General features: G+C 31.8%; 4 protein-coding genes and 1 long non-coding RNA gene across 26 annotated transcripts in view; 3 read left to right on the top strand and 2 right to left on the bottom strand.

Annotated features, from left to right (window-relative positions):
• Positions 1-325: 325 nt before the first annotated feature.
• LOC123268865 lies at positions 326-172,512 on the bottom strand. Of its 3 annotated transcripts, XR_006510312.1 has the most exons (6): positions 172,333-172,512; positions 171,555-171,556; positions 159,935-160,100; positions 140,789-140,868; positions 655-832; positions 326-466 (listed from the first exon to the last, which is right to left on the bottom strand). It is a non-coding gene; the product is annotated as an uncharacterized LOC123268865 (long non-coding RNA). The 3 variants fall into 3 exon arrangements; XR_006510313.1 differs by lacking the exons at positions 159,935-160,100; positions 171,555-171,556; XR_006510311.1 differs by lacking the exons at positions 140,789-140,868; positions 159,935-160,100; positions 171,555-171,556; positions 172,333-172,512 and adding an exon at positions 38,188-38,457.
• On the top strand, positions 40,912-203,796 carry LOC123268858 (tyrosine-protein phosphatase Lar). Of its 16 annotated transcripts, none has more exons than XM_044734260.1 (21): positions 40,912-41,287; positions 123,151-123,189; positions 129,704-129,835; positions 131,212-131,370; positions 168,624-168,806; positions 180,592-180,702; positions 180,782-181,057; positions 181,489-181,773; positions 183,229-183,252; positions 183,721-183,821; positions 184,106-184,435; positions 185,639-185,789; positions 187,004-187,300; positions 194,253-194,261; positions 196,396-196,535; positions 196,716-196,918; positions 197,024-197,190; positions 197,805-199,165; positions 199,244-199,470; positions 199,561-201,379; positions 202,444-203,796. In XM_044734260.1, the coding sequence occupies exons 1-21, from the start codon at positions 41,224-41,226 to the stop codon at positions 202,510-202,512; spliced, it is 6,147 nt and encodes a 2,048-aa protein (XP_044590195.1). In that variant the 5' UTR covers positions 40,912-41,223; the 3' UTR covers positions 202,513-203,796. The 16 variants fall into 16 exon arrangements, with proteins under 16 accessions (XP_044590195.1, XP_044590198.1, XP_044590196.1 ...); XM_044734263.1 differs by having other exon boundaries at positions 183,247-183,252; XM_044734262.1 differs by having other exon boundaries at positions 40,913-41,287; positions 199,573-201,379.
• Positions 203,797-208,389: 4,593 nt separating this feature from the next.
• On the bottom strand, positions 208,390-210,907 carry LOC123268864 (uncharacterized Golgi apparatus membrane protein-like protein CG5021). 4 transcript variants are annotated; one of them, XM_044734285.1, is made up of 5 exons: positions 210,804-210,907; positions 210,474-210,544; positions 210,154-210,388; positions 208,707-208,949; positions 208,390-208,624 (listed from the first exon to the last, which is right to left on the bottom strand). In XM_044734285.1, exons 1-5 carry the CDS (start codon positions 210,819-210,821, stop codon positions 208,559-208,561), a joined length of 633 nt encoding a protein of 210 aa, XP_044590220.1. In that variant the 5' UTR covers positions 210,822-210,907; the 3' UTR covers positions 208,390-208,558. The 4 variants fall into 4 exon arrangements, with proteins under 4 accessions (XP_044590220.1, XP_044590219.1, XP_044590222.1 ...); XM_044734284.1 differs by having other exon boundaries at positions 208,707-208,961; XM_044734287.1 differs by having other exon boundaries at positions 208,707-208,961; positions 210,668-210,810.
• Positions 210,908-212,058: 1,151 nt separating this feature from the next.
• Positions 212,059-241,720, top strand: LOC123268861 (zinc transporter ZIP11). Of its 2 annotated transcripts, none has more exons than XM_044734278.1 (6): positions 212,059-213,032; positions 214,639-215,032; positions 216,469-216,620; positions 216,750-216,835; positions 237,450-237,707; positions 241,334-241,720. In XM_044734278.1, the coding sequence occupies exons 1-6, from the start codon at positions 212,925-212,927 to the stop codon at positions 241,410-241,412; spliced, it is 1,077 nt and encodes a 358-aa protein (XP_044590213.1). In that variant the 5' UTR covers positions 212,059-212,924; the 3' UTR covers positions 241,413-241,720. The 2 variants fall into 2 exon arrangements, with proteins under 2 accessions (XP_044590213.1, XP_044590214.1); XM_044734279.1 differs by having other exon boundaries at positions 212,070-213,032; positions 214,639-214,888.
• Positions 241,721-285,795: 44,075 nt separating this feature from the next.
• The window catches only part of LOC123268382 (sex-determining region Y protein-like), a 39,996-nt gene continuing 37,433 nt past the window's right edge, over positions 285,796-288,358 (top strand). Inside the window, exon 1 of the mRNA XM_044733395.1 lies at positions 285,796-285,841. The gene's annotated coding sequence lies outside the window, so the exon portion shown is untranslated. The remainder of the gene's footprint in view (positions 285,842-288,358) is intronic.

Here is a 288,358-nt window from a genome sequence, read left to right on the forward strand (position 1 = left end):
ACCAAATTACAATATTAATAACCGGTTTTTAAAATCCAACTTAATTCTCTTAATTATTATTAAAATTTAAATGATTACACAAACTTATTAAATCCCAACAAATTTCACTATTTTACCTTACACTGATAGAAGGATTTATTTGTATTAAAAAATATTTCTTAATAGTTAACAAATCATTTATTAGAGACTACTTTTTAATATTAAAAAAATATTTCTTACTATTTAAAATGATTTGTTTATATTTAATAAATCTGATATTCATTTATTAAATATTAATAAATCTTTTTAAATACTAAGAAATATCAACGACTAAAATATGGTCTCTAATAAATGATTTGTTAAATATTAACAAATATTTTTAACTATAAACAAATCCTTCTATCAGTGTATAAAAATAATTAGTCGTCGTTATCACGAATTATTTATTGGCCGTCTAATGAACTTATCTTTAGTAGACGTCAACAATCTGGAAAAAAAATCAATTAGTGTTCGCTTTAAAAATTGTCAGAATAAAAATTCGAAGGAAAAGAAGGAATTTTTTCTATCAATCTCGACCAATGTTTTTTCTTTCTTACCGACGGGCAATTTTATCGCTTACCGGTAAGTTATCATAAAAAATTTCTTCTTTTACCGACAAAATCAAAGAATGCTTACCTCAAGAGAACCTCGGGCTCTTTTTTACCCTCTTAAGTGATAGAAACCCTCGTAAGTAGTCAGGTCGGTGTTTAGTACGACACCGACTGGAAACTCTGGATTAATATTGGCAATTCCTAATTTTCCGGGGAGGAATAAGCAGCAGACTCTCGTTCCTCGTTGGATAGCGAATTGACCTCTGGAAAAAAGGAAAAACTATGATAGTTGTGAAAATAAATAATTAAATAAATTCCTCTTGAGGTAACTTTGCAGATGAAGCATTTAGAGTGTAAAATAAATTGCGTAGCTCCGAGGAATAAATATGATAATAATAAGAGTATGAAAGTTGGTTAGTTATAAAATAAGCAAATAGTACTCATAAATTATGTGGAGATATGTAATGTATAAAGCCTGGGAAGTTGTATTAAAATAAACAAAATAAATAGTTGGCACTCAAGTTAAAGAGGCTCTTTCTGTTTCTGGTTCTGTGCTATTTTGCTCGCTGGGATGTGGAGTACAGTTCCAGTTAAATATAAAAGAGTGAACGTTGAAGAGCATCGAGGATCGGCGGAGGGCAAAGAGGGTAGAGGGTGAAGGATGGAGGACTAACTGACCGCAAAGCGGCGGGTATTTTTTCATTTTTTTCACCTTTTTCACGTCGCGGATCCTGTTCGTTCGTTAGCTCTTACCAGTGAGTCCATCCAGTTTTCTCGAGTACTACACTATTTTTATTTTAGTTTTGGTCCTTTTTCGCTATACATTTACTTCTATTTAATTTTTATCCCGGGCCGAAATAAGAGTTGGGTTGGTTTTTATTTTGTAATCAAAGGTTAGGTACAATTTTTTAAAAATAAATTATTATTTCAAACTCCGAACTTTTACCTTAAATATAAAAAAAAATTAATTAATTATATCATCATAATTATTTTTCTTACATTTATATTAAAAACATGAAAAATACGATAAAATTTATAAAGAGCATATTTTATAGAAAATTAAATTTTCTACAAAAAATTTCTTCTCATTTTTTTTATATCTCCAATTTTTAATTTAGAATTTTAAAAAATGTATCCAAACAATTTTTAAACACAAAAAAATTAGCTTTAGAAATAATTTTCTTGATTGAAAAATTTTTTTTCTGATTCAAAACAATTTCTTTTATATCAAATTTATCATCAATGCACACTGAGAGGAGGATTTAGTTCTATTTAATAAAATTTAGTAACAGATACTAAATGATTTAGTAACAAACTTTTCATTCCCAAACATTTAGTAATAGGTACTAAATCATTTATCAAAGCCCATTTAGTTCCACCAAATAAATATTTAGTAGTATTTAACAAATGATTTATTGGTACTCAATAAATCGTTTATTGGTATCAAATAAATTAATTTTTTAACTAATTTTAGTGTGTAACCTAACTTTTTAACTTAAAATAAATAAAAATAATTAAAATAAATAATTTTAAGTAAAAATATAAGGTATTATAAAGAAAAGAATCTCATTAAATTATATTTTTTCGTTTGAGACATTTATAAAATTTAAAATTAAACAAGTTTTTAACACATCATAATAGACAAATTAAAAAATGTAAACTAAACTCCACTGAGAAAAGACATAAATAAAAGATATTTATTGGGAGTATGTGTGTTTTTAACGGTTTAATAAATCTCCCAAAATCGAGCTGAATAAAATAATCTAAGTTAGTGAATAGGTTATGTATCACATAAACATTGGAATTAAAGCATAGCCATCTACCGACAATACCTGCCAAAGAAATATTTAGTACCTGTTACTAAATATTATTTGGTGGAACTGAATCTTTATTTCCATGTAATAAGGCTTTGTTCACATAAAGAAATCATTTATCAAGCTGTAACAAATAATATAGATGGGTATAAAATATTTATTTCTCCCAAATAAATGAATAAAAATTTTGTTACTAAATTAGCTTAGTACTTTGTATTAAATCCTTCTATCAGTGCAGTGTTTTGAATTTAATCGCGAGATTATCAATTAAAAAATTGAATTTTTCGCATAAAATTACGAAAACCCCTACTTTAATTTAAAAATTCAAAAAATTCTCAATTAAAAGACGATTCTTATGTGAATAAATTGAATGAATGCCCGAAAATTTACACCATACTTTAAATAATTGTCACGTTCAGCGAAATATATGACGCACTCATTAACTCTTAGGAAGTAGAAGTTCCCAGGTAGGAGTAATAGTAGAGAAAGGTATATAAGTTTTTCTCCCTTATTAGAAGTCAGGGGTCGACATTTAATTACGTAATGTCAGGTGCATGTTGAATTCGAATAAACATGGATTGAGGCTAGTCCACATCTCACATCTCCAGGTTTTCTCCATGCATCGGTATACACTCCAATACTACAATACTTGTTACAGTACATAATAGCACAGTATTTATACGGGCACGTTTTCCGCCAAAGTTAGGACGAATGAGACCCGAAGAAGTGCTCTTGATATGCGCGATATCTGCACCCACACCGATACTCCGTCGTATTCAAGGCATGTAAATTATCAAATGTATTTGTAATTACTACTCCGTATAGTTTCCGAGACAACACACAACTGTGTTGCGCACTCAGAATGTAATATTCCCTTTTACTTCTTGTCTGTAACTCTGCTCACTACTTACTACTCACAAGTACTCATCCTCCCCTTCCGCCCTCAAGTCCCCCTTTGTTACTTCGAGCTCTTGCTACATGAGCCGAGAAACTCCTCTTAGCCCTGATAGCTGCTGCTCGGGCGCTAATTAATTAAAGGATCCCACCAAACAACGCTCAAGATATAACTAGCTAAATTTTTTAGTTTTTTTTTTTAATTTACAAACTTTTTTGGGGTTTGTTTGAGAAAATTTTCTTTTTTTTTTTTTTATTTAAAAATTTTGTTAAAATTAAATTAATTACTTTTGCATCTCAAATAAATTTTTTTATTATTTAGGAGCTCAATTTCTTCAAAAATAATCTTTTATTTATCTGAAACAAAATTTTGTTAAATATCAAAAAATATATTTTTAGGTGCAAATTAACAATAATTTAATTATTGTCAAAAATAAAAAATTTTCTGCATGGAAAAAAGTGAACTGTAATAAATAACAGTCGATTTATAATAAGTAATGATCAACTGCTAAAAATTACCATTTCAAACAGTAAAATCGTGATTTTACTATTCACTTTATAATATTTACCATTTAAACGTTACAATTTACTCTTTATATGGAAGAAAATACTATTTCAAACAGTAATATTCGCAAAGTAAATGTCTAAAATGTTAAAGTATAATAATTAAGAATTCAGATTTTGATATTTATCATTTCGTTCCTAAAAAATGATCTTATGATATGTAAAAAGTATAAAATAAAGTTAGTAAATTTCTAAAACAAGCAACGTTAATATTTACAAAGTAAAATGGTAAATTTTAAACGCAACGCTAAAAATCAAACTGTAATTATTGACTTGCTTGGACTGTTAAAATGTATATTTTAAAAGTATAATTTTTACTGTTTCGAATGTTAAATTCTCCCCGAGTAAAACCCCCTTCTCTTTCATCTGAGTTCCCCTTCTCCTCATAATATCGACTATATATTGAAATGGCAATTTTTACTGTTTGAAACTGTAATTTTTTAAGATGAAAGAGTCGTTATTTACTATAGTGACAGCTACTAATCACTTATTTTGGATATTAAATTATAAATTGTGGCTTTTATACTTTCTACATTAAGTTCTGTAATATTTATATTTTTACCACCTCGATGTCCGCTTTACTGTTTGAAACTATAAAAATTAACCGGAATCCGAGTGAATATTACAGTTTACTTTTTTCCGTGTGAAATATTTAAACAAAAATTGAAAAAATTATTAAAAAAAAAAAAAAAATAAATTATATTAATAATTAATTTACACTTAAAATGATTGTAATAACTGTTAATTTTCCATCAAACTTAATTAAATATAATGAAGCAATTATCAAAAATTTAAAATAATTATACATTGTTAATAAATATTTGAACAATTGGTTTAATATATTCCGGACATGATTATCAATTAGCGATTAATTAACAATAAATAAAAATACCACAAATTAACAATAAGGGGTGAAGAGTGTGGGTATGACATCAATATTGATTTTGAAGTATCGGTATGCAAACTGATGGTGATTTTACCTTGCAATCCATATTAAATTTAGGAGCGATGTAGCCACTATTGTGTCGGTGATATTTTACCGGAAACTGGATCAGAGGACGAGGACGGAAGAGAAGGGAAGGCGAATTGCTAACCAAGGGAGCGAGGGCAGGAAGAATGCAACGTAACGCGGAACGCAAGGAAAGGTTCACGTGCATATGGCCTATACGCATGAGATTGTATTTGCGTTTGGCTGGGCAGTTATGTACTCCAGCGATAATTACATATCGACTGTATACCACTGTACTGCGTATGCCAGCGGTTCCAGGTATTTTTTAGATTGCGGTATAACGAGTCCAGTACTCCGACGGGCGAGTCTAAAGTTAATGAATTACGCGACTGTGAGTAGTCTCCGGCTGGCCTTTTATATTTAATATAAAACTAACGATACTATTCCGCCGACCACTACTCTAATTTTATTTTTTTTTCCCTTTCATATTTATTCTTCCAATTACATTTAATTCATATGTATTTTTTAAATTTAATTAATATCGATCTTCACTTTTGTGGTATTATTTTTATTCATATTCAAGCCCCTATTTTTTGCTATTGCTAACTTTTTTCCTTCAATGCCTTCGATTTATAATGATAATAATACACTATTGTATGAATTGTATGACCTAATTTATAATTTCGAGTGCCGTTTTATTTTTTCTGGCCACTCGAAAATTATATTGTCGATTTTTCTTTATAATTCAATTGGTGGAAACTTTATGAAATTTTTTTATTATATACCATTAGAATTATTCAATTAATTTTAAATTTAATTATTAAAAGATAGCTGATAAATTATTCACTTAATTTTTTTAAGTATCATTTTAATTAATAGATCGATTGATGAGGTTATTTAATTTTTAGTTCCAGAGAATATGACCTGGATTTAATTTATTTATACAATTTTACTACACAGTTATTTTTCAGAATTTAAATAATTAAAGTCAGAATGAATATTAAATATTTTTTATAATTAAGAGTATAGATTCATTGTAAGGGATAATAATAATTATTAATTGAAAAATTTTTTAGATTAAAATACTTAAAAATTTTGAATTGATTGAAATTTTTTTTTTATAAAAAAAATTTTTTTCTTTTAATTACCGCGTTTAAAACTTTCTCTTGAAGTCATTGGCCAATTTGGCTTTAAACTTTGCCAGTGTAGCTTGTTATTAAATCCATTTAATTGCAATATAAAATCTGATCAACTTAACTTTAATAATTCGAAATAATTTCTCGTGAAAACGCCCACCAGAGTGATGTATCACCAAAAAAAACTCATTGTTCAACTTCACCACAGTTGTTATTATCCTGAGTTGTTTTTTCCCATTATTTAAAAAACTTTTTTCCAACAAAACTCGTGCTTTATCATGTTTATTTGCTTATTAAAATTCACTGTAATTAATACCCACCAGACAAAAACATACAATATTTTCTGAATTAATAAATTAATGCCAGTTAACTTTTTCGATGTCAGTTAAATATAGCGCTAAAAAAATTTATCATAGTTCAACTATTTATCTACCACTCAACAATTCCAAAAAAAAAAAAAAAAAATAGCATCAATAAAACCGAAAAATTCCAGTTGAAAAATCCCCATGAAATTATATTTCCTCGCTTCTATTTCGCTTGGACATAAAAAAACGGCGTTATAACACCACACAATAACATACTAGAGCCCAGCCGGTGTTTTTTCTCTTTCATTTGTCACCGACGGACATGTTTTACAAATGTACAAAAGAAATGAATAATAATAACACCGTAACGTTCCTCGGTAGCCACTAAGTCAATTAAAAAATAATTAACTTTTATCAAACATTCTTCATTCTGGTCTATAAGTATTTTTTCATTTTTTGACTTCATTTTTTTTTTATTACGATTCTCCTATTTTTGTAGCAAACTCATGCACTCACCCGTGTAACTCGTGTATGACCAGTCTTCTGTTACGTTAATAATTTATTACCCTCTGTACACGGAGAAGTACTGAATTACCTTCAACCTCAATTATAAATTTTTCCTTCTCGATATTTATTTTTGAAAAATCCACCTCAAACTTTTGATCAAGCTTTCATTGTTTGATCTGACGTCGCATTAAACATTTATTGTTCTACCTTTAGATTATCAAAAATATAACGTCAGTTGTCACTACTTTAATGTAAAATTTATTTTTGTTCAAATGAAGTAACTTTTTAAATAAGATAAAAAAGGAATAATTAACATCCATTATAAATTTGAAGAAGTTGAGCAAATACAATCGTCTGCAATATTCACAATTTATGAGGTACATCAATATATGCTTTATTGTTAAATTGTACAGAAGTACTCGTACAGAAATGTCATATGATATCAGCGGACAGAAATAATTTAAAGTTAACTCATTGCAATTTAATGCAGAAGTGCTGTGCAATATATTATATTATATATTATAATATAATAATATACAATATATAAATTTGATTTAAGCCACTATTGATTTACACTTCGGTAAATCTTCATAAGATTGGTCTACACGTTGTAAAAATAAAAGTGTTTCAGCTTTATCGCACAACGATTTTGTCACTCTTTCATGTGGCCGAGTTTTATGACTTTAGTTATGTGACACTAGTCATAGTCATAATATAATCATAAAGATTTAAAAAAGATATTGTATAACATTAGTATTGCACTTGACATCGCACAATAACAATAACAATAACAAATTTATTGTTTATTATATTTTATCCATACTGCTTTACTACCATATCAAATATTCTATTTTATCGTATTGTAGAGGATGTAATATTGTTACAGGTGTTGTAAGTGTAGATAATAATTGCACGTTGCTTGAGATATTAAATGAAATTATTTTTTGAATTTTAAGATATTATTAGAATTTTTTTGATGAATTAGTACTTAGATAATCTATATTATTAAGAGAACAAGAAAAATTTTGTGTCCAGAATAGTCATATAATAAAATCGGATTTTTTTAGTGAAATTTAGTGTCATTGCAAAAGTTTTGATTTGAATTTGTGCTTTCTAAAGTTTCATATCTTTCTCTTCAATAGTTAATTTATTATGATGAGTATTTAGGCTGCATTCGAAAATGTTCTATTTCTACACGGAAAGAAAATTGAAGGAGTTTTTACTATTTTACTATTGTAATTTTTACTAAATAAAATAGTAACGGTGGACTATACTTCTCATTTAGTAATTTTTACGATCTACTATTGTAAATTTTATCCAACAAATAAGACTAGCAAGAGTCTTAAAAAGTCGGATACTATAGAGCAAATTATACAATATGTGTTTGTGAACTTTACAATTTAACTATTGAAAAAATTCACAGTTGGTTTTTTTAAAAGAAATATTAGGGAGGGAGAGAGATAGAAGGTTGGACTAATTGGTACCTGTACAGTAATCGAAAAAAGAAACCGACATTTTTCTGTTATCTGGGAATCGAACCCAGAACCCCTGTGTTGGCAGAATTACAGGTGGTCAGAGACCTCTCCCCTCTACGCCATATCCGAGCTAAACTTTCAAGACCTTCTTGTAAAATACGATTTAACATTTACATAAACTCGGAGTCTAGTGCTGTCACGGCCATCACTCACACTAATTGAGAAACATTCCAATTCAACTATTGTAAAATTTGCTATAGTTCTATTGGAAAGATACAGAGGCAGCACTGGAAATTTTCATCTCTTACTTTTTACAATAGTAATATCGTAATTTTTCATGAATAAATAGTATTTTTTCTTCTAAAATATTTGACAATTAATAGTAATAAAAGTATAGTCCAGCTTTACAATAGTTGTATCGTAAATTTTCCCAGAAATTTTTTCCCGTGTAGATACATAATTAAGAAATGACCTTGTATCTTGTGAACTATTGACATTTTTAAAGATATAAGCTCACCCCGACATTACATTCATCGAGACCTTTCATTTGAGTACCCAGACCAATTTTTCATATATTTTATATATTTATATATTTCACAAATACCATATATATAAAATATATTATAAATGCCATGTGGGTACTCTAATGAAAGGTCTCGATTAGTGTAACATCGGGATGAACTTATATCTTTAAAAATGTCAATAATTAAGAAATGATCTTGTATCTTGTAAACTATTGACATTTTTAGAGATATAAGCTCACCCCAATGTTACACTCATCAAGACCTTTCATTTGAGTACCCACATGCATTTTGATATATTTTTCATATATATATATATATATATATATATATGAAAAATTGATGTGGGTACTCAAATGGAAGCTCTTGATGAGTATAACATCAGGATGAGCTTATATCTTTAAAAACGTAAATATTTAAGAGAGTACAGTGCAATTTAACAAAAGTCATATAAAGTCATGTGTTTTATTATTTAATAAAACGAAATTTTATTTATTAGTCCATAAGTCACGGCAGTCACATAGTGACTGCAACGTTGCTAGTTTTTATTACTTGGTTTTGCAACAAATTTAAAATTTGGAAAAAAGTAATCAAATTTCAGAAAGATTGTCTGGGTTTTTTTTTTAGTGAAAAGAAATAAATTTGATAAACCTTCGAACAAAGTCGCAGATTGACCGTTATTGAAAAAATGGTGGACTAATGATAACAAAATAAAATTATCAGCCATTGAACCGTCAAGTGTATAGCTCAGATTCAATTACCAATTACTTTGACGAAACATTTCCAGTGGTAGTTTGCGCCTGGGAGCGCTTTACCAATTAACGATGGGATCACATTTCTCACAGCCATTTGGACCATAAATAACAACAATGAATAATAATTTCGGCTCGCCAATAGTCTCTGCTCCGTTTTGTAATATTTAGTACTCGGTATATATCGCTTACAATAATGATAATGACAATAAATAGCCATCTATCTCTCAAATTATACAAAATGTTACAAAGTAATAGATGTGATATGACAAATAATAATTCAACCGATCGAGCTCCCGATACCTGAACGCCGGTGATTTATCTTGTAATTAGATCCCACCTTCGGTAATAAATGTCGGATATTAAAAAAAAAACAATTGATTTATCACGATCATTTCAACGTTTTTATGCGTTTAAACTTCATTTTCGGCTAATTGAGTTGGTATTTTTTATGAAATATTTCCCTCATTTTTATGCTCAGTGCTTTTTATTATCAGGGATTTATTTTTTCGGAATAAAATTTACCCAATAGTACTATTCTATTCTCCATCGATATAATTTTCAGTCGTTTTATAATTATAATTATTCATCTTTAGTAGGTAAATATTCAACCGAGTTTAATTTAATGATATGAATTTTCTTGACAAGCTTAAGGTCAACTTTACGGATTCGTAAAACTAAATATTTAATGGGCAATAATGAGTTTGTTCTGCGAAATTAGTTGTAACTTATTTATAGCCACTAAATATTTAAGTTATATCTAAATGGGATTTAACTTATCACGAATAGGGAAAGGTGAAATTAAATGGGGATGTTGAGAAAATAATAATGGGATTATGGGGCTTTAATCAAACTTAATTACTTTACGAGTTGAATTTTAAGATAACATCCCCATTAAAATATACAATTTTAGTTTATGTGTCGCTTTATTTATTTTTAAATTTCAAAATTATTTTTTTTTTATCCTAAAAAAAATAAATTTCAATATTTGCTTCAAAACAAAATAAAATTACAGAAAACAAACTTGAAATAATATGATGAAAAATCGAGTATTGAAGCCCTAAAATAAATTTTCCATCGAGCAATCTAAGTACAAAAACAAATTTTCCGATCGATCGACCTAAAACCAATACCTCTGCGTATTTTTTAAAAATTAAAACTTTTTATCGGGGAAAAAATAATAACGATATAAAAAATTTATCGAATAGTTGGTCGCGTATTAAAATAAGTGTAGCGTGATATAAATTATTCCGTTTTGTTTTTTTTAATTCTATTTTTTTTCTGGGTAGCCCGGTCGAGCAGTTGCGGGTAGTTTTGTTTGTCGAAAAAAGTTTTCAACTGTATAACAACCATTCTATGGTAATTCCCGGGCATGTAGCTAATGTAAAAGTACATTTCACAGAATCCACTTAAATGTCAACACTCCGGGCATGCAACTTAGATGAGCGCTACATTTATAAACAAATATACACCTATATCTGTATTCGCTTAAGCTACACACCCCTTTATCACTTTTATCTCCGGTGTGTAGCGTTTCAATACTCATACTAATACTAATAATAGTTTCACTTCACTCAGTATGTTTCGTTCTTGTTTCTGGAACCAACGGCCCGAATAAAAAACAAATATAAAATGAGGTTAGTGTTAGTAGATCCAACCCGACACTAGACATCCAGTGTATGCTTATATCAAGTAGTGTTCCCTAAACTTTCCGTAACATCGCGATGATTGGCGTAATAACGGATAATTAGCGAAACAGTGTTGGGTATTCATTTCAGAAAAAGTTTATTATTTCTATAGAAAGTGCTTCGCGTCAAAACTTTGACGAGGAGTCTATCAAAGAACTTGCTGAAGAGTTGATGCCTAATTACCGACTGCCGGTAAATAGAGTTTTCAATGCCGCCACAAGACGGCTGTCTGCAAATCGAAAATGTAATTTAAGACCGAAAAATACTAAAAAATTAACCGCGATTTAATGGAATCATTTATTCATAAGCCAGCTAGTGGGTTCCGGGAATCCAGCTCTAAAACAAAGTCGGGAGTTTGGGCGCCAGTGTGTATCAAAATTCTGGTAATCCAGGAGGTGCTATCCGGCGTGTTGCAGCTGGGTTCGGATCCGAGCCTCGACCCACTCTTTCTAGAGTGCTGCTGGCAGACGAGAAGTTGGCATAAAATACAAACTACTTGCTGGGTCCTCCTTATTCTACTCCGGGTGGAGGGTGAGGCGGAACAAGCGCAAGGATGATAGCGCGAGGCATCATACTATGATTTACTTCTCAAAGTCTCGAAACCACAATCTGTAAAGCTTAGTAAATCCACGTGAACTGACACCATGAACAGATATCTCGCTTAGTTGTGGGTGATATTAAAACTCATCCGTTTCTGTCGTTACTCCACTGTCATATCATTTTTCTGCAAGCTAAATCCAAATTTCATCATCTTCTATGAACAAAGTCTTTACTTATTACTCCCTTTCGAAGATAAATATATACTGAGTGATATTAAACTGGATATTAAATTTTTTTATCACTTTCTTTTTTTTTTTTTGCTGACAACTGCTCTGTTTTATTATAAAAAAATTTCATAAATATTGATGTTGAATATCTAGGGCTGAAAATTATGGAAATATTTTCTGATATGACCAACTTTTATTTTCGGACTGAAAATATTTATTTATTTTAAAATAAATAAAAAATCAATGACAGTTTCTTGAGAATAATCCTAAAAAAAGAAATAAATGTCTTTTTATGTAGAAAAAAGTAAAAAATTCGTAACAAAACCGAGTAAATTTATGACAAACTGATGGACAACTAACCACAACACAGCCTTGGAAAAAGATCTTAATGATTTTATATTATCCGGATTATTGTATTTTCAACAGGCATTTATCAATGTCGTGAGTGATCCCAGGGTTTTCGGTGCCCGATAACGAAAATAAATAGACTTGTCGGCGTAGAAAAGTCACACACTGAGGGCCATATCAAAAAATAACCAAAGATTTCCTCTTTTCTTTTCTTTTCCTTTCTTTATCCTCCTGTACCCTATTCCCTCGGCAACTTTATTTCGCCACAACCACAAGTTATACACTTTATATCTCAGAGAGGTCAAACCTGTCCTGTCGTAAAGAGTACGCACCCTAGTAACTACAGTTACCTAACTCTGTTCAGTGGAGTCCTCTAGCGGAACGGAAGACCCAGATACCGGTGAATACACATTTACTTTTTGTTTTTTAGGTTTAGGTTATACACCCCATTCCGTCAGTCTCTTTTCTGACCCACCTGTCTCCGCGCGCGTCCCACCGAGCTTGAAACTCCCATCACGTATTTTGATTATGACGTCACGCATGGATAGCACCAAATATGAAGCCGGAAATAGGAAAAAGGACGGGTGTATTTTAGCTAGCAATATTTACTTTTCTTTGTTTTTTATTCATGAATTGTAACTTGTAGGGTTCATTTGACATCGCGATAAATTTTCACCGTCTCATTAGTTCGCGGTCTTAAAAATAGCCAATTGACCGGGGTTGAAGCTCGCAAAGTTCCACCAGCCGAGTAAGAGCCTGTGAACAAGGACGAGGACGAGGACTAAATTAGAGACCTGAGCACAAACCACACAAGTGCCGCAGCTCAAGTCAAAGCCCTATGGACGTTTGTCCTAGGACACAGGGGATATGATCACAACGGCTACGAGGGTGTAACACTACCCGTTGAAACTGTAAACATAAGCGCTCACATGCCCCCTTGCCGAGGGTATCTGCTTCGTCTCGGTTATTTACATCTTCGACACTATTTGTCTCTGTTTCCCTTTCTGTATGTAGCTCGCTGACATGTCCAGCTTCGTCAATAATTACACAGGATAAAAAGATACTTTGATTCAAAAACAATACACAGAAAAAAAAATGTTCTTGAATCAAGTATATATTTTTGAAGAGCTCAATATTCTTGGTTTGAGTAGAAAAATTCTTGATTTAAGAAAACTTTTTTTGATCTAAGGAAATTTTACTTAATTCAAGAATTTTTCGTCTTATTCAAAACAATTACCCTCTTCAAAATTATATTCTTGGTTTAAGAATTTTTCTCTTGAATCAAGTTAATTTTTTTTCAGTGTATTGTTGCCAGTTAAAAATTTATCGAAAAATGACGAATATCCTAATTCAATAAAATGTTCTTTTGAAAATTGAATAGTATAGGTCAAAAGGTTCAGATATTCACTTTAAAAATTTCAGATTTAAGCCATACGCGGTTACTGTGTTGGCTAAGTGCTTTAGCTCTTTTTTAATAGCACGGTGCGATCAGGGTTCGAGTCTGGTCTTGGGTATAATTTTTTTTTTTTTTTTTTTTTTTTTTAAATTAAGTATTTACTTATTGAGTTTAGAAAATAATTATTTAATTTGAGAAGTTCTGTACATTTAATTAAAAATATTCTTTGGCCTATTTTAAAAAAGAAATTGTTTTTAATTGAACAAAGTCACTTTCTTAATTCAAATTTTTTGATACTATCAATGGAAAAAATTTTTTTAAATAAAAAAAAAGCTTTTTTGGTCTAAGAATAAATTTTTGAAAACTAAAATTATTCATATCAACAGGTAAATATTTTATCCGTCTGATAAACTTTTAAATCAGACATAGAATTAAGAAATTAAATTCAGACAAACTTTTGGTCAACTTTATTGTTATTAATAAGTAATAATACAGATTTATTTATTATTCTGAAAGTATCGGTTATTGAGGACAATTTTATCGGACAGACAGTGTGACACCATTTGGAGAGTAGTATTATTAATACATTACATAGACGGATAAATATTTCATTTTTTGTAATATTTGATGATTGAAATTCAATACTCGAGTTTTGATAAAATATTTCCCCCGAAATCGAAATAAAATTTTGATCGATTTACAGATTAGGCTAATAAAGCCGTTTGAAAAACACATTAAGGGGATCTTGAAGATCCTGATAGACTTTAAAGTCAAAGCTTTTAAATATTTCATGTAAAAATTTAATTGAATTTTAAATTTCAGTAAATTTACCGACTTTTCAATGGTTTATTGTAAATTTTAAAAATATTAAAAGTTGAATTGAATTTTTCTCATCAATGTTAGCGCAAACAAAACAACTGTCAGAAAATATCCATTACATTTCATGAATTCCAATCGACGTAGCTGATATTCCTCGCGAAACTTTTGACTGTACAAAGAACCCTCCTAATATTTCATCATTAAAAAAGATTGATCGCCCCTTTCGGCTCAAATAATTGATACCAGATAATAATAAAATAACCAACTGATGGTTATAATCCTCCTTATAAATAAATCCTTAAAATCCCGCCGCTAATTGACATCGCCAGCCGTACGTTAATTACTTAGACATTTTATTGAAGAATTTACGGACCGCCGAGACTGAATTATTTAAATATTTTAGTGACCCCGACGTCAGCCGGTTATTTTCGTCCTTAATAATCGAAATCCAAGTAATTAAATATATAAATAAAATCGGAGAAAAAATATAAAATCAGAGCCAGAGTTTTCCGTCATTTTCCGTCATTTTTCATGCTACACGGAGAAAAAAATTTAGCTATAGGAACTCTATAGTAGTTAGTTAGTTGTAAAAAGTTCTAGTAGGTTAACGTATTCTTATGGTAACTATACCGTTTGGCTCCTATAACTCTATGTCGTTGAGCTCTGAGAGCTAAACGTTATTTACCTCTCACAACTATACAGAATCGTTCTGAGACTATAACAAATTTTAACAAATCTATAATGCGCGATTTCATATTGATAATTTAATAAATAAATGCAGCAGAACGAGTTTATATTGCCAATAATAATTGTTTATGATAAATAAGAATAGTATTATAATATAAATAAAATAATAATAGAACTTATATTACACAGAAAAATTATCACAATCACAATATATTAAACTAATAAATTAAATTAACAGTCACTGCAAATGAACCTTGAAAAACCATAAAATATAAAACCATTTTAACGAAATTCAATTTGACAAAAAAAATACCTATTTCCTTAAATAAATAAACTGGAAACTTAATTGTCCTCATATATTTTTAACAATATGGATAAGTAACAAAATAATTATGTTTGCCATTTTGGAAGGTTATGAAATATGTCAGCGCACTCCACTACTGCGCAACGTAAAGCTGTCCCAAATATACCGTTGGTCTCTCAAAACTATCCCGTTGAGCTCTGCACGGAAAAAAGTAAACTGTAATAAATGACAGTCGATTTATAATAAGTAATGATCAACTACTAAAAATTACTATTTCAATCAGTAAAATCGTGATTTTACTATTCACTTAATAATATTTACCATTTAAACGTTACAATTTACTCTTTACATTTATAATAATTAAGAATTCAGACTTTGATATTTATCATTTCGTACCTAAAAAATGGTCTTATGATATGTAAAAAGTATAAAATAAAGTTAGTAAATTTCTAATACAAGCAACGTCAATATTTACAAAGTAAAATGGTAAATTTTAAACGCAACGCTAAAAATCAAAGTGTAATTATTGACTTGCTTGGACTGTTAAAATGTATATTTTAAAAGTATAATTTTTACTGTTTCAAATGTTAAATTCTCCCAGAGTGGGACCCCTTTCTCTTTCATTTGATTTCCCCTTCTCCTCATAATATAGACTATATATTGAAATGGCAATTTTTACTGTTTGAAACTGTAATTTTTTAAGATGAAAGAGTCGTTATTTACTATGGTGACAGCTACTCATCACTTATTTTGGATATTAAATTATAAATTGTGGCTTTTATACTTTCTACATTAAGTTCTGTAATATTTATATTGTTGCCACCCCGATGTTCGCTTTACTGTTTGAAACTATAAAAATTAACCAAAATCCGAGTGAATATTACAGTTTACTTTTTTCCGTGTATGTATCACATAAACATTTAGTTATCAGAACTAAATAAAATTTTGTTACTGTAATTCTATAACAAACAGTCAACTGTGTATAGTTATGGTAACTCTACAATTTCGTTCCCAGAACGAAATTTTTTTTTTCCGTATAGACTCTAAGATACGACATGAACGGAGCTTTTATTAAACGCCCTGCTGCGGACTTTATTAACGGCTATTTTTTCAATATACCGCACAGGTATCAGGATACCTGGCAGTGCTTGATAACAAAGGAAATTCATTCTGTACCCTGTTTTATACAATATATAATATATAATATTTCAGTACATAATATCCACACTGGTGAGCAAACATAATACGTAAGACAATAGAAATACCAGGTTATTGCTTCTCTGGATTAACTTTAATTTTTAATCAAACGACCGGGAAAAGCTCCTCGCTGATAAATTGCCCGACCTCCGATGTACTTTTACAGCCTCTCAAGTCTTCCGTAGATCCGACAAGACTTAATTATTCACCAGTCATTACTATTATATTGTACTATATTGATAAATTCTGTCCACCCATCCACTATTTAATAATATTCCGATGAACATACTAAAAGCTCATCTCTTATTCATGTATCTACTGAAAATTAAATCTTTTAAATTTTAAATCCTGACCTCAAGGATGTAGCCAATTAATATCCTCCGCTTACACTTTAATAATGATAAATATATTCTGTATTTTTCTGGAAATCAATATCCGAAAAATGAAAAATTTATTTTGACAAGGTTGCTTATTTTCATTAACTTTATAAGATACTATTGATTTTGCGGCGGGATGACGGCCCTCGAAGCAGGTTCATAACTAAGTCATGAAGCTCTTATCCACAATACCTCGAATAGCTATCCAAAGTCGCCCTTACATCTTTCATAGTGTCCCAGAACGACCTTATTCGTATATATACTCTTGAATTCTGCAATATCTACTTTATACACTCAATACTCGTATATGTTATCATCCTAAAAACAATTACTGTCCTCTTCAATGGATATTGCACGCTTCAATTTCGACAGTTTTTATCTCGATATAAATATAAATAGAAATTATAATATTAAATTTTTGGGAGCGACCTGATTTTCTCATTTTTAATCGATACTTGTAAATACTCTATATCGCGTATTAATACCAAAAGGGCTAAGAAATTTTTAAATTATCTCATAAACAACGCATTCGTTTATAACAATATTTTAAACAATAGGAGATAAAAATTATTAAAAATCATTTTTAAGTAGCTTCTGATCATAAGAAAACGGATCAATAATAATATTATAAAAAAAAATTTTTTTTCAATGTTTAATTAAGTTTTATAATTTTATTTCTGCTCTAATCACTGAGAATGTTAAAATTTGGTAGAAAAATTAGATTATCTTTAGACTTCCTTTCGATTTAAAAAATAAAAATTCCTAAAGCCAAAAAAATAACTTTTTAATTTTACATTTTAATCATTTAAGAAAAATTATTTTTTGTACGCTCTTTTTGGCATTAGTAACTCGATATATAATTAACGGATAATTTATTTGAGTGAAGCTCGGCGTCGGTGTTTATTCATCGGATACAATGAATCCTTAATTGAATAAATAATTAACGAGCGGTTAATTTTTAATTGAATTAATTTTGTCTAAACCAAAATGCTGATAAATATTGACTAGCTTTGTTTGATTATTCATTGTCTGTCTGTTTGTGTATTTGTTTGTTTATTTCGAGTTTTGGCAAGCTATTCACTCACCCAATGGGTTTCCGGTGTTTTATATCGCTGAGGGAGGCTCAAGAAAACTTGGTTTTTGGATTTTCGTGTGAGAGAATGCTTTTGTCGTCCCGGTTTCTTCCCTCGAGTGTTTGTGTTTCGAAAACTCCTTTCTTGTTACCCGGGTACTTGGCGAGGAGTTACACGCCTTGGGACACTGCAATTAAAGGTTTAAGAACTGCTCAGGGACTCAACTCTTGGTTAAGCAAACCGAGTTATTCTCTAATCGGTGGTTATATAGTTTGCTTTCTATCTATAGTATTTTTCTACTTTTTAGGAGTGTCGTGGATATTTAAAAAAAAAAAAATATTTTCGTAAAACATTAAAATTTTTTCATTAAAATCTGGTAATATTTCATGGACTTTGACCTGTTTTCTCAGTTTTTTATTAAATTCACAATATTAATAACGCACTGCATCAAAAATATACACTATCAAAAGTAATATTTTGTTGCAAACACCGTTAATCTTTTAGCAGAGCCACCATTACCTTGGACGTTAAAGAAGGTAGAAAAAAAACGAAATAACTAGAGCCAGGCAGGGAGCCGACTAGTGTGGAAGATGAATTCAACCGAGCACTGTGATTTCTTAGCGTTAACCTCCCGCGGCTCCTACACCGCAGCTTTATAACACCTGTGTCATAAAATGGATACAAAGAGGGTATATTGCCGGGAGGATATAACGCAGTCGAAGTAAAGACGCGAAATTTGCATATGGAACGCGCATTAACTTACTCCAAAGCTTAATTTAATATCCTCCGCAATAAAATGTCTCAAAAATTCACGGCAATTTATCATCCGCTAACTGATATTGCGCTATATTATAGCCTCACATATCACTAACTCATATCGCAGTTTAACTTTAACAAAAATTCCAACAAAATGACTCGAAATAATTGAAAAAGATTTGTTTTTCCTGAAAGGAGTAACCCAATTTGTCAGAGCTGAAAAAAAAGAAAAGTTTCAGCCATTGGGACAGTTATTTTATTTTCTATAACTTTTAGGTCTCGTTTTACCGGGGCTGTTGGTTTATTTTCAGAAGCGGTGTCGGGTGTTATTGCTGCACGTTGGCGATACTTAACAACATTGGAAAAGACCGCAAATGCCACAAAGCTCTCGGAGCTTCTACAGAAAAGTCACTTATACACTTGGGTTTTCTTTCCTTGATAGAAAAAAGGTGTGACTGCGTTTCTTTGGTAACTTGTTACGACAATGCCCCGAGAAAAACTCTAGCTTCGTCCTCTCCATTCAAGTTAAAAGTGTGACGTGCTAAGCTAAAGGCTCTAACAGGTTTTTTTTTTTTTTACAGAAATAAAAATAATATAATAAAGAACACATTCTTCATAAAAGTAGCCTACTTTAAAGTAAAGATTTTTTTGCTCCGACATTAGACAGGGCGACTAAAAAAAAAGCTTAATATCCCGTGATTTAGTGCTTCGAATCCCGGGCCGGCTCTACCTCGGGCTCCCGATCTACTTAAACAAAATTAAACTTCTCGAGAAACTGAAAACCGGTTTTTCATTGTTAAATTTATTATCAGAATATAAGCACAGTAAAAAAAAAAAAACAATGGAGTGAATCTCAGACGTCTGAAGTGTGAAAAAAAAAAAAATAATAATCTTTGATTTAAAAATTTGAAAATTTTCTTAAGCCAAAATTTATCTATACTAATAAATGGAGAGCCAATTTTTTTGTTCAGTTATACTGCAAAAGCTACTGAACTGATCGGAATAATACTTATCCCATAAGATTCAGCGTGTTTCGGAGAAGGTTTTAGTATGTGATATGTTGGTGATTACTTATCCGGAACCTATATTTTTTTGACTAAGAAATAATGAATTTTTATTGTAACTAAATTTGTTCTATTCGATTTTTATTTGTTTAAAATAAATTTTTTAATTCTATTGGTTATGTTTATATACTAGGCAGATTTCTTCACTTATGAGACCTGCAATTTCTTTAACTGAAACTTTCAATGGTCATTACAAATTTTTTTTTCATGCCAATAATTATTCCCTTTTGTAAGAAAGACACGGGAGTGTTATAATGATTGCACATTGAAAATTACAATGAATATTAGCTAGAATAATCACATGGATAAAAGGTACATGCCAATTCGATAGAATTGGGAATCTGTGCAAGTTAAAGCAATACTCTAATTAAATTTCAAGTCTAGATCTAAAAATGCAATTCTATAAAGCGCCCAGCTGAGCGGGCGAGTAACAGCTACTACTAAAAAATTGAGAATATTTTACGATCAAGTAGACGAACAAACTCCTAATGGAGCGTTGCAATTGACAGTGCCAGAACAGACACACCCGAAAATCAGATCTCATCGGTACCCAGCGAATCGGTTGCATCGGGAACGAGGGATTTTTTCCTCAAAACGGACTCGGGCTTGGAGGCACGGAAAAAAGGGCGAAAAAGTGACGGCGACCGAGCGGAAACCGTTCGGGCTGAGTGAGAGTTCGGGCATAGAATGTGTTCGCTCCTAGACTAGTTTAGAGCTCGCCACGTGAGCTGTATACAAGCGAAATGAAGAGAGAAAATAAAAATAAAACAAAATAGATAGACCACATGATGCGTACGTGTTTCGCAGAGGGAAACTAAAATCTGTACTGTACATACGCGACATCCGCGTAGATATATAGCGATAGATATAGATGGATGTATATATGTATATATTTAGCATGGGTATACACTGAACACGACACGGAGCGGATCAAGCAAGCCGGGTGTACTATACTGCCGTATAATTCTGTTTGTTTATGGTCGGTTCGCCACTCGATTTTTCAACGTAATGGACGCCACCGTCCTGACAAACGAGTTAGCTATCCACCCTTCTATTTTTTTATTCATCTTCCCCTTGTTTCCATCACTCGCTTCCCTTCTCTCGGCTGACAGTATCCGTGGACCCCCGCGAGGAAGATTTTTTTCGATATATCGCCGGGTTACACGCTGATATTTATCACTGATCTGCTCTGGTATTATTGATGTCACCCGAATAATTCAATCTGCACTCGATAAATTTATTTCCCTTCTAAGTCTCATAAATAAATCAAAAAATCCCTTTTTTGGTGTGAAAACTACTGATATAGAAAAAATTTATTTTATTTTTGTTGTGGTCCCGTGAAAATTTTCATCTATGGCCAGACCGGGCCATGTATGAGAGTAAAATAATAATTTATCATAATTTTATCGAAATTTAAACGTTAGTCAACCAAAAATTTATTTATTAGTTGATTAAACTAAAAATCAACAACAGATAAGCTTTTTGTTAGAGTAAAAAATATGATTTTTATCTTAGAATTAAATACTTCAGAGTTAAGTCTCTAGAAGCGAGAAAACTTAGCGACCATGCGCCATCTGTTGGAAGTTTTCAAGACTAATGTCTGATAAAGCCAATTTTTATGCCAAGTCTTATCAAAAATTATTCATGAACATACAGGAAAATTTTTTTCAAAGGTTTAAATTATCGAAAACCTGCCATTTGTCAGCTGTGCTATTAATTACTAGTTGTAAGTTATCTTATTGCGAGACGCCTGTTTACGGAGATCTTTTACCGCGATTAATGCAGCAAAGGCTAAGAGTTGTTTGTAAGTGCTTTAGAATTCTCGTGAGACAACCAGGCGAATAGAAGCCTCTGGTCACTTCTCCATTTCCGTCTTTAGTCTCTAGCTGGCTATGGTTGCACCACCTTAAACCTTTAAGGGTATCCTTAAAGTTTCTGCACGGCAAACTTTGGTATCGTCCATACACTTGAGGAATTACCATGCTTAAGAGCCACTTTCCGAGTTTGCCACCATGAGTTTCTGCGAGGCTTACACCCGAGAATCTTGTTAGTAAATACGAAAAATTCCCGTAATCCGTCTCTCTTATCCCTGTTAATAATTAAAAATAATCAAATGGAGAAAAGTGTCTGGTTGTGTCAGAGATAATTTGCTTATTTATTTATTTATTCATTCATTTATTAATAGTCAATTTCAATTTGCTACAATAATTTTGTAATTTGATCAATGTTTGCTTCTACAATCGAGTTAATTATTACAATAGTCGATTGATTTGTTGTGCCGAGTTCGTTTCAGAATTGAATATCGATAAACAAATAGTTTATGACCGATTAGCGAGTGATTGGAAATTAATTATTCAACACGGGAAAGCTTACAATCAGTCTAGAGAGAAAATAGATTTTTTTTTGTAAATAAAAAAAAATTAATGAAAAAAGTTTGTAAATTTTCTTCTTCTTCAAAAAAAAAAAAAAAAATAAAAATGAAGCCAAGTTTGCTCTGAAAACAGGATCTCATTAACTGTAGCCTCAAAAAGTAACCACATAAATATAAATGCAACAATTTATTTGGGTAAGTTGATTAAAAAATTAGGGATCTTATTTTTTTAATGAATCTGTTAAAGTAGCTGTGAAAAAGGTCTTGATGATAGCTTAATCTGGATAAAAAAAACTCGAGTTTCAGGTTAGGGGATTGTACGTCAGCGGTGAATGATAAAAAGTTCGTAGGGTCCTATATTTTTTTAATAATTTTTTTATTTAACATCTTGATCCCCCTATTTTTTCTTTCATCGAAAGCTTGCCCTCGCGGTTCCCACCTAAAAAGAAAGTTAAGTGTAAGCTTTGACGACGAATTTCAAAGCCGCAACGTTTCATACTCATCCGTATTTTATAAAGACCTGCATATACTGTACTGGGGGCCGGGTTTGCTTGAGAGAACGGGGAAAAATATAAATAAAAGACCCGTGGGAGGAAGGTGGGTATATTTATTGAGTCTTTTATATTAAAAGTAACTTTAAACTCCGGTGTGTGTTTCTGCAGGGGTGTTCCTGTAAATCACACCTCACCAACATTAACTATTTATAAGGACCGTGCGTTTCACCTACCCACTCGAGCTGAGAACACTCCAGTTCAACCTTTCACTTATTAACTAACGCTAGAAAAATAAATATAAACACTGACATGTTGATTCTATTTATTGATAAATTACTGCGCTATTGGCTTGGTTAATTTATCGCTTTAATTGTTTTAATTACCTTTCAGAGGCCTTGACTTTTAAAATAAGTTACACTTGATATTGATGAAATTGCACACCTCAAAAAGGTTTTAAACAAACTTTAGACGTGTTGATAAACTTTATTTTAAAACTTAAGTCTCCTCTAAGGAGAGGATTTAGCGACCATGCGCCACCTATCGGAATTTTTTAGAACTAGTTTCGATCAAAAAATTTTATGTGAATATTTTGGGTCTTAATGGTTATGTTAAGTCATATTACGACGTATCAATCATACAGAAAAATTGTATCGCAATACATCAGAAAGTATTTTTAACAATTTTGCATGATTAATTGAAGTTAATGTTTTAGTTATAAATATTAACGGTTAATAGTTAATCGAAGCGATGGATAGACTTTAGCTCTTAATTAACAAAAATTATTTATAGCCCAAATATTGACTTGGCAAAGTTTGGAGAAGAATCTAAAAATAAAGCGAAAGCTTGGTGCTGTCACACGTCAAACATTTGTCTCGTTATCGCGTATACCTTTTCCGGCATAATACTGAAATAATAACGCATTCAAGCAAGTTTATATCGAGAAGTACAAGTTTGTTTATGAAATAATAAATAGATTGACGTAACAATGAACCAGCGACGTTGCTCGCTAAATAGGGTGGAGAGGCGAAAATGTTGAGTGAAAAAACATGTGAAACATTGTAGTATATAGTATGTAGTGTGTAGTATGTAGTCTGGAGGGTGTTTATTAAGCAAAAAAAAAAAAACAAGAGGAAATCGGTAAATAAATAAATAAGTAAGACATTAATATCGTCTAGTGTATATTAGAATTACGATGGTATCGTGACACGTTACGAGGGTATATGAAGAAAGGAACGAGTAAAAAAGTAACCAACGGGAAAAGAAAACAATCAAGTTAAGAAAGACGTAAGTATAAGCTCACCCGAGGAAAGTCAAGAAAGGAACGAAAGAAGGGAGGGTAAAAAATATAAAGAGCTAAGTAGGATTTAAGAAAACGATAAGAAGAAGAAAGCTGGAGAAGAAGGAGGAGAGGGAGGATTTTGAGCTAAGCCAGTGCCGATCGTCGGCAATCAAAAATGGATGACGCACCTTCGAGGGTTATCGCCTAGAATCTTAAGCCACGGTGTAGACTTTATGCTAAGGCTTACAGTCATTATTTGCTCGGCTCGACACCTTATCGATCATCTCTTTATTATTTTTACTTCGAGTTTTATCGCGATCGGTATCGTTTGCATTCGGTTAATTTTAGCGAATTGAATTTTAGGATGTGTGTGTTTTGATATTACGTCTATTTACGCTCAGAGATCTTGCTTCGGGACGTCTCACTCGGTTTGCATTTAATTAACCGCAAACTCTAAATCACGCAACGACGTTATGAACTCCCTTGGTGCGCCGCGATCCCGCTAGGAATTTAACCCCACGGCCCAAGGCGACGAGACGCTCCTGTTCCTTCTATTGCTCCTACGCTCATCTTCCTCCGCTTTTGAGCTCGCTAAATTACTATTGTTCAACAAAGAGGCATTACGTGACATAAGACATTACGGGGTGAAAGAGATCAAGAAAATTTTTAAGTTACTTTATTAGTTAATTATAGTATTTATCTACGAATTATATTTTCTTTCTATTAAATATTATATTTAATAGTTCTGGAATGAATTGAGAGGTTTACTTCTAACTTATGAAGTATTCAACGTCACGCACAATTACATGTTAGATAATATTTGCTTGGAAATTATACACTAAAAGTTGAACTTTTTATTTTTTCTTTAAATATTTAATATCGGTTTGAATTTAACATACTAATCGTGCGAAAATTTTCTAATATTTCTATTTAAAACTCACAATATGAATATTGGCCATATTAGACACATTTATGGCTTTATATAGCACCGTATGTTCTTAAATGACTTAGTGCATCCATTTTAGACTTGCTGTAGCCATCTATGCTCATTTATAATTTTTTTTTAATTTTAGTACTAAAAACCTCTAACAGGTGGCGAAGTGTTGCTAAATATTCTCACTAGTAGAGAGTTAATTTGTTAAATATTTAGTTCTAGAATTAAAATCTTTTTTTGACCCTTCTAAGGAGCCTTTGTAGGTCCAGTTTTTTTTCACAAAGAGTTAAAGAACAAAAAATGAAAATGACTGTCTCTTTAAATGTTGATAAATAAAATCACAGAAACAGAATTAGATATAAAAGTCGAATAACTCATGTCGGTGTTTCACGAGGATTAACGGTACGCGGGTTCAACTAAAAGCAAGCCTAATACAAACGCTAACTATACATACATATATATGAGCGTAGATAGAGCTAGGCTTCGCGCAACAGGCTGCCGTGACACACACAAATTCTTACGAGTCAGCAACACGGATAAAATGGGTTGAAAGAAATAAGAAAGTCTCGCTATAATACTCGAGTACTACTTTCTTCACTTATAAAATAGAGATATCAATACCTAAGCTGTATCCGGTGAGATAAAAGAAAATTTATCGTACAAAAGATAAACGTAACAAAAAATTCCAGCACTCGAAAAAAGTATCTAAAGAGTAAGCAGCGGCAAAAAACACCTAAAAAGGTTGAAAAAACATCCGGACAAAAAGTTTTTCACAGATTCCCCGTTAATTCGAACTCCGATACCTCCGTGAAATATTGCCATCACAGGTTCGGTTCTGTCGAAGTTCAGGCTATTTTTTCTCCTCGGTTTAGCCGGGATATTATTGACCATTTTGTTCTCTATTTTTTTTTTTATACTGAAATTCAAAACTTTTCCCAGTCTAAATATTTTCATTATAATTTTTAAGTTATCTTCCGAGAAAAACTCTTTTATTAAACACTATGTCGTGCACTATTTCTCAACCATGCTTCAACTATAGCGCTAGAGCAACATTATAACTTACTTCGTGGCTTATATCTCATTACCGATGGTAATAAATCAGATTTAAAGAGTTTAATATAAAATATCGCAATATTCATTTAAAACGCGCAGAATAACCTGTTTTTTTTCTACAATCTTTTATAAAAATCCGATGACATTTTTCTCTTTAGAATAATACAAAAATCGTAGGTGATTTTTCGCTCACCTTTAACTCGAACAAAACAATTGCGTCCCTGAAAGTTATCAAAGAAAAATATCCCTCGCTTTGACATGGCAGAAAAAGACGAAATTAACTGAAAACCCTTTTTCAGTCCATTATCTCAAGAGCGTACTTAAACGCGTACATTAGAGCGTAGCTCGCGTCATATTATAAAAAGTAAAGTTATATTAATGCACATTAGAGAGCATGATATTCCAGGGTCGCATTTGTCCGCTTTAATGAAAGCGGCATTGAATCCTTTTATTTAGATGCTTAAATAAAAAGTTGCAAGAAAATGTCAACGCATTTCGCATTCATCGTCCTACCCATCTCCTCCAGCTCATGTCATTTCGGTGAAAGCCGTTTCTATTCCGGTGTATAAAAAGTATACAGCAACAACGACTACAACCTAACTACTGTCGTACGTCGTTGTCTTCCCGGAGCTGGAGATCCTCCACTTTTTATAAATTATTCATTGTGCATAGGCGGAGAAGGGGCGCTGAAGGCCGGGAAGGAAAAACTAGCGTCGAGGTGAGTGGAGCGGAGGGCAAAAAGAGATATGAGGGTGACGCTAAAGTTCCTTTCAGAGCACTGAGTAGAGTGACTCGCGACCGTTTTTCATGGACCGGAATGAACGAATGAAAACTAACTGGTGTGAGGGGGCTTTTTCACCGTTGTCTTACCACAAATATGTTTACTAGCTGAGCGAGAAAAAGGGAAAATACCTGCACTGGTATATAGAAAGTGTCACCAGAGTTTAAAAGCACACATATGTTTAAATATATATGCATATGAACAAACAAGGACGAGGAGCAGGCCGGTGTTCACGTCCTCGAGTCACTCGGCTGTGTATCATTGACGTCGAAACAAGAATGACATTCTGCTCTCTTTCGTGTCGTCTATTTTATACAAACCAACGTGATACGATTCATCCAATATGGTTATTCAACATGAGAGTTTGCCTTTTTTGTTGTTGTTATTATTATTTTTTCCTAATATTAACTTCACAATAACTGTATGCGAATGTAAGAATACATTTCATGATATGTTTCAATAAATATTATTTTTTTTGGCCTTGTTTTCTGTCGCGAACATTAATAGTTTATTTTTATGGTTATTAAAAGCGGCTCAGGCGACCTCGTTCAATTAATAGCGGAATTCTTAATTGAGAATTGGTATTTTTAGAAAATCAATAGCACTCTTGATTTGGAAGTATAAAATTATTTATCGAAAATATTATAAATAATCATTTCCATGAAATTAATTCATCAGTTTTTGATTTGTGTCTGTTGAGAAAAAAATGGGTCATTTTAACTGAGAACATTTTGGTCTTTTTCTTTATGAATTTTTTTTTTATTAATAGCATTGAAAAATTTGATTTAGGACAATAACTTTTTTTTCTTTTATAATTCATTTTTTAATCAAGCTTTTATTTAGAAATATTTATGTTGGCTTTATAACATAATTTTTATACAAATTAACAAAAATAAAAAATCATACCAAAGACCGGACTCGAATCCTGATCATACCGCTCTATTAAAAAAGAGTGATACCCCTTAGCCAATATGCTATTTTTGTACGACTCAAATTTGAATTTTGAAAATAATCTAATTGAACAAAAATATTTTCGACCGAAGAATATTTTCCTTGAATCAAAATATTCTTTTTTTTTTTTTTTAGTTATTTTTTTTAATTCCCTGTAACTAAATCATTGTATAAAAACAAAAAAAAAAATTCTGATAAATATTTTTACCACATCATACTGTAGTTGAAAAGAGTAACTCAGTAGAACAAAAGGAAGCTATCGATGTTGAATTAATAATTTATCAAAATATTTGTAGGTAATCGGCCGACCAATATTAAAAATGAAGTGAAAACAACACTATCGAGGTAATAGAACAATGATAATACGCCTCGATAGACACAACCCCTCTTTTCCACCTATAAAAATATTCATATATGACTTTTTACATGAGCATGAAAGTTTGCTGCCGAAATTTGAAGCGGCGCTCTAATCGATCCTCCGATTCTTTGTGACGAACTCCGTCACCGTGAAAAACGAACTAAAATTCCAATGGTAGTCGTACAGACACACAAACAATGAAGTAGAAGCAAAAAATGTATCGCTGAACAAAAGTAAAGAAACAACTGAAGACAAAACAACCAACAAAACGAACGAACGGGTAAAAAAGGCGAAACGGTACGTGTACACGATAAGTAAAAGCGAACGCGGTAAATAGTGAAAGGCAATGGCTATAAATCCACGCTCTAATAATTATTCGTTGTGCTTTGTCCTCCAGAATATCCATTTTTCCTGGTCTTTCTCCCTCTCACCCCGTCCTGCCTACCCTCACGCTCACACATCCCATAAATTTATAAACATTTATCATTTTCACTCTCATTTAGTTATTTTTTATTCAAACTGCACCCACACCATCACTCATCACTCATATCTCCATCCACCATCACTTAACTTCACCTTCTGCCTTCTACCTTCCATCTTCCCTTGCCACAATCTCTTTTCTAAGCATTGAATGCCCGCAGTTTTGTGAAAACACTCCGTGAGAATTTAATTACGAGTACCTCGTCATTATCCTCGTCTGCGCTGAGCTCTCGTCGTCAGACAAATTCACCAATTGACCGATTTCTGTCTTTCGTCTTTATCTTTGGCTTGGAGCTTTCGCCTATTATATGCTTCCAAACATCGCATTTACGATTACAATCATGAACATGAGCATGAATATGATGAACGAGGCTATTGAATTTCTAGCGCTCGCTAATGACTCAAACTAAGCCAATAAGAGAAACCAGAAACTGATGTTGCAACAAAAGCTTCCATTTTTTTAATAAGCAATTGTGCGTAAATACTATTTTCAAGCAATTAAGCGTCACATGTGAAATTCGATCTAGAACAAAGAAATAAAAGAACTGACAAGAGCGTCTCACGTATTTAATCCACGGATTGGGTAGCATGTAAGTGCAATTTGTGAGTTGACGTACGAAATAAATTAAGCGGGTGGGGAAGAAAGAGAAAATAGAGTAGAGTGTAGTGCTTGGAAAGTGGTCGACAAATCAGATTGACAATCTCCGCACAATGAGCTTCGTGCTTTTCTCTTCAGCCCCAGTTCTAGCTTCAGGTTTTCACCAAAAAACGAACAGAAGACAGACGTCCTTTTCTCTCTTCTCTTCTCTTCTATAGAAGCCAGCGTTGGCGCTTCCGACTTTCATCCTCCGGAGACGAAAGCACTGTCGCAATATTCCGACAAGTGGTCGACCACGGGGAACGAGAAATAATGGGGAAACGCCAGGACGACTTTCCGTTTGATTTTGTCGGGCTTAGCGTCAATTATAGAACTTGCCACGAAAAATTTCATCCCCTGGAATAAAACATACCCAATTTTACTACCGATGTACCTTCAAGGATTTTAAGATTTCTGTTTGCTATTTATATTTAAACTTCTGCAAATCTTGAATCTTAAATCTAAATCCTTCGCTAAAAGTTAAGCCCCAGAACGGAAATATTCACACTAAATCATTACCAAAAGGCAAACAAAACCTTTAATTTCTCATCCACTGGAGATTAAATACCCGGCGGATTCTTGCTCTGGCTAACCAGCGAAAACAACTATTTTTATATTCCTATTATATTCTATAAACTTTTAACTATTTCCAAAGTTAAATACCCAAGTCAGAGGAAAATAAAAGACCCGGAAAGTAAAATCAAGTGAGAATTAAGAAAATGCTTGCAGAAGAAAATCTTGGCTAAATTCTTAAAATTTTTACCCTTCCTCTCCTCTTATTCTTCACCTTCTTTTTTGTGCACTTATCAAGCGGTAGTTCATTAAAAGTGGACCGTTTTTCACCGGCAACAGAGCTTACTTTTAGTGTCGAAATAATTCAACCGGTGAATAATGATTCCCAGTAGCGGTGCATTCCATAGTGCTTGTTTAATCGAGCTGGTTGCTCGCCCGAGCGAGTTACTTAACGGAAATCCAAATCAAGGGCTTAACTTTGGGGCAACTGCCCGCCAAATGAATGTCGGGATAAAATACACGTGAAGACAAAGGTTCAGTTATAGTTATAGGTTCCCGTGAGAAAATTTTCATAGTGGCCACATATGCGCTTGTCTGGACACATATGATAATATTAGACTATGTATGAAAGTCAAAAAATAATTTAAATTTTTTTCTGAAAATTTGACGTTACTTAAAATTCAAAATAAAATAAAAATCAGTTAAATGGCTAATTAAACTAAAAATCAATGACATAAGCTTTTTTAAATAATGAAAAAAATTATTTTTTATTTTAATAATAATACTTTAAAATTTAACATTCTAATAGCGAGAAAAATTAGCGACCATGCGCCACCTAGCGGAATTTTTCAAAACTAACTTTAGTAAAAAATTATTATCGACATATAAGACAATACCCGTGTAAAAAAAAATCGTCTTAAAATTGTCGTTCGTTTTAGATCTTAAACGTGACACAAACCAAGACAATTTTAAGACTCTTTTGAGACGCAAAAAAAAAAAATTCCGAGAGCAGATTTTTGAAATTTTGGTTCTCGAATTTTTTGTGAAAATTAATTTTTAGACATTTTTTAGACGATTTTACGACTTTCTAACCGCAATATTTTTGAGTAAGATGTTTTTAAATTGAATTTAAAATTGTTAAAAAATTATCAACCGATAATTTTAAGACTTTTTTAAGACATTCCGTTTTAATGTTCCGGGCTCTGTCGCTGTTAGCTCATCATAAAATAGTCTCTAAATTTTTTTCTAAGACTAATTTAAGATCATTTTAAGAAAATTTAAAGACGCTTCTTAATGATTTTGCGTCTTTAAATAGTCTTAAAAAAATCTTAAAATCGTCTTGAAAAAATCTTAAAATAGTCTTAAAAAAATTATTAAAAAATTTCCAGGCTTTTTTAAGATGATATCACAATGACAGCTCCGGAAAATTATTATAGAGCGTCTTTAAATTGTCTTTAAATGATCTTAAAAAAATCTTAAAAATAAATTTAGAGACTATTTTAAGATGAGCTAACAGCGACAGAGCCCCGGAACATTAAAACGGAACGTCTTAAAAAAGTCTTAAAATTGCCGGATGATAATTTTTTAACAATTTTAAATTCAATTTAAAAACATCTTACTCAAAAATATTGCGGTTAGAAAGTCGTAAAATCGTCGAAAAAATGTATAAAAATTAATTTTCACAACAAATTCGAGAACCAAAATTTCAAAAATCTGCTCTCGGATTTTATTTTTTTTGGCGTCTTAAAAGAGTCTTAAAATAGTCTTGTTTTGTGTCACGTTTAAGATCTTAAACGAACGACAATTTTCAGACAATTTTAAGACGATTTTTTTTTACACGGGTATCAGGTCTAATTTGGTCTTATACAAAATTTTTTTCACGGGTAGTTTTTTCAAAAATTAGAAAAAAAGAAGAATTTACAAAACTTTTAACGTCAAACATAAAAAATTGTCAATTCCTACTCACTTTATCATCATCAATAAATTAAGCATGATAAATAAATTAAAATAGATTTTTTTATAAACAACAAATATAATCAATAAAATAAAAAATAAGATGGATGAGAGAAATCCGAAAGCCATAAGAAAGAAACTAACAAGATCATCTACTAATATTCGAGAGGATTTCATTAATGAATGACGAGTGTCACCATCAATTCTAGCACCTGCTCCATTTCTCGGTACATCTGTCACAGAATTCAGTTTTTTTTTGTTTCTCTCTTTCTTCTGCTAGTTTGACTTCAACTTCTACTTCCATTGTATTATACCGGCTATATTTACGTGTCCCGTATAAAACTCTGGTTGTATACACACGTAATATTCGGGTAACGTGACCAAGCCATGGCTGCTACACTATCACGGAAACCAGCCAAGCACTTATATTATTGTTATAGCGATATCGACATTGCTGAGCACTTCCTTGGGAAGTTGTTAAAACTATTCGCGAGCCGTACCCTTTTTGCTTCGCGTCTATTTCTGGGCTGACAATTGAATTTCCCGCTGTACTCCTACTTGAGAAAAGTTAGTGATTTATTTTTGCTCTGCTTTATTTTATTTTTTTCTCCGTTTTATTTTACTATTTGTTCGCTAAGTATGTTTTGAATTTTCGGAAAGTTATTTCGCATCGGCTTTTTCCGGCCGAGTCTGCACTCGAGAAACTATATTACTTAGTCGTTTGATCGATAAATCGATTCCGCTGAATCGATGCTCATAACAAGCTCGAGAGAGAAACCCGGTCTAGTTGGGTGGTAGTTTGTAGTTTATAGTTTGAAAACCACTAATTAAGTATGGTGACTGTTGTAGGCACTCGATGTAGATATTTGATTAATTCAATTAATATTTGCTAGATATTCACTGGGTTTTCTCTACCAATCACTCAATTATTCGTCTCTTTTACTTATAATTATCTCAAAATCAACAAAATATTATCCTAGGATTTTTATTGATCAAGGCAAATTATTCCAAAGAGTAAAAAATTTTTTTTTTCATTTGAAATTTTATTTTTTCAATGATAATTCAATGATAATTAGTGATTGCAAAATTTTTAGAAAGTTTTTTTTTTACTTTAAGCTAACAATCTGATATATATTTTTTTTTATTGATGTCTTGTTATTAATTTAAAGTAAAATTTTTTCTTCATAAAGCAAATTAAAAGAAAAACTCTAAAAAATGTCAGTAAAAAATTGTAAATTTTTGGACTTGACTAAAAATTTGTAATTTTAGTAAAAAATTTTTCTAACTTTACAAATTTTTTTCTACATAATTATCAAAACAAATTGAAGATTAACCGGTGACGTTAGCCGAGTCGTCTAAGGCGCATGGCCTATAGAGAACTCGGACTAACTTACCGGCCAGGCGTGGGTTCGAATCCCAAGCTGGTCTAGAAACCAACTTGGTTGATATTCGGCCCTTGCCGCGTAGGTTAAGATTTACACAACCCAAAAAGACCCAAAGTACCACTCCCAACAGTTAAAAGTCGGCGATATGACCACAGCAGTTAAAACCGACTCTAAATAATAATAAATAAAAAAAAAAAATTGAAGATTTTTTTTCTTCAATAAAGTTAATTTTCTAATCTAAAACCTCGAGACTAATAATTCAAAGCCACCAATTCCCATTTAAATTCTCATTATATTTTTAGCAGTCTAATTCACCCTTTGCCAGTGCATACATTACACAAACAAAGGGGTTAGTAAGTTTGTAAAGGTCGCGTGTCGGATATTAATCGGGAACCTGGACGTATAGCTCTCGTTACCTACGCAATTAAATAGAACGCCTACCGCTACCGCGAGAACAAAAGAGCAAACTATAATATTTATCAAATCAAATAACTACCAGTCATTACTACTTACTACTTATTACTTATTACCCTTTCTACGGCAGGTCAATACATAAAGGGTGATCAAATCATAATCAGGTCGATAAGTAAACACAGAATTAAAGCTAAAAATACACTGAAAAAAAAGTTACTTAAATCAAGAGAAAAATTCTTGAACCAAAAAAATTCTTCAAAATTCTTGAATTAAATAAAAAAAAATTTTTTCTTAGTTTAAGAATTTTTCTACTCAAATCAAGAAGATGAAATTCTTCAAAATTATTTACTTGATTCAAGTAATTTTTTTTTCTGTGTAGAAATAATTTCAAATGTAACAAGTAATTTTTCCAGCATTATTTGCTTTGGTATGATGATTGAAAAAAAAAAAAAAAAAAAAACTGAAAAGAGGATGAAGCACAAAAGTAACAAAGTTGAAGTTAAAAGTTTAAATGTGTAACCAGTGGTGCGTTCTAGATAGGGGTGTAAGTTGATCACCGGTGTTTGAATAGCCGGGGGCTGTATCCAGTCTCATGAGTTGAGCTCACATTCTCGCATTAACTGGTGCCGGGTCCGCGATCAATTAAACGGTTCGATTGATTAAGTTTTTAACCCAGACTAGACGTAACGTGCCTCACATCCTTTCTGCGTACGTGGTTAAATGTCCGCCGAAAACTATCCAGTTAATTTATCGATTACTGTAAACTCTATTTCAATTCTGTTTAAAGTCAATTTCTGTTTTTTGTATTTTTATTTTTCTTGCCAGTTAAAATAATTAATCAGAAGAAATATGTTTGAAATATTGTAGAATAAATTCAGATAGAATTTTTTTACATTAAATTAAACATTATTCCGGATGATAAATGTGTGTGCTCATGTTATTCTACTTTACTTTATTTTAGTGAGTTTGTTTTTTTAAAGGGGAGGTGAAACGAGTTGTTTCACACGAAATGAAATTTTTTATGGGAGTAGGTAAAATGAGTATGTAGTATGTAGCAAAAAGGGTGTATGAAAATAAGAAGGGTGAGGAGGGATGACCTGCTGGGCTGTTGTTTCTACGAGTAATTTTCCGGCGGCTTATCCGGAAAATGTTTATTCATATCGTCTGAATGTACCGCAGTCGACGATTGTACACCAACTGCCCGACAGTCTGACCCTTTTTACTTTACGCCGTTAATCTGGTGATTATACAAAATAAGAATAAAAGATTTTTGTTTAAAAGAAACTTACTTTTTTTTTTTTTTTTTTTTTTTTTTTAGTCGTATTAAAATATTACATAATTACTGAGATATTTTTTTAATTTAATTATTAATCAATTTTTTACATTTTCAATTTTAAAATTCCATTAATAATTGAATGGATTAATTTTTTTTTACAATTTTTCGGTACGAGTATTAATAAATTTTTTTCAGCGAATAAAATTTTGTCATAAAAAAAAATATTGTCTAGTCAGTAATTCTTTAATTAAAACTCGCAACCTTGCAGTCACTATGTGACTGCCGTAACTTGTGAACTATAAAGAAGTAAAATTTTGCTTTATTAAATAATGAATTTTGTTAAATTGCACTATACTTTTTTAACTATTGACGTTTTTAAAGATATAAGCTCATCCCGGTGTTGCACTCGTTAAGAGCTTTCATTTGAGTACCCACATGCATTTTGATATATTTTTCATATATACACATATATAATATATATAAATATATGAAAACTTGATGTGGGTACTCAAATGAAAGCACTTGATGAGTGTAACATCGGGATGGGCTTATTTCTTTAAAAATGTCAATAGTTCACAAAATATAAGGTAATTTCTTAATTATTGATATTTTTAAAGATATAAGCTCATCCCGATGTTACACTCATCAAGAGCTTTCATTTGAGTACCCACATGCATTTTGATATATTTTTCATATATACATATATATAATATATATAAATATATGAAAAATTAATGTGTGTACTCAAATGAAAGGTCTTGATGAGTGTAATATCGGGATGGGCTTATTTCTTTAAAAATGTCAATAGTTCACAAGATACAAGGTCATTTCTTAATTATTGTCATTTTTAAAGATATAAGCTCATCCCGATGTTACACTAATCGAGACCTTTCATTTGAGTAACCACATGCATTTTGATATATTTTTCATACATACATATATATAATATATATAAATATATGAAACATTAATGTGGGTACTCAAATGAAAGGTCTTGATGAGTGTAATATCGGGATGGGCTTATTTCTTTAAAAATGTCAATAGTTCACAAGATACAAGGTCATTTCTTAATTATTGACATTTTTAAAGAAATAAGCTCATCCCGATGTTACACTAATCGAGACCTTTCATTTGAGTACCCACATGCATTTTGATATATTTTTCATACATACATATATATAATATATATAAATATATGAAACATTAATGTGGGTACTCAAATGAAAGGTCTTGATGAGTGTAATATCGGGATGGGCTTATTTCTTTAAAAATATCAATAGTTCACAAGATACAAGGTCATTTCTTAATTATTGACATTTTTAAAGATATAAGCTCATCCCGATGTTACACTAATCGAGACCTTTCATTTGAGTACCCACATGGCATTTCTTATATATTTTACATATATGGTATTTGTGAAATATATAAATATATAAAATATATGAAAAATTGATGTGGGTACTCAAATGAAAGGTTTTGATGAGTGTAACATCGGGATGGGCTTATTTCTTTAAAAATGTCAATAGTTCACAAGATACAAGATCATTTCTTAATTATGTATCTAGAAATAGAGCATTTTCGAATACAGCCTAAATACGTCATCATAAATTGACTATTGGTGAGAATGATATGAAACCTTGAAACGGCACAACTTCAGGTCGAGACCTATCCAACGATACTAAATTTTTAATAAAAATCCATTTTATCATATAAATACACTGGTCACAAAATTTTGCTTATTAAAATTATCCGACTGAATTAAAAGATTAAAATTAAAAAGATAAAAAAATATAAATACGCACATAAAATAAATAATAATTATCGGATAATGGTTCGGGTTTAAAGTACAGAAGAATAAAGAGAGTCAGTAAATGATTACATGGTCGTACTTAAAAAATGTATATGCAGATGTGAGTGTTATATAGTTATACTGGCAATATTAAATTTAATTATATGTGCCTTGTGAAGTTTGCGTTATCGTGAAAGCTGGGAGCGGTGTGTATATATATCCATATACATATATCTTTATACAGATATGTATATATACAGAGCAACATCTAACCTGACGTGATTTTAATGAGACCCTCTGGTTGCACGAAAATCCCAGGTCATTTCCACAGTGCGGAATTCAGAAGTAAAGTACGGAGCAAGTAAAGAGCGCGATAAAAAAAAAATAGAAAATGACGACAATCAAGCACGAGGTTAAATAAAAAAAAATATCTGGTTCATTATTCAGTCCTTAATGTTACGTTACAGTCTCAATCAAGCACTGTTTGCTTTTTCAACTAAAACTAAAACTAAACCTAAAACCGAAACTAAAATTAGACCTTTTTTAAAGTAAATAAATTTTTTTATAAATACAACCTTTTATTTTCGATCTAATTCCTTATATTTAATCCCTCTTTCGTAGACTAAATTACGCGGAGGGTTCCGAGTGCCTTAGTTACTCAAACTTATTGTTTTAATTAAAATAATAAAATCGGCTATTAAGTAATAATGAGAATCATAATCGGAGCTAGTAACCTTGTTAAATATTTTGTCGAGCGAAAAAGTTTTTAATTTTCAGCGATAAACAAAAATATTTATGTATTTACTACGTGGTACATAACACGGGTGATACAAAAATCCGACGGTGAATAGTTAAAAACTTTCATCAAAGCCCAAACTAATATTAATCATTAATATCCATCAAATATCACTTTTTGCCTTTTAAAATCCTTTTATTTTCAATTACTTCAATATTTTAGTATTTATTAAACACTTTAATAATAGATCTTTCAAAATATTGATTAAACTTTCTATAAAAAAATTTTTTTTAATAAAAATCTATTAAAAAAAGTTTGTTCAATTATTTTAAAAAATTCAAGCTTAATAAAAAAAATTTTTTCTAAAAATTAAGTTAATTATTCAGAGAATTTTTATAAAAAATCCGTCAATAAAAATTAACTTCGAAAAAATTTTTTTATTAAAACTGAACGAAAAAAAAAAAAAGATCAAAGCTCGAGAAACAAAAATTCAACTTCGCATTTTTTATAAAATTACCAACTTGGAATGCTAAAAAATAATTATTCAAAAATCTCTGGTATTATTACGCTTTTTACATCCTTTGTATCTATAAAAAATCACTTGTTGCGATTGAACTGAAATCCCTTTATTTCTACCAATCATCAGTTCAATAAATAGTTCCCCGTAAATTTGAATATTTATACACTCAACACTTTAATAATACCCGAGGAAAATTTTTTTAATAAAACTCCAAACTCAAATATAAAATAAATATACACAAAGCTAAATATGCATACGTAAATAAAATATAAATATATTTATAAAAGTACATAAAACTTACCTTCTGTATAAACTCTCGTATTATCAGTGTACAAAGTACTGAGAAACGCGTAGTACAAGTTTTGTATAAACTTGATGTTTGCACCCTTATATACATGTACCTATGCCTATATAGAGACATATATATGAATAGTATGTACTATATAGGTAGACGTGGGCAACTTGTCGGAAGAAAATGCGCGCGACCTCGTGCTCACTCCTGACTAGATCGGGGAGTGTCATCCCTGCGCGTTGTACACGGACAAACATCAGACTAGAAACTGCGATACCACCAACTACCAACTGCTCCACTGGCTATACTACCCCGGCCGGTGCCCTTCCAAACTCGCCTGTTATCTTTCCACGCATGCGCCTATTTTGACCGCCTAAATTACCCCGTGTAATTATGCATCCCTCTTATGGGGTTATAAAGTACGAGAATATACTTCCTTATTTTATTTTATTTTATTTTAATTCTTGATATCACATTTAATTTAATTAAGTTATTAATCACTCATTTAAATTATCATAATTATAATTATAATTATTATCAGATCACTGTTCTTGATCCCCGGCTGAGACTGAGAATGAAAACTCACTCTCTTCTTAATTAATCCGTCATTAGTCATTAGTCATTCTTAGTACCTCGTGTTTTGTCACTGAGCTTTATTTTACATTTGCTGAGGGTAGATTTTAAAATTAAAATTAAATTTTTTCAATAATATTTTAAAAGATTGAATTTAGAAATTTTTTATTTTATATTAAAATATTTTTAATTTTTAGTAAATTAAAAATTTATAACTAAAGATAATTTTTTTTTAATATAAAAATAAATAAAATATTCAAAGGAATTTTTAACGGAATTTTATTTTAAGTTTTTGTAAATTTTATTAAAAATTAAAAATAAATTTTTTTAAATTAAAAAATAAATAAATTTTTTACAAAATTATGTTTGACAAAAAAAAATAAATTTAATTTAGAAATATCTAATTTTTCTAAGTAAGATTTAAAATATAATTTAATTAAAGAAATAAAAAAACCAATAACATTTAATATAACAACCCATTAATTAAATCGGGATTTAAAAACCTAATGATTGCATGAGTCCCTCGATCAGATTATTGTGATCGAGAGAGTTAATTACTCGCCCGAAAAAGTAAATTAAAATTAATTAAAATAGACGATTTTGATTCAAACGAGAGATGTGTGGGGGTTGTGCATTACGCGCATGACCGTCGAGGGAAAGGTACGAGAATTTTAGGGGGTGAACGGGGGTGAGTCAGTCAGGCCGCAGCGCGCGCTCAGAAAAGTACGGGAGTAGTCTGCGATAACCCCGTTACTTGTCTCTTTCTCCCTCTTTATCGTGCTCCTCTTACACAGATCGTGTGTCGTATTTTGTGTCCCGCGGACTGGGCCCAGTCCTTTGGTTCTGAAGATTACAGATTCTTCAGTTTTTATCAACAATTTATTTTTGTGTAATTAAATCCTGCAAATAAACTATGAGTTTTTCGTTAATGTAATTTTCTGGAGAACGAAAACGAAATTTACTCGTACTACTTTTTGTTTAAAATTTCGCTCATCAAAGAGGGAAAAAAAATTCTAGGAGTGCGTGTGCTGTTCAAGCCGTTGAAAAAATTACAACCAAAAAAAAAATAAGACAGAAGAAAATTTTATTTGATCTTCCATAATTGTTTATATTTATTAAATAATTTTGTGGAAATATTGGCAGATTGTAATAACTATTTATTGTTGAGCCAGCCAAAAAAATTCAAGAGTGGGATTTTAGGATGCAAGAGCCCCAGCAGATTGACATGAAAAGCCCCAATAGAATAGTTGGTGAGTGGCCATTATAAAACCTCGATATTTCCGAGAAAAGCTCGTGACCTCGTAAACCTGTCGATACATTCTCGAAGCTCGCGAGTTAAGGGAGATTTTCGACGCAATATAACATGTAAAATATACACAAAAGAAAAAGAATGCGTCTGTGCGATTTAAAACCGGAGATAGAATGGAAAATTTTGTGCAATTGCCATTAAAATCAATCCAGCTTGATAATTCATTAAAAGCTCGCTATTTTTCCGAGCTGTGCTGATGTAAATTCAGGCGGAAAAATAAAAATATATTTGTTTGGTCAACAAAGTGCTGTAGGATTACTTTGCTGAAGATAATGTAATGTCATGGATGGGCGTTCGTGCGATATTTCACTGTTCGAGCGGAATAAGAAGAGGACAGAGAGGCGGGAGTAAAGGATAAATGTAAGGGGAGGTGGTGTTTGAATAAAGTGTAAAGTGTGAAAAATATTGTCGGTGTGGGATCGTATCGGGGTTGGATCATATCAGTATTCGCGAGCAGTGCGACAAATTCGTAAAAGCTCACGGAAATATGGGATGGTCGTGGAATCACAGGAAGAAAGCTCTGTCGTGATAATATCAATGCGAATGCGAATGGGGTGACGTGGATAGTGTTGAGTGTTGAGTGTTGAATGTTAGGAGACGGATACGGATAAGGGTTGCTTTCTGAAGAAGAATAACGGAATAATGACTGGGAGATAACCGAGGTTAAAGCATTCGGAACCGACGGATACGACTTTTACTTTGTTTTTGTTCGCGCTCATTTTTATCTGATTTAACTAAGGCCAGGAGCTCGGCCTGAAAATAATATTTTATCTTCACGATATTTGGATTTACGTTAATGGAATATTTAATAATTTTTGTGTAATTAAGTGTATTTATAATTAAAATAAATAATTATTGTTACTATTGTTTTGTTAATATTTAAATAAAATAAACTGTAAATAAATCTGGTGAAAGTATCTAGTCGTAGGAATTGTAATTAATTTAAGAGGATAGTGAAGTGTCTGAGGAATTATTTATAGACAAATTGTACATAAAATATTTTCCTACTTATTAATTGAACTGGATTGAATATTGATGAGCTTTTGGAGGCGCTATGAGTTCAGCAAGGTATTTACTTAGGTGAATTTTAATTGTTTAGGTGCTGAAATTCCAGAGGGTGGTTTATTGTGCAGTGAAGCTGTTGAGCGGTGAAGGTGGTCAATATGACTCCTCTCTTGCTCATCTTATTGGTGGCCTTCGACACGATTTTCGCGCAGAGTCATGTTGGTGAGTAAATAAATGTTTCACATTGTGTTAAAAAATGAACAAAAACTGATAAACAACGAGCGTGAAGGATACCAAGCCGGGAGTGTTGTGATCAGACTGGGGACTCGGGGGTTTAATTAAATGATTAAGACACGGCTCGAGTGTTTGATTAGACATTTTATTAGTATATATTGCTCGTCGTGACAATTTTGTTTCTTTTGGCAATAAGCTTCTCGAGTGGTTAATTTTATTAAATTTTTTAATTTATTATTAAAAAATATAATGTTAAATAATTACTTTTTAAAATTGAGTAAGTTAGTTGATAACTTAGTTGAGATAATGATTAAAAATTTATTTAATTATTTAAATGAAAAAAGTTGATAAAAAAAGTTTCGGATTAATTAAATTAAATATTTAAGAAATTCACTGAAAATTATTGGGAAAGAAACTTTGAAAATTTGTAGAATATTTTATTTTACAAATTTACTTTTAAATTCTGGTGAAAAATTAAGTACTGAAATCAATATCGATTTAAATTATTATTTGAAAGGAGAATAAAAATATTTTTATTTTAAATTAATTCAGATTTATTAATTATTATCATTTTTTAAAAGTCTTATTTTTAAACACAAGTACTATAAATTAATTAGACATTTTCTTTTCTTAAAATTTTTTTATCAAAAAATTTTTAATTAATCTAGAGTTTAAACTTTTCTTTTTAATGAAAAAAAAATATTTAAAAAAAATGTTTAAAATATCAATTATTATTTTTTGAAATTAAGCACCCATTATATTATCATATAAATGATAACCATTAATTATTAATTACATAATTCAATTTTGCATAAGCCGTCTAAGTAGTCTAAGAAGCTTATTGTCTCTAAACAACCCGCATTCTATAATTACACTCGTTCATTAAATAATTAGTATTACTACTGTACAATTGAGGTCGGACTCAGGCGAGCAATATTTCAAAAGACGACTTAATTGTAATGATTATCAAGAAAATAAAGTCGAAAAATGCCAGTGGACTGATGGACAAAGTCTATCACAATCATATTTCTGACAACTTTAGCGACTATCACAATAATTTAATCAAATAAAATGTTCTTATTACAATTAAGTATTTGTTCCGACAAAGTTTAAAGAGTCAAAGCTTTCAGTATTTATCAAAACAAAAGGTTGGTACCACAATTATTAGTTAATAAGCACCATGGAAATGAAGTGAGTCACAACCAGATGAATTAATTGTTTGCCAGTATTGTTGCGGTAAGTAAATCCATAATGGATAATAATTAGCAGAGGCTGGATCGTGATTATGGTAAATGAAATTTGATATATTAATTTTGATGAATTACGTAGATTGTGGTTTTATCTAGCTTATTACTCTACAGATATATATTTAATTGAGACAGATAATTCGTTTATGGTTTGTACGGTTTCGTTAGACGGGTGTGTAGTATGTTAAATCGTAACAATGAGTTTATTAGCCAGCGATCACAGCTATTATTACACACGGGACAGCGATCCGTCGAGGACTCGCTGTCATAATGACAATTCACCCTCCTGGATTTACTAGTCGGTTAATTATTAAAGGACGTCCTGTACTAATATCTCAAATTATCCTCTGTCTCAGTGGATTTATCGGATTTCGACGTTATATAATAATAATAATCATTATTATTATTATTATAATAATTATAATTTTTCACGTCATATCTCAGATTTTGACGTCACTACTGCCGTTAAATGTTTGTGTCTGTGTGCTTTGACCGAGACTTGAGAGCCAGAAGTCCGTCAAAGCCGAGTAGAACTCGCGATGCAAATTTCAGTCCAGTCTTTAGTTCGGGCTTAGTACGCTCGAGATCGGATTCAGAGACTTTCAGGTGGGTTTCTAAAGCCATGCAAAAATTTAATAAAATAAAATAGACGAGTTTGAATTGAAATAAAAAATTTAGATTGAAAAATTATTTGAATAAAAAAAAATTTTTTCTTTGATTTTAATTTTTTTAGCTACGACAATTTGAAAAATTATCATTTTTTTTTATTCTAGTCTCACAACTTTATAAATAAAATTTTTTAGTTAAAATATTTTAGAATTATTGCCTATTTTTAAATTATTGATCAAATGTCAAAATTTATAAATTAAAAAAATTTGAATTTTATATTTTTTCATACTTACACAGTAAAAAATTTTGCATCATTGCGACAAAAAACTTAGTATTAAAAAATTTTGTGTTAAATATTTAACACTTTTATGTGTAAATTTAACATTTATTCTGTTAAGAAGGTTCGAGCGAATCTAATGTAAAAAGTAATTTCCAACTTTGAGCTTTGAAATTAAGTATACGTATAAATAAATACGTCATTTATCTAATCCCAAAATTTAAAAAAGATTCACCGTTTAGTTATTTAGATATTAAATTTTAAAAATCATATATTTTATCTCCTTATACACACACGGGCTCTTATGGCGGACAAACGTTTTGTCGAGACTAATTATTTTTTGTCAATATTAACCTCCCAACTTTAACGGATAAAAAACTATACACAAGAAACTTGGATTATTGCAAAATATAAAAACAATTTAATAATAATACATTACTGATATAATTTTTGAAATATTTTAAATCAATTTTTATGTTTGTTACTCGTTTATCGTCAACTATTTATTCGAATAAAGATTTAACAACATCGCGTTAACAGCTGAGAAAAAAGAAAAGTATAGAAATATAGTTACAGAGAGAGAAATGTTTAACTCACACACTCATCCACGTCTCTGTTATGGGTATAATCAAGCGCGCTATTGCCAAATCTGTTTATTTATTCCGGCAAGTAATAAATACCAGTCATTTTATTACTTTACTTTATTAAATAAGTAAAAATCATCAATTATTAAATCGTTTAAATTATTTTAAATTGAAATGAAGAATTTTGACATTAGTTACGCTCGAACTTCCTTAAATCAACACAAAAAAGTGTTAAATATTTAACATAAAAATTTTTAACACAAAATTTTTTACTGTGTATAAATCGACAGTATTAAATAAATAAGTTAATTTTTCAATTTTTTACCGGCTGAAAAACGATCAAGTTCTGCATTTAAACAATTACTAAAGAAAAAAATATGTACAAAGTATCAAAAGTCTGTTTGTTTAATACATAACAATTCGTATGTAACTAAATCTCGCTGGACAACAGACAAATTTATCTAACGATGTTGACAATTTACAATAAAAATCCCTGGTTCATATGTATCTTTATAAAATATGACAATAAGGTAAATGTTATTTACTATTATACCGTATTCAAGTGACATCCACAGAGAACGGAAACAAAAAGCATGATTGTTATACCCACAGCCACAGTCCATAGTACAGAATAAAATAAAATAAAATAAAACAAGTAACATACTCTCGCGTTTTATGTCAAATCCCATCGGAGTTTTCTCGGCGACGACTATCCACTATAGAAGGTACCGGTATCCACACAGGAATTGTGTAACCACGGCACTCACCCGGGCAACTATCGACCGGTAACTTTTCTGCTCTGTCGATGCCTCTTATTCATCATTTTCGGGCTCGCATTATTCTAGTAGTTTCCTGTTTTATTTAATCCCGTCTTGGCGGAAGAATTCACCGGAATATTTCGAATAAATAAATAATTGAATTAATTAAAAAGGCCGTGGAATTTGAAAAGTATAGGTAAGCTTTTGTTGAAATTATTTTTAATTATCAACAAACTTGGTTGGATTATAAAAGAGCGCTCGCCGTAAAAGTTTATAAAATGGTTAAAAATTAAAAATATTATCCGGCATCAGACGAGTTCCATTAATAATATAGCGAATTTCGCGAAAGTAGTCGTCTGAGGAATGTAATTTATGAAGGTACAGTGAGTGCAGTTTGCTGTTTTGCCGAGTTCGATTTCCATCAAGTATTCGTCCGCTGCTCTTCTATTCACACACTTGCACATGCCCTCGCATATATTTATATATATACTGTTGGAATTTATATATACATTGAAACACATGATCGGTGTAATTAACAAATGAATATGTGCGGAAAAATAAAATAAAAGTAAAGGACCACATTTTAATTTGTGAAATTCAATGAAATTTAATAATTGAATATTTCAAAGTCGGTTTCAATATAAAGCGTTATTCTCGGTATGTATTCATGGAATTTAATGATATTGTATTGGTTAAATGCCTATAGTTACTATTTAATGTTGATTGTATCAAAATGTACAGTTCAATTATTATTATTATTTTTATTTTTTTTAATAAAATGAAAAAATTAAATATTTTATGATTCATGAATTTCTCGGATAATTAAAAATTTTTTTTATTAATTTAATTTAATTAATAATAATAATAGTAAATTTTATTATTATCACGGAGAGAAAAAAATAGATTTTATTTCTATGTAGGATGGTAACCATTACTATGTTACATAGTAACGGAAATTTTTGTAAGAACCTTATGTAAATTTGCTGATAATAATCTTAAAAATTGTGATAAAACTATGAAAAACTAAAAAATAAAAAATAAAAAAAAACTAAAAAATAAAAAATCTCCGTTTTTCGTAAATAACTCAATAACTATAGGTGCACGGAAAAAAGAAAACTCGAAAAATTACAGTATAAAATGTAAAATCGGTCCGTCATAATCAAAACTAGAAAAATTACAATTTGAAATAACATTTTTCTAAATTCAATTTTTTAGATTAATATTCAGAGCTTTCAATGTGATTATTACATTCTACAATGTAATTCTTATAATATCTGTAATAATTACAATTTAAACTGTAATTTTTCCAGTTTTCATCACGAAGCGCCACGTTGCATTGTATACTGTAATTTTTCGAGTTTTCTTTTTTCCATGTGATATCGAAAATCGGAAAAAAGATCCTTAAAGAGGAGGAAATTTCTAATAACAAATCTCGGCTCCTGAAACTCTAGCTTTAAAAACGATAATTTTTATTTAATATTGAAAGGGTTCCGCGCAACTGCCGTCGTATTTTAGTATCGGCGCGGCCTTGTGACAAAAGTCGCGCGGAACCCTATTTTCAACGTTAAATAAAAGTTATTGTTTTTAAAGCTAGAGCTCCAAAGTCAATACTTTTTTTTCAAAAATTTCCTCCTCTTTAAAGATCTTTCTTCCGATTTTCGATATCACCTATGGTTATTGAGTTATTTACGAAAAACGTGGATTTTTTATTTTGTTTATATTTTTTGTCAATAACAAATTGAAATTTGTTATCAAAAAAATAAAAAAACAACATCATTATGTTGAGAATTTAATTCCGCAACGAATGAGTGGTTGTTCATATTTTTATCACAATTTTTAAGGTTTTTATCAGCAAATTTACACAAGGTTCTTACAAAAATTTCCGTTACTATGTAACATGGTAATGGTTACCATTCTACATAGGAATGAGATCTATTCTTTTCTCTCCATGTACAAAAATTAGTCACGAAAAAAATTGAATAAATTTAATGAAAAAAAAATTTTCTATAAGAATTCATGATAATTTAAAAGACAAATAAATAATAAATAATAAATAAACAAGTGTATTAACGTGCTCTGAATAAGATAAACTATCTCGTATGGAGCATAACATAAATATTAGACTATCAAGTGCACGTACGATTACCGTAAATTACTTATCGATTGTCGTCTTGAGAAGACACTGGGGGTGAGCAGTTTTCGGAAGATAGTAGTCGAGCCTTGAATACACCGGCATCTAACTCAGCGGTAGTCTACTGTAGAGATACCTATATACATGTTATATATTTATACGTCTACATATGTACAGTACATATACGCGCGATCTTACATTGCACACGGTAGCACCATAACTCGCAATAAATGCGGTAATAACCATACTTTCTCACCACCGGGAATAATATCGCGGTAATTTTCGCGATAAAAATACCCAGCCAAGAGCAAGTTCACCATGCCCACGCCCCATTGCATACAACCTCCATTTACGCAAGAAAATAAGAAAAAGTTGCTCTATCATTTACAATATATACCTTCCTTTTTATTTTTCCTCTTTTTTTCTACGCATATCATTTTTATTTTTAGTTTTTTAATTATTTTCGCCGTTTATTATTTTAATTTTAATTACGATAAATAATAATAAAAAATGATTAGCAATGGAGCAATAGAGTTAAATCTTTCGTAAATTTGAAAAAGTTATAAAAATCCTTTTGGTATTCCATTTATGAACTCGATCGTCGGAAAACTGTAAGATAAATCTCGTGGAAATTTCGGAGATACTGCAATTGGATGAAAATAAAGAATAATAATAAAAAAAATATAAGAAATAGTTCTTCTTCCTTTAAATCAAGAGCTCTGTTTAAACCATTATTTTTTATGATTGAAAAATAATATTCTACATTTATTTTCTTATTTATTTTTAATCCTCCGGTCGGTATTGATTTATTATTTCATTCGAAGAACCGAGAGTTTGTGATAATTAATACCGCTGTTTATTTTTAGATTTCTGCCGAAAATACTCCTGTAAAGCGGACCTTATAAATTTCGATAAGATTCTTTTTTCATTAGAGCAAATCCTTGGAACAAAAAGCAAAGCTTCTTTTTTTTTTTTATCTTACTCAGCTTTATTAAATTAAAAAAAAAAAAAATTAAATATTCTCTTTGTTCATTTTAAAATCATACATTTTATTAATAATTGCCATTAAAGTAATGAGCGATAAAAAGACTGGACTTTTGAGAGGATTACAACCTTTTAAAGTTAATATAATGTTTAAGATAATTAGATGGTAATAAATCTTGTGCATTTAAGAATTGAAAATAATTCTTTTTAATGATTGATATAGCGGTGGATGATTTTGGATGGATTTAACTTTTCACGATCGAATGAAATAAATATATAGGGCTTTTTTCAGTAGGAACTGGAACGTGAAAAGAGAGAATAAAGGGTAGAAAAGAGGTTGATCGTCAGTCGATAGCAGGTAACAACGGAAAATCGAATAGCGCGACCCTCGGATACCGGATAGGAGCCTCAAAATCGTTTCGCGTTACGAGAATTCAATCCCAAGGAAGATTAGATCCGAGGTCTAATAGAAGAAACGACAGCCAGCACTGCTATATGCACAGAGTGTATAGGGGAGCACTTACGATCTCCGTTTTCGAAATAAAACCGTGCGTTCTCAGTCTATTTTCAATTTTATTTTATTTTTTTTCACTTATAACAGACACTTTTTCATTTTTCTTTAAAATGCATTTTTTTTGGTTGAAAAAAATTTTAATTGATTCTTTTTTTCTTAAATTTATTATTAAAAGAATTAATAAGTTCATTTTTTTAAAAATAAATTAATTAAAAATATTATCGAAGCGCTTTGTAGAAAATTATTAATTAAAAAAAATTAAATAATGAATAAAAAATTGATAATTTAAATAATAAGAATTATTAATGTTATTTTAAATGTAAAACTTTTTAATTAAAAATTTTGTAGCGTATTTTTTTAACAAAAAAAAAATTTGTTACGAATTTGACAATAAATGGATTTAATACCTCAATAACAATCCAGTGATATCGGCGATTCAAAGTTCGAAATGCTCGCGAAAATGTTAAACATGGAGTGGAGCGAAAGGAAAAAATAAAAGTAGCTCAGCGTGGCAATAAATTTTATTCGATTATAAAGAGGAAAGTAATAAAAGTCTGAATAGCTTTTACAGTTTGAAGAATAGAGCCGCTCAGTTTGTCGACGGCAAAGCTAAGTAAAGCGAATAAAATATAACCAGAATTTAAAATAAGTAAAACTTAAACGATGAAAGATGAAAGATGATTTCCCGGCCCTGGAACTCCGATAATCTAGTCTAGTCTCTGAATTTTCATCTTTATCGACTAACTTGTGGACAAAACTTTGCGTATTGGTGGTTGGTCGACTAAGAGCGCGAGAACAAAGAATTGAAAATGAAGTAGTAAACGAAAAAGCTGATGGAAAAATAGAATAAAGCAAAAGAGAACGAGAAAACGCACATAGAGCGAGCTTTGCTGGTCTACGAGTACACTTAAGCTTTCAAATTATTTGTTTTTAAGCTTAAGCGCGTTCTCACCATCGCTCCACTTTTTTTCGTTCACCCAGTTTTATTTCTTTCTCTCTGTTCATTCTCTTATCTAAATAACAGATCTACATTGTTTCGGTTGTATTTTTTCCACTGGTATTACCGCTCAGTCGAGTTCCTTTTTTGAAATCGACCCACATTCATTTTTTCTTTTTTTTTTTTTTTTTCCAAACCGCTAGATTTTATTTTTCCGCATAAAATATCGGTTATCAGTGCTAAATTTATAGAAAATTTATTCTGTTTGCGAACATTTTCAAGCAAAATGTCCCATAAATGCCGGGTCAGAAGCATTACATCACAAAAAAACCAAAAACATATTTTATTGAAGCACAATTTAGAAACAAATATTTGCAGATTTTCGATTAAAGTAATTTGGAAAAATTTTTAATCAAACCAAACAGTGATGTTAATCATTTAAAAATAAAAAATCTTTCAACATTTTCTACTAGATGGGACATTTTTTTACTACAAAGCTTTGACAGATACGCATATTTGTTCGGAACATTAATTACTATTGATGATGATCACCAAAGCGTCAATAGGCACCTTCATTAACTAAAAAGTTTCGGATTCTCATAGACCGGATTGACTATTAAGATAATTATACCATTTCCCCAAATCAACAGAATGAAACGTCGAGTATTTAAAAGAGGTAGCCCTATTGAAATCACCGTCCAGAATAATGCTTAGTAAGAGGTTTTCATTAACAAATTACTGTTTAATACAATGATTAACATGGATTTGGTGGCTCGGCTCCAAATGTTGAATGATTAAATAATCGATAGTTTAAACTCACATCATCGGGAGCTCCTGATAAATTCTGTTCATTCATGCTCGGATCGAATGAGCTGACTGAGCGTGCGGACATAACGATATCATTCGCGCCCGTGCGCCAGTCGACCTATCAGCATTTATATTGCTACAAATCGCTATTTCTGACGCCACTCATATTTTTCACCAAATCCACTAGTCAATCATTCCATTAGACGCCTACCCATTCGTCCGAGCAAATCCCAACCTCTTTTTAAATTTACTTCCCGTTTTTTTTTCAATCAACCTTCACAAATAAACCTCTACTTGATTTCATGCAACCAACAATCGACAATCTGAATTTTCTTAGTTCCCAAAAAAATTTTTAGATGCATTTAACTCCTACAATTTTGAAGAGAGCTTGATGAAACTGAAGGGGCTTCTTTTTCAAGCTATTTTAGAAGTTCAGTTCCAATTTCAATAAAATCGGTCGATTAGTTTCAAAATGGCGGCTATTAATAATTTTTCAAAATTCACACTCACCAAAAAATCGCCTCTAGGTCTCTCTAAATTTTCAACAAACACTTTTAACTACCCCAAAACCACGATAAAATAGAATGTTTCCAAATCTCGGGCCCCTTACCCTTAATTTCAGTAGGAGTTCCTCAAACATCCTTTTTCAACTCCCACAAGGTATTCCCACGGCAATTAAATCGGCTTTCATCCTCTTGCTTGCTGGTTTATGCTCTCCGACTCTTTTAGATCCCTATTACAGACATGTACCCAATTCTCCGGAGTCTCTCATAACTCGTAGCTCCTAAAATAGTACGTACCTATTCACAGTCGCTTATCTCTCACTATTATCGATTTCTCTTAATTTAATATTTCATCTGCTCCTTAGTCGCTTAATCATTCGCGCTTATTTAATTGCAAATTATTCCAAACTATTATTTATTCGTTCTCTTGTCTTCTCTACAAGCACCAACACTAGTACTAATAACAGTTCACATTTAGGGATTGAGCTTTGTTAAGCAGAACCCGTATCGGTATCGCTAAAATAATCATTACAATTCTCCATTTGTGTCTCTCCGTTGCAACCACAATATCAGTAACCATATCAATATCAATAACAAGAACAATCCATAAATATGAATTCGTACATTCGAAACGAAACACAATATTGAATTCCAGATAACTATTTGTAATTGTAAAAGCAGTGTCGAACCGGTACATAGTACATACAGTGCAGCCTCTATTCGCAGGGTTTAAACTCTCAAAGGGTACTCTGGTAACAGTAAGACAATACAATACGTAAATGTTAATACTAGACGTTACGTCAGATATTAAATTAGTCGTTGCGGGTAATTTTCATGTCAAAGTACTTAAGATAAGAGAATGATAACAATAACGTACCTAACCCCCTAAGAATGGGTTATTAAAGTGGTGTACTCGAGTAATTTAGAGGCTTTTCCCGGCATTTAGATGTGTAAACATTGGCTCGGAGGTTATAACCCACCATCTGTAACCTCATGCCTGTATTCGACCGAGACTACCAGAGAGCTGGTGCAGGTGTGGTTGACCTCCATACTGAAAGGGCTGGGAGGGGGTTAAGGGATGCATTGTATGCTCCGAAACCCTCCTTCTTACGAGATACTTGCTTGCGAGATACATCTTGCCCGCTGTATCTTTACGGGATGAAGGATAAGACGTGCAGAGTTCGGGCTCGTAATGGATAGCGTAATAGCTGCGCAACTATCTAGTTCCTAGTACCCGTATATATACATGCACTTAGTCATGATTCATAATGCTGAGCGGGATGGGATGTATTGTGCATGCAAATCCCGGGCTTCGGAAGCTTAAGTTCATTAAACTGGTGATGTTATTGACGTAACCGTTTGCTCAAGTTTTGCCTTCGGTATTTAGCGGAAGAAAAACTTTGATGTGGCCTAATATGATTTAATCTGGTCATACAGGACCATATCGAGCTAAATTATAGAGTATAAAGTAAATTTTCAATGTCGTTTTCGATTTTTATTTATTCTCTAGAGGATGTGTGTGTGTGTCAATTTGGTAATTGATCAAACTAAATATCAATGATAAGCTTTTTAAAAGAGTTAAAAAAAGAATTTTTATTTTAAAACTAAATACTACAAAATTTAACTCTCTAGTTGTGAGAAGATTCAGTGATCATGCGCCACCTGTCGGAAATTTTAAAAACTAATTTTAATCAAAAAATTATATTTAGATATGTATAATCCTATCGGACCTTATCATAAAATTTTTGCGCGGATTTAGTGGATAGTATCGTTGTTTTTTAACTATTTTCACAGTTGAGTAAAATCCACTTATTCCAATGGTATGCAGATGGCATTTGAGCATGACGGATTTAAGTGTGAATAAAAATTCAGTTTGTCCCAAGTCCCAACCGCAATCAACACGAACCCAATTGTTGTTAATTCATCCGTCTTTTCGCAGAACGCTAGTGGTGGCCTACATTATTCAGTTTTTCTTTATCCGTTATTATTGTTACCCACCCGTCTGATCTCAAGTTAGGGAAAAACCACTAGCTCGGTGACGCGCCGCGAGACCCAGTCTCTCGTAAGGAAAAAAAAACAAAACAAAACCAGCGTTTTCTCATCACTTGGAGAGGCGACATCTCGCGTGAGCTGCAAATTCTATGGATTCATTTATGGACCAGCGCTCCGAGTCGCGTGTACTTTTAAAATCTACGTCCTGGTATCATCGTAGTAACGTTTTTTGGCCTCTTTTTCAACTTTTTCCCTTCCTAAGTCACTTTTCCTGGTGTACTGCTAAAAAATAACCCGCCGTGTTATAACAAATGACGACTCGGTTCTTTCCTTTGCTATCTTTTATGCTCACTCTTTTCTCTTCCGTTCTCAGTGGTGCTTTTTTCAGCACTCTAATACTTTTCTCTCTCGACTTCTTTCTTTATCCTTCGGCGAAGCTTTTTACTCCCCAGAGACTCTTTTCCGAAATCTCTCGGTATTAAAATATATAGATTTTATTCTTCACTTTTGCATAAATCCTTTCTTTCCCTTTCCCTAAAATGATTTATACAGGTCGTTAGTCACCTCCTGCCGCCAAAAGTCACATGTGCATGTCTAATAATTCTTTTTCTATTTGATTTTTATGACACTCGTCCGCTTATAAACTAATTGCTTTTCCATATCTTACTCGTAAAACTCAAGCAATAAAAAGGGAAATGTATCTGGGACTCATAAAAAGCTAATAATTTATCCACCACCGCGGGTTTTCGCTAAAAAGTGACAAATGATTTCTTGTGAATGTTCGCAATGGTTATAAATAAAATATACAACTTTTAACATTTGTATTTATATTTTTGATACATTACTACATGCCAGATTTCATCCAAATCCAGTTTTTTGTCAATAGTCTTATGAGATTTTTATCTAAACCTTCTATATGTCGGAATAATTTTTTCTATATCTATTCAGGTTGCAACAAGCCAAACTATAACTTATCTATTTATACAAAAATTTCTATACTGATAGAAGGATTTAGTTCTATTTAATGAGATTTAGTAACAGATACTGAATGATTTAGTAACAAACCTTTCATTACCAAATATTTAGTAATAGGTACTAAATCATTTATTAAAGCCCATTTAGTTCCACCAAATAAATATTAAGTAGTATTTAACAAATGATTTATTGCTACTCAATAAATCGTTTATTGGTATCGAAGAAATTAATTTTTTAACTAATTTTAGCGTGTAACCTAACTTTTTAACTTAAAATAAATGATTTTAAGCAAAAATATAAGGTATTATAAAGAAAAGATTCTCATTAAACTATATTTTTTTGTGTGAGACATTTATAAAATTTAAAATTAAACAAGTTTTTAACATATCAATAATAGACAAATTAAAAAATGTTAACTAAACTCCACTGAGAAAAAACATAAATAGAAGACATTTATTGAAAGTGTGTTTTTAAAGGTTTAATAACTCTCCCAAAATCGAGCTGAATAAAATAATCTAAGTCAGTAAATAGGTTATGTATCACATAAACATTGGAATTAAAGCATAGCCATCTACCGACAATACTTGTCAAAGAAATATTTAGTACCTGTTACTAAATATTATTTGGTGAAAATAAATATTTATTTTCATGTAATAAGGCTTTGTTTATATAAAGAAATCATTTATTGAACTGTAACAAATAATATTGATAGGTACAAAATATTTGTTTCTCCCAAATAAATGAATAAAAATTTTGTTACTAAATCCTTCCATCAGTGCACCATGTTGTCAAAATTTGTAATCAAATTAATTTTTTGCATCTATCATTGATAAAAAGAAACATTTCAACTGTCTTGAAAACCATGGAAAGCATTTATCCACTCCAGTCTCTCAATTCTTGGTGTACTGAACTCAACAGTAGTGAAGAACGCGAGCGTGGAATGGGAAAAGAGAAAAGTTGGTGATCCTGTAGATGATCTGGGGTACGAGTTAAGAGTGAACGTTTACCGCGACAGTGTTTGCCGGCGGTTATCCTGGTTCGATTCTCGATTCCTGATTTCCAGTTCCACGTCTCGGGAGAGTATCACGGGTTACCGAATAAGATTCCAACTTTCTTATCTTTTTGTCTCACGCGTATATCAGCCCGTATTTCTCCAAGTTCCCTAGGGTTATAGTTCCGACGATCCTTCTCCGCTTTCTTTCTTTCCAGAAGCTACTATTACGGAAGAGAGGCTCTCATATAATAATGATAATAATAATAATAATAATAATAATAATAGTAATAGTGATGGTAGTTACTTCTAAACTTTATATCATTCGGTTTTTGCTACTTAATTTTGGTTTCATCGCAAATCGTTTGTAGTTCGATCATTTATTTTTATTTTTTTTTTTTGCAGTGATTCACCTCAAAAGCTGCAGAGTTTTTTACTTTATGATCATTATTAGTGTTATCATTATTATTTTTTACCGGAAAATGTGATTGTAGATCTTGCAGACAAGAAGGAAAGTGGCGGAGTCTGAAAACGACATTCTGGTTTCATCTCAATGGCGCATCCATCGCGGTACCGTCCTCGGTTTTCCGTCAGGAAATTGAGCTACTCTCCAGCGAGACTATATACGAGTTTAAGACCGAGCAAGGGAGCTGTCTTCCTCTTCTCTTACATAATGTACTTTACCAGCAGTAAACTCCTCCGGTAAATTATTGAAGACTGTGAAAATCTGACAACGGAAAATCTTATCCGAGGACAAGGTTACGCTGAAGCATATTTTTATTCTCGAAACTTAGCATATTCTTGGTGCATTTATTATTGATAGAGTCAATAAACCTCGGGTATTTATAAATAATCTAAATCCGCATATACGTGTTTCGGAAATGTCTATAATACGCGATTGATTAAAAATTCACAAGCTTCACCTTTTTCTGGCGTTCCCGCAAATGGTAATCATTTCTAGAGAAAATTCCTGGCGTAGGTAGGCATTATATGTACGGAGAACTAGTGTGTAGGGCTCAATTATGTAGGGAAATCGATATGCTGAGAATTTAATGACAATTATCATCATATCACTCGTGGTAGAACTTCAAATATTTGCACGGAAGTGCAAACTTCTGCTGAAAAAAAATTACTCGCTTGTTTGCTTTAAATATGCACTTACTGCGTGTTTATATAGATGGATAATTGTCTGCTTATTGCTCTAATAAATATTCACAGGTCAAAAATACTGTCATTTCTTGCATTTTCGTGAAATATTTTCTGACATGCCCTCTTAGAAAATTTTTTATGCCTATCTCTAGCTTAATAAATCCATATTAATCCAAATATATAGCATGTATGTCCATATATAATTTTTTTTATTAAAATAGTGCTACAAACATCCGATAGGTGGTGCATGGTCGCTACATTTTCTCGTTAGAGAAGAGTTAATTTTAAAAAATAAAATATATTTAACTCACTCAACTAATAATTCGATTTTGTCTGATATCAAATTGTAATTGACGTACATATTTTCCTAAAAATAAATTCTCATATTGATTTGCTTCGTAAAAAATGTTTCCAAAACAATTTTCATTAATTTTTCTTTCAAATATCAACTAAAACTCTAACCAGTCCAATATTTCTCAGTAGCGATTATTCATGCCGATAAGACTAGCATACATATTATAAAACCTAACAATAGTTACACTCCAGAATATTCAAATCACCTGAACGTGCTAACCTACGACCCCAATGACAATGGCTATCATCATCGTGAAAAGAAGCCCAGAAATAAGATACCAGTTGATATTTTCACGAATCGCCCCTTTACGACTCCCAGGAAAGAAGGCAGTAAAAGCAAAAAAAAAAAAATACTAGTAGTTTTACAGCCGCAGAATCTTTACCTTTCCGAGGGCTGAGGGTTGTGGCTTACTTGGTCTCCCTACTGGTTCTCGTTGTATGACTCGGCACACTAAATCCATACAGATATATTGCCTGAGGTGAGAGTGTGCAACCCGGTCCCGAACACGCCATTGTTGAGATCGCGTGTCGAAGGTTACATCGACCGATATACACCACTAGTAGCAACAGCACTAGCAGTTAGTATTTCTCCTCAGTGAACGACCTCTTGGCTTATTCTATTCTCGGAAAAAGAGTTGTTACCTTTTTCTCAATTTGTGCTGTGCGATCTGACTCCAGACTGCAGGTCACACACAACTTTCCTCGGCTTACCTTTTTACAATACACTTCTTCTTTTCCAACCTTTTTTCCAGTTTTTATTTCTCCAGTACTCAAGCACCAACATCCCTCTCTCTTTTGAGTTAGACTTCAAATTTATTATTATTCTCCCGTAAATTACAATAGACGTAGGTGAGTTACATCTGGAAGAATATGAAGAGAAATTTAAGCTCCATGAACCACGTGAAAATGTTTAAGAGCCGGGCATAACCAGAACCGAGACTCACCTTTATGCCTCATTATTGCAGCTCGTCCAGCAACACCGAGTCGTTACACCTTCCTAGCACCTTTAGTTCTATCTCCGGCACGGGTAGAACTGGGTTGTGAAAAATTACATCAATTTATGCGCCATGAAAAGTGCTGAGCTCCTCTTTCTTCTTTTCTTCCTCGAGCTTTTATATTTTGTTCACCGTGAGTCCTTTATTTCTCTTTAGAGGGCACCAAAGAAAAGGCACCTTCCGGTAGCCGTTATGACCTTTATCAATTCTCTGAAACTCATATAATAATAATAATAATAATAAAAATAATAATAATAACTAAAACTCTCTCTGGGCTTTATATTCAGTCACTTCTACTTCATTACCTCCTTGGTGGCATTCTTCGCTGGTTCCCGTCAAAAAGCTCATTTTTCAACCCGACTGTTTGGTAGCCGAATCTTTTGTCGTTCCCAATATTTTAATTATTCTCTATTTCAATTTATGTTCCATTAATCACAATCATTAATTCAATAATTGCTCAATTTTAAGAAACGGGAAAATCTTTATTAAATAAATGTTCACCGATCCGGTTAAGTTGCCGCGCGGGCCACGTGCTCAGAATTCTCTTAAGAATGTTTTTTCTCAGCTGATTAACGAGCGACTCTTGTCGCAGAGCTTTAGAGCTTTTTTGGTAATCCGTCCCCAGTGAATTAACTCTCTTTGAGGGTAAAAAACCCTTCCAGAAGACACTTCCGAGAATTGTGCATGCTTTTTTTTAAGTCTTCGACTTAACTCGAAAAAAAATTTATAAACCGACCCTTGTTCACTTTTCCCACTTTTTACAGTGATATTTCCGAGAACAAGCCTCCTAATCTCTGTTTTTACTCGTCTAGATTTAGGGTAGATGCTTTATTTGCATATTATCACTAATTTGTCCTCAAAATCTTGGAGCTAAATAACTACTTTACCTTTTTTGGTGTTAAAAAAATGAAAAACAAAAAGAGGGAGTCATTATTCTTCCTCCCATAAACTCTAACATCAATTCAACCCGAAGAAAAGTTGTTTGAGATTAAATAATGAAACAAAAAAACAAAGCAACTGAGTAAGGATAAATCCAGTGCACTATCATTAAGTTTCCTCGTATAAATTACAAAAGTAAAGGAACTTACAGTTACACCTATAAGCATCCCCAAAAAACTTAAAAGGAGAAAGGTATGTTGTCTGGTAATATTTGCAAAGTATCTTTTGATAATACCAGAGCAAATAACAAAAGCACAGTGAGTTAACTTCCCCGGGAGTAGAGTTGGTTCATTTCACTTCTAGCAATTTCACTCCTCCTCTCCTTTCTCTCTCCGTCTCCGTCTTCGTCTCCTTCGCTATTTGCTCGAATTCAGAACAACAAACTTTAACAACAAGACCGTACATTTCTTGCTCATACTCCCAAATTATCCACTAAATTTATCGTTTACCTTCCCCGCGCTCCCCTCTACTCCCTCAGGAGCCTTTTGAGCAAAGATTATCGTTATTTGATCGGTTATCAGTCGGCATTATCAAAATATTGACATACCAAAATCGGATCGAGCTTCTATCAATCTATTTCGGGTTATAAGTCTTTTCTAAACATTACATATTACATATTACATACTATTTGTTTGGCTTGCGTTTAATACCCGGTTAATGTATTTACGTGCAAATATACGGTACAGTACTCTTATATTTGCCGATAATAACCAAAACCGAAAGCAAAATGAACACTAACGAAGATCAAAGTTACCAGTTGCTTACCGTAGTTACTATCCCTATATTCTTGAAAACACATCCAAGGATTTCTGTTTGCCAGCTGGTTTACTGCTGCTACTTGAGCAGAAGTTAGCTAGTAATTGCCCCTTAAACTTATCACTTCAAGATCGTTTCACTCATCACTGAATTCCTTGGTAAATTATCGGTAATTAATATTTTGAAACTATTCCGTAAATATATATTCAAAATAAATTGAATTAATTTTTTTAACTTTTTTATTAGAAAATTGATTATTTTCCAAGATTTTAAATTATTAATATCTTTAGTTTTTTATAATAACTTTTAAACTCTTTAACGCAACAACTCAAAACTTTGTATACACTTTTGGCTCTAAAAAAACTGAGTCAAAAAAGTCAAAATTTAAGGAGGCGTTAAAAATATATTGGAGGTTTAAAATGAATATTTTTGAACCAATTTTTATACACAGTAAATTTTTGAGTAAAAAATAAAATTTTAAAATGGTTCTAACAATTTTTTCTCTTTTTTGTTTCCAAAATTATGAGCCGACAATTTATCAGAGCAATTAAAAATGACAGTTTATAAAAACTGTGTTGTAAATAAACCATAAAATAAAGTTGTTTGTTTTATATTACAGTACTAAATATAAATTTGTATTTATTTATCGACAATTGACATGACAATTGAGAAAAAAAAATACCGATGGTAACATGATTGATCACCAAAAATCCGGATATCGTGATAAATTGCGGTCAGTACAATATTTTCGGCAGAAAGTGGACAAAAAAACAATAGATAGGATAGAAATAGTTAGAGAGAGGCGAAGGCAGAAGCCATATTCTATATTCTACATTCAGTATTGTAACGGACGGAAGTGGAAAAATGAATAATCCAGAGTGTGTTAAAAAATTAAGTATCGAGCGGAAAAAAGGGTCGTCTGGTAGTTTGAGTGGATTTAAATGATTTTATTTAATCGATATGCTGATCGATTTTGGTTTAACGAGGCTTTTCAGTTATTGTCGAAAGGGTCATTAAGAGAGCGCTAACTGGGTACTCTTTCTATCCTCTGCCCTGCAGGTACTATAGTTTTCAACAGTGCAAAAAGCTCTATTTTCCTCTCCCTTTTCTCGCTTAAGGGAGAGGGAGCACCGGGATTTCAAACGGCATGTCGGTAACAGCCATTGGAAAACACCGAAATGGATAAAAAAGCTCGACAACAGATACTAGTTCACATACTCGGATATTAGCCACCCGCGGGGCTATTTTAAATAAAAGGCGCAGAATAAAAACCGGGATGTAATAGCAGAGGCGCTATTGCGCGACACCTTTACACAGTTTTCACTTAATTGACCGGTTTTTTGTTCTATTTTCCGAACAGATTGTAAACTGCAAGCCTGTTTTCTTTGTTGTTAAATTCTAGAGCTCGGTTTTGGGTTCTAAAAGGGCCGCGAAAAATCTACTAGAGAAAAAACAAAAGTGCTGCTTACTTTAAAATATCTCGGTAATTAATAACAAAATTGGTGCGGTTAAGTTGCGGTAAATCATCGTTAATTAGATAAAAACGGAAGACGAAATTAATCTCGTGGTTTCTGGAAATTCCCGAATCGCGCCCTGTTATAACCGCGTAGGGAGCCGTTACGTATCCGGAAGCTAGGAGCAAACTAAAACTTCGCGTTAACTCTTTGCTCCTTTTCGTGTGAGAGTTGCTGTAATGCCAATCTTGGGGCTCTGATGGGTTAAATCACCCCGAGGAATCTGGCAAGTCATAAGTACGTTTAATTACTCTGCTTCATACTCGTTATTCGAATAATTATCATTTTGCAGTGAGGTGATTAATTGGGTATGTTGATACTGAATCTAATTGTAATTTGTAATTAGTCTTTCTATGCATCTGCATAAAAATTTTCATAATTTTTCATGCGTTAAAAACCAGCTATTTAGAATCTAAACTAAGGGTCAAATCTTTAATAAAGCTAAAATTTAGCAATCAACGTCAGAAAACTGAAATTATCTGACCATTATTCTCGGTATAATCCATCCCATTGACTTTCAAGAACCAAAGCAACCATTGATATCATCACTGTACACTAATCTTGGTAGGAAGAATCAACGGGCATATAATTAGTAAATTTAGGGTTGTTTTGCATTTTACCACCAGGACTTTCAGTCATACAATTTTCCTTCATTAACTTCCTCTTCATACCACTTTCTCATCTAGCTTTCATGCACCAAGCATGAGCTGTTTATTTTACTCCATACCGAAGATGTAATCACCACGAATGGGTAGTATGCATTTGTATAATGCAAGACCGCAGAAACTGCTAATGTTAGTATATCCGTCACGGCTGTAGTTTCGTCTGTATCTCTACCTAAATCAGACAATCAAAAACTCGGAAAACAAAAAAGGCATCAGCGACACAACACGAAAGTCTGAAGAAAAATAGTACCCGGTAGATGAAGGGAAGCAAAAGGAACTTCGTTGCATACATTAGCAACCTCGATTATTCTACAGTTAAGTACACATACAATACACGTTCAATGTATAAGGACGTCAGGACGAGACTGCAATGTTGTAGATGTAAACCACGCTCGGTTTTTATTCAAACTTTTTGTTCCATTACGTTTCTCAAGGCGATTGCTCTTTGATAATCTCTCGACGTTGTAGGGGCTGTTATTTATTTTCGCGGTGCCTCCGTTGGTAGTAATGACCTACAGCCCGGATGCTAATAACGTTGTTGGACGTCGATTCCTCAGTCGATTATTTTTTCCAGCGAGTAAAGTGTCAGGGCGACATATCTGATTCCAGAATATCAAGTTGTTAATATTTTCTTCACTGTAATCATCTCAAGGGAAGAGAATTTTTTATTATTATTAATAATAATCGTCTTTTCTTTCCGCGTGGAATGAATAAATAATTAATGAGGGAATTTAATTACAGGGGGACATTCTTGGCGTGCTATTGAATTTATTTATCAAGTTAATTTTTCTACCAGCTGCCGGTTAAACTTAACAATGGATTCAATCAAGAAGAGTGACAAGGCAGTAACTGCTTTGCCCTTTTTTAAAATTATTTTTTAAATACCTAAAGCTTAAACCTTTACTTTTATGGTAATGCGACATGTGTTGGGAGGTATGACGAAATCAGAGACAGTTTGACACGGATTTGATGGGGATTATTGTTTGATTAATGATTAAAGGATTAGGATGAATTTATTTTGACTCTAAAATTAATAATAATACCTACTCAATTTATTAAAAAGAATTTTTTTGAATGACAAGAAAAGCTTAAACAAATTTAGTTGACGAAAATTTGGTTGCCTTAGCCAGAGGATTCTCTGGATGACCATAAATCTCGGTCCAAGACGAAACGTACTAAAGAGGGGGTTTTGATACCGAGAATTAAGGGTTGAAATGCGAAGCATTTGGCGGGATTCTGGGTAGACCACTGAAGCCGTTTGCCGGAGGATGAATGAGAAGAGCTCGTCCCGGGGGTTCCATAGTTATTGCTGCGGTTGCATAATCGCGCTTTAACCCCCGCGTAGAATGCAGTAGATAATTGCTGGAGGAGGACATTTTGGTCAGACTCTGGGGCATTGCCGTGCGGACAGAAGCCAAGAAGAGAAGCGGAGCAAGATTGAGTAGGACGGATCGCCATAGAAGAGCTCGAGATAGGGAATCCAAGCTGACGATTAATATTGTTCACGTCCGGCGATTAATAAGTTTGATTTATTAACGCTCGAACGATAGCTTAAAAGATGATCCTTGTTTGTGTTTATCGTTATAAATGGCAAGACAAATTAATCCCAAGTTGAGAATCTCGGAATTAGTTGGTGTATCGAACGGCGAACGTTGAAGGGCGAAGTCCTTGAACAACAAACTCCCTTTTCCGGAGGTACTGGATAACGGACAGCGGATGGCTTGCCTGAAACTAGAGACAACTCGTTGAGTTCAATGTCGAAGCCCCTCGATGGAGCAGCCTCAAGCGGAGTTAGTCAGAGAGGTTTACTTTGTTTTTTTACCTTCCCAACTCGGGTCTTCTTCTGACGAGTTAACTTTTCCAGAATTCGCCGGGATAATTGACGGGGTTGGAAAACTTCCCTAGCTTTTTTTTTGTTCTTCTTTTTTTTTCCTTTGGCTTACTCTTTTAGCAAGTCATCCCCGTTAAATGGTAACATATCGTACTGATTTCCTGCAAAAAATTCTTACTTTTTTTCTCCAAAGTTTTGACTCTGAACATCAGTAATTACGCAACACGTTGGATTGTTCTGAAGAATTTTCTCTAAAAGGTTCCTTTCCAACAGATGCCACTTCAAAGGTGCATTTCTAGTCACTCCTTTCAAAATTAGCTGCCTTATAAGTTGTAAGATTTCCAAAAAAAAAAATCTGATGACCAAGTCAGCGGAAAATTGTGGCGCTTCTCACTGTTGACTTACAACAAAGTAACTATCAGCAAGTTCCTCTCATTTTGCAGGTTCTTCTCTTACTTTAGCAAGTTCTTTACTTTTTCCGTGCACACACTAGACTAGTATACTGTTATTTTCTACAAAGAAAAAACTCCGGAGGCCTGGCTTTTGCTTATAAACTTTAAACATCTTGGCCACGAAATTGCAAGCTTGACATCAGACTCTAGAGTAGGTTCCCTTGTATTAGGCTCTCAGACCCTAGACACTTGTTAATAATTTTTTTATTTTTCGGTAGCACCAATGTAAAACTCACTTTGTTTTTTATTCATGCTCCGAGTCCTGTACTCCCTTTTCCCTTTGAGCCTCATGTTAAATTAAAAATAAAAAGCTCAATGATACGGATATTGCAGTGTGGGTCTCTGTAAATACTGGAGCACAAAACTTGTGGAAAAACAAACTAGTTCTATCCAATTAAGGCATCATCCCATCCATGTCAAGTGCAACGTACATCAAGTGGGACTTGAAAAAATGCTTGTGGAAAAACGAGGGGATAAAAAAGTCGGAGCCGGATTCTCACTGAGCGCTAGTTTCAGTCTTTCTGAATGAAGATACTCAGTTGACACTCTTTTCTACTGCTCCTACACACTTAATCGTATTAGAACTCTACACGTTTAAATAGTAATATCATAATACCGCAGTGGCTTTGTGTCGCGTGCTCTTTACTAGTAAAAGACCTACACTACGTATAACCTTTTTAAATTATGCTCTTCGGCGGCAATAATGCCGTGTTTTCCGGGCATTAAGATATCTCCTCATAAAATAAACAATTAGCTGTCGTAAAAACCATCAAACAGTAAAAATTATTGCCCAATCAAATCGAATCTCAGATTAAACTAATAAAATTGTTAATTGAAAAGTTTATAAAAATGTCAGCGGGTCTCGGAGGATCGGAAGCAGTGTTGGCCTGATTAAAACGAAATTAAGGTCTGAGAAGGTTGCGGGTCACTTATCCTCCGGAGAGCAGGAATCAGTTTAAACTCATCGCCAACACCGTGAACAAAACTATCAGAGTTATAGCTTAGCAGTTTGGTCCTGGTTACTTTTGGTTAAACTTGTTGGTTAGCCGGGTTATCTTCTGGGTTTAACCGTCAGGTTTATCTGTTCTGTGGAGAACAGACGGAGGGCTCCCAACCAGTAAATAATATACCTATGTATATTATACCGAGGTAGCTCTAACTTATGACCCGTTAGTCACGCCGTGACTCGCTTAACTGTAATGAGAGGAGAGCGACGGGACTCAACAACTTGGAACTCTCTTGCCGGAATACTACCGCGATCACGTGCAGACAGTCACGCAAGTTAACGAATACACTGGTTTAGCTGCTAGTAAGCCTTATCAAAATTATTTATATTAATTTAATTACATTAGAATAGTTATTCGTCATTTTTGGATCGAATTTGATTTATTCAATTTTCTTGGATTTGATATTCTAGACTTGGAAGAATTTTTTTTTTCTTTAACTCGCGCTGAATTTGAGAGAGCAATAATAAAAATTGGTAGTGAATCTTTTGACGATTTACGAGGAATATTTTTTCACTTTTGAAGGGTGATCTATGCATAAAAATAAAAGTAACCTTCTATCAGGCACTTATTATGCTAGTCTAAAATTAATTCAGTTTCTTGTCTGACTTATTTTGTTCATTTGATGACACTGAGTGAGTTGCCGAGCAGTTATATCGAAAGCTGAGATGAGTTTTTAAAAAGTAGGTACGCTGGTAGTAAAATGTTTAAAGGAGGAGTTTAGTTTTCGCGGAGAAGACGGAAAGCGTAGTTATAGATATAGATATAGATGTAGCGACGCCTAGTAGTCGAGTGAGTCGATAGCTCTGGGTGTAGTGAGCGGAGGGTGCGCAAGACTAGAGAGTGTGGGGCTTAAACCACGAGAACCCGCACCCTCATAAATATTCACGATGAAATCTACCCCTCGATAATAACGGGCACCAAAATATACGAGACTACTCGTGGTATCAGACACTGCGCTCGGGATTTCTAGCAAAGGTATGGCAAGGTATAATACCAATTGAAGAAAACTCAGGATTCGCTCGTGTCTGGAGAGACCGTGGAGGAAGTAAGAGAGCAGGTTAAATGGAAGTGGAAGTGGTTATACACCCTTTCGCATCCCCTGTAGCTTGTCTAGCTTATATTCCCATCAACGGCGGACCACATGAATTCAGGTATAACTTTCACCCTCCTCCCCACACTCATCGTTTATAATTAACCCATAGATTATAAGCGTTATCACGATCAACTTGAAAGCCTCTACTCCCATACACTATTCATTCCTCCAAGTTCTTTTAGCCACCCTCTAACCAATTAACATCTTCATTATCTCCAAATATTGAGGTGAAAAATTTCCTGGTGAAGTGTTTGAGTGTCTTTTCGGGAAATGGGTTTTATTATATCAACATTTAATAGTTTGCAAAACATACTGATGGAATTTTGAAATTTTGAAAAAGAATCAACATATGTAAAGTGAAAAAGTTTGCTAATATGGTCATATTAAATCAAAAATATTCATATTTAGCCTGTGTATGTTCATAGATCATTTTTGATCAAAGTTAGTTTTCAAAAGACCCAACAGATGGCGCATGGTCTTGAATTTTTCTCGCTAGAAGAGATTTCAATTTTTAAGTATTTAATTCTAAGACAAAAATGGTTTTTTGATGCTCCTGAAAAGCTTATATGTCATTAGTTTATAGTTTAATTAATAATGAAACTAGTTTTATCTAATTGACTGGTATATTTTATAGAAAATTTATTAATATAGAAATTTTCAGCAGAAAATTTTTAAGATGTTTAATTTTCTGTGGAAAGTATCTCAAGTTTGTTTATTTTTTCTTCAAATCTTTAATGTTTTTATTTGAATTTATAATTATAAAGAACAAAAGCTCCGTGGAAGGTGTGGAAGATTAAGTCGAGTATCGAATGTCATTTAGTGATCTACTGAAGAAAAAGCCTCGACAATTTCCAGCGTCTCGACTTGAATTCGTTATTGGAGAAAATAGAAAAATCGTAGAAGTCTTTAAATTGGATCCGAGAAAATAGAAGCAGGAATAAAATAAAAATAAGCAAATAAAAAAAAAGCAGTTGCAGTAAACATCCTGGACGGTTGATTCCTGAGAAATTAAATTCTGGTGGTGGCGAGGGATTAAATAAAGTAAAATGTTACTGTGTAGTCTGTAGTGTGTATACCTCAGCGTGGAATGGTGAAATAAGACGGTTATTTGCAGAAAATAGTGAGTGATAACGGCGTTTCAAAGCCAGACACTCCGACACTGATTGAAGGGATCGCCTGAAGGAGAGGTGAGCTTTTCACTCCAGGAATTCGAACCACGAAAAGTCATTAGCAGCTGGTACACCGAGTGATAGGACGGCAATGGTGCCCTACATTTTGCAGCCTCTTCATTCCTTGCTAGCGCTGAGGAGCACTCAATTTCCTGGCTGAATACACGCTCCTGATTCCGTTGGGAGCAGAGGAAGCTAGAAGCTGGAAAGTGAAAAAAATGGAGGAACAAACAACGTTTTACGGTTGAGGTTAAGCCAAAAAATTCAACCAGGAGCTAAAAAAGAAGACAGATAGAAAATGCAATCGGCGTGAAAGCCGCAGCGGCTGAAAATGGAAATAAAGGGCAGTTGCCAGCGAAATTAGAAATATTGAGTAAGCATAGGAGACAAAGAGACTGTCTGAAAGGATAAAGCTCGTGTGTGTGGAAAGTATAAAAGTGTATGGATACAAATAAGAGAGAGGATTTTCCCGACAGCCAGGAAAAATGGTCCAAGCGTGTTTTCCATCTTATGGAACAACTCCACCACATTTTTACCAATTTACCCGTTACTGGACACTGTCAACTGAGCTCTGGGCTACAAAGTATTTCCATTCGCAGTATCCCCTTGGCTGCTCTTAATCAACCGCTGTCCTTGTTCCGAGCTACTGTTACATTCGAACAAGACCGCTGGAATTCGATGTTTTTGGAAAAGTTTCAAGTTTGAATCAAAAATTTATAAAATTCACATTTTTAAGATGAATTAATTTGAATAGTAAATCAAACATTTACATTCAAAACGTCCCAATTTCTAGTGGAACGATATTTCTCAGTCTCGAGTCCTAGCAGACCCTCTTACGTTCGTCGATTGGTATATAGAGCACGTTTAATGCGATTTGTCACATCCCTTTCGCCCTCCAGGCCGGAGAAATCTCAAATTATCGTTAAATTAAACGAGTAAATTAATGTCCATTATTACAAAGCGAAATTTCTCCCCTGGTTTACCTATTTTTAGTTTATTATTCCGCCTCCTAAACTACTTAGCCTCCCAACAACTCCAAAAACAACTTCATCCAGATAATAATTATAATTTAAATAATAAACTCAAAAATCTAATGACATCTGCTCATTATTCCGCTTTTACCTCATATATTAAATATTCCTCAGGTTTTATTGAAGTTTATTATTTCACCAGTTATAGCATTTAGACTTTTTGTAGCAACTCTTCAGTCGGTATGAATCCTTCTCACTTTATTATCCTCGCTCGAGGCCATCGTTATAAGAAATACGTGGAAAAAATAACCTTTACATCCCTGGGTTTACCCCGTTCTATATAAAAATTATCAAATCACCGAGTAGTAGAGTAGAGATTGAACAAACCCCTTTTCCTTTCGTTCCGTTTCCTTTCCGCAATAATTCTCCACACCCGACGCCGACGCCGACGCACGATTTAAAGCTCAAAACATGCGCTCATTTGGTTGCCGTTTCTATCAACCCGTCAGAGCTTTTTCCCCTTGGCCTCTGCCCCGCCTGGCCTATCTCTCTCAGTCGCTTTGTCTTTGTCTTGGTTCACCCTTTGTTTTCTTATACCTTGACGTTCCCACGCTCGAGAGAATTCACCGCCTCGAGCAAACTTCTGGCTGGCGCTTTGCTCGACCCCGTAATTTTTGCTTTGCCGCACGAGGCTCTTTGGTAACGGATAAAACCTCTCGTACCGCGCCCGGGCTCGGGATAGTTCAACCGTGTACTGAAAACCAACAAGGGAAGAGAACAGAAAACCCCACACAGAATGGATTGCAAGAGAACCAAAGACTCCTAACCCCTAATCCTTAAGCTTTTAAATAATTCGCTTATTGTAGAAGTTATGTTGATGGCAAGTTCAAGGGATGCACAGGTGCTAGGGACCTCTAAATATTATCGCTTTTGTTTGATTTTCATTTTATGTCATCAAAAATTATGTTTGGACGTATCAAGCCATAGAAAGATGTTTAAAAATTAATTTTCATACAAAATCTGTTGATAGATTTTTTTATTCCTGCAAAAAAGTCTAATTTTATCAAAAAATTTATTTTTAACAAAACTTCTAAATAAACTTCCAAAGAACAAAAGACCTATCAAAATTTTCCGCGGATTGGTTTAATAAATCATTACTAATTAATTATTTCTTTCTTTTTTCAGTATTATCATGTTTTAAGTAATTTAACACTTCCTTTACAAGTTTGACATTATATTTTTAAAGCTCCAAAATAATAATATTGAAATCAATTTCCATCAAATTGTCACTTATTCCAAGCTATTCCTGTAAACGACTTTACAATTCTAAACTATTTTGTATAACAAGATTATAACATCTATTGCTACATTTTTCGATAAATTTTTAGTCGTATCAAGAAAAATAAATCTGAATTATCTATAAAATTACAGAAATAGATTAAACATGTTCAACATCATTGATTCTACTGATCACCGACCAGTTTTTCCCCTTATAAGCATAAGTTCTTCTGCTACTTCGAGACTTAAGATGATATCCCGAACCCGGATAATTTTACGGGAGTAGATAAAACCCTGTTTAACCAACCACGGTCCACGGTCCAGCCAGTAGCAATATCCTCGGTCTTAGTATCACAAAACCGAGAGTAAGAGCGACAAACGGATACACAGTACACAGAAGGCAGTTCTTGCCGGTCTCCGGTGGCTGCTCGCCGGAAACCAGCCTCAGAAAGCAACCAGCAGTCTCAGAGCCGCAAAACCACTAACCGTGACAGTATAAATACTGAGAATGCACGTCCGGTCAGTTTTGGCGCTGCTTCCTCTTCTGGCTTTCAGAAATAGAGTAGACCTCTTCTCTCTTCTCCATACAGAGCAATCCATGCTTATGCCAGTACGAAAACCTTGAAAAGGGTTGAAATTCCAGGAGCGTAACTATCCTTGCCCAAACACAAGCTCTGAAAGTTATTGCAACCGATATTCCAGCTACCCGGCGTGGTAATGGCCACGTGCTAATTATCCGTTGCTCTTCGATTAGAAAATTGAGTCTGGGCTAGCTCCAGTTTCCACCGAATTCAAACTGGCACAACTGCAACTAGAATTAGAGCTAGAACTTCCGCTAGGCAGCTTTAGCTAGCAGCTCGAATTCTGGCCCCGGAGAATTTGCCGAAAAGCGGCTGACCACCAACTACAGCAGAATCAGCTCCTGATCCTCCATTCATTCTCTCTTTTCTAGCTAAACTAGAGAGAAAAAGTCGAGTGAATCAGGCTAAACTACTATAATCGTGAATAACTCCTAGATAGAGTCAAAACTCTGGATGGAAAGGGGGATGAATGGAAGGAAATAAGGATAGAGGGTGGAGGGTAGAGGTATGCTCCCATTCCTCTTTATTGGCTTGTATTTGTATGGCAGATGCTGCTAGCCGGCAGGACTCTGAATCCGATATTTCTCTGCTCATTTAAACGTCATGTTCCAGCATCCAGCTGATCGAAGGGATCCTCCGTCTCCTTCCTATATATTATACCTATAACCAGGTGGATTCTGCAGTGAGGCGCACTATCGTTGAGCAGTGTAGAGCGTTGAGGGTCTGAAGTGTCTCGACAGGTGCCGCAGCCGACGTCGCCTTATACCATCCAGAAATATGTCCGTTAAATTATGCGGGAGCGTCGAGGCGACAGCGCTCACCCATCATACACACTCAGAAATGTAGCTGCTTCGTGGGTGTCTGTGTGTGTGTGTGTGTGTGTATGTGCTTCTGTATTATTTGCTGGAGTAAATGTCAGTCGATATTACACACAGCCCATACTTTAATACTCCCGTCGCTTCCTACCCATCAATTCTATGTTAACTTCAGAGTTACACTTCTCCGTTAAAAATGATCCTTTTTTAGTTTCGTTTAATTAAATATTGAGTCGTTGAATATTGGTAATTTTTATTAAATGCATTTATGATTATTGAGAAAATATTTTCACATTGTACCACATATAAACATATCAGCATTATATGGACATATATAATTTTTTTTTTCAAAAATAGAGCATTTTCAAGACGTCAAAAATTAAATTTTTTGATTCGAACATATAAGGCTACATCATAAAACCTTTTTACAGATCAGTTAAATTGATGAATTAAAGCTTAATCCGTGAGTTAATTTTAGCTGGCAATCGGTTTAGGGTGTACTTCCAATTATTGATTTACGAGGATGAGAACTGCGTCAATGAGTTTAGCCGAGGAAATGGCCATTTAATTTAAAAGTGTAGTGACAATATTGAATTTACGAATGGTGAGTGGTGAATAGCGAATATTTTTTTCTATCTTACTTTTATTGTTTTCTACTCTTTCAGTTTTTTTTTTTTTTGTTACACAATTCAAATGTACTCATAAAACGGTTTAACTACCTTGAAATAGCGAGAATCGCACAGAGTATACACTTACGAGTAGTACTTCCGAAATGGTTTTATTACTGCTTCGTTTTTATGTTCTCGTGCGATTGTAGGATAATATTCTGACTCTCTTTAATCTTTAACTCACAGTATCATTGTTTTAACACTTGTTCATTTTTCCAAAACAATTTACTAAAACGATTCAATTATTCCCTCTAATTATTATCTCATCTTAAAAAAAATCCTCACTACCAAAAATCGTCTTTGAAAGCAAATTCAATTCATCTAAAACGATCCATTCAGTAATTGAGAGCATCATGCCACTTAATTTTTATTTGTTTCACTCTACAACGAGACTTTTCCACTAAAAATAATTAATTTACATCTCATACCGTCGGACGTAATTAAAACTCTTCATTTGCATCGTCCTATTCGAGTTCTCGAGTACACTTGGCACAAACAACTTTGGAATAAAGCTGACGTACTATTTTGATTACTATTTCTCGGCAGTATCCTTCCTCCTCTTCTTATTCAAGCTTCCTCCATCTAATTCCAGGATCGTATACCAAAAAAGCTTAATCCCATCTTCTCGTCAGCTCAGCAAGGAAATCCTCACCTCCGCCCAGCTGCAAAGACCCACAATCGTCCAATAAAAACACATCAACACCAATTCCGTATTTTCCGATCCGTCCAGTAGCCAAAGACCGGTTCTGCGCCAACGAATAGCGCTACAACATAAAAAGGTATTTCATTTCACGGGCCGGCGATTTCCGTCACTCCGAATATCGTCACTGTCACCGCGATTTTTTCCCCATAATTCATTTCCAGGTGTAACTAATAGACCGACACGAGAGACCGATCGACAGTTCCATTTTGTCAGAAGCTTATTTTCCCCCCTCACACTCTCCAACTCTATTTTAAGTCTCTCAACAATCCTTTCTTGTGGGCTCACTTTTTTCACTTATCTTTCCTCTATTTTTTTCCTCAAGCTTCCGTTTTTTTCCTTTAATCCACCAGCGCAAACACCCATTTCGCCCTCAACTGCTCGCTGCTAATAGATATTGGTTTTGTCTGTCAATCAATAGCACACCAGAATTTTCTATAAAAGGAAAAAAAAAAAAAAAAACCGAGTTGAAAAGAGGAAAATAAGACAGATGTTTGCTTAAGCGTGGAATCACGAAACGAAATATCAACTCATTTGATCCCTTTTCTTTATATTATTCCATTCTATTCTATTTTATATATCGAAAGGGTTCCTTCCATTGGTAGGAAGGAAGGAACCAAAGTGGAGGCATTAGCCGGCAAGCGGTAGCGAAAGAAAGGAGCCCGAATATAAGGAGGATATCAGAATAGAAAGAGGAAGTGAACGAAACGGAGTAAGAAAATTGAAGGCACTTTAGTGTGCCAGCCACTCGATGTGAAACTCAACGTTGGATGTAGACATTGGAAGAAGAATGGTTCCGTGTAAAGGCACTTTACTTCTAACTCGAATCTTAACTTTTTTTAACCGAGTAGGTCCTCTTTATTTCAGTGTCTTCCCTCGACTCCTCTTTAAAAGATCCTTTTATGTTCCCATTTTTGTTTCGCCGGTCTTTTTGCACTACTTACTGCTCACCACTCGCCTGATGGCGATCAACTCTTTCCGAGGATGCGATATAGGACACGCCAGGAGCTCAGCGGTGGTTTTTCGCGGAAATAATGCGCGTAATGATAATAATTGACGAACAAACGGTTTATCAATGACACAGCTTGCACATATTACCTCGCTCGCCGCATGATTACGTTCCAATTATTGCATTTCGCTGAAGGGTTGCTGCGGCTGGAGGCGGTAGGAGAAAGAGACCATGTGCAAGCACATGCAGAGTATGTGTGCATGTATAACCAGAGATGCATTCGCGGGAACAGTCGCGTGACGTGCTCGGTAACCGACACAAAGCTATTGTTTTCTCGACCCTCTGTGCTCTATAGTGTGTTTACAGAAATAATTAACGTCCGTAAGCGTAATCGAGCACCAGTTCACTACTGCGACAACCCGGACGTTGTCTTTGATAAAAACAATTCAATCTCTTGTTTATTTGATATCTGCTTGTTCGATGGCAAAGGGTTTTATTGGTAAGCCATGGAGAGATCCTTGTTTATACACCGGTTAATTAGCTATGGAAGGAAGCACGGAATTACTTTCGGTAGTTCTGATAATTGCGAAAAAAGCGTGGAGAGCTTTATTAATGATGAATTAATTTTTTTATAAAGTTTTGATTTATTTTTTTTTTTTATCTTTAATTTTAGAACTAGAATTTCTATATTAGAAATAATTTTTTTTGACTTTTTTTATGATTCTAAAATTAAAAAAAAAAATCTAATAATTCTAAAGAAAAAATTTCTACAGTAATTTGTTGGTTAGGAAAAATTGTAAGATATTTTTTATCTCTTAAAGAAAATAAACCTAACGTTGAAACAAAGTAAAGTAACCATGAAAGAAAAGAAAGTTACTTTGAAAACCGAGCCATTTTCTAACAGACTTATTTTATGTATACATATATATTTATCACGTGCAAAAGTATACAGCACATTGTATACTTGATCACATCAAGATATTAATTCTCTTCTTTCCTTTTAAGCGCACGCAATCCAAATGGTTTTTTATTGATTTTCCAAGTTTTGACCCTTTTATTTTAAAATACACCAGTCGTTGTCGACAAATTTTTTCTTTACTAAAAATACTAGCAATAGCAATAACAATAACTAATATTTATTAGGCCATAAAGAGGAAACTGAGGATAATTGGCCGTGATTTCAATCTTTGAGGCATCCGAGCGCTGACAGAAATGAAACATCTTGACTAGGCGATAAAACGTTTAACTGGAAAGATCGAGATGCCATTGTGTGACACTGCCGTTAAAGGAAGACAGATAAACGGAAGCGAAACAACTTGAAGAGCAATAAAGAGCGCTAGTGCTCCCTGCTGACCAGTAGTTTCTACCCTTTTTATTTTTTAGTTTTTATTATTCACTTTTTTACTCTTGCAACGAGCCACTGCTTCGTTTTTCAAGCCGAGCATGTTCGACCGTCTGACCGGGCTATTGTCGCACCACTTGATTCATCGATCCAATAAATATTTTTTGCTTTCGGAGGTAAAAAACATACTGAAGTTGTTCAATAGTCCCAAAAATTTATAAAATTATCTGTGGAAAAATTTTTAATATGGCCATATATAATTTCTTAATACAGAAATTGACCTTATCAAGCCATATATGAACATATCAGTCTATAAATGACTTAATATGCCCACAAATAATTTTTAAATAAAATTAGTTTCGAAAATTTTCAACAGATGGCGCATGGTCTTTAATTTTTCTCTTAACCAGAGATTTAAATTCTAAAATATATATATAATCATTTCAGTCTTTTGAGGAGTTTATTTGTGATTGGTTTTTAGTTAAATAAACGATTTATCTAATAGAAAAAAATAATTAACTTGAAAATTCTCTGAAAAATAAATAAAACTTGTAATACAAATTTCTCTTCTTCATTTCAATTACAATTATGATTAACAATCAAAATAAAGGCTCATATATATATAATAGTAAGACATAAGTTAGAGTTGATAGCTTTCGGCATATTACGATTCTCAGTAGCCCGAGGGATGACAAATGTAGACTATACATAAAAATACAATGTCGGCTTCTGAACAAATATGAAAATACGTTTAATTTGCATTATTCATGAAAAACAAAATATTATTCCAGGCTCCGTACATTGTACTTACACAAGCCACCTTGGTACCTTCCTTAAAACCGTGAAACGTCGGTGTTATGAAAAACGTTATCCTTATCTCTCGACGCAATCTCGCTCTCATTCATTTTTTATCTTCCAGAATAACTCGAATGATAACAATGAAAGAGTACTAGTGAACTGGGCGCCATAAAATCGGCTGAAATTATGCATTATATAGTAAATTTGCTGGATTTCCAGCGAAAATAAATTTGAAATCTTCGGAACGGGCTGCGGCCCGCAAACTGAGGGTCGATTGAAAGTACTCACCTACAAATGAATAGAAAAGAATAGAATAAAGGCGGGATTGGGTGAAACAAAGGATGTCTTGAGGCGGTGGGAAATGCGTTTGGAACGACAGGGCTGAAATTGTCTTGGGCGAAAGGTGTCTGTGGAATAGAGAGACTGCAATTCTCGAGTTGTTTCTCGGTCTTGTCACCCTGCATGAGGACTCGCCGGTCTCCGTACTACTTTCAACAATTCTTGCCTTCAGAAGCGCCCACGGGGTTTAAACAGACGACATTGCGACACTCGCAATTTAGAGGCAATCAGTGGTGCGAAGGTTTTGTGACCGCCGTGGGAGATTCTCGACGCCCCATTTATTCCTTGTCATACTGCAACTGAAGATTCATAAGTTTTTTCACGTTCTTCTGTCGTCACCTTTTGACTACTTAGTTATTATTTTTTGAACCCGATGAAATAAAATTTTTAAGCCATTGTTAGATTTTTTGGTCATTATTTAATTTCATGGTCAGCTGTTATTTTTTTTTCTTTTTTAATAATAAGGTATTATAAATCTCTATTAAAATTTTTTTTGATCCATATTAAGAAAAAAAATAATGAAGGACTTTTTAATAAAAAGCGTTAATTTATTTTACAATTTTTATGATTTTTTTAAAAAGAAAATTTTTATAAAAAAAGTTAAAAAAAATTCCAAGCATCACTCATTTTATAAAAATAAATTTCATAATTACTAAAGTACAGCCCAAAAATTTAATGAACAAATAAATAAAAAAATTAATCGAATTAAATATTTACAATAATTTATTTAAAGCATCAGCGCCATCATTCAATATTTATGTACTCCACCCACTTCGAGCAAATAACACACTCAATATAATAAATATCATGAAAAGTAAACACACCGAAATAATATACATTCAATAACATTGCCAAACACAATAATCAACAGACATTACACAGGACTGTCAATTATTTGCACTGAAAATGATTATAATTACATCAGCACACCCTTCCCCTTTATTCAATTCTCCAAACTAAATAATAAATAAAATAAAATTGAAATGAGTACTGGCGCCCAACGTCCCCCGAGAGCTTCCAAATAAAAAATCACCATCAGCTAAATAATAAAATATATTTAAAATTATTATTTCTACATTGCGCATTGTACCTTCTCCCATTCGAGTACTAAAACTCGCCGTTTGATATTCCGATTCGTTTTTCCAATATCCCCCCTTTCTTTCTCTACGTCTCTCCTCACACGTTCCTCTCGTGTCTCATGAGACATAAATGTCTCGCGATCTGACCTATAACTATCGAGTACTATTTTATCCGTCGTAAATATTAACGCCACTCCACAGAATACGGAGTAGTACGCTTTGCTAATTTTACTTTTATCGGTGTACTATTTTATCCTTTAGTAATTAAATATCCACGAGTCTTGGCTGTCCTAAAATATCCGGAAGATGATAGACGACCCTTTGACCTCTGACCCGCGACTCGTGACCCAGGTCACATCACAGACTATTTAAATTCTGTATAGAAAACAATTATATCCATGGGACGAAGATAAAATTCCGTTAACATTCGTATTCATTCTATTTATATTTATATTTTATATATTTCTTCTTTAGTTACATTTTCCGGCAGCTCGTTCATTCTATTCGGGTGAGAATAAATGGCAGCATTATGACCCAAACTTGGCGATACTTCACGCTGTCTTTTCTACGAAGGGGGGTGTTACGTTTTAGCTCTCAATATTTCAAACACTTATCGTTCTTTCTCAGTCTTCTGTTGTAATTTTTGTTTAAATTTAGAAATTCTTTATTCAATAACTCATTAGAAAAAAATTCTATAAAAAATTAATTTTTTTTTTTAAGAAAAAAAAAATTTATTATTTTTCAAGTAAAATAAAAAAAAAATTTTTTTAATTTTTATTTGAACTTTTTTAGAGTTCTTATATATTTTATATCACATATTTTATTGTTAAAAAGAAAAACAGCTAACAAAAAAAATTCTTAAACACCCTCTTGCCTTATATCACCTTTAACCTCTAGAGACGCGGTATAATAATCGCCCGATGCTTTTGACTTGATAATTTAGTGCCGCTCTGAGGGTTTCTCTCTTTTCTGTGGTTGCGGGGGTGAAGGTGAAGAGGCAGAAAAGAGCAGTACGAGTATAAGCAGTTGAATTATAAACCGCGGATCTGATTTTGAAGAGTCTTAGGCAACTTAACTATATTTCCTCCATTGAGCTGTCCGATACATTTTTGAATCTCATATATTTCCCACTGTGGATAAAAATATAAATAATATAATAACAGTAGAAGGTTTCAATTGTCTATAAATAGTCTACCGATTGCGGGTCTTATATTCGGACTAGAGCGAAAATTTTCTTATGGTATTTGACAGCGTATGTATTTATTTTTATATAGGGGTAGTTTATAGCTTATCGGGTTTATAGATACGAAAATAGTCACCGGGAGGGTATGTCATTTCCATAAAAGCATTTACGGAAAACCATCAGATATTTTTTAAATTTACATACGCTTTTTATTTATATTTATTTAGAAGGTACGTTATAGATAGATCGAAATATAAATATAAATAAGGGTTATTTTAGAACTACCGTAATTTTTGGGGTTATTTAAGCGAGCTTTTGGAGATAGTGGATATATTTTTTTATTTTTTAAGAGAAAAATTCACGGTTTATGCTTGAATTTTTTGACAATTAAAATATATTTAATTAATAAGTCTAGTTAAAAAAAATATTTGTAATTAAAAAAAAATTTTGATGTTGAAAAAAAGTAAAAAATTCAAAATTCAAACAAAATTTTCACACAATATAATTGGATTAATTTTTTTCTATTTATGATAAATAATAATTTTTAAAAAATATCGACAAAAAATTGATAATACTTCATTGAATAAATAGTCTGGGTTATTAGACTGGAATGCGATCGAATAGTCGGGGGTAGTATTTTCAGGACTTTAGTGAACAGAATAGAATTGATAATAAAATTTATAACTCGATTCGAAATAAAATAAGAAGGCATATATGAGGAATATATGTTATATTGTATTGAAGATAAATAGAATACCAAGATAGAAAGGACACCGAGGTATTATTGTAATAGGATTTCCGTCGAGAAAATAACCGAATAGAGAGGGAAGAAACGGAATAGGAAAGTGCAGTCGCCAAATGGTTCTTAGAAAGCAGATTAACCCTTTAATGTGCAAATCTTATTACACTAAATCTTTTTTGCTGGTACTTTAAGATACTTCTTTAATGCAATACTTGCTATCATTTGTACTATTAATTTCTTTCTTTCATCGTATTTTTAATACAAATACTTCTTCTTCGTCTTCTTTCAAATACTTAAAATTCTAACCTAAATTTCTTTAAAAACTTCAATAAATGTCCGAGAAAACAACTACAAAATGTCGACTCAGTTTACGTGAAACAATTCTGTTGGAAGTAAAAAAACATTCAACTTCAGCTTTAAGTTTTATTCTCTTTAAAAAAAGTAAAATTGTATTGTGAATTGTATAGAGTTCAATTTTTTACAGAAAAAGTATTTAATACTCGATTATTGCACGCCTCATAGCGCGAAGCTAAATTATATATTTTTTGTTTAATCAATTGCAAAATTAATTTTTTTCTTAAAAAATGAATGAGAGTTATGAGGCGTGCACTTTTGGATTTTCCAAACTTTTTTCATATTTTTCTTATCAGTAATTTAATATAGATCACATTTCTGTAAAAATGAAAATAATTTTTTTTTTAAGTATCAAAATAATTTGAAATAAATATTTTAAATTTATAAATTTTATTAATTTTAAATATTTAATTTTTTAAAATATTTTTTTAATAATGATTTTTTTTTAATTGTTTACTTTTTTATGCTCATAAAAAAAATTGTGAACTTACTTATTTAAAGATATGGATTAAAAAATCAATTCGCCACAAAAATTAAATTTTGTACGGATTAAATTCTGTCGCTGTGACCTGATTATCCGAAATCGATGATTTTAATAATGAAAAAATTAAGCTTGACATTTATAAAGAAAATCGTTAATAATATATACACACTCGTGAGCTGTGAAATGAAGAGAGATTATCCAAGCCACGATAAATTGTGTAAAAATTATATTTATTCGAATTAAAATGACTGAGAAAAGGCGGCATGATGGCCGAGCGGACTAAGTCATTAGCCCGTTAGTTCGTTCGTGTATCATGTCATGAGGGGAGGGTTCGAGCCCCGACGGTTGTTCGAATAGTTCCAACACCAACCGTCGGAGATCGCTCCGGTAGCCGACTGTACTGGCATGGGTTTTCTCTGTGGTTTCCCCATCGCCACTATTTCAACAACCGATAGAAAGGGGTGAGAAATAGGGTAAATACAGTACAGAAAGCACAAGTCGGTCCACAGCCGCATTGAGAATAGAGTTATGTGCGAAAATCATATGTTGATTATAAAAGCGAAGAACATGTTGATAATAAAAAGTGGAGAACATGTTGATTATACAAAGAGTGGAGAATATGTCGATAATAAAAGAGTTGAAAGATTGTGTTGATAATATAGAGCGGAGCATATGTTGATAATAAACAGTTGAAAAAAGACTATATGCGGAGAAGCTGAGAATTAGCCTTGTAAAAACCAGAAAACGGTATACAAGTAAAACTCATAAAAAATAAAAAAAAAAATTAGGAAAACGGTTGACCCTAAAGGCCATCCCTGCAACTTCCCGCTACCTCCATACCTAAGTGCTCATCAATTCACTTATTTTTTAAGCTCTTCGAGCTCAAAAATATAATTTATGTGTAATTTTTAGCTCTCCGAGCCCAAATAAACCGCTGTTCTGTGCTTTTGAGCTCTTCGAGCTCAAAAGGCTAATGGAAGTTTTATAGAACACTATTTTTTGAATTTTCAAACCGCAATAACTTTTGAATGAATTAACCGATTTTCTCGCGGTTTACGGCATTCAACGCAGTTTTTTGAGTTCTTTTAAAAATCTTTAATCGTAAACTGGTCAGTATAAAAATTTCATAGAAATTCTGAAAAAAAAACATTTTTTTCAATTTTTTTCGACAACGATATCTCACGAACAAATTAACCGATTTTGACCAGGCTGGTGGCAATCGACGTAGTTTTTTGAGGTTAAGAGCTGATTAGTTTTTGGAATTGATCGGTTGAGCCGTTTAAAAGATATTTCAAAAAAACGAATTTTTGGAAATTTTATTTTTGAGATTTCTCAAAATTGATCGACTCAAATTCTGTAAATTAGTATCAGAATTCTAGGGGCAAAGAAACTCTTTAAAACGCCGCTTATTTTGATCGAATCGGATGATCTGTTCAAAAGTTATGAGAGATTTACACACACACACACACACACACACACACACACACACACACACACACCCACACACATACACACACACACACACACACATACAGACATAGGGACAACCTCGTGGGAGTAGTCAGGAAAGCTTCCTAGGACCTTAAAACGTCGAGATCTGATGAAAACTCGATTTTCGAAAAACGGGGTGAAAACAATAACTTCCCGATTTTTTAAAATTTTCAATTTTCTTAGCGGGAAGTTAAAAAAAAATGACTGAGATAGCTTTAATTGTTAAATTGTTAAATATGGAAGATATTTACCCTGAGCACATAACACCCGGGACTAAGATGGAGATTCTGAGACCAAACCGCCAGTTACATAGCCGCCGTGTGCTGAGATAGAGAACAAGGAGCAACTAAATACACATCGACATGCCAGCACACACAGATGCAAATAACTACTCAGTACTGTCTCTGCTTCTGCTCAGTTTAAAGCGCCCTAAATGTTGAATAGACACATCCCAATACACAACAAGATCCACATCCCGAGTTTGATTTTGGAATCAACCTACCTAGTTTATCAATTACCTAGATATGTCTCATTATTTGCTGTGTACAATTTACAATACTCTTATCTTTATTTCATTAATTATTATTACTTAATTTTAGATTTTAGTACATTAATTCAGTAATTGAAATTTTTACTTCAAGCAATTGGTTTCTTTTTATTTTCTGTGTTAATATTTAATGAAATGAAGAGATAAAGTAAAAAATTTTAATTAAACTTTGAAGTATCGAGATTCAATTTCAATATTTTTTTATTGAATACATTTATAAAGTCTATGATGTTTTTTTTTTTTTATGAAAAAAAATTTTAGTAATTTTCTCGTTTAATTTCAATTTTTTTTTTTTTTTTAATAAAATTTCAAGAAAAAAATTATTTATCAAGTTAATTTTACTGTATAAAATAAATATGAGTGTTTTTTACGCTAAAATATTTTTTTTTTGATCAAACAAAAATAATTATTGATTTTTAATTAAAAAAAAAAAATTGAATTCTTTTAGTAAGAAAATTAATTAAATGAATTCTTTTAAAAAGAAAATTAATTTTATACACTGAGAAAACAGTTTGTTTGATATAAATTCATAGATTTATTTAAAATAACTTGAAAATATGTATTTAATATGAACAAATTTGTTTGATTTAAATTTGGATTACTCTCAACCAAATACTATTTTGTTTTGGTTTATTTGATTGAATTCGCCCATTTATTTCATTCAAATAAGACTTGTTAAAAAAGTACGAGCACCAAGACAACTTTTGATAAAAAGCTTGATTATTTTTTTAATATAAAGTTTAAATATGTCTAAACAAATTTTGAAAATTTGAAAGAGATTGCCCTATTATTTAAATAAATAATTAACTTCAAAGTTTTAAAGTTAAATTTAACATTGGTCTTATGGGGTAACCTCAAAACATTGATACATTTCTGTACTTTTCTCGTAAAACTATCGGTGAATATTTTTAAAAAACTTATGGATGAAAGTAAATATATTAGCGATAAATTAAATTCAAAAAAATTTACACTTGTCCAACTAATTGAAGTGTATTAATTAAAAGAAAAATAAATGCCGCCATTAGCAAATGTTAAATGTATATCTATATATTGAGAAAAATCATATGGTCCCCCTAACTGGTCTCCCCTTACCGCGCTAGAGTCGATACCTATCCCTACCCCGTCTAGCGCTCATACTTTCTTAATGGTTAAACAATCTCGTTTGAAATTAATCATAAGACGTTTGTGTCGCTACTGTCGCTATTTTAGTAATCGTAATTTTAATACCTTCATCGTTGCCTGTTATAATTGAGTAATTTTGTATAAATACATATATTTTTGATAAATTTAATAATGGAAAAAAAACTATCAAAATCCAACTCAAATCTAATATTTTTAGTTTATTAAAAGATACCTCAATATAAATTATATAAATAAACTCATCCTCATTGCTTTTATAACCCTAAAAATATTATTTACTATATTACAGAGCATGATTTATTTATCGACATTCGAATATCACATTTGTTTATAGCTAACAAATCTGATTTGGCTGAAATAAATGATTTTAAAGTATTAAATAAATATTTGTTAACTATAAACAAATAACTATTTCATTCAAATAAATCCACTGAATAAACCAGATCTTTGTCTCAAATAAATTAATTTAATTGTGTCAAATATGTATTAGTTGGTGGTATTTAATTAAGAGATTTCTTTGTAATAAATGAGTCTCATTTGATTTAAATAAATTGTTCTCTCAGTGTACTTAAAAAAAAATAATTATTAAAGCTCCAGTAGTTAAACCGAGTATTTAAGAGTTAATAAAGCCCTTAAATAACGTCTTTATTAAATAAATATTCAATAGGTTGTATTAAAAATGACAGTAAATCAATAGGTGTGTATCCCCGTAGAGAATAAAAATCTCAAAGGTAGATCCCATGAAATAGCAAAAAAATAACGAGGATATATATATGTATATCTATATCTATCTGTAGCTTTAGTAACAGTAGCTGCAAATCTATCCTCTCATAAAATACACTTACCAGACAAAGCTTAACACCCTGCAGTAGTCGGCGCTTAGACCCATCCACTCTCGTATAACTCCGGGGAGATCGTACCGAAGAGTGAGCTTGAGCTGCGGCCAGCTACCCTTCACCCTTTTATCCTCCTATCTTTCTATCCTACTCTCCACATATCTTTTCTACTCATACACTTTCACAAATAACGCGCAATAAACAATACCGCGGGTAGAAATATTAACGATCATTTTTCAGCTTCCAACCAACATGCTATTTACACCGGCATATAATTGTCTCAAATATTTACTCTCATTTTAAATAACAATAAAATATCCCGACTATTTACTGTTACAACCTCTGTTATTTGCAAAGCTTCACAAAAAGCAAGTATAATATTACAGTAATAGTAATAGTAATAGGGAAAATAAAAGTTAAGTTATTGAAACAAAGGGCCATAAAAAAATTGAAATTACTGCACGTGAATAACTGGTTGTATTTTTCTGGGAAATGTTTTACTTCAACTTCCTTCTGGTTATATGCTTCATTTTATATTTATAGTACGTGGTTCGGAAAAAATATCGCCCCGAAAAATTGAAGACAAAAAAAATTGATAAATTGTTTGTTTAGAAATATAAACTTTTTTTTTTTTAATTTAATTTTATTTGAATAAATAAAAGTAAATAATTTTTTATCAACTATTAATAAATTATTTTATTTTCTTCAAATTTTTGTTAAAAAAATTATTTATATACTTGATTTAATACACTGATAAAAGGATTTATTTGTATTAAAAAATATTTGTTAATAGTTAACAAATCATTTATTAAAGATCACTTTTTAGTATTAAACAAATATTTTTTAGTATTTAAAATGGTTTGTTTGTATTTAATAAATCTAATATTCATTTATTGAATATTAATAAATCTTTTTAAATACTAAGAAATATTTTTTAAGGACTGAAAAGTGGTTTCTAATAAATGATTTGTTAAATATTAACAAATATTTTTAACTATAAACAAATCCTTCTATCAGTGTAGAATTAAGAAGAGAAAAAAATTAATTTTTAAACAAATAATGTTAAAAGATAAAAAAAAATTTTTTTTACAAAAAAATTTAGTCTAATTTAAAAATTTACAACCATTTTATGCTCGATCAGCTTTGTAAAATTTTAAAAGTTCGGAATATTTAAAAAATTTCCATAATAAAAATGTAAAGCAGGCAGAACACAACTAAAACAGAAAATGAATGAAAAAAGTTTAAAAAAAAAAAAATATAAAACAAAAGATAGAAAAATATGGGCAACTTTCCATTGAAAAAAGGAAATAAAAGTTAGTACATATTATTTGCAAAGTAAATTGTAATAACTACAAATGAAAATTTTTTGTAAGTCTCAAATAGAGTAAAGTACAACCGACGTTAAAGCAGTTACCGTATACGCAGACTTTATACCATACTATACAATATACTTTCTTTTCCCTCTCCATACTCTACTTTACTATACTATACTTTATATACTTAACTCTACTCTCTTTTACAACCCGACTCTCATTACTTCCTTTTTGTGAAGCACCATCCATTGAAACAAGTCATAGTTTCTCAACATTTCGAGTTTAAATTACTATACTACTATCAAACGAGTACACACTAATGTAATGAGAAAATAAATCTTTAATATGTCGGATTAAGTTAAACATATTAAAAATTTTTCTTTCAGATTATTATATATTTATATTGCATTTTAATTGAGTCAAAATTAAATTTAAAGAGTCGTTTTTTGTACTCATGACTTTTTTTTATATGTTCCGAGCTTTGTCCGGTTGGGCGATTCCGCGGGAGACGATTTTTGACATAAATTTTTAAATCACAGTATTTGTTATTTTTTTTATACCAATTTTTTTCAATTTGAGGAGGGTAAGAGCATTTGTGTTGCACGAACGTCGAAGTCTAATTTGAAAAGCAAATTAGTTTTGATAACTGCTACTAAAAAAAAACGTAGAAAAGTTGCAAAAAAAGTTACGCAAAAGTTACGCGTTTCTGATGTTTACAGCGATTCTAAAGATGAACCTTAAGTCTGATAAATCGCCGACTATTCCAAACAAATAATTTATTTTAGTTACATAGGAAAGTGCTAATTAGTGATACAGCATCTATGATCTCATATCTTTAATTTAAAGTTACATGGAAATGTTTATATTTACTACAGTGAGACATGTTGCACCCGCGATAGTTTTACGTTACACCCGCGACTGAATAAAAAGTGAATAATTTATAACATTTATTTTTTTTAATAATTTTATTTAAATTAATAATTAGTTTGTTTTGTATTCTTTTAAAGAATGTAAAAATAATTTAATAAATATTCCATAATTAACAGACTTTTTTCATTCTAGCTTCATGACCTTTAATGGTGGGCCGATTTCGTTGCACCCGCGATAGCACTTTGAACCTCTCCTGTGTCTATTTAGACATTTTATTAAATGTTTTTTATATTAATTTTTGTAAAACAGATTACAATGTAATCCTGCGACCAGTCATTTCTTTAAAAAGAGTTTTTATTTTCTTAGTAAGAAGCCTTGAGTGAGTCTAAATGTTGCACCCGCGAGTACGGAATCGCCCCGTTAGAACGCGACCGAGTCATCGATACCGGGAAAGAACGGCTGAGAGGTTGCGATATCAGCTGCCCAGAGAGAAATTTACTCGGAATCGTAAAACTCCTTGGGAGTGAGCTTGTTCGGTTTTATTGAAATCTTTCAGCCGTGAATTTTATCTCCTCTTATATTCAGTTACTCCGAGCCGAGATATCCTTGTGTTGTCGGGAAATAAGTACCGAGCAGTCGATACCGTCCTCAATCTTATTATCATTTCAATATTTTATTTACTCCTTATTGAGTAATACTGGTAATAAATGCTCGAAGTGAATTATTGAGGAAATTTTATTTTTTTTTACAAGATAAATAATTACTTTTATTGAATTCATTAAGATTTAATTATTGAACTGATTTTTTGGGTATTAAATAATTTTTCAATATTGAACGAATATTTTTTTTTTTTAATTTCAATATTTTCTTTGCAATTTCAATCAGTTTTTATTTGCAATATTTTGAAAAAAATTTATTGATCATTATTATTGCAAGATATTTTTATAATTAAAAAAAAAATTAAGATTTTTTTTCCATTCAAAAAATTATTTGCCAGAAAACAAAAATTCAGTTTGAGAATTTATTAAAATATTTTTTAAAATTTTAATTTTATTAAAATTAACAATTTAAATTTATTAATTTTTATAAAAAATAATTACTTACATAGAATTAATAAATAATGAATTCAATTTCTGTAATTGATGTGAAAAAAAGAGTATCGATCGTTTTAAAGCTACTTGATATTTGTTGACACAAAATATCTGATGGATAATCTCATTAGTATATTTGTTTATTTTAGTTTTTATTTCCTACTTTCATGTTAACACACTTATTTTATTTGTTTGACTGATACGTAAGTGCTCGGCGTTTTTCCACTTGGGTACTTACGAGCGCAAGTTTACACACACATAAGTCTATATCTATATCTCTGTTTCACATTAACATTATTGTACTGCATTTAATATTTTTTTTTTTTATTAAAAGTGTTTGGAAGCAGGGGTTGCTCGGGTAGTCATCGATTTTGTTGTAATTTTCCTAATAGCCGAGCTGCATAATTCACTAGGTCACGAACAACAAACTCGCCGTTGAGTGCATTACAGCGAGAGAAATCGCCGAGTTACTCAATTGTACGATTATTTATTCATTTTTATGATTATGATTACGATAATTCATTAGTTTCCTATTAATAAAAAAATAACATAATGTTACGATTAAGGACACGGTGTAGTTAGTGGGGTTCAAAAAAATAACGATAAATCAGACGTCCTTTCCGTTTTACTTGTGAATATTTAAATAATTATGACAGCATAATAAGCTGGCTATTTATTTCTTGGCTGTATTATTCAGTATAACTTTATAAACTTATACTTGTATTGAATAAATTTATGGTGTTTGATTTTATTTTACTGGAATATATTAGTGGAAAATATTAAATGGGTTGAAACGGGACCGATAAACTTTTTATTGAGGAATTATGAGTTTATGTATTTATATTTAAATATATACATTTGTATTTATTTATTTATTTATTTATGAGAGGAGGATTTAATATGTTTCAGCTTTTAAGGGTCATTTAATACATTCATTTTTTATTGCTGTACATTTAAAAATAGACTTTAATCGAAATATTATCAGCTATTAAATTTTTTAGAGTAGAAAAATGTTGGTAATTTTTTAAAAAATTTTTCAATTGAAAAAAAAATTTTTTTTACGAAAAAAAATTGTTAAATTTATTTTACAAATTTTTATAATATTTATTATTGAATTTTTTTTATTTTTCATGCAAAATAAATAACTAGGTAACTGTAAAAATATTTTTTTAATATTATTTAAAAAATAAAATAGTATTAAAAAAATATCTTTAACTTTTCAAAGAAAAATATTATTTATTTAACAAGAAAGTAGAATAAAGAACACTATTACCGGAACAATATGATTCGAAAATCGGTTGAGCGTCGATTAACCGGTGAAGAGACAGTATCTTGGCATTGTGGAACAATTTCGTCAGTATCATCCTATCCTGACATAACTTGAACAGAGAGTGAGTAGCGTATAAAATAGGTGGATCGAGCAGTGCAAGGTTGGTGACCGCAAAAGACCATGCGTGGTATCGTGAGGGTCGAAACAATCAAGGTATTGTAGCCCGGGCCGCCGGGCAATCCTAGTCACCAGCTAAACAATAGAGTCTGCCGTATGTACGTGCTGCATATAACAAGACACAGTGTCCCGGCATATCTCGGTCGGAGCCACCCTCATCCTCGTTCTCATTCACTCATCTCCATCCGGAGATCTGAGGTAACCTCCTGATCCTCCACCGCCCTACTCACTTACCATATAATACATAAGCCCATATCTATCTCCGCTTATCTCCCTAATGGGAAACGACACTCCGTCTTAATTTATTCCCTAGAACAACTATATCTTATAATTTATAACTACAGCTGTACGCTGCTTTATTAATTTTTGTTTGAATATTAATTATATATCCTTACAAAATTTTCTAACTTGCCTTAATATGTTTATATATAATTTTTTTTACGTCCTACACTGTAGATCCAAGTGTTTTAACAAAACACACATAAAGTGTTTTGTTCCTATCTTGAAGCATTGTAGTCACTTTTAAAACACTTCCATGTGTTTTAATTTCCCATGTTAAATGCCCATTTGTAGTCACTTTTAAAACACTTCGATTTACAGTGTAATATTTCCATATTGTCATAAATAAAAATTTAACAAAAAAAAGTATGGAAAAAATCTGACAGGTGGCGCATGGTCGCTAAATTATCTCCTAATCAGAGAATTGAGTTTAGGGAGATAAGTTTTGGGACAAAAAAAAATTTTTTTGTCCGAATATAACAATTGGGCATTAAAAAAAAATATTTTTGCTTTTCTTTACCTCAACTAATTTAAACAAAACCCTAAATTCATATCTCCATAAATAAGACTCAAAATAAAAGCCCAATTGCAGACATCACAGCGGAAAACTCGGTAAGAAAATTAGTCTGTATTGAATTTCCCGAGTAAAATTTTCCCTGTTGAAATCTCTGGCGCAGCTGCTTAGCCTAGAAAATGAGAGACTTCTCTGCAATTCCTGGATAGAAGTAGTAGAGTCAGTTATCCCCTGAACTATAGGGAAAAGGGTGAAGGTAGAAAATAGAGGAGAAGTAGAAGTAGAGGGTGAGTGAGCCCCCGGCAGCGGATCCACCACTGCACTCTAGCAAAGACTAGTCCTCAGCATCTCGGCGAGTCATAATTAAATTCGGTAAAATTTAGCTCCTTCCACCAAGGGCATTGTCCCGTAACAAGCTATTGTGCAGAATAGCACTCGCCGCCACGTAAACTTCCTCCTGCACTTTCGCCATCTTGTCCATTGCCTATTTCTTTCTGTTTTTTTGAAATGAAATAAAATGTTTGATTCTATTTCTTCATCCCCAATTCGTAAATTCGAGCTCCCTTTTTTTTTTTTTTTTCGAGTCAAGCAATCACAGGCGAAGTTTAATCTCCCCTGTTACGTGTTTCGTATCGCTTTTTTTCCCCCTAGCCGTCACTATTAATTTCAAAGTGAGTTCAATTAAACCCAATTCAACTGCCGGACGTTTTTCAGCAATTGCTTGAGAGTCTTGAGAATTTCCCGCCCCGGAAAATCGGAAATTTAAGATCCAGGAGAATTTATCTCAGGCGATTGTTTTCACCGGACTCCAGCAGCCTGTACAATTCTGCAGAGAACAAAAGTGCGTCGGGGCTAAATTACATTCGTTTAATCGAATTTCTGTTGGAAGATTTACTGGCCTTTGCCGAATTATTTGTCCAGCTGCATGCTCGAAATTTACGGCACTAATTCGATACGATGGGATTTAATTCGCGACTGGCCGGCCCCATCTTCGGGCACTAAACAAAAACTTTTGAGAAATAGCCGGAGTTTTTTCCATTATCGGACATCCGAAAGAAAAAAAACGAAAGGAAGAAGTAGACTCGGTTCAAGATTCGTAACTATAACAGCCCGATCCGATACGACTGTCTAGTTTTCCGGTATTTTTATTTTTTATTTCAATCTTCTGCTCGCGCTTTTCAGCTCCCATATTTCCTTCCTCAATTCCATCCCAAGTTCCTGTATCCTGGGTTTCTGGGCGCCACCGACCTTATTCCAAAGCTGCCGTACGAGTACGTGATTGCCGAAGATTGGGTAGCTCGGTACGTGCCTCGTATGCAGCGGACTTTGCATTGAGCCTGATATAGGTTTAGGTACTTCTTATTCTTATTCGTATTTTTATCCTTATTCTCATCCCTATTCTTATACTTATTATTATTCTTGTAAGTCTTTTTCCTCGGAAACTTCAACTGATTCTTCTCCACCTGGAGCAGAAGCTTGTACTTCTGAATGCAGATTATATGCACAAAATACGAATGAACGCACACGCTCGAGTTTGTTAAATCGTTCTTGACAATTCTTTTATTGAATTGTTTGCTTTTTTACTTTCAATTCAATTTTGGGGTAAAGTTTTTCTTCATTATTAAAATTATTGGCAGATAAGCTCTTTAGAAGACTAAAAAAAATCATTTTTATTTCTAAACTAAATACTTCAAAATTAAGCTCTCTAGTAGCGAGAGAATTTAGCGACCATGCGCCACCTATCGGAGAAATTTAGAATTAAAATTATTAAAAAGCGTATTTATGAGTATATTAAGTCATCTTAAACCTGATTTGAACTTATAAGGTCATGTAAGAACATATAGCGCCATATATATGGCAATTTCTTATATTAGAATTATTAAATAATTTTTCATCGGAAAAGTAACCAGTCTAATTATTCTTAACAAATGAATCGTAATTTAATGAGATACCCAAAAGAGAATAAAAAATTCACTAAGCGTAATGGATAATAGTCGGGGGTCTTTGTACAAATTATAGGAAGTGGAATACAGTAGCGAGGTAGATATTCGGTCGGCCACAGAATGAGACCGACAGAAATGATTGAGGACAGAGTTGAGTCGAGTATAATAGAAGTGAGTTAGGATCGACGGTGCTGTAAGCGCTGGATGTATACCGATGTAAAGCAGAGGGTGGATGTATACAACTACCAGTGCAAAAGGAGAAGGAAGAAGGCACAGCGGAGGAGTGGGAAAAGGAATTGAAGACGAGTTGCAGCCAGTAGTTGAGAACTCGGCAAAGCAGCTTCACAAACTCGACTTCAAGTCGGTCTATTATAGTTGCCAAGTCTGCAGTAATCATGTTAGATATTTTAATAAGCGGGAACAGCACCAAGTCAGATCTTTCTCGTCCCTCGTCGGCTAAAGCGGGAGCTAGTCTCGACGAGTTGTTCCTTCACTTTAAGCTCACGTTGCCCAAACCCTTTCCTTCTTTCTTTCTTTTTTACTTTTTCCACCCGGGGTTGGTTGGTACTCGTACCAGTATTTCCCTCAAACCACATTATATTTATATCCTACAACTCCTTTAATTCCGTTAGTCTATTGAAATACTTAGCCAAGAATATAAATCCAGTGGTTCAATGCCCAAATTAACTCTCAGATTTTAAACTCTTCTCTGAATAAGAAAGTACAGAAATAAAATAGAATAAATTATTATGTAAATGTCATTATGCGTTTTCTATTTCAACCAATTTCTCTGGATTGTGTCGAAAGTTGTTGTCGTTTATTTACAAAAACGGAATACAAATTGATGCTAAATGAAAGTTGACTGGAGAAAAGAGACCGAGTAAAAGTATCGGCGAGCTGTCGATGAAGACCACGAGCTCGGAATAGAAAGAGGTGCTGTTATTTTAACCGAGAACAGCCATATTTCCCAGAGGAGCGCGATTGTTTCAGCGAACGCGGAATCGTGACGTCTGTCGGGAGCCGCTCTAAGAATGATTGCTTTCTAGTCGCGTCTTGAAGTAACCAATCGTTTTGTGATTCGATAACTGTATCTGTTCCGGTTAGACTTACACGTAGTCTGCAGCTTCCTTCTATTCGGAATTCATCCGATCAATTCCTCGGCAAAAAGGATGCTTAAGTGAATTTGGTGGAACCAAAAAGAGCTATTGTGGCTGAGAAAAATGAGTATCTTTTATTTTTATGCGAATCATTACGTTCAAATTTTTATTCTATTTGCCACAACTATCTACAAATTTGTTTTCTATTTTTTCTAGAAATATATACGCCAATCAACGCGTTGTATAAACGAAACTACTTAAATAAGCTTCTTAAGAGGGTAAAAAAAATTATTTTTACTCTAAAATTCATCCCTGAAAATTAACTCTCTTAGTGAGATAATTTTACAATCATGCGCCACCTGTCAGATATTTTTATAACTCACTTCGATCAAAAAATTATATTTTACAGATATTAAATAAATCTAAAATGGTATTTTATCGATGCATTAATATACTTTTTGTTTATTAGATATGATGAATAGATAAGTAATAATACCATGAAGAAACAAACGTCTAAATCCAACAGAAGGCTTAGACTTTTCAAGTCGAAGTTGTTAAGGCTGCAGTGTCAAGTGTTGTTGGTCTGGGTTGTCATAATCACTATAATCACCATCATCATCCTTCTCCTTCTCCTCCTCCAGTCGGTAGTTGTCGTTGTCGTATTTCTGTCCTTTGACATTTCAGTTATTGTGTTGCGGAATGCTTGAAAGACCTTTCCACCGCAGCGAACCATTGCCTAACCCCTTTATCACCAAGTATACACATCTTCAAGTGTTGTATTTCATTGTTTGCTGTGATAATTACGTCAACTTCGCTACTAAGAACTAAGACGGCTGGATGATGAGGCCATTGTGACTCTTCAACAGCTTACAAATACACATCTATCCTCGGCTCGAGTTGTCTCTTCAACGCAGAATTAATCATGCATGACAAACAGAAACTGCAATGTCTTAATTATCGTCCACTTAAAGAATCTCCAGCTTAGAGTCATCTCGAGCTTTTTTATTTGTTTCCCAACTTGCAATCCACTTTGTTCTTCTACCAATTGCAGATCAGCACCCTTTTGGATTGCAGCGGCAAAAAGTTACCCGAGCGGCGAAAATGAAAACACTCGCGAAAACGCGTCGAGACGACACTTAGTTCGCGCTTACAAGAGACACCATCTTCATTTTTCATCCGGAGTTAATTGAGACCCGCCTACTGATGCTCTGATGAATGAAGAATGGATCGTTTTTATATCAACAGTCGCTGCACTGAAAAATTACAATCCAGACCAGGTGCAGTTGTCATCAGAAATAATTATTATATTAAAGCAAAGGCTCTTTTATTGAAAGTTGTCACACTTAAAGCTTTCGAATGCATAAAAGAATGATATTAATTCATAAAAATAACAGATCAGGCCATAAATTTGACCATCGTAATTTTTGGCAGAGCAATTTAGCTCGATTAGCAATCAACGTCGGACTAATGATGCGGTTACTCTCAGAATTAACAAAATCTTTCCGCTGGCACACTTTTTGCGGGTAGTATAAGAGGAAATCATCGGAGAGACTGGGTCTGGGTGATAAATGAGAACTAATGAGGGTAAAGTCACAAGCGATTTACGATTTCACGATCTTTTCACAGCGATTCGCCCGGCTATTATTGAATCTATTTCTCTGGTTCGTTCTCTTGGTTTCGTGATATTCCTCCCCGGTGATTCTTCTCTCTTACGTTTCATTAAAATTATCTAATCAACGCGTTACGCGTAATGCGTAGGTGACAATTAAATTATTGCAATCGAAAATGATCAAATTTGATTCAACAAAAATTAGTTTAATGGTTAATTTAATTTAGAACTATATAATTTAAAATTAACTTTCTTGTAGTGAGAGAGTTCAGCGATCATGCGCCATCTGTCGGAATTTTTCAAAACTAACTTTGATTAAAAAATTATATATGTCCATATGATGTTATATCGATACATTGAATCATACAAGGATCTATTTACGCGTTTGATATGGCCCTATATCGACATATAAAGTCAAAAAATACAAATTATGAATTATCAATTGTTATCTAAAGGCATAAAGTTATTTCTCGGTTTATCCATAATACTCAGGACGAAATATTAATATGATTAATTCGTACAGTTTCTCGACTAGAGGTTAATATGACCCGGTTGAGACAGACGAGATCGATATTGACGATCGATCGACGTACTCGAGGCAACTTTAGCCTCAATGACTCGGGACTGCCAGTCAAGAGACACTGGGGAGTGGTTGACTAATGGACATTTTATGACGTCAATTATTATATACCATCACTATAAAATATGGATAAATTATCTACCACTATTCCGCCTTCCAATATTCCCCATTATCCCGACGCCACTCCACGCTACATAACATATATTTATCCGCATAAATATATTTCCATTCGATGCACTGTTTACCAACAAATATCCGTCATTAATTAGAACCCCGGCACTCTAATTAATCCCGATAATTCACGCAGTATCATCCGGATAGCTCGAATCACGATGACACTAGAAAAGTTCCGCCCTACTTTCAGTACCAGAAGCTGTTTCATTTCTTACCGAAATAAAGTTTAAGCCAAACCTTAAAGTTATAAAACGAAGAACAACTTAAAGTTACTCTATGGTCCTTTTTCTCATGAAGAAACCGGTTATTATCTGACGATACGGCACGCAGGTGCTCGCTATTACGTTTTCTGGAATGAAAAAATGTCACCATTTTTGCTGGTGCTTCTTTTTCTCCCTTTACCACCCCTTTTGCTGCAAAAACGAACAAGGAAAAAAAATCAACTACACTTATGGAGAGCTTTGGAGATAAATTCTAAAGACGGTTCGTTATCTCGTGTTTTCCAATTCTCATTTTCCGCTTGGAGAGTACCCGGGAATGCTATTCTTCCCAGCACATCCCTTCTATTCATGTATTTACTATTACGTCCATACATAGATACAAACGCAAAAGCAGACGTATAGTCTGCTCGCCCGGTGGGAATTCCAGCCCGACATTCAAACGCGAAGAAATATTTTGCTGCTAGTCCACGAGTTGATTACATTTTGGTTTATGATGTCATAGTCAGCCAAGCAAAACACCCAAACAACTACCAGGCAAGTTTCCCGACCTGCTGAATCTTTTACCTATTCCGGTTTTTGCCCTCCTGGGACACGGATTACAAATTAATTTTTTTAGCCGCAATATAATTTCCGACGTTGGACAAAATTAATAAAACTTCATCCTTTAAAAAATTTTCTAATATGCCTTAAACTGTACACGCATAAAACGATTTTGTTGAAATAACAAAAGACAGGATAACTGAAAAATTTGTTCTGGTAACAAATGAGTGTAGTTATAGCAACAAATCCATTAGTTTCATTATCAAAGTGTTCCAAGTTGTACTAACAAACCAATTTGTTAATTCACAAAGTCAATTTGTTGCCCTAACGAAATCATTTTGTTGCTGTCACAAAATAAATTTGTTGCTGGTACAAAATGATTTTGTTGCAATAACAAAACTAATTTGTTGTTAAAATATTTTCCAAATCAGTTGTAGCTGATTATAGCATATTTTTAAATTATGTATTCTTTCAATTACTTTAACAAATTGTCTTTGTTACTCCAACAAATTCTCTTTGTTAGTTTAATAGTATAATTTTGCTGTTTCAACAAAAAAATTTGTTGTACCAACTAAAGTACTTTGTTGAATCAACTTAAAGATTTTGCTATCGTAACAAAACTCTTTTATTTTTATAACATATCAATAATTTTTCTTGCTCTCCTAGCCGAAAGTACGTTCTTCCTGGCAGCAATTTACTCCAGGAAGAGCACCTTTTATGGCCTGCTCTAACGCATGCGCGCTACGCATATTTTCTGGCTCGGCAGCACAGAACCTCGCTTTCTTTCGTATTTTTGTGGCGCGACCGGCCTATACAGCGAGTTTCAACTGTATATATAACAGTCACAACATCGTCTGTATGTAACATGTCAGCGCATAAACTAACCAAAAAATGTCAAAAAAATAAAAATAATTTTTAATTAGATCATTGTTAATGAACTATTTAATAATAATACTGCACAAATAATTTATATAAAAAGTTTAAAAAATAAAACATAATAGTTTTGTGAATTTTATTTGCTTTTTTTTTATATTTTGATGGTTAGTAAAGCAACGTTTATAAAACGATCCATGTACTCTACAAACTTGTAATAATTTAATTTCAATCTTTCTTAGCCGTCGATTACTAATTAAAAACTAATTTTTAATCAACTTAAAAAAATAAATTCTGTAATTGGAATAAGTTTAAATATTTGTGACAAATTCTGTGCATGATATCACTCTTAATCAGAGCATTTGTTAGTAAAGTATAAAATAACATTTTTTTTCAATTTATTAACTTTTATTTTTTTTTTTTTTTTTTTATACCCGCCCCGACCAGCAAAGCCTCGGCTTTGCAAAAGTCGGGCGGCGCCCCTCTCACGCCCGGCGAAACCCCTTCCACGGGGTTACGTACTTTCGGCTGGAGAGCAAGAAAAATAGTATACAACCCATGACCAGAATGTTGGATACCCTGACTATGTGATATGATGGCCTCGGCTACGCCTCGGCCATCATATCCCATACGCCAGGAAATCCAACTTTCTGGCCTTGGGTTGTAATATACTATTGTTATAACCTAAATTTTGTTACTTCAACTTATAATTTGTTATCCCTATGTTAACAAATTCATTTGTTACCACAACATATCTTAGGTTATCTTAACAAAATTTTTTTCTGCGTGTAAAACTTCAATTATACAAATATAAATTACATAAATTGCTTTAGTTGATCATTCAACTAAAAAAACTGATGTTAGATAAGCTCTCAAAAAGAAAAAACGAATAATTTTTATTTTATAACTCTATATTTTAAATTTTAACTCTCTTCTAGTGAGATAATTTAGCGACAATACGCCACCTGTCGGAAAATATCAACACTAACTTTAATGAAAAATTATATCTGGACTAATTTTTTAATTTTGTTGTGTGAGGACATTTTAGAACATTTTTTCAAGGGTACTATATTGCCGAAATAACGCAATGATTTATAATTAAACACAGAAATCCTTTATCTAAATCCAGATAATTTAAAATCCCGGAAATTTCGCATTCAAATCTGAACGTAGCGTAAATAACCGAATGACGCAAGTTAGTCTCGAATAATAACGAGGGTAATATAATAATTAAGTATAAATTAATGGTTTGTGAAAATTATATTCGCCAATAAATCTCAATTATGTCTTCGTTTGTTGAATTTATGTGTACAAACACTCAAATGAAAATTATTCAATTTGTGGCGTTTTGGATTCAATCGTGAATCCTCGTTTTGACGGCGTCTACGGGACAGATCCATCTACACCCTCTCTGGATCCATTTAATACGTACATATCCATACAATATTCCATACTAGAGAGCAGTTAATTCCTGAGATTAACGACTTTCAATTTAATTGGCTGGAAATCCAATTAAAATGCAACACAAACAAACCCAATAATTTCAGATTGTCAAATGTCACTTATTCCACGTAACATAAACTTACCGAGGCTTTATTTCTTGAATAACGATCGCCGTTCTGACAAAATCCGCGATAAATCAATCCCAATCCGTGGTTTTGCGATAGACGCCAAAAACTATGACTATGAATACTTCTATTGGATCACGGAAAAGCACACAGAGTGCGTTATAAAACGCGAAAAGCAATCTTGTCATTGACAAGCCAGAGGCTAAATTGAACTTCATGGTTCGTTTCATCGATCAGCGATTAAATAAATAACTATTAACTATTTTATTTATAAAAAATTCTTTGTGTCGGGTTCTGTCTATCAATTCGTCATAAACACATCACATATACCAGACAGCATATAACACTGTCTAAAAAGAGAATTTTAGAAATACCAAAACCAATACCAATATGACCGAGATACTTTATCGAAAACAAGCACTATACTACTGTATACTTCCATATAACAAACAAAAGGTAGTCGATAAAAATTTTATTTCTATCAAAAAGTTAATATGTTCTATTGTCTGACAGTGACAGCTAATTCCCCTTGATTATCTTTTGTCTCGTGTAATGTTGTTTGTTCAACACCTGTGTCGCGACTTGCTCAGAAAAATAGTGATCGATTGGAAAAACAACGGCAGTTGCGATAACAATTGTGAGACGACCATTTTCTGTTAACTATTCAAAACTTCGAACTTCTAACCTCATTTTAGTGCTTTAATATTACATTACGTCTTTATTAAGTGCTGTAATTATTGCTTAGCCTTGCAAAGTTTATTTAACATAAATTAATACAATCATTTTATGTCTTAAATTCACTTTATATACACAAATATAATTTAAAAAAAAAAAGTAGTTTTACAAATTTCCAACAGATGGCGTATGATCGCTAAATTCTTTCGCTAGAAGAGATTTAACTTTAAAATATTTACTTTTAAACTAAAAATAAATTTATTGACTCTTCTAAAGAGCTGTTTATTAATCAAGGCAACTTTTTATTGATGTAAAAATTGACGTAAAAATTTTCTAAAAAATTTTATTCTTAGGCATTACATAGTATGAAGAAGCTATCTCAGATCTGATATCAAAGTCATCCATGCCTAAAAATCGTTCTACAGATATTCCGAGTCCATTCCTTCACCTGCATTCATTTTGATCATACAATATAATATTGAGCTTGACTAACCAGCCATCAATTTAAAAAATAACAACACAATGAAAAAGCAATACAATTTAGCGATACCGCGATCTATCTTTGTCAGAATGCAATAGAAAGCACAATGCCCATAAGCATAGCCATTCTCCGTTTTTACGCGAATCCTCCATCCGTTTCGATTCTTCTTATCCCGTTGAAATGCTTTCTTCTCATATTTTTTTTTTTTCTGAAGCAAATAAAACCTTCTGTTGGCTTGACAGTCAACAATGAATTTGTTTCTCCATTCCTGACAACATTTGAACTTTTTCTTCTTCCACATCGACATCTTTTATTTATTACTGTATTTTTAGTTATTCTTACTCCAAAAAATCAGAATGTAAAAAAAAATCACTGATAGATAAGAATCCCAAACAGGTTGTGGTCGGGAATGGAGATAGATACAGAGATGGCGAACCGAAAACCGCGCCTAGCAAGTTTGAAATTTCATATTGGTAAATAGATGCTCTCGTAAGTACTCTTGGGAGCGAATCGACTTCCCATGATGAGAAGGAGGGCAAGCAGTCGTCTGGCCCCTCTCCTCCTGCTCAGCCTTTCATCCCTTACTCTGGATTTCAGGCTGGTGGCTGGTGTACACGCTGTAGCATATTCCCCAGAGACTATAACCAACCACGATCTTATCTCCACCGGAAGTTCTTGTGGTTAATCCATTACCTAAGGTAAACATTTCAAAGAGGGCGAATGAGGTCCACGCTTGAATTTCATCTCCATAATAGAGCGCAGCAGCACAATAAGGATAAGGAGTTAGCATAAATTCAGCACATTGAGCACCGGTTGTTATTTTTTAAATATAAAATAACCAACCAGCCAACGAAACTCTTTTTTTATTTAATTTTATTAATTATTCCTATGAAATTTAATGACCCGAAGGCTATTAGCTGATTGCTTAGGGACCCAGTCAGCCAATTTCTGCCCAGATTACCTGTAATTGCATCAGCTAATCCCGCGATTAAAAAATAAAAACAACCTACCAGAAGTTAATTTAAAAAAAAAGCTCCTAGTTGCTATCTCTATCCGGCTCGATAAAAAAGTTCACCAAGTACAAAAGTAAACACCGAACGTAATTTGTGTAGTCAAAGGCTTCTGATGATGTTACACGTTGTAGTCCAGAGAAACAAATAATTAAATCGATAAAAGGTAGGAAGGTACACAACCAAGCTACCGTGTGTGAGTCTGTCGATTTAAAAGTGAGCTTGTGTGGGACATGAGGGCTCTAGACACAGACAGTTGGGTAAGCAAAACTCATATTACACCAAAGTTACTCATTCTAGATCGTCGACGTCGACTGTAAAACGAGGGTCTACTCGATGTGCGAGTTGGATAAATTCGAGCACGGATAGCTGGAGCTACCTGGATGGATAGATAGATAAATTCATCGTGTACACATTCGCTCAGTTTAATCAAGTCCCAGCGCCGCCGCAGGAAATCGTTTATCTCAAGACCAATATTCCTACTTCTCGATCTCGTTTGGTGGTTTCCGCGGTTAATCCATTACTTCTCTATGTAAACGTGCCGACTGAGAATGAGGATCACGATTGGATCTTCCGTCCTCCCGGAAAGGCTTCCTAGGCCAAGTACTTCCTTGAGTTAACGAGTGTCGAGAGTAATGACTCGGAAATCTGATTTTTTTTTTGCAGCGAACTCAAACTTCTGCCTATTATCGAGACCATTTTCTGATAAACAATTTTTTTAGTTAGTCATATGGCTATTTATAAAAATAAAGTAATTAATGGCCAATTAAAATGTTTTATCAACAAAAATTGGTTTAGTAATTGATAAAACTAAAATTTAATGTCAGAAAAACTCTTTAAAAGAGAAAAAGAATGATTTTCATATCATAACTTAACGCATCAAACTTAACTCTCTTATTACGAGACAGTTTAGCGATCATGCGCCACCTGTCGGAATTATTCAATACTAATTTTAATCAAAGACTTAAATATGAGCATTGTAGATTATATGAAGCCATTTATGGACATATACCCCCGTAAAAAAAAAAAAATATATGTCGAAATACATAAAAAATATATTTTAAATAACTATCTTTTGGCCGATTTTCATATATATTTTAAATATTTCAAATATATTAGAGATATGTTTAAAATATATTTTTTTTATATTTTTAGCTATGTATTTTTAATGTATTTTAAGATAGGTATATCTATACTAATATTATATAGAGGAAAGATTTGATTGTTTGTTTTTTTGTTTGCATTGAATAAGCTCCAAAACTACTGAACCGATTTGAAAAATTCTTTCACTGTTTGAAAGCTCCACTATCCCCGGGTGACATAGGCTATCTTATATTATAAATAATTTGAAAATTTTTGTTGAATACCCGTGCTAAGCCGGGGTGAACTGCTAGTCTTGAATATATCTAAAATATCTAAAATATATTAAAATCGGCCAAAAGTTAGTTATTAAAAATATATTAAGCATACATATTTTTTATATATTTATAGATTTTTAATCTTTTTATTTTATATGTCGATATATATTTTTTTTTCATGGCGGTAGTCATATTAGGACATGTAAAGCCAGATATATGACCTAATATAGCCAAGTCAATTAGATCATACATGAAGACATCATGACATATTTATTTTAAGAAACTTCTTCAGCGATGATGTTGTTCAAGCCTCAAAATAGTTTGCCAAAAATGAAAGTTAAATAATGTGAGATAACGTAAATGTTGAAGGGTGCCCTGTTCGTAATAGATCGGCAGATTGTGAGGAAGTTGGTGAAGCGGGTTGAGACCACAGTGCAGTAGATAGGGGCCCTGAGAAGTTGTTGGAGCTTGAGTTTGGCAAGGACCTCGTGTTTCCGTGTCGATCTTGTGGAACGGTGGTGCATTTGCGCCCGTTCTAATTTCCCGTCTTGCAGATTGTTTCGAGAGTCTGCTCTATTAGCGTGGTTCAGCGCTCCAGCAAATCGAATAATTAATCGGCAGTATCTTTGTTGGATGTAGCGGGTGGCTGTTGCCAGTCTGCGAGCCTGGAACTGATCAGCGATTGCGCCGATAACCCTCGCTTGAGGGAGAACACCCTTAAGTGTATTTCGATACACCGGAGTAGAATTCGGAATGAATTCGTGATAATATCGGCGACTTCTCTGTTAATGCAAAGTCCGTTTTTCGGGGCATCCGTCTGTAGCTTCCGGCTCGAGCCTTGATCCACCTACCGAGCGAGTTATTATACTCGCGTTTCCGTACCCGGCATTAATTATTATCGGATAATTTACATGGCAGCGTGAAAGCAGGAAGAGAAGGAGAAGAAGGATGAAATTGGTTTGTGTTGCATCCGGTTACGGGATGGATTTTCCAGTCTTTTGTCGACTTTTTCTATCAGAGAGATTTTCAGGAGCTAATTGCTACCACTTGCATGCAAGTGTAAGTTGGTGTGTGTGCTAGGAATTAATGTATGTAGTGGTTGTTGGAGTAAATTTCAGTGACAACAGGATGAGTAGAGACACTGAGTAGTGGTGGGATATTAGAATTGCCCAGGATCTAGAATGTAGGATGTGCGAACACAGATAGGATCTCGTGTAATCCGCGTAAATTCAATTTTGCGCTGCGAATTAAGAGATCGGGCGTGGTAATACACGCTCGAGAAAATCTCGGGACAAACTTTTTTACTGGGACATGCTTGCATGAAATGAAAAAGGTAAAATGAGGATAAAATTGAACAAAATAGAATAAAAAAAAAAAAAAAAAAAAAAAAACAGGAAAACGGTAAAAGTAGACTAAGGACAAGAGAAAGAAAAAGAAACTGGACAAAATGAAAAAAGTGTAAGTTGAATAAAATAGAGAATGAGGAGTTGAAATAGAGGGAAAGTAAGTCCGGAAATGAAAGAGTAGCTGGGAAAGAGTCAGGACAAAGCCTGACTTGGGCGTTATTCCCGGAACTATGAAAGATAAATTAGGACTGCTCGAGAGTAATATTACAGGGTGTGGGTTAGCTACCATTTTACGGACAGGAGCTTCAATCCTGTCTAGGAACTTTGGCTTAACATTTTTGTTAATTTTTCTTTTAGAAAAAAATCAAACGTAACAATTTTGTAATATGGTCACTTTCAATTTTTATTGGTTTTAATTGAAAATTCATCATATAAGGACTGGAAAAAAATTTTTTAATGGAGCAGTACCACTTCATTTAAGCTTAGACTTGTCTCATTGTCAAAATTAGCACCAATTAGCAGGTTGAAATCTTGAGCCGCGTAGTCCATCAGCTTCATACTCAGAATCCATCATTGCCCACTAAAAGTTTATTTGGCATGCACAAAGGCTGGATTTAGAGGGATGAAGGAAGCTCCAATAAAGGGAATGAGTAAAATTAGCCGGAGCTCGTATTTCTGGCCCGAATGTTCGATAGAACCGAAACAACAAAATACGAGGCCAACAAGCAGACATATAACATCGGTCGGATTAACGTGCACCGAGACGGGAGGCAGAAGGGTGGTTGGCTTTCGTGGGTGGACATTCACAACCGACTGCCCAGAGTGGAACAACAGGGCTGGTCCGTTCCAGCCGCATCTAAATCCGGATATGGCCACGGCTGTAAAAGATGCACCCGGGGTTCAAAAGGAAAGAGATGCATGTGGTTGCCACAGTCCTCGTAACCCAAATGATATATTTAAACTTGGAAATCCAAACTTGCTAAATCGAAGAATGAGTCCAAATGCTCAAAGTTTTGGCATTATCTTATTAGCTGATAAACCTCGAGTATCAGAAACCGCTAACTATTGTCACGGGCCATTTGAAGAATTTACAAGTTGATATAACTTTTTATCGGGTTAGAAGTTGTTTGGTAAAAGATTGCTGCTTTATCGCTGCACTGTTTAGAACTTAAAGTAATTTTTTAGAAAAATGAATTGGAAGCTTTTTTATATTTTTTGGTACTAAGTCTGATAATAGATAAATTTATTTAAAAAATTATTTTGGTAATAATAATAATGATGAATAGATGTTATAAATTTTTTTTTAAATTGGCTGTGTAAAAATAACTTTTGATCTACTAAAATTGCATAAGTTTGTTAAGATTAAAAAATTTTTTCAAAATTATAATAAATTTTTTTTAAATTAATAACAAGCCAATTTTTGACTAAAAAAAAAATCATTAAATTGATAAATTATCCTTGATTAAAATAATTTTTATTTGATTCAAAAATGGTTTTCTTGGTGATAAAAAAATTTTTCTAATTGTGGATAAACTAAGAGAGTAGCTATAGATTAGAATACAACAGAGTGAATCCATGAGAATTACTCGCGTACTTGGAATGCGAATTGGTGACATTGCTAATGAATTATCAGGCTCACACCGAGAAGTGTAGGCAGGCAAAGAGGAAATGGCTTGAGACGTTGCCGGTGAATTCCGAGAGGATTAGTGAGGACTAAATCGAAAGTTTGTTTCCTTGATGATAGAGTGTGTCTATGTCTACGGCTTCATCGAGGTCTTGTCGATGTCTGTGTTTGTTTCAGCAGGAATAGAAAACAAAACTAAAGAGACGAAGAAGTTGGTGGTAAGCCAAATATGCTTGCAACTATTGCTCCGTATGTTCACATGAATAATGAATAATGAGGGAATTCAGAGCCGGAAAGTAAAAGCTCTCTTGATTGTACTTTCGGTTCGCTTGTTAAGTAACTAATCGGATCACCAAAATATTATAATCATAATTATAATTGATTAATCTATTAAAAAAATATTCCAGCAATAACAATTTCTGTAAGTCAGGCACAATGTGCTAAGAGGCTTACTGAGCTCGTTTGCCTTACCCTCCGCGGGATAATGTTTTCTTTACCACCTACCTGTCTCTCATTCTAATTTTCCCGAGTTTGTTATTTCGAGGAACAATCGATAATTATCTGTAACAATGGGAAGAATAATTACCGTAACTCCTATTCTTTTCCGCTTCACAGCATTATTTATATTTGTAAAAATGCTTGCCGTAAGATGGACGGTGTGGCTTAATGTATATAGAATAAGCGAATGAAAATTTAGTATAGACCGGATAGTTCAAATGGTAGAGTAGCCGACATGTCTTCAGAAGGTTCTGGGTTCGAATCCCAGTCCGAGCTATCTAATAATTTTTTCTCGCATATTCTATAAACTCACATTAAGATGATCCTCTCCACATTCCTTTCTCAATCCTTTCCTACCAATATCCTGTTACGTGAATGTGGAACGCTTCACGTAATAATTACCGTAACTCCTATTCTTTCCCGCTTCACAGCATTATTTATATTTTTATATTTATTCTATTCTATTCTATACAATAATTATTCAAACAGTAACAATCGATAAATTTATCTGTACCGAAAAAGCGAATGACCCGCGGATATGCGCAATCAGAACCGCAGTGGCGTAAGCAGCCCCAGGGTTTGTTTACTTTATTGCGGTGAGTTATCGGCTTGTTGTATACATCTACTGCTACCGCAGAAAATATTCTCGGGTGGACAGCTCGACGCTGTCGACGTATCAATGTAGATGAATCATTGTGTGTTTTTGTTCGACTGCACGCCATTGAGTAATTAGCTCTCCTCGTTAGGGATATTACTTTCTCCTTAAGCTCTAATCAGCCGAAAGGGATCGGCGGTGTTTGCCAACGATTCTACGCAACGCCCAAATCGATAAGACCTGCCTCTCGACATCTAGATGTAACCAAAATACAAAGCTTGCAATTATTATTATTTTTTGGGGACATTTCAATGATGTTAATTGAATTTAAGTCTTGATGCTAGGATGTGTATTTTTTTGTAATATTTTGCACTATTTTTTAATATTTTTTAGTAAAAGCTCTTCAATAAAAATGATTTATTTCAAAAATATATGTTAACGTATAAAAAATTTATTTTTGGCTTATATTTGTATTTATTTTATATATTTTTCCAATTATTGAAGCATTAAAAAAATTTTTTTTTATAATTTTTTTGGATAATTTGATCAACAGTAAATATGAGCTTTTATATATTATTTAAATGTTTTAATTTATCTAAAATCTAAAAGAGACTCAGCCGTGCTACAAAAAATCTCTTTGAAGAATAATTTTATAAATTAATCAATCATTTTTGATCAATTTTTCTTAATTCAAATATATATTTTTAAAAATAAATTTTTACAGTGTTTGTTAGAAATGATTTGCTCCTTGATAATTTGCAAAAGTTCCAAAATCTTTAAAAAAAATAAAATTTCTAATTTTAAACTTTATTGTGAATCAATTAAAAACATTTTTTAAATTCCCATTCACATGAACATCCATTCAAATTTTTACTTTCACAACTCAGGAATTTGCAATCACTGAAATATCATTTTACTAAATCGTATCGCTTTACTACCCTGTTGATTTTTTATTTCCATGAAAACAAAGAGAACAATACTACAGTTTAACTAAACTTTCAGAATTGTTTTCAATAACTGTTCGAGCTTCAACAAGTTTCCGTATAAATTATTTAACCAGACATAGCATACGTTTACATTCGATTCACCAAATCCGAAAACATTTTCCATGGCCATAAAACTCACCCTCTTATATCATACATTATATTTAAACATTCAAAAAATATTTTCCCGATTTATGAAAAAAAAATCAATGCGAAATTTCCGAGTGGAAGGAACTAAATTCGTCTTTTCACAACTTGACACAAATATTTTCCATAATATAATCTATTATTTATTTTGTAAATTCAAGAATACATTTAGGTTATTTCCTTTGTTTGGTCTTTTTTCCGTGGGAGGTAAAACCGGAATCCGAATTGCAAATATTCAGATTGACCGTTGGCATTGTACTCAGTTGTCTCGTATCCGAAAAATTCACGAATAGAAGCAGTACCAGCTACCAGAAACGTGTTTTCTTTATTTCACGCTCGAACTCGACTGTGAATTTATCTCTTTCATTTTCAATCCCGTATATTTTTCCATTTAATTTACCGGCCTCGACAATCGTGTTTCAATAAAGTCTTTAGAAAAATAAATCACTTATCGTAAATTATCCGTAATCAATCAGAAAAAAATCAGCAATGTACTGATTGAAATATAATTTATCCAGTTTCTCATATTCATTTCAACTTACATTATATTTTCCGTATTTCCCATTTTCTTCTGGTACACGATGCACTTACCGGGTCGTATTTCACTATAAACTTTTTCCGCAAGCTTCGACCGAAGTTTTTATTTTTCCTCTCAGTTTTACCTTTTCCCTTCGATTTTTCCTCTTTACTTTGCCTCCCTTTTCGCCATTTCCCGAGTGTGTGCTACGGGCAGCAGTTGCCGGAAAAGTTGCGAGCGGCCAGCAAAGTCCGTATCTAGGCGTCGGTCCCTGCTGGCCAATGAATAGCAGTCTAACTATCCGACTGTTAACGGCACGCGTGCTTCCTACCTGCGTTATGAATCGCTTAATTTCATTTGATTTTCCAGCCACACCCACTCACCCCTGTTCTTCATCTCGCCTCTGTCCGCACTTTTCCTCATCTCGCCCCCGTCCACCAGGGCTTTGTTATAACCGCGATTTTTTCAGACCAAGAGAGACTTGCCTGGAGTTTAATTTTACGCCCAGGGGAATATGCCAACTTTCTAGTTCTGGAAATAATTTAACTGAATGAATATAATATAACTGGGTTTGAAGTTAACCAAAAAAATATTATATATAGTATAAATATTTCCAATTTATGACTCTCCCCTTGAGATAGAAAAAATGATCATTGTACGTGTTAACTGAAGATTAAAGTTTTAATAAATATTATTCTTGGTTGATAAAAAAAATTTTTCATCTATTATAATAATTATATATATTTTTTATACATTGTTTTTATCAAAGATATCAGACAATATATAAAAAAATAAATAAATTTTTATTTTAAATCTTATATTGTAAAAATTAACTTTCTTCTAGTGAGAAAATGTAACGATCATACGCCACCTACCGGAATTTTTCGAAACTAAATTTAAAAAATTATGTCTTTGCCTATCAGACCATATCCGGCCTACTGTGGCTATTATTCATGTCAGAAAAATTTTTATAATAAATATAATCCTTCACTCATGACATACATTCATTATAATTTAAACAAAACTGAAAAAATCAGCCATTGGAATGAAAAGAAAGACTCGAACTAGAGTAATTATTAAAATTACATGTTTGCTTAATTATAAACCAACCAGGGAGCTCACAGTCTTTGTATTTAGTATCCTGAGTAAGAGTATCTCTTTTATTTTATTTCCCGAGTTTTATTTTCAGGCAAAATACGCGAATCGCGGATGGAGCTTGTTTCAATTATTTTTATTTTCTCGGCTCACCTCTTCTTCTTTTTTACAACATCTGTGGTACATCTCGGTTGTATAATCGATAGCAGCTTCGGAAGCTCGCTCACTCGGCTGTGTAAATTTAGCAATGAAGAAAAATGAGCTTTCCTTCTGTACTGTTCTCTTTGGCAGTCTCTTTCTCAAAAAACTGAGTATTCAACCAGATTTCTCGGATAGAAGTACGATGAAAACGGTTAAGTTTTACCGGGGGCTTTTGGCTAACGAGCCGTCGAAAAGTAAAAGGAAATTCAGTGGTCGGTTACTTCTTATCTGTGGACAGAGAATTGTCTGCTGCCCTGCGAGGAAATTAAATAAAAGTCCTAACATCATAATTATTATCATCAAAAGAATCAATTAATTTTTTTATTTCTTTTATCACATGTTATGCAGATAAAATTTTTCACCACGTGCCGCAGATATATCAGAGCTCGAAAAAAAATATAAATAAATTTTTATCATTGGTAGTCATGGCGATCAGCGACGTGTTTTCCAGTGACACTAAAAAAGGATCGGTTTCCCCGGAAAATTAAACGGCGAATACGAAAGCTAGGCGCCCATAAATATTCCTGTTCTGTCCAAGTCTGTGGAAAGATGCCCGATAAAATCTTGCGCCGAAGAAAGCCTCTCTCTTTCCTTCAGCTCCTCATTCTTCTTCTTCTTCTTCTTCTTCTCCTTCTGGTTTCCCGAAAGGGAACGTGTGGTTCTTATTCAGGAAGGAAAATCTCGGGCCGTTAGACGCGATAAAATCCTCCGGGTTGACGTCGTATCGGTAAATATCTTGAGTCCAGCTCCTATCCAGCGGATCTCTGATTATGGCCTGCGATAAAAATCAGAGACGATCTAAATGTGGCCGGCGATAAAATCGAAAAAATTCAGTCCTCGAGTGAGTGTTATGTAGAGGCGCACTGCTGATGGAATATCGAGGTGAAGTGGACTCTCAAGCGACGATAAGACCGAAATAAAAAGAAAACGCCATAGATATAACGGTGATAGATAGATAGACTGATATAATAAAATAAAAATGATGAAAACGCTTTTTATCTTGTTGATTTTATCCTTTTTTATAGCGAACCGTCAGCCCGTTAGGCCTCTGCCTCTATTCGGTTTTTTCACTCGCGGACCAAGATAGGATCATCGTAAGCGCAGATGCTCCGTAAGATTCGCGATAAAGTCTGTTCACCCTGTTATACTCCTTGCTCAAGCAAGCTTTACTTAACCACCGGTGAATGGCTTGGTAAGGACTCACGGAAACGTGAGTCTTGTTAGAACCCAGTAACCAGTCTCGTATTATCGACCCATCTCGGCTGTCTCTACACTGCCATTTTACTCTCCCATTACTCGAAGCTCTTAGTAAATAAGTTGCATTTAAGCTTCTAGGAATTTATTTTCTGGGGGAAATTTTTAATTTGGCCAAATATGGCCGTGTATTGTCGGATCTGGTCAAATATGGTCAAGCTGTTAATGAGACTGAAAAAATTTATTTTCTATAAAAATTCAACATGTTTTACTTAACAAACATTGCTTTAATGATTTATGAAACTATAGAGTCAATATAACATAAAATTTAAAGAGATAGAAAAAAAAAATAATAATAATAATATTTTAGAAGTTAACTCTTCTTACGAGACGATTTAGCGACTATGCGCCATCTGTCGGAAGTTTCAACACTAAATTTATTTTAAATTAGCGCAATGCATATTTTTTTTATGAAAAATTGAACATTTTACAAAAAAGCAATATCTTATATTGTCAATTATTTTTTTTATTTAGAAAAAAAATCATTACATGCTCTTTATTTTAGCATTTTATGACTAAATTGAATTATGATTCAAAGAAAAACAAAAATTATCATTTTTTTGGTACCCTAATGGTCAAATATGGCTTTTTTCACGAGCCACTCGATAAACTTTCGACTCACTGTAGTGCAAAGTTCTAAAAGCTGATCCTGTCTCGACAAACTACGAACTAGAACAAATCGGCCATTCTTCACCTTCACTTCCGTTCGCATGTTTCCGAATGTATAATGTATAATGCATGTTTATGTTCATGCGAATAAGAGGTGGCGTATTGATATGAGTCGACTTGCGCATTATATATGTGGCAGAACAGGTGCAATGCCTGGTACACCGAAATTGCAGCTCCAAGTCCCGCTGGTGCTCTTCGTCATCATAAAGCCTATAGTGGGCACGTTGTATACCACCCCAGTTATCAGCCCCAGCACGGTCTAGTCTCTCGCCTCTATTTCTCCCTCCTCCTCTTGCTATGGCCACCCTGTCGCTCTTACCCCGTAGTAGTTACACCGGGGTACGAGGATTTCCACCGCTGGCAGTCACTGCCCATTTAATAATCACGATTTATGGTAAAAAGTTGCTAAAATATGCACTATGTTAATGACTTTTTAGTGTCTTTATTCCAGGATCTCGTGACCCCTCTTTATTTTATTGCTAGCAGTATTTAAAATAAAAATATTCATCATTCATAATACAACGCGAGCAGAGAGAAAATTTTTTTTTTAAGAAACTAAATATTATAATTTTAGAGTCTAAGTACAGTCCATTTCGCGGGATAATGTGCGGTTTTAATTATACATTTAAACATTACATAGTTGAAATGGTTATTGTTGGACGTAATTGTAAATATTTAACTACGGCACCTCGGTCTTGCTCGGGGGATCTTTGAACAGAAGTCTTTTTGTGAGTAATTCTTTTTCGCTGTTCTCGGTACTTTACAAACACGTCGATTAGCGTTATTTCTTTCGAGTCACGATACCAATCTTCTGACCTATAACACGCAACCTCTTGATCTCACAGTTAAATTCACCGACAATATACGTGCCCTCGAAATTGTTCTTTCTCTCTTACGTGTTTTGATTTCTACACTCTAATTCGCGTGTGCATCGATCCGTCTATCCGTCTATCCACCCCCAAGACTTACGCTTAAAAATATTCATTACGGTTTTTTATTTTGCTAACTTTTATTTAGATTTTACTCTACGAGTAAATCGAGAGTTTATATATTTTCGTTTATTTCAACCTCGCTATCTTACGGCTGCAAACAATTCTTTATCTTTTATCATCCTGCTCATTATTTTTGTATTTATCTCAATTATTTATTTTTCACCACAAGTTTTTACATTTTTCTCCATTTAATAATTTAATCCCCAAAAAAATTTTCTGATGTGACTTAAAATGTCCTATATCATTTTTTATTAAAGTTAGTTTTTAAAAGATCCGATAGGTGGCGCATAGTCGCAAAATTTTCTCGCTATAAGAGAGTAAAATTTTTAAATATTAATTTTTACAATAAAAATTTGAAAATTATTCTTGCATTATTTTATAAAAATTTATAATATTAAAGTTTTAAATAAATTCTTACCCTTTTAATTCATAAAAAAGCTCCCCAAATAAATAAACCGTAGCAAAATCCTTTGAATTTAAATTTACTTCGAACAATTAACATTTAAACCGATTGTAGACAACCATAAAATCCCCGTGCGATTATAAAGGCCGAAACAATAGGAAAAAAGCTATTACCGCGATACCCAACAATACATCAACAAAGACAGTCGGCATTTTTCTCTATCTCCTCTAACTACGTTTTCCAACTGGTCCCTTCACCCTTACCCCTTCTTTGCCTATCCTCAGCGATCACATCTCGACTTGGGATTGATCGGACAGAAAATAGCGCGGACGATTAAACTCTCGCCTCCTGTTTTCTATTTATAAATGTTAAATAGAATGAAGCAATTTTAAGTATAAAAAATCATTAAGCCCGACAGTGACCGATCAACATTCGATATGAGACTGCTGGATTGGAATTAAGGGCTCAAAATAATTATAATTTCAACCCAGCTGTCATTTATTCTATAATCCGAGATTTATCCATTCTATAACTTAAGGATCGGAAGGTTTAATTTATCAGATAAAATGAATACAATCACTAGTCACTGTCATTGATTAATTGTCAATTAATCTGAGAGCTTAAGTTCAGGATAGGATGTATAATTATTTAACAGGGTGACGGGTGGGATAAAGGCGAAATTCAAGACGTTGTTCACTTCAGCTCATGCACGTTTTGACTTACCGTAATTAAGCTATTAATTTATCTAAAACGCAAACAAATATAAGACATAATACATAATAATAAATTAATAACATGACCTAATTAAATTTATACACGTGAGATTAGTCTTTATACTCATACTAAACGGCGCACATGCTGGAGTTGGAGAGATTGGTTGTGTGCAGATTGTATACCGTTTACCTACATTGTGCCGACGAACAATGAGTATTAATAAAAGGCGAAATATTAAATTCCCAGACGTAGACGGAGACGCTTTTCTCCATATACATCCAGCTATTTCGTGACATTGTTGTCGGTAAATTTAGATATATAAATAAAATAAAGGTTTACTTTATTTAAATTCAACTTCTGTCTTAGTTATTATCAACTATGTCTTCTCGACATTCATCATCCCACGGAGGATAAACTTTGTCAAGTACAAATTTGTTAGTCGGGTAATTTTACATCTTTCTCATCCTCAACTTACCGATAGAACACACACCAGATAGCAGTACCGAGCTTCTGTGCGACTTTCATTACTTCTACAACTAATACTACCCGCCGGAGTAGCTCATAAAATTCCCGGCTAATAAATTACAGGGATGACTATGACAATGACAATTGCGTACTTTGCCAATTATTGTTATTCACTTTTAATATTTCTTGTCACTTTACGGAGAAATAACTTATACGTAAAGTTGTAATAAATTTCTAAAGTTTTTCCCACGAATTCGTTCAATAAAATCAGTGTCACTTTTTGTTTAAACGATCTTTGAAGGGTAGTTAGAATTTTAAAAGTTTTATTTTTTAATGTGAAAAGTTTTTTTTTTAAGAAACTGTGTCGAATATTTGAAAAGATATTTATGAAAAATAATTCAGCACTTGAAATAAAAATAATCAGATTGATTTAAAAAAAATATAAAGCGATAGTGATAATATAAATGAATACATTAAAATGATATCTAGTTATTGCACGGGATAAAAATAACAAAATAAAAAAATTAAATCCTCATCTCATTACTTAGCATCTGAGAGGATGAAAAAGAAAGGATTATATGAGACATTACAAACGGCATTACAAAGGGACTCTGGAGAAAATCTATATAGAGAGCCAGAGATCGCAAACAATCTCGAGAAAGGATGTCACTTTTTTCTTCATTTCTTTCTATTATTTGTACTTTTTATTATTCCTACGCCTGGTTTTCTTTCACCGTCCTTTATTCTCTAGGCTTCCACTCCCACTTCCACTCACACTCGCGTATTGTTAAATTTGCAAAGACTCCCTATACACATTTAATTCAGGCGTATCTCGTGGATCAAAGAGTATAACGCAGTAAAAGCACCTACAACATTGTCATTCCAATGTTTGTTTTCTTTTATTAAACATTTTTTTATTTCACTTACGAGTAACGAGATTGTCCAGAACGTGCTTTATTCCGGTGGACTTTAAATCAATATTGCAATACTCTCCTCCCATTTTCATCCGCGTGTTCATTTCGTACAACAAATAACCCTGCAACAATAAATCGTAATCGAAAAAATAAAATTCAAATATTCCTTCTTCAGACCTATTATTTATCATTTATTATTGTGTTCCACCCTTGCTTGTTTTATTACTTACACCTCTCTTCAATATTGTCGTTCAATTTCATTTTTTACAACCACTAACACCTATTAAAATGCAACGCTTCAACAATTGGAAATGATCTTTTAAAATTATGTTATTTTCTTCAAAGATCTTCAATAATCTGACTTTTTAATCAATCAATTATCATTGCTAAGATCACAAATTGATGCTCCTGCAACTATTTGTTCACAAAACCAAAGAATTTTTCCGTATTACCATTAGATCATTAGACAAAACCATTAAATTGATTCTGATATCATAATTGAATTATTTTCTTCAATATTCTGGCTTTGGATCGAAAAAATCCAATAATTTTCATATCTACAATTATAAATTGATGCTTTTGCAACAATTAATCTACAAAATGAAGACATCTTCCTATGTAATCATTAGACACAACCATTTTTGATGATTTAAAACGACTGTCAATAACTAAAACGACACCATGCGTCACAGTTGGTTGAAGGTGCTTGTTAACATCAATACACACCCTCGAGATATCGAAACGAATAGAGAAGCTAGCTAATGGAGCGAACTACCCCGGGTTTGCCACGGTTACGAATATCACCCCTGGATCCCCTGGAAAGCTTGCTACGGTTTCGTCTCGCCAATTATTGCTGACTGTTGTCGCTCCATTCTCGTCATATTTGCCTCGATATTATAGTTTCCGATGCCTAGTTCTGTTCTGCTCACTGATATTGACTCCATACTCAACATTGGAGCCAACCCTAGACACCATCAACCAACAACAGAATCCAAGCTTGTGCGAGCTAAATTTATGCATCTCGTTATCACGCCTCACTAATCACGCACACACTACGGGCATCAGTAAACTGTGATCACTGGTTGACCTGGCAAACATCAGACATATAAATGGAGGAAGACCTTTAGCTTTAGCTTTCCCCCATGAAAAAAAAAAATATATGTCGAAATACATTAAAAATGTATATTTTTATATGTAACTAATTTTTGGCCGATTTTCATATATATTTTATATATTTCAAATATATTTTAGATATATTCAAAATATATTTTTTTATATTTTTAGCTATGTATTTTAAGATATATCTTGAATATATCTAAAATATATTTAAAATATATATGAAAATCGGCCAAAAGTTAGTTATTAAAAATATATTTACTATTTATATTTTTTATATATTTTTTTGCAGATTTTTAATATATTTAAAATATATTTTTTATATATCTTGACATATATTTTTTTTTCATGGGGGTTGGCTTTTCCTTTGCGTCACATATTTCTGCGGGAATTAAAAAAAAGAATTCGCCGCAAAGATGAGGCATAAATTTGAATTTTTGACTGCTGACGGAAGTTTTAATAATTTAAAAAACTAAACAGATAGAAAAAGTTAATTGAATTTATTAGCGAGTGTTATTGATAATAATTATAAAAAAGTTAGAGTTATTGCTGGAGGTATAATATAATTAATTAGGATTATCGGAAAAACGAATGCTTAAAGAAGATTTAAATGGAAGATCTGGTGTTGAGCTCACCGTCGAACGAGAACTAACGGTGACGAGAACGAATAAAACATCCCTGAAGCTGGATTGGAGATCGAGCGCCAAAAAAAAAAAATATTAAAGTATAGAGAGATAAAATACTAAGCGATAATATTTCATTCACCTGGCACTTGGGATATCATTTTTCAGTATCTCAGCTTGTCCGGCCAGTCATATCGAATCTCTATATCGTATACTGGCATTAAAGCTCCTCTATTTTAACTTGTCTCGTTTTATATTTTATTTATTCTATTTTATTTTTTATCTGGCAAGCATGCGCTCTTCTCGAATACAACTACCAAATATATTTTCTAGTAACTGTAAATTTTCAATGCAAATTAGATTCACTGATACACACTCTATGAATGAGTATGTGTTTACGTTTATATTCAGGTACATGTGCATTTTAAAGAGCAAGGCGAGAGAATATTTATGTCCATTATCTGACGACCCACAGTACAGGTCGCTTTAATACTCCGACTTTTAACTCCAAAGGGCAACTGTTTACTTACTCACAGTGTTTTTTACTAATTACGCTCATCAAAATGTTATTATTGATGATAATTCATTATTACATTTATGATATTATGTATAAGATTGATTTTTTTGATAAATATTGCCAAAAAATTAAATTTTGATCATTATAAAAATTCAAAAATTTATAAATTTCTTTAGAATCATTAAATTTAAATGTAAAAAAATTTATTTCAAAGCTTAAATTTTCTAGATTTCATTTTAATGATGTTTGATGAAACTACAAAGCTATCATGACTTTTGATTATTATGAAATAAAAATTAAAAGAATCATTTTTTAAGTTAAAAATGTTTGAAAGTCTCTACAAAAAATCACGAATTTAATGACGTTTTACTAAACTGAGTCAAAAGAAACTATAATGAGTTTTGATCATTATAAATATCAAAAGTCCAGAACTTCTTGTATAATAATTTTGTATCAAAGTAAAAAAAAAAAAGAATTAAATTCTAAATTTAAGACTTTAAAGACGCAACTAAGCAAGCAAACAAATTTATAATCATTTGTGACTAATTAGAGAGTCGAGACGTTAACTATGTGCATAAATAGCTGACTACGATTGGAATGATATTGTCGTAAAAGTTAATCCCCGTCTTTCGCTGAGTCAAAGGCTCGAGAATAAGAAGACTAAGACTGCAACTAAGACTATAAGGAGAATCTTGGAGTTGCCGGGACAAAGTAAAGTTCGAGCGGCGACAATGAGAGAACAGGTAGCAGTAGGTAGAGAAGTAATACTTGGTTCGACAACCACATTTTCCACTCGCAATCAAAGCCATTATTGAGCTTTCGGAGAACGGAAACGGTTGTCCTGAGCCCACCCCCGCTGGCACTTTGTCCCGAGGATCTGGGAAGTGGCAATTGGTACGGGACCCAATGGGAGGAGGGATGGGATGAAGGGACGCCAGAGCTGGAGGTGGAGGTTAAAGGTAAAAAGGGGTGGTGGAAGTATGTAGGAAGGAGTTTATGCTCTGGATACTCCTGGAGCAGGAGACGTAGATTCTGCTGGCTTCGTGCCAGCGTATTCATTCCAGCCCAATCCAACGGGCCAATTATTTAATCAATTCCACCCTACCAAGGCGACTGTCTTTAACGGTACACTGGCTTCAACCGAGATGACGATAAATGTATGTATGAGTGTGTTTTTGTGTGGCTGGAGGTGAAATGGGGAAGAAAGATACAAAGAGTAATGGGTGGGTCGCTGAGAGAACAGAAGTTGACGACTAAGACGAAGACTCTGTCTGCTATGACAATTGAAATTTATCCGATGGGTAGAAGTCTGGTTAAAATGGCTGCTTGTCTTTAGCGACTTCTTTCATCTCTCGTCTTTTTGAGACTCGGTTAATCTATTAGCGTCTTAGGGATTAATATTTTTAATTTATCAACCCGTCAGCGGATTTTTAATTTCGCTTTAAAAATTAATTTTCTGAGAGATAAGTCATAAGAATTAGAATTGGTTCTGATATTCAGTTAAAATTTTTTATTGCTATCTATTTATGGCTTGATATGTCGATGTATGACTTTTTATATTTTTTAATATGAAAATTGGACTATTGTCATTGGATTATTAAGTCATATCCGGAAATATTTGGCTTGATATGTCTTAAAATAACTTTAAAAATTCATATCAGGCCTAACATGTCCATATAAAAAATTTTGGTTAATTTAGAAAACCTCCAATAGTTAGCGCATGGTCGCTAAATTGTCTCATTACAAGAGACTTATGTTTAAAGAGATATATTATAAAATTAAAATCATTTTTTTTTATTTTCCAAAGAGCTTATTTTCTATTAGTTTTTAATTCAATTAAACGTATTAGGCTACATCGAGTCAAATTTAAATTATTTTTTTGTGGATGCAATTAAAAAGACTAAAAATAAAATTTTTATAAATTTCTAACAAGTAAAACACGATCCTAGATCTTGTAAGTACGCTTTTAGTTCCCGGATTAGCCTAGTGAGGTCGCAATTACATTGTGACAACAATATTGCCCCTTGATTGGGAATCGGCCGGCGAATAGAAGGCTCTAGTCTTCAAAGGAAATTAAGTAGAGTTGAGCAGGAGCCCCGGTGCCGATCCAAAGGACAGAGACCAAAGTAGAGAGCAGCGAAGTGAAGCGAAAGAGTAAGTGAGTGAGTGAGTGAAGCTAAGGGCAATTCTCTTTGAAAGCCTGGATAGATAATCCTTAATTTTAGTCGGTCGGGCCCAAGCTCCAGCCAGGGGCTACCAAATCAGCTCGTAAGATATATATGTGGTGCAATCTCCGTTTAAAATCTCACCTAATGTTGGGTCGGCGGGGTTAAGCGTCCATAACACGGTAGGGGATGATTCCTCGTTGCCCGGCGACTGATTTACGGCTTTCCAACCCTGCTCTCCACTTCTGTACACTTCTCCACGAGTAGTACGTGTGGGATTCCTCTTTCTCTGCGGCTCTTCACCCTCCGGGTTGTATAAATTCTCCCAGATGTATAAATTCCCTCTTAAATTCGAGGGAGTGGTCACAAACCAGAGTGGAGTAGAGTAAGGTCCTCTTTACAATTAATTATTGCCTGATTTTTTTTCCCCCAGCACTTTTGGCCAGAGTATGAAAAATCCACTCGACTCGATGCCAGCTCGAAAGTAAGTGACGGCTTGATATTGGCTGGATTAAATAAATAGCTCGGCATAAACGGCTAAACGCAATGGGAAATGATGCGGAAGTTCAGCCAATAGTTCCGCGGAGGATTTGTTTCCTGTGAGCGTTTCCACCCGGTTTTCCAACGGGAAATTGACCGGAAATATCTTTTACCAAATTCAGAAATCGTCTCGTGAGGGTTGATACTTTTGCTATAAATTTCTCCTACATTCAAATTGAAACACCCAATTAATATCAATTTTGAACAATTGAACAAACATCTGTACTGATTCAAACAATGACCAAAAAATATCAAACCAAAACTTTTCAAATATAACGTAACATCAAATGAAGCCTTTGTAAATTTTACTACGCGAAAAAAGACACGTAATATTTCCTCTGCTATACGGCTGGAAGCTCTAAAACTGATACCAGATAAATCCATTTCTGGATATCAATACAAAGATAAATTTATATTGACACATGACAGCAGGTAGCTTGAATTTTTCTCATATCATAATAAACAATTTTTCCACTCGCAATTCGATCCGCTAATGGGTTTTCCGTTAGGAAAAACATTTTGCCCTTTCTCGTATCCGGGAGCGCTGGAAACGTCGATAGTTTTATTCATCATGATACTCGAGTTCTTGCGATCGCAATCACCGAGTTTATGACCCAGTCGGAGATCAGAGAACCAAGGGGAACTAAATTTCTCCTATCGTATATTCATTTGTGTACTCTATTATTCCTTTTCTCATTTTCCTCCTTTCGGAGCATAGATACGACATGATTTCGCTTTCTCTTCTATACTTTGGTTCCTTTGCGATAACTGGGGTTATTTTCGTGTTTTTTAACGAATTATATTTTTAAAATAAACCACTGACGAAACAAAACAATGGAAAGATAACACAATGTAGAAGAATGATTGAAATAAGGGAGATTTTTTTTAATTTCCGCAGGAGATAGAAGAAGCGAGCTCCTGTTTTATAGCATTTGGATTTAATGTTATTTTTATTTCTCTTGACCCTTGTACTTAGGTAACCCCGGGATAGAAGAAGCGTGTGTGCTTCAATTCCTCAGACGGGCTTGTGGAAATCCTCACAGACGTCTTTGCCCTCTGTATCTACTATTACACGCTGTATTTCTGCTCCCAGTGCAGCGGAGGATCAACGCGCTCAGATGCTTGATCGTGCTTGATTCTCCCTCCGAGAACGAGAACAGATATAAGCCCATTGGTAGATACAGAGAACGACGCACATGTGTGCTGTCTACTGGATATGTCGATGTAAGTATAGCTCTCGTGTCCTCAGACTGCAAAGGGTTGCTTGAGCTGGACGTTAGAACACGTAACTACGATCGCCCTTGACGTTCCGCGTGTATACATACCGTAGTAATTCCCGCTCTGAATATTCACGACACGTTTGGAATGCTTGCCTCGTGATCTCTCTACCGCATAATGCCAAATAGATAATATGGTAAACGAATTATTGTTTATTGTTTTAGTATTCAAGATTGGGTTTTTGAAAATTGGAGCAGTTAGAGGGTTGGAATTAGATCGGGGTGGAGAAAATTGAAACTCGATTAGGAGGGTTGGTTGGAGTGGAAAAATATTTGGCTGGAAAGTTGAGGCTTTGGTTTTTAGAGTTGGTTTGTAATTGAGTTTAGTTTGATCAAACGGGAAGTTTAAAAAAAAAATGATGAATTTTTTATCATATTAGAAGCTTTAAAGTTGCGATGATTTGTTGAGTTATTTGAAAATTTTGGATTAAAATGGAACAAAAATTTATTTTTAGGCTTGCAAAAATAAAGTTCTTTCAATTATTGATTAGGATTTTAAGGATTATCTACTTAATCATGAAGTAGAAGAAAAAAATATTAATATTTTATCATTATTTCTATAAAAAATTCAATGATCTGTAATTTTAGTCAAAAATTTTGGATCAAAATAAAACAAAAATCATTATTAACTTTAGAATAACAAAATTTTTCATTAGAAAATCATAATTTCAATGTTTTTTTTTTTATTTAATCGTGGAAAAAATGATTTCTGATCATTATTTCTATAAAAATTTAGTAATTTGTAAGGTTGATAAAAAATTTTAGATCAAAATGAAAGTTAATTTATTTTTAAGCTTAAAATAATAAATTTTTTTGCCAATAAATCAAAATTTTGATGGTTATCATCATAAGTTCAATAAAAATTAAAACATCTATAATTCAAATTTAAACAATAATTTTTAAATAAATATAATATTAATTAAAAGCTCAAAATTTCTTACATCAAGCGAATTTCAAAAATGAAAATGAATTCTCATGAGAGAATCTTAACATAGTAATCCGTAAAATTAATCCGTCTAACAGTTAAATACCATACGTTTGTCACAATAATGAAACACAGCGGGCTTGAGTAATAGATAACAATTACTCAGTAGGGCCGGGGTTGAAGGCGAGATGACGTATTACCAGATATCAACGACCTTACACAACTCGCGCTAATTTAATGCCACGTTTTGCTAGACGACGTGTCTCTTCGGTTCGGGGATAGTAAAGAGGGAAGGATTGGTAATTGTAAGACGCGTATGTAGTACAGAGTACCGACTTGATGTTATTTCAATTTCCCCTCGTAAATTGAAGTCTTACCCGTCCTCGAGTAATATCAAGCAATAAATGCTTGCGTTGGATTAATCAAATAACACTGGGGCGTTACGGAGATGTGTATTAGTGTTTATTATATACATAGACGCGGAGTTTTAATGGTGTATTTGCTCAGCTAGATCATCATCACCGGCAGATACGATTGACGGAATACTCAGCTCAACCGTCTTCCTCCGCTTCTTCTTCTTGTCGACTTGTATACGTACGGCACAACATCGCATGAAGGATCTTACTAACCAGGACACTCGCTCCAGGGAGTTTGATATATCAAGTGAGCTCAGGATGAGATATGCCCGCTACAAGAATCTCACGTCTTTGCTATTACACAGCAAGTTAACGACAAGATTGTTTCGCAAAGTTCATTTGCATTTACGTGCGTGGCTTCAGACGTCTCACCATCACCTAAACCAATACCTAAACCTCTTCTCTTCTTATATTATATTCGGCCTCTTACATTCTCTTTGACATTTGTTTGTATCCGATTTACTTATACTTATAACCTTGGGATATGCCACGAATCCTGGTAGATATTACCATTGACATATTCACGCTTTCTCGCAACATCCACCCTCGGTACGAACCCACCAGAAATGGAATAATCTAGGCAGTTGGAATGCTTCAGGCCGTAATGTCTTGAGTTGTTTTACATAAATTTGTTTGCTTTTGTACAGATCGAGGCTGTATTATACTTGATGTTGAAATTATATCATCTGGTAACAAATCCGAGTTTAAAATGAGATACATCATCTCTGTACGATTCAAAAATATAATTATAATTAGTTTTGATCATTATACATTTTTCATTTAAAGTCCGCTTTACTGTTTGAAACTATAAAAATTAACCGGAATCCGAGTGAATATTACAGTTTACTTTTTTCCGTGTAGTGTGAAATGTTCAAATAATTGATTTTTTTCTCATATTTCGATAGGTTATACCGTTAAAAATAATATACTAAAATTTTTAATCGATATCTCAAGTAGCTTTTGAGTTACAGTCATTTAAAGAACAGTCGCTCGGCAGTTAGAATAGGATAATTTTATCTTTAAACGCATTTTTCTCGAAACAGCATTTTTCGAATTTGCTACAGTGATTACTCGGAGAAAAATGATCCGATCACTATCAAATTTTTTCCTTCATGTTCTGTATGTAGTTCTCCATACAATGACCTACCAATTTTTTGATCTGATCAAATATCGAATTTTGGCAGGCCAAAAACGACCAAATTTTGGGCAAAATTCAACTTTTTTTTTTCAAACGCCGGCATTTTGTCAATTTTTAACATTTTTTTTCAGCCGTAGGTCATTGTACGGACAATATTTTCTAGTTGAACGAGAATTTTTTTTTTTGTTTCATCCAATCACTGCAACAGTGAAAGACTCTTTTTTTTTAGCGCCGTCGGAGATCGCGTGTAACTCGCAAAATATTTAATTTTATTTTTTAAAAATTTTACTATATACTCTTAAAATATGTATAAATATACCCTTAAAATTTTAAAACAATTGATACAGTATTTTTTTTTGTTTTTATTCCCAAAAATCGCCTTTTTTTAGGCTGTCACGATAGGTGTGCCCCTTAAAATAAAATACATCATCTCTGTACGATTCAAAAATAAATTTATAATTAGTTTTGAACATTGTACATTTTTTATTAAAAAAATTTTTGTTAAAATCGATTTATTTAAACAGTATTTAAAAATTTTGAACAGTGGGGACAGAATAGAATAATTTCAGGGAGGTGTAACGAAAGTAATCTTGTTCATTTAAATTTTTTCATTCGTGCGATGTAATTTAAGGTGACTTTTGATAAATTTTTTTCTCAAAAATACGAAAAATTATCGATCCTAAAATCTTTATTGTAATTTTTTTGAAATAAAATTAATTTTTAAATTTCAATCAATGATACAATTTTTAAATTGAAGGTTGAGGCCAAAAAATTATAAAACGATTATCTGTCTCAATAATGTATATGCTGCGAAAATTTTTAACCCAGAGCTTAGAAAATTAATTAACAACATCGATAAAAAATTATTTAACTGCAGAGTATAGTGTAATTTATGGTGGAAACAAAAAATATTATTCCAGAAGCGTTTTCAAACGTATGTTGGAATCACTGGAGAATATGATGCATAATATCTATATAATAGCGAGTTAGGGGAGCCGGGATAAGCCGTAAGTAATGCAGTCTGGCTGTCAGCATGACACCTCGGTGGAGCTGGAGCTGTGAAAGTTTGAGGAACTCTTTTTCCTTTTCCCTTTCTCAGCTCCATCTCGTCTCCAGCTACTCATACTTATTCTGATTCCTTCATCCGCGATCCGGCTCACTGGCACGACGGTAATGGGCCTAAAAAGTGTTTGAATTGCCCTCGAAAATTTTCCAAATCCTCCGTCTTCCTTTCACCCAGTCATGTATTTTTTATTTTTTATTTCCCGAGCTGCGGAAACCTGTCAAGTGCAAGAGTTTCTAGGATATAAATATCACATTACAAATTATCCGTCACTTATTTTCCAGCTGCGCAAGAAATAACAACAACAATAGTGATGGTTTGTATTTTAAATACATAGATAATACTGAAAGCTTTTATTTTTTAAGTAAATTTAATACTTGATTGTGATACTCGTGGAAAATTTTTTACCACGAAAAGTTGTCAGAAACAATTGACAGTGATAGACATCAACGTACGACGAGACTTAAGGATTTTATTTCAGGGAATATCAGCGACTCAATGTTCATCACGTACATGACAAGTAAGTGGTTTCAAAAGTTGACTGGAAAAATATCATATCAAATATAAAATATAATTTTTGTGTGTGTATTTTTCGTGAATATTTATTATTATGCGCGATAAATATTTATTTATTTCTCGCTAGATAAGACGTCCGGAAAACACTCGAGAAGATATAATATATAAATAGCGTATAGTAATGGTGACGATAACAATAACAATGATTTGTAGGATCAGTATACGTGACAAGTGTAAGCGTTCCTGCAAGAAACCCAGAGAATTCTCTCGTCCAACCTGGATGCTACGCCAGCAAGTGTTTCTAATTTAAATTTCAAATTTTCTAATGTCGATTTTTGGCCCCGGTCTTATCAGCTTGCGAATCCCGGGCCATGTGCTTGAGTGCTTTTAATTCAAACCTTCTAGCTCCGAGATTATGTTTTCTGGACGTTTTAAATTTATTTTTAAAAATATTTTTAATGTTAATTTTTACCAAACACTTTTAGTCTATAATAAATCATTCATTTTTTTAAATGTCAGTTCCATACATAAGTTTTATTCAAATTCTCAGAGAAAATATTATAATAAATAAATAAAGACGATTTTTGAGTTACATAATTGAAACTATTCTTAATTTATTTATTATAATATTTCTTTTCTATAAAATACATAAAAAAAATATGATTTAAACGTTTAATCAATAATTTCAAAGTTTGTATCCCGAAAATGAGCTTTAATCACTTAAATTGAATCAATTACCCCAAAACAGCTCCTTGTAATCGCCCTAGGCATTTAATTCAAGTGACCCAAAACCGGAGTCTCTCATTAGAAAATAAAGTTACACCTCCCCACGTATAACAAACTCGACACAACAACCTAGCATTTCCTTCCCGTGAAATAATTCACAAAATTCCTCTCATCTTTTTTCTGGGCGGTTTGCATAAAAATGAAAACAGAGCCCAGAAGCGGAATTAAAAATCGCGTTGAGCGTCGAACTAGAAGAATAAAATCAAAGTAGAAACAATGTCAATCAGAATTGGGAGCCCGGTTCAATCGTCGTATTGTATTTCAAAGAAATTCAGACATTAAATTCAACACACAAAGGGAATAAATAAAGAAAAAAAAGATAAAAGATACCGCTCAGCTCAACAATTTTATTATCCAGGGTTGGTGGTTCTTTCCGGGGGTTGAAGCACTTGTACAACTGGTAGTAGCTGTAAGCAGTACCAGTAACCTGGGTTAAAGGTTAAATTACAAAAATTTATGCGGGCCTCTTCCATCGTCTTTGCTACTTGCCGTAATGAATTCTTTGGTAGCGTTTCTCAAAGTAAAGCGAAAATACCAGGCTCGGTGCCTAGAGAGGAGAATAAAAGCCCCTGGGAGCGCCAGGAAAAACTAAACTAAAGCTCTGGGAGTAATAATTGGGACACGGCTTTATTGTACGACAGAAACAAAGTGGATATTCCGGATGGTTTGCCTGCTATTGGCCGCCGAGACCGGTGAATTTCTTCTGCCAGACTGGAACTCACTTCCAGATGATACTCCGTGAGGTTTTCTCGCCTTCCATTTGCAGCTTTACTCCTCGCCGGGGTTGTAGTCATTCTGCAGCAACAGAATAGGTTAGGCTGTGCCGAGTAAATTGCTGGGTGGCGAATCGTACACAAGACTGCCTACTTATTTAGAATATTGCTGGCATACATCTGCATAAATTCCGTGCAGGCTGTACCACATTCTTGGCCCGCACCAAGCTCCTCCGACTCCTATTTGGATTTTATGCACGACACTCTCTTCATTACCTTCCACGGTGTATACACAACAGCAGTAAACTCAAAAATACTGGTTGTGGGTGTGGGTGGAATAAAAACATAGGATTTAATTCCAAGGCCCTTCGCCCGCTCCCTCAATTGGAAATTCCGGGTTCTTGGACTCCAGGATCTTTGCCGCTGAAGTAATGCGCTTTTTACGAGCTCTTTGCTCACATTTATTGTATCGATTCCCCGCTGTGATGTCGTTAAATTTTTAATGCCTATACATGGAAATATTTCGATGCAAAGGCAGTTTAAGTTTTTTTTTATGGCCGAGTACTCAAAAATGATTACAGATTTTTATTCGCGGGCTTGAGAGGATTATTTTGATTTGGAATTTTAAGAATTTTAAATTTATAGATCGTTTTTTTTTATTTTTCGTTGCAAATAACTTCAAAATTTAATAAATTTATTATAACTTAAGAAATTACATTTACAATTTTGACATTTTTTATATTAAATTTTGTTTACCCCCATGAAAAAAAAATATAAAAAAGATATATTTTAATTATCTTAAAAATCTATAAAAAATATATAAATATATAAAAAATATGTATAGTAAATATATTTTCAATAACTAACTTTTGGCCGATTTTCATATATATTTTAGATATATTCAAGATATATCTTAAAATACCAAAAAAATACATAGCTAAAAATATGAAAAAAAAATATATTTTGAACATATTTAAAATATATAAAAAAAATATATGAAAATCGGCCAAAAGTTACTTATTAAAATATATTTACTATACATAATTTATATATTTTTTATAGATTTTTAATATATTTTTTATGTATTTCGAACAATATTTTTTTTATTTTTTTTTTTTCATGGAGGTATGAAAATTAGTTAAAAAATTTCTATACTTAATTTTTGATCATTATAAAAGTTCCAAAAATTGAAACTTTAGTTTAAAAATAATGATTCAAAGTGAGAAAAAAAATTAATTCCAAACCTTACAATCTCTTTGCAATCAAGGGTCCCCAAATAAAATTCTCTTGAGCCATAAAAAAAAAAAAAAAAAAAAAAAATAAGATTAAAATAACATTATTTGGGTTAATGGAAATAGTAATCAAAGTAGTAATAGTAGTGGGTAAAAGATATGAGAAAAATGGCAAACTAAAGCTCGAGATTTGTTGGATATTGCTTCCGAGTCAAATACATATTCAAATTGAATTTGTACGCGCTACCAGACACGTTGATTTGAAATCATTCAGCGGCTCAGGCCAAAACTGCTTCCGCTTATGATTTTCAAACCGTCTTCTCTCCATATCTAGTTCCCTATCCATATACATATAGATATAGATGGAGATATAATAAACAGGATCTATCTCACTCACAGATATCATTCGTATATAAACCGACTAATGGAAATTCTAAGCGAGAAGTTGGTCAAACACAATCACTTTGCATAGCGCATGCACATATATATTCTGGTTTACTATTGTACATAGTCTAGTCATCGATTATTTGCTTAATCATTAATTTAAATCCTTATTGTTCGGTAGCGGTATTGATATTAAATCCTTTATTGCGGTAATTGTTATTATCGAATTGTTCGGCATTAGCGAGGTCAAAAAAGTAAATGAACTGTAGTTAAGTTAAATTAAATATAACACAACATGAAATAGAATGACTGTGACATATATGAAATTTATATCACGGTTGATGAATGTTAAGTATAATTAGTACGAATTTGAGGTTCACAGTTTTCATTAATGCCGATCATTTCAATTATACGCGATAATTAAATCCATTGATATCATTCCAATAAAATAAAATAAAATTAAATATAAATGGCTGTTCAAGTTCCGTGCCGCGGTATTGTGTACAAATAATCATGTTAATCAATTTTACCCGACGCATATTTTACTAATTTATTATCTTTGTGCTTTTAATTACCTGACCATACGCTCAATATCTGTTTGTTGCCTTGTTTTGTTTAATATTAATAGTTTATTATTTGTTTCATTTCAATAAATTCATTTATTTTCCGTTGTGTTGTGTTTTTCACTTTTAATACTTGATATTTATATTATAATTCAATTTTCGCTTCATATTTTTGTAGGTTTAAACATTTACGACCTACTAAGAGTCATTTTTTCATTATTATAATAATTTTATTATATCAATTTTTCATTGTATAATTATACAACAATTAATCTCTCACATAATTTTTAACCACACTGAAATGTTTTTTTCCATAAAAAATGGCATTAAAGCTCAAAATTTGTGTTTAAAATTTTATAAAAAAATTTTAATTCATCCAATAATCAATATTCAGAACTAAAAATTATATTTTACAAAATTTACATCGTATCAATAATTAAATTTCAATAAATTAAATATATTAATGACTTATTGCATCATTTTTAGTATAATTACATTTTTTTTTATAAAAAATCACATTGAAGCTCAAAATTCATGTTTAAAATTTTATAAAAAAATTTTAATTTCATCCAATCATTAAAATACGGACCCAGAAATTTTATTTAAAAAACAATAAAAAAATTCCATTTTAATAAAGATAAATCTTCATGACAAAACCCACTTATCGCTCTCAAAACTCTACACCCCGTAAAAAAAATTAATTGTCAATTAATATAATCACAAAAAAACAACCAAACCTCTCAGATTTATTAAATTTTAATTCTGTAAATAAAAACAGTAATTATTTATTATTTACCGATGTTTATTTACTAAAATAATTGAAAATGAATAAATCGAGGGCTTATCCGTGAGTATTTATTATAAAAATGATAACTCGTACACAGCAGGGAGTCGGGGACTCACTTGCCGATGCAGAACAAGAATAACTCGTCAATATCCTCGTCTGTAGGTGTGTATGAAATGTACAACGCGAAAACCGATTTAAATTAAATTAATATTTGCTATACGTGCGCTATATGCTGGACCGGCGTGTATTTAGTCCGGCGTACGCGGGATAACGAGTGAGCGGGCCGAAGGGGTGCTGCAAAAAGGACCAGAGGAGGTGAGCTGGGATTTTGATTTGTTTCCGTTGTCGCTCGGGTCAACCAAATTCTGCTCCAGCATACGCGGATTCTCGAGAGTTTAAATGCGAATAAGGTTCGTGCAATTATTTATGATGAACCTCGCTCACACATGCGCTCCACACGTCCGCATGTGTGTCTGCGGATCGGAGCAATAGCAGAAAATAGAGGATGAGCCACTCTACCAGTCATTTGCTGACACGAGAGCATCATACGCGTCCCAACGTTTACAATCAATGATGCAGCACATGTGGAGTCTGCATAACAGTCTATTTTATCCCTCCGCTCCTCCAACCCTTCAGGCTTCTGTCTCACTTAAAACCTTTCCCGTTTGACATTTAGCGTCGCTGTTAAAATAATTCCCGGTGGCTCTTACTCCAGCCGCGTTCCTGGTCCCTGTTTTCTCTTCGAATGGCTTTCACGTACACAGTATCGATTACCAGAGACCGCGAGTTCTGATTAAAATCGAACGAGTTCACCCCTGTTCCAGACACCACACATAACAATACGACTCAATAACCTCATGCGATTCTCACTCAATTGTTAATTTTTATTTTTACTCCCATTTTTATTTCTATTCCAGTCTCTATTTTTTATTTTATTCTATTTTATTTATTTACTCTGGTGACTCTGTTGACAAAAATCGAATTTTAAAATCCAATATGGGCTTTTAAAATTATTTTACTCGACAAATTTCATATCAACTGTTCACTGGATTGAAATGGACAAAAATTACCAACAGTTTAACGGTTTTGGTTTTAGTTTAAGGTTTTAGTTTTTATTTTAATTGCAGTTGCACAGATGAATTCCAAAAACATCACGGATATTACCTCTTCATGGATCTCTAATAGGTTACAACGTAATAAACCCGTGTAATAGCCGGTCCACATTTCCGTCGTCATCTCTCGCATTAACAATTTCGCAATCTAATTCCGAGGATTTAATCTCCGTGTTGATAAGCGTATCTAAGGCTCGCAAATGTTGCTTACGAGAGAGGATAGAAAATAGAGGACAGAGGATCCCTTTCAGCTTTTGTGGACTAAGCGTGTGTATACAGAAGAGAAGTACAAAGGTTTAAAAAAAAAGCTTACTTAACATTGCCAGTCGTGTCTTTTGGCTTTCATCCAGCTTACTTTCACCTCACATCTCACAACTCACATCTCATTTGTACTCCGCATTCCTAATTATGTCCTTCAACCGCGTTTATCTTTTATGTAATTAATTTTATCCTTTTTAACAACAAATTTGTTAAATTAAGTTAGAGAAGAAAAATTATTTTATTTTCATCAAATTAATTTTTAAAGCCCAAATTTTGGGATAAAAATTAGAGAAAAAATTACAGAATACTTTTTTTTTAGGAAATTTAATTCTCTACAAAAAAAGGTCCTTATTTTTGCAATATATCCCTTTTTTCAAAGCAGTATGATGACTATAAAATACAGAGAATGAAAATCAATAACCACAAAGTTATCGATAAAATAAACTATTGCAGTTCAAACTGAATTGGTAGTCAATAGTGTCTCTTTAAACCTACAAATTATCCTACCGACTAATTCTGCGGACGTACCAGATGTTCCCGATGTCCTGCAGGACGCTCTGTAAATAAACATCACTTTATTACTATTTTTCCAATAGCATAAGCTCATTTTCCGGACGATACAAACTATCAAGACAATTAATGAAAAAATATTAATTTTTGGAATTATTTTATGTTAACAGGCCCGCCGAAGATCCTGATGAGACCGCGGTCCCAGCACGTAAAGGCAGGAGGGATCGCCAGTTTCTACTGCAGCGCCCATGGACAGCCCCCGCCACAAATCCACTGGCGCAAGAACGGGAAAAAAGTTTCCTGTGAGTTTCCTATTCCACGTAGCTCTTCAACTGATCTTATTGTCTCCTTACTTTTCTTATACATTCTAACTCTGTTTTTCTTTCTTGCCCTCTTCCATCTTCATTCACGGTGTTCTTACTCCCCCTTGCCCATCAGCTCTAAAAACTCGAGCCAGACTCACTTCCGACTAAAGATTTAACGGGCAAAAGAGAATCAGGAAGGATCTACGCTACGCTGATTTTCTCATCCCAAGCTTTAAAATACTTTTAGCCTCTTTTCTTCAAAACTTTACATCTGCAAACTCAATCTCTCTTTCTCTGGCCGTCTCATTTGCTTAACTTTCACCCAATAGAATTATTAATTTTACATAGCAATCGTACTTTTCAAAACAATTATTATATTATTACTCCCCTTAATTTCAAAATTTTTCATTTATTTTTGTTGATATTAATTCAATTAATTATACAGGGTGTCCCAGAAGTAACGGACGCCATTTACTTACACATTCACACGTGCACGCGTCTTTGTTTAAAACGCACTTGACTGGACACTGGTGCTCTCTCTCTCTAATGCATAAAAGGACGTTATTTTAATTAATAATTAATTATCTATGCGTCTGATTAAAAAATGGCTAAGGACTTTTCGTCTCAGAATTATTTTATTTATCAGATGCTACAATGGCGTCCGTTACTTGGCTGGGACACTCTGTATAAGGTAAAAGACCCAGTTATTGAAACTGGCCTAGTTGTTTGACACTTGCAATTTTATTCTAATTAAAAAAATTAAATGTTCTCAAAAAACCAATTTTTTTAAGGTTTATAATTCAAAAATTATATTTATTAATTTATTAGAGTTGATTTGTTTTTTTTTAATTAGAATAAAATTCGCAAATGTCAATAACTAGGCCAGTTACTGGGTCTTTTACCTTATATAATTAATACTCATGATTTGGTCTTCATTTTTTCACATTTTTTTGAAAAAATTTTCTGTTATGATTTAATATGATCAATTGATCATACATGATTACATCAGGCCATAAGTATGAATAAAGAATTCAATTTTTTATACATTTTTTTAGAACATTTTATCGTCAATTTTTTTTCATTCTTCCAAAATAATTTTTCTCACCTTTTATTTATCAGTAGGGCAGAAGTACCGTTTTTAGCCGGTTAACATTTGAATTAATTATAAAAAATTATAATATTATAACCATATTTTTGTTGAATTTAAAAAAATTTATATTAAAACAAATTGAATTTGTAATGGTCTATTAATATAAATTCATTTCTATCATTTATTTGAACAATAAATGGCCACAAACGGTACAGTGGCCAAAAACGGTACTTCTACTCTATTCTTATTATGCTTGATATATAATTTACGAATAATTTTCCAGCTACGGCGTCGCGCTACAGTACCAAATCCTACGCAAATGGCGCGCTCCTGAGGATCGACCCAGTAAGAGCAAATCGCGATGAAGCAATGTGGGAATGTGTTGCCGAAAATGGAGTCGGTGATGCTGTGACAGCAGAAGCCCAGCTGACCGTCCACGAACGTAAGTCTCTTTAAATTTCAATTTTCCGGTCTTCTACTTGAGTTTCAAATCCTGTTTAATAAATCTATTTTCAAATTCTCCGGCTAAAAAGAAAGGGCTTAGAAGCCCCGACACTAAGCCAAAAGTCGACCCGAATTCAGCAGAAGATGCCTGCAAGATGAATCACTTAATCGCGCAATCCTTCAAAGTTTAAGTGAAATTAAAACGGGCTCACGGTTAATTTTGTCCATTACTTTGTTCAAATATATTAGAATAGTCTAGTGAAATATATATACAGATAAAATTGAATGTATTATAGTATTCTTTGGACGAAATAGGTCTCACTTGTTCACAAGGTTCCTCGACAATCTTGTCCTCTTGCTCGCTCACCTCATTTTAACGGTAGAACGAGCAGCTTAATGGCGCCCAGTTGAACGTCCAAACGGAACTGGTAGCTACAGCTCTAGCCCGGCTTAATGGGAAAGAAGTACTGGCATTCCGTTGTAGAAAAGCTTCTCTTACTACTTCTGTTTCCACTGGTAGTACTCCAGCCATTCCCATTCTACGATGAGATCGCGTGAAATTTTGCGGACCGGCTTAATTGGTTTCTCTCACTTTTAATTTAATTTAAGACGTAGAGACTCACTTTCTTACTCTCTTTTACTCCTTAACTTTCCGCCAAAACTCGAAAAAAAAAAAAAAAAAAAAAAAAAAAAACGAAGACTAAAACTCGAGGAAGATGAATAAGAAAAAGTATTACAGTTTAAGAAAATGTGCAGCGAGCACTTTTTTATCATTCTCAATCCCGCCATCCTTCCATCCCGTCATAAGATTAAGCAACTTGACTTATGAAATATTCTTAAACTTTCTTCTTATTGTTAATTGTTTTTATTGTTAATTTGGATAAAATTTAATAAATTGTACGAAAAAATTTAAGTGGATTTTAAAATTCAAACTTTCTTAAAAGTTTTTTTTTTAAAGATCATTCATTTTCAATTATAATTTTATTAATTTAAATTTTTTTTTAACGATATCCTTGTAAAAAATAAATTCGAAAAATAAGATGAATAACTAACTAAGAGACCATAATTTCAAGAAAATGAACATCAAGTAAGCACTTTGCCATAATTCTCAATTCTCCGCTTACTTATTGTTAATTATTTTTTGTTGCGAATTCATTATCACAGCGCTCAGTCCCGAGTTTTACGACAGTACACGTGCTCAAGTATCATTTTCACATTCATTTTAATAGACACTTTTATCACCGGTGTTTTATTATATTTGCTATCTGTCTTTTATTGTCATTAAAAGCGCGGACAGGTGCTCGCTCAGTTATTAATGTTTAAATTTTTCATGCACACGTACCCTCAAAATTTTATTCATCGGCCATTAAAATAATATTGACGTCCTATTAATCGGCATTTTATGTTCACTAGAAATTCAAATTGCGCGCATACGCGCGCGCTCTAATCTTGAACCAATAAGGAATCAGGGTCCATGTTTTCGATACTAAGCTAACTTCATTCTACCATCAATTTTAGCATATAGGATTATTAAAAAAAATGACAATATAAATATATGTACAGTATAAAGTATAAAGTTTAAGATTGGGCGCCAGAAAGTAAAATTATTGCGCAGTTAAACTACCAAGTCATACCAATAAACACAATTGATAACAAATGATATAAATTGATTCTTTATACTTTACTTCATAATCGATACGCTCATATCGTACATTCGTGTAATGATACCATTTTTTATTTTTTTTCGAGAACAAAGAAAGCTTCGCGTTCTTGGTGGCCTCAGTGGCGCTATTATATGGAAAACGAGAAACAGACGGAAAAAAGTAACGAAACAAACGTAAAGGTTGAAATAAACGATGATGGCGCCCAACGACGTAGATAAAAGTTAAATGCTAACGTAAATATCGCACAACACAACTCGAAGCTCAAACTATACACATTTTAGAAGGGTAAGTGTGTGTGGGTGTGCATATAAGAGAGCCTGGCCTAGAGTGTGCCATGAAAGAGTGAGGGGAAAGTTTGCCAAGGGGGGAAAAATAGCGGTGGCATGAACGCGAGAGTAACGAGAGAACTCTCTAGCATTTTCCGGCGGTCGTGAATATGAGTGGAAACAACAAAAATAGTCGACGACCATTACTGGTAACCACCCAAAGTGTCCTCAACGTGTGTGTATGTGTAAGTGTATGAGAGTGAGGGTGGGTGGGGTTCACCTGACGCGCGTTCAACGTGCCACTAAAAATCTGAAAACCATTACGTTACGTATACGTAATACGTGGAAAGTGCTACGTCGCCAGTATCATCTAGGAACAGCTTGAATTTTCCTCGTTCCTATCAACCGCTACAACATCTACAGCTACAAAACTACAACACCGCATCACCACTATCGCATTGTTTTTTCGTTTGCTTTCCAGGGACTCTTTTTCACCGAACCAGCCAACGCACTGTTGTGGTCTTTTCACTCCACGTATGTATGGCTATCGCGATACATTTATCAAAGCAATTGTACTTACTGGGGATTTCGAGACGATGCGGGCAAGGATTTTTGGACGGAGTATCAACTTACGAAGGAGAAAGAGAAAATATATCGAGTGTCTTGTGAAAGCGGAGGAAACATCTTCTCGGATATCGGAAGTTGCTTGTTGTCAAACTATTTTGTATAACTCGATTGCTCAATTCGCCATTATAGTCATCGCAGTCCTGCGGTTTGTTGTTTTCATTCTGGTGAAATCGATCTGTATACAATGGGTTAGACACTTCTAGCTACTTCTATTCCGTTGTTTCCATTAGAATTAACAATCACCCAAACTAACTCCATACAAACTACTTTTTCAAATAATGCCTATTGATGCTTTTACGAATATTTACATAGTAAAAATTTTTTTATTAAACTTTTTCTTCTGTCAGATGTTTTTCTTCAAACTTTCTTTCGATTTCCTTTTTTAAAAAGTTTTTCTTTCAGTAAATAAATCTGGGACAAATTTTGTAAAATTCAGCATCAATAACTTCCATTAGCAATCATTGCCTAGCTGTGTACTAGGTCTGATAAAGCCATATTATAAAATGTTTTTACAAGTAATCCATCAATAACAATCAAAGTAATCCCTGCTGAATGATATTCATTATGAAAACATTTAAAAATGTCATCAAGCATCCAAAACGTAAATTGAAACTCATGAATCAAAGCACAGGTTGTTCCGTTGTCGGAAATAGAGCCACCCACATGATCTTCCTCGCCTCTCTGATTCCTCGGTTACTTACATACACAGCTAGATGCTATTCACCGGGCTTGTATGCGCTGAAATCGGGGATTGCCGGGTTTTAATTAATCCAAGAGTACACCTCCCTTCAACGACATCTACTTCTAATTATCTGTCCGTTAATTGGGTGGAATATAATGTCCTATACAAAATGTACTACTAATTTCTTTCCCCCTTCAGATTCTCCTCCACGAGGCTCTTTAAATATTCAATCCAATTATCCGAACACTTTTTAATTATACTTACACTTAAAATACAAATAAATCCCATCTTCTATCTGCAATACACGTGACTCTGCTGAATTGTTAATCGAATCAATGTGATAAATCTTCACCATTTCTCTCATTCGTCAGCTCATTTAATTTTTATCCAAAATAATCCCACCGGATACGTCTCCAGTGTTCGTAAAATAACCGATAATCATTTTTGGCTCATTCAAATTAGGTAACGACATTAGTTTAATTTAACATTTCATAAATAATGGGTACTTTTTTTTACATGGAATATAGGTGAAAATAGGTGACCTGGTTCTTTTAATGATAATCCTGTGTAAGGCAAATTGACAACTTTTGGTGACAGCTAATCATCCCCGGGATTTTCATCTTCCATTTTCATCCATCATTATTGGATCAAAATTTAGCGCCCTATTATACGAGGCAGTGCATCGCAATTCATCTCGTCGGATCACGTCCTGCATTTGTATCAAAGACACTGGAAGACCATGTGACAAGTTGAAAGGTCTATGACATGAAAATACGAATGAGCATTACTGAAGATATACTTCCTCTTCATGTCCTGTATTTCGTTTCCATGTTCCCTGTATACGAGGGACGTAATATATAAAAGTCACTGAATGCTGATGGAAGTCAAAAATACCGAGAAATCGTAGACTCGAGAGCGCCGTAGTAAAAATACAAGGGATAAAGAATTAGGGGTGAAAAAAAGACAGGCGTTTTCTTCAGAGAATGTGAATTGACACAACCGGCGGCGAATGGTACACGTATAACGTATAACATATAATGGATAAGTGAAGGCAACTTTTATTCAGCTTAAAAACTCTACTCTTTTGTTTCATATGAGGTGTTTTTCTTCAGTTGAGTCTTATTTGAAAACGTAACCTTAAATTTCTACCAGCTCTGCGCTTTTACCCTCGTCATCTCCAAAGCTGACTCGGCTGTTTGTTTTTCCGGTGTATTTTCTCAATCTTTGGCTTCCGCCGACGCTTCTATTCGCTTGCTGCTCGGTGAAATATTTTACTTATAGTGAGACTATTTTGTAAAGCTCTGTAAAGAAGAAGAGTCTAGCAGAAATTAAAATTTTCGTAAGTAATTGAAACTGGATCGAGTTTTGAAGAAAAATTAAAATCCTTCCAACATGATTTTGTCTTTGATACCCTGAATATGTTCTGTGAATTTGATTTCAAACCCTTGAGTAGTTTTTGAAATAAAAGGGGTAACCATTTTTGAAAAAAATCTAATTTTGATGAAAAAAAAATTTTTTTTCTTTCAATAAATTAATATTAAAAATTTTTATTGGATTTTTTCCTTGTATCGACAAATAAAAAAGTAAAAGATTGAATCCCGTAGACTGTTTGAAATTTTTATTAGAACAAGCGAGCGAAATGAAAGATCGACGTGTGATCTTCGATGGAGTGAAATAGTTGATGAATTATCAAGTAGTTGTAAAGTTGTTGAGCGATTTAAAGTTTGTTTCTTAGCTCGGTACCAAGAAGAAAATGAACAAGTGAAGAAAATAGTCGGTGTGTATGTGTATAAAAAGTACAGAGAAAGGTCCGATTAAGCGTTGATCCTGGATGAAAAAGTGATACCAGAAGTTGAAGGCGGAGTAGCCGGTGTCCTCGGCGAATTTTGAAGGAGCTTTGAGATTTCAAAGTTAAGGAAAAATAACCATCAAGAAGAGAATACACCCGGGTAGTAAAACAAAAATCTAAAGTAAAAAAACGTAGACTAAGTCCGACGGGAAAAAGGTAAAGAAACTGGAGTTCTTTTGGGTGACGGGTGGACGTGGACGACTCTCGATGCCGTCAACTTTGCGGGATCGGAAGGAGTACTGAGTAATAAATAGAGAGCCAAAAGAAATCTCCTCCGTAACTGTATACATAGGAAGTTGAAGTTGAAAAAAAGTTTACCGGGAAATTCAACGGATAAAACTTTACGGGCAAAGTACGTGAATTTCGGAATAAAGAATTTAATTTGCTTCCTTACTTAACTTTTTTATTCAGAACGGCTGTTTAATTAGCTATTAATTGGGTAAGTAAATTAACCGTGAATTTCAAGCTTGGAGCAGAGCTTAAACTTTTGTTGGTAACAGTTTTTACCGGTATCCTCACTGTCATCTGGACGGGGTTGATCGCGATACGATAAGAACGCACCAAAACTAACCCAAGATGCTTCTTCCGCCAAACTATTTCACCAATCTAACTTTTGCGGGCGAGTACTTGTCGTTTTATCTTTCGTGTCTTTTCTCGCTTGCTGTCTGCCAACGCAAACACCCAATGACTATCTTTCGCAGACGACGCGATGAAACGACGCGGAATGAAAAAGACAAAGCGTTTCACCCTATTCTGCTATCAGATTTTGCTATCAAATAAACAGACGTTGGTTCGTGCTTATGCTTCGTGAGATTGCCAACCAGAATGAAGATTGAAGACAAAAAAAATTCTAACTGAGTTTAAAAGTGTCGAATCAGTCAATCAAAAATTCATCAGGACAGCTTTGGACAATAAACAAGCTTTGTTTTAGCTTTATGCCCTCGAGTCTTGAACAGTGTCATAACTTTTGGACCCTCGTCAGAAGTATATCACTTGCCGGTACACCAGATGCTGGATTAGCGTTGATAACCCGAGAAAAGATCCAGCAAAAAGTCTGAGAGCAAACAAATTGAAAGTTGTCAAAGTCATCGGGATGGATAATGCGCCAGTGGTTAACAATGGATGTTTAGTCGATCGTGGCATGAAGGGCGTTGAATGACTGGGTGACTGGTTGAATAATGGGCGAAATAGCTGAATGCTGGGCAAAAGAAATGTGTAGATAAAAGTAAAAGCCAAATAAAAAATTTAAGTAAATGGAAGTGAAGATAGCTTCTATTCTTGAGAATAAAAAGAAATAAATAGTCCATCTTCTTGCTGTTCGGTGCCTTTCAAGCTCACGGCTTCAGTGGCTTTATCATCGCATCACGTGCTCAATCTCACCCTCACTCGAGATATAAGTTTCATTTTATTCAAATTTCAAATGATATTTGTCGTTCTTACTTTTATACTACTTTTGAATGATACTAGGAAATTTTTGGATGAAATCAACGAGCTTGAGTCCGTAGTCCAGAGACTGGAATTGAAAAACTAGATAGATAAATCTAATAAATGAAATTATCTGGAGAATAAATTTGTGGTTTGTTTTTTATATTGTGGCGGTGGGAAGAGAATTAATCGAATTTGCCGTGGAAATTCACCGAGGATCCGTTTACTGTTTCTTAGTTATGAGACACGTTGGGCGCCAGGACGCTTAAGCTTTATTTTTCGTTCCTTATTCTCGGGTTCGGCTTTACCTTGGAGGTATTTATTTTTGTTAGCCAGACAGCAAGAGCCAGCGAGAAGAAAACGCAACCAAGAGATGAGCAAAATAAAAATAAAAATAAAAATATAAGAGAATAGAATAGAATATAAAAAAGGAAAAAAAGGTACAAAGGAAATTGAACTTTCTACTTAATCAACGGGATAATTTTATTAAGTGAGAAGTATCGCTCGGAGTATTTCACCCGGGCCTCTTTCTCTTTCTCTAGATCTAGTTCCAGTTCCAGTTCCCGGTACTTGGCGCCCAAGTTTATTCAGTTTCTGTGCATTATTAAAGCCCGGTTTTTTCTTGTTTTAATCCTCTCTCTGGCTCCATTCGTATGCATTTTTTTTAATGCAACCTTTAGCTGGAAAACTTGTGTACTTTGGTGATTAATATCAAACAATTTAACTCGTAATATTACGCGCATTGTTTTCTAGAAAGAAACTCGAATTAAAAAAAAAAAAAAACCGAAAAAAGTGTACATTTTTTACTGTGCTGCTGTTAAATGTTAAGCGAACGCGAACGCGAAAAGTACACGGATATTACTTAACTTTCTAAGATAATTGTTATCATTCGGGTATTACGGGACTAAAATGACTTTTCCGGGTATCATGGATAAAAACCCGACAATAATCCACCGTACCTCCGACTATTAAACCGGGAAAAAGATGGAAAATTAAAAAGAGAAGGATGAAGAGGGATACATTTTTACGGTCGTGATATACCACTCGGTCTTAACTTCCGTCTCGTAAACCTCAAGTACACGGCTAAAGCGCGATCTAAAACCCAGTCAAGAAAATACCGATACGGCTCGCACACCGCATGCCAAAGTGCTCTACAGTTGTAATTCACCAAAGTGCAAAGTACCCTATTCCGGTGAGGTTCTAAAAAGACTCTGCTAGGATATACCCGGAATATCACTTATCTTTTAAGTATCATACAATCATGAGCAATTACTCTTGTTTTATTTGTCGTTTAATATCTCTGCAGTTTTTTTTTCCTCGACAGTTTTAGATGGAACGAATAATTTATAGTTCCTTTTACTCTGCAAGCGAAAATATTTTTATTAAAACGCCATCTGTTGGTAATTTGCGGTATTACTTCTTATGGGTCGTTGAAATCGATTGATATCTTATAAAAAATATCATAAAACATGCTATGAAACACAGAAATATGTCAGGAAAAAATTGAGAAAGTAATTTTGTTTCTGCTAGCGAAAAGATTTTTATGCCAGACGTCATCTAGCGGAATTTTTTAGAACTAAATTCAAAAAAATCTAAGAAGGCTTAAAAATGATGTCATAAGCAGTAAAAATTTTTCTTTGATCCTAAATCACTAAAATTAATTAAAAATCAAGGTTGTAAAAAATTTGCCTACAAAGTTTTTCGAAAAATAATCTGATAAAAAAATAAATAGATTTGAAAACGATAAACCAGCGAGGTCGAGTGCTCAGAAAAGATAATTATAATTCACGAGGGCTCTCGGCGACATTGTCAAGACAGTTGGTGTGCATACGGATAAAGCTCGTCTCGTCAAAAGAGATCGGTTGTACCAAAGAAATTTAAAACATCGATATGAAGCTCCTCAAGAGTAACAGTCTGGGCGGAGGTATGATGTATAATGTCACGACATGCAACCCTCTCGACCCTTGAGAAATTAGATAGGCAACCCTTGTCATCCAGCAAGCGAGAGGTTAAGTCGTCGAGAAGATTAAAGGTAATCTTTTTTCTCTCTCTCACTTGCGAGTTTTGATGCCTGCAGAGACTCGGAAAAAGACTCACCCCCGAGAATTGAAACGATGCTTCTGGTGAAAAGCTCTCTTTAACTTAACCTTCCCATATTTTTTTATCTACGGTCCTCAGCGTGTTTTTCATAAGTACAACGAGCAGAGTTTGCGATCTATTGAAACGATACATTTTATCTTTTTTATTAAAATAAAAAACAGTCTACGTGAGTTTTGTAGTTTTTCAAAGGGTTGTTATATGTGAGATGTGAAAAAAAATTCCAAACAAAATCTTTAAAAGTTAAAGCTATTTTTTATCTTTTTTTCTTGACACTATCGATCTTAAACTTTTTTCGCGCGCTAAGAAATACTTTCATTGGCTTCATTTTTTTTTACGACGGTTGTTTGTTGCTTTAACTTTATTAACTTCAATTTAAAGTGCGAAAAGAATTACAAGTTTGTTGGCTGTTGTACACTCTTTAAAAAATTATATATCTATATGTATTAATTAATGTCTTTTATAGTTTTTATATTTTATTGTTTTAATTGAAGTTTATTCAATTTAAGGCGCGAAGAAAATGGCAATTGTTGTTTTTATTTTACAAGCACCCATTTTATCAGACTTGAGGGTATTTTGCTATTTATTGCCCTGTAAATTTAGTAACTTAATACAAAGTTAATAATACAGTCGATAGATTCGGTTGAATAGATTTAAGGTTGCAGTTTTATGTGCTGGAAAGTGTTGCAAGAAACGTACTGGGTACTACAGAGATACTGGATCGCGCAATCGGCTGGAAAATCCTGTTTTCGAGAGAATTAGATCCGGAGTGAAAATAAACAAAAGAATAATAATAAAATACGTACGTATGCTTTTTTTATTTTATTGCGCCCAAGTGATGTCACACCTCCCGAGGTAAATTCTCCGTGAAAGCTTCAAGAACCCACTGAAAGAAAAGTTTACGTTTTATTTTTATTTCTCGCAACACTCTATCGAAGAAAAATGAACCGAACCGAGAAAAACTCTCCACGCTGGAAAATACAAGTCAACTGCTTTTTTATTTTGTTATTAATTGCGTAAATTTCTTTTTATAGTTAACATTGTAATCAAATTGACGTCATTTCAATGAAATTTTATTTATTCTTACTCTGTAAACCGGATATCTCTTGAAATAATTCGTCAATTGACCTGGTTTTATTTTATTTTGATTCTCATTTGAGTAAGTTAAATACCTATTGAATATTATTATTCTATTTTAGGTTGTTTATTAATAGAAATTATTTTTTCTCTTGAAATCAACTTAATTTTTCTTCCTAATTTTTTTAATAATTTATTTTAAGATTTTCGAGAGTGGCTTTTTGTAAAATTAGCTTTTCTGTGTTATGAAAAAAAGAATAAAAAAATTTTTTTTGTCGTTATTAAAATTATAATAACTTATGTAAAAAATGTTGTATGTTAATAACAAAAACTCATTAAAACGTCAAATAAAAGAGCTTTGTCACTAAAAGACGTGAATATTATGATGAGCTATAAAAAAATTCTCAAAAAAAAAAAACTGAACGGAAGTAAGAATCCGTAGTGAGTGAGTTCACCAACGGAAGATAGAAAGGGTCTTGTGGCTTGTAGTTGGTAAAAAATCTAAAGAAAATAAAAGAAGTAAAAAATCAAATCATCTCCTGCAATTATACGATCGAGGAAACAATTTCAACCCTTGATTCTCTAGGGGTTCTGAAAGTACTTCCGTAGGGTTGCAGCCACTCTTTTTCCCTCGGAGCTTCTATTCGCATATTTGGCAAGCCACCGGCTTAATACCTCCGACATTCTCAACTGCCACCACTATAAAAACTAACACTGCTACAATCGGCTCTATGTAAGATGTTACAACATCGGAAATTTCAAAATATCTTTTATACCGTCTACGGTGGTTGTTTTCTCAAATCCCTCGCTCACTTTGAGAAATAACAATTCACTCCCTTCGCAACATTTTCATTCTTTATCTACAGAGACGAGCGTCCGACAAATAAATACAAACAATAAAATAAAAGTTTAAATAAACACCAAACACCGTCCCAAGAAAAGGGAAAAAAGCGCATCTCTATTATCTCCATCTCGAGGGAGAGTTGTTTAATTCCAGTCCATTGTTGTCATTTCTCTTCCAACGCTACTCTTTTATTTCTTCCTTCCTGTTGTCTTGGAAAAATATTTCCCATTTATTTATTATTATAATTAAACCATTTATTATCAAACGCGACTAATGGCCCGACATTCATTTTATGAGCCATTGTTTTCGTCACTTAAATTTAATTAATCATTTTTTTTTATTCTTATCACCGGTAAAATTGAATTTTTGGAATTTTTATTCGAAAGATTTTTAATTTAAAAAAAACCAAAGTTATAATTTTTATGATAACCTGCAAATTGTTCAACTAACGGATTGAAGACCTTGAAGAAAATTAAAATCAGACAATACGTTCAAAGACTGTTATTAAAAAAAGTTGACTTGAACCAATTCTAAAATTTTCCAGCGCTTATAACTTGAAAATCAATTATCTATATTATTAAGAAAATACGAAAATTTTTGGGTCCAGGATAGTCATATGATAAAATCGGTTTTTTTTAGTGAAATTTAGTGTCATTGCAAAGGTCTTGATTTCAATTTGTGCCTTTTTAAGATTTCATATCATTCTCACCGATAATCAATTTATTGTGGTGAATATTAAGGCTGTATCCGAAAATGCTCAATCTCTAGATACATAATTAAGGAATGACTTTGTATCTTGTGAACTATTGACATTTTTAAAGATATAAACTCATCCCAATGTTACACTCATCGAGACCTTTCATTTGAGTACCCACATGGATTTTTCATATATTTATATATTTTATATATATGTATATATGAAAAATATATGAAAATGAATGTGGATACTCAAATAAAAGCTCTTGATGAGTGTAACATCGGGATGAGCTTATATTTTTAAAAACGTCAATAATTAAGAAATAACTTTGTATCTTGTGAACTATTGACATTTTTAAAAATATAAGCTCTTCCTGCCATTACACTCATCGAGACCTTTCATTTGAGTACCCACATCAATTTTTCATATATTTATATGTTTTATATATATGTATATATGAAAAGTATATCAAAGTGCATGTGGGTACTTAAATGAAAGCTCTTGATGAGTGTAACATCGGGATGAGCTTATATTTTTAAAAATGTTGATAGTTAAGAAAGTACAATGCAATTTAACAAAAGTCATTATTTAAAAAGCAAAATTTTATTTATTTATAGTTTACAAGTTACTGCAGTCACATAGTGACAAACTAAGACTCTACTTTGCCCCTTAAATCCAAATAAAAAATGCCCACATGACACAATTTCCGTGTAAGCATTGAATTGTCGGGTATGCCCTCGAAATAATATAATTCCAGTGGTACAACACCCCCAGACAATCGTTAAGTCGACTCTAATTTCACGGTGTGTAAGTCAGGCTTGTGTGAATTGAATGGAAACACCAAGATCGTTTTTATTTCCCACGAGACGGCGCTGGCCGGCGAGCACGATCCCGGGTAACGAGGAAAGAGCTGAATCGAGAGCTCGGCGATAACTGAGAGCCGAGGACTGAGGAATGGAGGCTGAGAACGTCGTCTGGCCAATTGACGAGCTCGGATAATCATATTCGATTAGGATGATCCTCGCCTTGGGATTGTTGGGTCCTTTGTCCTGACAGCCACCCGAGGACTTGAAAGCCGAGTGATGAGCATCAGTCCACCGGGCGGAAAAGAGAAGACACGGGTGTAATACTCGAGGATTCTCTGGGAGGCTTTGCCTCAAGACACTCTGCTGCGGTTTCGAGGCTCGTTAGATCGCTATTCCTCTAGTCGCTAAATCTATTCTCATTCCGTCTAAATCACCTCTGTGTCTCGCGTTCCTTAACAATTCTCTTCCTTCTCGACTTATTCTTCTTCTTTTTCTTTATTCCGACCTCTTCAATCCTCTTAAACTGGAGCTTCGACAAACAAACCCATTATAAATTACCTAATTATAATCCAATGAGCCAACTCGTTAAGCCAAGACAAAGATGTCGAGGGAATGGAAATAATCAATCTTCAAAATTTATATTTTTCGCATCTTTTCATTTAATCCTCAGATTTATTGTTTGTATCTTTGCTTTTTATTTTTATACTATTTATTTTATCAAAACAAATTAAACTCTGGCTGATCAATAATATAATTTTGAACGATAAGATTATTGAACTTTAAAGAAAGATTTGTTTTATTAAAGCTCCAGAGCTCTGGATTGCATTAAAAAATTACTTAACTAGGGCACTATTAAATTTAACTTGGATCAATACTCAGTTAACTGAATTAAGTATTTATGTGGTTAATAAAACTATTATTTGAACTGATAAAATGCATCAGTTTTTGGAGCATTGATTATTTAGTCAATTTTAAAAATAAGTCTTCTCTTTACTCTGTCAGAAAATTTTCTAAAATTGTTTAAAGTAGCTTAAATTGTTCAATTTTGATATCAAGCTTCTTTATATTGTTTTATTTAGATAAATATGACGTCAAACGAAAATTCGCGAATTTCCGCAGCAAAAATTTTCAATGATAATTATTTTATAATGAATGAATTAGCAATCAAAACAGCGTAAATTACAAAAATTATTAGTACCAAAACCTAAACGATGATAAGTCCTCCGACTCTCTTAAATACTAACGAAATACAAGCCGTTCTCCAATAATTACACTAATGGAAACAGCTAGACACAAAAAAGCCAGCTCGAATTGCTAAAAAAAAAAAAACAAAAATTACCCAGTAAAAAACCTAAGTATCATCTCTCTGCTCGGTTGTTTTTTTTACAGCTTTTTCATTCATAGCTTATCTCCGGGCAGCAGAGCCTCATTTCGCGGTGTTCTCGCTAAACCCCAAAAATAAGACCAGAGAAGAGAAGTTTCACGAGAGCTCGCCACTGCTAAGGCATTAATTAATGAACCAGAGCAACATAAGAAGCCTGATATAAATTCGGCGATTTGCCAAAGCAAACATCCAACCCCTTCAATAACTCCCAACTAGCATCTGATTATTTAATCCGGATCTCCAAGTACAAATTATTGATCGTAACAAACTTCTTGCCCCCGGAGCAAGTTCTGGTTCTATTGGACTTGCAGTCGAGATTACCGACCGGCAAATAAATAATACAAGGCACAAGCGCTGTCTCAGGACTGCTGATAGAGACGGAGAAGGTATCGATCGAGGACGACGGCATCAGAAGTACAATCTCAGCATGTGAGACATCAACTGTCAAGCTTCGGTGAACCGTTCAGGCGTACATCACTTTGCTGGCCCTTCGGTTTGCTTCTCTGGTCACTGCTCGAGACTCTATGCTCTGGGGTCTTGGCCGGGGAGAGTTTGGCCAAGTGAAACAGTTAGTTCCCCTTACAGGTCCATGTGTAAATCCTTAACGCGTGTATGGACACTGGGCTAATGAGCCGGAACAAGCTGTTGCAAGGGACGTGCGTATTTAGTATTTAGTCGCGTTAAACCTATTGCCCATCGCTGCGATAACGATGCCTCCTTCTCCCTCCTCGATCTCCTCCATTAATATCTAGATGCTCGCGATCCTGATACTTCGTCCCTTTCCCTCCACAGTCATAGTCATTGTCTTTGTCTTCAGCTTTATCTCTCTCTGTTTTGCTCCTGGCAGCCCTGGACGCGGCTCTGATAGGGAGCGCTGAATATGGTATTCTCTGGTGCTCGGTACAATGGGTGGTATTGTTGAGGACTTAAATTCTCAGGCTGATTGCCCATTCCCGACGTCAATCAGTATCAAGCATATTCCCAGAATCAGCGGGAAGCCCTACCTACGACCTACTACAATAACGTTATAAAGCTCACCAGAAACTGCGCTCGATAACGACTTGCGGATAACGTCCACGTAATACTGCCCAGGACCATAGTCTGTAGATGGTACGCCACACTGGATAACAATGATCTACTAAGGGGTTTAGTGTTTGGATTTAACAGGTGACGATAATCGTTGATCGTTCGTCGTTTATATTCCAATCGCCAGTTTTGTCCCAATTTATCCTCGTGAATAATTACTTCGTGAGAGAGCATTTTTTTTATAATTTTCACCTTCATTGTGATTGTTGATGCTGTTATTGTTTAGTTATTAATTAACAGCGGTTACACGGTAATTTATTTCGGTTACCCGCTGACGATTTATGATCCTGCTGCTCAATAATTCAATCATGTGACAGATTAGCGTTATATTACTGAATTCAACGCGTCCTTTCGCGTTTATTTTAATTAATCATCCAGGGTTCTACTTACTGGTTATTAAAATAGTCATTTTGATGAGTCATTTTGTTAGAGTCATAATTACTGGAAAGTCACATCCAGAGATAAAAATGCTGGGAGTAATCCTGCTTGGTGGGAGTAAATTTATTTAATTAGCAGGCTAAATAGAGCCGCTGGGCACTGGTTATTTTTATTACGATGTTAATTGAGTTTATAAAAATAATAAGAAGCTTTTTGAAGGAAATATATAAGTTGATACAACTTTGAACTTTTTAAATTGACAAATAATCCGTGGAAAATTTTTTGATATGTCTTGGTAGGTTTTAATATGGCCATATCTAATTTTTGATTGGTTAGTTTTAAAAAATTCCAACAGATGGCGCATGATCGCAGAATTATCTCATTATTAGAGAGTTTAACTTTGTAGTATTTAGTTCTAAACCAAAAATTTTTTTTTCACTCTTTTAAGAAGCTTTTCCATTATTTTTGTATAAAAATTTTATTTTTCAATTCTCTAATGGTCTTATAACCATGTCAGAAAATAACTTTTTCAAAAGAACTCACAAGCATTAATTGCCGAGAGTAATCCAGCTCGTACATATGGTTATATTTATTCAAAGTGTAAAATAAAAGCTTAAGTAGATACTTTTCCTAATAGGATACCTGGATCCTGGCGCTGAATGCATAAGAATTTGCTTTAAGTATACGACGCGGATGTTTCTAGTGCTTACGAGACGCCTGCATACGTTACAACGCCTTCAATCCCTCTTACCATATTTCACTCAGTTTGCATTACCCTCTACACTCTTACTCACAACATGAAAATTACATTTCCAATTGTATATTTGCGGATACGTAAAAAAGCTCGACTCGTCCGTTTACATTTACACATACGACTTATAGCTTACGGCTTATTTTTTCTGGTTTACCTATTTCTCAATTTTCAAGACAGTGACTTTTCCTGGGCTTTCCTATCTTTAGTCTCGAATCTTGAAGCCGACGTGACGTGCCACGCCCAGGTGCTGCAGGGTTTAATTCACCTAGTTTCTAGTTCCCAATTCCTAGTCCTTCACATATCCAGGATCGGAACACCGCTGGCATAGCAGTTCCAGACACACAAGACTCCTTCTGAGAAAGCCACACCGTGATAACCTGCTGCGCTCAGTGACACTCAATTAGCTGTTGACAATAGACATTACAACACAATGGCACGCTGCCAAACTTTCTCTAAATGCTCATTTCTCATTAGCTCGATCGTCAGCTTCTCAACAGATCCAAACTTCGTTTATTTCATTAATCATAACTACTACCTTTGTTCCCTTGATTTTTGCTTCTTAAGCCAATCTAAAATTGTTATTATTATGATTATAATTATTTTTATCATTAACGTACTAATATTAAAACTGGGTCCAAAAAATCTACAAGTAAAAAAATGATCAATTTTTTATTTTTTTCTGATCTTATTGCACGCCTCGTAAGCGAAGCGTTGAGGTCATGCTCTACTCTCGATATTTCAAAAAAAGCAGTTTTCTCGAAATTGTAATTGATTTTTGTTATTTATATCGCACTTACAGGTTAATATAAGTACACTTATATCAAGTCAAATAATTTGTCATGCACATAAGATATATTTCAATAACAATTTTTTTGTTTAACATAATAAATAATAACATTAAACATAATCTTTTTATTAGTCGAAAAAATGATTGAACCGGAATAATTTTTTTTTTTATTATCTAAAGTAACACACTTATGATTTTCTCAATTAATATGAGCGTTCAATTCACTGTCGTTGAATTATTATTTATAAAAAACTAATATATGACTGTGGATTTTTTTGTATATTTATCTATACATTTTATTATAGTATTTTTTTCCTCACCTTAGAGTTATGGCGCCACTAAACCATAGCAGAGTTTTCTGTTTTTTATTTTGCTTTTTATCTTTTATTTTAATCAATTTTATTATGAAAAATGAGATTATGAGGCGTGCACTTTTGGATTTTCCAAACTTTTTTTTCTTTTAAACTTTAAAACTATCAAGCGAAAAATTTTAACGACATATTGCCTTAAAGAAAATTGAATGCTCTACAAAAAAGGTCTGATTGAAAATTTTCGCTAGATAAGCCGTTTTCATGTAACTGGGCTTTGAAAAGTCGTCAATATCAAGCAATATTAATCTGTATAACTTACGATTTGATTTTTTTAATTTTGGAATTTTTTTACTAATGAAGAAATAAAAAATTAGGGAAAGTTGATACATCTATTTGAAGTAAATTGAATGCCCTTTAAAAAAGGTTTCTCAACTTGTTTTGATAAATTGAATCCTTCAAACGTTATTCAATGTTTAAGTGAAATTTTTAATGAATTTTCCATGTTTTGCTTTCGATCCACTTTTTTCAGTTGATGGAATTTAAAAAAAAAAATAATTTTTATTAAACAATGTATAATTTTGGTGTTCTAATGTTTCCAAATTGCAATCAGATCCACAATCATGAAACACAATAATTGAACGATCTATGAAAATTAAATACAGAGTTTAGTTTCGTAATGATCAGCAGGCAGATTTGTTTCTCCAGGAATCTTCAAACCGTAACTCTCCTTTTGGTCCTTTGACGAGCCAAAAAGGGAGGAAGAGAGACACAAACACCGGTTCGTACTAATATAACCTGTAACATACATATGTGAGCACTGAATCGTGGCACGCGTATCCAAACAGCCGAACAACACAACACAGCCGATGAAGGTACACGTACAACATAATTGCATAGTCACGATTAATAATTAGACGTGCAATTGGGCGTCAACCTTTGGTACGCGTGATTCGATTTATCGGATTGCGAGACCCGGAATATGCTCGAGATAGAGCTGGAGATAGTTTGTAGAGTCGGGCCGGGTTCGCTCCGGTTAATATATCGATTCTATCGGCGTCGTCCCGTAAATGTCCAGCGGGACGTTCTTCTCTCTGTCTCTGTTTTGCTATCGTCTCTCTATCTTTCTCTCTGTTTGTATCTCTGTGTTTCTGTGTGCAGCTTCTCTCTGAGCTGGAGCTGCTGTAGATATCGGGTGCTCGGCTCTTATGCAGAGATCCAGAGATCCAGAGAGCCGCTGACCAGTCTCCGAGGGATCTCTGGCACTTTGAACACGCGGGGTACCTCTTGCTACGACACTACGAGTCACGAACACGCGCGAGACCAAACCAGCTTTGGGATGAGTGACGGCACGTTTGATTTGTGGATAACCTGTCGCTTCGATACCGCATCCACAAACACTTGCTGTTTTTAGTTGCGGGTTTCAAACAGTTCATTTTTTTTTTAATCTTTAGAAACATTTTATAATATCGTCAATTTTCAAAATTTATTACAAGACTTTCTACGAATTAAGAAGACTTGATCATTATTTTTCTAATTTTATTAAATGATTTTTAGCGCTTCAATCTACAGGATCTTTCTCAGAGGATATTAAATTTTCTAAAAAAACTCAAGTTCAGTTTTTCTGTCGGAAAATGTAAAAAAAAAACAAGATTTTTTGGTCAAAATACGACTTTAGTGACAGGTACACTGATAGAAGGATTTATTAATTTTTAATAATTTGATTTATTTGAAGACAATTAATTAATTTATTAAATTTTAATAAATATTTTTTAACATTAAATAAATAATAATTATTAATAGTTAACAAATATTTATTAACAGTTAATAAATATTTTTTTGAGTGAATTTGTTTCACTTGCAATGTATGATATCAAGATTGCTTTAAATAAAAATCATCTTTATAAATTATTTACATTAATTATATGACATTATAATAACGTTTATTGTAAAATACCAAATTCTATCACAGTTCATAATTATCTTTTATATTTTTAAATATTAAAAAGGTTAATTTATTTAGTGAATTGAATTATTATCATGTATTTCAGCTATACGATTATAAAAAGTGTCAAAAAAAAATTGCTATTTTTGCTTTTTATTTTAAATAAATATTTGTTAACAGTTCACAAATATTCATTAACCATTAATAACTATTTATTAACAGTTAATAAATGTTTGCTAACTGTTAATAAATATTTATTAACATTTAATAAATCGTATTTAATAAATAATTTATTAACTGTTAATAAATATTTATTAAATCCTATGATGTTAAAAAAAATCATTTATTAACAGTTAATAAAGCTTATTAAATATAAACAAATCCTTCTATCAGTCTAACTACCAAAATATATGACTTGACCTCAATTAAGTATAAATACTCTTCAAATAATGTCTTATTATCTTAAAATTGCACCAAAATCTATTGCAGTAGCACTAAATGCCGCTGAGTAACAGAAAGTTCAAAAAGAAGTCCTAAATTTGATAAATACTTTGAATGAAATAATTTCATAATTAAAAAAATTAAAATTAAGGGTTGGAATTTTTTCTCAGCATATAAAATAATAATAATGGCCATAAAAAATTTTTTTCACAAAAAAGTATTATAAATTTCAATGATCCATTATTCATTTCACAAGAATTTATCTTGGTCTTGTTCTTAGCTCAGTAATATTTTTCAGCTGCCAATATTTGTCTGTTTCGCGTCACCGTTTTGATGCATTCCAGAGTAAGCTGCCAACCGGGATATTAAGATGAGAAAACAGTTTTTCTTGGCACGAGTTGGAGGTCACTCACTAGAGGCCCTCGTCTGCTTTCTCCTTTTCAGCATAGAGATAGAATGGAACGGGCTTTTTGGCCTTTTATCTTCGCGTCATCGTTCTTCACTCTGGCATTGTTTAGCCGGGTTTTTGCTCTTTTACATGCACTCTAGCAAAGTTAAAAAATACTTAAAAGCTCTCGTTGAATATTTACTCGACTATACTTAACTTAGCTCTACTCTAATGATCGTTACACTCGGCATCCTCCTTGTTTTTATCCTTATTCTTATTCTCGGTTCACTTTGCTGCACCGGATGGAGGGTAAAAAGTTCCACCTAACTTCGGTCAACCTTTACAGAATTCTCACGGGAGCGTCTGGATAAAGATCGATAGTCCTTTAGCTTGGTTAAATTTCTAAGCTCAACTCTATCCTGGACCTTAACGCGCCGGCTAAGTCCATCGATGAATCAAATTCTCAGAGGATGCTTTAAAGCCACAAATCCTCGTTGGTAGCCTCCGCAACTTATACTTATACCTCTCTGCTGATAAAAAATAAAATAAACCCCTATCCGGCGATATGAGATAAGAGGAAGTAACCAAAACAACAAAAAGTATAAATATTAAGGAAGAGAAAGTGCCCGATGGTCGTATCCGATCAGAAAACAAACCAACAAACTGAAAGAAAAAGAAAAAAGCGGCTAGCTAGATACATTTCTCGGTAGTTGGAAGCAGAGAAAGGGCATAAAACAAAGAAAGTAGGTTTCAGTGGTCAACGGATCCACAAACATATCTGTATAAACTTGTTGGTCACGGAAAAACAACCGGATAATGAATATATGTTGACTTGGTACACATACAACGTGCAATCCACCGCAAACTTGAAAAAATAAGAATGTTATTGGTTTATCTCGTTCCGGAAGATATGAAAGCTCTCTCCAGTTTCACTCTAGTTTTACTTGACCACTTCCAATATCCAGAGTTATCCGCAAGCCCGATGCCTCCCAGCTACTCCCGGCTTCCCGTAATGCTATTATTGTTGTTATTATTTTCCTATCGTCGGTCTTCTGTGCTATTAAATCACATAAAACACAACTACCGTTTGAGTTGCTGTGATTTTGGCCAGACATCGACAAAAAGCTTCGACCTCCAAGCTTCTTAACGAACCATTAAGTCGGAATTCAGATTAACTAGTTTTGACGTTGTGGCTGAGAAATAATAACATTGAGAGTGTTTTTAGTTAATACTACACAGAAAATAGAATTTAATTGAACCAAGAAAATTTTAACTTCCCGAGTTGAAAAAATTAACTTAAATGAACTTAACTGCTATACTAAAACAATTGATTTAAGCTCATGTAAGTTCATTTTTTCGACTCGGGTTAGTCTATAAGTATTCTATTGAGTCAAGTAAATTTATTCGAAAGTCCAGAATTTTTTATTTCTGTTCAGCTGAATTCAATAAATTTTTTTTTTTCAATTATTATCAAAAAATTTGGATTGAAAAAATAAATATTTCGTTTAAAAACAAATGTATTTGTCGATCAAACTAAAAATATTTTAATTAAAAATTACAGGACTTTAATTTATACACTGATAGAAGGATTTATTTGTATTAAAAAATATTTGTTAATAGTTAACAAATCATTTATTAAAGACCACTTTTTAGTATTAAACACGTATTTCTTAGTATTTAAAATGATTTGTTTGTATTTAATAAATCTGATATTCATTTATCAAATATTAATAAATTTTTTTAAATACTAAGAAATATTTATTAAGGATTAAAAAGTGGTCACTAATAAATGATTTGTTAAATATTAACAAATATTTTTAACTATAAACAAATCCTTCTATCAGTGTAACGTTCTTCTCTGCTTTGAATTAAAAAATAACTACTTTATTAAATTATTTGAAATGTTTAAATCAAAATATAGATATCTTTTCTTTTTGTAATTTACCAAACTATGATTAAACTTTTTACAAAAAGTAGTAAAGCTCCAACAATTTAAACTCATCCAATTTAGCATCCAAAAAAAAGTGCATCCCCAAAAAAGTATCCTCCACTGGTGAATAAATAACCGAACGCAACAAAGCACTGAACATAAATATGTAAATATAAAAACACAGTCCCTCTCAGTCTGAACTAAACCGAGAAAATCCCCAATACCGTCTCAATTATCCTCGTCCATTGTCATTAACGTGAAACTCCTCGATAGTTTTGTGAAAGCCAATTTGGGTTGATTGCCGCTAATAATACTTATCCGAACTTTTTTCGCGTGCCTTCCCACCGGCATTTGCCGTACAGTATTTCTTCTTCCAGTTTCCAGCAGGCCATCGCTGCATTGTTTTTTACAGTGATTGCGCCATTGAAGCAAATCGTGGGAATTAGCGTAGGACTGGCGGCTAGGCAGTGAAAACTGAATTGGAGTTGTGGGTAAACGAGGTCGCCATCACCCCCAGGTATTCCTTGGTGGCTGGAACATTACATTTACCTCGACGTCTCCAGCATAGAAGCAGAAGCATAAGCATAAGCATTGCTCCATATCTAGTTCTCGTTCTTGGATTTTCTCTTTTCTCTTAACGTGAAATCGTAGGATCTCAATTTGCGGAGAAGCTTGCAGAGCGTTTTACTAAATAAAATATTACTTAGAGACCGTTGTATAGAGAAGTGCATGCATCGCTGAAAACTGGCCGCGGCTTTCTCAACTTCCTTCTCCTTTTCTCCTCGCTCCCTTTCAATCTCTTATCTGGAACCTTTTCCATCCGAGCGATCTTTTTCTATCTTTGGCTCACTCGCTCGCTCTTTATGCTCACTCCCAAGCAGAGAGCTTTTACATAACCCTCCAGACCTCGCTTTATACGTTATACCTCATCGCTCCCTTTACTTCATGGCATCAAACTCTGGCAATAACCTTTATAATCAAGAGTTTTCCCTTAAAGTACGCGTATGTGAGCCCAATATCCCACACTACCTCCCCAATATCTCAATTTCTGTCGTTCTATATCTCTACGAGCTTATTTATTTTTCTTACTCTTGTACAGTTTTTGTGGAGCAAACTACAGCTAGAATTTTAAATTGCCAATATTTTATCTCCGGAACCGAAAATAAACAGACAAACAATATAAAAAGAAGGATAATGGAATAAACTTTAGATTTTTTAGTTCTTTTCCATTAGGATTGTCCAACTACCAAAGTGCACTTTCTTCTCTCTTATACGGAAAACTAAGTTACGAGAGGAGTAGTCATTCGACAGGAGCCTAGCTCGCCAAATTGTTTTAGAACTCTCGATCTTCATCGAAAAAAAAGTTTACTTCTGATAAATAGAAAAAAAAAAAAAACGCGAAAATTTTACGAAAAAACTACTTCATCGTTTGCTTGCTCTTCTTTTTACATTGTTTCCGTGTGAAGAGTTTTTTAAAGCTACAAATGAGTCGCTAAAGTGCTTGATGGGCCTCAAATGTTTTAAGGTTCTCTCCATTTTCGGCATTTCAATGCACTCGCTGTTCCTTTTACGGCTGAGCTTTTTTTCAATAAAAAAAAAAATTTTTGAGAAGAAAAAAAATTAATTAAAGCTAAGTGCGCCCTCGAGAAACATACTTCAATAATTTTTGTTTTCAAAGCAGAATTATCGTAACAAGTAGCTTTCTTTACGTTTAATTTGTTGTTATTATTCACAAATTCATTTTTCCGGGGCGTTCTTCGGGAAAGTTACCTCGGGACCATTGAACCCTTAAATGAATATTGCCATGATAATTATTTGTTTCAAGGATTGAATAAAAAATTCAAATGAGTTTCCGGAAGGCAAGTCAAAAAAGTTAAGCTTATATATAGATATATATTTTTATATATGTATAGAGAGATCTGAGCCAAAGGAGTCAAGTTGTGGTGGATGAGGGAAGAGCGCGGAGTTTCAAGCTGATCCATTTTCTATGGCCGAGAGTGCCCGCTACCGAGGGTATACCAGAGGAAAACTTTGATCTCGCGTTATTACGGTCTCGAGGAGTTTCAACCTACAGCTCTCTTTCGTAATCGAATATTGCTGCAAATGAAAGCGATTTCTTTTTCCCGTAATAATAATAAAAAAAATAAAAAAAAAAAAAATATGGATGAAAAATCTAAAAAGAATAAAAAGCTTAAATAAACAAATTAAAAAACAAACAAGTGCGCTGACAAAATAAAAATACATTTCAACGAATGGATTTAATAATCTCAAAGAAAGTTTAAGTGGGCGCCAGAAAAAACTCATAATAAAAGTTCAGATCTTCATTTAATTAAACGAATTTGTACGACTCTTTTTAATTCATTATACCTCTTGTGTCTTCAATACAGACGTAAATATATTTATTATTATTATTAAAAACATCACCCCACCTTAGTCTTATTATTTATCATTATTACAACGCTGCTATCATTTTGTCCTTCACAGAGCCGCTCACCCGTTCAGTCTCAATGGCTCCGATGCACAAAAACCGCTCGATATAATCCAGTACATATATTTACAGTGTAGTATGTTTGCTTAATTAGACGGTAATCCATTGCCGTCAGTGTTCGCGGGATATCGTGACAATTTAGCACGATTGCAGGGCAGGAAAAAAGAAAATAGCAGAAAAAGAGCCAACAATTGTCCTCTCTTTTGGCTAACAAGTGGGCGCCATAAATAAAACCGAGTCATGACTAGTTTCGCGCATGCCTTCCCAAGTGACAACTCGCTGTTTTTAAGCCGAGTTAATTTCTTTTCGTTGGGCAATTACATCGCAATTATAATTGTAAACGGAGTTAAATCTACGGAACACGTAAATCGTTAAATAGACTCAGTCGTTACTCAGTTTAAATATGTCGAAGCAATGAAAATGTTGGAGCGAAATGAGGGGTAACTATATCATGAGACGTAAGCGAGCTCGTATTTCATCAATAGCTGGTAGACACATTATTAAATCCGGTAATAGATGTACCTGGTAATTTAAGTACCACTAGGTTCTCTAATTCTCCTTACAATTTCTGCATTATCGAATTGAAGCAATGATAAAGATAAAAGAGACGAATCTGCTAAAGCAAATATTTTTAATTTAAAATTTCCGTGACAATGGATTAAGAGTAAGTAAATTCACTAATAATTTTGTTGTTCAACTCACGATTACTCGGGTTTCCCCCGAGTTTATCGTAAAACTTCTCGGTGTATTCTTAAAGATTAATTAAAATGGCGTTCGCTGTCTTAAGAGACGTCGTTAGAAGACAGAGGGAACGGATGATAATAATAGACGGAAATAAAATAAAGAAAGAAGATAAACTGCTCAATAATGAACCGATCGTTTAAAACAAAGAAAACACTTTAGGTGAAAATACGAAAGGAACTTTATAATTATTCCAGTTCGTCTTATCCCGGATGTTTTTGTTTTAATTTTAATATGCATCTCCATCTTAATCTGAATAAATAAGGTTGTTTAGTGGAGCACAACAATGCCGGGAGACATTTAGCATAATGTTTCGATTGTCATCTGGAAATTCGATTTACCCAACAGTGACAATAAAAGGTGAAAAAAAATTTACGACTGTACGGAAATCGTTTTCCTGGGACACACAAAAGCAAGTGACTATTATTTCGCGTCATATATACGAGAATGTTATCCAATATCCCCGAAGGTGTGCTGTAAAACGAGCTACTTTTATAAGATATCAAAACTATAACATCAATGAACACACAATCTAATGTCCTGCTCCTTCCGCTACACGCTATCTACATCGAAGCATTCTGCATCGGGTGGATGTGAATGTGGGTCTGGACCATCAGCGCTGGTAACTTGTGTTATTGCCGTGAGATACTACCGAATGCATTGCCGATGTCTTGATCACATTGACTCGAGCTTCAGAACTCCGAGGGCCCTTGATAGTTTGCTCAAGATCAAGTATCGAGTATCGCTATTGAAATGGTATCCTGCGAAGCCAATCGTGCTTTATCAATGAAATACTCCTCAAGTAATTGGTATTTACTTTGAATCAAGTCCTGTAATACACTACATTTCGAGCCACTCGTGACAATTAGCCGCTAAGACTAGCTTCCTGTTATCGATATCGATATCTTTGATGCCAGGGACCTGATTAGTGTCAATTAGAACGTATTGGATACAATTTTTAATTTAATTTTTTTCTTAAACTATGATTGTTCTTCTTGAATTTCACCAGTTATTGTTCAAATATTGAAATCATGAAGGAAAGTATCCAAATTTTGATCTTTAATGTTAATTATAAGTCCTAAAAAAAATTTCTTATATATTTGTACATCATTTTTTGATCAAAAGTAGTTTTTAAAATTTATAAGCTTTCTAGTTTAATAAAAAAACGCCATTTTTCCAAAAATTGTGTGATTTTGAAAAATCAACAAAATGCAAGGATAAACTTAATTTGAAGGAATACACCTGACTTGCGTTGACCTCTTTTGCATTAGAATCCAAAAGTAGTATCTCTTTTCCTACATGACAAGTGTACTCAAAAGTAGCTCAAATCTACATCTATATATATATATATTTAGATGCAGAAAAAGTTCCATTGAAATTCATTCATCCAGTAGCTCTTTTTATGCATTGAGCCACTCACTCTTGGCAATACTATATACAAATGCTTCTGAAATATATAATAAAAAGCGTAGAACTTTCCTTCTCAGCATCTTCTCCTTCATGTTCCCTTGCTACGGATTTCTTTCTTCTTAACTCCCAACCAGAAATTCAACGGATTCGTATTGCGTCCCTAAAAGATATAAACCCGAGAATCCGTCAAATTTTACATTATAAGAATAGTGAATAATACTCGGGCGAGCATAAACGTTAAATATTGGACATTTCAAACGAAAATGCTGGGGTTTTGATATTCCCCAGACAGCAAGAGAGTTTTGATGATGTCAGCGGTGATAATAATGGGTATTTAAAAGTTAAATGGATTAGTTTGAATTAAAAGGAGATTTCCATACCGGTTACTAGCAAGTGCCAATAACGATGATTAACGTCCTGGACATGAGCTGGATAGCGATGCATAAATTCGGAAAAGTCTCTCTCTTTTCCGTCCCCTTTCCAGGGTCTGCAAGGGGTTGGATCGTGAGACTGCAGCCACGACTACCGAGTAGTCTAGCAGAGACTGTAAGTAGAGTAGCTGGAAGCCCTGTGGCTCCAGGTCTTGGATCGATAGCCCATTCGTATGGTAATGTAAGCAACTACCGGACCCGTCCTCGTTCTCTGTCTTCAGAAGCGCTCACTTACCAAAGAGGTGCATCGTCCAGATCTACGTAAGAACGTAAAAGACCAGGACGCAAACTACCACCATTCCTGCGAGTATGTGCACTGAAAACCTTTCACCCTCCCGTTGGAGCCCATATCCGTGACAGAGATGCCAAACCGCTTCAGGAAACAGAATCATATGATCTATGGGATGAAACACTGGGGTATTGCTTTCCTACAGGCAGATTCACGTTGGAATCGCGGGGTAAGGTGATAATTTACCCAGCCTAACGGATAAATCAACTATAATTCGCTGAAGAGAAACCGGAGCTTGTGGTTTCCCACCTCCGGATGGACAGGAGACAGTTGACCGGGGATTCTTGTTACATTCAGTCATTCCAAATTGATGGATTATCACCGTAGTCTACTGGATAATTCCTGGGGTGGATATGCGTCTGTGTAAAGGGAAAGAGGGAGGGGCGGAGCTACTCCACAGGGAACTTACACATTGACAACGGACATTGATGGAACAGGGTCTAAACTCGAGGCCAGGTACAGACAGAGCGTAAGGAATTATTAAACCCGAATATTATCAATACGCTAAACTACGGCTGATAAATTAGTAACAATGCTTCTGATATAATGGAGACTTGGACTTGGATGTTGGAAGATTTCCTGGGAACTTTGGCGGAACAATTGGCGCAGCTGTATCTCAGTCGAAGTTGTTGCTGATCGGAAGAGAACTTCGGAAGAAAACCCGCTCACTGGATCTGTTGTAGGATTCAGATGTTGGGCGAAGCTTCTGTGGAGTTTAGGGCGAATTAAATGATGGTTAGGTTGATGCTTAGGAACCTCGGGAACCTCGGGAAAGGGAAGGCAAATTCATAATTCATAATAAGCGGGTTTTGTCATCATTGATGTTGAAACCTATTAGACCGTAACTATGAAATGAAGTTATCGTATAGTAAAGTGCAGGCTAATACTGTTAACGTACACAAAGCATCAGCGCCGGAGTATCCGTCCGCCGGTAATAGTAGTAAGTTTTTGCTGGTGAAAAGGTTGTTGTTACTTTCACTTTGTTGCTGATTCACATTGACAAGCTTTGTCATTTTGTCCTATCTGTGACAGCAGAACAAAGAAACAAACAAACTCGATTCCCTTCCAATTACGGCAAACTCTTTTACTAACAATCGAAACTATTTCGACGAGGTTGTTATTGTCATAACTCCAGGGAAGTTTATTGCTCTTTGTTACTGTTTGCTGGCTAGGTGGCGTGCTTATTTATTCGCAAAAGATTTATTTGGAGAAAAATAATGATTTCTTTTCTTATGAAATTAATTTAAAGAACAGTTTGCAATTAGTATCAGTCATATTCTGAGAAAGCGACAGTGTAATGTGTGCTGAGTGTAGCGCAGAATGGTATTTTAGTATAATTCGCAAGACACCCAACAATCCCCAGCAATTTGAGTGGGAAATCTGATTACGCGGCACACGCCCGCTTGTAAACTGGATCCGTAAAATTAATTATCAGAGCTCTGTTTCTGAGCAAGACGCCATTGAATGAGACTAGATTTGGTAATATGTATGTAAGTATATATATTCCAAGAAACAAACCTTCAAGATAGAGAGGATGAAAGCACGCGGGTGGATGTTACAAGAAGAGTTTTCGGCGCTGTGATGAGCCGAGGGTAGATGCCACCCTGTCAGGTTTAGTGATGAGCTCGTCTAGCTCGTCTATCTCTACTCACGAGTACCACGGAACTGCTGGTGTGGTATAAGTATAAGGTGGGTTGTGGGTTGTGGATAGAAGAGCTAAGTCTCTGGAAATTATACCCCGAGATACGGGCTGAATCTAATGTCTTACCGTTTTCACCAGGACAGCTCAGCGCCAACGCTGGGTTTTAACAACCGGCTTCAGCCTAACGATGCAAATACGCGGGTAGACATCAACCCCGTTGAATCGACGATGACACGTTTGGTAGTCTCTAGACTGAGATGCAATGAACCAGATTATTATCCAACTTTAGTTTCTGGAACAAAAAAATTCTTAAATGGGCTAACTGAAAAATTGCTTGTTGAAGTTTGGAATTTAAATTGTGGACTAGATATTGAAGATACGGAAAAATTGGAAGAGCTTTTTTTGTAAAAAATTAAATTTTCTACAATAAAAAGTTTTTATTAACTTTTTTCTATCTTATTTTTGAACCAAAATTTGAATTTTAAAAAATTAATCGTAGTTTCCTTAGCAATAAAATATCCATCTGGTAAAAATAAAAAGAAACTGCTCTTACACCGAAGGGCTACATAATTTATTACACTTTTCAGTCCTCCAAGCGCCTTTTAGATGCAATACCCCTAATGCTTTTTCTGCGCGGTATTCACTGCCCGGAATATCGTGTTGTCTCGCGATCAAATGATAACCCCGTTGTAAAACGAAACTCCTCGTGGTATACATAACGACAACGCCGCTTGCGGATAAGAATCGCTTGCCACTTTTGCCGTAGGAGAAAACGGTAATTATTATTGCCAGCCGCGTATATTCATACCTTGTTTGAATTTCGAGTTCAATAGACTACACAAAATTTAAGAAATAAAATAAAAAACCAAACCAGAACAAAAAGATTGTTTTTTGCTTTTGCTAATTTTTCACCAATCGATCTCTTATTCTCGGAAAGAAATTGGGACAACGGTTATTACATTAAAAGCCACTTAAACTCATGCTTACTTTAAATGCATTGATAATTAATGTAAGTTTAAAATTGATCTTCCCTCTTAGCGATTAATAATACCTATCTCTATTCTTGGTTCATATAAAAAAGTGAATAAAAGTCCGAGTATAGTGGGACAGATTGAAATGCAGCGTACTGAGGTCACAAATTTCGACGAGTATTTACCTAAAGCTATTTTAAAATAATATAAAAGTAAGCAGGTCAATATAATAAAATTTTAAAGCTCCTTTTCCATTTTATATTCACCGTCTGTGCAGTATTCGGTTATTTCAACTTACAGATCAGACATTATTCAAGCTCGCAAGAGTGCTTCCAAGAGCATCCTTTGCCTTTACATTTCGCTGCTTATTTATACACATAGACATAGACACAAGACATATAGATTTCCTGATATACGAGAAAGTGCCGAGGAAGGAGAAGGGAAGGGTTGAGTTGTCTATAACATAAAAGCGTAAGACGTTGAGCCAAACAGAACGTAACTTAGAGCAGCAGACAGATCTGTAAAAATTTATAAAAAAAACAGTGGATCCAGTGGAGTAGGATGAGCTGCTTGGAAATCAGAACCAAGAGAATAAATCAACATTCCTTTGTCAGAAGTTGCTCTGCTTTCTACTCTCTAGCAATATTTACTCCTCAAACTCCTTCTGGAGCTCTCGCCGTCTCTTTTACTCGAACTGAAACTCCCAGTCTTGATATTCCTATTCCCCTGGTCTTGTTCTTATTGTACTTGCGCTCAAACGAACTATCTCGGCTCTTAGTTTATGGATATGAGTTTTCATCCGAGAGACATCATTTCATTGTGCATCTATTTATGCGTGGAATCCGGCCCACCGATCAACATGACATATCCGGTTCAGGAAAACTCTAAAGACTAATTCAACATGAAACGGACTTGTCTTCTTGGATATAGTTATAGGTCGAGGCGAAGGTATAAATGTGAATTTCTTACTCCTGCTACGGTTCCTCGAACATCGATAACAGGAAATAGCGAAGAGTAGCAAGACAAACATGACGTAGATGAAATTATACGACTCGACGATTGTACATTTGATGCTTGCTCACCCGTCAGCTTTTTTAGATTAATATTGGAAAAGTGTGTCTTGCTTTTAGAGCTTACTTTCAATCTTTTTTTTTTTTTTTTGGTGTAAAAATGGTGATAACTATTGATTTTTTTATATATATGTCTAATTAATCAAATCAGAAAAATTTTGTACCATAAAATGGGGTTTTATAGTTAAAATTAGTGTCATTAAACAGATTTTGATCCTAATTGGTGTCTTTTGATGGTTTTAAATATTTTTTGAGTGATATTTAATCTATTATATGAAATTTTTGAAAGTTTGTTCTGATAAATTTGATTAAATTAGTTTCAAAAGCATCCAACTGATGTATAATACGTAAAAAAACATAAAAAATAACTGCAGATTGCTCGTATTAAATTATTAAAACAATAATTTTTGTATAAAATTAATAATAATGCTTTATGAAGACTAAAAATAGCGACGACGATAATAAACATAGTTTAATAACCCAATTACCATAAAATGCAGGCAGCACTTAGCGACAATTGTGAAAGAAAAATCAAAATTTCATTTATAAATACGGGTGTAAATGTTGAAGGGTAAAATAAAGCAAATAGTTTTTGATCCCCGGGGCTTTCCACGGTCCACCGGGTTAATTTTTAATCCCGGGGAAGGCCGAGAGTCGATTGGAACTTTCTCGGCAACATTAACTGGCAATTGTCAGCGCTGGCAGCTAGTAGACTGGTCCAGAGTTCAGAGAACAGGGAACAGACCACCCTATCCTGTTCATTGTATCGTTGTCCGGGTTTCAGTTACGAGTTTGGGAATTTAATACCTCGATGCAATTTCCCGAGTATGGACACCGACATCTCCGGCGTGTTCTATGTGATGTGTAGGTGTTAATGAAATTTTTGAATCGGTCTTTTCTATTATTACCATTCCTCATATTTACATACTTTAAGCTTAAGCTTTCTCTTTCATTTTATTTTATATTGTGATAAAAATTCAAATTATTATCCGGACAATTTTTTATTATTTATTGGATTAGATTTTCCACCTGAGCAGGCATTCGATAATGCGAAAATTAATCTCCCGGGTAGAGCCCCAGGCGAAAAATAAAAAAACCATAAAAGTTTATGATATTTGGAGGATGCAATCCCAAAGTTTGGGTTTTTATGTACGAGCCGAACCTCACTCGAGGTGTGTATTTTCCGGGAGGAGGTGTCAGAGGAATGCGGTGATCAAAAGGCCGAACTAAACAGGAATGTCAAGAATGTCGGCATCATCATCTGAGCCCTGAGATGGATAAAAGTTCGGAGGGTCGTAGGGGACTTGAGGAATGTCGGCTAATGTCTGGCCGCCCACAAGGGACCACCCGAAAACAGAAAAATGGATAAGGGAGAAAATAGAAGAGGAATAAAACGTATGGTCGTAGTGAGTGCCCGAATGGAAATAAAGGGACCGGGAATCGTTATGTTGGCATCAACTAAAACTCACATCCTTGATCGTTATGTTCTGGGTAGAAGGAGAGGATGAAGTAGAAGTTAAAGGTGTAGGTGTAGGGATATACTGAATAGAAGGGAGCTTCTATTACAGAGAATATCGAATAATCGATATGTGGAAAAATGTAAGCCGAGCAGTCATCTGCGAGAATCGAATTCCGAGGGAAATGCCCGAAATCAACATTGCACGCCAAAGCTCATCCCTGAGCTTCAAAGGACTACCAGGGGAGGGAGGCACCCCTTCAGTCAAGGGCTCGCGATTCGATCGCGCTCGAGTGCATGCGACAGCGGGCCTCAAGCCAGAGTTCTTTGCTCAGAGCAGAATGGAATGGAATATAATAGAATATGAATTAAAAAAAAAAAAAAGAGGATTGTTTAAAGTGTCGGATTCGATCCTTTTTATTATTCATGATTCATGATTATGATGATGATGTGATGGGAAAAAATGAAAATGTAAGAAGAACTTAGTGGAGTATTATGGAGAGCTGTGCACCCAACCGTTCCATATTTAAATAATAATAATAATGGCGAAAGTGTAAAAGCTGGCTTTGTATCAAAGAGTCACCTTTCACATATCGAAGTCGGGCTTTTAAAACTCCCACGCTGATGATTGAATTCTAAGGTGACTGATTTTCTTTTTTGAAACGCTCTGACCCGACAATTTTTATTTTTATATTTTAATATACTCATGCACTTGAAGTAATGACTTGCTTCGTGGGTGGAGATATTTCTTGGGAAATAATTATTAAGTATTTTTCAAATATTTGATAAATTGATTTTGTTGAAAATTAATATGGAAAAAATATTTTTATTTTGGAAATCTATTTTATATTTTAATTTTTTTGAAATATTTAGTAAAATAAATTTAGCCCAAAAGTTTCTAATCTTTAGCTAAAAAAATAAATTTAATTAAAAAATCTAATCTTGGTGTTAAAAAAATTTATTTGGTTCAAAAATTTTTCTAATTGATCCTAAATCTAATATTTATATTCTTTTTAAACAAATTAATTTTTTTTTAATCTGATAAATTTATTTCAGTTCTTCAAACAAGTTTTATTTATTTAACTATTGCTAATTCTCGTTTTTTTGTCTTCAAATTTTTCCTGTCCATATCGGTGTCACTGTATGGCGCTTTTAATTTTTTGTCCGTACACAAGTTATCAATTTATTCATAAATACTGAACTACATATGTGAAAACAAAAACAGAACGAATGAAATCAAAATAACCAACGTCCATTAGCAAACGTATGCGTTTGTGTTAGTATTTACGGGAGTATGAGTCGTACCCTATTGTTTGTTTATACATATGTCGATATATATATGTATATGTAAATAAATGAGTGATACATATATTTATTATTATACATATCTATATGAAATCGTAGCAGCAAACATTGTAGCGTATTCACCTCGACTGCGGTATTTTGGATCAATTAACTAATGGACTAATGGGTTTATGGGTGAGGAATTAACAGACACACGAATGCATTGTGCCCAGTTTTACCCCTCTTTAGAATATATATATATATATATAACATTTACTATACATATTTTCCATCATAAAGTGCTTAAATGTTTATTCTACGCTTCAAATCACAGGAACAATAATTTTCCATGTGGTAAATAACGATAAATTTATCTGAAAGACTTTTTAAGCGTTTTATTTTTCTCAAAGAAGAAATAAAATTTATATAAATAAATACTTGGGTTTAATTTGTCTTGGCAATTCTCTGGGTTGCTTACAAATCATTACCTGCGTTTACACACGAGTTTCCTTCGTAAGGTAAACACGAAATTTAAAAGTTTGCCGGTTTATTTGTTAGATTTTTATTTTTTTTTTTAATTAAATCATTTTTTGTCAGTGAACTCTCAAGATACTTGTTTTTTAAATAATATTGATAATTATAATCATATTTATGGAGTAAGAGCTAAATTTGGAGACTACAAAGTTTGTAGAATGACAAACAGACGCGCAAATATTGGCTGTAGAGGCAAAAAGATTTTTCATCAAAGAGCTGCGTGCTGAAATTTATCCCTTAATGTAAATGAATTGGATATATTGGTTACTACTTGAAATACTCGTGTAAATGTTTGCTTCAGGCTTTAATTAGTTTATTTTCCCGATCGATACATGTAATATCATTCGCCCGAAATAACATTTTGCTGTTTGTTTTATTATGTTGACAGCGTCGGTTTTTATTTTTAAATAAAGGTGAAAAATTTTTATTTTTGTTCCAACTGTAACAATTTTTTTTTTTGTTTCATAATATTAGTATTTAATTTTTTATTTGATGTCTGAGAGCTTTCAATTAAGCAATTTTCTCGACGGTCGAATTTAGTTATTTAATTTTTTTTATTAACGAAAAATTTTTTATTTTTAATTTTGAAGTAATTTAATTTTAAATTTATTAAGAATATTAAAAATAATAATGTCAATATCAATTTCATTTGATTTAATTTTAATAATGAAATTTTTATTTAATTAATTTGTAAAAATTCTGAAATATTTTTAGTTTAGTGAGTTTAATTTATTTTTATTCATTTAACAGAAACTTTTCTATTTCAATTAATTATTAATTATTAGTATTTTAATTCTTGATTCATTATGAATATTAAAAACAGTAATGTCAATTTTAATTTATTAAAAAATTTAATTATATTAATGAAATTCTTTTTTTTAATATATTTCATTGGATTTTATTATTTATAAAAAAATTTCACCGTCAAAATAATTAATTTTTTGTTAAATTTTTAAATAGCTAGAATTTTTATAAAAAAATTTAATTAATAAACTTAAAAATTTTTTATTTTATATACCAATATATCATGAATTAATATAACCCAACTAATTTTTCGCTTAATTTTCAAGTATTCAATAAAAAAATAAACAATGAAAAATTTCTCTCCCTTTTTTTCTTAACTTAGAAATTTTTCCGTGTGAAATTTCATTCCTTGAAAAATAATTTCTGTCATTTTTTAATTAAGTACTGTTTTTATGACAAATAATGTAAATTACCCAGGAGAAATTTATTTTATAAATGACCCAGCGATAAAACGTCAGAGTTAATTTAATTATTTATGAAATTATTATTATTAAAAAAAAAGAATATTAAATAATAGAACAGAAAAAAAAATTTTTTCATCATGATAATTTTAATGAAAAACATAAAAGGTCACGATATTACTAAACTGCATATATATATTTCAATTCATAAAAATATAAAAGAAAGTAATTGAAAAGTATGAAACATTATTATAGAGAATTTTTTTTTCTGCACAGTAGGGAAGTTATTAAATAAAGGCTCAGTGCTTTAAATTGTAAAGGGTACTTTTTTCTTTTGACAAAATGTACATGTATAAAATAAAATAAAAATGGTTTGTAAAATAAAAGCAAGAGCTGAGAAAATTAATATTCTTAGCGTGATGGCAAAACTTAAGAAAAAATATAATAGGAATAGTAATGACTGAAAAAATTACAATATTCGGAGCACGTCGGAGTCATAAATGTTGGGAGAAGATCTGAAATTTACTCTGAAATATCAATAGAACTATGTATTCGTCGGTTTGCGTATATATATAAGATATAGTTATCTTTGAGGATGAGGAAAGGTAAGTAAGTGTATGTATGTATGTATGTAAGAAGATATATGAATGTAAGACTTAGGCGGAAGTCAAACAATCGTGTCCTTCATACTTGCGGATAAAGTCCCCTCGGATGAGTTTCTCGCGTGACACATCTGCATCCCTCGAGAAGTTTTTAGATCCTCTTCACGGTAAAGTGCGTATCGTAGACGTGACTTCCGACCCAAGAATATTCTCATGCAAACACACATACCGGTCTATTGAATATGAGGAACCGAGTTCCGAACAAAGTTGTAAATCATTGCCCGAATTAAATTATTATTCTGTTCTGTAAATTGCTATTAACTCTCAGCTCACTCCGAATTCGTACGAGTTTACAATCCGTTCACGGAATATTCATTGCGGCACTTTGACGAATAGTCTATAGTTATTTTTTTCGTAAAAATTATTCTTTTTTATTAATTTATGATAACTTTAAAATATTGAAATTTATCATGAAAAAATTTTTAATGTGGCCTGATATAAATTATTTAAATTAAGGCATATAAAAAAATTTTTTTAACAAAATAATAATCATTCATGATTAAAGAATTTTTGGCAATTACAGTGTTTGTGTGGAAAGCTTCAAAAAGCCCAATTGTCAGTACAAAATGTTAGTGTCTAGATATCGTTAAGAAAAATGTCACAGCCAGGACGAAAGACGTGAGAATAAAGAAAGAATGAAAAGAAAAAAAAAAGTAAAAAGAGATCTTGAGGTCGCTACATGTGGAGATATGGACAATAACTGTATTGTCAAAGTTTTTGTATGGAGCTTTTGACGCTGAGTTTGCTTTAGGCAACTTGAATAGCGGGATCTTGGGATATGCTGGCTATTTCTATTGTTGAGTTGTTATTCGGTGATGTAATTGGCATCAAATCATCGGTGTAACAGAAAAGTTACTAAACAATAATAAATTCCGGCGTTTTTGGGGATAAGTTTTAAAACAAAATTAGTTTTATTTTTAAAAAATTATAACATTTTTTTTTAACTAATATTTTATAATAAATTCTTTCAACAGAGAAATAATTTTTATAATTAATTTAACGTTAAACTTTATTATTAAACCTCCGAAGACTGACCCCGAGAAAGTTTGTTACTGGTAAATAAAGTAAATGTGTTATTTAATTGAAATCTCTTGTATTAAATGTATAAAATGCAGTAAGTCGTTGCAGAAGCATTTAAAATAATAAATATTTCCACAGGGGGTCACGTACCAGCAGTAGTATCCTGCATAATATGGTCAGACTGAAACCCGAGACCGGGACACTAGTTTTCTGTCCTTCATCTGCAGAGTACTTACTCCTTTGGGAATAATACACACACATATATATATATACCCAGTAATCCTCGGTGGCGTTTTTCGAGAATAATAAAAACGAACAAAAAGTTTAAAACTTTCTGCCCCGAATGCTAATAGAAAAATAAACGGATGAAAAGTTTTCTTCCGATGGACTAAATCTTCTGGGCGCAGACCGTACACTTTAATTTTTATCTTCTTTCTTCCCCTTCTTTTTATTTTTATCATTTATTTTTTATTTTACCTCCTGTTTTTATGTTTCTATTTTTATAAACATCCTGAAAAGGCTTTTCCATTTCCGGACCGTGAAAAATGGTAGATTTATGCCAAGAGTTAATACAATCGTGAATAATTGTGTTTCTGTTTATTATCTGTTGCAGCGGACAACGTCCCAGTGGGGTTCCCAGTTATCACTCAGTCCCCCACAACCAAAGTTGTCGAGATGGGGCACAACGCAGTGCTATCTTGCACAGCCATCGGCTCGCCACCTCCTATAATTTCCTGGATTCGCGATATGGTCCCTATCAACACGTCAAATCATCGATATTCTGTCCTAGACTCTGGTAAGTTTCACATTTTATGATTTATTTCAACTATTCTGTTGTAATATAATTTCGGGTATTAAATTGTAAAAAATACCTATCGTAGCACAAAAAAGTCACTAAAAGCCTTCTCTTGTTGATAGTTCAATAAAAAAATTTTTCTTCCAAATAGTATCTATAAAAATTCCACGTCAAAGTATTCGTAAAATTTTAATATCACAAGCATGAATCGGGAAAAGTACTATCACCTCGAAAACTCATTTTTCATGGTATTAAAAAAAATTTTTTTCTCTTGTCCCTTTGTTTAATTATCCAAAAAGTAGAATATAGGAAAAAATTTTGAAAAAAATGACACTTTAATTTCTATCCTTCCCGGAAAAATGACTAAAATTCAAATGGCTGTAGTTTACTCAAAAAAATTAATTTTTGGAAACTTTTTCCTTAAATCTACTTTCTTTTATATCTAAAAAGATGATAGTGAAAAAAATTCCGATAAAAATTTCAAAAAACAAACTTTTCAAGCATAAAAACAAAATTTTTTTTTCTAATTTTAAAGAGTGTTTTTTATAAGAAAAAAATAAAATTATGAAATAAATTTAAATAAAAATAAAACAACCTATTCTGTCTTTACACAGACGGCTAGATGGATATCCAACCACTGTAATTTGATAAAATTTAATATCTTAAAGTGCATAACAGAGCAGAAGCGGCGAACAATAAAAGTGTCTGAACGCGATTCGAAAAAATGATCTGTACATAAATAATTTTTTTGCTTATTACATTTACTGGGAGCGTAAGTCACTGTCACGAGGCGAACGTGAACGGCGATGATCGAGTGGTCACGCGATACGGGACGTACAACATCCAACATATCTATCTTGTTTAACGCAATTCATGTCTCACCACCCACTTCACATACTCTCTATAACTGCCTCCTGTTAAACTACCAAGTAAAGTGTCCTCTACACTCTTTGCATTAACTATATCAAGTGTTCTCCATCAGCATATGATAATAAAAAAAAATATAAATATTGTACATGTGTACTGACGATGTTATCAAAAGTGGTTGTAAAAATATTCATACTAGTTTTTCTATATGAAAATGCTCCTCGATTTTAATCAAGGATTGACATTCATCAAAGGACCGAATTGTAAACTAAAACGTCCTTAAATTGTTCGAATAATCGAGTCTGTTGAATATCTGCCGCGGTTGATTGAACAATCAAGTGGCTCGGTTGGTACTTAGAGCGCCAGCGAGGCAACTAATTGGATATAATGTAAGAGTTTACTTCTCCAAAAGTCCGTAACCATACTTGTAGTCGATGGTCCGTAAGATAATTATCAGAACAAACTAATTAAACATATTTATAGATCGGTTTTATTTATTTAGCGAAAGGAAATTAAACAGTTTAGTTTTTTTGATAATGTTTACAGAGCAAGTGAGCTCATTCTCGTTTATTTTAATTGTCTGGTTTATATGAAACAACAGATTTTGCACTTAAATCCCATTTATTCAACAGTGAAATGCTAATTCCCTAGGTATTTTCCTAACTAATAAATATTCATCGGCTTTGCTATCCAATTCGTAATTTATTTACGATCTTCTGCTGTTTCATTATTGGTATTTGACTATTGGTAAATCATACTACCGTAATTATGCAATCCTATCCCAGTAATCATACACAAGTAGTACCTATATCAAGGTTATTATTCGCTGAAACATAATAAAGGGTTTTATTTTCGACAGAAAGTCATTTATTGCAATTAAACTGTTAGCGGATTTATTTGGGTAGTTTTGAATGGAATTTCGAGGGATTTAAAGTTAAAATTGAGCTAATATAATTTAAAAGCACCAATTATTGATACTATTCGAAATTTAACGGGTATTTTAATATTTAACTAGCAACCTTGCAGTCACTATGTGACTGCTGTAACTTGTGATGTAACTTGTCAATAGTTCACAAAATACAAGGTCGTTTCTTAATTATGTTAAATTGCACTGTACTTTCTTAAATATTGACATTTTTAAAGATATAAGCTCATCCCGATGTTACACTCATCAAGAGCTTTCATTTGAGTACCCGTATCAATTTTTCATATATTTATATATATATTATATATATGTATATATGAAAAATATATCAAAATGCATGTGGGTACTCAAATGAAAGCTCTTGATGAGTGTATCATCGGGATGAGCTTATATCTTTAAAAATGTCAATAGTTCACAAAATACAAGGTCGTTTCTTAATTACGTTAAATTGCACTGTACTTTCTTAAATATTGACATTTTTAAAGATATAAGCTCATCCCGATATTACACTCATCAAGAGCTTTTATTTGAGTACTCACATGCATTTTTATATATTTTTCATATATACATATATATGATATATATAAATATAAGAAAAATTGATGTGGGTACTCAAATGAAAGGTCTCAAAGAGTGCAATGTCAGGATGAGCTTATATCTTTTAAAATATCAATAGTTCACAAGATACAAGGTCATTTCTTAATCATGTATCTAGAGATAGAGAATTTTTGAATGCAGCTTAAGTACTTATCATAATAAATTTACTATCGGTGAGAATGATATGAAACCTTGAAAAGGCACAAATTCAAGTCAAGACCTTTGCAATGACACTAAATTTCACTAAAAAAATCGATTTTATCATATGAATATCCTGGACACAAAATTTTTCTTACTCGCTTAATAATATAGATTAATTTTTTTTGAGTGTAAAAAATTTTTATTTCGTCAAAAAAAACAACTAAGTCGAAAGTTTAGAGGTTAGAGTTCCGGCATTTCAAGAAAAAATGAAGTAAGCAGTAAATCCCGAGTTACTAGCTCCAGTAATTTTTATCCTTCCCCAGGCAACTCGTAACGGACAGTAGCAATTTCTGAGTTTGTCGTAAAGAAATGCTTTGGTGGTCCACTCCACCGGAAATAAAACCCTATATTTGAGCCTGCGTTCGCCGAAAAGAATTACATCCCTGTAAAAAGATTCCCGAGGACATGCCCGGATATATGGCCCACGCAATTCAGATCGATCGGGTCAGGTCAAGTGGAATGAGAACAAGAACAAAGCTAAATTTTCTATCGAAAAAAATATGCAGCGAAATGAGAGTTGACGAGCTAAAACTAAGATCGCCAGCCGACTACTGATAACGCGAGTAAACTAAAACTAGTAAAAAAGGCACTAAAAAATTAAACTCACTATAATTCAGAGTTGGAGGCAATCTAGACGTCATAACTCGGGAGTAGTAAATGTTGAGCGCAATAGTTGACAAGCATCTCACGCAGCTCTAACTTCTTTCGCGTGTCTTCGACCTGACCCCCTTCGATATTCATACACACCCTCTGTTCTCTTTTCTTTTTTCTTTTTTCTTTCCTTCCCTCGTCTCTATGTCCCTTGTCCCATAAAATATCTAATGTAATGTATTACGAAAAAATAAAAAGTGAAAAATGGCGTCTGGCGTACGTGTGCTAGGGACGCAACAATGTGCATGAGAATAAAAGTGTAAAATATAACAGGTGTGCTCTTACTTCTTCATGCTGCACCCATCTTGAGTCTTCGCTTGAATATTTTCAGCCACCATCAAACGTAAGTTTCGTTAAAATTTTGAAAAACGTCTACGTCTGGCGCCTCAACATCTGCCTGAGCTCCATCTCCCCAAGGTCTATCTTTCACTCGTATACTTAGAAGCTCTTCTTTATTTTCTCTGGGGTGCTATCGTCCAAGAATAATAAATAAAATACATTTATTACACATTATATATTGGAGATGAATAAATATTTTTGCTTTTAGAATTTTTATTCATCTTTGTGCGAGCTTAATAATTTTTTTTACACTTATAAAAAATTTATTTTATTCAAAATAAATCAATTTGAAGAATTTTATCATTTTAAATTAATAAAAAAATTTTTTACTTAATAATATTTGTTAAAAAATACTAACAACCTTGCAGTCACTATGTGACTTCCGCGACTTGTGAACTATAAATAAATAAAATTTTCCTTTATTAAATAATGACTTTTATTGAATTGCACTATACTTTCTTAGATAATGACGTTTTTAAAGACATAAGCTCACCCGATGTTACACTCATCAAGAGCTTTGATTTGAGTACCCACATGTATTTTCATATATTTTTTATATATACATATATATAATATATATAAATATATGAAAAATTGATGTGGGTACTCAATTGAAAGGTCTCGATGAGTGTATCATCGAGATGAGATTATATCTTTAAAAATGTTAATAGTTCACAAGATACAAGGTCATTTCTTAACTATCGACATTTTTAAAAATATAAGCTCATCCCGAAGTTACACTCATCAAGAGCTTTCATTTGAATACCCACATGGATTTTGATATATTTTTCATATATACATATACATGTATGAAAAATTGATGTGGGTACTCAAATGAAAGGTCTCGATGAGTGTAATGTCGGGGTGAGCTTATATCTTTAAAAATATCATTAGTTGACAAGATAGCAATGTCAGTTCTTAACTATTGATATTTTCAAAGATATAGGCTCATCCCGATGTTAAGCTCATCAAGAGCTTTCATTTGAGTACCCACATGCATTTTGATATATATTTCATATATACATATATATATAATATATATAAATATATGAAAAATTGATGTGGATACTCAAATGAAAGGTCTCGATGAGTGTAATGTCGGGGTGAGCTTATATCTTTAAAAATATCATTAGTTGACAAGATAGCAATGTCAGTTCTTAACTATTGATATTTTCAAAGATATAAGCTCATCCCGATGTTAAGCTCATCAAGAGCTTTCATTTGAGTACCCACATGCATTTTGATATATATTTCATATATACATATATATATATATATATATATATATATATATATATATATATATATATATATATATATATATATATATATAATATATATAAATATATGAAAAATTGATGTGGATACTCAAATGAAAGGTCTCGATGAGTTCAATGTCGGGGTGAGCTTATATCTTTAAGAATGTCAATAGTTCACAATTTTTATATCAATAATTACACCCGACGTTTTATCAGAAACTTTCTTTTCTTTCCCGTCAAATTATATGTTTAATTCATAACTATATTTTATCCTTTGAAACCTTAGTGAGTAAACTTCAGGCACATTATTTAGCTACCGCCTGGCTTGAGCCTCCAGATTGTGGGTTCTGTCCTTCTGGAATGGCGTTCTGCACTATAACTAGACAAAAGGCGTATCAGGAGCGTGGAATGGAATGAGTGTATCAAGTAACCGACTTGGGTCTTCTTTCTATTCCCGGGTCAGGTCTTTGGTTTAGATGTAGTAAGAGTAAGAGTTACTCAAGTTCCCCCGTTGAGAAGAAGAGTATAACGTAGAGCGTACGTCGTGAGTCAAGCTTCTCTTCCCGGACTGGGACGGCGAGGGTGAAGCCGTCTAATGGTCTCTGAGAGCCTTGAAGGGAATAGAAGCTCGGTCTCGATGCGTCAGCCTGGAAGTTGAGGTGGGAACGGACAAGGGGTTGAAAGTACACCAGGGATACTAAAGTATACTCTATACTGTATACCAGAGGCGTAAAGAGTAAAAGAGAGAGCTTTTAAAGAGCCTTTTGCTCAGACGGCGGATCCTGCCCCAGGAATTCTAGGTCCCGCAGGTGCTCAACTATTCTCCTGGTTATTATCACGCTCGAACTCGGTATTGTTGTTCTCGAGTTAGGCTCTGCCGTATACGTAATGGACTCAAATTTTACGACTCCAGAACCTTTTATCACCAAACTGCTTCAACCGGGTGAAATATTATTTAATAATTGCAGTATATGATTATGGCGAGCTTGCGACCAGTGTTTTCATTTCACTGCCCGAGAATTAAGGATAAATTGTGCCCGACATTTTGTAATAAACGGTCACTTTTGTTACTTTTAAAAATTCAAAGCTTCTTTGATACTTTCAAGCACTAAAAACTTGGGATATGTGTAGCACTTAACACATTTATGCATAATAAATAGTTTGAAAAATTTTCTGTCTTGAATTAAACAGTCAAATTTTGTAATTAAAAAAATTCCCTCACTGATTTCAGGAAATTGAATTTTTCATAATAATTTTCTTGGTTAAAAATTTTGTCTTTAGAATCAAGTCAATTTTTTTATCAATGTGATATTTTTCATTAAAAAAAGTTTAATAAAAATAAATAGTTAATCTATAACATTAAGAGTATTAGAAAAATTTTGTGTCCAGAATAGTCATATGATAAACTCGGTTTTTTTAGTGAAATTTAGTGTCATTGCAAAGGTCTTGACTTAAATTTGTGCCTTTTCAAGGTTTCATATCATTCTCACCGATAGTCAATTTATTATGATAAGTATTTAGACTGCATTCGAAAATTCTCTATTTCTAGATACATAATTAAGAAATGACCTTTTATCTTGTAAACTATTGACATTTTTAAAAATATAAGCTCACTCCGATATTACACTCATCGAGACCTTTCATTTGAGTACCCACATCAATTTTTCATATATTTTATATATTTATATATATGAATATATGAAAAATATATAAAAATGCATGTGGGTACTCAAATGAAAGCTCTTGATGAGTGTAACTTCGGGATGAGCTTATATCTTTAAAAACGTCAATAGTTAAGAAAGTACAGTGCAATTTAACAGATATCTTGTGAATTATTGACATTTCTAAAGATATAAGCTCATCCTGATATTACACCCATCGAGACCTTTCATTTGAGTACCCACATCAATTTTTCATATATTAATATATATGTATATATGAAAAATATATGAAAATGCATGTGGGTACTCAAATGAAAGCTCTTGATGAGTGTAACATCGGAATGAGCTTATATCTTTAAAAACGTCAATATTTACGAAATTACAGTGCAATTTAACAAAAGTCATTATTAAATAAATCAAAATTTTATTTTTTTAAAGTTCACAAGTCACGGCAGTCACATAGTGACTGCAAGGTTGCTATAGTAAGCTTCATGTCAGTTTTGATACTTTTTAATACTAAATTATTTTTTATTTTTTGTAATACAATCTCAAAAATTAAAAATTTAATTGATTTTCTCATTTCGTAATTTGATTAAAAATTTTGGTATGAATTTTTTCAAAAATTATGATTAAATAAAAAAAAAATTCATACGACTCGTCATAGCAAAAATACAAGATAGAATTTAGTAGGACTTTTGAACAGTACTCGAGCTGCAGACGATGAAAAAGCAGTTTTCTTATCTCAAATACAAAGCTATCGAGGGGAATGAGAATGAATTTTTCTCGAGACTTGAGACATTATCAGCTATTTGTATCCGTAACCCGGATAGCTGCGAGAATTGTAATAGGAACTGAATCGCTGGCCAATGAATAATCCGATGCTTAAATCGTCAAGTCATTAGTTATGTCATTCTTGAGACGCACCGCAGTATTGTAATTTCAAAAATGTATTGTATAAGAGAGATGATAAAGAAGAGAGTCGGTGATAATCGATTTACGGCACATTTTTCATCGCTTTATAAAACTTTCCGAAAGCTCTGACAGAGAACTCACCCTCTAATATAAATCTATCCGTTGGGTTTTATTTAGGAGATCTTTATTGACATTTTCCCCCTTTCCCTTTCGGGCGCTGCGTTAGCATATTTTTTGTGTGTCATCAGTTTTATTTTCTCCCCCGATTAAATACAAAGAGAGATAAGTTCCTCAGGGCGCTAATGGACTGGGTTAATCCCTCGGTTTATTATTTTTTTATCAGCTGGATCTGATTACCCGTGTTTTATTTTTTTTTTTGTCTTTTCTTGGGGCGAGGACTGAGTTAGTATTACTAAAGATACATATTATTATCATGCGGCTATGCTGACAACACTTGTTGGAGCATTTGTTACCAGTTACAGAGACAGTCTCATTGTTTGTTGTCAAAAAAAAAAAAAAAAAAAAATTTTATTGAAGAAGAAATAAAGAAATGACAAAATGTTAATGATCTAATTGATAAATGTGATTATTTTTTTGATAAAAAAATTATTTAGTCTAAAAAAAAATTTTTTATTTAAAAAAAATAATTATCTTTAAATTTTCTTTGCATCAAGCAGAAAAATTTTTAAATCTTTGAATCAAGTAAATTTTAATGAAACTTAAAAAAAAATTTTATCTTGAAAAAAATCTGCAAAATTTTTTTTCCAAGTAAATGCAACAATAATATTTTTCTGAAATCAAATTTTTTTTTTTTTCAGTGTATAATTATTTTCTTAAACAATAATTAAATTAAATTTAGAATTTAAATGCTAATAGTTTAATGAGAGCTCTAGTTATATACATTATACTAAGCTAATGCTAATACGTAAATCTGATTTTGAATAATGCGCAATTGTGATTATAAATTCTATTAAGTTATTATCCAATAATCTCGAAATCGATGTTATGTTGCAGGTAGTATCATTTAATTATTAATCTCAATGCAGAGATTTCGATTGAATTGAGTTCAAGCTTAGCTTTAATTGAATCACAAAATTTATACGATTTTTTAAGAATAAAAAAATAATAAATAAAATATTAATTTTTATCTTTAATGGCTTATGAAAAAATATTATTTAAATGCAAAGATTGAATATTTTTCGAGCTGATGTATTTGTGAGTAATCCTGAGAACCGTGGATGAAAGAGTTGGGAAGGTAGGATGATTAGATTCAGCGGAAGGTTATACCTTTTGAAAATTTAGCAGGCATATATAGAAGCCCAAGTACATCGAGGTGCTTTTTATGCATAGTTTACTTGGCACTGCGACAAACGTACAAGTATTTTATGCACACAAACACTATCAACTGTATGAGGCATAAGTATGAGTACAAGTATTATTATTGTTATTATTATTATTATCATTATATATATTTGTGTATATATATGTAGAGAGAGAAGTGCATAAAAAAGTAAACATCGAAGAGAACACAGGATACATATACAGTATCGTACATAGAGTATCGAGGCGATGGAGTTTGTAATGTAATATGAAATGTTAGATGGAAAATATTATATGGAAGAGAAATATATGCGAATGGAAGAAAAGCAGAAAGAAGCCTAGAGGGTACTACATATTTCTTGTATATGTTTCGTGTTTACCGTCGTAATACTAAATATGAGAAAAGATATTTCAATATTGGTTTGCAAATATATGTACCTGTATCTGCGTTGGTATGTTTACGTGTTAATATATATGTATAAGATCTCCTGCCAGGAAAATGTGAAAATCTTACACTCCTGGTAGTGTGTATATAAATACGTAAATGTAGACATTTTCACGCGATAATATTTGGAGGAATGTTGCGAAAAATTCTTATCATCTGTCGATTATTGATTCCTCCTCGATAAATTCCTTTTTTATAAATGGATTTATTTATTTTGTAAAATGTTTACCCAACTAATAGTTACTGTTATTGTTATGCACTGTAAATATTACATTTTTTTCAATATCTTTTCAGATATTTGCTATGTTTTTTATTTTCCCCGCGACGTTTTTAAAATTTCAAGAGTTGAAGTGAAATTTCAATTAATAGCTCTGAGAAATTTTAAATTGAAATTTCGAGTTGAGTATTGGAGATACGGAAAAATAATAAGCTTTTCTGTAGAAAATTGAATCCTCTACAAAAAAGGTTCAGATATTTTTTCCCGTTTTTAAGGCGGAATCACAAGTTAAAGGTGGAGGTGTAATTTTCTTTAAAATAATCATAATATTTTTAATTTACAATACTTGCGAAATTATTAAAAATTTTGTACACTGAAAAAATAATTATTTTGATTCAAGAGAAAAATTTTTGAAACAAGAATATAATTTTGAAGAGGTTAATTTTGAATCAAGACGGAAAATTCTTAAATCAAGTGAAATTTCCTCAAATCAAGAATTTTTCTACTCAAATTAAGAACATTAAGTTCTTCAAAATTATAAACTTAATCCAAGAACATTTTTTTTTCTGTGTAGGAACTTTTGATAAGATGTCCTTGAGGTCTTGATAAATTTTTAAGCCAATTGATCAATTACTTCCAGAGATATCGTGATTATAAACTACAAAATCTGGTAGTAAAAAGTTAAGCACTGAATCATATGTGCGTTAAAATATCTCAAAAAAAAAAAATATAAAGAGAATAAAACCATCAAACCGATACCTAAAAGAGCAATAAAAACCGATGGAAAAAAAACGAGTCAATAAAAACATAACCGAGCTAACGGGTGTTCCTGATTGTCACTGTGGTTGTTAAAATTCACTAGAAAATTTCAAAACACGTGGACGTCGTTCGGAAAGTCCGTCTCATGATCGTGGGCATCCCCTATTCCCTTCGCTATTATGTACACCCTCCATGCATGTACGTGTCCATGTACAGTGTTCACTTACCATATCTAGAGTATGGAGTATATATATTACCAGCGCCGACCTCACGGGAAATTGTAGATGAGGCGCGATTATGTATTCCGATCACGGCGATACCGACCCACTTGGCCTCCCCCGTGATGGAGTGTTTTCTCCACTCCAACTACTATTTCTATACCTCCTCTGCCCTCCCTTTTTAAAAGCCGGCTCACAAGTTCAGGCAACCCGCGAACAGACCGTAAATGAACCGATGAATACAAACCGCGGATTAGCGACGCGCTTTTCTTGGTAATTAATTCAAATCTTGGATCCAGTATCACAAAAATAAAAAAATAAAAAATCTGTAAAGGCCGGGTTGTAATTCGTGGAAAAATAAAGCATCAGCAATCCAGGAAGATAAATGACCCTGGTATCTATTTTTGAGTGAAACTGTTTTCGTTTCTAGGTACGGTTAGGTCGTAAATAAATTCACAGTAGTCAGAGTGAAAGTAGTGATAGGATAAATCGATGAGAGATGTGTAAAATTCGATAGTACTGGTGATGTCTATTGAATGATTAATGAGTGGGATCAGGGTTGTTTTTGGTTGGAATGATGGTAGACAGGAGGCAGAGAGAAGAGGAGACGCAAAGGTTCGAGGGGATAAAGGGAAAGGGAGCCAGCAGGCGGTATTGCAGTGGGTGGGATGACGTTGGTTTAAATTGCGTGTTTTATCGACGGTGTAGCAGAGTATGTGGGCGTATTGCAGAGTGTCAGGCTTTAAAAACATTGCCGCTGGAGTTGGCTGTATACTTTGGTTAGCTGACTGGCTGCGTGGTTGCACCCCCAACCCTAACCGGGCAACTCCTCGTGTGTTTGTTTTAGGTTGAGTCTGTCTGTCGCTCGCCCGGCAAATAATTCAGCGGACATGGAATAAGGAAAGGGAAAGGAAGAGGCAAGTCCGTCTAAACTGAATTATATTAAAGGAGTGACGTGGACTGAGATAATCACACGCTTTCCAACAGCCAGTTCATCAGCTGGTTGAGCTATCGTGCTAAATGTTGATGGTTTAAGCACGAATACTCCTCCTTCACCTACCTTCTGCTCCTTATTCTTCCCTGTCCTTCTTATTCTGGAGGAGTTGTTGCATTCGCCGTCTTACTCCTTTTGCATTACGTGTTTTGGTATTATACATTGTACAATATACTTGATGCATTTTACTAGAACTCTATTAGCCCTGTAAAAGTGACTGGTATAAGCAACACTATTATTGAAGAGAATATTGCTATTGTTATTATAATTACAGTGGTTGGTTGTACCGAGGAGAGGAGGAAAGGGGTGCACTAGTCGCATTAACACTATTACTCTATTGTTTCTAGTAAAAGCTGCTTTCGACAAGCTTAATTTAAGCGCCACTACGTTGATTGACTTTTTAATTTAATTATTTTACAGGCGCTCTGCAAATTGAAGAATCTGAGGTCGATGATCAGGGCCAGTACGAATGTGTGGCTAATAATACTGTTGGTACTGAGTATTCTGAAGCTATTCAGCTTTACGTTAGAGGTAAGCTTTTTTTTTAAGAAAAAAATAGCTAATTATTGGATAGATGTCTTGGAAATATTAATAATGAAACTATTTATAGTGAGACGTTTACCACCGAGTTTTTCCATCCCACCTCCGTCTGTCAGCGAAGTGATGATGGGTGCTTCTTTGAACTTGACGTGCGTCGCGGTCGGTTCCCCGATGCCTTACGTTAAATGGCGCAAGGAACCTTCCACGGAAATGACGCCCGAAGATAAATTGCCGATTGGAAAAAACGTGCTGTATCTTACGGAAATAAAGGAGTCCGCAAATTACACCTGCATCGCTGCCAGTGATCTTGGTCTCATTGAAGCTTCTTCGATGGTTAAAGTTCAATGTAAGTCTTTTTTATTCACTTTACCTTCAATTTCTTTTGGTTTTAAACAGTGTAATTGATGTTTTTATATTAAAAGAAAGAAATGCTACAAAGTAAAAAATTTTGCATTATTGCGTCAAAAAATTTTGTGTTAAAAATTTTTATGTTAAATATTTAACAATTTTTTGTGTTGATTTAACAGAATAAATGTTAAATTTTAACACTAAGTTTTTTGGCGCAAATTTTTTTACTGTGTATTAAAAAGAATTTTAAAAATAATTATTGAGAGTATATTGTTTTTAATAATTAATTTTTTAGAAAAATTAAAAACAAAATTTTTTAAGGAAAATTATTGAGAATTTTTTTATCTGAAAAATTGATCGAAATAATTGAAACTTAATCCAATTAAAGCTAAATTTAAATTTTAAATTTTAAAATTTTAAATAATGCAGCTTTGCCAGGAGCACCCGAAAACGTCCAAGTATCCGAAATAACAGCAACATCCGTAAAATTAACCTGGTCATACAAAAGACCAGACGAATTGCAATACTACGTAATCCAGCACAAGCCGAAAAATGCGAACCAAGCTTTCGCAGAGACATCCGGAATTACGACAATGTATTACCACGTAAGAAGTCTCAGTCCGTACACAGACTACGAGTTGTACGTAATTGCTGTTAATGTGATTGGACGAGGTCCCCGGAGTCACCCCGTGTACGTCACCACCGGCGAAACGAGTCAGTATTTTACTTTAGTTTATTATCTGTTAATCATTAATCACTTTAACCTCCATTACATTTCAAGCCGTACCGCTACACGGTAAAATGGAATAACTATTCCAGTTGTAATTATTATTTCACCGATTAATTACTTTTTATATATATGCATATATATACAGTGAACCGCTATACAATACTATTGTAATTAATGCGATTGATTATCATCACTAACATGTAAAAAGTTCATTACTCATTTCAGTGATTCGTCTTAATCATTATTCATTTATTGCATGTCTGATTTTTCTCTGATTATTGATTAATCATAATATTCATTTTAAATTAAGTTAATTATTATTATTATTATTATTATTATTATTATTATTATTATTATTATTATTATTATTATTATTATTATTATCCTGAGCAACATTGTTTTGAGGGTTTACGTTTTTCTTTTCATGCGTCCCCCACGGACACTTTTGTCACATGTGTAAGTTACAAGGATTTATTTTATTTCACCCTGATTAGATAATTTTTGTTGTTTTTGCTCAGAAAGTTCAATTATTCTTAATTAATTCATATTTTTTAATTAATAAAAATCGGCTGCCTGATTTTAAAACACAGTAACTGACAATTTTAAGATTTTTAAAAATTTTTCTTATTCAAAAAAAAGTTTGCGCGGCAAATTGATAAAAAATTTGATTTATGAATAGAAAATACTTTAATATAAATATTTTTAAGAAAAATTACTTGAAATTAAGGTCTAAAAGTTATAAGAAATGCAGCAATATTGAAAAAAATCAGGTATAAAAATTTTTCAGTTACTGCGTTTTAAAATTGGGCAGCAGAAATATTTAAATAACTTAATTTTAGAAATTTTGGACAATAAATGAAGATGTTAAATTATAAGAATTGCAACTTAAACTAAGTTAAATTATAAGAGTTGCAATTCTTATAATTTAACATCTTTATTTACTGTCCAAAATTCCCAAGATTAAATTATTTAAATATTTTAAACATCGACAAGAACTTAAATATTAATAAAAATTTTATTTTTTCGTCTTTTAAATTAAATACTTGAGCAATTATGGCAAAAAATAGTCTGCAGTATGTACATTATTTTTTTTCACCAAAAAAATAGAACGAAAGTTCAAAAAATTAATTAATAATTTTTTTTTTATGTACATTTTCTGTATAGTGATCTAGTTTTAGTAAATCATGTTCATTTCATCAGACATGGAGAAAACATAGCCCATTGTTCATTGGCCGATCATTGTTCATTATCATTAGCCTTCATTAACCAACAAAATCTAATTAATAACCACCAGATTATTTTACTGATTTATTTATTCATTTTATTTAAATAAAATTAAAAAAAAAACGTGTTTTCTCCGTGTGTTGAGTCGAGACAGTATAAAAAAAATATATCAAAATCGAAATATATCAAATACTAAACCATAATTTTCTCTCTAGCGGAATCAACAAATGGAGGTTCCAGTAAGTTTAACAAAGTACTAAGAGTGCCAGTAGTAACACCGTATTTTCTCGACTTTTGTTTGAATTAAATAATAAAATAAAATAAAAATAATTTATTCTTTTTAATTATTTAAATTTGCTCGTATTCTAATGCAATTACGTAATTACGCACCAACCACACGTAGTTTTTTTTTTTTCATCACTAATCACCATAGATCGTTTGTGTCATCACTTAGCACAAGAATTCTCTGCACCTCTTTCGCTAGATATTTTCTGAGAAGTGCACTCACGCAATAGTGCGTGACTCGTATCGCTATTTACACATTCATCTATCAGATTCTGCATTATTATTATTATTATTATTATTATTATTATTATTATCTTTTAGATGAACTGTATTACTGATTTCAAGAGATAAAAGCTTATAATTTAATGAATGAGTCGGACAAATCTCCACTTTCATTAAATTTTTGCTCCCTCTTTTTCTAGGACCTGGTTCAGCTCCACGCAAAGTCCAGGTTCGACCGCTGAGCTCTAGTACTATGGTGATACAGTGGGACGAGCCAGAGACGCCCAACGGCCAAGTCACGGTAATTTTTTTTTTTTTTTTATTTGAATTAAAAATTAAAAAAAAAAAACTTTTAATAACAAAGTTGGGAATTTTTTTGAAGAGATTTTTTTATTAATAAGAAAAAAAATTTTTAAGTGCATCTAACCTTTTAAGTAAATGATTGAGGAATAAAATTGGTTGTTAATATTATTGTTATTATTGTTACTAAGTAAAAAGAAAATTTATCCGTAATTTGTCGGGGTTGTTATTGATGATGATGGCAGAGCTTAAGAGGGCAATAAATAACCGATTGCATTACAACAGGGCTATAAAGTGTACTATACGACGGACCCGAACCAGCCGATGGCTTCCTGGCAGTCCCGGGTCGTGGACAACAATCAGCTGACCACTGTATCGGATCTTACGCCCCACACAATGTACACGATCCGTGTGCAAGCGTTGACGAGCGTAGGTCCTGGTCCACTGAGCCAGCCAATACAAATAAAGACACAGCAAGGGGTGCCGAGTCAGCCGGAAAATCTTTCCGTTGTTGATGTCGGGGAAAACTCGGTCACGCTTCAGTGGAGCAAACCCGCTCATAGTGCTGAAAATATTCTCAGCTATGAGCTATACTGGAACGATACTTATGCTCAGGTACTTAACTTTTTTTATCACTACTCTGTTCGAATTCGGAGGGATTTTTATGATAAATAAATTATTGGAGTAAAAATTTATTGATAGAAATTAAAAAAAAATTTTTTTTTAAGTATTGGAATTTATTTTTTATATCGAATTAAAAAAAAATTCATACTCAAGAGAAATTTTTTTATAAATTTTACTTATTTTTTAAATTAATTTTTTTGAATCAAAAATTTTTCTCCTTAATTTAAATTAGCAACCTTGCAGTCACTTTGTGACTGCCATTACTTGTGTGTTATAAATAGATAAAATTTTGCTTTGTTAAATAATGACTTTTGTTAAATTGCACTGTACTTTTTTAATTATTGACGTTTTTAAAGATATAAGCTCATTCTGATGTTACACTCATCAAAAGCTTTCATTTGAGTACCCACATGCATTTTCATATATATTATATATATATACATATATATAATATATATAAATATATGAAAAATTGATGTGGGTACTCAAATGAAAGGTCTCGATGAGTGTAACATCGAGATGAGCTTATATCTTTAAAAATGTCAATACTTCACAAGATACAAGGTCATTTCTTAATTATTGACATTTTCAAAGATGTAAGCTTATCCCAATGTTACACTCATCAAGAGCTTTCATTTGAGTACCCACATGCATTTTGATATATTTTTCATATATTCATATATATATAAATATATAAAATATATGAAAAATTGATGTGGGTATTCAAAAGAAAGGTCTCGATGAGTGTAATGTCAGGGTGAGCTTATATTTTTAAAAATATCATTAGTTGACAAGATAGCAATGTCAGTTCTTAGTTATTGATATTTTTAAAAATATAAGCTCATCCTGATGTTACACTCATCAAGAGCTTTCATTTGAGTACCCACATGCATTTTCATATATATACATATATATAATATATATAAATATATGAAAAATTGATGTGGGTACTCAAATGAAAGGTCTCGATGAGTGTAACATCGGGATGAGCTTATATCTTTAAAAATGTCAATAGTTCACAAAATACAAGGTCATTTCTTAATTATGTATCTAGAGATAGAGCATTTTAATCTAAATGTAGCCTAAATATACACAAAATTTTGCTTATTTTATTAATAATATAGATAATTTTATATCCAATTTAAAAGAAATAAATTTCAAAAATAAAAGCGAAAACTTATCTTGAAACTTCAGGAAAAACACCACCGCAGAATCGGAGTTACGGAAAACTACACTCTAACCGGTCTGTACCCGAACACCCTGTACTACGTGTGGCTAGCGGCCCGGAGCCAGCGCGGGGAGGGTGCAACTACCGTCCCATACGAAGTTCGCACCAAACAGTACGGTAAGCAAATCCGATACCAAATACTCTCAAGCAGCGAGGAGTAGCCACACTTAACTTGTACCAACATTCTACTTAACCATCATCAGAGTACCCTCCACTATCTATACTATTATAGCGTACTATTCTAGCTCTTCGCGTCAATAACTATCTAACAATACTCTGATGATGCGGTAGCGAGTTGTGGCAGCAGGTAGGACTAGATTAAACTAAAAACCGACTTAGTTGACATTATCAACTCTAACAAATCGGTAGAAGCTCCCGCCAGTAAGCTAGTTACAAAAATATCTATTAAAGTCAATTACTAGTCTCCGCGGCCGCGAGTTTTATCAACCCGGTAAAGTTGGACTTTGAGGCGACAAGTGTGGGAGAGTGAGAATGGTTGCATGCATTGCAAAATATAATAATGCCATTTTTGGATGCTACTATTTAATTATTATTATTATTATACATATTTATTATCTATTATATTATTATTATTAAAGTATATACTATTATTATTATTATTATTATTATTATTATTATTATTATTATAAATTGCACTAAGCACTGCATCGATATATGTGTGCATTTTGAGCACCTCTATTTTCATTCTTGATAATCTATTATTTAAGTGAGTTCTTAAGTTTAGTTTACTCGTTTACTTCGATACATTTTTAATGTACTGAAAGTGCTCTTTTATATCTTAACGGAGCCTTAAGATACTCTTATATATTATATCCATAAATATATATATATATATATATTTTAATATATTTCTCAAGGTATACAATATATTGTACGTAATGATAAAATATTAATCAAGTAACTTTCGACTGTTTAAGGATTTTAGCCTTTGCTTACTAATCTGATAATAATAATAATTGTTATTATTATTATAATTATTAATATATTAAAAAATAATTTTTATTAGTTAAGATTTATTTTATTATGATTTTATTTTTGTTCGTGATGATTTTTCGTCCCACATTGCAATCCATTGTAAACAGTAAAATCGAAAAATAATTAATTTTTATAATAATTGAACCGCATTATTTATTTGATAAATAATCTGGCTCAATAATGTTAACTGATTGATGATTGATTGTTGTATCACGTATTACGTATCGGATACAGAAAGAGATAAAAAAGGTATGGATTGGCCGTATGTGGTACTTAATGTCTACACAATATTTTTGTTTTGTACTTTTTCCCTCCTACAAATGAGTGTTATACAGTACCCGGGGCTCCGCCTCGGAATATCACCGGCCACGCCATCAGCACGACCGCTATTAAAGTCTCATGGAAGCCGCCGCCGACCGAAAGCAGTAACGGACGGATCGCGTACTACAAGCTCCAGGTCGTCGAGACCGGGCGCTCTGATTCAGAGGCCAGGGTCATCAAGCTTAACAGCACCGAGTTTGTTCTGGACGAATTGAAAAAGTGGACCGCCTACAGAATTTGGGTTGTCGCGGGCACCAGCGTTGGTGACGGACCGCCGAGTTACCCTATCACTGTCAAAACTGATGAGGACGGTATGTATCTGTGATATTCAACGAAAAAAATTTATTCTTCTTCATATTATTAATGGTCATGGTGGTGGGCTGTTAAAGTTTACTCGTGGGACCAAAAACTCTATTAATTTTCGGTCAAAAATATTTTTTTGGTACAAAGTTAAAATTTTTAAGGTTTTAAAATTCTTTTTAATTTTAATTATTAAAAAAAGAAAGTAAAATTTTACTTTTAGAGATTAAATAAAGATTTTTTTACTAAAAAAATTTAATAATTAGATTCTTTGGTACCAGCGAGTAATAAATAAGGCAAAGTTGTAACCAAACGTTAACCAAAAATATAAAAGCCCGCCATATTGCTTTCGGACTTTGGTTTTGTAAATACGTCGCAATTTTTATAAATTTATTTATTAACTTCGGGGCGAAAAGTTAGAACCTAAATAGAAAAAAAAAGTTTGGATTTAAAAAAATTGAAAAAAAAAGTATTTTCAGAGGTCCTGTATTTTCCCAATACTCCAATAACCTTATATACACACACACTTTTTTTTTTTTTTTTTTTTTTTAATTAATTCTTTAAATTCAAAATAAATTGCGTGTACATACAGAAATATACACTCTTTCGGTTTATATATCCATCCAAACGTTGAAATACAAAACTTCGTATTGATGACATTTATTATTATGATTATTATTTTAGTTTTTTATTTCATTTCGTTTATTTATTTTGTTTCTTTTGGCCGCGCACACTGAAAATTCAACGAATGCTCGATTTTTCAATATTTTATTGATGAATTTAATTATTTTTTCGTGAAATTGGATAATTTTAAATTAATTAGTTTTTTTTATTATTATTATTTGATACGCAAAATCAATTATTGCACGTTATTTTATTCCTGAATTGAAAGTCGGGAGCGAAATAAGTCGGCCTGATATTTTGGCTGGATTTTATATTTTTGGAATGCTAACGCGTAATAATTAACAAAAAAAAAAAAAATAAAACTAAATAAATAATTAAAACCACGGGAACTAGGTAATTAAAAAAAGATACCTTGGTTCCTTGGATTAAAAAAAAAACTAAAATGCGGTGTACTTTATTTGTTTAATTTTTTTAAGTTGGAATGCTTGCGTTGTAATGAAACCACGAGGACGAGGTTAATCCGCGGATTTTATTTAATTATTTTAATTATTGTCATGATTATTATTTTTATAAAATTAATTTTTACAGCCTCGTCCCTATGGTATGCATCCAGATTTTTTTCCAGGTTCGAACCAGAGACCCACGGATTATTTTACAGATGCTGATTAACACATTTAATTACCATATATTTAATTACAATTAATCTTATTATGAATTATTAATTATAATCATTATTTTTGTCCGCCAAACGAGAGACAGACCTAGTTCTTAATAATTTTTCCAGGTGGCTCATAGAGCGTTTCTCTTTGTGTCGTGCCGTCGTCCTTTTTGTTATTTTTAATTATTATTATTATTTACATTATTTTGTTTGTTCATTTAAACCGTTAATTAAAATTAGAATTAACAACATAAATTAACAAAACAAATACCGTATTTACTTTTATTTAAACAACGCTAATGAATGCTCACGTGTTTTTTTTATCTTTTCCTAAAGCATTTGCAGGAGGATTTGCCCAGGTTATCATACAGCTACTACTTAAGACTTTTTAGTTTCTTTTTTCTATTTTTAAAAACACTTTCCGTTTTTTTTTTACACTCTTATTTATATTTAGTTATGAATTTTTCATATTTACCATATAAATATACATTATACAAACATCTACTCACTTAAAAATTTTACCTTTATTCCTTTTTTTTTAATAAAAAAATTAATAAAAAAAATTTTTGCAATATTTGCCAAATTTAATAAATAAAAAATTTCATTTTTTTATCTCAATTTTTTATCAAATTAAAACAGTTTTTATTAGAAAAAAAGGAATAAATCATCGAAAAAAATTCAGAACATAAAATGGCAATAACACAACAATAAAATGTGTCCTTTTAACACAAAATATTCATCCCACTACACAATTACTACGAATATAATTGAATATCCACCAAATAACACGGTCAATCACGAATCACAATTGACAAAATTCAATTCATTACACGTGAATGTGACTTTCATACTCAATTATTTATCTCTATCTATTTATTATTATTATTATTACTACAATAATTATTATTATTATTATTAAAATATTAATAACACATTTCTACATCTCTGATAAGGCTCTGCTGTCTTTAGTACCAAAAAAAAAAGATTTTAGTTTTATCGTTTGCACATGTTAGTGCATGCAATTAAGTTTGTTTTTATTCCTCCGGTCACCATCACTACCACCACGACCACTATCACGTCACCAGCACCCTTGACAGCCCTCAATCGAGCTCTCTCACGATAAAATAACAATTATTAATAATTAATAATTGATAATTAATAATTAACATAAACCTTCCGCTCGCGATACACTATCAGTATTAAAAGTTAATAATTAATAACAACAATTATTAACCATAATTATTATATGAACATAAACATTACGCCGAGTCTGCTCCCTTATTCGGTTAATTTTGTTCTATTATTTCACATTTAAATCAACATGTTTCGATAATCATCAATATCGCCAATTTATTGTTTTCATTAAAATCCAATGAATGGCATGCCGATGCATGGGAATTTTATTTCTCCCTTTTTCCAACCCAAAAACCCAATTCCGCATGTTCTTTCACACACACTTATTCTGGCAATCAACCAACCAAAATATCGAGCAACCCTTAAAAAAAAATAAAAATAAAAAGCCATCGGATGAATTCCCCAAATCCTCTTATCCAAACTCTCATTATTATTGAAATAAACTACCCGATATTTCCCGATGACTTATATCATATTTATTATTTCAATATCGATAAAAAAAAATCTAAATAAAAAGTCCCTTTTGGTAAATCTGAATCCAGTGCAGACTCGGCGCCGAGTGATTGGGCGCCAGGGAGAGAAAGAGAGAGGGAAAAAAGGAGGAAAGTAGAGGGTAATTGATAAAAAAAAAAAGATTAAAACTAAAATAAAGCACTGCTGGAAGCATCGTCTATTATATAGAAATATATACAAACATATGTATATGTACTCGCACTTTGTGAAGCACCAAATTAATACCGCAATATTGCGTATGCTCACTTCAATCACTGTTGGGCGCCGGGCGCCACTGCACAATTCAATGCCACATGTACAAGTAATATTCGTATGTATCATATAGAAATTCAATCTGCTGACCAATGAAAGCCATTCACTAACGGCCTGCACTTGAATAGTCGCCGCGAAAATTTTGTAATTATGCTCATGCTTTTTATCTTAATATTTATGAATTATTAATGATGCATTATTACGATTAATGCGTGTACGTGTGGCGATTAAGTTTCACGGTATTAGAGCACTATTTGACGTGTCGAGCACTACGCACCGAAAGCACCCTTTTTGAGCACCCTTATGTGTCAATGGTGACTTGACATCTCACTGAATATATCTTGGATGAGTATTTGCTTTTTTTTTTTTTTCACTTTTTTTTGTTTACTACAAGACTTGTTCGTGAGATGTTGAGTGTGTGAATGAGAGAGTGAGTGGAGACGAACAAGAATCTCAAATTACGTCGCTTACAGGTCGGAAGCTAGTTTTTTTTGTTAATTATATTTTTGATGCGAAATTGTGGGAAGTTAATAAAAAATTTTTTTTTTTCTACGAAAAAATAAAGATGCTTTTAAGCGGAGTTGGAACTAAATAGAGTAAAATAGGAGAAGAAAGATGGGTGAAGCTAAATTGAAGTTTTAGCGAGGCGAAAGTTACACCAGGGTGATTAGATAAGTTTTGAAGCAAGCTAAAGCACTGTTGATAAATTTTTCTAGGCTTTAATTTATTTTTATGAGAAAGATAAATTTTATATGATTTATTTTTCACCCTTACAATCTTTGAAGGGCGTTCTAGAATATTTTAAAATTTATTCTCAGTAATAATTCCCAAAATTTACATCAAAGAAGCATTGATTAATGAAAAAAACTTAGTTACTTACACGACCTGCAATGGGACGTGATAGATGACAAAGCGATAAGGGCAATATTAATTTATCAGGCGTTATATCTCTGCGAACTCGATAAAAATGATAAATGAAAAATAAAAAAAATTGGGGAGAAGTTATAGGAAAAAATGAATTTTTTATTTATTTGAATTTAAATTTGAATAAGTCTATTATCTAACCAAATAAAGAAATATACGTGATGTGATTACTATAGGTACATTTGAATACCAATACAATCGATTGTTAATGTGTAAAAATTTGGTAATTTAATTATCAAGCTATATGCCTGCTAAATCGGTCAATACTTGGTACTGAAAATTATGATAATTACTGAAGAGGATTTTTTACTGGTGAGCCGTTGTCCATGACAAGAGGACGTTGGATGGAACATTGTCAGACCATCCATTAATAATAATAATAAAAAAATTTATTTGTATTTTTTTTTTGTAATCACGAGCACCTTGTCGAGTTTTTTTTTCACTTCCATTGTAATAAAGACCACTTAAAGCTTATTATTAATTATTATAAATACTAAAGTTTATTAATTATATCATATATTAATTAATTAATTATATTATATACTATATATATATATCACAACAAATGTTAATTGGTTGGAATGTAATATTTTGTAATAAGGTCGTTTTTGGCATACACGCTCTATGCATGGGACACGACCGATTATTATTTCATCAGTGTCTGTAAGTTTATTATCAACATTCATACAAATGTTTAAATCGATCGTACGTATTGTCATTATTATATATTTATATATAAATGCCTATATATTTTTCACACACTTATATATCTTGTGCACTTATTATTATTTTTTTTTAATTATGATTATGATTATATATTTAATTATGGATATTTACCATAAAAGTGTTGGGCGATTGCGCATCTGTATTTATCCGTCTTGCGCGATAGAGTAATTTTTTATTTTTGTTACATATTATAACTGTATTATTACTATTATTATTATTATGATTATGAGGTACTGTAAGAGTTTGGCAGTTTTTAGTAGCTGCAATTTACCCCCGAGGGCTGCGGCTTCGGATTGTCGTTATTTATATACATATATTATATTATATTATATTGTTTATTATTATTTGTTGATCATGTCCTAAGGTACAGCATGGTCTGCCCGATTGTTTATTTAGTCGCAATTTTATTCAGTCGTGTATTGTAAATTATAATTAACATATTTATCATTATGATTATTAATATTATACATATATATGGGTTGTAGATGATGCTAGCCACCGCGATGTACAGACGCAAACTATTTTTTTTTAGAGACTGAGTGGAATCGAGTGAGAGAGGGTGCAATCCCTGTCAGAAAAAAATATAATAATAAAGAAAGTTATGGAATTAAAAATAATGAGAAAGGAAAATACGCGAAGTGGTCAAATAAAGAATGGAGCTCGCCCATTTTCCCGTCCTTAAATGTTTGAGTACTCAGTACTTGTTTATCGATTGATAAACTTTTGGTACTTACTCAGCCGCGAATGCCGTTGATACGAATTGCGGGTTTTGATTTACAGGCAAAATATGTGAATAAATTCGTGCAAAACATTTTTTATAAAAATTTTATTTTTACATTTGGAAGTTTTAAAAATTTTTTTGTTAAAAAAAAAAATTCTAAAAATTATTTCGACGGTTTAATTAGCAATTGATCTAACTCCTTATTTTTTAGAGAGTTATTTTTTAACATTTTGATGTGGCAATAGTCTAATTATAAATTATTTGAATAATCCAAGTCAAAATATTATACTTTTATTAAATATTAAATTATCTTTTAAAGTAATAATAAATTTTGAACTAATTGTTTTTTCGTAAAAATAGAAGATTTTCTGAAATTGAGTTAGACAATTTGCTAATTAGAACGTCGATTTGTCATTTTTTTTTTTAATAAAAAAAAATCCAAAAATTTGTATAAATTTAATAAAAAAAAAAAATTATGAATCTTTTAAATCGTATGCATAAAAATTTTTTAAATTTTGACTTTTAAAATAAAAAATAAAAAATCCTAATAATATTTTGTCCAAAAATCAAAACTTGTAAAAACCGTAAACACGTGCATTACTCGCGATTTTCGAGTCCTATCCTCTGTAAAAACTCCTTTTTTTTATTTCTGTAAGCATTATAGGTTTTCCTTTAATATATCCGTTATTATTTGATAGTAAAAAAAGATTTTTCTCTTCCAAAAAACTGTTTTTAGATCAAAACTAACGGATATATAAATACGAGCCTTTAGTTATTTTCATATATATATTATATATCTATTTGGAGTAGTGACTGTGCATGCATAAAAAAAAACTAAAAAATATTTGAAAAAAATCTAAATATTCTCACGTCTCCCGCCTCTCTGCGAGCATCCGCGTGAGAGAGGATCGAACAGACCGTCATTAATAATAATAATAAATAAAATGCTTTTTTTGTTTTTGATAAAATACCAATTGTCAGTTGTCATTATAATTATAACAATAATTTGTTGTGCCCGGTTGTCATTTTGTGTCCATGTGAGAATGGTTTAAGCTTAGGACTCATGCCGGATCTGAGCATGAATGATTAATTCATTAATGGACGAGGAACTAAACTGGATGTCCGGACCACGAGGATCCACTCTATTTTTTTTTTTTTATTTGCATGCGTATGAATGGCTCATTAATTAATTACTAAATCATTATAACATTTGTCGGAGTGTCTGTGATCATAAGTCGAGTAGATGCTACCCTTAATAACTCAACTAACCAAGTATATTCTAATAAATAACAAATATTAAAATAACTTAACCTTAAATAAAATTAAATTTTAATTAAACGTGAGGAAAATTGTTACAAATTGTTTATGAGTTTTTTTCCCACTTTTTTTGGCGACTATTATGGGGGCGCAGAGAATAAAAGTGAGTATCCATTCTACCATTGAAATTCATCGAAAATCTCTTAATAAATCATAAATACCTATTATTTATTATATTATCATAACATAATAATTAATAAATACCCGCCTAGCTACCACATAATTGATTAGTTTATTAATTAATTAATTAATTAATTAATGCATAAATTAATTAATTAGTTAGAGTAATTACCCTTTGTTTCGTTTCTGATTTTTTCGAGCGTAATTAAAAAATATGCGTCTCGCTAGGACAAACGAATTTTTCGCATACACCCAAATGAGAGAAAACCAACACCCACGGTCAGCCACTGTAACGCTCAAAGCTCGGGATTTTTATTTCGCTATTTACATACATAAATATATATTCCAGTTTTTTACTTTTTCGTTATTACCAAACTGTTTTTATTATTTTGGCTAGCCATCAAAGTTTATTGCCATAAGTTATATATGTTGTACAAACTTTTATATATATATGTATAAGTATATACATATATATAAATACAAATATTCAACCGCTATTTTTGATTTAATATTTATTACAAAGTTGAAAATTTTGAGATCAATTGCGGAATTTTATTTTGTGAGTTAATATTTATGCTTTTGAACAAATTAAATAATTTTTGAAGGCTTTAAAAATTATTTGGACGTATTTAAATTATTATAAAAATTATTTTAAATTTTTTGAACAAATTTTGATGTTTAAAAAAATTTTTTTACGATCATGAATGACTAAAAAAATTATTAATGATTTTGAATGAGTTAAAAAAAAATTTTGAATTAAAAAAAAACCCTCAAACTCTTCAACTTTGTACGATTATTATTATTTAACCCTATTTGTCGCCTTATTACTGCAATTTTTTTGCTAATTAACTATTATTTATAACCCATAAAAATAATTATTTACCAGACACTTTATTGAATATTTTATTTTAAGTAAATGCAGAATTCGTTTGTAGTAGCTGTGTTTTTAATTAATATTTAATAATTGCTCGCGACGTAGGTAGACAGTGGCATCGCTGAATTTTTTTTCCATTATTATTATTTCAAAACCGTTTATGATTTATGTAAATTAACGGTGCAATTATTTATTAATTATTAATCACGTCGGATACTGGACTGTCCATGACGGGCTTTGACTTTTTACAGGTTTATATTCGTAAATATACATACATATATATTTATACATATAAATCGAGTTTATTATTAATAAATTTATTGATAGAAAGCATGTAAAGTATATTACCATAGAACACGAGTTTACTTTCTGAACAGAACAGGATTAATTGAGCACAGACTTGTCATTGCACAGCTTTGCGATGTTATGACGCACACTATTATTTTGTTAATTATTAATTAATTAATTACTGTCCTGTAGATTTTAATAATTTATGTAATATATTTATTATTATATCATAACTATAACCATAATTATTATTATTATTAATATATTTAAATCTGATCATGGACTCTCCATTACTGCCGTCGGTGAGACTAAATGTCCATTCCATGTATATTTAATCTCTTATTGCTATTATTAATTATATTAATGTGTAATTAATAAATTACTTTTTTTTTTTTACTAGAGAAAAAATGTTTTTAAGAAAGTAAGAAAGAAAGAATGTTCCTTTTTTTCAAAATAATCACTTTTTTTAATAAATAAATTATTGGTATTCAAATGGGGGGTTAATTAGTGACAGGAGTTTATTATTATTACCATTATTATTGAATAATTTTTAATTTTAAGGGTGATTGGTAGTTTTTCTGTGCATACTTAATGAATGGTTACGGGTATTATTTTTATTTATTTATTTATTTTTTTTAACATTTCTAAAATTTACTAATTATTTTCTCATTTAAATATATCATTTATAATTAAATTAATTTATTTTATAATATGATTTTATAATTTATTTCAGATTCCGAGTTTTTGGTTCCAGATTATAGATTATAATTTATCATTTAATCTTATTAATTTATTATACGTTATAGCAATTTATTATTTATTTATTCATTTATTCATTTATTTATGACGTTGAGTGAATGGATGGAAGTGAATAAGCCTGTTTAGTTGTATAATTGGGTGTGTGTTAAAAACTGGTACCCAAACGGACACAAATTAATATTGAGTTGCGTTACAGTGCCAGGAAATCCCCAGGACGTCACAGCGACGGCTTTAAACTCAACGACTATCAGAGTAGAGTGGAAGCCGCCCCGAGTTAATGACCAAAATGGCGTCATCAGAGGTTATCATGTCCACATACAAGAGGTCGCTGAAGAGGTATCAATAATAATTATTTCTAAACTTAACCTTTGAATTTCTTCATCAAATCTTCTACTAATTTCTTTACTCAAATTTAATTTTAAAATTAAATTGGCAATCCTGGAGCCGCCATTTAATCTTGTAACGAACCAAAAATAATCCCACTCATAATTCCTACTAACAAATAAAATCTTAAAGGGCAAGGACTTGCTGAACGAGCCAATCCGTCAAGATGTCCACGAAGAAGGCGTCCATGCAATCAACGTGACCAATTTACAGCCAGACACTAAATATTACGTCCAAGTCGCGGCTCTAACGCGGAAGGGCGATGGGGATAGGTCGCTTCCTGTGCACGTCAGAACTCCTGGTGGTGTGCCAAATAGGCCGCAAGTCAACGTCAAGTACTTATGCGAATTAATTTTATATTAAATAACGCGACTTATAATTATTAATCATGAATCATTTATGAATAATGAGACTAATTAACGGTTTTTGGTAACTCTCAGGGTAATCAATCAGGATCCAATAGTCCTCGAGCTGGAGTGGGCCAAGCCGAGCGAGCCAGCTGGGCAATTAACGGGCTACCGCGTTAAATACGGAATTAAAAATCAGACGTTGAAGGAAGAGTTTATCAAAGACATCAATCAGGTTACTTTCAAAATCAAAGATGTCGGTAAGTTCTTCATCAATAGTATCGAATTTTATTGCACGCCTCATAAGCGAAGCGGATGAAGTTGTGCTCTACATTCGCCTTACAAAAATCAAGAGATTTCTTGAACTAAAGTTGTCTCTATTTATTTTCTATTGCACTTGTAGAACAATATTTACACATAAATGTCATGGAAAAACCCTAGTTTCAACACTTCTGATATTTTTAAAAGACATTTTGCTTTTTAAATAAATAAAAAAAAAACGATAAATGTCCGAAAACTTAACTGATCAAGTCCATTTTTTTTTATACGCTTCAGTATTATTTAAAACTAAGTCCTTTAAAAGATCATGGTCTAATTCAATGTAGTTTATTTATAATTAGCAATAAACTAAAAATTTACTAATCGTTTGTATATCTATATCTATGTAAATAAGGTTCGTTTACAATACATGCGCAGTTCCTTTCTTTTCTGGATAGACAATGGCGCGAAAGATTTAAAAGTATTTGTATTTTATTTTAATCAATTTTATTATGAAAAATGAGACTATGAGGCGTGCACTTTTGGATTTTCCAAAATTTTTTTATTTACCCTGAAAAGAATCAAAAATTTAACCATTGAATTTTCCAAATTTAAGAACGTGGCGTTCATTACGAATTCCGAATTGCCGGAGAGAACCAAAACGGAGTTGGCCAAGAAACAGTTCGCTATTACGAGAGTCCAGAGGGTGAGCCTTCAGGCCCACCAACAAACCTAACCTACTCCTTCCAGACTCAAGACACAGTTTGCGTGAAATGGAGCGAGCCTGCTCGTCGCCATCGGAACGGGCAAATAATTCGCTACGATGTTGAATTCCACAAAAAGAACGACCACAGCACTATTGAGGCGCGGAACACAACTCAAGAACGCGCTGTTTTTACAAATCTTGAAGAAGCTACGGAATATGTCTTCCACGTGCGCGCGCATACTGTTCGCGGTTCAGGGCCGTACTCTGAGAAAATCACGATAGTTACGGAGAAAGATATCGGCCGGGCGCCATTGAACGTCAAGGCTGTGGCAACTTCTGAGTCAAATGTCGAAGTCTGGTGGGAGCCAGTGCCGAATCGTGACAAAATTATCGGGTACAAAATTTTCTACACGATGACAGCGGTGGAGGATCTTGATCAGTGGAAGCAGAAGTTAATTGGCATGACCGAGTCCGCTGAGTTGGAAAATTTGGAACGCGACACTGCTTACGCGATTGCCGTCGCCGCGAGGTACAAAAACGACGTTCTGGGGCGTCTTAGTCAGAAAGTTACGGTTAAAGTCAAGCCTGAAGACGTTCCTCTGAATTTGCGTGCCTCTGACACTTCTACGCACTCTATGACACTCTCGTGGACTCCGCCAATAAGACTGAACCCCACGGGCTACCAAGTATCCTTCGACGCTGTGAAAGAGTTCGTGGACTCTCAAGGAATTACTCAAACCCAAATTGTGCCTCGCAGAACTATTCGCCTAGATGCCACTGCTACTACCACGACAATCGACGAACTCCAGCCGTTTACGACCTACAACGTCAACGTGAGCGCGGTTCCAGCTGACTCTTCGTACAAACCTCCGGCAAAAATCACTGTGACCACTCAAATGGCCGCGCCTAAGCCGATGGTCAAGCCTGATTTCTATGGCGTCGTTAAGAAAGAAGAGATTCACGTTATTTTACCTCAAGCTTCTGAAGAATACGGACCAATCGCTTATTATTATTTGATAGTAGTTCCTGAGGACAAGGCTACTGCTCATAAGCAGCCTGATGAATTTACAGAGGATGTTATTACGGGAAAAAACGCGAAACAAGACCCGGAAAACGCGCCATACATCGCGGCCAAATTCTCGCATAGAACTATTCCGTATACTTTTCAGCTCGGCAGCGGGGATGTTTACGAAGGCTTTGAAAACAAAAAGTTGGATCCTACCAAACGGTACAGGATTTTTGTACGGGCTATTGTTGATACTCCTAAAAAGGTAATTTTATTTTCAGTCATTGATATTTTTAAGGAAATAAGAAAAATTTTGTATTCTCAAATGAATCTAATTTTTCAGCATCTTTACACATCATCCCCCTTCTCGGAGTACTTATCCCTCGATATGCGAGAAGTACCACCCGGTGACCCACCAAGCCGACCAAATCCAGATATATCTCCCGACGGGAACCCAGAAGTCTCTGTAACCAACAGCGGCCAAGAACCGGGCATGGTTTGGGTGATTGGGCCAATCATAGCCGCTCTGATGGTCAGCATTTGCCTGGTTTTGCTTTTTGTAATAAGGAAGTAAGTATTAGCTTCATTAACACCTTCCATATTTAAATTAAAAAATTCTAAAAATAATAAAATTATTAACAATATTATTTATAAATTTTGGCATTCAACTAGACGCAGACAGCCTTGCAAAGCGCCAGATCAAGCAGCAGTAACACGCCCTCTGATGGCCGCGGATATAAGCTCGAACCACGCGCCCTCTGACCCGGTAGAAATGCGCCGGCTGAACTTCCAAACACCCGGCATGATGTCACACCCTCCAATTCCTATCAGCGAGCTCGGGAACCATATAGATCGCTTGAAAGCCAACGATAACCTAAAATTCAGCCAGGAATACGAGTCAATTGAACCGGGCCAGCAATTCACTTGGGACCACTCGAACATGGAGGTCAATACTTCCAAAAATCGTTACGCCAACGTCATCGCTTACGATCACTCTCGCGTTATTCTCCAAACAATCGACGGAATTCCCGGTTCTGACTATATAAACGCGAACTACTGCGACGGGTACCGAAAACAGAACGCCTATGTCGCCACTCAGGGGCCGCTCCAAGAAACTTTCGCGGATTTCTGGCGCATGTGCTGGGAACTGCGAACTAGCACCATTGTAATGATGACCAAGCTCGAGGAACGAACGCGTATAAAGTGTGACCAGTATTGGCCGACTCGCGGAGCCGAAACTTACGGACAAATGACCGTGACGATAAGCGACATCCAGGAACTGGCGACCTACTGCATCAGAACTTTCCAAGTCTGTCGTAACGGCTACACAGACAGAAGGGAGATAAAACAGCTCCAGTTCACCGCTTGGCCGGATCACGGAGTTCCGGAGCACCCAGCGCCGTTCTTACAGTTCCTCAGACGCGTTAAAACATTAAATGTACCTGATTCCGGGCCTCTGGTGGTCCATTGCAGCGCTGGGGTCGGCAGAACTGGATGCTTCATCGTTATAGACTCCATGTTGGAACGGATCAAGCATGAGAAAATGATCGACATCTACGGCCACGTCACTTGCTTGCGCGCGCAGCGGAATTACATGGTGCAAACTGAAGACCAGTATATATTTATCCACGACGCGTTGTTCGAGGCGGTGATCTGCGGCTTCACAGAAGTTCCAGCTCGGAACTTGCACTCGCACATACAAAAACTGATGCAAACTGAGTTGGACAACACCACGGGAATGGAGCTGGAGTTCAAGAAGCTCTCGAACATCAAAGCGGACTCTACGCGATTCATTTCTGCAAACTTGGCTTGTAACAAACACAAGAACAGGCTAGTCCATATTTTACCGTACGAGTGCACGCGGGTTTGTTTGCAGCCCCAGAGGAACATGGAAGGCTCGGATTATATCAACGCGAGCTTCATTGACGGATATCGGTACCGCGGTGCCTATATTGCGACCCAGGGGCCGCTGAATGAGACCACTGATGACTTCTGGAGGATGTTGTGGGAGCACAATTCGACGATTGTCGTTATGTTGACGAAACTCAAGGAAATTGGCAGGGAAAAGTGCCACCAGTATTGGCCCTCTGATAGGTCTATCAGGTATCAGTGTTTCGTTGTTGACCCGATTGCGGAGTATAATATGCCTCAGTATATTTTGAGGGAGTTTAAAGTCACTGATGCGAGAGATGGCGCTAGTCGCACTGTCCGGCAGTTCCAGTTCATCGATTGGCCGGAACAGGGTGTTCCTAAGTCAGGAGATGGGTTCATTGATTTTATTGGTCAGGTTCATAAGACCAAGGAACAGTTCGGGCAAGATGGACCTATCACCGTGCACTGTAGCGCTGGAGTGGGGAGAACTGGCGTCTTTATTACGCTTAGTATTGTTTTGGAGCGGATGCAGTATGAGGGCGTTGTTGACATCTTCCAGACGGTCAGAATACTGCGCACGCAACGTCCGGCTATGGTTCAAACTGAGGTAATTTTTTTAGAAAATTTGCAATTGGAGAAATACAAATCTCTCTTTTTAAAAATTAGTAATTGAAAAATTTTTTTTTATTTATTAATATATCTTCAATAAAAAAATTTAATCTATGTTATTAAGAAAATAAGAAAAATTTTGTGTTCAGGATAGTGATATGATAGTATCGGTTTTTTTAAGTGAAATTTAGTGTCATTGCAACGATCTTTTCAAGGTTTCATATCATTCTCACCGATTGTCAATTTATTACGATAAATATTTAGACTACATTCGAAAATTCTCTATCTCTAGATACATAATTAAGAAATGACCTTGTATCTTGAGAATTATTGACATTTTTAGAGATATAAGCTCATCCCGATGTTACACTCATCAAGAGCTTTCATTTGAGTACCCACATTAATTTTTCATATATTTATATATATATTACATATATGTATATATGAAAAATATATCAAAATGCATGTGGGTACTCAAATGAAAGCTCTTGATGAGTGTAACATCGGGATGAGCTTATATCTTTTAAAATGTCAATAATTAAGAAACGACCTTGTATTTTGTGAACTGTTGACATTTCTAAAGATATAAGCTCATCCCGATGATACACTCATCAAGACCTTTCATTTGAGTACCCACATGCATTTTGATATATTTTTCATATATACATATATATAATATATATAAATATATGAAAAATTGATGTGGGTACTCAAATGAAAGCTGTTGATGAGTGTAACATCGGGATGAGCTTATATCTTTAAGAACGTCAATAGTTAAGAAAGTACAGTGCAATTTAACAAAAGTCATTATTTAATTTAATAAAGCAAAATTTTATTTATATATAATTCACAAGTCACAGCAGTCACATAGTGACTGCAAGGTTGCTAGTTTCTATTTATTTATTAATATATCTTCTATAAAAAAATGAAATTTTCCATTAATTTAAATTGTAATTTTGTTTTTTTATAAAACAAAGTTAAAAAAATTATCAATTACTGTGTTTTAAAATTAGAGAGGAATATTTAAAAAAAAATTGATGATTAATAATGTTTATTTTTTAGGATCAATACCAATTTTGTTATCGTGCTAGCTTGGAGTACTTAGGATCATTCGACCACTATGCCAACTGACAAGAAGAAATCCGCGAGCCAAGAGAACCAACGAGAGACCGAGGAGAGCGTCACATAAGAAGTCGTGAGAGTACTGGTGAAAGAGCTAAGATACGACGTGTTTAGTTTGACTAACAGACTTTTAAACTAACAAAATAAATTTTTTATTAATTATTAGTACTCAATAATTAATAATTACCATTAATTAATATCAATAATATTAATAATAGGTAACGCTTGTAACGGTTGAGTCGATGCTCGTTGTGTTTGAAGCTCGTTGGATTTAGATTTTATAAAATAAAATAAAATATTACGCGAGAGATTCCGACATTGCTGTCATGATTGATGATGGGGTTTAGAGCACTTTGATGATTAAAAATGTACTTTAATATAAAGTATTCTCAATTAAACTCCCATTGTTTTATCATTTTATTATTTTAATTTTACGAACAAATCATCAGTATAGAGCAACAATAATTAATTAACTGATTACATCTCTAATAGATAAACACTCGTTCGATTAAAGGAACGAAGACTGCCATTTAGGCACGTGAAATCGGTGTTTGAATAATAATATTAATATTAATTGATTAAATAGACTAATTAATGAACAAACCGGTAACGCGTAATGTTTCTTTTGAAACAGAGCCTTAAAGAGTTTCGATGCGAACAAACAATTGTCCATAATATTAATTGAGAAGGAGCCCTCCGTCTAGATTTTTCTCAGTTAACAATTATCCTAGTGTAGCTATTGGATTAATTATAATTATAATTATTAATTATTAATTATCGATTATTGTAGATAATGAATGGGAGTTAAGTATTGAAATGTAATTAATGAAGGTAGTAGGCAATTAAATAATTGAGTCGAAACATATCGGTATAAAAATTCTTTTTCAGGTTTTTTAAAACAATTAATGCTCCTTTGTATTTATCATTCCTGAGTAATGGTAGACTGAAGTACTACTCAAAAAAAAAATAATTAAAGTTAATATCTAATCTTAATCCAAATATCGTGACCTTTTTACCGTGTTCTCTTTTTTAGAACAATTTGAAATTTATATTCAATAAATTTACAGTTTAAAATTACTGATAAATCTTTTGACCGTTTTTTCAAATCTATCTAGAAGTTAACACCGAATTTTTTTATTATAAATCTACCGAAAGGACCTTAGAGTTTAATAATTTTATTAAAGTATCAATCAATCGAGTTTATTTGGTCTCGAGAGTTTTAATAACTTTATTTATCGAATTTAGAATTTTTTTTAATGACAGTAAAGTTTTATCTACACAGAAAAAAAAATTTCTTGACTGGAGAATAAAATTCTTGGCTCAAGAAAATTTTCGGGTGCCTATTCTTGGTAGAAGTAATTTTTTCTTAATTTAAATTATCATAAATACTTGATACAATAAATTTTTATATTTGATCAAGATTTTTAGATACTTTGGGCAAGCAGCGCCACTTATTTCAGCTGAGAAAAAAATTTTCTCACCTTGAGAAAATTTTTCTCTTGAATATTTGATACCCATTTTATATTATTTTAGCGTGCAATTATACATATTGATTGAAAAAAAAATGATTCAATATTATTTGATATTCCTATTAGACACGTTAATCAACAAAAATATTAATAAAAATTAACTTTTATCTTTATATTTAATTTTTTGGAGCAAGAGAGAAATTTTCTCAAGACAAGAAAATTTACTTCTATCAAGAACTAAATTTATTGGAGCAAGAGGCTGAATTTTCTCAAAACGAAATTTTCTTGACTTATAGTATATTACATACCTAGGCCAGTAAAATAAGAAAAGTCTCAGATCACATGTAATTGTTGGCCGAGGCGAAGCCGAGGCTGACAAACATGTGATCTGAGGCTTTCTTATTTACTGGCCAAGGTGTGTATACTATTTTTCTGCTCGACGTAGCCGGAATGTGGCAACTTTGTTTAGCGCAGCGGCCAGAAAGTTGCCACTTTCCGGCCGGAGGGCAGAAAAATACATTTTCTTAAAGCAAGAAAATTAATTTTATTGGAATAAGTGAAATTTCTCGTCAAAAAAAAATTTTTTTTCGCTCAAGAAAATAATTAGAAAAAATATTTTCTTGGCTCAAATGCGTAACTATTAATTATTAATTGGTTATTAAAACTCTCGTTAACTAATAAAGTAATTTCTGCTCATAAAAAACTTAAAATTGCCATACTGCCAAAAAAAAATCGACAATGCTATTGCCAATATGCAACAAAACTTAATAAATAAATAAATAATTGGAATGATTAAAAATAACTACCGATAAATTTTAAGGGTAGTTAATAATTAATTGTTATACTTTAGTTTTAATAATTAATTATAAATAATAAATAATACTTATATTAATAAATAAATGAATAAATAAATATAAAAACGCCATTAGGTCACAAATAACGAACTGAATGAATGTTACGGTGCCTACATGTGGATTAAATTATTATTTTATTGTATGTAGTGAAATGAGCGACTGGACTTAAATATTAAAAATAATATTAATATTAAATATTAATATTATTATTAATATTTTTATTGATACTTATTAATTTATTTGGATAAGAGCACTGTATGTTAAATGCACGCAACGTTTCTTCCGTCCTTGGTAAATTACCGCCTGTACAAAGTTACTATTTTTTTTTTAATTGTAATTTTTTTTTTTTTTTCATTAAATGAAATCGGTAGTCAATTAAAATTAACATTAAAAAATATAGAAAAAAGGAATTAATATTTGAAAATATATAGAGATTAAATTTTTAGCCTGTACGGACAATAAACGAACAATTATTTATAACCTATTCAAAAATATTAATCGTATTGTTTACGATAGCAATTGAAGATGTTAATTAAACGTATCTAATGATAAATTTATTTTTTTTTTTAATTATCTAATGCGGGCAAGGATTGGAAGTTGCGATAAATGTGTACATAATGCACCGTCTGTCATGTTTAGTGTTAATAATGTATGTTAATAAGATAAAAATAATATATACATAGATTTATATATATAAATAAATATATAAATATAAATATAAATATAAATATATAAATAATAAATATATATTACGAACATTCTAAATAAATTGAAAGGAAGAAATAAAATGATGAAATAGGTTATGATTTTAATTGAACAAAGTTTACAAAGTATCCGGTTTAAAACAATTATATAATAATTGATGTAATGAAGATTAACAAACGCACTGTTCTATTTGATACCCGTAAAAGTTTAGCTTATTTAATAGATTTTTTATATTCCGTACCGTCATCTTTTTTATATATTTTTACGATAAAATTAACGTGAAATTATTTACAAGGTAATATTATATTGTCGTCTACGTAAATAAATTTTCGCCGGAATTTAAAATATTTAATGAAAAAAATGTAATGTAGATTTATTTATTAATCGATTAATATTACAATTGCGTATTTACGATTAGTCAAATTTTTAATTGTTAAATTTAAATCATCCGTGTACTTGTATTTGTGAATAACGCATTTAATATACATAACATATGTGTAAGTTTATTTAGTATATGTATAAGTCAATTTTCACGTACATCTAAAGCCAGAAAAATTTTTAATTTAATTTTTTTACTCACCTTATAATTGTGGAAAAATCACTTGATTTTTTTCTTCTTTGACAGCTGATTTATTTCACCAAACTTTGATCATTTTTTTTAAATTAAAATTCTATTTTTACTATTTAACAATTTTTTTTTTATTTTAACGGTAATTTACTTTTTTTTATTCACAAATAACAATTTCAAAGTGTCTTTTTTAATTTACCCTCACTTTTTCATGATATTGAAGATAACAGAACTTTTAAAAATGAAAATTAAGTTAGCCGATATTTAAAAATTTTTAGAATTTTTTTTTTATTGAAAAAATTATTATAAAAAAATAAAAAAAAAATTTCATTAGTAAAAAACTTGAAAAACTGAAAGTGCAATTTTTAAAAAATATTTTTTTGTTCTAATTTAATTATTGAAAAAAAAAATCAAAAAATTAAAAACGTCGGCTAACTTTAATATTATCTTTTAAAAAATTAAAAATGCAATTTTTTTTTAAATAATTTTTTGGAACAAATTTGTTTGCTAAATAAAATTAAAAATTGATCAAGTAATTGTTAATTTTAATGTGATAAAAATTAAAAAAATTGACAGCTATCAGCTAACTTCAATATCATCACTGTTTACCGTGAAAAATAACCCGCCGACAATGACACTTTTAAAATTAGAGGTTATGAAGCTAACAACAGCAGAAATTTAACAAAACACAAATACTACAATGATTTTAATTGCGTACTGTATAAATATCCGAATAACTGTTTTATTTTAACGCGCAAGGAATAATTAAACGGACACTTGACATGACGCGCACTATTTCCTCTGCCGAGTTTTGAATTGTCAACTACTTCGTTGTAGTAAACTACCGGAAACTTTTCCACTTCCGCTTTCGGCGCGATAATGTTATTAAATTTTGCAAGATTACAAATTTTCAATAAAATAATTGTAAATAAATTGCTGAAGTTTTTAAATTTATTTTTTAATTTTTATCTTAACGATATTCAATTATGAAAATTAATTTAAAAGATACTTGAGAATTTTTTCAACAAATAAATTGTGAATAAAAAAATAATAAAAAAAATTGACATGTAGAAAATTTTAAAAATTATAAAATTCAATTTTTTTTTAATTATTTTTTTATTAAACAAATTTAAAAAATGATCAAGTGACTGATAATTTCAATGTAATTATTTAATTTTATAATTTTATATAAAGTATCAGCAATTTAAATTAAATTGTAATTATTTTCTTAATTAATAATTAAATATTTTTGGCTTTAGGTGTGAAATGTCAATCAAGTTATTTAATTAAAAATGAACAATGGTGCATTGCGAAATTTCTGCGAGTCAGTGTCAAAGTTATCAGCGCCTCTGGCGGAAAAAAAGGGAAATATAAAAATTTTGAATTTAGATTTGGCGCGAAAAATTCAAATTTCAAAAAAATGCACCTAAAATATAAAAATTACTGCGAATTTTTTTATAAAAAAAATTTCATGTAATTTTTAATTATTTTAACTTTTAACCATTCCAATTAATGTATTTTTTTTACACTTTTATTTTTATTATAAATTAATTATAATTATTTTATATTTTATTATTATTGTATAATTTATAATATATTGAAAAAAAATTGTTAGTAATATATATTTACATTTAATTATTAAACAAAAATAATAATATAATTTTTCAGTTAAATTTTAAATAATATTCTGGCTATTCCATTTCTCAACGATATCTATTACAAATAAAATTCCAATTATATCATTATATTTTAAATAAAAAAAAAAATCCCTCAAACTTAATTTTTATTTTTATTTATAAAATTTTTAATTTAAAAATTTAATTGTAAAGTACTTACATAAAAAAAAATATGTTCCTTCAGGTAATGTCATAGTCTAACAAATAAATTGTTATTACATGGAATTATAAATACTAATAAATAAATAATAATAATTATTAAATGCAGCGTTAACCTTTACGGGTGATGTAAAAAGAAAAATTTGAATTATAAAATAAAGTTTAAATAAAATAATAAATAAATAAAATTGATGAATAAATTCTTGGGAATTAAAATAATAAAATAACGTTGAGATAATGGATAATTATTTTGTGATACTTTCTTGCCAGAAAAAAAAAAAAAAAACTAACAACAGGCTGAGACAAATATAATAAATAAATATTACTCATGGACAAAAAATACGAATGAAATTATTGTAATAGATGAATTTAATAATTGAGAATTAATTCTGAAGGAGAATACCATGTACATTATTGTATTGCCTTATGGCATAGAATAGAAACTAACAGTGTAATTATTTTTTATTGTTATTTTATTTATTATCCTTCCTTATTTTAAATATAATAATCATTATAACTTACAGTATTTTTTTGCAAGGTAGCAAGGTAGTAAATTTATTATTTATTATTTACAAATTAACTAATTTTTATCACTTAGTTTTTATATCAAGTGAAATGAGAAAATTATATGATGTTCGATGGTGATTGATTGGTCGCTGGAGGACTTTTGGTCATCATTGAAGACATTACCTGCAATATAATTTTTTATTTAAAAAAAAAAATACTATCGAAGAAGGTTTAAAATTAATTAAATGGGTAAAAGAGTCCTTACATTTTGTAAAACTTGTTTTTTGAAGTAATCTTTGGTCGCTGTGGAAATATCAGAATTTTTGCCCATTTTACATTTAACATATCCAAAGAGATTCGCGCCGTTTAGCATCGTAGCGATGCAAACAATTAATAGCCATTTTATTTTCAGGCCAAATAAAGCGACGATGAAAAATAAACACCAGAGTAATGGACAGATTATTAGAGAAAGCCAAAAAATTCTTGCTTCTGATGGGTTGATACGATTCTGTTGGCGACCCTGAAAATAGGGCACATCAAAGTTTCAAGTAATAAAATTAAAAAAAAAAATAATCGATTTATCTATTTTTTATATTTATCTATTATATCGTTAAAAATATCATCAGTGGACAAAATACAACGTCATTTTTTAATTATTGACAATTTTTAAGATATAAGCTCATACTAATGTTATGCTTATCGAGACCTTTCATTTGAGTACGCACACGATTTTTTTCATATATTTTATATATATGATATTTCTCATATTCGTAAAATATATAAAATATATGAAAAATGCATGTGGGTATTCAAATGAAAGGTCTCGATAAGTGTAACCTTAGGATGAGGTTATATCGTTAAAAATATCATCAATTGACAAAATACAACGTCATTTCTTAATTATTGACAATTTTTAAGATATAAGCTCATCCTGATGTTACACTCATCGAGACCTTTCATTTGAATACCCACATCAATTTTTCATATATTTTATATATTTCACAAATATGAGAAATATCATATATATAAAACATATCGAAAAAATCGTGTGGATATTCCAATGAAAGGTCTCGATGAGCGTAACATCAGGATGAGCTTATATCGTTAAAAATATCATCAGTAGACAAAATACAACATCATTTTTTAGTTATTGACATTTTTTAAGATATAAGCTCATCCTGATGTTACGCTCATTGAGACCTTTTATTTAAGTATACACACGATTTTTTTCATATATTTTATATATATGATATTTCTCATATTTTTAAAATATATAAAATATATGAAAAATGCATGTGGGTATTCAAATGAAAGGTCTCGATGAGCGTAACATCAGAATGAGCTTATATCGTTAAAAATATCATCAATTGACAAAATACAACGTCATTTCTTAATTATTGTCATTTTTAAAGATATAAGCTCATCCTGATATTACGCTTATCGAGACCTTTCATTTGAATACCCACATCAATTTTTCATATATTTTATATATTTCACAAATATGAGAAATATCATATATATAAAATATATGGAAAAAGTCGTGTGGGTACTCAAATGAAAGGTTTCGATGAGCGTAACATCAGGATGAGCTTATATCGTTAAAAATATCATCAGTAGACAAAATACAAAGTCATTCCTCAATTAATGACATTTTTTAAGATATAATAATTTTTTTTAAATAAAATAAAACAAAACAAAAAAATAGTTAAAACCTTTCGTGACTCGTAAACCCAATGACTTTTTCCATCATCATCAACATAATTCCACCACCTGAGCCCAACCATCAGTCTCCCAGTGATATTTTTGACAGTCCAAAAATCCATCGAGAGAAGCAAGACTACAACAACAAAACTAGCGATGAAACTATCAGAGAACCATGTGCAGAACATGTAGACGATTATCGCTGATACTCTAAACGCCAGATGAAAAAAAGTCACATATGGATGTCTATAAAATAAAAAAATCAATATAATCTTAAAATTAACCAAAAATAAATTACAATTATAAATGACAATAAAAATAGATTATATACTTCAATTTTCCACTTCGCACATCATCTTCCTCACCAAACGCCACTGTGTCGTCATCCATCAGTAATGGAACCTGCAATTAGTCATCAATTGTTAGTAAATAAATCCCAGAAGATGTTTATTACTTAAAGTAACAAAAAATTGATTTACTTTCGGCCTTCTGTCGCTAAAAATTAAATAATAAATAATCACTGACCTTTATTGACAGCAAAGTAACAAAAAAGTTAACGAGAATTGCTTTTGTATTATTTATAATCGGAAGTTTTGTAAAAATGATTTTTATTGCGGGTAATTGATTGTAAAAATTAAATAAAAAACTAAATAATAATTACCGTAGCAGATGCCATCATTGAGCAATCACGGCAACCCACACGTCAATGTTCCTGTTTACATCAGCTGTCATGTTGCTGCAAGTGCGCAAGTCAGTAAAAATAACCTGCGAGAAGGTAAACTGTCACTGAGTTTTAATGTCGACATAAAGATGTCAGTCTAAGCTTATTCTCATGAATAAATGTGTTTTTATTTTTGTTGTTACTATTGTTATTATTATGGAAAAAATAAATTCCGAACTGTAATAATTTAATTTTCACGGTTGACTAATAAAACGTGATTTATGAATGGAAGAAATGAAAGTAAAAAAATTGTACTTGTAAATTTATGTAACCACTTAGTAGTAATGACAATAATTTATGTTTTATCACTTTTATTATACTAATATGTATTTATTTATTTATTTTTATTTTCTGATTGTTATTAGCAAAAAATTTCAAGGTTATTTTTAAAAAGTTTAGATTAATTTATCAGAAGTATAAAACTAGATCCTTGGAATTAAGAAAGTTTGGATTTTTTTATGACTCATGTGAGTATTTTAATAATTTACATATTTTTAAATATTTAGGACGGTTTTTAAATTTAATAAATATTTCATTAAGTTATTTAGATTTTTTTTAAATAAAAAAATTAATTTTAAATCAACTGTTTTATAATTTTTTACATAATTTGTTGTAAAAATTTTTAAATTCACAATTTTAATATTAAAAAAAAATTTTTAAGTTTATTTTAAATGAAAATTAATTGAGCAGATATTTAATAATTTTTAGAACTTTTGTAACAAATAAATTATGGCAAAAAAAATTGACGTAAAAATTTAAAAAAATTAAAAATGCAATTTTTTTAAATTAATTTAATTGTCAAATAAAATCAAAAAATTGTCAAATCACAGCTAACTTTAATGTTTTGAAATTAAAATAAAAAATTAATAATAATAAAGTTAGCCGACGTTTTTAACTTTTTGTTTTTTTTTTCTCATTAAATTACAACTAAAAAATATTTTTGAAAATTTTGCACTTATAGTTTTTAAAATTTTTTTTTTTATTTTTCTGTGATAATTATTTCAATAAAAAAAAATTATTAAAATTTTTAGATGTCGGCTAGTTTAATTTAAAAAAAAAAAAATTAAAGAAGATTTATATAAAAGTATTTTAATTTTATTTTTAAACAAAAATCAACAATAATCAGCTACCTTCACTCATTAAAAATTCTACCAATTTAAATTTTGAGTTATCAGCTGTGATTGGTCGGCGCGATTCACCCCCATTTTGTCTGCGCAGAACCTCAAAGCGCGTCGCACATATTTACCAAATACACGTCTCAAGAACTATCTATGGTAATGAGATTGAGAACAGTAGAAGCATTTGAATGTTAATAATTGGGTATTAATACATCTTAAATATTTATTTAACAATTAAAATATACAACTGAAGCAACAATTAAGAGATTAGCCGTTTAAAAACAAGATATAGTTAAATTCAAAGTCCCAGGGTTCGAGACATTGACATTGATCGTCTGAAAAAACAAAAGCTGGTAATTGCGGTCTTTGTAAGTTTATCTTTAAATTACCTAAATAAACTATTAATAAAATTAAGACTCAAAAGAGAGCGAGTTGTTGACAAAATGTCATTTAGGTGATCAATTACTGTTCGCAAATTATTAAAAAAAAAAAAAAGACGGCACACGTGTAAATAGTTATTTTATTAAATGAGTGAGTGTGGGGGTTATCCAGTATCGGTATCAGCAATAGTGACTGGTGACTAGTGTCAGTGTTGGTTGGTGCCGTAATTGTCGTCCATCTACCGCTTGGATGTGTGCGGAGATTATATATGTGTATATACTAAATATATACGACTTACATCATGTAAAGTTATGTCAATGTGAGAGAGTCTGCTCTGTGGTGGACGGAGATAAGTTGGGGGACTGCCGTTGGTGATGGTGATGGTGAGACAACTAAACCAGCTTAATGTAATTGTTGTGCCTAGCCGGGTTTTCAGTACTAGTATCACAACTAAACTGTTGCCCCAACAATATAATACCTACCTAGAGACTATTCAGTAATATAAAGACGCGCTGATGTCTTTTGTTTAAACATTTTTTGGTAGTTCATTTGGCTAACCAAGATGATCAAGGGTTACACGCCCATCACACAGGCCCTGCTGGGCACCTTGTTCACCTGGGGGCTTACTGCTGCCGGTGCTGCTGTTGTTGTCATCATACAAGGCAAACAGGTAATTTTAATATCTTTTTTTGTCATACTGAAATAGTCAGATCATTAATTTTTGGGTGATGAACTTAAAACAATACTAGTTAGTCGACGTTTTTAATTTTTTGTTTTTTTTCTTTTAATAATTTTTTCATTAAAAAAAAATTCTTAAAATTTTTAAATGTCGGCTAACTTAATTTTTATAAACTTGAATTAGGTTTTATAAATAGAAATTTTTAGGTAACTGGTTAAGTGATGAAAATTAATTTAGCCAACATTTAAAAATTTTTAGATTTTTTTTTTTTTTAATTGCAAAATAAAAAGAAATTTTCATTTTTGTAAAAAACTTAAAAAACTCCAAGTGCAATTTTTAAAAAATATTTTTTAACTCTAATTTAATAATTAAAAAAAATTTAAAACGTCGACTAACTTTAGTGTTATTTAAAATTAAAATAGCTGATATTTAAAAATTTTTATAATTTATTTTATTGAAAAATAATCTTTAAAAAATTTTTTTAAATTTTCACACAAAATATTTTAAAAATTAGACGTGAGTTTTTTAAAAATAGTTTTTGTTCTAATTTTTAATTGAAAAAAAATCAAAAATTTTTGAGTACCGGCTAACTTAATTTTCATGGTTGAGTTATTTTTTTTTTATAAAAATTTTTATTTATTATTTAAAAATTTTTCTCATTTTTTTTATAAAAAATTGTATATAAATTATGTTAGCCGACATTTAAAAATTTTTAGAATTTTTTTTATTAAAAAATCATCACAAGAAAAATTAAAAAAAATTTTCATTTGAAAAACTGTAAGTGCAATTTAAAAAAAATATTTTTTTGTTCGAATTTAATTGTTAAAAAAAATTAAAAAATTAAAAACGTCGGCTAACTTTAGTATTATAAAAATTGTTTTTAAAAAATTGCATTTCTTATTTTTATTAAAATTTCTAAGGTAAAACTTGCAATTTTATTTTAATTAATTAAAACAAATTAATAAATATATATTTTAAAATAATTGGTATTTTGAGAACATTTTATTTTTTTAATTAGAATAAAATTGCAAGTGTCTATCAACTAGGCCAGTGTCAATAACTGGGTCTTTTATTTTACATATTATCTTTTTTTGCTATAATTTATTTGTTACAAAAATTTATAAAATTATTAAATACCTGCTAAATTAATTTTTAATTATTTTAAAAATTTTTAGGTAAAATTTTGGTTTGTTAAAATGAATATTTTAATACAATGTTTTTATTAGCTGATTATTTGTCTTTAATAAATATTTTAGTGATAACTGTTGTGAGATTAACCGCACGAAAAAATATGTTATTGAAATCAACCGTAAACAAATAATTTTTGTTATTTTTATTTTGATTAAAGTATTTTTAGTAATTCTTAGCAAATGCTAATTTTATTTGAACAAATTTTAATTGCAAATTTAACAAATAACAAAATACTTTATTTATTAACAAAAATATAAAAGAATAGTGATAAATATTTATCGAAAGATTATAAGTATCTTTTTTTAATGGTTTTTTTTTTTGTTTAAAATTAATCAACCGTAAAAATTTATTAAAATTTTTTTTTTTATTAAAAATTATTAACTTATTACAATTAAAAATTTTTCAGAGAAAATTGCTGGACGTCAGCTTGGGATTCGCAGCAGGCGTGATGATAGCTGCGAGCTACTGGTCCCTGTTAGCGCCAGCGATAGAAATGGCAGAGGAGAGCAAGCTTTACGGTGAAAACGGTGAATTTGCATTTGTACCAGTCGCCGTTGGATTTTTGATAGGCGCAGCGTTTGTTTATGGAACCGATTTGTTGATATCCTCGCTGGGAATTCAGTCCCCAAATGTGCTATTAGCAATGCAGTCAGTGGGTACGAAACAAAGACGCAAAAACCTTCGGATGTATGATGAAAGAAAAGTTAAAAGTGACGAGGATTTAGACACTATTAATAATGTAATTAGTGGCGTACAAATAACCAGTGGCAATATTTATTATGAGTCCACCACTATCGATGGTATTGCTGATTTTTTTTTTGACTTTTTTTTCGTTGTTGTTTCTCAAGTATTATACAATCTACAAGGCACTGCAATGAAAAACAATAATTATTCTCCCGTAAACCAGCTCTAAGAGATCAGTACACCATTAGTTGCACTTTTTCGCTTGCATATTTTATTATTTTACTTATTATATTAACAATAATTATCTTACTAATAATATTAATATTAATTACTAACATTACTAAAAAAACATTTCTTCTTCTTTTGACTAACATTAACATCGCTTATTAATTTAGCATGAAATCTGAATACAGCCTGGTCAAAAAAATTTAATGATACTGAAATTAAAAGACACAATGATTTTTTTTAACAGATAAATTATGACGAAAAAAAATTTCCTTTTATAAAAATTATAAAAAACGTAGTGACTACCGTGATTTGTGATCTATATATAATTAAAATTTTTCATTATTAAATAATGAATTTTGTTAAATTTCACTGTATTTTTTTAACTATTGACGTTTTTAAAGATATAAGCTCATCTTGATATTACACTCATCAAGAGCTATCATTTGAGTACCCACATGCATTTTGATATATTTTTCATATATACATATATATAATATATATAAATATATGAAAAATTGATGTGGGTACTCAAATGAAAGGTCCTAATGAGTGTAACATCAGGATGAGCTTATATCTTCAAAAATATCAATATTTCACAAGATACAAGGTCATTTCTTAATTATTGACATTTTTAAAGATATAAGCTCATTCCGATGTTACACTCATCAAGAGCTTTCATTTGAGTACCCACATGCATTTTCATATATTTTTCATATATACATATTTATAATATATATAAATATATGAAAAATTGATGTGGGTACTCAAATGAAAGGTCTTAATGAGTGTAACATCGGGATGAGCTTATATCTCTAAAAATGTCAATAATTCTCAAGATACAAGGTCATTTCTTCATTATGTATCTAGAGATAGAGCATTTTCGAATGCAGCCTAAATACTTATCATAATAAATTGACTATCGGTGAGAATGATATGAAACCTTGAAAAGGCACAAATTTGTATCAAGACCTTTGCAATGACGCTAAATTTAAGATAGTTTATTTGTTAAATAGAATTAAAAAATGGTGGTGTCTGCTGATTTCAGCGTCATAATAAAATGCTCTATTAGTTTCCCAAATAAATTTTACTAATGATTTATTTAATAAAAAATATTAAGATTGTATTCAGCAAAATAAAAACTGATCTCATAGATCTTGTCTACAGGTCTCTAAATTAAAATTACTATTTAGTTAAGTATGTCACTGTTACAATTCAATCCTTGGTGTGTTGAACTATTTAACAAATTTGGTTTCCTTAAAGTGTGTATTTTACCATACATACATTAAACCACTAATAATTACTAAAATTGTTAATTACTATACAGGTTTTTACGAGCAAAACGCCCGCCGGAGAATACCTGAGTCAACTTCCCGGAGTTCTGAAATAACCGAGCAGTGCTCTGTCTACGAAGATCCTGGGATTGAAGCTAAAAACAACCAATGGAGACGCATTCTTCTGCTAGTCGTTGCTATTACAGTGCGTTGATTTTCCCATAAAATTTATTTAATTTCAATTTACTAATGAAATAATTTAATTTAAATTTAATAATTAAATAATTTAATTTAAATTAATTTATTTATCATCATCATTATTTAAATATTACAGGTACATAATATCCCAGAAGGACTTGCAGTAGGTGTTGGTTTCGGCGCGGTAGGCAGCAGTGCATCAGCGACGTTTGAAAATGCTCGGTGAGTTTTTAATTAAAAAAATTTTTTTTTCATTACTGATGACTAATAATTTTATTCCATTAATTGAGTTATTATAAAAAATTGATAACTGATAATGATAACACTATCAATACTTGAGTAGTTATCAATACGTAGAAAATATTTTTTATTTTTTAAAATATTTATTTTGAAAATATTCATTATCAATAACAATACACATAGAATTTTTTAAAGTTATAATTTTAAATTCGATTATTATAACAAATTAAATAGAAATATTTAAACTCGTAATTTAAATCATAATTTTTATTATTTGTCAATCCAAAAAAACTTCAAATAATTTTAAGTTCGGTGCATTTACTATCAGGTGCTTGCAAATTTCTAAAAAAAAAAAAAGATGAAATTAAATCTCTAATAATTAAAAACTTCTTAATTGTCAAGCTTATCAGAAAAAAAAATTAACTTGAATCAAGATAAAAATTCTTGAACCAAAAAACTAATTTTAAAAAGTTCCATTGTCTTTAATCAAGACAAAAAATTCTTGAATCAATTATAATTTATCTAATCCAACAAAAAATTTTTAGTTTAAGAATATTTCTTCTTGAAAATTATTTACTTGATTCAAGTTAATTTTTTTAATTGTGCAACTAGCACCTTACTCTCTTAAAATAAATTTAAAGGGTTACCACTAGTTGATCTTGAAGAATCCTCTTAACTTGTTCCATCCAGTAGATAAAACAGCTCGCGTCATGCCTTGAGAATCCCTTAGAGGTCGATAGTAACCCGGCAGAGCGATGACTGAAGCATCGGAGTGATAAAATCGTGGTAGGAGGTCCCCGTCCCCATGAATGAGTTCCATGGTGGTCGAAAGCAGCGGCGGTCGGCCGGAGGCTGAGTTTATTGGCACGGCTCGGGCGAGGGGACAGGGATCAGGGGCACGTGTGGCCCTGGAATCCAACGAGCCCTAGGCGCCGCGCATTCCATCCCCACCCTGGTTCTCATCATCATTGCCGATTGCCGCGTTGTTATGTATAGTACTGCTCCTATACTCTCCTCCAGAATACAAGCTGAGTCTGAGTCTGAGTTGGAGTATCGGATCGGAGCTTGGAGCTAAATATCGGAGGCTTAAGTCTGCTATATTGTACACCTATCTACAGTCCAATGCCAGGTCCTGAAGCAGCTTTTATGTCTCAGCCTGCTACGCTTTGTATGGCTCTTTCTCTGATGTGCTAGTGTGCCCTCTTCTACTCACCATCCAGCATCCAACATCCAGCTCCAACATCTACCATCTACCATTTTCAACTTCCATTCCATTCTTCTCCATTCTATATTCCTCTTAATCTTAACTTGTAGTTTGGCTATGTTTGCAGCAACCACCTTCTTCTTCTTCTTCTTGTTCGTTTCTACCATGCATTCTACACTATATAAAATATATTTAACAACTAACACAACACAAGTATCTTCGCTTCGCTTATTTTCTATTCCCTTTGATCAAATCGCTATCCGACATCGTATAAGCCTCTGTCGGTTTTAGACTCCGATTTAGCCTGGCCCACGGCCTAAATTCTCTTTCTCTCTTAACCGTTCCTTTGTTTAGAAAGTCTACTTATATATATATATGAATGTATATATTATATTACAGTTTATATATAATATATATGTAGATACTTGCTGTGGGTGAAGAAACATGTCTGCTAAACTACCACGATTTTTTTCGAGATAATATTTATATTTACAAATATTTTTGTGCTTCTTTTTTTTTTTTATCCGGGATGAATTTCCTCAAATTATCGCTCTGACTTCCGGCACTGAGAAAAAAAAAGTACTACTCTTAAGAAAATTTTCTTGTCACAAGAATATATCTTGATAATTTTCAAGAACATATTTTCTTGTCTCAAGAATTGATCGAATTATTTTTTGTTTAATTCAAGTGACTCTCTATTCGTTTGTTAATTTATCAAAATTAATGCCAATATTTTATTATTATGATAGATAGGGTAGAAGTACCGTTTTTGGCCACCTTAGCACCGTTTTTGGACAGTGAACATTTGAATTAATTTATAAAAAATTTTAATATTATAATCATATATTTGTTGAATTTCAAAAAATTTATATTAAAACAAATCGAGTTTGTAATGGTTTATTAATATAAATTCATTTCTATCGTTTATTTGAACAATAAATGGCCATAAACGGTACAGTGGCTACAAACGGTACTTCTACCCTATTGATATTTTTTTCTCAAAAAACCAAAATTTATTTTAAACAATTCTTGAGCCAAGAAATTTTTTTCTGGACAAAAATTTTTTTGTTCTCAGTGCATTTTCCTAAAATAACGCTGGAGATAAAATCTGTTACTTAATTTATTTCTTTTCTACACGGAAAGAAATTTTCTTTAAAAATTACTGTTAAATTCACTACAATTGTGGGACATAGTGCGGCTCTTTTATTTATTACAATTTTTTAAATAAAAATTAATTTATTTTATGGTAAACTTGTTAAAATTTTTCCCCAATTTGTTGAAAAAAAGCTAAAAATTATCTCACTTACCGACAAATTATCGTGCCATCTTTCTCATAATTACCATGAATTTATCGGTAATTTTCAAAGAAAATTTCTTTCTGTGCATATTTGTCTCATGTTGAAAGAAAAATTGCTTTTTTAAAAAATTTAGCTCGCTTATGGATGATTTTTGAAGTTTATTGAAGGAAAAATGAAATTTTAGACTCTTAAAAAGATGGAGGGCCCTCTAAAATGGCTCCGACTATAAAAATTACAGGTTAAGTCTGCTAATTTTAGCTCTAGATTGAAAAAGTCCTAAGAAGAAATAATAAATGATAAAACGTAAGAAATTTAATAATAAAATATTCTGAGGGAATAAATATGTACATATATAGAAGTACATAATATAATAGCGTGAAAAGGATGTGTTGTTACGTAGTAATCGTAACGACCGTCGTGGCCCTTTGGCGCCACATATTGAACCAGACCACCGCATATCTTGATGGTATAGTTCCTGGAAGCGGCCTTCCTTTCTGCTTTATTAGGGCGTACCGGAGGGCCACTTGAGTTGAGCTCAGCCCGGGTTCGTGTGTGTAAATACACATGTGAGAATGAATACACACACCAAAGCCCGAAGAAGCAATGCCATATACTCAAAAGCCCTCGTACTGATACTCACACATCCTCATATGTATAACACATGCTTACACAGATGTACGTACATTCGGAAGAATGTTACACACAACTAAGCGACTCGCAGCGAACAATTCATTCTTCGGCTTTCTTTAGTACCAATTCCTCTACACTGGTGCCAATTTATATTATCTCATATTTTACCTTTTACTGAATTCCATATTTAATTAAATTTTATTGAGAGACTTTAGACTGTAGACACTCAACACTTTTTATTATTGATTACCGATCAATTATTTTTATTCCAAACCAATTTTACATACTTGGATTATATTGAGTTAATTATATATTCAGGAATGCTTTGTAAAATTTAGAAAGCAGTACAAACTCAACCGCACTGTTCAACAGAATATATTTATATTCTAAATAGAATATTGTACATTATTTTGTTTACTTTTTTTTTTTTTTTTTTTTTAAATACGTGCCCAGTGTCTTTAAAACCGAAATTCTTCTTTATTTCGACAAAATTATTTCGGGTATTAGATTCTGATGTAAAGTTTCTTTTTTTAACCAACTCTTTTCAAGTAAACGGCTTCTTTTTTTTTTATTTTTGAAAATAATTGCAAATTTTTTCTTTACTTTAAATTTATATCACAAATAAAAAAAAAATAGTTGCAGAAAAAAATTTTTAGACTTAAATTCACAAAAATCAAACAATTTTTATAATTTTTCAAATAAATTATCAAAAAAAATCCAACATTGAAAAATTTTAAAAAAAACTATGAATGTTAATTTTTTAATATCAATTTATTAAAAAAAAAAAATTTCAAATTTATCAGATGGTTGCTGATTTTACTAAAATAAATATCGACGTTCTAATTAGCAAATTGTCTAACTCCATTTTAGAAAATCTTTCATTTGTGTGAAAAAACAATTAGTTAAAAATTTATTATCACTTTAAAAAACAATTTAATATCTTCTAGAAGTATAATATTTTGGTTTCGATCATTCAAATAATTTATAATTAGACTATTACTACATCAAAATGTTAAAAAATCACTTTCTAATTAGACCGTCGATATGACATTTTTCAAAAAGATTTTTTTGAGCTTATTAATCTGTAAAAAATGCAGAAAGGATCCATTTTAAAAACTAAAGCATTAAAATAGTGACAAAATGGCAGACAATTGTTAATATTTCGGATGGTTGGATGAAAACGTTTTAAGTAACGTTGATTAATCAGCTGTGTCCATAAACCTTCGCGTGCTTTCGTCAGCGTGAATTTAAATACACGTTAATTTTGTTCGGCTTATGTACACAGTAAATTCTTGTCAATAATTATCAATACATGTAGCGTACACAGGGCAGCCATTTACTCGGCGAATAAATTCTTTTTTGGTATAACATAATACTTGAATATATATCTTGAAGTTAAAATAAAAAGTCAAAACTTTATTACCGGTCATAAATTTTCTTTTGTGAAATCCCATTAAATATTCTTTCCCATGGTTTGTGTAGCTGATAGGGCCTAAAATTTCTAAAGTAAAAGTAAAAGGTCGGATGGATATTTTCGGACATGAACGACTTTTCGAAATATGTACATCATTTTAAACGTAAGCAATAAACGGAACAATAAAGTATGAAGAAGCTCCACTGAAGCAATTACGATGAGAGCCAATTAAAAAATTGATGATAATAATAATAATAATGATAAGATAAACGATTAAAAACAAATTTGTCGGATCAAAAGTATTAAAACGTTTAAAAAAGTCTAGTGTAGCGAAGTACAGTTAGCTCAACTCGTAATTAAATATACAATACAACAGACTAAGACCTAAAGTTAAAATGCGCCGCCTGAAGCTGTCGGCATTCCAACGCATTCAAATGACACACTTGGCGCTACAAAACTTTGTGGACCAATATACAATACAATACGACAAAATACAATTCAATACTATTACAATGTGTAGTCATAGTCCAAGTGGCGTGTTAGGCTATTAGGAATCTCTGGAATGAATGAAACGCGTTTCGTTAAGCTCGTCCATCTTTGTCTTTAATCTCTGTGTCTCACAGTGAGTCTTCTCCCCCTCACTCCCCCTCTTTCGACTCACTCCAAGCCCGATAATTAAGAAATATTTAAAAAGATATTTTAACCACTTCGGCCTTCCTGATAATATAATTATCTTATACTCTTTAGACATAAATTAAGACTGTCAACTATCACCCATTTATCTTTTATAAGTTTTATTAATGAAAATTATTCTCCAATATATTTTTTTCCCATTATATATCCAAAATTTACTCTCAAGTATTTTACTTAAAAATTTTAACATTTACTTTTTTTATCAGAACTTTTAATTCAATTATTTTAATTTAAATTAAACATTTTATATATATATATATATATATATATATATATATATATATATATTAGGGTGGCGCAAAAAAACCGATTTTTTTTTTGAGTCTCGAGTGAAAAAATGTCAGTTTTTGATGTTTTAAGAGCCCTCTCCAAAGAACAGCTCAAAAAAATATTTTTAAGAGGTCGCTCCAAATTTTTTTCAATTTCAAAAATCGAAATTTTTTTTTTTTTATTTTTTTTCTCGTCACTTCATAATTTTATAGACCAAAAAAAAAAATAAGTTCCTGAAAGTTTCAATTCAAAATTTAAATTTTGAAAGATCGCTCATAATTTTTTTTAAATTTCAGAGTCAAAAAATGCTAATTTAATTAAATAGTCACTAATAAATTAAAAAAAAAGTTATGAGCGACCTTTTAAAATTCATATTTTGAACTGAAACTTTCAGGAAAATCTTTTCTTTTGATCTATAAAATTATGACGTAAAGAGAACAAAAATTAAAAAGAAAAAAATCCGATTTTTGAAATTTAAAAAAATTTGGAGCGACCTCTTAAAAATTTTTTTTTACGCTGTCCTTTGGAGAGAGCTCTTAAAACATCAAAAACTAACATTTTTTCACTCGAAACTCAAAAATAAAAAATAGTCGGTTTTTTGCGCCATCCTAATATACATTCTCCATAAATTAATTGTTCAAAAATAATGAAAAATTATTTTTTAATAACAAATTAATTTTTTTTAAATTATACATCAAAAAAAATTTTTTTTAGTATTAAATTTAGAAAATATAAATTTAAAAAAAGTACCTAGCTTTACTTGGCAACATTGGTTGATGATACCGGTTATCATTCCCCCGTAAAACTTAAAATATTACCACTACTGTGAACTACTGATTTAAGTTTAACATTCTATCGTATACACATGTACAAAGTTACTTATAATAACTTACAACTTCTGCGAGTATGTAAGTATATGATGGTGTTTGTGTGAGCTATCATGTCAGCTGCTTCCGTCCCCCTCTTTCTTATTTTAAAAATTGTCTTCACCCACTCGACCCCAAACTTTTGGTACAAATGAGAAGCCCGTATCAATCGAAAAAAATAATTAATAATAAATAATTAAAAGTTGCGAGTATAATTTACTCGATAATAAGTGTACTTTCAAACCATATTTGTTGTAAGTTATGCACTGCCTACTTCCTCAGGTTAATATTTATTGATAAGCTGCTTTATGCTTAATATATTATAAATATAAATTATTTAATATTTATTGTCATTATTATGTATAATGTATCTCAACATACTTGAGACTTATTTCATTTTTTAATAACGTGGGATATCGACCTACGTTTTTTATTGTTGAGTAGGACGATAATCCAGAGATTTAGATTTTTATTGCTGGATGTTTGAAAGTTAGGTCAGGTGGGTGTTGCAGAAAATTTTACTTTTTATGGCATTTCGCGATGCGACAGTTGTTCCGATAAATCAGACCTTTTAAGGCGACATCAGAGCATCTGATGAAAAAATTTTACTTCGTTCACTTCATCTTTGAGAGAAGACTACATTTTATACTTTAATTCTTAGTGAGAAATAAGGACTCAATTTCTTGTGGACTATTTTTTGTTTCACTACATTTTATACATTTTATTTTACTACATTTTATATTCTTTATACTAAAAAAATTTATCTCAATTGAGAACAATTAATTTTACGATAATACTGAAAGTTACATTAGTTATTTACGTAGCCTAGATAATATTTTTTTCTAACCAAAGTGAAGTTTATTTACACAATCGTGAGAGAATAGATAGTTGTGTTTTTAAACAGAATCAGTTTTTGTTGAAAATCATTTTCAATAAAGCCTTTGTTCTTTTACCAAAATTTGTGTAGGTTATAAATTAAAAATAAGATATTTCCTTGTAAAATAAACAGAAAATACAGCCTCTGGAGATTTTTTCAATGAAGGACTTTCGGAATTAAAAAATCCGTTCAGCTTTACGATAAAAGGCTCTTGGGTCAACTATTGAAAATTTTTTCAAAAGAATTCTTCTACGAGATCGTAGTTCATTCTCAAATTCTAAAAGCTTTAAAATTATGTCTTTTGAAAATTTTCTGTCTAAGAATAGCTTACGCAACTCACAAATTTTTCTAGTACTCAAGTGATAATTAATGAATCTTTATATTGCTCCGGAAGTTCAGTTTTAAATTTTAACTTTAAATTACTTCTGACCTAAATTCCATTAAAGATAAAATTCTTTATCCGTAACACAGTTAGATTTTAATGAAAAATCTTTCATTTTCTCTAACACTTATCAATTTTTAAGCCTGATTTAAAAAAATAATCAAAAACATATGAAATTACTTATCCAAATTGGATTCTCTGAAAATTCGTGAAAGTTCTAAACTCCAACTACATTAGCGAAACTAAATTTTGAAGTTGTAAGTGAGTTATTGAACTTCTCGAGTATCCTATTTAACATTAGCATCTAAAATCTAAGCTCTTTGTCTATTATCATTCAAAAATAAAAATCTCTTCATAGAAGTAAAGGTACGTAGACGGGCAAATAGAATAGATCTATTTATAAAACAGTATCACGTCAAATGACGTCGATTGTCTGATACTTTATGACCTAACTGACAAGTTTAACTGGAGACAAACTACATCTTCTCTTCTCTTGTATGAATCTACAGTATATACACATTATATTATACACATTAACACAGGCTGGTGTAAAACCGCCTTATAAATAGCCGCCGACGTTTACCCTTCTAAAAGTGAACTTCCGGTATGTGAGTCTAAGTCGTGATTCTCCGATCCTATCCCTTTTTTACGATTCTTTCAACTGATATATTTTCCTTATAGTTTTTTTTTTTTTTTTTTTTTTTTTTTTCGGCCCTTTTAAGCGCACTCATTCACACCGCACATTTACATCTTTGAATGTACATCGGCGTGAAGATACATACATCTACATTTTTATTGTATCACATCATATAATACGTATTTATCGTTAAAATAGTTATCAGTTGGTCGATTATACAGAACGGGAACGAGAACGACAAGCGCAATATCCGGTCTGTTTAAAATGCGACCGAGTGGTGAAGTGTAGTACAGTGTTAAAGTGTATTGGTGTGCTGGTGATGATAAAAAGGTCTTTACATGGCCAACAAAGAAGGATAAGGACAAATACTAAACTCAAACTCAAACTTAACACTCGAGAACTCTATCTTATTAAAGAGTCAAAGTACGAAGAGTCAAACTCTGTTTATATTAGCGACTACTATACTCACGGTTATGAATGAATCGCGGCATCACCGGATAGGAGTTCGGCCCGAAAGATAACCTCGTGAGATAACGTATGATCATGTAATGTCATGAGTATGAGCAAATGTCACACCAGCTACAAGCTCTTGCTTTTAAAGATCTACAATTCTGGCTCCTTTTACTTATCAGTTTCAGGATGCGCATTGACTATTGCTAATAGTTGCTCACATTTCCCGTTGCTGGAAATGTGAATGTGTTCTGGTCTTTAATGTTCCATTCTTAGGTACTATTGCGCGATGAGAGATCCACCAGTGATCGTAGATATACACACAGGCACATTTGCTTGGCACTTATAACCAAGTCTCGACATTCTGCATTGCACCAAAGCACGCCTCTAGACATTCTTCATGCATTGAGAAGAACTCGAGGAGGTGGAGAAAAGCGTAAATGCACTCAAGAGTATTATGAACAACTGTGTGTGGTCATCTTTTGCATATTACATACGTACCAAGGATATCTATACAGTATGTTGTACTGTTATTCACTCTCATTATTATTTAAAGCCGATATCGGATAAATGTCGGGTTTGTTTTATGGGTTCTTGAATTTAGCGACGGATTCAAGGGGGAAAATCTTGGATAAATTTTAAAAGATTGAATTTTATTTTTTGAAAATATTATTTGTTGAAAGGTTTATTCTTATCCTTAAAACTATGAATAAATTAAAAAGTTTAGAAGCCCGCGGATTAATTTGATAGCAGTGGCTAAAAATTTCAAAACTTGCGGTAAAATTTATGAGAAAAAAAATAAGTGTAATAAAATAATAACAAAAAGCGGTAATCCTTAGGTTTTCTCAAGATGCCTCGAAACTCCTCTAGCTCTGGGATTCTGTCACTTGTCGGGTGCGTTTAAAACTCTCGGCACTCCAGAGATAATTACGAACGTGACTGAATTAATTAAAATTTGTCGACGAGTTTGGCAGATTCTCCAATACTTCCATCCTACCGGCTGACAAGTGTGTTACACTCATTAAAAACTTCCAAGTTCCTCACAATCCGTCTGTGAAACAAACTTTATCATTTTTGCTTCTACTCATCATAATAAAACAATTATTCTCTGATATAATGTTTTACGAGTACACACGTCTGTTATCTATCGTTGAAGCATCTTAGACTGCACGCAAGTGAAACAAAAGTTTTGTTTGTAATTTTAGTATAAATCAAATCGAATGTTTCCTCAGAATTGAAAGCAAGCAAAGAGCAATAGCTAATAATAACATAATAAAAATCCGGCGACAGGTTTTACAATCACTGGATTATTTTTTATTGCGCAACTTGGCAGTGCAACGACCGTACTCGCGTGTCCTTTCCAAGGAAACAGTGAGATTACATAAGATCGAGCGGTGAGTTTCATGAGTTCCGGCCTGATATTATGCCACCAGCAAGAAAGAAAATCATGAATGAACAACATTTAATAGGTTTATGCACTGTTAAATTCCGAGTCAAGTCGACTAAGCTAAAATCAGATCCAAAGTTTCCATACCCGCAAGACCAAGACAGCCGTGCCTTGTAATGTAACTGCTCGTATATATAAATATAATAGCAATCCCAGACGTAGACATCGACATGCTGCAGCAACCGAGAGGAAAAACCCGAGAGAGACCGAGCAACCAGGAAAATATCCACAAACCAAGTCGATAAGTGAAAGCACATTGCGTTGAAAAGAGATAAAATCCAGCAGATATAATACCAGCGGAGGTTCGCCTTTTATTTGTCGCTTTTTATTTAAAAAGTCTAAAGATGGAAAGGGAGTTGGAGTCAGAGTCGGAGTTGGGTTTCGAGATAGCGAGCCTCAACTAGGTGTGTGCATTCGAGTTGCTCAAAGTAAAATGCTCAAGGATATCTGGTACTGAGTCACACTGAGAACTATGCGGATTTTTCTCAGAATCTGGGTCTAAGATTTTCTTCTCTCCTCCTTGTCTCTCACGCCCGCCGCTCTTATCCAAGTTCATCCTTCCTTGCACTCGTACTCCAGTCTTTTTGCTTCAGCTTCCTTTATTCTTTACTCTTCCCTTTTTATCATTCTTCTCCACATTCGTGCACCAATATACACAGCACTTCTTATTCTAAGGCGAGACGAAAGCCGATAACGCCGTTCCTCTCACCCCCTGAGGTCTTTTCGAGGCATTTCCAACCATCACCTCTATTTTATTCCATACATTTCTGCTTATTTTGGTCCATCAAATTGCATAATGGTGCAATCAACTAATCAGGCATAGAGAGGTTGCTTATCGACGATAGTCGGCGTAAAAAGGGAATCAATTTTTTTTTTTTTTTTTGGTTGGGAATCAAAAACAAGGTTGAGCCAAAGGTTACAAGAGGAGCAAAAAAGGCTCGACTGGTGTTGTATCACGTAGATGAAGGTGGTACCCATGGCGAAGATGGCGCCGGACAAAGCTGCCGACGAGACCATCTCATTTAACTCTTATCCTCTGTCCGCCTTTTATTATATACCTTCGCCCTTCACTTCACAAAATTGCCATGTTTCTTATTATTTTGTTCTGGATGGAGTTAGTGCATGGTGGTGTCTTCATCTTGATTTTTCCCTTTCCCGGGGGATTATTACCGCCTATTCTCACTAAAACCCGGTACGCTATTTGTATTGCAGCACTTTGAATCGTGGTGATTCACGGTCCGCCCGCAGCCAAATCCAAATAGTTAAACCAAAGTTTAGTCTTGGATAAGTCAAAGTAATTTAATAGTAATAAAATAAAAATTTTAATTTGTATTATGTATTAAATTATACAGCCGAGGTTTCAAAGTACAGATGTGGTCTCATTATAGCCAATTCCATCTTCACTTGATGATATTAAAATATTGCTACATTATTATGTGAAAGTACTGAAGCAAAGACTCACTGTGTATATTAAAGCGGATGCTGTGTGTGTATACAATCCGTAAGTGTGTGTTGGTGTGTGAGTTGCCCAGTAGATACGCGAAGGAATGCAAAAGCTGATGAACAACCAAGACCTATACCTATACCTGTGTGTACGTTAATAAAAATATATTAGTATTAGTCTGCCTTTTGGTTGTGTGGCGTACCTTCTTCATCGAGAATGGAAAGAAGCGGCAAAGTTAGATTATAGAATGAAGAATCCGCGATAACTTCTCTCGAATGGCCGTGGCTTGGCTCGAAAATGTCAGGAAAGAGAAGGGAATCGATAAGCCGAGAGCAATGTCCCGAGGAATGCAGCATCGTGGAGGGACTTTGTAGTGCTCTTGCTCTTGCTCCTGCTTCTGCTGCTGTTGCTGCTGCTGCTACTTTTGCTACCAATGTGAGAAGTTCTAACCTGTTAGGCTTATAACTACACAATCCACAATGTCATTTCAAATAAGTCTGATTAGATTCCTCCTTACTAATTTTTATTTTGGGTAACTTGTTACAAAATCATTGCTCAAATTTCGTCCCGGATCCGTTTATCCAAGATCCAACCACCAATCCTAATGATAGGTTACCAAGATCGATGAAGTCAAAGTTGAAGTTGAGGCTGGGAATCAACCATTGTTTATTCAGCTTCTGATATAAAGGTATTATTCCTCGAAGCATGATTACCACGATAAACATCTTCAGCCCGTGCGCTTTATAATCATTCAGCCAGAGAGCCGTTCTCGGAGAGAACTTCTGAGAACTGGACCCGTGAGACGTTCTCTAAGTTAGTGACATTCCACGCCGATACTTTTCTCGTCTCGTATTTCGCGCTTCTCCCCTCTTTTACCGCCTTCTAACTCTTATTAACTCTGCATCATTTTTATCGTCTGCTTCAACTTCGCCCGGTTTTTTTTTTCACTTTATTGCTTTTACTCGGACAAATCTGATTGTGTTTGCAAAATGTTGCCAATAAAGTTTCCATGTAAATGCTTCACAATGTCAGTTAACAACCTTAAATGGCTTCAACTTCAGGATTCGAATCTCGATAAGTTAAATTAATTGGAGTTGGTTGGAATTTTAACTGTATACGAAGTTGAAAAAGTATTTATTTAACTGGATTCCTGACGTTCGAAGAATCTGAAAATTAGTTTGTGTATCAAATTGTATAATAGCAATCAGTGCACGTTGTTGGTAAAATCTTTGAATGATTGACTGACAGATGACGAGAAGCAGATGATAACTTTGAAAGCTAACTGGTTTCAATATGATGAACATGGTGACGTTGAAGCGGCAGATGAAGATAAAGATGAAGATGTAAAAACTGAAGAAGTCTTTGAAGATACTGAAGATATTAAATAAGACAAACCTTTAATGGATCGCGAAAAGACGATCATGTGATTGCAGCAGCCAGTAAGCTTATCAAAACCGATGCCTGGAATGTGTCTGACATTACGCATGCGCGACGTGTATCTTACTTGGAACAGGCTAACAGACATACAAACGGGCCAAAGCCGTTATGTCTCTTTATGCCGAACTGAGCCAAGTCTATACAGCCGCTGAAAGGCTGAAAGAGTTTAGTCTGGGTGAATATAACATACCCAGAGAGAAAAGTACTCAATAACAACCGTATTTTAAATCTTTCCGTTCCATAAACCATGGAATGAAGAAAAACGATCTAGCCCAGATTATTTCCCGGCAAAATATGCCACATCCAGACTGTTGGTGTATATCTTTACTGTCAGTCGGCAAGGTCGTCTTGTGACCTCAATGGTTACAGCAGCCTCTAAAATCCATCGGTGGAAAGTTTATTTGGATATCATCATCATCATCATCATCATCACCATCACCATCATTGGTGAGTGTGGCTAGCTGGTTGGTGAAGCTGTTGGCAGCGCTCTGGTGGCTGGACTCGTACTCGGGGCCTCTTTTGCGCAATGCCTCAAGATGAAGAAGACGAAGAAGAAAAGGAAAAGGGCCGAGTGGGAGAAGGGGGCCTGAAGAACAGCACTTCGCACAAGCGGCCAGAAGAGGTGAGGTAGTCGGCAGCAGCCATGCGGGGTGCGCAGGCGGACGAGCTGAAAAGGAGCCGGGTGGGGGTAAGGAATGCATGGGAACGAGGCGCAAGCGGGCCGACCGCGATTTGCCCGTCCCGCATTCCACCAACGCCGTGGCGAGCAACTTCGAGTCTCGGGGCCACCGGCCATGGAAACCTCAGCTTTATATCTCCGTATATTTATATAGGTATACAAGATCAACCCCGTGCCGCTTGTATATACCCAGGATGTGAAATGGATGAAATATCCGTGCATGGAGAGCGAAAACCTCGTCCTCTTCGCGGGAGACCAGCCATCGCTACAATCGGGACAGTTTCTTGGATGTATTTTGCACGATTCCATCAGCCATTTCATTTATTAATTTTTTTAATCATCATCATCATCATCAGCATAAACCTTTCGCTCTTTTATTACACATTTTTCGCTATTAAATTACTCGGCAAACAGCTCCGGTGGATTATCAATGCAACTGAGTTAATGGAAAGTTGATACCAATCCAGTACATCAGTTTAAAAATAAATTAGAACAGACGAGAGAAAGAAAAACTATTTTTTACTATCAAAGGATCGAAAAAACGGGACATTTTAACGGTCTGTTACCCATATCTACCTACTCGTACTACAATTCGTTGTTTGATGTTTCGCCCATGCCAGCTTAGTAAGTACCAGAAGATTCAAACGATGAGTATTTGCTCAAGAGTCTGTACGTTTTTTTTGTAAGGAAGACCCTGGACAAGCAGAATAAGAAAGGTGGTTGAAAATATCTAAATAAAATAACAAAAATGTTAATGAAAATAAAGCTAAAAGGGGTACAGGTAAAACGAGTGAGTCTTTAGTATGGTATGAGTTACTATGTAGACGAAATTACGTGGGCAACCAGTTTGGAATTTAAGTTCTTCTTGTTTGTTGGGGTTTTTGGCTGTTGCAGTTTATTTTCATTAGTAATCAAGAGAGATCTTTCAGACTGCACGACGCCCCGAATCGATTGACTACCAATTGGAACAACCGATTTCTGATGCCGTAGCTTTGGTTATTCATCTATACTAATAGATATTTTATCTTAATTTATGTTGTGAGTAAATAGCTGGTCAGTAAACGGAAGCATGAGTTGCATTGAGTCAGGAAGCGACAGTAATTTGTTTGTTTGTTTGTTTTTATTAGCTTAGCTTTGTAGTTTAGGTGGATTTTTTATTTTATGAATGAACTTCCTTGTTGAGTTTGGAGCGTTACTTGGCTCGCCGCAGAAGGCATTGTGGATATAGATGGATAGATATGGGTAAAAAATCCCGGTGGATCTGTCACTGACCGCAGCTGATACTTTCGAAATAGTTTGTGGTGTAGCGGATCATTTAATACCAAAGAGACAAAGTAAGCGATTGGGTCATCGAATCGACAGTATCCTGCTCCTTATTCCTTATACCTGGAGGTATATGACCGCCTAAAGACCAAGGAATTATTCCGAAGAACGGGCCTCAAGGAAGAGTCAAGAGTATCAAGGCACTACCGTGTCAGTCCGAACTAACCTAAGGACAAATTAATAAAAGCTGATGAGTTTTGAGAAACACGATATCCTGGATCCTCGGTAGAAGTATATTTTCGTTTACGGTAGTCAATTTATCTATAAATTCGCTAATTTATTACCCAAGAGGAGACCCGGGTATCCGTTGACGCTTTTTTTGTCAATGGCGTATCGGCTATTTCGTAGTCGGGAATGATTTATCTGCGATTTTCTCACCAGATAACTAAATAAAAATAAGTTTTAAGAAGAATGAGATGGTAGTTGTAAGGAGAATCATGTAGACGAAACCCAAGTTAAGGGAAAGAGGTCAAACTCTCGACGGTCAAGATGAATGTTTGGTTTTTAAAATATATATGTATATATAAGATTTCGATTAGTCGTGAGAATATCTTTGCAGAAATTCCATTACCAAGAGTATAGTTTACCTGTGCTTTCTCCCGGATACTGTGCATCAACATCTATATATTTTTGCTTATTAATATATATTTATAATTATTGATTCATAGAAACGCTCTGTGGAAGTAAGCTTGTAATTAATACTAGCGATCTGCAATCGCTATTTGACGTGAGAATTTAGAATTGTGAATATAACTAGATTAATGAGTTTTTGATATTTTTGATCACAATTTTTAGAGTTTGGGTATCTTTAGAATAACTTAAAAAAATAATATTGCTATGATTGGATGTATTACCAGTTATTTAATGAAAATGGCGATAAAAACAATTAATAAAACCAATAAATTGTTTAAAACTGCTCCAAATTTAATTGAGAAAATATTTTTCTGTACGAAAAAAAATGGATGTATCAATAAATTTTAGCTAGCGTCAAATTCAAATTCAATTATTGGTTGAAATAAAATTTTTATTGAAGCCAAAAAATTTGTTTTCTGCACCCTAGAATAGATTTTTTCTTCATAATAATTTTTAAAGCCCATTCATAAAAAAAATGTACCGAGCTGGGTCGTATTTCCTGTCTTCCGATAATCTTTTAAATACACAGTTAGGATGTTAAATAAAACACCTGCAAAATTCCTCCACGACCTAGTGGAAAAAGTTATTCTGAGAATTGGAATGACCTCGCCCGACAAGACTCGTCTCTCGACTCTCGTCTGGTGATGATGCTGGTTATAGTTAATGGTAACTGTACCCCAGCATGTGTGTGCTAGGAGCACATTAGTTCCTAGATAATGTTGAGAACGAAACTCTAGAGAGTCACCGATAGAAGAAAAAGTGGACTGGATGATGGTGGATGGTCTTATCAACCGGTAGTATGGAAGCTGGAGACTCTGCCTGGAGGCTCTGCATCGGGATCCGGATCAGGATGATTATCGAGCTTACTCAACTCAGATTGTCACGCATGGCATCTTACAGGACAGAATACAGAGCACAAAGCACACACACACGCTCGTTTCAGCTATTTGATTATTAGCTCCAGGTCGTAAGAGTCTTTTTGTTGATGTACATAGACCGAAACTGGCCTTAGGTCATATCAGATGTCCGGTAATCGTAAATCCTCTCGATACGCTGCTATATAAGACCAATGACACTGGCTGACATTTATTATGCTAGTTGTCTCGGAGATTGAAATGGGAACGCGTTTAACTTGTTAGCGGTGGTCATCGTGGGTGGATCGCCTGAGAAACTAACCGCAACAGAATAATCTACAAGAAAAGGTTTTTTTTTTATTATTTATACAGTATTTCTTATGTATACTCCTGTGGAATGTGATCTCGTTGAGTCATTCATTCACCCAGCCAACTTTTACAGCCTTTAGTTGATAAATCATCTCACCAGATCCAGAGGAAACAGATTTTCTGTTTTCTTACACTTTATCTGATTACGACTGAGATTTATCGTGAAACAATTAAGATTCGCTTGGATGCCTTCTGGAATCGTCAATTTTGTTCAAGTAGACACTTGTGATACTTAAAATTGAAATTTAGAACCAATCTAGGATATTTAGTTGAGAAAAAATAAAACTTTTTGGTCTAAGAAAATCATTTTGAAGAATTAGATCATTTTTTAGTCAAAGAGAATTATTAAAATACAACGGAAAATTCTTCAAAAAAAATTTATTTCCATTGAGGAAATAAGGCAAAAATTTATTGTTCAGCCGGATAATAATAAAATCAGTAGACTAATTAGAGCTGATGAATACATATGGACTATCAACACCTGAATGCCTAAAATAACAGAACTTTTTTGCAAAGAATTTAATCCAACCTGAACCCAGGACTTAATAACTCAGTTAAGCAACATTGATGAGTCATCAAGGGAAATTTCCCAGTGCCAGCGAAAAGTGAGGCAAATAGAGTCCGTCTTGTTTGCACATGTAACTGGCGTGCTCAGTAATTCGCAATAAGACATTCCTCAGTAGAGCCAGAGTGCAATAAATGGTGGACCTAAGTCGAGAGAACGGTCGAGTACGTACATACACATTCATATACATACGATCGGTTCATTCACCTGCTTGCTGATCTTCACTTCTCTTTTCCCCTGGTCACAGCGCATGTTCCTCACCTTTAACCAGGGCTCCCCTTCCCCTTTACCCCTCAAACTTTGTCTTCCATGCCTTCTCACTTGGCTCCGTTCTTAGTTCTTAGTTCTTACCTCAGCTCTTTCCACCATGATCCATGATCCTACCCATTACATTGCCTATAAATCACCCCACCGATCCTAAGATATACAATCCAACATAACACTTGCGATCATCATCCAGCACAGCAGTCCTATTCCCCTTCTATCCTATTCTATTTCAAGTCTCTGAAAAATTTATCCAGTTTATCCAACACAGCTCATTATTCGAATCGTCGACAATGAAATAGCTTCTGCTTATGGTTTACTGATAAATGAATCTTTTCATTTTAACTTTATTCATTTTTAAATCTAAATTTACTCTCAAAAAAATTTTCATATGTTACCATATCAGGCTATGTGCATGTCGGTAATCAAATTTTTGATTAAAAATTTGTTTAGTAGATGGTTAAGCCAAAAATCAATGTTAGACAAGCCTCTTAAGGTAGTACTACCGGTTTTAAAATTGACGTTCAGAATCTAATGAAATTTGGCATATTGGTACTTTATAATATCATAATTAAGCAGTTAAATTTTTAGAAGCCTGGCGAGTCCTGCAAAAAAGATATTAATATTTACATATTTTTGCCTTTACCATTAATCCTTATGGAAAATCACAGACTTTATTTTATTTCACAAAAGTAGACGTTCAGATTCGTATAAAAATTAAGACAACAAGAGAAAATAACATCTAGAACATATTTAATAATAATCAGTATGGTTTCCGAGAATATGAGAATATTTACTAATAAAAAACATTTAAAATTTATCTCTGTCTCTCTTTCTGCAACGTGATTTAGTAAAAGGAAATCTACTAGATTAATTAAATAAAGTTAGGTTTTGGGATTTGACTCTTGTGGTAACAGTAGTACTATTTTAAGAGAATCGAAAAAAAATTTTTATTTTAGAACTTAAATACCTTAGAAATTAACTCTCTGGTTAGGAGACGATTTGACGACCATGCGCCACCTGTTGAGAATTTTCAAAACTAATTTTGAAAAATTATATATGACTATATTAGGTTATATATGGGCATATTAAGTCATATATGTCCATATTAAATGAAATCAAGCCAAATTTAAATATATGGCCAATATATTTTTATTTCTCAGCAATTTTTATATCAAACCATATTTAGCCCAAACATGTAAGACAAGAAATTTTCTGATGAAACCACATAAGGTTATATATGAGCATATCAAAAAAATTTTTCATAGTTCCGGAAATCGAAAAAATAAAAAAAATTCTACCAATAATCGTAAAACAAAAAAATAACAATAATAACGGGATATCATAAGCTAATTGGCAGTAACTTTTGACGAGGCATTGAACTGGTAGAATTATGAAAATGTGTAAGTAAAGTAAAGGTACAACGTTTAACGCTTAAAACTAGGATGAAGATGAAGATGAAGATGAAAATAAGCGGTTGTGGTGGGATTTAGAACGGCATAATCGAGTTCGCGGTGGTATCGGCATTCCGGAGATTCCACGACAGCCGACAGCGTACTTGTTTATACTTTATGCCGGAGAAGCATAAGCAGAAATGCATTTCACTGGCAGACTGAACAAGGACGAGTCGCCGCCCGTGTGGATTTTATGCATTGTACCTACCCATAAAATTAGAGGCAACATATATCAATAGGGAGTTCCCTGGAAGCATCTAAGTCAGCAAGTCTATCCGCGGAATCTTAAATCCGTACCGGACGATGCTGATGGTCCTTACCTTCAAGCATCGACAGCATTGCCGGGTTCTGAAGATTGAAGAGCGATGCTTGATGGTTGCCTGGAATCTCACCAGTAGCACTGGCCCCGGTAGCCAAGGCCTCGTCACCGTTTACCGTAATCCATCTTCATCTCTTCTCGGGCTCGGGTGATGCTGCTTATGCTTACCAACACCACCAGTCACTACTGCAGGTGACTAAGTCCCTCAAGGATCCTGTTTGCCGGAGGAATTCGCTCCATCTTCAAATTAAGCTACTATGCTTCATGATAAAAGTTCAAGTACACTGGAGAAAAGAAACTTTTTAATTTGGAATTTTATTTTCAAGAGATTCATCCTTTTGAATCAAGCAAGATTAATTATTTTTTAATCAATTAAAATTAAATTTAAATGAAAACATCTTTCATTTCAAGAATTTTTCTGCTTTGTAAATTATTTTTTCGACTGAAGAAATTAGTCTAAAATTTTTTTAACTTAATTTTGCAAAAATCAATAATTCTGATATATATTTTTTAATTTTTGATGAAAATTCAAGGCTAAGATTTTCATATTTTCTTCAATAAATAGTACTAGCAACTTTGCAGTCACTATACATATGACTACCGTGACTTGTGAACTATGGATAAATAAAATTGTGTTTTATCAAATAATGACTTTTGTTAAATTGCACTGTACTTTCTTAAATATTGACGTTTTAAAAGAAATAAGCTCATCCTGATGTTACACTCTTTAAGAGCTTTCATTTGAGTACCCACATGCATTTTCATATATTTTTCATATATACATATATATATAATATATATAAATATATGAAAAATTGATGTGGGTACTCAACTGAAAGGTATCGATAAGTGTAACATCAGGATGAGCTTATATCTTTAAAAATGTCGATATTTCACAAGATAAAAGGTCATTTTTTATCAAAATTTTTCTTATTATCTTAATAATATAGATTATAAAATAAAAAAATTTTTTTTCTTTACTAAATAAATATTTTACGTTAATATTTATCAAAAAACTTACTTAAAAAAATTTTTGATTGATCAATAAAATATAAATAATGCATAATTTTTTTTATTTGCGTTCCAGAAACCTCGCGATAGGAATAGGCATACAAAATTTTCCAGAAGGCCTGGCAGTATCATTACCTCTGCAAGCCGCAGGATTCAGTACCCTCAAGAGCTTCTGGTACGGACAGCTATCAGGGATGGTCGAGCCGATCGCAGGAGTCCTGGGGGCCGCCTGTGTGTCCCTCGCGAGCCCAGTTCTTCCTTATGCGCTGGCATTTGCCGCGGGCGCGATGATTTATGTCGTCGTCGACGACATCATCCCGGAAGCTCATCAGAGGTATGTGATAAACTTATATACATATATCTACATCTATCCACTAAGTTAGTAGCATGTGTCACGGTTGTAAATGCTCATCAAAAATTGATATGCATCACCATGTACTTGATTATATCAACTCCCTACAGCATGTATCTCTTTGTACTTGTGCTCATACTCATAACTATTCCTTAGTGTACCCCATAACCCATAACAATTCACATGCCCGCTGTGATAGCAATCATGGGTAAATATCCACAGGTGCCAAGACTATCTAAAAACTTTTTAACAATACGTTAGACAATTATCAATCCCGTATCATTTTTTATTCTTTTATCTAGTCCCGCTTTTATTGTTGTGATTGTGAAAATTTTATCTCTTTGTGGTTTTATCATCCATGTGTTCTCTCTTATTTATTTTATTCATCACATTTTTAATATTTACGCAAACGAATCTCAATTACGCGTGTGTCGCTTAGACAAAAAGTCATTTTTTGATCCTAAACCCAATCAAACTTACACAAAAAAAAAATATTAAGGACGTTCCTAGACAAGAAAAAGACACCAATAGGTAATATTTGATAATAAGCTTTTTTTCTTATATTAAGCTTTATAGAAAAAAAATTTTTTTATAATGCAATTATTGAAATAAAATTCCAAAAAATTCTAATTATTTAATATTCAAATTATATTTATTTAAAAAATTTAAAGTTCATATAAAATTTATGTTCAAATTAAGGACGTTCCTAGACAAGAAAAAGACATCAATAGGTTATGGGTATCGGTTTCTTTCTCACGCACTAGTGCTGCCTCTCTTTACTTATTTCCACTCACGTAAAATATCAAAAGTCACTAACTTCAAAGATTTTTTATAAAAAAATCAATACCGCTCGTTTATGTTATTTTTGATAAAAAATACTTGTTATATTTTCAATTATTGATTCTCAGTTTTTTAAAACAATCCTAAGAAAAGTACGATTGATATTTAATAAAACTTTCGCTTTAACCTTGACTATTTAAAAAAATTCCTGCATATAAAGGATACTTATTACTCAAAATTTCAAAAAAATTCTAAGAAAACAATTTTTTCTCAGAATGTCCTTAATTAGATTTAAGAGAAAAATTTTTGGACTAAAAAGAATTATTTTTAAAAAGCTTCATCTTGATTTAAAAAAAAAATCTTGAACTTAAAATTTTTTTAGCTTAAGTAAAAAATCTAATTATTTTTTCTTAATATACTTTCTCTAAATTTTTATCAATTTAAAATACAAATTTTTTTCTTAAAAGTCAAATTTACTAAATATCTTAAAACAAGATATTTTTTTTCAACGCACGAATAAAAGTCATCGTTTTAAATTAAATATAAAAATAATCCCAAACTAGAAAGTAGACTAGCGGTGTTTTTCCCACCGACACAAAAAGCCTTTTCACTTTGATTTAACAAATAAACCAGACAAATAATAACACACTGTTAAGTACGGCAACAGTATATACAAATATATCTATACACTGTACAGTACAGAGACCCTTTTTTATTAAAAACCCGGTGGGACCGGGTGCTTGGCTGCGGACCCACCGGCAATAGGTCAAAATGTAAACTATATTCCATCCATCCGACCCAATGAGGAGATTGAATGAAATGAATTGAAACGAGATTTTGGAAAAGTATCTCACGGAAATTAGGAACAATTATTCCCACGTAAAAAAATGAGACAAGTAGGTAAGGTAGTTGGCAGTACATTATATTATGGAATTCCAATTAGAATCACACGAATCTCAAGCTACTCAGCAACCACTTGAACTGCATAGTCAATCAGGTTGCAGTGGATAGGAGGAATAACCAGCAACACACTTACACTCCGAAAGCTGTTTTCTTGTGGGATTCACCACGATTATTAGGGAATATAATAGCCTGTGACGTCATACGTCCTCTACTCGTGCATACACACAAACAAATAATCTAAATATAAATATAGTTAGCGTTAGCGGGCAAGACGTGGCGAATTTCTTTCCCAGGACCCGCTAGATGTGCATTGTCATTGTAATTGGCTTCTTTTGTATTTCGCGTGCGATCTAACCTTCTCTATAGATGTGTAGATGTACTACACTACATACTTACACTCGGACCTGCTCCGCTCATTCCTCCATTCGTTCGTTTATTCGCTCATTCCCTCGCACACAATCATTCCCTCTTTTACTCCGCATTTATATTTTATAAATTTTGTCGGTCTCACTCTCTATTATTCACTGCACGGGTATATGACGATCTAGACAAGTCCTGAGACACCGAGTCGGCGCTTGCTCCCGAGGGTATAAAAATCTAGGCGAGAAACAATCTCGGCTTCTGGGGAAAAATTATCTTTTATTTAGAAATCAAGGATATAAGGGCTTAGTTTTTTAATTTCAGGGATTAATTATTATTATGATTATGATCACAATCAACGGGACTTACACTTACTTACCAAGTACATTTGCTAGACTGAAAAAAAAAATTAACTTAAATCAAGAGAAAAATTCTTGAACCAAGAGAATAATTTTGAAGAGTATTATTGTCTTTAATCAAGACGAAGAATTCTTGAATCAAGTAAAATTAATTTAAACCAAGAAAAATTTTTTAGTTTAAGAATTTTTCTACTTAAATCAAGATAATGAAATTTTTCAAAAATATTTTCTTGATTCAAGATAATTTTTTTTTCAGTCAATTCTTCGTTTAGTTTGCTGTAAATAGTTTAGCAAAAAAACAAAATTTATCATTTTTTTTTTTAATATTTAAAAATTGACAAAGATTAACATTGAATTTTTTTATTTTGAAAATTGTCAAAATTTTTTTGAAAAAATATCAACAAATTTTTTTTTTATTTTGAAAAAATAGCAAACACTTAAATATTTTTTTAATGATAATCTAGATTAAAATTGACAATATTAAATATTTCTTCAAAATTTTTTTAAATCAAATTTTATCTAAAAATCAAACTCACAAATAACCAAAACACCAACAATTAATTCAACTAATTTTCTTAACTTGCACTACTTAAAACAAAAACCCGAATTAGTTCCTCCCTTCTCTGACAACGAATCGGATTAATATTAATAATAACCTCGCCGGTCGTCATACAAATAAAGGTGTAAATTAGTGAACAGCAGAGCGCGAAAAAGAAGGTGATATTTAGCAGATATGATGATTGATGTGGCAGAACGCCCATGATGTGGTTAAAACAGACACCGAGCCGCGGCGTTTTACAACGGTCACTTACAATTTACGGACTGTGTGGTAATTTACAAAATCAACAACCCGTGACAAGTGGTATGCCGACACAATTGCCGATTCTCGCTAAAACCGAGCTTTATTTCATCGTTATTTCATTAGCCAGCAATATTATTTTCAACTTGTGCTTTCATTTAAAAAATTTTCATTTAAATCCTTCATTTTACAAATCCAAATTCTGAAAAATAAAATTGAGATTCGATTTTTGAGCCAACACTAATTCCCACTCATTCATCTCACAATAAAATCATTATATTAACAACTAAAATATTAAAAAAAAAATAAAATCACCACAAATCACGCCCAGTCCTCGTCCTCGACCTGCAAGCCCCAAAATAATAATCAAAACTTATTATTAATGGGTAATTTTAAATAATTTGCAGTGGAAACGGCACGTTGGCCAGCTGGGGCGCCATGGTTGGCTTCCTAATCATGATGTCTCTTGACGTAGGACTTGGTTAATTGTTTTAAAATTGTTCTTCACCAATCTGGAGACAGTATTTTATTTTTTTCTACTAGATCTAATCAATAAAACAAATAAAAATAATTAAAAATACAATTATCTTATAATGAATATAATTATAATTGTAATTATAATTATAATTATAAATGAGGAGTTTTTGCTCAACCGATCGACGACTGAGTGGACGTTGATTAAGAGCCAAAGCATCAGTCAATAAAATAAATAAAAAAGGGTTAAATATTTACTAATGAGCCTTCACGTAATATAACTGATCTACGTGTAGCTCGAATAAATTTAGTTAATTAGTTCTCGGTGTGTTATATGTGTTATACATTTATATTAAACTTTTAAAATAGTTATTATTTAACCCCGTGAATTCGATAACTCAAACTATCTTGACAACTTTCTAAACAGCCATTAATAATGATCCCCGAGATTGATTATTATGTTAAATGTGTACTTGTACATATGTGCAGTTTATAATTACAAACTTATGAATTTATATATTTAATTACCGACGTTAATTGGCTGATGTTGTTATCGCCGTTTTTTGAGTTATTTTTTCCTATCTAAGCTCGAGAATAATTAATTTCAAGCCGCTGTGGTTTTATTTTGATAAAAGTGTCAGCACATATTTCATTTAAACAATTACGTATTAAATTAAATAATTTTTTTTCTGAGTGTATAATTTTGCGCATCTTGTAAATAATTGAAAATGTATGTTTATATTTATATTTTCATACTTGATGTATTTTTGGAGTTATTACTGAAGGATTGTTAGATAATTAATTGATAGAGGAATTGAAATTAATTAATTAATTAATTAATTTTTTAAAAATTTAATCAAAAAGACCAGGGCTCAAATTACATTTAAAATTATTTTTTTTTTTTTTAATTAAATTTTTAGACAGATTTTTTAAATAAAATTAAAAATTCCTCGGTCAAATTATTTCAAATGGTGCATTAAACTAGCATTAAGAATTAAATTAATGAAAGGCTCTAATAGATCAAATAAAATTAAAAAAAAAAGGTGCAGGGCACAGAAATAAAGAATATAGCAACTAATAAATAAAGTGTAAAAATAGAGATGATCTTCTGTACCATACTAGGGATTTGGAGTCCCTGCTCGTGTCTTTGTTCAGAAAACCCTCAGATTATAGTTTTCCCGTTTTAGGTATCTAGGGTTTTCTCGGAAGACTATAAATATAAATATCTTCGTATTTTTAATTTTTTCCAGGCGAGGTTTGTAATGTATAGATAATTTCACTATTTAATTGTAAGCATCAATATAAGTAAGTAAAAAAAGTAACTAGGTAATACTCTTTTTGAATAAATAATTGTTGGTGTTACGAAAGTGTCTTGATTGTTATCAGACGATGTAATTTCGTAATGTTTATACATGATACCTTTGATTTTTAAATAAAGTAATTTAATTTTAATATTAACTCATTTTTTTTTTTTAATTATTTACTGTGATAATTGATTAAACTGAATTTTTTCAGGGAGTAAAAAAAATTTAGTGTCCATTTTTTCTTACAAAAAAAATTCTCAACAAAATTATTAATTTTCTTTTTAAATAATTTTTTTTTAAGTTTGCAAAATTTCAAGGAAAAAATTTAATGTTCATTTTTTCTTACAAAAAAAATTCCTAACAAAATTATTAATTTTTTTTTTTTAAATAATTGTTTTTAAGTTTACAAAATTTCAAGGAAAAAATTTAGTGTCCATTTTTTCTTACAAAAAAAAATTCTTAAAAAAATTATTAATTTTTTCAAATAATTTTTTTTAAGTTTGCAAAATTTAAAGGAAAAAATTTCCCAAATAAATTTTTCTAATATTACTAAATTACCCAAATAAATTTTTCCAATATTAATAAATTGCCCAAATAAATTTTTTCAATATTACAAATTTTCACGGACAAAATTGCCCCAATAAATTTTAACAAAGCCCGCTTTTTCTTCCCAGCAAAAATTCTAATTCCAAACTAAATACAAAGTAGTATTCGTAAAATTTCCCTGTATTTAATTATATATAGGCAACAAAAATGCCAAAAATGTTAAATTCTGTAAGTACCTAGCACATAGAAGTAACTAAACTCAAAAAGAGAAAGGTCAACAGATAAATCCCGAGCAAATGTAACAAAGCGCTTAGCCCTCAGGCCATAGGGGCGAGGGTTCGAACGTCAGCTGTACAACTAGGGTGGGGTGTATCGGAATTGAGTCGTGGTGTGCTGTTTTATGCACCAAACGCCAAGTAGCAGCAGTCTTTCAATGCACTTGGACTCGTTCGCTCTTCTATCACTCGTGTTCGTGTCTTACATGTACAAAACATGCAATGTGCAGTATTATATACATAATATGTTACTCCATTAAATAATAACTTCATTTATTAATCATTTTTATTACCGCTAAGTACTGTGTCGGGCCTCCTAAAACTCCGTGCATTTATTTATTTATTTATTTATTTATTTATTTATTGCAAATTCTAGTTATTTACAGTGATTTTGAGTTAGTAGTAGTATTTTACTATTTCTGAGTTGAATGAAAATCTATAGTGTACCAGATACACCAGCACTGCAGGTAAATTACATTAATAATAATAAATTATAATGTATAAGTTATTTCAGCATTAATAGTTTTGTCTTTTGTGATTAAACATGTCACGATTTTTTAATTTTTTCAATTGCGTCTACAATTTTATTTATATATAAATATAAATATATATGTACAGCGTTTATTATTTATCATACACATGTATGTCATATTAATGATGAGGAAATAATTTTATGGGAATTCCCGGCGTTAAATTATTTATTACGTCATTTTATTTATTGTCATTGTTATTATTATTATTATAGGTAATTGTAATTGTCTTATGTCACAGTGCATCGACTTCTAAACGATTATTTTTAGACGGAATTTAATTAGTACGATTTTAGTTTGCATAAGAATTAATCAATGATTTAAAAATGTGATAAATATTTTGGATTTAATTATTTATGATTTTTTTTATAGAGAAAATTTTCTTTATTTATTTTTTTTTTTTTTTTTTTTAATATTCTTATAAGATAATTTTTTCAAATGAAAAAAAAAAAAAAATTGAACCAACGAACTGAAAGAACTTAACAGTGAAGCGAAAACCGGAAGTCGTAGGAAGCGGTCAATTGCGCGCGTTCGCTGTCCACTGACGCGAAAGGAAGAGAATACGGGTATGATTTTATAAAAAAAATATTGAGGGGAAGACGGATACTGTACCGTTTCAAGAGACTAGAAGAAAATGGTCATAATGAACGAGAAAAATAAAAAAAAAAGAAAATACTTTTTTTTTTAATTCAAATATCGTTTATAATATATATTTAATTTAATATTTATCATATATAAATATTAATACGTGATATAAAGTTTAGTATCGTGGGAAATATTTTTCGTTAAAAATTTTTCGGAAAATATTTAATAGATAAATTTATTCATTGGATTAGAGATTTTTTTTTAAAACAAAAAAATATTATTGAGTAAATTTATAAACATTTTGAATTTATCAAACATGGTTTCGTCATTTTGTGGCCTTCTAATTATTATTATTATTGATTTTTTTTAACTTATTATTATAAGACATCCTTCCCCTTAGTGCAAATAAATATAGACAGTAGCGCATTCCTTGGAGGCATTGATCGTTCGACTCGATTGAACGCAAAGCGAAAAAAAGAATGATAAAACGGCGATATTATTATCGTAAATCATAAATAATAAAAATAATGTAAACAAAGTCAAAGTTCTTTTTATCATTCATTAAAAACGTTTTTATTGAATTCAATCGAGTATTTATATTAAATTAATATAAATTATTAGCATTATCCTCGAGTAAGATTCAAGTATAAATTGAATATTAATTTATAGATCACAAGAGAAAAAAAAATTTATTTAATTACCATGATTACTTATTTTCATTGTTTTTAATTAATGTATGCAATTAATATTACTTGATAATTAATAAATAATAATTTTATTACACACTCAGTAATTTATCTCACAGAATAATTTTATGAGTCTGTTGAGATGTTATTATTTTATTTTTATAATCTATAATTTATATTCAATTAAATATTTTCATAATTATTAAGTAGAAAAATAAATAAATTTCGAAAATGTGAAACGTCTAATATCACAGCAAGAAACCTCTTTGAAACTAAAAATCGATTCCTCGTGATTAAACTTTCCGTAACCCCTTAAATCCGCCAGCAAACTCGAATCAATGAACCCCAACTACTCCAGGGCCGTACTCGTAACTCACAACCGGCATAAAACTACTATATAAAACGCCAACATCTCACATCTGACGTATCTTAAATTTCTACCCACATCTCGCGAATTCTAATGCAGTGTCTGTCTGACACAGACTCAAATATTAAACCAATACAAAACTCGATCTCTATATTCTGTCTATCTATCTCCATACTATTCACATTCATCCACACACTTTCATTAATACCTAAGAACTATCGTGGTCTTATAATACTGAAATAGCCGCAGCGGAACAGCACCGGAAGCGAACGAGTTCCGCCCAGGGCTCCTGGGTCACCGTCCTTTCAAATCTAAGACTCATATTTTTTAAATTCTTCCTTACATACATGTTAATATACATTTATGTTTCTCATTTGAATATTGCTTGGTATTCATTTTTTATTCTGAAAAAAAAAAAAAAAAATCAATAATTATACTATTATTTTTAATAATAATTATAGCTTTAAAATTAATAATAATCTTGAATTAAAATTTTTTATTATTATTAATATTATTTATTAAAGAGCATTATTATTGTAAGCCAACTAAAGATCTTATTTATTTATTTTTTTAATAAGTAAAATCACCGATCTTAGGAATAATATTTCACAAATATTATTATTATTTTACAGAAAATTTCAAGTCAATAATAATAATAATAATAATAATAATAATAATAATAATAATAATAAATTTTAGTTCAATATTAATGATATTAAAGATAGCCGATTTTTTTGATTTTTTTTTTAATTTATTAAATTACAACTAAAAAATATTTTTAAAAAATTGCACTTATAGTTCTTCAAGCTTTTTACAAATGAAAATTTTTTTTTATTAGTTTGTAATAATTTTTTCAATGAAAAAAAAATTATAAAAATTTTTAGATGTCGGCTAACTTAATTTTCATCAATATTATTATTATTAATTTTCAAGTTATAATTATTATTAAAAATAATACCATAATTATTGATTTTTTTTTTTCAAAATAAAAAATGAATAAAAAGCAATTTTATAGAAAATTTAAAGTCAATAATAATAATAAAAAGCTAACTAATGACAAAACTATAAATATCTCATAAATTAAACCTATTAAAAAATTTATCTCCCAAATATTTTATTATTAAAAAAAAAAAAAAGTATTCAAATGTAAAATAAAAAAAAAAAATAAATTTTTGGTTACGAATAGAGGCGAGTACGCGCAATCGGTAGTTTAAATTTTATGAATGAAACTACAACTTCATGAGACATGTGCGCGCGCACGTACTCATGTGGCGATGTATAATGTGGTACATTATGCACAGGCAAGAGGGAGAAACTTCGCGGGTGAATGAGACAGCGAGAGTAGGAGCAGATATACTGTACAGTCAGTCGGTCGTTGCTCGTTTTTCACTCACACATGTCCAATATAATAAAACACACACACACAATAATATAACTTAACTTTGTTCTTATATATCTATCTACACACATAAAACACATGTAGATGGAGAATTTAGCATGTGTGGAAGTAGAGGACGGGAAGGAAGTGGTTCGCACGGCAAGTATTGTCCCTTCCTAATGTGGCTCGTTAATGCGGAAGCGCTAACACATAACAGTCAATATTTATACGGCGGATGCTGCATTAGAGGAAGTGATATATATCCTTCTCTATCTACTCTTTACTCTTTGCAGCTACTATCTACACTTAACTTTTATTTACAGTTTACCCTGTACTAATATAAAATCGTAATGATGCATCGTGCATTATTCATTATTGTTATTCATATTAATATTTTAATTATCGGGCTTTCATTGCTGTCCTTAACTAGATAATTGCGCATTTAACTTTAAATATTAATTTAAACTTTTAATGAGCAAAAAATGAATATAAAATAATTATTTTTTATTTTAATCCGACGCGAAAGAACCAGACGCGATTGAATTCTGGGTTAGAGTATGCTAGTCACACTCGACATTAGAAGCCTGAGTGCTAAATGCTCTATTTCTATATCCATTTTCTATTTTCATTAGCGAGCGTCGCCTGCAAGACTATTTTATTCGTCTGCGATATTTCGAGCCGTCAGGGTGGCTGCCACGCTCTCTGATCTTCCTTCAGCACACTCTCACCCTATTTCATATTATATATTCGTATTCGCGTCTGCTATTTATTTTACGGTAGCTCATTTATTGGTCAAACCTCTTGGACACTTACAAAATGTACGAATTCTATAAATATGCCAATATTTATTATTTTATTTTCCGCGATTCTCTATTTTAAATTCTAAATTAATTATGCATTCAACAATTGACGCTTAAAAAATTCAAACTCAATTGAATTTCCCAGAAAAATTTCTCCTTTGAACCTACACTATTTTATAGAGCGTCAATTGAACCAAGCAACTGCCTTAAAGCTTCAAATAAATTTTTATTAACCTTATTTTATTGAATTGATCTGAAAATTTAACCGCTATTTTTTGTTATAAATTTATATTCAAAATTTAAGACTTAATTATTTTTTTCTACTTGCAAAAATTCGAATTTATTTTATTTCAAAGCTTAAAATAAAATAATTTTATTGGTGAATTGATTTTTCATTAATTAAGCTAAAATTTAGCGGAATTACTTAATTTAATTAAATTTTCGGAATTTTAAAATCGAGAAGGAACATGTGTAGCTTAATTGAATTTACCGATAACGGGAGATCGTATCGGGAATGGAATTTTATGAATTTGGAAAGTTATCAAGTGTTTTGAAAGGAGTATATGTTTACAAGTATGCAATTAAGTGTACAATAGCTGATATGCATTACATTCTTGGTATAGAAGCTATGACGCGTAGTAGTACTTGGACTTGTATTAACTGAATAGTCAACTGTTACGATATAATACGAGCTCGATGTATAATAGAGTATATCGATGGAATTTTTACGCCTTAATAAATTCTCCTGACAATATATTTATTCTAATTTACTTCAATTATAGTTTGTTTCATATTATATATTGTAATTATTATTGTTACAACTTATAACTTGTAAAAAAGTATTTTTTAAAAATTTTAACAGTTAAAAATTTTTAATACACTTTGAGAATAATTTTTCAATCAAAAAATTAATTAAAAAGAATTTTTAAAATTTTTAAATTTAAATAATAATAATTTAAAAATAAATAATAAATTAACCAAAAGATCAAGAGACATTAAAAGCGTCAGACATTTTGGCCTAAATAATTCATAGAAATTTATTCCGAGTCGTCTGCTATTTTGTATTATATTCGTGTACTATATCTTATATTCTATTTTATATATTTATTTAGCATTTACAAATTCTAAATACGGGCGTATTCCTTATTTCTCATTTCGTATTTCGTATATTTTGCCTGCGAATCAATGAATTCTGTCACTCACTTCCCAAAATCAAACTACTGTTAAGCTCAATATAAATAAATTTATTCACCGATATACATCTTATGATTTTCAAACCGAGGTCAAGGGAACGTCCTTTAAATTCGCATCTATAATTTTCGACCTACCCTCTTACAATGTTAAACAGAAAAAAAGGTTCACTTGAGCCAAAAAAATATTTTTCTTCTTAATTATTTTCTTGAGTGAAAAAACAATTATTTTTTGACACAAGAAATTTCACTTAGTCCAACAAAATTAATTCTCTTGCTTTAAGAAATACGTATCTTGATCCAAGAAAATTTATTTAAGTCAAGAAAATTTTCTTGTTTTGTGAAAATTCAGCCTCTTGCTCCAAAAAATTTAGTTCTTGACAGAATTAAATTTTCTTGTCTTGAGAAAATTTCTTGCTCCAAAAAATTAAATGTAAAGATAAAAGTAAATTTTCATTATTATTTTTATTGATTAACATGTCAAATAGGAAGATCAAATAATATTGAATCATTTTTTTTCATTTAATATGTATAATTGCACACTAAAATAATATAAAATGGGTATCAAATATTCAAGAAAAAAATTTTCTCGAGGTAAAAAAATTTTTTTCTCAGCTGAAGTAAGTGGCGTTGCTTCCCTAAAGTATTTCAAAATCTTGATCAAATATAAAAATTAATTGTATCAAGTATTTATGATAATTTAAATTAAGAAAAAATTTTTTCTACCAAGAATAGAATTTCAAGAAAAATTTTTCCTTCGGCTAACACACAGTAAAAAATTTTGCGTTAAAAATTTTTATGTTAAATATTTAACACTTTTCTGTGTTAATTTAAAACAATAAATTTTAAATTTACACATAAAAGTGTTAAATATTTAACACAAAATTTTTTGACGCAACGACGCAAAATTTTTTACTGTGCAACTTCGGTCTTCCTTCAGGCATCCGAAAATTTTTTTGAGCCAAGAATTTTGTTCTCCATTCAAGAAATTTTTTTTTCTGTGTACAAATATAACGTGTAGACAGTAATCAAATAAATAATACATGCATGTCGTTAGTCAGCTTTAGGGACTTTTATTTCTGTTACAAATTCGTGGTTAATTTTTATGCTATCTTACTGTCATTACACAGTAAAAAATTTTGCGTTATTGCGTCAAAAAATTTTGTGTTAAAAATTTTTATGTTAAACATTTAACACTTTTTTGTGTTAATTTAACATTTTTCTGTGTTAATTTAACACAATTAATGTTAAATTTACACATAAAAGTGTTAAATATTTAACACAAAATTTTTTGACGCAATGACGCAAAATTTTTTACTGTGTACTTGTTTGCTGATACTGTCGACTTTTCAACATTGTTGCTAACCATCGGTACATTTTCCTATTAGCAGACTAATTAAACTAACTGACGTACCCAAGATATCGGAAATTTATATAATTACCAACAATTAATGTTTAGAATAGTTTAAAACTTCTTCAAATAGCAAAAAAATGAAACTAAAAAATTTTTCTTAATTAATTTTTCAATTTAATTAAAAAAAAAAATTATTAAAGCCATAAAATGTACTTAACTCCTCGAGCGATTAATTCTAAAGGCCATAACCGAACCTCTCTTTAAAGATCTCGAGGCCACGTAGCTGTACGTTAATTATATCTATCTATCTATCTATACACTGATAAAAAAATTGACTTGACTCAAGAGCCAAACTCTTGAACCAAGAGTACTATTTTGAAGAAAATGATATTCTTGAGTCAAGAGAATAAATTCTTGAACTAAGAAATTATTCTTGGTCTAAGAAAATTTTTTGAGTCAAGAATTTATACTCTTGACTCAAGAAAATATTTTTCTTCAAAATGGAATTCTTGGTTCAAGAGTTTGGCTCTTGAGTCAAGTCAATTTTTTTATTAGTGTATAAATAAAAATAAAATGCCGCATGTATGTCCACGCATCATTTGAGAATGGCTGGACCGATTGAGCTAAATTTTGTTTTGTTGTCTTCAGAATTGTTAGGAGAAGGTTTGTATGTAAAAAAATTTTTAAAAAATCCCCCCCAAAGGGGATTGCGGGGTCGTAAACAATGAATAATTGATTCCCGTTCTTAAACTATAGCTCCTACAGTTCCCAAATTTGGTAGGAATCTTCTGTAAGAGATATAGAAATAATCTATGAACGAATTTTACGATTGCTCGCTCCACAGGGGGTTGCGGGGATGGATATTAACAATGAAAATTTTTAACTTTCAAATTGTAGATCCTTCAGACGGCAAATTTAGGTGGAATCTCCCATATGTGATGCGGAAATGATCTAAGAGCGAATTTTACTACAACCCACCTCCAATAAGGATTGCGGGGGTGGGTGTTAGAATGTTAACTTTTAATTTTCAAACTGTAGCTTCTACAGACTCAAAATTTAGTAGGAATCTTCGTGTATGATGTTAACCCCAAAAGGGATTGCGGGGGCGTTAGCTATGAAAAACTATCATTTCCAAACAATAGTTTCTATGGAGTCGAAGTTTTGTAGGAATCTTTTATTTATAATGTAAAAATCATCTCGAATAGGATCTTACGAAATTCCTCCCCTATATAAGAGTGCGGGGGTATTAATTGTCAAAAAATTCATATTCTTCAAATAAAGTTCCTACATATGAAATTTAAAGAATCTCAAGAGATACAGGAAATTACAGGGATGGCCTTCAAGGTCAACCGATTTAAATATTTTTCTTATTCAATGATTAGATTTCAAGTAAAAACGAATTTCGTGATAATTCAATTGATACGTAGGTTGTGTCAGAGTGGTGAGTAGAATGTAAAAAAATGTTTTTTTTCATAAACTAGGACTTTTTGAGACATGAAATTTAGGACATATCTATTAAACTTCAATAACATTTGATAAAAATTTACTTACAACAATCGTCTCTTTGGCAGCGGGGAAAAAGTCATTGTAAGGTTTTCATAACTTAACATGACATGTAGTTATTCAGTTAACGGACTAAGAATATTTCATACATGTTATTTTTGCTGATCACATAACTAATTAATCGATTTTATGATTGCGGAAATGTAACGGTTGAAAATGAATGCATTTTTCAAACACTTGATTATTAATTTCAAGCCGATTAATAAAATCTATCATCAGTTTGTCAGTGCGCAAGAACTTTTTTATTGTTATTGTTTCAAAATACCAAGGAGAAGATGACCTGACTAAGGTCATTCAATTGAACGAGATGTGGGACGAGCTATCTCACGTTCAAACCGCACTGACGATCATAAATAAATCGCCAGACCAGTCGTTGAAAATTTGCGGAATCAAATCGGAATTTCCCTGTTTCGTGCATGGGAAATTATACGTTCTGTGTTCGTGAATCGGAAAACCATCATCTTTATATATTTACGCACCGCAAAAAAAGATAAAAAATGTAGTCCATCTAAAAACTTTAAATTGATTAAGTGTATAACTATGTTGCATTGAATGCAAATAAGAATTTTGTATTAAGTTTTGACTATACTTTTCACAAATATATGTAGGTGATACGAAGTTTACCGGGTCGTCTAGTTTATTTATAAAACCACCGTACAATTAATTAAAAAAGAACGCATACATCGATCTATAAATAAATTTCAATTTTCAAACTAATTGTAAGCGCACTTTAACTTTAAAAAATTCCTCGGTAATAAGATTTTTAGTATTCCTTATCAGGCCATTAAATTAATATAAAAATTATCAATAGTTAATCGTAAAACGGTGAGGATATTGTTAAAATCCAGCCAATGAAGTGGAACGAAGTTGCCACGGCCAGTCACTACTTCAGATAACAGTACAAAATTAATGCCCCGACTAAATTCGTATTATCTCATATTAATAAAATAATTTATCAGTTGTAACTTCAAAAAAAAAGATAAAAGTTAAACTAATAAAATAAAAAAAATTTCAAGCATTAGCGCAGCCATTTTGTCTAGAGAATCGCGCCCGCAAGATGGCGTCTTTCCACAACATGACTAAAAAATATCTTCTAGCGTAAAAATTGAAAAATTTCTCAACTTTTAATATTTTGTTAGCCAACAAAGGGCTCAGGCGTGAATTCGGTAAAATCTCGATCTGTCCTTCGTAAGTCTGGACTCGGGATTTCATTTTCTCTATATCTCTATCCCTCCTCTCTTAGCTTCTACTTCCCCGAGCCCCCCTGTCACGAATGTGGTCTTGAAGGTGCCATGAAGGAGGGGATCCAAGAGTGCACGGCTGCTCTGTACTCAGTTCTCGTTCGTCCACCAGAGGTGCTTGACAGTTCGCGCCTTCTCTTATTACTCCAGTACTTCCACTTCTTCGGGCACTTCCTTCGTGTCTAGTCGTTAATTCTGCCTTGTCCCAGTCATTTAAATTTCCCGCGAACCTTAAGCTCAAATTCTGATCAATTTTTTTTTAACATTCAAAAATTAACAATTTTTTTTTGCTAAAAAAATTTTTTTACCAATTTTTGCAGTGTGATTTTTCCAAGAAAATTTTTATTACAATTAATTAGAATTAAATAAAATTGTTTACTGTCAAGAACTGTAACAGTGATTGTGCCTCGGGAATGCGGTGACCAGACCGGAAGTTAATTTTTAAAACCAAAGGTATGTTCTAAGGTCACTTAAATTGACCCTTTGTTTTTAGTCCGATAAAAAAATTTTATTTTCACTCTTTACTATTTAAAAAAAAAAAATAATCGTGCATTGTAAATCATGTTTCCGAGAAATTTAATGATCTAATGTTTCAATAATAACAATATTAATAATAACAAAAAATGTTTTACGATTAAGCGCAACTATGACGACGCATTAACAGGAAACTTGGATCAGTAAATATTTAGTACCGATTAAAGTGATAATATATAGGTAAATGTTTATTACTTTTCTCGGAACAGATTGATGTTAAACACCGGCGTTAAACGGCTTAAAGTTTAGTGCTAATAATAATAATAATAATAAGTATTGTTATTAATGAATCAAGCTTGTAAAACTTGGGCGAATTAATAGAAGAATTTTTTAACCCCAAAGTATGTAAATAGAGATATGTACACGCGCACGTGCGTGCGCACCCTATCGGTAGTGCGCATGCGTGGGAGCCAGAAATCTTTGAATGGTCATAATTATTGTATGATGTGCGATGGAGCTAAGACCAATACTCTTTGGCCCCGATATTGATTTGAAACTCGATCGTTACATTGATTAATTTATTATTTATATTTTTATTTTAAACCAACAGTCGGGATATGTTGGCGACTGAAAGATAATTAGCGGAAGTTTAAGATAAACAGTAATTGCCAAATATAAGTTTATCTTGTATGGGTATAGTTATATTTTACATTTATATATTATTTTGTGTTATAGTATGTTATATTGAACGAGATAGTCAGTAATTAGTATGTATTTATGTATAATTAGATGGTAAATGAGCAGCAGATAGGCAAAGGTATGGGAATAAGACATAAATAATGCGGATAACAAGACTAATGTAATTTTATGTTTATAAAATAAACGAGTTGCCGAAAGCTCAAAAAGGTTGCGCTGATGTAAGGCCCATATAACTTAACTAAACTGATCTATTTCGGTTACGGTCAGTGGCTTTTGCCAGTTCAGCGGTCCTCTTTTTTTTTTTTTTTTTTTAAGGTTTTGCTTTTTATTCGCTTTCTATTTGCATTTTTAGGCATTATTTATCATAAACTATGAAGAAATATAATTAATTTCTTTATAATTAGAATTTACAACGATGATGAAATTACTAGACTTGATATTTAATTAAAATAAAAAATTTCAGTTTTTTGTCCCAAAAATTTATTAAAAAAAAAATAATTATTAATTAATGAATTTTTTCTAATAATTAAGATAACAAAAAGAAATTTATTTTTTCTCATTAAAGTAATTAGTCAGTAAACTACCTAATTAAAATAAAAATGTAAAAGAATTCAACTTAAAATAAAAAACTATCTTAAAATGACAGCCACTGACAACAGATTTAAATAGTATGGTAATGAGACTAATTGTTGGTCCAGCTGTTAATATTTTATCAATCCAAAATGTTATAAATTGAATAGACAAATTCCGAAAAAATTTCTGATAGATTGTATTACAATATAAATTAATCCAGAAAAGCATGTGTTTAAATAATATACCACGATAAAGGCATCGTGAGTAAATTAAATTACATAGCAGGTTACCAGCCAGTAATTATTATATTTCGAGCACCCTTTTTAGTGAGTAGCCTGTCACGTGCTGGGTAACCAGCAACAAGTTTAATTTTGCCTTTAACCCTCCCTCGTCAATTAAAATAAACAATAATAATTTATAAAAAAGTCTACTATTAAAACCCAAAAAGGACAAACTGCTATCGGTATTACGTAAAGCCACCCAAACCGGGATTCGGAGGAGATAACGAGTAATAACACGAGATTAGATCAACCAGACCAGATGTAGGTATTCAAGGGTGCGCCGGGAATGCACTGGCTAGTCGTAAAGATCCTAATTAGAGATGTAATGACGTCATTAAGGTCTCAGCCACAACGAAACGGAACGGTCTGTTGGCCAAGTAAAGCTCTTAAATTCCAACTATACTTCTGCACACCTACCTCATAGCCTTCTTCATATCCATTAGTTTTTATTTTTTCAGCTCGTTTGTAATTTCACCGAAGGTAATAATCATACCGTCTAACATTTATTAGTTTTCGGCTTAATGACCGGAATAAATTAGTAAATAAACTCTGTTTTCGCAACACCTGCTTCGGAGTTCAATTTCTGAGCTCTGGTGCGTAAAGGTCGATGTTTTTAGGCCGAGTAGTGCGTCTTTCTCGCGCTAGTTCGGTAAAGAGGCTATTACGCCACAGTTTTGGCTTTACTGTACTAACTTGGCTGCAAACATTGACTCTAAATTTTTTTTAGTGAAAAAAAATAATTTTATCAGTGTTTACAATTAAATTCTGACATTTAAACACTAATACTTGTATTTTACTAATTTTATTTATGAAGTAGAAGTGAAAAAAAAAAATATTTTAATTGAAATCTGGATAAAAAAGTAATTTGTCCAACAAATAGAATAAAAATTGAAAGCAAGATAAAAAAAATAATAATTTAAAATAACAAAGCCCCTAATGACACTATATTTTCTCATAAAATTTCCACGATTGTCGCATTCCATAATAACAAGTTGTTTATTGTCTCGTGTGTCGTGTGGCTCAGATGTTGCCACCGACATTCAGTTACAGCTTTTATCTCTCTCGACATCCTATTGTCGTCTTGTGCATGCTATACATACATAGATACTATATGTAATGGTACATGCGCGACATCGCGTCCGCGTACATTCAACGTCACGTCACGCGACAACTATGCGCGTCCATCGGGCACATACTCGCGACATAACACAGCCCGCAACAATCATCCTTATATTACGTCCATCTCCGTCTCCGTCCGCATCACATACGATATAATAATAATAATAATAATAATAATAATAATAATAATAATAATAATAATAATAATAATAATAATAATAACAATAATAACATCCACAAACAAGGAAACTAATCTCTGCACGCGTGGGAATCCCGCGCATTTCGGCGCACTAAAATCCTCGGTATAATGCTAATAAAAATAAAACCGCTAGATTCAAATCTCACTAAAATAATAATAATAAAATGATAAATAATAAAACTACCTGACGTTGGACGTGGAGTGACGAGGAACGAGCTGTTTAACCTATTTGTGATAAAACTTACTAATCCGTCATCCCGCATTTACTTTTATTTGCGTCGTAAAAAAATCCTGATTTTATTTTTTATTATTTGTCAACAAAAAAAATTAAAATCAACATCTGAAATTTTTTTTATTGAAAAAAATTAAAATCAACATCTGAATATTTTTTTTATTGAAAAAAATTAAAATCAAATAAGTTAACATTTGAAAATTTTTTTTATTGAAAAAATTTATTTCAAAAAAATTAAAATTAAATAAGTCGACATCTAAAAATTTTTTTTTATTGAAAAAAATTAAAATTAAATAAGTCAACATCTGAAAATTTTTATAAATTTTTTTTATTGAAAAGAATTATTCAAAAAAAATTCAAAGAGAAAATTTGACTTGTAAAAAATTTGAAAAATTATAAATGTTATTTTTTTACTTGTTAAATTATTGTTAAAAAAAATGAAAAATTGTTGAACGGCAAATTTTGGTATTGTACCAAAAAAATTAATCCAACTTGAGTAATAATAAGACTTACTTTAAAAGTACCTATAAAATAATGATATAAAAAATCACACCCATTTAAAAACCAAATTGAACCTTCCTCGAGTTGTCTAAAAAAAAAAAAAAAATTAAAATTAAATTAGTCAACATCTGAAAATTTCTATAAATTTTTTTTATTGAAAAAAAATGATTTCAAAAAAATTAAAAAAGAAATTTTTACATGTAAAAAATTAAAAAAATCATAAATATAATTTTTTTACTTGTAATTTAATTGTTAAAAAAAAATTAAAAATTTTTCAACGTTGCTTAATTTTAGTGTCATACAAAAAGTTAATCCAACTTGAGTAATAATAAGACTTACTTTAAAAGTACCCATAAAATAATGATATAAAAAATCAATACCCATTTAAAAACCAAATTGAACGTTCCTCGAGTTGTAGAAAAAAAAAAGTCTTCATATGAACAAAAACCACTAGTTCCATTAAATCACAATCCCTTATACGGCTAAAAATTAATCTCGACTGCTCGGGGTTTCCTACCGGCGTTCCAGTGCGTTCGTCGTCCTTAGCCTGGCACCACTGGGAACCAGGAACCTACCGAACGGCCCTTGCCCTCTTTACCTCCCTCGGTAAGCAGCGGCCACCCCGTCGCGACTCGTCAGCGTCTTGCCCATCAGTGTCTTTACGGTGTGTCAGAAAAGTACTTGTACCTTTTATTCCATCGACAATTTATCCTTCATATATAATACACAATACACAGACGCACACATCTGTACACACATGAGTGCCCCTTACACTTGTCTCCGAGAAAACATGTCGATAAATGTCTCGTAAAAATTCATTTCTCATTCAATTACTTTTTAATCACATTTTTTCTCGCTTTATTGCCTTTTACAATTGTTGTTTACATTGTTTATGTACCTACGCTCCATACACACACGCTTGTACACATGTCAGCTCATACGTGTAGTTGACTCCTTGGAGACCTAAAAAATTCCATGTTATGTCGATTTGTAAGAAGATCGATTCCATTAGTCTTATCGCATTCCACAAACTATCGATAAAATACGATATCAAAAGATAGATACATATGTTTTTTACACACATGTTACATATGTTTAAAATTTCCATGGTAATTTTATATTTAAGTTTTTAGAATCTGAATTTACAAAATTTAAATCGCGTGTTGTAATAATAATTTTTTTTTCTCTTAATTAAATTAATATTTTGATTTTTAAAACGATAGTAATTTTGCAAAAATTATTAACAATACATTTTTATATACACATGTTATATATCTATTCATATGTTAAAAATTTTCATGGTAATTTTATATAAAATTTTTTAGAATCTAATAAATTTACAAAATTTTAATCGCGTATTGTAATAAAAATTTTTTACTCATCTTTAATTTTTAAAACGATTTTAACTTTGCAAAAATTATTAATAGTATATTTTTAAACACACATGTTCTATATCTATTCATATGTTCAAAATTTTCATGGTAATTTTATATAAAATTTTTTAGAATCTAATAAATTTACAAAATTTAAATCACGTGTTGTAATAAAAATTTTTTTTTTCAATTTTACTGATATTTTGATTTTTAAAACGATTGTAATTTTTCAAAAATTATTAACAGTATTTTTTTTATACACATATGTTATATATCTATTGATATGTTAAAAATTTCCATGATAATTTTATAAAAAATTTTTTAGAATCTGATAAATTTACAAAATTTAAATCACGTGTTGGAATAAAAATTTTTTTTTTCAATTTTATTCATTTTTAATTTTTAAAACGATTTTAATTTTGCAAAAATTACTAACAGTATATTTTTATACACACATGTTAAAAATTTCAATGGTAATTTTACAAAAAAATGTTTATTCAAAATTTAAATCGAGTATTTTTAGTAAAAAAAATTTTAAACATAAATATTATAAAATTAAAACTTTTTTAAAAATAAATTTTTTGACGCCTTAAAAAACTAATTATTTTGTAATTTAACTACTAATTGATACTTATATTTAAAAAATGACCATAATTTACCAAAAATTGAAAAGAGTGTGTGTACATATGTGAGAACCACTGTTTATATATTGGACCTAGGCGTTTTGCTGTGGTTGGCTCTTTAAAGTTTAAAAGCCAGTCGTCGGCCGCGAAATTATTGACCTCGATGAGAGCGCCGTTGCCATCATTCGCCACCGAACTCTATCACGCAGAACATTACAACTTTTATTTGGTATTATATTATATTATACATACATATAAAGTTGTTCTTTGTACACATGTGTGGATTTAGGCTTATATAGATGTAGATTACGGACTAGATGCGTGTGTAGATGAAATAGCTAACAAGCCGCGCCTACAATGATTGGTAGTACAGCTTTGGAGCGGTGGAACAAACTAAAACTAAAACTAAAACGTTGGATATAGATTAGAATTTCATTTTCAAGATGATACAAACCCACGCATGGCATGTGTAACATGTATGTAGTATAGTTTGTGTCTGTATTGCTAGAGATCAGGAGATGTAGATTTATTCTTTCGTATTCAGGGCTACGTCATTACATGTGTGTTGGGAATACTTCATATGTTATATGTTATATGAGTATGATACTAAATACAAACACAAAATGTACGATTGTATGCCCGTCGATGTAATGTAGGATATAATAAGAAATTATTCATTTAGATGAGAGTGTACTGATGGTACCATGTTACTCGTACCGGCACATATATCGCCATTATGCTAAACAATTATCGTGGAATGCGGCCAGCTGTTTTCAGATCCGCGCGTGGTTATGACGTCATTTTACATCAGTTAGAGGAGATAGTTGTATTTTGATTTGTTAGTCATTTTTTGGTTTAGGAAATTTTGGGTAATTAATTTTTATTTTAAAAATTTTAAGTTTGATTTTTTTAATTTAAACATTACAAAAATTTGTTAATAATTTTTTGTTTGACTTAAATTATTGTAGATTTAATTTTTTATTTAAAGCTTCAAAAAATTTATTTATAAAAATTTTAATTAAATTTTTTTATAAAAAATTATTTAAATTTTTAATAAAATTTAATAATATAATTTTGGGTCATTAATTTATATTGTAAAAATTTTAACTTTCATTTTTTTAATTTAAAGATTACAAAAATTTGTTAATAATTTTTTGTTTGACTTAAATTATTATAGATTTAATTTTTTATTTAAAACTTAAAAAAATTCATTTATAAAAATTTGTTTGAATTTAATTATTAATTATTTTCATAAAAAATTATTTAAATTTTTAATAAAATTTAATAATATAATTTTGGGTAATTAATTTATATTGTAAAAATTTTAAGTTTCATTTTTTTAATTTAAAGATTACAAAAATTTGTTAATTTTTTGCTTGACTTAAATTATTATAGATTTAATTTTTTATTTAAAACTTAAAAAAATTCATTTATAAAAATTTGTTTGAATTTAATTATTAAATTTTTTTATAAAAAATTATTTAAATTTTTAATAAAAACTTGTTACCTTTTTTTTAATTCAAAATAAAATTAACTGAACCATAATATCTCCAATTTAAAAACATTCCGCTAAATAATAAATAAAAATTATCCACCCGTTATTTTAATTTTAATTTCAATGCTCGCTCTAAGTGTCATTGAATTACAAAAAATAAAAATTACCTAGTCATTCATTCGAACTCTTAAAAAAGCCCACTTTAATTAAAATAATATTTAAATTTCACGTCTGACTAAATTAAAAAAAAATTCCTCAATCATAAAAAATCTTTGAATTTTCTCAGAACTTAGTAAAACTTTAAATAATAAAATTATAAATTAATCTATAGTCGCTTAAAGAATGTCACCAATAAACAATTCAAACTTATTAATTTATATTGCAATCTCAATTCGGTATCGCTGCTCTACAAAGCTCAGATCGATGGCCTGCATAAGAAACTCCTTGAGCTTTAACATCCGAAACTTAAAACTTAAGAGTGAAAAAATGATTTTTTTCCAAGAGTAACTCGTACTGAGTATCCCGTGGGACATTGTCGGTATTTCTTATCTCAGTGACCGGTATGACGCTGTTTATCCAGTAAGACCGGTTACGGTGATGTTGCACGGTAATAATAATTCCCTATATGATACTTAAACTTTATACTTCATACTATGTAACAAATAATAAAATTCTTGGCTGCCAGCACCGAGATTCAAACACGAGTTATCTTTCTAATATGTTGCTAGTTGTAAAATAAAATATTAAAAATTAAATGTCGGGAATGCAGTACCGTGAAAATCCATTTAAAAAAAAAATAGTGGCTGAAGAAATGAAGTTTTACTTGTTTGGTACAAAAAAATATTTTCTGAAGTCTGCAAATATTTTATTAAAAAAAAAAAAAAAAAAAAAAAAAGATGGCTGACAATTGATAATAGAATACATAAAAGTTAAAAGTTAAAAGTTATAACGTAGATATTTAATCAATGACTGGCGTTATCTTGGACAATTGATGGCGAGTTTCCACACCACTGTAATATAATGTGTACACAGTGTACTATACTGGCTCGTAATAATAAGTGGCGTCTCTTTATAGTGCCGCCTCTTATTTGAAATAGTTAAAAAACGGTGACACGTTAAGTTTAAACATAAAGATAGGTTTGGAGCCTTGAGCCGCGAAGCGCGAAGGTGGTTATCATCAGGCAATGAGCCGGGAAATATCAACTGAGCTCATGAGCTAGAATAGTGCTCACAGTCTGTACTGTAGTATTATGTATTATGTAGTGTACTGTACGTCGAGTCGTACATCGTACATCAAGCACTAAAGTTGTATAGAAGCAATAAAGCTATGTGACACGGAGAGGAGCGTGGGAACTCCTCCAAGGCACAGAGGTTCTCATATTTTTACTCGTTACTCGTTCCCAGCCCACACTCCCACTCTTTATTCTTTTATTGATTATGCTAATTAATTTCTTTATTTTAAATAAACTTTTTGGAAATCGAGGCTTTAATTAACGGTTGTGTCGCAGTTAAAACAGATATTTTTATTCTCGTTGCTTTCATATTTTTCGTTTGAAAAATTGAGACTTTATTTAAGGACATTTGAATTTTTTATTAAAAATTTGGGAAAATTTTTTATTCAACTTATTTTTAAAATTTAGAGTTTAATTTTTGAAAATTTGATTTTTTATCAAAAGATTTTAATAATTGATGAATTGATTTTTTAGTAGAAATTATTTTTTTGGAAATTTGAATTTTTTTATAGAAATTTGGAATATAATTTTTTTGGAAATTTAAATTTGAAAGATTATAAAAATTTATTAATAATTTTTTTTTGTTTTTAATTATAAAAAATTTTATCTGGAAATTTTAACTTTCTTTCAAAGTTTCCAAAAATTGATTAATTAATTAAAATAATAAAAATTCAAAATTTTAATCTTGAAAAATTTGACCACAAATTTAGTACTTAAAAAAATGATTATCTGTTTGATTAAAATTATAAAAATTCGAATTAAATAATTGGAATTTCGAACTTTGTTTAAAAAATAAAAATTTTAATAATTTGTACATGGATAATTTTGAATAATAAAAAAATTTCCAATTGATCATTGATCCAAAGAAGGTTATCAAAATTTATTAGCAAATACTCTCTGCTGTGAGGTTTTATTTGGCCCAACAGGTTTTTAAAAACTCAAAAAAAGAGCTGGTAGTTTTGGGGCTCTCTCTGAGAATAATGTGCAGTAAGTTTAACACGGTGGCAAGGGTCGATCCCACGGACCCTATTAGTTATACCAACCACCACCCGGTTTTAATCACCTCTCTGGAAACGTCCCATTGTTCGCGAGTGGCACAAAGGCACAACCTGGAATTCATCTGCAAGCTATTAAATTTAACAGAACACAACCAACCCAAGAAGACAAGAGCCGAGAATATTTAATATGCAGACGCTCTCGGTACTCAATCGATCCCACTTTCCCAACTATTTTTTTTCACTTATATTATTTCACGGCACTCAAACTCCGACTCCTACTCCAACTTGTGCCTACTGCTGAAAGGCACCGAATAACTTGTTATCAAACTTTACTCTGCGTATACATTATATTATACATAAGTCCTACGAGGGCTTGCAAATTGAATCTCAATATCAGAGTTCTCAGTTAAATATATTAAATATTCAATGCCAAAAACATTTGTTTTTTCTAAATAATTTTTATTACAGCCTTGGAAACTCACATCTTCTCTCCTTGATTTTTCATACGCAATCTCATAATTAATTATTACGTACTTAACACTATTAACAACATTGTTGCATACTAAATTATCATTCGATCGGAAAATTTTATAAAAATATTGAAGAATGTGTTGAGTAATTTTTATTCATATAATTTATTTAAATCTAATAAATTATTTTTTTTTTAATTTTAAAAATAAAATCAACATTTTTTTGATTAAATATTAATAGAAAAATTTTTTTAATATTAAACAAACTATTAATTATTAATTAGTTATTTTTTAACATTAGATTTGATTAAAAATTAATAAATATTTACTTAAATCTTTGAATGAAAATTAAACATAATAATATAATTTATGGTGATGCGTCACAACTAAAACTTTTTAAACATTATAATATCTAACGTTAGAAAAAAGTCTACAACTTAAATAATAATAATCATCTTATTACCTATTACTAATGAATAATAATAATTATTAACTAAATAATTATGTATGATAATAATAATTATATGTGATAATAATGAAATAATATTAATAATTAAAAATGATAATAATAATTAAATAATACAAATAATTATAAATGATAATTAAATTACAAAAATTTTATTTTGACATTTTTTATAATTTTATTAAATACTTTTTTTTTTTCGATAAAAATTAATAAACAAATTATGTAAAGTTAAAATAATTTTATATAACACTAAAGTTGGCCAACGTTTTTAATTTTTTTTTAATAATTAAATTAGAACTAAAAAAGATTTTTAAAAAATTGCACTTATAGTTTTTCAAGTTTTTTACAAATGAAATTTTTTTTTTTATTATTTTGTAATAATTTCTTTAATAAAAAGAAACTCTAAAAATTTTTTTTTATTGAAAAAATGATTATAAAAAAATAAAAAAAATTTTTCATTTGTAAAAAACTTTAAAAACTGTAAGTCCAATTTTTTAACAATATTTTTTTGTTCTAATTTAATTAAAAAAAATCAAAAAATTAAAAACGTCGTCTAACTTTAGTATTATTAATTTTATTTATGTTAAATAAACGAACAAACTGTTCCCAAATAAATTAATTTATCAACTAAATTTTTCCATCATGACAATCTTGAAAAATTCAAACAATTAAAACCTAACTCCAAGCTCGAAAGTACAAAAAAAATCTCGGTGTTATTCGTTCTGGACCCGTTATTCTACGGTGTTATACATGCATACATACATACCAGCAACTAATACGAAGTAGTCTCCTCAGTATCTGCTCTGCTCGGTTGATCGAGCTCTTGAGCCATGAATGAACCGCGGGATCTCCATTCCTCGGTCCTTTTTCCCACGGTGTCAGCCAGCTACTTCGCTACTTCGCTACAATACCCGTTTAAATCCACGGGGGAGTATTCATTCGAAACTCGCTCATTTCTTTTATTCCCGGATTTCATAGCGAGCCCTCCTCCCCCCAGCGACAATCACAATGATACCTTCGTCTAAAATTTCCACAAAAGTTGGGACAAAACAACCGCGACCTACTGACCCAGAGAGTCCTTTTTCGCGTGCAGATTCGCGGGTCGTCAACCCACTACACCGTTTTTTAGAAAGTTTCACGTGTAGTCTCTTCGCCTTCTCTCTTTTAAACACTTTTAGCTTATATATATATATATATATATATATATATATATATATATATATATATATATATATATATATATATATATAATAATAGCATAGTATAGAACATAAAGTAAAGCGGCAGAGGCAGAGGAAGAGCCAGAGTCGTTAGATTACATTAGTAGTAGGCGGCATTCCTTGCCCATGAATCCCCGAAGGCGTTGAACCTACTCGCTACAAATACACATACTCACATATCAACACATATGGATATAAATATAGATATAGATATATAAATACATATAATACACGTTGGCTCTTTTTTATTCCCTTGTTACTTATATCTAAGTAGGTCACACGCTACACATGTGACCCGTTTCCGGTAGGATGACGTCACTGGGTCCCTTTCCCTATTACATACTACATGCTACATACTACATGGATGTACTACACGGACATTGTTTCCTCCTCTTTCCTGTAACAATATCTGTCTGTCTATCTATCTACGTTTTCCATTATAATTATGTGTATAATGTACAATGTAAACGCCTGCGTATCATCTGATGCGATGCTACTTATCATACACAAGAGCTGTACTTCGTCCGGATGAGCGAGACTACAAAAACCAACGCTGCAGACCAATAGTTCAAGTATTCGACAACGTAATAATTAGTTTTTTTCATTCTTATGTTGCAGGTGGAGATGCTTGTCTAGTTGTCATGAGTTTTCATCGTCAGTAGCTGAGTATGTGAGTTTTTATTTTTTTTATTTTTATACACGAAATGAAACAATTCTTGAGTCTGGAGTAAATTTTTTTTTTTAACAATATTAATTTTTTAGTTTCAAAAAATTTTTTTTGCTCCTAGATAAAAAATTACATTTTTTTCATTTTTGTGTATTGAAATTTTGAATAATTTTTTAATTAAAAATAATAATGAAAAATCTTTAAGATTATCTATATTATTAAGAGAATAAGAAAAATTTTGTTTCCAGGATAGTTATATAATAAAATGGGTTTTTTTAGTAAAATTTAGTATCATTGCAAAGGTCTTGACTTGAATTTGTGCCTTTTCAAGTTTTCAATTCATTCTCACCGATAGTAAATTTATTATGATAAGTATTAGGCTGCATTCAAAAATGCTCTATCTCTAGATACATAATTAAGAAATGACCTTTTATCTTGTGAAATATCGAGATTTTTTAAGATATAAGCTCACCCCGACATTATACTCATCGAGACCTTTCATTTGAGTACCCACATCAATTTTTCATATATTTCATATATTTATATATATGTATATATGAAAAATATATCAAAAATGCATGTGGGTACTCAAATGAAAGCTCTTGACGAGTGTAACATCAGGATGAGCTTATATCTTTGAAAACGTCAATATTTAAGAAAGTACAGTGCAATTTAACAAATATCTTGTGAAACATTGACATTTTTAAAGATCTAAGTTCACTCCGACATTCCACTCATCGAGACCTTTCATTTGAGTACCTACATCAATTTTTCATATATTTTATATATTTATGTATATTATATATATGTATATATGAAAAATATATAAAAAATGCATGTGGGTACTCAAATGAAAGCTCTTGACGAGTGTAACATCAGGATGAGCTTATATCTTTGAAAACGTCAATATTTAAGAAATTGCAGTGTAATTTAACAAAAGTCATTATTTAATAGCAAAATATTCAAGTAAATAAACTTTACTATAAGGAAATTACTAATAAACTTACAACTAATATAATCTTCGAGATTGATTTATTTTTTTGGTTAATTTTTACTTTAGTTTAGATTACTTATAAGGCAGAATTATTAAAATGCAGCTAGGTTTGGATAGAAAACTAATTATCAACAAAAAATTTCATTTACTATAGTAAATAAACTATAGTTTAATTTTTTTGAACAGTGTTTGGAGTATTGACAGTCAGCCTGATAACCTCCAGTACATTTTTATGTGTTTCAAATAAACAATCCGATATATTCAATTGGAATTTTTATCACTAGTCCAGACTGAATTACCGACAACAGACTATACTACATGCTCTTAAAAAAAAAGATTAAATTTATTAAACTACTAATATAAAGAAAATTTAGATCCTAACCCGTAGTACAAACGCTATATTACTATTACCGTGATAATACATTGGCATCAGAGCGCCACCTGCCTGAGTTCGCGACTGACCTGTTGCGCAAACACCCGTAACGACTGTGACAACTACACAACTACATCCTTAAGCTTCATATCTTTATCGAAGATTATTTATATTTGAATTTAAGCGACATCTATAAACCTTACATTACCGATGATAACGATATGACAATCAATTTGGGCTGCTAGTACCGCATATATTACACAGCAAATCAATACATTAAGTTAAAAAATGTACGAGCCATAAAAGTCCGAATGTTTTAAAAACCTAAACAATTTTTAAACTTCATCTAATCGGATTGACAGCTTGTAAAAAGACCTAGTCGTTTTGTAACTTGATAGTAATAATTGTTACCATTATTGTTATTTATTTGATATCAGAAATCTAAAGTATTTAGTCCCAGACACTACATACGAGAGTTAACATCAGTATTCTCCCGTGAATGGAGGCGTCAGAATTCTTATCGCGTGACGGCTCTCTTACGTCATTCGTCGCTCAGTTACCGTGCGATGTATTTTTACTAAAAAGTTATCGGTATATATTTATATATATTACACTATTTAACTATAATATTGTGATACAAGACTATAAAAAATTTTTTATAATGTCAAATATTACTCAACTCTAAAAAAACTCTTATCTTTACTAATTTTTATCTTAGAAAATTTTTTTAAATTATTCCGAAGCGCCACCTACCAAATTTCTTAACAAAAATTCCTTTTAGAGATAATAAATTTTTCTTCAATTTAAAACTGCACACAGAAAGAAAAATTTCTTGACTGGAAAACTCAATTCTTGGCTCAAGAAAATTTTCAATGGAAGTAATTTTTTCTTAATTCAAATTATCATAAATACTTGATACAATTAATTTTTATATTTGATCAAGATTTTTAGATACTTTAGGGAAGCAGCGCCACCTTCTTCAGCTGAGAAAAAAATTTTCTCGCCTTGAGAAAATTTTTCTCTTGAATATTTGATACCCATTTTATATTATTTTAGCATGCAATTATACATATTAAATGAAAAAAAATGATGAAATATTATTTGATCTTCCCATTTGACACGTTAATCAATAAAAATATTAATGAAAATTAACTTCTATCTTTATATTTAATTTTTTGGAGCAAGAAAGAGATTTCCTCAAGACAAGAAAATTTACTTCTATCAAGAACTAAATTTTTTGGAGCAAGAGGCTGAATTTTCTCAAAACAAAATTTTCTTGACTTAAATAAATTTTCTTAAGGCAAGAAAATTAATTTTGTTGGAATAAATTAATAAGTAAAATTTCTTGTCAAAAAAAAATTTTTTTTCGCTCAAGAAAATAATTAGAAAAAAAAAATATTTTCTTGGCCCAAGTGTGTAACTATTAATTATTAATTGGTTATTTAAACTCTTGTTAACTAATAAAATAAATTGCCATATTTCAAGAGAATTAATTTTGTTGGAATAAGTGAAATTTCTTGTCAAAAAAAATTTTTTTTTTTCCTCAAGACAACACGGAAAAAAGAAAACTCGAAAAATTACAGTATATAATGCAACGTGGCGCTTCGTGATGAAAACTGGAAAAATTACAGTTTCAGATTATAATTATTACAGATTTTATAAGAATTACATTGTAGAATGTGACATTGAAAGCTCTGAATACTTAAATTAAAAAATTGAATTTAGAAAAATGTTATTTTAAACTGTAATTTTTCTAGTTTTGGTTACGACGGGACCGATTTTACATTTTTTACTGTAATTTTTCGAGTTTTCTTTTTTCCGTGAATAATTAGGAAGAAAAATATTTTCTGCATTGACGTCGCTATCAATGCAGGCGTTTTTTTTTCGTTATTTCTCGTCAGCATATCATTGAAAAAAAAAATTTTTTTTAATTTCAATCGAAGCGAGTACTCAGAAGAAATAAAACGAAAAATAAACACATAAAATAAAATATTAGTACCCGTATCTTGGGAGAATGTCGGCGCTATCACTGTTGAGTGATTGTGTGATGTCAGCGGGCGAGTAACTTTAACCGACATATTTCATGCATCAACAGCGTGTTTTTCGTCAATTATTGACGGTGATAATTTTTAAAAATTTATATAAATATTAAAGCTTAATGTATATAAAAAATCAATTAAAATGACAATTGATAAATACATTACGGATATTAAATAAATGCACTTGACTGCATTAAAGATATTTACTGTCAGTGAGACCATAAATGCCGATTATATCAAGGCGGAAATGTCGGTCAGGAAGCGCTACTCCGGGCTGTATGAATGAGAGAGAGGGATGTGTCGTGCATCGGGGGACTGATGCCGTTAGATTTTTTACTACGCTATCTCACTCTATCATCTGTTGTACACATTACACATTAAACATTACATTAACGCATCGCATCGCGTACTAGTACAATATTATATACAGTATAGACGTACCGTACGTACATCTACATTTACATTTACACTCACCATGCAAGTACGTGTTATGTACAGTAGTCGGTATTAATGAATGGATTGAACCTGACGTCACAGGATGGATTATATAAACGGCTGCGCGTGACATCGGACGCACGATAGGAAGGAAATGAGCTTCCTTTCGTGTTTATTATATTCTAAGGCTCAAGATACTTACTCTACTCGATCACCATTCATACTTTTGTTGTCTGTATTTTTTTTTTTTTTTTTTTTTTTTAATTATTGATTATTCATTGTTTTCAATATCTTATTAGTTATTGCTCATTTCATATTGTTCAATAATAATAATACATTTTTAAGTTAAAGTTGTGGTGATTATTATTACTATTATTCTTAGAAGCCTTGCAGTCACTATGTGATTGCCGTGACGTGTGAACTATAAATAAATAAAATTTTGCTTTATTAAATAATGACTTTTGTTAAATTGGACTGTACTTTTTTAAATATTGACGTTTTTAAAGATATGCTCATCCCGGTGTTACACTCATCGCAAGAGCTTTCATTTGAGTACCCACATGCATATTTGATATATTTTTCATATATACATATATGTAATATATATAAATATATGAAAAATTGATGTGGGTACTCAAATGAAAGGACTCGATGAGTGTAACGTCGGGGTGAGCTTATATTTTTAAAAATATTATTAGTTGACAAGATAGCAATGTCAGTTCTTAAGTATTGACATTTTTAAAGATATAAGCTCATCCTGATGTGACACTTATCTCTTAACAAGAGCTTTCATTTGAGTACCCTCATGCATTTTTGATATATTTTTTACATATACATTTATATAATATACATAAATATATAAAATATATGAAAAATTGATGTGGGTACTCAAATGAAAAGTCTCGATGAGTGTAATGTCGGGGTGAGCTTATATCTTTAAAAATTTCAGTAGTTGACAAAATACAAGGCCATTTCTTAATTACTGACATTTTTAAAGATATAAGCTCATCCCGATGTAAGCTCATCCCGATGTTACACTCATCAAGAACTTTCATTTGAGTACCCGCACATGCATTTTGATATATTTTTTATATATACATATATATAATATATATAAATATATGAAAAATTGATGTGGGTACTTAAATAAAAGGTCTTCATGAGTGTAACATCGGAATGAGCTTATATCTTTAAAAATGTCAATAGTTCACGAGATACAAGGTCATTTCTTAATTGCGTATCTAGAGATAGAGCATTTTCGAATGCAGCCTAAATACTTATCATAATAAATCTACTATCGGTGAGAATGATATGAAATCTTGAAAAGGCATAAATTCAAATCAAGACCTTTGCAATGACACTAAATTTCACCAAAAAAACCGATTTTATCATGTAACTATTCTAGACACAAAATTTTTCTTATTCTCTTAATAATATAGATTATTATTATTTTTGTCTGATTAAAAATTTTAAATTGATAATAATAATAAAATAAGTCGACAAGTCTGCTAAAAATTGGCGATGCTCGCTTTGGAATCCGATGGAGTCTGGGTATAGTCGAGTTGAGATGATATGAGACAAGAGTTAAGTCTAGAGCGACTAGAAATGTGGTGAGGTATGAGGTATGTGTCGCGGTATTGTGTGGGGTGACATAAGCCTGCGTCGCGGCGCTTCTCGGTGTTTGCCGTTGGCTATTCGCTATTTCTGGCCGGACGTCGACCCGCAGACGCTGGGCAGACTAATGTAATGCTCAAATCCTCAAAGCTTGATATTTGCTATTACTCTACGCCGTGTAGTATGTATATAATCATCTATGTAGCAAAAGTACAAGTATATAAACCTCGCGACGGGTTCGTTATATGTGTGCTAATTTAACGGATACCAGTCGGCTATGCAGCCTCTTACTCTACTCAGATGACTTTGTAGAGGCGCGAAGGTGATTTATGCTCAGATCACTTTGAGCTTGAGCGCTGACCCGCCCACGAAGAGACATTCGTTCGCACTTTGCTAATCCCCAGACAATTGTACCGTTTTTTATACCGTGAAAAAATTTTTTTTGTATAATTAATACACTATTCAAATTTCAATAATAAATTGTCGCAATTTTTTAAAAAATAAATTCTCAAAACAAAATTTTTATTTTTATTAAAAAAATCCCTTACAAGCACACAAAGAAAAATTTCTTGACTGGAAAACAAAATTCTTGGCATTTTTTCTTAATTTAAATTATCAGAAATACTTGATACAATTAATTTTTATATTTTATCAAGATTTTTAGATACTTAAGGAAGTTCGAGCGTAACTAATGAGTCAAAATAATGTTAAAATTTTTTTTTAATTTTAGTTTTCCCAATATTCATCAAAATTCTTTATTTTAATTTCAAATAACTTAAAAAATTTAATAATTGATAATTTTTACTTATTTAATAAAGTTAAGTAATAAAATGACTTTGGTATTTATTATTTGCCGGAATAAATAAACAGATTTGGCAATAGCGCGCTTGATTATACCCATAACAGAGACGTGGATGAGTGTGTGAGTTAAACATTTCTCTCTCTGTAACTATATTTCTATCCTTTTCTTTTTTCTCAGTTGTTGACGCGATGTTGTCAAATCTTTATTCGAATAAATGGCTGAACGAGTTACAAACATAAAATTTGACTTTGAATATTTCAAAAATTATATCGGTAATCTATTATTATTAAATTCTTTTTATATTTTGCAATAATCTAAGTTTCTTGTGTATAGTTTTTTATCCGTTAAAATTGAGAGGTTAATATTGAAAAAAATAATTAAAGTCTCGACAAAACTTTTGTCCGTCATAAGAGCCCGTGTATAAGGAGATAAAATATGTGATTTTTAAAATTTAAGATTAGATAAATTACGTATTTATTTATACGTACACGGAAAGAACAATAACCCACTGTACATCCTCGTATAGTATACTCCGTGGTATTTGTAGTGAAAAAAAATTTCAAACTATAAGGTAAAAGCCCCAATATATGATCATGTACCAGTATATGATCACTCCATGTATTTGTATACCTATATTTGTGAATATAGATATACAAATACATGGAGTGATCATATACTGGTACGTGATCATCTATTGGGGCTTTTACCTTAGTCAATATCCTTCAAAGTATACTAAATTATTTTTGGACTGTACTCAGTGAAGTCTTCGATTTAATCGATTAATTTTTCTGGTTATATCGCGTAAAACTTCACGGGATATAATCTGAAAAATTATTTCGTGTAAATTAAATTATACTCGGTTGAAATTTGGATTATGCTCACGGTGACTCCGCCATTTTTTTTTCTAGGGCATGCGCGTAAAGTGCTGTTCATAATTTGTGAGTTATAGTCAATCAGCATATTGGACATTAATTAAAATATAATCAGTGAATTATATGAGTGTGTGACTATTTATATATTTTGATATGTAAAAATATTTTTTTCTTAGCCTAACATTTTTAAGTTCGAAGAGTCTAAGAAAAGAAAAAAAAATTTTTTAACCCCAAATTATTGAAAAAATTGTGCTTTAATGCTCCTTAAATGTTTTTTATGTATGTAATAATTATTTAAAACAATATTTGACTAACCTAATATTTAAAATACATAATAGATATGATAATGCTAAGTGCGCAGGCGCTAGAAAAAAAATTGGCGGAGTCACCGTGGGCATAATCCAAATTTCAACCGAGTATAATTTAATTTACACGAAATAATTATTCAGATTATATCCCATGAAGTTTTACGCGATATAACCAGAAAAATTAATCGATTAAATCGGAGACTTCACTGAGTATAGTCCAAAAATAATTTAGTATACTTTGAAGGATATTGACTATAGTCTGAAATTTTTTTTCACTACAAATACCACGGAGTATGCTATACGAGGATGTACAGTGGGTTATTGTTCTTTCCGTGTATGCTTAATTTCAAAGCTCAAAGTTGGAAATTATTTTTTACATTAGATTCGCTCGAACCTCCTTAAGGGAAGCAGCGCCACCTACTTCAGCTGAGAAAAAAATTTTCTTACCTTGAGAAAATTTTTCTCTTGAATATTTGATACCCATTTTACATTATTTTAGCGTGCAATTATACATATTGAATGAAAAAAATGATGAAATATTATTTGATCTTCCCATTTGACATTTTAATCAATAAAAATATTAATGAAAATTAACTTCTGTCTTTAAATTTAATTTTTTGGAGCTAGAGAGAAATTTTCTCAAGACAAGAAAATTTACTTCTATCAAGAACTAAATTTTTTGGAGCTTGAGGCTGAATTTTCTCAAAACAAAAAGATTTTCTTGACTTAAATAAATTTTCTTGGATCAAGATAGGTATTTTTTAAAGCAAGAGAATTAATTTTGTTGGAATAAGTGAAATTTCTTGTGTAAAAAAAATTTTTTTTCGCTCAAGAAAATAATTAGGAAGAAAAATATTTTCTTAGCTCAAGTGAACCTTTATTCTGTGAGGGCTCGTTATTGCATGGGCCGGTCGTTGTAGTTAAGTAAAGTGGTTTAATAAAACTTTGCGATCGCTAAATAAACTTGTACGAGGTAACATAAGGGCAGCTGGTGTTGTGTCGCCTTTATATTTATTATCCAGGCGAAAAAATTTATAGGGCGAGAAGAATGAGAGCTAAGTTTTGTGTACAGCTCCACTTCCTATTTATCCATATAAAATATAATATATAATACATGAAAAAAATATAATGTACGAATTAAAATAAAGGACCCGTGCGCAAGATTTGGGACTGTCTATCTATCCCTTACGGCGAATAGGGAGCAAGCAAGCTTTATACTGTCTGCGTACGAAATCTCTGAAAGACGGGCACGTGTCAACGACATCTGTCTTAAAAGGGTCCGCGGGCACCTTTACCTTCGCGTATTGATCTCCCGTCTACTAACATGTTGAAAAAAAAATGAGGACTTGCAACAGCTGCGGCGTCTTGTGGAAAAAATAAACGGGCAAGTTACACCTGCCCTCAGAGCGTTCCGGGATTTATACTTTTATTCGTACTAGATCCATCCGACCCGTGCAGGAATTCGTATTTTTTCTGGGGCAGAGAAAAAATTCGGACAAAGAAATAAAAATTTGAATTGGTTTAAAATTAGAGGGGTTGTAGGGGTGAGTTTGAGTTTTAGTTGTTGCTTACAAGTTTTTCGAGTGCTTAAGTTTAGGGAGGAAATTTATTGAGTTTTATTTGAGAAAAATAAGGATAAATTACGCGTTAAAAGTTTTTTATGCAGCTGAGGATGATTAGAACTGCTGCCGGGGTTATGCAGTTCGGAAGCGACTAGAGGAAACACGTGGACTTTGGCTCGGGGGATGAGAACCGCTGAGACGCCGTGCGACTTTTTGAGTTGCCCTGGTCCCACGCCGACTGTGCCGGATTGCAGCAAGCCTTTCTGCAGCTCGGGAGCCGGTGGTTGATATGTGCAGTGCTAGTTAAATGTACGCTAATAAAAACGAAAATCTGAGTTGTTCTCATGTCAAATTGTTTCTAGGATAGTTTACTGCTACCGCTAACTACTGTTTTTGTCTTTAGTGCTCCCAATTGCGTTAGTAAAAAGCAGATTTGCGAGAAAAAAAATAATTAAAGGTTTTTTATTTAAAAATTTTTTGATGGAAAAATGGAAAAAAAATTCATTGAGTGTTTTACGTCCTACGTAAATGAAAACTTGACAAGACGGTTTATTAATTTTTTATAAATTAATTTATTTATTTATTTAGGAATAATATATTAATTTATTTATTATAAAAAATTATTTTTTAATATTATTAAAAAATTATTTGATTTATTGGAATTTTTTTAAGGGTCTTAATATTTTTTTTTATAATCGTTAAAAAATATTTACTAACAGCAAATAAATATTTTTAATAATTAATTTGTAATAATATTAATAAGAATTCATTTAATTTAATAAATGATTTTTTAATTATTAATAAATATTTATTAAATTTTATTAATCTGATGTTTATTTATTTATTATATTTTTTATTAATTTGACTGATCAATTAAAATTTTTTTTTAATCAATCAAAATCATAAATTTGGAAAAAAGATCTAATTAAAATTTTATTTAGAAATCCAAACAAATATTTATCAACTAACAAAAAATTAATTAAATAATTTTTAACATTAATCAAATATTTTTTTTCTAATTTAATGACTTAAATTTAATAAAAAATAAATATTTATAAAATCATCCGATAAAAAAAGTATTAAAAATTAAATAAATATTAACAAATTTTATCAATATTTAACCAAGTTTACGGTGATTTTCTCTTAAAAAAATTCATTTATTCACAAACTTGAATGAAAGTCTGTAATTCTTCTTAAGAAAAAATAATTTTTGCTTCTAAGTAAGTAAAATCTCTGCAGAAAAATTTCTCCATACTATTTTACCTTTAGGATAATGTAATATAAAATAACGCATACGTAATCTCGGAGTGTATTCATACAATAATGTCGGTGATATATATGTCGGCTTTGTCTTCATCACCACGTACACCTTTATCTGTACGAGTATAACCGAGGCATCAGATTCGTTTATGGCCCGACACGTCGCGCGATAAGCCACTCGCGATCGTGACAAACCTCGGATATCTCTCTCTCTCTTTTTCTTACTTGGCCGGTCTTTCTGGGCGCTACTTCCGACGCACGTATTCTCCATAGAATTTTATTACTTTAACAACACTGTAAAAAAAGCGGTGTTAAAATGGACTTATTTTAACACCGCTATGTAATACCTGTGTATTAACACCGGTGTAGCGGTGCTCTTTTGCGGTGTTAAAAATCCGGTGTTAAACCGGTGTAATATCGGTGTAACCAGTGTAATACCGGTGTAACAGTAGAATAAATTTACACCGTATCGGATTATGAATATTACATAATCCATAAAACACAATTAATATTCAATATTTCTCAAAATGAGACAAATAAAATTTATTTAAGAATTTTCAATTTATGAAATTGCGCAGAAATCGATTTAATGAATGTTATACAACAAGTTAAATAATATTTACAATATTAAATGTTTAGGATCAATATAATCATTATTTTTATCGTAACTATGATGTTTCTCACAATATAATGGATGTTTTAAACATGACAAATCTACAGCTGTGCAAAAATAAATTATCTCTATGAAAATCATTTAAAAAACGTTCAAAATTATTGTAAAATTGTTCTAAAAATGTTTCAAATTTGTTGTAAAAACTTTCTAAAACTGTTCAAGAAATCCAAGAAAATGTTCCAAAATTGTCTCAAAAATTTCCGAAAAATGTCTCAAAAGTATTCAAAATTTGTTCTCAAATAGTTAAAAAAATCTTTTAAGATTATTCAAAAAAGGTTCCATATAAGATTTAAGGACAAAATTTCAACTAAATTGCTTCAAATAAATTGCATTGATTCTAAAATTATCGTAGAAGTATTCCGAAAATCTTAAAAAAAATACTTAAAAGTTATGAAATAATTACTAAAATCCACTATTTTGGAGTTTCCGATTATTTATATGATGTCCAAAAATTGTCCTTTAATAATGGTGTTAAAGTAACACGGATCGAAAATTTACACCGAGAGAATTTCACACCATTATTTCACACTACACGGCCGTGTAAAGTGCTCCGGGTCCATCTTTACATCGAAATTTTTGACAGTGTATTTATTTTAATCACAAATATTTATTTACTTAATATTTTATTATTTTAAACTTTCTAAATTAAATACTAACTTTTTTTGATTATTTATTATTTATATATAAAAATTGTGTTAGTTAAAATATTATCAAAACCGGAAAATTTATAACACCGATTTAACACCGAAAAAAAATATTTACACCGCGACCGGTGTTACTGCTACACCGATTACGGTGTTGAATTTAACACCGGAATTTTTAACACCGTACACCGTATGGACTCACACCGATTTTTTTTTACAGTGAAGAGTTCTCTTTATTTTATCACTAAATAAATCACCGAGGAAACGAATAAATACAATCATAAACAATTTCTATCAACAAGTTTATTTTTAAAAAATTTTATTCATTATTTATTTATTTATATTAATAATCGATGAATAAAATAGTCGCAAGTAATTTTTATTATTCCGCGGATAATAATAATAATAAAAAGTTAATGATTTACGAGCGATTGCACACACTGATAATTATTCTCAACAATATTTGTGCGCAGAAATCAGCATATTAATTACCCAATAAAGTACATTGTAAGTAACATGTGCATAACTTTTAATAAATAACTACGGAAGTGATGTGTGTGTTAATTTTTTTTCTTTTTTTGCTGTAAAGAGTTTCGGGCTTAAGAATGAGTAGGCGTGGAAAAATATTTTGTTTTACGAGTCGATGTTGCGTTCGGCTGTAAATGAACCGTGTGATGTCCTGGTTTATTTATTTTTACCTCCAAAAGGGCTGGCTAACAACGGTTGAGGTATAAATAATAATAATAGTGAGAAGTTGACGAACCAAGTAATAAAAAAAAATATTAATGTCAATTCTTTTTTGAAAATTTTTGATAAAAATACACAAAAAAAAAATCTTCTTGAATCAAATATATTTTGAAGAACTTAATATTCTTGATTTGAGTAGAAAAATTGTTGATTTAAAAAAATTTTACTTGATTCAAGACAATTACCCTCTTCAAAATTATATTTTTGGTTCAAGAATTTTTCTCTTCAATCAACTTAATTTTTTTTTCAGTGCACTGATAGAAGGATTTAGTACGGAGTACTAAACTGATTTAGTAAAAAAAATTTTATTCATTTATTTGGGAGAAACAAATAATTTGTACCCATCAATATTATTTGTTGCAGTTTAATAAATGATTTCTTTATATGAACAAAGCCTTATTACATGGAAATAAATATTTATTTCCACCAAATAATATTTAGTAACAGGTACTAAATATTTCTTTGGCAACTATTGTCGGTAGATGGCTAAGCTTTAATTCCAATGTTTATGTGATTCATAACCTATTAACTGACTTAGATTATTTTATTCAGCTCGATTTTGGGAGATTTATTAAACCCTTAAAAACACACACACTCCCAATGAATGTCTTCTATTTATGTCTTTTCTCAGTGGAGTTAAGTTAACATTTTTCAATTTGTCTATTATTGATATGTTAAAAACTTGTTTAATTTTAAATTTCATAAATGTCTCAAACAAAAAAATATAATTTAATGAGATTCTTTTCTTTATAATACCTTATATTTTTACTTAAAATTATTTATTTTAATTATTTTGATTTATTTTAAGTTAAAAAGTTAGGTTACACGCTAAAATTAGTTAAAAAATTAATTTCTTTGATACCAATAAACGATTTATTGAGTAGCAATAAATCATTTGTTAAATACTACTAAATATTTATTTGGTGGAACTAAATGGGCTTTAATGAATGATTTGGTACCTATTACTAAATATTTGGTAATGAAAGGTTTGTTATATGTTACTAAATCTTATTAAATAGAACTAAATCCTTCTATCAGTGTGTACAAACAAAATTTTTAAGTGAGAACAGAAATTTTTATCCGCATTTTGCGATATAAAGAGAAAAAAAATACTGAATGTATTGAAATGTAAATTAAAAAAGAGTTTTATAAAATATAAAACAATAGTAGGCCATAATAGTATGATAATTTATAGATAATGTTGATGAATAATGGAAAGGATTTACTTGCCAGTAGATATGTACTATGTCATTGTCAATCTATACTGTTTCAATCTCGAGAAATCGTTTCATAATGAATAAGAAGGGTGATATATATACTATACGTGTAAGTGGAAGTGTAGGCTTAGGCAAAGACATGTCTGTAGCTGTATGTGTGTGTGTGTGTTGGCAAGAGTACTATCAGGAAAAATCCCTGAAATGTACACGGGGTAAAGTTGCAAGCTCATTATTATTTTTTTCCGATAAGTTGCTTTTATTAAAATTTTCCAAGCTTTTTTTTGCATTAATAAAAGACTTGATTATTTATAAAACTTATTTTTGAATTTAGAATTTTTTGTTGATTAAATTTGTTAAATAATTTGTGGATTAAATAAAGAATTTCTTAAAATATTTAAGAAAAAAATTCTTAAAAACTGAGTCAGTAAAATTCCGCGGATTTAGCCGATGACCAAACAAAAATAAACAAAATTAATAACATGAGTTATTATATTTATTATTACTGTTATGTCTGGGTTATAAAGTTATTTATAGATTTAGTAGAGACGTCTGTAGTCTCTTGCACATCCATATACTATAGTATATATATATATAGTCTCGTTAACCATAGTCTTAACATTGTTACTACTTGTTAGAAACGCTATGCGTTAATGAGCTAGTGAGTAACCTTCTTTAAATTATTAGATATTTTATCGTCTATTTATTATGTATGTGTTCGTAGTTCGTACATATATAATCCACTGTTACATTGTTGTTGCTAAATATTTACGTGTAAGGAATGGCGTTACACCTGCAGGCGTCTATGATCGTTAATTTAACCCCAGCATAATCAAGTTTACAGGCTTAGTTGCTAAAAAACTATAACGTACTGCATATTACATTCGTGTCATTACGATAATTATCGTCAATTATTTAAATTCCTCACTACCTTCATTTCATTTTATTATTATTATTTTTATTCCTGACTTAATAATAATAATAACTAGCAACCTTGCAGTCACTATGTGACTGCCGTGACTTGTGAACTATAAAAAATTTAAATTTTGATTTATTAAATGATGAATTTTGTTAAATTGCACTTTACTTTCTTAAATATTGAAGTTTTTAAAGATATAAGCTTATCCTGATGTTACACTCATCGAGAGCTTTCATTTAAGTATCCACATGGTATTTTTTATATATTTTATGTATTTAGTATTTATAAAATATATAAATATATAAAATATATGAAAAATTGATGTGGGTACTCAAATGAAAGGTCTCGATAGTGTAATGTCAGGGTGAGCTTATATCTTTAAAAATGTCAATATTTCACAAGATACAAGGTAATTTCTTAATTATTGATATTTTTCAAGATATAAACTTATTTCGATGTTATGATCATCAAGAGCTTTCATTTAAGTACCCACATGGCATTTTATGTATATGGTATTTGTGAAATATATAAATATATAAAATATATGAAAAATTGATGTGGGTACTTAAATGAAAGGTCTCGATGAGTGTAACATCGGGGTGAGCTCATATCTTTAAAAATATTATTAGTTGACAAAATAGCAATGTCAGTTCTTAATTAATGACATTTTTAAAGATATAAGCTCATCTCGATGTTATACACATCAAGAGATTTCATTTGAGTACCCACATGCATTTTTATATATGTTTCATATATTCATATACATAAATATATAAAATATATGAAAAATTGATGTGGGTACTCAAATGAAAGGTTTCGATGAATGTAATGTCGGGGTGAGCTTATATCTTCAAAAATTCCAATAGTTCACGAGATACAAGGTAATTTCTTAATTATTGATATTTTTAAAGATATAAGCATCCCAATGTTATACTCATCAAGACCTTTCATTTGAGTACCCACATGCATTTTTATATATTTTTCATATATACATATATATTTAAAAATATAAAATATATGAAAAATTGATGTGGGTACTCAAATGAAAGCTCTTGATGAGTACAACATCGGGATGAGCTTATATCTTTAAAAATGTCAATAGTTCACATGATAAAAGGTCATTTCTTAATTATGTATCTAGAGATAGAGCATTTTCGAATGCAGCCTAAATACTTATAATAAATTTACTAAAAGCCTAAATACTTATAATAAATTTACTATCAGTGGGAATGAAATGAAAACTTGAAAAGGCACAAATTCAAGTCATGAACTTTGCAATGACACTAAATTTTACAAAAAAACCGATTTTATCATATAACTATGCTGGAAACAAAATTTTTCTTATTCTCTTAATAATATAGATAATAACAATAATAATAATTATTATTTAAAAATTTTTTACAAGATAAGAAATTGTAATCATTAAATAAAATTACCTTAATTTTTAATCATAATTTATAAAAATAAAATTTTACGATTAACAAGGGATGAAATCTTTAAATCTTGGGTATTGGTATGGTGTGAGAAACGAGTGTAGAGTAAAGCGAAGACGATAGGATATTCGTGTGGCAAAAAGATACCGATATAATATATTTAAAAAAAATACGAACGGTCAGAAAGAGCAAGAAGTTTGTTTCTCTGTCGACTTGTACCTGCATTCCGTTCCCACTGACCGCTTAGGTCCTTGTATAGCCCATCTTTTACTCCATACTTCTTGGTCTTCTTGAGTCTTTACTTGAGAAAAGTAAAGGCTTCCCTGGTCCCGGTGGCTCAACACATATGCATGTGTAACACACATATGTAAGTACAAACGTGCTTGGTAGGTTACTTCGTCGACTGTGCCAATTTCCCTAAGATAAGCTCCATGATTTATGTCGTGAAGTTGAAGAAGATGAAGTGGAGCTCAAGACATTTCTGCACGAAGTTTTGCATTATCAGCTTTTTCAGGATATTTTTTTTTATTTGTATTTGTCGCTTATAAATTTCTTCGAATTAAACTTTCCAATAAGATTCGTTTTTTGATATTAAATTACGAGATTTTTAATTGTATAATTATATAATGATTAACCTATTAAAAATATTTTTTGATGCTTAAATTTAAATTTTTATAAAAAAATTTTTTTATTATTAATTAAATATAAAAACGTTTCAATTTTTTTGCAAAAAAATTGAAACATTGTCCGCATTTAGCGCTCTAAATGTGCAAAAATTAATCAGCTCTGTTATTAAATTCTTTTGTAACAAAAGTATCACTTCTCATATTTTTCTCATCTTCATTTGTGCATCATTTAAGATGCAAGATGACTTACCAAGTAACCAGAATGTCGGTTAATTATTAATTAGCGTTAATAAAATAAAATGTTTAATTTTCTGCATCATAATTGTTTCATTAGAATATTTATCTCAATTTTCTAAATACAATTCGGCTGCCCAATTTCAAAACACAGTAACTAACATTTAAAAATTTTTTAAAATTTTTCTTATTAAAAAAAAGTTTGCTTGCCAAATTGATGAAAAATTTGATTTATGGATAGAAAATACTTGAATATAAATATTTTTAAGAAAAAATACCTGAAATTAAGATCTAAAAGTTCTAAAAAATGCAGCAATATTAAAAAAAAATTCGGTATAAAAATTTTGCAGTTACTGTGTTTTAAAATTGGGCAGCCGAATTAAATTTTAACTTAAAAATAATATTACTGACGACCTAAAAACCGAATATCGCAATGTTGAGCCAAAACGCGGAAAAAACACCATCAGATTATAATTAATTATTTCGTCCGTGGACAATTACGAAGGAGGAAAACGTTAGCTGAAAATAGTGTGATATCGCGGATAAAAATAGCGTGCAAATTGAAGAATGCGCAGGCGGTTACTTAAATACGTACAAATATAACTCCAAGAGTTATTCTCGAGTTGCGATCTTCTTAATTATAACAATTAGCTGTCTGCGAATAAAATAAAGTGGCATGACGCATGACGTACCGACCCCATACTTACACATGCATACTTCCATGCACCGAACTGTTACATATTTCCCCATTTTTCATCACTTATCGTGTCTTAATTGCGCAATAATGATCATTGCATACCTTTTTGCGGCCCTAAAAAATTTCTTCAACGCTTTTGATATCAAACATTGTGAAAAAAAAATTATTTTCTTTCTAGAAAATTTTTTATTGACTGAAAAATTGATTAAAAATCATTTTTAATTAATTCATTTATTTATTTATTAAATTATAAACTATATTGATTTTTTTTGGCAATAAATTAATAAATTAAATTATTTATTTTAAAAAATTTTCAAGTCATTATTATTATTATTTTATTTTTTTTTCTACACAGAAAAAAAATACTTTTATCAAGAAAATTTTCGGCTGTTCAATTTAAAAACACAGTAACTAACATTTAAAAATTTTTTTCAATTTTTCTTATTAAAAAAAAGTTTGCCCGGCAAATTGATGAAAAATTTGATTTGTGAATAAAAAATACTTGAATATAAATATTTTTTAAAAAAAATACTTGAAATTAATGTCTAGAAGTTATAAAAAATTCGGCAATACTAGAAAAAATCAGGTATAAAAATTTTGCAGTTACTGTGTTTTAAAATTGGGCAGCCGTTTTCTTGATACAAGAATTCATACATGTTCTTGAAAATTTTCAAGAATATATAGGGTAGAAGTACCGTTTGTGGCCACTGTACCGTTTATGGTCATTAATTTTTCAAATAAATGATAAAAATGTATTTAAATCAATAAACCATTACAAGCTCAATCTGTTTTGATATAAATTTTCTAAAACTCAACAAAAATATGGTTATAATTTTTTCTAAATTAATTCAAATGTTAACTGACCAAAAACGGTGCTAAGGTGGCCAAAAACAGTACTTCTACCCTATTCTTAGCTCAAGAACTTGTTAAATTGATTGAAATAATTTTTACTTCATTTAAATAAAACGATCTCTTGTTTATCCATTATTCAAAGATAAATATTGATGTTCTTGTCTTCAGAAATCAATAATCAATAATAATAGAATATTTGATCGTCATCGAATTTCTTGAACCAAGAAATTGTTAATTGAGTAAGAGTTTTTTTTTTTACTCAGTGTACAATGCACAAATTTCAAAGTAATGTCTGCAAAATAATAGTTAAGAACAATCGTCTTATAAAAGAGTCTGAGAATCTCTGGATAGTACACCAAAGAGGGATCTGTCACGCGTACAAATAGTTGACCTCGCTTGGTCGCCTCTATCAATGGCCCGGACGTCGTTGTATTACTATATACTCCATACTCTATACTACAGTCTTTAGTATTTAGTATTAGATAGCTTACACGATATAATACATCGAGAAGAAGTATAGTGTGTAATATTCTCTGCTGAATGGCGTATTCTCCACCCTACTCTTTCCTTCTCTCCCTTCCTCATCCCCTTCACCAATCTTCGATAAAAGATTTTTCTCCTCTAAAATCAACCACAGCGTCAAAATTCACACAATTTTTTTTTCTAAAAATATCTAATAGGTTTCAAAATAAATTATTTTAGTCTAAAATTTTTTACATAATTTTCAGATAATTTTTTAATGGTCACTATTTTACCGACAGAAATTTTGAAGATAAAATAGAGACCAAAATCTGTAGTACCGCGGGCTGATAATATACCGTGTGAGGTAATAGCAGGCAGTGAAATTATCAATTGCGCACTTATCGGCAGTAGTTATAAAAAAATTAGGCAGAAGTTGAAATTACCGACAGTGGCTCAAGAAAAAAAAATTACAGATCTTTAATATAAAATTTTTAATTTTATGATGAGCAGACTAATAAAGAGGGCGATTATAATTAAGATAATATAAAATACTGCTACACTGTAGCACTAACGGGCCATAAATTTGATATCGTTGTAATTTCCGAGAATATTAGCGGACATGAGAATAATAAAATTATTTTTAATAATAAAGGAGATTAAGAAAAAGAGTGATTTGATTGTGCTTGGAAGATTACGGCTGGATAAAATCGCTGATATAAAAAATCTCAAGATGGGAGCTTAATGTTTAGTTGATGGGCAAAATATTTGATATTTATTTAATACATCATATTTATATTTAATGGTGTTTCCAGCGGTAGTACCCAGCAACCCATCGGATCATAGGTCATTTTCGTTATCACTCCATATAGCCGTCTAGCAGCGCGATAGTAAGCATGCGAAATATACGAGTTTGTTCTCAATCTCTCGTTAACGGTAGCTCGATATAAGATTATAGCTGCGTCGTTAAAATTTTTTATTTTTTTCTTATCGCTGCTCTTTTATTTGTTTAAACGATAACTATTTATTTTCATTGCTATTGCTGTTATTGATATTTATTTAAAGGTTTTTTTTTTTTATTTTTAAAGGAGTAAATTTTTTTATTTCAGAAGCAGTTTTGCGAGTTCGAGCTTTTAGACGAAACTGGTTTTCACAATGATTTGACAGATGGATTTGATTCTGAGATCATTGTGAAAGCTGATTTTGTTCCTTATTCATCGATTTTGCTTTGAAGACATCTATGGTGAGTTTGAATATTTTTTCACTATGTTTAACGCAGCAATTATATTTTAATTATTACTTTAGGACAATAAAGAATTAAGAAGGGTTTTTTTTATTAAAAGAAAAAATCTATGAGCAAAAAATATTTTAAGGATAAAAAAATTAAATTGATTATTTAATGTACTAAAAAATGCAAAAATACCAAAAAAATAATAAGATTCAAAAATTTTTAAATTAAACACTAAACATTGCTCTTTTTTTAATTAAAAAAAAAAATTGCAATCTACAACATGATTTTTAATTAGTTAATTAAATAATTTAATTAATAAATTTAATTTTTAAAATATTAAACAAAATATTTACGAAAATTAATATCAAGCAAATTTTTGTAATATTCAAATTGATTTTTTTTTTATTAATCACTCGAGTCTTATTTTAAATTTATTGAAAATAATTTTCTACTTATTATTTTGATTTGTTATTAGTTTTTTAATTTTTTATAAAAATTAAATATTTTAACCAAAATTTCTTTTGACGTAATTAATTTTTTTATTTTAATAATTAAATGATAAAAATAAAAATCAGATCAAATTCAATGATAATAATTAAAATTAACATACTAAATAATTAAAAAAAAAAAAAGAACTATATTTATAGCTTTATTGACGGGCAATAAATAATCGTCGGGTTTTTATTTATTTCTCGAATCTTTTTGTTGGCAATATATATAGCCGCGGAGAGCCAACACATAAATGCAGAGAGCTAAGCATATAAGTTTCTTGCTGGGTCGTGGGCCGGTGTAATTGTTGACAGATAAATAAATAGGCTGCACAAAGAAGCCACTGTGCAAGATCTTGAGCGTAGCACGCGCTACGTCCCTCGTAGTCGTGCGCCATACCGCCAAGGGCACCAATTTTATTCCCGAGCTTACTTCTCTTCAACAAAACTCAACATCAACACTTTTCATTTTTTCTTATTTATTTTTTCTTAAATAACAGCTAAAATCATTTTTAATTTTTATCCTTAAATTACCGAGCAGGAACTTTTAACATTTAATGACAGGATGAACTAACGGGTGCTTGCCAATTAAACATCTAGAACAGCTAAAGTAATGATAAAGATGAGCAAGTCGAGTACGAGCAATGATAGAAATTTTTTGCTGGTATTTCCGGTAGTGATTTATCAACGGGAAAGATCCTATCGTATCGGGTATTCGAGCATTGCTACAAGAAATTACATTACTTACTAAGATTAATATATTTATATAACTACTTTGCTGCTATGGAATTTTACGTTAAGATTAATAAAAATTTTTTTAAATTAAATAAATAATTTATCTCTTATTTTAAGTCTCTAGAAATTTATTATTATTATTATTATTATTATTATTATTATTATTATTATTATTATCATTATTATTATTACCACCTCAAATCTTAGAAATTAATAATAATAATAATAATAACTAGCAACTTTGCAGTCACTAAGTGACTGCCGTGACTTGTGAACTATAAATAAATAAAATTTTGTTTTATTAAATAATGACTTTTGTTAAATTGCACTGTACTTTCTTAACTATTGACATTCTTAAGGATATAAGCTCATCCTGATGTTACACTCATCAAGAGCTTTCATTTGAGTACCCACATGCATTTTTATATATTTTTCATGTATTCATATATATAAATATATAAAATATATGAAAAATTGATGTGGGTACTCAAATGAAAGGTCTTGATGAGTGTAATGTCGGGGTGAGCTTATATCTTTAAAAATATCATTAGTTGACACAATATCAATGCCAGTTCTTAATTATTGACATTCTTAAGGATATAAGCTCATCCTGATGTTACACTCATCAAGAGCTTTCATTTGAGTACCCACATGCATTTTTATATATTTTTCATATATTCATATATATAAATATATAAAATATATGAAAAATTGATGTGGGTACTCAAATGAAAGGTCTTGATGAGTGTAATGTCGGGGTGAGCTTATATCTTTAAAAATATCATTAGTTGACAAAATAGCAATGCCAGTTCTTAATTATTGACATTCTTAAGGATATAAGCTCATCCTGATGTTACACTCATCAAGAGCTTTCATTTGAGTACCCACATGCATTTTTATATATTTTTCATGTATTCATATATATAAATATATAAAATATATGAAAAATTGATGTGGGCACTCAAATGAAAGGTCTCGATGAGTGTAACATCGGGATGAGCTTATATCTTTAAAAATGTCAATAGTTCACAAGATACAAGGTCGTTTCTTAATTATGTATCTATAGAGATAGAGCATTTTCAAATGCAGCTTAAATATCTATCATAATAAATTGACTATCGTGAGAATGATATAAAACCTCTAAAAGGCACAAATTCAAGTTAAGACCTTTGCAATGGCACTTAATTTTACTAAAAAAAACCCGATTTTATCATATGAATAATAATAATTAATTTTTAACTCAAGATTGTTATTATTCTCTAAAATCTTAAAAAATAATAATTTAATTACAATTAATGATCAGTGA

The sequence above is a fragment of the Cotesia glomerata genome, linkage group LG7 (assembly GCF_020080835.1).
Source record: "Cotesia glomerata isolate CgM1 linkage group LG7, MPM_Cglom_v2.3, whole genome shotgun sequence".
NCBI classification, from domain to species: Eukaryota; Metazoa; Arthropoda; class Insecta; order Hymenoptera; family Braconidae; genus Cotesia; species Cotesia glomerata.

What these genes read in the sequence shown, in the direction of transcription:
- LOC123268858 (XM_044734260.1), top strand. Translation starts at nt 41,224, where the DNA reads ATGACTCCTCTCTTGCTCATCTTATTGGTGGCCTTCGACACGATTTTC. An exon ending in CCAGCTGACCGTCCACGAAC is followed by an intron (nt 131,371 to 168,623) that starts GTAAGTCTCTTT and finishes TATCTGTTGCAG; the next exon opens with CGGACAACGTCCCAGTGGGG. An exon ending in GGAACGATACTTATGCTCAG is followed by an intron (nt 184,436 to 185,638) that starts GTACTTAACTTT and finishes TTGAAACTTCAG; the next exon opens with GAAAAACACCACCGCAGAAT.
- LOC123268861 (XM_044734278.1), top strand. Translation starts at nt 212,925, where the DNA reads ATGATCAAGGGTTACACGCCCATCACACAGGCCCTGCTGGGCACCTTG. An exon ending in TCATCATACAAGGCAAACAG is followed by an intron (nt 213,033 to 214,638) that starts GTAATTTTAATA and finishes AAAATTTTTCAG; the next exon opens with AGAAAATTGCTGGACGTCAG. An exon ending in TGCTAGTCGTTGCTATTACA is followed by an intron (nt 216,621 to 216,749) that starts GTGCGTTGATTT and finishes TAAATATTACAG; the next exon opens with GTACATAATATCCCAGAAGG.
- LOC123268864 (XM_044734284.1), bottom strand. An exon ending in GTGCGAAGTGGAAAATTGAA is followed by an intron (nt 210,389 to 210,473) that starts GTATATAATCTA and finishes TTTATTTTATAG; the next exon opens with ACATCCATATGTGACTTTTT. An exon ending in AAAAACAAGTTTTACAAAAT is followed by an intron (nt 208,625 to 208,706) that starts GTAAGGACTCTT and finishes ATTATATTGCAG; the next exon opens with GTAATGTCTTCAATGATGAC.